Consider the following 288,358-nt stretch of genomic DNA (forward strand, 5'->3'; position numbering starts at 1 on the left):
AAATAAGTCAATTACTTGAAATTTCAAAATGAGATGCAAAAAAATATTTTTTGTAAGTAACTCCCAGCAAAGTTTCAGACTACAAACAATTCAGGCTAAAACACATTCATATGTGTATGAAAATGTCAACAACCTGCTTCCTACAAGTCTACAGGGTTAATGGGCTTTAAATCTTTGGACACTAAAATCTGAATAGCAGAGTTTTACCATGGGAGCGCCTAAGGGATAAACTGTGATCACTGTTCTCCTGGAATCACAGAGCGGAAGGGCTGGGAGGGGTCTAGGAATTATCCCGTTCAGCCTTCTTATTTTTCAGAGGAGGAAAAACAGAGGCCCAGAGAGGTGAGATGATTTGCCAGTTGCAGAGCTGGAACTAGAACCAAAGACTCCTCTTCTCTGGGACAGGAAGCAGCCACAGCCTGCTGAAAACATTGCCTGGTATCCTGGGAATTTGCTTGTCTGCTGTGTAGAGCTAGTCTGACCCTGGAGTGTCTAATTCCAAGACAACTACACATACATTCCAGCTAAAGATGCATCTTCATTTTAACTGAAATAGACTGGCAGACCAACACCTCCAATTGTTTGTTTTTTTAGGAATAGAAAAATAAAATTCTTTATCTCATTATAAAAGCTCTACTCCGTAATATAAGTGCACAGAAAGTCTTCAGAGTCTTATCCAACCACAGCAGCAGTTCCAACCACCAGGTAACTGCTCGGTGCACCTCAAAGGCTGCACTGGTCCCTTGCTCCTTTCACATGGCAAAGCAACTGCTTGCTGCCCACTTCCCTCCCCCTCAAGAGCTTCACGTCAGCAGCCCTTCCCTTTGAATTACTCTGTAAGAATTTCAGCCCCTTTCTCTTGGTCTCTCCTTCCACCACGTAAGATCTCAAAACAAAACAAAAACCCACGAAGTAGTTCCTCTTCACAAGTTTGAGAACATCTAATCTAAGTTCATAAATTATAAAATGGAGTAAATGGAGAAAACATGGGCCTGGGGAGCACTCAGGTCCAGTTCAAATGTGGCTCAGGTCCTGAACTCTTGAGGAAGCACTCAACATCTCTGAGGTTCAATTTATCTCTAAATTAGCAATAATAATGCTCATCCCATAGTGTTGTTGTAGAGATTAAATGAAGACAATTTAAGTGTCTACCACACTGCCTGGCACACACTAAACATTCATTCTTTCCTATCTCTCTCTGCTGCTCACTTTTTTCTCCATTTTCTAGGAACCCAGCCGAATTTATAAGTATTGTCATTCATTATACAATTCTTTCTACTTTTATATATAGTATTGAACTTTCCCGCAATAAAAAAATTTTTAAATAAAATAATTTTAAAATGATCATTTCTGATGTTAGCAATGTTTAGTAAGTACAAATAATCTATCAATCACGTGAATTTGGGAAACAATATGTTTTTTAAAGAACAATAATTTAGCCCCGGCCCATGTGGATCAGTTGGGTGGGTGCTGCCCAGTGCACCGAAAGGTTACGAATTTGATTCCTGTCAGGGCACATGCCTGGTCTGCAGGCTCAGTCCCCGGGAGGGGGTGTGCAGCAGGCAGCCAAAGGATGTTTTGCTCTCTGTCTCTCTCTCCCTCTCTCTTGCCCCCCCCTTCCTATCTCTCTAAAAATCAATAAAAATATATATTTTAAAAAGAACAACAATTTAGAAGCTAGAGAATATCATTTCATTTAAATTGAGATATTACAATTCTTAATATTATAAATTAGTTAATGTTCTTAAGGAGGTTTTATTCTAATACGTAAGCTATATCACAAGGCTGTAGTACCCAACCACCTTAAATATTACTTATGAAATAGTTTTCTGATTAATATGAAAAATATAAAAATAATAAAAAATATTACCTATTTCTTCAGTTTATATAAATCATAACAATTATAGGAATAATTACCCCCAAATTGGGTATCTTTTCAAACAAATTGATTTTGTTATCAGTTGTCACATGGAGCTTGAATGGTAATCAATAACGGATGAAATCATGTTCATTTTGATGGACTTAAATAAAAGGAGTTCTTGGTTCAGAATGAATAGTCCATTATATTTTTTAGAAATTACTAAGAGGCAATATTTTACCCTTTGTGATAAAATCTCATGCTTTTTATCGAAGTTGTAAACTATAAACATTTTAATCCATGGTTCAATGTGTTTCTTGGGATCAATGTGGTTAAATACTAAAGTCAACTCACATACGCTCTCTAAATTTATTTCCCAAGTTAGAGGAATAATAATACCTTACGTTTATAATAATACCTTTGTTTTAAAGGGTTCATAATGTGTTGGACTACTCTGTTATTAATTCTGAAGCATTCCTGTAGACTTGGTAGAGGGCATCTATTAAACGCAGCTCACCAAATGGCAGCCATGGCCGTGGGTGAGTGACTTGCCCAGGGTCACCCAGATCAGATATAGGGTGTAAGGATCAAATGATATGATGCGCGGCAAGAGTCTGACAACCACAAAGCGTTTCACAAGTGCAAGGCATATTGAGAGACAGAAACAGAGCTGTGGTGAGTTCTTACAATTCCTGACAGCTATTCCCGACACCTGTTCCCCTTGACTTGCTAGCGAGAACCAAAACAACCCTTGCCACCCCAAAACAGTCTCGCGGAGCACAGTGAGGAAGAAGTTGAGAAGTATACAGAACTTCTTGGAAATACGGTGCCATGCTATTTTCACGGATATTAATAGTGAGTGACCCTGCTATTGAAATAACCGCCACGACTCATTTATTTATTTAAAGAAGAAACAGGTAAGTTTGGAATCCTGACCAAACCCTGGCTGGGGGGTTGACTTTCAGTACTTCCCAATCTCCTGTGCATCTACTCTTCCTACTCGGCTGGAGGATTCTCGAAAACTCGTGTGGTGCTTTGAAAGGCCTCACTGCATGACGTTCTCTACAGGCTGCAGAATACCAGCGAGGCCTGCCTAGACTCTCCTGAATTCTCCGACCTGTTTCACGGGTAATGATCTGCTCCGAAGGCGCTTAAGACGTGCCAAGCACCATGGTTGCTATGAAAATTATCAACCAGCTAGAAACATTAGCTACTTTATGCCAAAAAAACACACAAACCTAGTGTTTTAACAATGATTCATTTTTGGTCATTAGCTGGTTATTCTGAGTTCTCATTATCTTGAAATTATATTGGCCACGAGAAAAAAAAAAAAATGTTTTCAAATTTGGCTTCTTTTATGTGATAGTTCCATCTCTCATGTACCAATCATAAATTCTTTGCCTTTGGGACTGCAAATGCTTCAGGATGTAATGGAAAGTTAGTATCACATGGCAAGACATTTGTTCCCCTTGCAGAGAGGCCAGCTCTGAAATTCAAACCCTAATGAGAACAAGTATGTAAATGAGAGCAGCCAAACCAAACAGATGAAAAAACAAAGCCAAAGGAGTCTATAAAAGACATTTTTTTCGCCGAGGTACTCATTAATCGGGAGCATTTAGACTCTGTGAATTCAAAGTAGAGCCTTTTCCCCAATAGTTTGTTACTATAGTGACATATCTATAGACTTACATTTTTAAAAACTAAATGATAAGAACATTTTACCTGAAGTGGCTCTATTTATTAAATTTTTCTATGTAAAAAATGTTATTTAAACTAGACTAGTATACCAAATAAAAATATTTCAATGCACCTTGAATTAAATATGATTAAAAATGGCTTGTGTCAAAGGAATGTATCTTGATCAAAATTTCAATCTTATGCTTCTACAGAATACTGAAGTGCTGTATTATCAGAATACTAATGATACTTTCTACAGGAACTTCTGCATATGACCTAATATATAGCTTTCATACTTTCTGAAATTTCTGCAAAGAATAAAACTGCTTCAACAAAAAGGTTTTAAAACTCTATGTCTAATATTTAAAATTTCTTTTTTTCCCCTCTTAAAGATACATGTTTAATAAAGATACCTGGTTTTGCAGGGAATTTCCCACTGTACTGATTTTACATGATTTGGGGAATGTTTATTGCTTTATTTTCATAATATTGAATGAAAATGTAGGATGTAAAAATGCAAAATTTATTTATTTATACAATGCTTACTGATAATCTAATATGTGCCAGGCTCTCTCATAGACCTTGGGGATACAAGAAGGAATAAAACAGATGAAAGCCTTTGCCCTCCTTGGAGTAAGTAACCTGCTTTAGTGTAGGAAGATAGGCAACAGACAGAATAAGTAAATAACAATCTGTTGGAAGGTAGTAAGTGCTATAGGGAAAAATACAGCAGGAAAAAGGGATGGGAGTGGGAGAGGCTTATAGTTGTGTTTTGTTTTGTTGTTGTTGTTAATCCTTACCCGAGGATATTTTTTCCATTAATTTTTAGAGAGAATAGAAGGAAGGGGGGGAGGGGAGATAGAGAGAAACATTGATGTGAGAGAAGCACATCAATTGGTTGCCTCTCCAACTGGGGCCAGGGATAGAACCTGCAACCCAGGTATGTGCCCTTTTCAGGGAACCTTTGGTGTGTGGGCCAACGCTCTAACCACTGAGCCATACCAGCCAAGGTGAAGCTTGTAGTTTTAAATAGTGTAGTCAGGGTAGGTCTCAGTGAAAAGGTGATATTTGAGCAAAGACTTGAAGGAGGTGAGGGAATTAGGCATGGAATATTTCAGGGAATAAGCAGTAAATACAGTGAGTGCAAAGGTCCTGAGGCAGAAGAGTACTTTGGGGAATCAGGCAATAACTAGCAAATGTGAGGGTTACCAAAGCTGAAGCAAAAAAATTTTGTGGACCCATTTACATGCTGGCTGTTTCATGCAAAACCAAGACTCTAAACTTGTCCTTTGAGAGCCTATAATCACAAAATTATCGAACCAAAAATAGTCTTCTCAACCTCTTTATTGTACAGATAAAGATGTGAGACCCCGAAAGGTTATGACCTCTTCAAAGACACATAGCTAGTTAGAATGTTGTAGAGCCTACAAACAGATCAAAGGTTTCCTGACACCCCATTTCCTTTCAACTTTCCTTCTCATATTTTAATTATTTTCCTGTCCTTTATGTCCTTTAATTCCTTTTTATACTTGATCTTAGCCAAAAGGCTGAGAAGCAATTAATTCCTTTTTAATTTCATAAATTAACTCTTTAAAGTGTCTTTGCATTAATTTAATTCAACTGAAAAAGCACTAATTATTCCTAATATTATCTTTTGATGGCATTTGAATATGTATTCCTGAGGGGAAATTTATCTTTGGAAAGCAATTATGAAATGACATGTATCACATAACTAAAATTGTAGTCTTGTCTATTGTTATACTTTTACTTTTGGTTTAGGTGATGTGTGTGAGTACATTTTTTTACATTAAAATCATATGTGATTATTGCAGAAAATTTAGAAAATATTAAAAAATCAGGCAAAAAAAGCCTATAATCACATCACCCAGAGGTAGCCACTATTCAAATTCTGATGTATTTTCTTTCCCCCAAATTCTTTTCCTATGCATGCAATTTTTTTTTTCAAAGATGAGATACAATTTTAATGTTTTTTAATTGGGTATTCTACCATATTTAACATTTTTAAAATAACATTAAATAACAAACATTCACCTTCAAAATAGTTTTAATTTTTGAAAATAGAAACCAGCTAGAAATAAAGTTCATTAATAAGGTGGGCTATATAAAGTTTGTGTAATATTTTTCAACCCATAACAAGGTGCTATTGTAAAGTAATATGATCAATATTCATAAACTTCATAATTTAGTTGTAAGATAATTTAAGAGTTTAGAATGATATTTAACAAAAATGCAACACTAGAACATGTGTATCCCTCTAAAAGAAAGGCAACCCCACTAATAACAAAATGTGTGGCCTTGCCTCCTACCTCTTCCATAAAGTCACCTCCTCTGTGGCTCTTCTATGACTTGCTGAATGCTTCAAAGCATCCCTAGATTTATCTAAGTATATTTTTATCTCATTGGAAAAATGAGGTTCAACTCTGAGCCTCCCTAAAATTAGCTCTACCTGTTAGAAGTTGTCCTTCTCAGGTAGTCTATCACACTTATCTAATAATTACATTTAAACAAAATGGTTTCTTTTTTCCCTGTTGTTCAGAGTTGTTTGTTGTTGTTTTTAAGTGGTGCATTTCAAATTCTTCTCTGCCATTAAAATCCCTGCCATTAAGTCACTTAGGATTTCATTGGAAAAAATATTTGTCTTTTACAGGTATTTAATCAGTCATTTTGCTGCAAAGTTATTAAATCTCTGCATAAGAAATGTCATGTAAATTCTTAAATATTTCTACCATTTTGGTATGATACAGTATTATGGCCCTATAAAGATAAACTCATCTTTGACTATGTAAGAGAAGTTTTTTTAGATGTGTCTAAACATAAACTCAACATATTCTAGACTGAGAGGTAAAAAATTTAAAAAGATTATTTTTTAATGTAAATCCTCTCTTGGATTCCCATTACATTTAAAATAAAATGCAAGTTCTTTACTTGACCCATGAGGTCCATGAGGTCTGGCTCTTGATCCCTCCAGATACCCTTTTAAATGCCCTGCTTCCTCTCAGATGCCCCAAGCTTCCTCCCCACCACACACTAGTTTCTACCATAGGGCCACTGTCTGACTCTCTCTCTTCCTTAAATACTGGCTATCCATGAGCTTGCTCTTGGCTCAAAGAGCCTTTCCTGGGGTTCATTTGCTAGATGCCTAAGGTGCCCTTGCCCTCACCTTCCACTATTATTTTCATTCTTCTTAACACTTATGAGTATTTGAAATTACCACGTTCAGTTGTTTATTTCTTTGGTATCTGTTCCTCTATTAAAATATAAGACCGATTAAAACGAGGGCTTTCCTGTCTGGCTGGCTGGTGTTGCTCAGTGGTGGAGCTTCGACCCATGCATCAGGAGGTGATGGTTCAATTCCGGTCAGGGAACATGTCTGGGTTGTGGGCTTGATCCCCAGTAGGGGGCGTGCAGGAGGAAGTCAATGTTTCTATCTTTCTCTCCCTCTCCCTCTCTCTGAAATCAATAAAAAATATATTTTAAAAACAAACAAGGGCTTTCCTTTTCTTGTCTATTCATAACTGTTTTCCCAAAGTCTGGCAAAGAGGCCTGCACATAGGAGGTTTCTAAATATATGTTGAATGAATGAACAAACAGATATTTGGAGCTGTTTGTTAAAATGTAAAGTTGTTGTTACTAGAAAATTTTTTAATTTTTTTCTTACACCAAAATAAAATCTTTCCAATGAAATAGTAATAAGCAAAATTATTTTAAACACAGTAATTAAGCTTAAAGAAATTCAGTGGAGAGTATTTGATTAATATGAATTATTACCACATAATCTATCTTTCTTGAAAAGATGCATTATTGTGGGATAGGTGTGTTTTTTTCTTAGAAGAATAATTGTGTTAATGGTGTACATATAAAATAGGTAAGAATGTAATATTAATAAGCTAAAAATCTAGAATTAGATCAGTTATTGAATAAACATATGCAATATGCAAAAAAGAAAGATTAGTATCAAAATCCAGGAACAAATTGGGGTGAAGGTGGAAAAATATTCTAAATATTTGAAAATGAAAATATATGTTTATCTAGTCAATCTAGTTTAAAAATAGGTAAGTACCACAAAATGGGCGACATAGTAATGCCTTTGATGGCCACAACTGGAATGACCCTATGGTTATTTCACCTTGATTTTGCATTTTCTCCCTATTTCTAACTATCTTTCTTCTTCTCCAAAAATCCCACGTTACAGATGGAGGAGCAGAATAAGTATTAATTTGCAGAGTAGCAGCTTATTACATAGCCATTTTAAGTAACACCCAAATCCTTGTGCAAACATGGATCATGGGTTGAGCTTTTAATGAGTATGAATGCTGTCAAAGTAGGATTTCAAGTATTCTAAAGTTAAATGCTAAAAGTGTTTTGCATACAGTGACTAAAGAGTTAGTTATTTTGGAGTTAAAACATTGAGAATACAAAGTAGTCAAGATTCTGTGCCTTTCAGTCCTTTGTTCCTATGAATGAACTTCACATAGATTATCAATCAAGAAAAAAAGAGAAAGGACCCAAATAAATAAAATCAAAAATGAAAGAAGACAAGTAACAACTGATTCCACAAAGATACAAAGAATTGTAAGAAAATATTATGGGCAACTATATGCCAACAAATTGGACAATGTGGACAAAATGGATATTCCTAGAAACATACAATCTTCCAAAACTGTATCAGAAAGAATCAGAAAATCTGAATAGACAGATTACAGCTAGTGAAATTGAAGCAGTACTAAAAAAACTCCCAACAAGTAGAAGTCCTGGACAGGATGACTTTACAGGTGAATTTTACCAAACATTCAAAAAAGAACTAACACCTATCCTTCTCAAACTAATCCAAAAAAATCCAAGAGGGAAGGCTCCCAAGCTCATTTTACAAGGCCAGCATGATCCTAATTCCAAAACCAGATTAGTAATACAAAGAAAGAAAATTATAGGCCAATATCCCTAATGAACATAGATGCTAAAATCCTCAACAAAATATTAGTAAACCAGATACAGCAATACATTAAAAAGATCATAAACTATGATCAAGTGGGGTTTATTCCAGGGATGCAAGGTCGGTACAATACACCATATAATAAATGAAAGATAAATATCACATGATCATGTCAATATATGCAGAAAAAGCATTTGATAAAATCTAGCATCCATTTATGATAAAAACCCTCAGCAAAGTGGAAATAGAGGGAATATACTTCAAAGTAATGAAGGCCATATATGACAAACTCACAGTCAACATCATACTCAATGGGCAAAAACTAAAAGCTGTTCCCCTAAGATAGGGAACAAGACAGGAACATCCACCTTCACCACTCTTATTCAACATTGTACTGGAAGTCCTAGCCACAGCAATCAGGCAAGAAGGAGAAATAAAAGGCATCCAAATTGGAAAGGAAGAAATAAAACTATCATTATTTGCAGATGACACAATAATGTATATAGAGAACCCTAAAGATCCCACCAAAAAAAACTACTAGAACTGATAAATGAATTCAAGAAAGTAGCAGGATACAAACTAAATATCCAGAAACCAGTTGCATTTTTATACACCAATAACTATCAGAATGAGAAACTAAGAAAACAATTCCATTTACAAATACATCAAAAAATAAAAAGAAATAAAATATCTAGGAATAAATTTAACCAAAGATGTTAAAGATCTGTACTCAGAAAATAATAAGGCACTGAAGAAATTGAAGATACAAATAAGTGGAAGCATATACCATGTTCATGGATAGGAAAATTAATATCATTAAAATGTCCATATTACACAAAGCAACCTATACATTCAACCAATTCCTATCAAGACACCAATGGCACATTTCTCAGAACTAGAACAAACATTTTAAACATATATATGGAACCACAAAAGGCCCCAAATAGCCCTAGCTGGTTTGGCCCAGTGGTTAGAGTGTCAGCCTGAGGGCTGAAGGGTCCCAGGTTCAATTCTGGCCAAAGCACATACCTTGGTTGCAGGCCCTTCCCTGGCCCTGGTTGGGGTCATGCGGGAGGCAACCAATTGATATGTCTCTCTCACATTGATGTTTCTCTCTCTCTCTCTCTCCCTTCCACTCTCTCTGAAAAGCAATGGAAAAAATATCTTCAGAAAGAACAAAGTTGGAAGAATCACACTACCTGATATCAAACTATACCACAAAGCCATAGCAATCAAGAAAAAATGGTACTGGCATAAAAACAGACATATAGATCAATGAAACAGAATAAATCCACAACTTTATAGTCAATTAATATTTGACATAGGAGGCAAAAACATACAATGGACTAAAGATAGTCTATTCAATAAATGGTGCTGGGAAAATTGGACAGATAGGTGCAAAAAATGAAACTAGACGACCTTCTTACACCACACACAGGAATAAACTCAAAATGGATTAAAGACTTAAAATGTTAGACTTAAAACCATAAAAATCCTAGAAGAAAACATAGGCAGTAATATCTTGGATATTTCTTGAAGCATTATTTTTTCTGATATGTCTCCTTGGGCAAGGAAAACCAAAAAAACAAACAAAAAAAATGGGACTACATCAAACTAAAAGTTTCTGCACAGCAAAAAAAACTATCAACAAAATGAAAAGACAAACTACTGAATGAGAGAACATATTCACCAATGATACATCTGATAAGGCGTTAATTTATTAAGAAACTTATAAAACACCACCAAAAAACCAAACCATTCCATTAAAAAATGGACAAAAGACCTGAATAGACACTTCTCCAAAGCAGACATACAGATGGCCAAGAGACAAATGAAAAGATGCTCAATGTCACTAATCATCAGAGAAATGCAGATTAAAACCACAATGACACTTGTCAGAATGGTTATCATCAATAAATCAATAAACAAGCACTGGCAAGAATATGGAGAAAAGGGAACCCTTTTCTCGTGCACTGTTGGTGGGAATACAGATTGGTGCATCCATTGTGGAAAGCAGTATGAAGTTCCCTCAAAAAATTAAAAATGGAACTGCCTTATGACTCAGTGATTCCAGTTCTCAGAATATATCAGGAAAAAACAAAAACACTGATCCAAAAGAATATATGCACCCATATGTTCACTGCTGTTTTATTTAGAATAGCCAAGATTTGGAAGCAGCCCAAGTGCCCATCAGTAGATGAGTGGATCAAAAACCTGTGGGACATTTACACCATGGAATACTACCTGGCTGTAAAAAAGGAAATCTTACCTTTTGTGACAGCATGAGTGGACCTGGAAATTATTATGCTAAGTGAAATAAGCCAGTCAGAAAAAGAAAAATAGCATATGATTTCACTTATATGTGGAATCTAATGAACAAAATAAACAAACAAAATGGAAACAGACTCATAAATACAAAAAACAGATGGACAGCTGTTAGTGGGGAGGGAGGTTGGGGGACTGGGTAAAAAAGGTGAAGGGGTTAAGCAAAAAAACCCTCATAGACACAGATAACAGTATGGTGATTACTAGAGGGAAAGTGGGTTGGGGGTGGTAGAAAGTGGTATAAAGGGGATAAATGGTGATGGAAAGAGACTTGACTTGGGGTGGAGAACACACAGTACAACATACAGATGATGTATTATAGATTTGTACACCTGAAACCTATATAATTTTATTAACCAATGTCACCCCAATAAATTCAATAAAAATTTAATATATACATATATGTACGTATATGTAAAACAAAAAAGAACACTTAGACCATTATCCACGTCTAACTCAGTTTATACAAGTTTCTACACCCAAATACATTTTTCCCTTTTTTTAATTTTACTTTTCAATTATAGTTTGCATTCAACACTTTTTTGTATTAGTTTCAGGTGTACAGCATAGCAGATACACATTCATGTAAGTTACAAAGTGTTCCCTCCATTAATTCAAGTGCCCCCCTGGCATGATAGTTATTACGATATTGTTAACTATATTTCCTATGTTTTACCTTATATGCCCATGCCTACTTTGTAACTACCAATTAGTGCTTCTTAATCCCATTACATTTTTTAAACCCTGTCCCTCAATATTCTGCCCCTCAGGTCTCCATCAGTTTGTTCTCTGTATCTATAAGTTTGTTTTTATTTTGTTTGATCATTTATTTTGTTCTTTAGAATCCACATATAAGTAATAGCATATGGTATTTGTCTTTCTTTGTCTGGCTTATTTCACTTAGCATAATACCCTCTAAGTCACTGATTTTCAACCAATGTGCTGTGGCAGGCACACTGGTGTGCCGCAAGAATTTTTAAAACATGCAATTCCTGACAATTTCAGGGGCACTGAACCTTTTCCCGTTAGATCGTCAAATTTTAAAAAAGGACAACAGCCAACACAACAATAGCCATCCAGTGTGAATGCCCTCTCTTGAACCATAAATATATAGGTCATATAACAGAGTTGCATGTTATCGGTCACATCACATAATAAGGTTGCATCTGAGTGGTTAATTCTTGGTACCAGAAATCCTTATATACAAGTCCAGGCACTCGATTTTTTTTTTAAATCCTCACCCGAGGATATTTTTTCCATTGCTTTTCAGAGAGTGGAAGGGACAAGAGAGAGGGAAAGAGAGGGAGAGAGAGAAACACCAATTTGGGAGAGATACACTGATTGGGTGCTTCCTGCACGTGCCCTGACCTAGGGTGGGGATGGAGCCTGCAACCGAGGTACATGCCATTGCCTGGAATCGAACCCAGGACCCTCCAGTCCATGGGCTGACATTCTAACCACTGAGCCAAACTGGCTAGGGTACACCAGATTTTTTAAAAAGCAACTTTGAAGCAAAAGGGTAGGTAATTACTATTATTATTGTTTTGTAAAGCACTAAAATTTTATGCCTTTTTTTGTCAGATGGGCAAAAAATATATTTTTTGGTGCACCACAGAATTTTAGTAATTAGTTTATGTGTGCCACGAGATGAAAACAGGTTGAAAATTGCTGCTCTAGGTCCATTCATGCTGTCACAAACGGTAAGATCTCCTTTTTTATGACCAAGTAATATTCCATTGTATATATGTACCAGAAAACTTTTTAAGCTGATAATAGCAACATTGAGAAAGAACTATAACCCAGGAGTCTAGAAATCGGCAATGTGTTTCAATGTTTTTTGTGTTAAAGTTACAACTTAAAATTACAGGTATATTACCCACCTCTTAAAAAGATATAAAATTACACCTGCTCATACACCAAATTCATACACACAAGAAAGACAAAATACCTTACCAAAGAATATACCTCTAAATACCTGTAAATAACATCTTCATCTATGATAGAATATGGCTTCTTCGTAAAATCATGTACACCTAGGAACATTTTCTTTTTTAACTAACACATGGCATTGAAAATATTACTGCCAATAGTATCACACTGAGTTGTACTCCTTTCTCCCAAAGATGCCAAAACACTGCCACATGTTATCTTTTCTCATCTACTCTTTCAATGGGATTGGTAGTTCAAGACCTCATCTGCACCATGTTTCTTCTTTTTAGTAATGGAAAACGGAGTGATTAATACACTTGTGAGCAGTCACAAAACAAGTTGATAGCAAAACTGGAGTGTACTCTTGATCTCAAGTTTTTTCCAGTTAGGCAATGTAGATATCTTTAATTTTATGCCAAGTGGTCACATGCAATATGAAAAAGAAGAAATATAGTCATTAATAGATTTTTCTATTGAAGTTGCCATACACTGCAGTATTTAAGCTAGATTTCAGAACCACAGAACTAATATTTTGGATTCTAAAAAGTTCCATAGTGCCCGGCCGGGTGTGGCTCAGCGGTTAAGCGTCAACCTGGGATTCAGGCGACCGGGGTTCGATTCCTAGTCAGGGCATGTGCTCGGTCAATGACTCTCTCATCATTGATGTTTCTATCTCTCTCTCTCCTTCTCCTTTCCTCTCTCTGAAATCAATAAAGTTATACTTTTTAAAAAAGTTTATAGTAAAAGGAAATAGGCTTTTATATTTTATTAAACAGGACATTATATTTATTAGTTCAAAATGCACCTCCCCCACCCCTCCAAATTGCTGTGTTTTGCCTGACCTTCAAAGGTCTTTGGGACTCAAGGAAACCTGAACTATTTAAAAAAGACATCATCGCTTCATAGCATAGCAGACTCTAGAAGAGTATTTTATAGAACTTATCTTAAATGTGAACATTTTACACACTCTGTTCTCAAGTAAAATTTGTGCATCTCAATCACATTATGTTTTCCTTTATAAAAGTATTCATGGAATTTCATTAGCCTAGGTCTTTCTTTCATTGCATTTCCCCCCCTTTTTGGATATTACACAATGGCCTCACTGCATTAATAAGATATTGTTCCAGAAATGGGACCCTAGGAAAATCATAGTAATAAATCAAGTACTATTTGTTTAGACAACTGATATTTATTTCAAGCAAACGCTTTTTGGGATCTGAAAACTGTCTTCCATTTTTTATTTTTCTAACAATTTGGTGATACAAACATAGAAAATAAATATAAGCTATTTATAAATCCCAGAAAAAATTGTTGGCTGGGATACAGGCTGTCCAGTTTCTAACTCACACAGGGAGTGCTCAATAAATGTCACTGACTGATAATATAGTTCTATAGGGTTTCTTCTCTTAGCCCAAGCAGTTGCTTAATTTTCACCAAAAGTATGATTTTCTTTTCTCTATCCCAGCATGTTTAGATTAACATACCATTACTATTTTAAATGTAATATGTATTCATTAAAAAAACAGTCAGTTTTTCTTGAGTATCTGCAGATCACATTCCAGGATCTTGTGACACTGAAACAATTTACCATCTGGTACTGATATGGTTAGATAATAACCTAGTAGAATTTGGGGGTATGGTGCTTTCAAATGATGAAAAGATCTTGCTGCAATACTTTTTTGTTTGTTTTCTATCAGTGGAAAGTCCTTATTTTCTAAGTCTTTCCCCCACCCCCAACCCATCTATTGTTCTTCCTAAAGGTACTTCCAATACATCGCTTCAAATTAAGTCTTTGAGGGAAGTACCAGGTATAGGACAGTAAAGTTGGGGACTCTTGAGTAGTAATCAAAGATTCCCACAGTTTCCACCTATGGTTTCTGGGTGTAGGCATGGAGCTAGGATTGCATAAAACCTCTGGTCTTGAGGTTTGGGACTTCAGGGATCTCCCCATTTCCAGTGAGTTATTTGATTACTTAGTATCAACTCTCCATACACAGAGAATACATACCTGCCCATAAATACTGCTTTCTATCATTTTAATTATTTATGTGAAGGCCTTTAATCCATTGTGGACCAACCATGAATCACACAGCTTTTTGTAGTTTGATAGTTATACAATTTTTTGTACCCTGTAAAATGATTTCAAACCTATTTGCAACAACCAAAATTCTTATCATTCTTCATAGGAGTTTTATGCAATAAATTCTCTACATTTTTAAAAGAGTAAATGTATAAAAGAAACTAGAACCTTTAAAATGCTTGGAAAACTTACCTTTAAGAGAACTATTTTATTAGTTTAAACACACACAAACCTTTAAACATATAAATAAAACATTTAACTTTTTAAATCTTATTTTTTGCTAAGATGTCTTTTGACATTTCTAACCCCACCCTTACCAGAAATGTAGCTCACTGATTATCGCTTCTAAATCTTTATCATCAGTTTAATTTCATAATAAATCCTTTACATATTCATCAAGGAGAAACGGTCTTACATATTAAGATTTTTCCTTAAACTGTGTGGTTTAAGAGTACCATAACAAGTAATCAAGAAGTCCACATAATAAGAAAGTAATGGGACAAACAGGCATATGATACTTACTTTTCCAAAAGCTGAATGCACTTATCGCCACTTTTAACAATCTGGTAAATCAATCCAAAATTATATTAAGCTTTTATAAATTCATATTGGATTTAGCCAGTTAATCTAACTTATTGATGAAAAAGTGTTTCTAACAATTACTGAAATTACAGATTTAGAAGTGAAACATTCCATTAGCTATCTGCCACTACAGCGGCATAATGTTACACTTTGTTCCTTTTTTCTCCCGCCCCCTTAAGAAACACGAATATTTATGTGGTCTTATTTCAAATCCTGACTTCAGTCACTTGGGTTTGGAAGACATGGTTTCTTAATAAGATTAAAATACATATCTCTGTATATTATTTACAATTAAGGACATAAAAAATTCTCTGTAAGTATTAATTATGAAAACATCCTTTGGAATAAAAAGTATTTCTATTCTTCAAAGATTAAAGAACTGAGTATAATGACTAACTGATTTATGTAAGTGATCATATGACTGTTAAAACTGTAACAGAAATGACATTTTGATTTCCAGCAAGACTTCTTAAACTTTACCTAAAAGATGCATTAGAATGTCAAAGTTCAAGAGCCTCCTTCCTCATTTTTTAAAAACTGTTTACAAGAATGGCCTTACCATTTTCATTTGCCAGAAAGTAGCTAAAAGATAGTAAGTTTGCCAGTACTTTCATAGCTGCTCTCTGTACTTGAAAGGGTGCTTGAATTGTGCTGGTTTTCATGGCCCAATCCAAACCATATAACACTCTGGCTCCAACTAAGAGTTTTAAAATAAACAAAAGAAAGAACTGTAACTATTTAACGCAGTAGGTTCTACATTTATGGAACCCATAAGCTGATTTCCCGGGGAAAGTGAAAACAGTCTCAGGACTTTAAATGAACTCTTGGATGCTGGAATCGCAGAAAATACAGGAAAATTAGGAATATGTTGGTAACCTCTGATCTTTTTTTAAACTGACCTCACCCTGGGCAAGTAACCATCTCCTGATGCCATTGTTGGAGACAATTTCTGGCTGAAAGATCATTTTTTCTGACTCAATCTGGCTTGCTATTCTTGGTTAATCATCCCCATTGCTCTCAACATCTCACTCCTCTGACTATGGCGGTCAACATTTACTTTCAGGAAAGGCTTTTTAAGTGATTTGGTTCCTCCGGCCGTCTCCCTCTTTATCCTGGCTAAATCCCCCCGGCCCCATTCCTATGCCCTTGTTTCGCTAAGATTTTGCTAAACATTAGACACAGCACATGACCTCCAGTCTTTTCACTGTCTGAACAGATAAAAACATTCGATCGGTGCGGTCGCAAGCTTTCCTATGCTTGGAATTTAAGAATCATTAGCTCTTCTCTTGGACTCCTAAAGACCTACAGCGCAAAATTTAAATTTAAAAAAATTTAAATAAAAAAACCGCTCCCTTTTTTTATAACCTTTAGCCACGCCCACCCCCCCTCAGGCCTCCACGCGAAACTGCAGGAAACCGGAGGGGGCGGGGCGGTGACGTCACGACGCCAGTGCGTCACGGAACGGCGGCGGCTGCGGCGCTGGCGGTGGCTGCGGCAGCGGCGGCATTTTAGTCGACAGCGGCGGCGGCAGCGGGGCTGCTGCTCCTCCCAGCATCCCTGGCGCGGCCATTTCAGCCCCATCTTGGCCGAGGGGAGGGAGCTGCAGCCGCCGCTTCAGCAGTTTGAATTTCAGTTTCTCCAGGGTCTGAGAACCGGGCGCGCCGAGGAGCAGCCGAAGAAGCTACCGCCGCTACCTCACACAACCGGAGCGCCTCCGCTCGCCGGCCACCCGGCCGCCGCCCCTCTCTTCTCTCAAGAGCTGTGAGGGGAGGCCGGGGCTGCTGCCGCCGCCCGCGGGGGTGGCTCCCCCTGTAAGGGGAGGACCGAGCCGGCTTTCCCCTCCCTCCCCTGGAGCGGGTTTCCGCCAGAGACCGTCGACATGTCCCTGGGGCTGAGCTCCGGCTAGTGCCGGGGAGGGAGGGCCGCCCGCCCGCGCCGAAGCTCTGCCGCCCGCCCGCGGACCTTCAGCCAGCCCCAGCCCGCGGCTCTGGGCTGAATCAGAAATCCCCGGCTCCGGACCCGCCGCTCCTTTCCCTTCTCGCCTCGTCCGAGAGCCCGGAGCTGACGCCGGCACCAGCCTGAGGAGCCGGAGCGGGGCAGCACCGCCCCTCACGCCGCCGCCGCCTCCTCCCCTTCGCCCTCCCACTCCCACCCCCAGCCAAGGCCTGCTGACCGCGCGGCGCTGGACTGACCACGGCGGCCCGGAGACGGGAGGAGGAAGCAGCCGGCCCGCCCCTAGGATCGCGCTCTCGCCGCCACTGAGGGGATTGAATTGAGGCGCCGCGGCTGCGGGAGGCGAAAAAGGAGGAGGAGCAGCGGCCGCGCGAGTGAGACGGGGGCAGAGCTGAAGAGACCGACACAGAAGGAAACGGAGAGGAGGATGTCTCACAGAGCGGGCGCCCCGAGGAGCCCGTGACTCTGCCGGCGGCGGCCTCAGACCCCAGCGCGGACTCGGACTTTGTCTTTGGGGGCCCGTGCTCTGCCCTTCCTGGTTTCCAGCAAGTTCGCGGAGGAGCCGGAGTGCCTCTCTGCCCTCCAGCCTTCTTCACCATGTCCAAGATGCCGGCCAAGAAGAAGAGCTGCTTCCAGATCACCAGTGTCACTACGGCCCAGGTGGCCACTAGCATCACCGAGGATACCGAGAGCCTGGACGACCCGGACGAGTCACGCACGGAGGACGTCTCCTCAGAGATATTCGATGTGTCTCGGGCCACGGATTATGGGCCCGAGGAGGTCTGCGAGCGTAGCTCCTCTGAAGAGACTCTCAACAACGTTGGGGATGCGGAGACTCCTGGGACGGTCTCCCCAAACCTTCTCCTGGACGGGCAGCTGGCCGCGGCGGCGGCTGCTCCCGCCAACGGAGGAGGAGCCGTTTCGGCCCGGAGCGTGGCTGGGGCGCTGGCCAATACTCTGGCGGCGGCTGCCACCTCAGCCCCCTCCTCGGGGGCACCCGGCGCCCCACCGGCCGCGGGCTCATCTGCGGGGTCAGGGACTGCAGCTCCATCGCAGCCCCCCACTACTTGTAGTTCCCGTTTTCGCGTGATTAAGCTGGACCACGGGAGCGGGGAGCCCTATAGACGCGGTCGATGGACGTGTATGGAATACTATGAGCGGGATTCCGACAGCAGCGTCTTGACCAGGTCGGGGGATTGCATTAGGCACAGCAATACTTTTGACCAGACTGCGGAGCGGGACAGCGGCCTGGGCGCCACCGGAGGGTCTGTGGTGGTGGTGGTGGCCTCCATGCAGGGGGCGCACGGGCCCGACTCTGGAACTGACAGTTCCCTGACTGCTGTGTCACAGCTACCCCCGTCGGAGAAAATGAGCCTGTCCGCTCCGGCCCCGCCGCAGAGTTTTGGCGTTGGGCAGCTCCAGCCGCCGCCGCCCGTAGGTGGGGCTGTGGCTCCAAGCTCAGCTCCGATGCAGTCGTTCCCGGGAGCCGTGGCCGGACCGCAGCAAGTGATGACAGCCCCGCAGCCCAGCCAGCCCCAGGGAACCGGGCCCGGCGTCGTTCCGGGGCCCAGTGGACAGGGTCTCCCGCCAACGAATGTAGCCCTGGTGCAGCCCGGCATGTCTCTGCCTCCGCAGCCTGGCCCGGCTACCGGCTCTTCTGCAACGCAGCAGCCCCAGCAGTTCGCGTATCCCCAGCCTCAGATTACGCCGGGGCATATCCTGCCCGTCCAGCCCTCCGGCCCGAGTGAGTACCTGCAGCAGCACGTGGCTGGCCTGCAGCCCTCGAGCCCCGCGCAGCCCTCGGCCTCCGGCGCCGGAGCGAGCCTCGCTGCTGCTGCCAGCCTTCCGGTGGGCACCGGCCAGAATGCCCCCTCAGGGGCTGCGCAGATCATGGGCGCCTCTTCCCTGCCTAGTGAAGCCGTGGCTCCGGGGCCGGGACCCGCGCCAGGCGGACAGGCCGCGCCTTGTCAGCCTGCTGGAGTTCCCCCCGCTGCTGTGGGAGGCGCGGTGCAACCGGGCCTGGTTCCTACCGGGGCCGGGCAGCCCCAGCCCGCTCCTCCGCCGCAGATGGGAGGCAGCGGTGCACCGTCAGCTGGGTCTGGTGGCCCTCACGCCATGGTGCCCGGAGTTCCTAACGTGCCTGCCACCGTGTCCGCTCCAAACGTGCCCAGTGTGTCTACCACATCTGTTACTATGCCAAATGTACCCACGGCCCTGGTCCAGTCTCAGCAACTGAGCAGCCATACGCCAGTCAGCAGGAGCGGCAGCATAATCCAGCAAGTCGGGCTGCCCTTAGCGCAAGGCACACCCAGTGCACCAACAAGTCTACCACAGTCTGACTTAAGCCAGTTTCAGACACAGACTGGGCAAGCTGACGATACTAGAAGAAAATCAGAACCCCTACCTCAACCACCACTTTCTCTCATTGCTGAAAATAAGCCTGTTGTGAAGCCTCCTGTTGCAGATGCCCTGGCAAACCCCCTTCAGTTAACACCTATGAACAGTCTTGCCACCTCTGTATTCAGCATAGCTATTCCTGTTGATGGTGATGAAGACAGGTATGAAAATCTTATTTAAAATATTTCATAGGAATGTTTGGCCAAACATCGTAGTTTAGGATACAGCTTTGGGAGAGTTCCTTTTTCAACTTGAGGCCCTTAGCAGTTTTAAATATAACAGTTGGTTTGTGTTTAGTAAAGTTGACTTATCAGTTCTTGAAAAAAAAAACTTTAGTTTTAGATTGCTGATGTAAAGGTGGCTAATGAGAGAATTAGTCTTGTCACAGTTGCTTAAAAATACTAAAGTGGATAAGGAGGCAATATTATTTATTCAGAAAGGATTTTATCTTAATCTCAGTTTAGAGGTGGTAGCTAGTAGGTTATGCCCCTTAGGATTGTCCCTTTTTTAGATGACAATCACACTTGAACACTTAGGGCAGACTTGAGTCAGTGTGAGTTTTGAGACTGAAACAATTAGAAGTTTCCCATTCTGGAAAACCAGAAGGCCCTCTAGTACAGAAAGATCTGTGTAAGGTATCTATCTCCTCCAGTGTATCTGGGAAGGCTGGAGAGATAATGTTGAAATGTCAAATCCGCTTTGAAGATCATATCTTTGTTCAGCCTTTTAATGAAAGAGAATAGAAAGTCTAGAGGTTGCCCAGTGACTTCTTTAGATAATTTTTTAAGTAAAAGTGTCTGAAGGTGCTTTTGCCTTCCATCAGTCTTTTTGCTATAGGAAAGGGAGGTATGAGCTGCAGTAAAAGCTGTAGTTCTTGAAATTAGAGGAATTTTATAGTAAAAGGGTAAATGTAAGCAATTGGCTCCCTCTATTTAAGGGAAACTTTTTAATGGTTTAAGTGACAATTGGTGTATTTGCCATATCAATTCTATAACAGTTGATGTTTGGTTATGGTTTAATGAGGATTTTAAATGGTTTTGAGGAAATGTCACCTGAAAACTTAGCGTAATACATTTAACGCAAGTTTTAAAAACTGATTTGTTACAAAGCTTTAAAATTATATTTTAAAATTACAGAGAAAGTTTCACATACTTCACAGGTAGACATTTATTTGCTTGGGGCTTTGTTTTCAGAGAGGTTAATTTCAGATGTGTTAAAAGATCACAGCTGTTTTGATGGATTTCTAGAATAATTGGTATGTAGAATACAATGAGATCTGTTAAAGCTTTTTCTTACGTTTCCTCTGGGTTCCTTCACATTCTTTCTTAATTTTTCATTTCTGTTTAGACTTGTATTTTATTTCTGTTGGTTTGAAAAATGCTCACTGAAATTCATCTTCTCTGCTTTTTGTAATTCAAAGTTCATCTTTTTTTGTAGGTGACTTGCTTGTGGGGAGTCTTTCTTCCATTTGAGAACTCTTAGAGAATACCACGTGTCCATAAGTGAGCTCAGCTAGCTAGTCATTGAGAAATTTTATGTGGATGGGACTACCAAGTAAAGAAACTTATTCCACAAACCACTGAGAAAATCCCTCTTTTGTTCCCATATTTCACTTTTCACACATAGAGGCACACCTAAAATGCAGATCGAATTTAATTGTTCACCTTTGGTAATAGTCAACAGGTGATCTTCCCTTTTCTAGCTGCCAGAAGCCATTTTTTCTGGTGGGTTTGCCTACCTCCCTGTTCCTGTTGTACACTGCCCCCATATTTCTTCAAGAAATGATGACTCATTTTCCAACCCTTTCCCCACTCCTAAAACACATGCACACCTGTGAATGAGGAATGTATCTTCTCTCCTCTTCACACCTTTCTCAGTTCACAGCATATGTAATTATATTCCTCATAACTTTAATATGATGATATAACATGAAGCAGAGAGATCTGTTGACAAATGGAAACTCTGGGATGTATTCTTTAGGGTATACCGCAAAGATGCATTTATTTCTCCTCTCTCTATTAAACGAGTTAATGGTCTCATCTCATTTCTGAACGTGAATGTTTGAACTACAGATACTACTGTATCTGTATCAGTTATCAATTGCAACAGTTAATCCAGGGTAGGAATTTTGATGTGTGTGCAGTCCTATTTTAAATGTGGCACTTATCCTCCCCCACCCAGCCTTTTAAAATCTGTGTTGCTTATCAAATGTGCATTTCTAATTTTTGTTATATAGTCTTTCATTGGTTTTCAATTTAACATGCTAGTTTCCAAGATGTAATCTTACACGTTTGACTATTTTGTCACTGCAACCAACATACCTGGTGAAGGAATAAATCCATTAAGTAGAAATAGTTGTGTGTTTTTTAATGGAAAGCTTTTGTAAAAGGACATTTTAAAGTTGTGGACTTGAAATTAAGTAACGCAGTTTTTCCAGGCGTATGCTTAAGTTACTGAGTATTTTTAAGGATACAGTACTAACAAAATTGTAATTTTAGTATGGCGATTTTGGGTTGCCTTATTCAATTAAAATCTGCATACAGTGTAAAAAAAATTTTATTGCATTTATTGGGGTGACATTGGTTAGTAAAATTATGTAGGTCATATACAGCTTTATTTAGTCATTCAAATGTAAAATAAAATGGAGTGAGAAATTTTGAGTATTGTGACTTAAACTTTATGAATAGGTTGAAACAAATTTCAGATCCTAAGAAAATATTTGTAAATAAGGTGTTTGCTTTTTTAAAAAAAATGTTGAGAAAAGGAAGGAAAGTGGAAGATTAACAAAAATGATTGAGGTGATTTAGGTTGATATATTGAAAACTATCTAGTGATTTTGGTTCCACTACCCAATACAAGGCTCTCTATATTGGCTCATTTTGAGACCTTTTCTGAAAGACTTTATATTAATACATCATAATATTATCATACCTTTAATAAAAGGGCTGATGATTGTATATACAAAGTAAGAAAATGTCTTAAAGTTGTTGGTTAATGTTGCCCATTGGCCATATATTATTAATCACCATAAAGTTAAATCTATTATTTTAGCTTTTCTCATTAGGCATATGGTCAGTTTTTGAGATTCATCAAATTGATTTTGTAAACTGCAGGATATAATGGTGGTTGAAAATATAGTTCATAGAAAAATGTGTAGCCAGTTTTACAGTGAACGTTACAAAATTTGTTTAAACTACCTGTACACTTAAGAGACTCCTTTTTGGTAAAGGTGGGAGGTGTAAAATGTTACTGGCCCTTTTTGAAAACGAATGCAGTACAGATAATTTTCCATAGATAGCTGACCAGTGTGAACTTTGTAGGTCACATTCCAGGCAGTCTTATGAATGACTGCAATTGTGAACTGTCAACTACAACCAAAAGACTGTTGAAAACATGATTGTAAGGATCCCTTAGTGGCAGATATCTCTATATCTTGTTCATGATTTTATTTGTGTAGTTTGCTAATTACTACTGATAAAGTATTATAAATTGTGAGTTCTTAGTGCTGTGTCCTGGTATGTGCTATAAATACAAATTTTGTTTATACAGTTTTATACATATATATGTACATAAATGTATATCAGGAGGCAGAACTGTCACTATAGATACTTAGAACTCTGAAAGTCTCACTGTATTTAGTCTTTAAAAGTGAAAGCTCCTTACTTAAATCTCTATTTCTTTGGAGCTTATTTTTCTTTTATCCGTATTGAATTATGGAGGTAATTTTGCCCTTCCAGTTTTATAGTTGATGTTTAAATCATACACTAGATACCATCTATGCCTATCTAAGTATCTAACTACTCTTACCAAGGATTTTGTAATCTAAGTGTAAAATCCTGTGTATGAGTGACATAATATTTACTATAAAATCTGATGTTGATGCATTCATCAGCATGCCATGTAGATGACTAAAATATACTCTAGTCATCAATATGGCTCTAAGTTGAGGAAATTATAGATTTCCAGAAAGGCTGATGATCCAAAAGTGCTTCCAATTCCCAAAACCAAGAGTTGTATGAGTAGGAATATGGCCTTTTTAATTCACAGTGACACATATATTGTTTAAAGTTTTGTGTGGACTAAATCATATAGGCTGAACATTGATTAACTTTTTAGAAAACATATTGGCTTGTATGTGTGAGAATAAGACATACTCCAAGTAACTATTTTAGTTACGCCTGTTTTTCCCTTGCAGGGGAATGAGAGTATCTTGAACTTAATTACTTTTATGAGAAGTCATTTTTTATAGTACTGGTAGTGGGTATATATGTTTTCTAATTCCTGCAAATAAATGTAATACCAATCTGTTTGATAGCACTAATTTGTAAATAGCAAAACATGATTCTGGATTTATGGATCTGGTACTTGCTAATTTGGAGTTGTGTTTAGTCTTTCTCTGTACCAAAGGAGATTGGAAGCAGTCATGCTCTCTAGTGTCCTCCAGTAGCAAAGAGCAGCCCTACCAATCAGATGGTAAAAGAATCTCTTTCCTGAAGAATGGTTGATAGGGGAGTATAAAAGAATCTTGATTTTTCTTTCCTAAAATGGAAAAATTAGAAGGTGGGGAGCAGAGTGATGGCAGATAACCAAAGCAAACAAAGTATAGTGAAATGGCATGAAATGTGATCTCAGAAGGAATAGGAACACTTGTTACTAGTGAGGAACCATGGTCTAATTCCTTCTTCTAATAATTATTTAACCAGTATGTATTTCCTTTTCTGAACAGATACTGTTTATTTGTTAATTGCATTACTCTTTAAATACTTGAGTGTGAGAAAGAGAGTCTTTAAATAAACAGGTCTGGTTAAATGTAGCCTGAATGAAGATGTACCCTAAGTAATTTCTTATGAATGGGAAGAGCAGATTTTTAGTAAGAAATCTATATAATTGACCCGCATTAAAGGAGTATATGGAACACAATTCTTGAGTTGGAATAAATCATTCAAGGTTGTTTGTTTTTAAATACTAAACCAGTGGACTTGTGATTAGATGGTATAATACCAATTACTACATCCACAAAGATTATGTATACCTGAATGGTTATAATTTAGGTCTTTCCACAGCAATTCTTGAACATAACAAGTTACTCAGTGTTTGCTATATTCTTAATTTCAATTCTTTTTTTTTTTTTTTTTAACTATATCTTTATTGATTTCAGAGAGAGGAAAGGAGAGGGAGAGAGAGATAGAAACATCAATGATGAGAGAGTCATTGATCAACTACCTCGAGCCGGCAACCCAGGCATGTGCCCTGACCAGTATTCAAACCCGGATCGCCTGGATCCTAGGTTGACACTTAGCTGCTGAGCCACGCCCGGCTGGGCTAATTTGAATTCTTAAGACAAAAATTGGGACTCTTCCATAAAGATTTAGGAATAATAATAAATTTGTATTGTTATCTTTCATTATATATTTTACTGTATACACATCAAATTTGACTGTTAATAAATAGTAAAGGTATAGTGATTGTCTGCTTTACCTGTAAAAAGTATGTGCATAATTTCTACTTCTAAATCAGGTGAATTAAATTTCACCTATGCCACTCTGGGTTGTTTACCTTTCAAATTTAATGCCCAAAATTAGATACAAATTTTAGTTTTCTTTGTACCCAAGCTAACATTTGTTTAAAAGAATGAATTCTTATCCATTAAGTTGTACATTGACATATGATGGTTTTGTGAAAATTCTGCATATCATTGAGTTAATTTTAGTAAGTTCACCTAGTACACAGATTATTAGTAAACATCTTGCTAATATATACTAATCAGAGTAGGCAAGACACATAAATAGTGAAGTTCGAGTGTTAAATTGCGTAAAGCCCCCTTTCCCATAACCTTTCACTAAAATTTGACTGAAGATTATTGATGTATAGAAGAGAAGCTCTTATGAATGTGTTGATTATTATAAATACTGTTGGTGTATTTTAAATGTTATTTTTAATGTTTTAGGCTATCCCTCTTCATTATTACACAAGTAAGTTATTTAATTTGTGAATGAAGGATTCCCAAAGCAAAATTTAAAGCCAACTAATTTCTAAAGTAGAATTAGAATTTAGTTTTACTTAATGGCTTTGTAAGGTAAACCAAAATAAATCCTTGTTTGGTATATGGTCTACCTAGACTTTGAAAACAAAACGAAAACAAAAGAGGAGAAGGGCTGTTATTCAAAGAAAATCAATGGTGTGTTTAATTATGCATTAGCATATTATATGACTGACCATTTCAGACAGTAGAGTCCAACTGCCTGGGACAAAATCCAATTTTGCTTCATGCTTGAGGCATCTGTCCTTGAGCTTTTTATTTAGCCCTCTTAGCCTCTGTTTCCCCATATGAAAAATGGGGATAATACCTCCCATTGAGAGTTTGAAAACTAATGAGTTATGCAAGTAATTTGTGAACAATCCATACATAACATAAGGCACTTTGTATGGCAAGCATACATCATAGAAACATCAATATTTCAGTGTCCTAATTGCCTTCCTAGATCACTGCTTGACATTATACAGATCATACCAAGAGTCGTCAGTTTGATCTGAAAGTGTAATTGCATGGTATAGATGTAATCAGAAGAGGAGACATTGTTTTAGGCCAGAAGTACAGCAAATTGTTTTAATCCTGGCTCTTCTACCACTTAGCTGGTTTCTTTGGTCAAGTAATTTGACGTCTCTCAGTTTTACTCATTGGTAAAATTAGAATTTGAGACTTGGTCCGGTTTTTGAAGTTCCCTATGTGTGAGTTCATACATTTAGACGTTTCATAGTAGAGCTGCTTACTTAAGCCTTCCCCTTGTCAAACTCTTTTCCTAGCACCAGACTACTGTGTGACCAAAAAATGAAGTTTACAGCCCTGGCTGGTGTAGCTCAGTTGGTTGGAGCATTGTCCTGTATACTGAAGGGTCTTAGGTTTGATTCCCAGTCAGAGCACATACCTCGGAGTGGGTTGTTCCCTGGTTGGAGTGCATAGGGGAGACAGCCAATTGATGTTTCTCATATCAGTGTTTTTCTCTCTGTCTCTAAAAATCAATGAAGACATATCCTCAGGTGAGGATTAAGAAAAGAAGTAAGGTTGAATGCCCAAGAAAACATTTAAAGCAATATGTCAGTCATTCAACTATCTTAGTGCTCTCTGGGTAGTAAGTACTGGCATATAGAAATAGGACTATTCTGCCCTTAAACATCTCAGGCTGTATGAAAATAATTAGTAAATATAAGGTGCTAATGGAAACAATTTAGGATATCCATATGTTAAATTGGTGTGAGGAGGAAGTAGTTAGACTGACTTACAGTTTAATTTACTTTCTGCATAGGTAATATATTTATACAGTTTAAAATTCAAAATGTACAAGAGTATATAAATTGAAAGCCTCTCTGACATCTCTTTCCTCCAGCCACCCAGTTTCTGTCCTCAGAAGCTAACTCTTGAACTGGATCTTAAAAGGGTCATTTATATTAGGCTACTAATAAAATAAGGGGATGATTTTTCCAGATAGAGGGAAAAGGCAGTTTGTATAACAGTGTGAAAGAGTGAGACTGTGTCAGATTTGGGAAATGATGTGATTAATTTGACAGGAACCAGAGTGATGGGCTAAAATGTCATGGTAAGAAATTGAGATTTTTATCATAAGTGTATGCTTGCTGTTAAAGGTGTTTCTTGAAGCTTTTATTATTAGAGTAATGTATCTTGAAACCGTTACAGTATACTTTTCAGTGAAAATTCTATTTTTAATTAAAATCCTGTGATAAAATTGTGTATAAGAAAATCCTTCGGGAGCTTGGAGTTCCAAAAGTCAGGATTCTCATCCAGTGGAAAGTACTGAATAGCTTAGTATACCTAGCTCTAACTTAAGTGTTCTGTTTGCCTTAGGTTGTTTGTTTGCCTCAATATTACTTTAATTTTGATGAAATATTTTGGTATATGTAAAGTTAGCCTACAAAAATTGATTTTTAATACAGCATGACTTGGAAACTGTAACCTTAGAATATTAAACACAAACCAAGCTTGTTTTAGGCCCTATGTATACATAATCTGATTTGATCTTTTAAGCAACTCTAAGGAAGTGTTTCTGTCCCCTTTTTATGAATTAAAGAAACTGAGACTCAGAATTTGAGTCACATAGCTATTAAGTGACAAAGCATAGATTCAAACTCAGGCCTTCTGACTCCAAAGCCAGTGCTCTTGGATATTCCCAGAGTTAGATTTGTTTTATTACTTTGCTGACTGTAAGATAGGAGGAAGGAAAAACCTACTGTAGCCACTGATCTGTTGTAACCCTTTACCTAAAGGATATGTTTAACCTTTTTAAACCCCTAAATACTAATGTTGGAGATAGCCTTGTTGTTCCTCTGCTTATTGTATTTCCCTGATTTCCATTTAGAGATCTCTAAAGTTGAGTTTTGACATAAGAGAAGAAGAAATTTGCTGAGTTCTGGTCTGATGTATGTACCTCATCCTTTAAACTTCAATAGTTTTTGTAGCTTAGTTTTGAGGTATAGTATATATGTATGGTTTTTTTCTCTCTCTGTTTTAGTTAGTTACCTGACAAAGATAGTAGCTTAGTAAAGCAAGTAGACAAATGTCACATTTGAGTCAACTTTCTGATGTATTACTTTTGTGTACTTGGAAATTAATATGACAGACTATTTAGTATACAGTCAGGGAGAAAAGAATATACTTTGCTTATTGGTTTTGAAAAATGATCAGGCCCGTCAGTATTTACAAATGGATATTTTTTAAGTTCTTGATCAGCTAGATTTTACAGACTCAACTCCTTTAATCTATGCCTGTTAATCAATGCTTTGAGACTAATTCTTGTTACAATTTGCTAAAAAATCCCTCAGTTAATGGATAACATCCCAGCTGAAGTATTCCAGGAATCAAAAATTTCATATTTTATACTACTGTCTTTATCCTTGCAATATACACTATTTAAATTTTTCTGTAGTACATAGATTGTATAACATCATATGGTTTCTTCATTTTGAATATATGTAGAAAGTGATTGTTAACTGCAAACTTTAGCAACCTGAGTGTATTTGTTCTGACATTTAGGTTCATTTATAGTATTTTATTTCACAGGTTCTTTTCTCACCCCAAGATATATGACTAACGGCAGATAAGTTCTTTTTTCACTTCTACATTTGACTTATGAGAACATTTCATTATTAGTTTATGCTGTAAAAATACTGGAATTTCACAACTTAAATCATATGACTTTATTTAAGACCAATTTGTTTGGCATATGAATTTGATTTAAATTAAATATATGTATATGTTTTTCCAAAGTCAGGATCTGAAGTTCTTTTAAAGAATGCCATCCTTATACACATATTGTAAATACTCTTTAATAACTTTTAAATTTCAGACTTGAAGAATAACTTCCAAGTTTACTCTTTGTTACTCTCTTATATTTACTACATTTCTTTTTAAGTCATTCTGTTTATTTTAAACCAAAGATCTCCAAACAGACCTGTGTGAATAGTGTACTTGTTCCCATATGGTCCTGGGTAAGCCTTGTAAAAAAGCCAAATTGAGTTTTCAATTGGTTCAGTTGGCTTTCATTTAATTTGGTAGACCAATTTTAAGTACAGTGAAAAAAAGAGGCCTGACAAATACATCTTGAGAGGATACAAGCTGTTAAATAAACAGTAGTTAGCAGCCTCTTAATCCTTTCTTGATATTGTAGGTCTAATCAGTGCCTTTGATTGCCTTAGACTAGTCAAGAGAAAAATAAAGAGTTTTTAAAAAGTAGAAAGGAGTTGAAGTAGGACAAGCGAAGAGAAGCACACATACAGAAGACTCCTAATTAATCAAATAGTTGCTCTGGTGACACTGTGGCATCTAGTGTCTGTCTACCTTTCCTCGTTTTGGATCATCTATGAGGCACCCTACTGGTTAAAGTTAAAAATTGTCTTTTAAAAATGCTTCTTAAAGTTCAATATATAACACAGTGAGTCTTAATCTGATTTTTGAAGTCATGGAATTCTATTATTTGTTTTGTTTGATGATCATTGATATTTGATTGGTATTCTAGTAGAACTTGGAAACAGTTTTCTTATTGTACTAATAATACTGCAGAGACCCTCTTAAGGTACCTGTTAGGGTCTTAGAGTTGTCATATTGTGTCTGAACCTTATTTTGATGATAAAATAATAGCAGTCTCAGTTCTTGAACCACCCTGCATTATTTAACTGATAAGTGACAGACCTAGAGAGGTTAAAATTTAACTCTGCTATATGTTTAGCGTAGTGATTTAAGAGCATGAACTCTGGGACCAGATTGCCACCTACTAACTCTGTGACATAAGGCAAGTTACTTCTGTCTGACCCAGTTTTCTTATCTTTGATGTGGGAATAGTAATAGCACCTACTCTTAGGGCTGTTGTAGAATTGAATTAATAAATTAAAACAGTTGGAGTAGTGTCGAGTATATAATAACTCATATTCTTAGCTTGCTGCTGTTATTCTGCTTCAGCATGGATCAAGAATTTTAGAAGTGATGTTTCAAGTTTTTGTTATTCCCTAATGTGTAGGTTGGGGGTGAGAGAGAATTTAGAAATATGCTGAGCTGGAGGGGGAACTGTTAGAGAGCAGGTTTGTCAAAAGTTTTGTCCCCTGAGAAGCCACTCCTGAGATGTGAGGTGAATCATGCTTGCTGGGAGCTTGCCCAGATGAGCCCATCAGTGAAGATTCTATGGTTATAGCCCTAGGGAAAGTGTCCCCAGGGAATAGTAGAAATGGAAGGTAATTAAGGTGCATAAGCTATTAGCTCTTAAAGGGGCACACTACTAATGCTAGAAATTAGAAAGCTGCCATACAATTACAGCACCATTTTTTGCCCTAATTCAGAGAAACCACACATAAATAAATGGACTCTGAACCTAGAAAAGGACTCATTGTTCATCATTAAACCCTATCAAATAGATCCTATGAAGGATTTTTGCATTATGAAGGTACAGTTTAAATTATTTTACATGTACCTCAGAACAGCTTTATTAAACTGCTAAACATATAGGGATTTATGAGGGTATCTAATAAAGAGTAGTGTTCATTAGGCAATTAGCTGGTCACATTCATGTGTAAATAAACGTGTATCCACAAACACAATTGAACTAGTTAATATTTGATTTTATTTCTATTACCTCTTTCTATTAGAACTGTGATCCTGAATTGTCATAGTCTGCTGGATTTTTGTCCAGTTTTAATTTCTTTCAGAATGCTTTTAAGCAATCTTATTGTCTCTCTCTCTCTCCCCTCTCCTCTCTCCTAGCTGTTACACTGTATTAAAAATCTAAAATCTTCCATCTTTTTTTTGAAAAGTAGTGATTTTACTGTATTTTCTCAACCTCATTTCCATTTGATTCTTGGATCTCACAGGAATCCTTCAACTGCTTTCTACCAAGCGTTCCATTTGAACACGTTTCAGGAATCAAAGAACCTCTGGGATAGGTATGAATACTTACATATGGAATGCATACATGCAAAGGTGTATGCATGAATTGCTTTGCACTGTACTGGTTTCTCATCACTAAAACTGATCTTTGTTATTTTAGGGGGGGAAATCACGTATCTAGCATGGGACAAAGCAGCAAAATAAACCAAAAGGACAGTCTATATTTTAAATAGAATAAGAACATTTCTTCTTACTGAACTTTTAAATTATATTTAATTTTTGGAAGGATTTACATATTCTTTTGGATTTTATTATATGAAATATTTACTTACCCTTGTGTATTTTAGTGTAAAAATATATTCTATAAAATAAACTACCTACAGTTATTTAATTTGTGCTATTTTTATTTCTCTGCAAAAGCCTTAGTGACTCAAAACAAAATATTATTTTATATTAAGACATTGGAGGAGGGACAAGACCAAGGAATTAAAGTAGTAGTCATTGTTTAACTCTTAGTGAAAAACTTTACCATCCAGCTTGTTTGCTAGAATTCACTAGATCTGCATTACTGTTTTTGTAAACCCCTAAAATGTTTTCACACAGAAATGTGTAAATTTTATTTTTAACTTAAAAATATTGAATGAAGTCTTGAGTTCATTTATGGTAAAAGATACTTTGGTTTATCTTTCTGCTTAATACACATTTTAAGTAGTATATGCTCTGTTGAGTTATTTTGCTGAATATTTATTAGCACTCCATCATTCTGTGTCTAATTACTAGAAGCTGCGCACAAACAATGTTTTTAAAATTCTCACAAAGCTTTGTAAAGTTCTTTTAACTCTGCCTGGCAACACATTTGTGTCCTCTGGCATAGTTTGGATAACACTCATGGACTCAACAACATCTCTTTCATTTAAAACGAGTATTGCTAAGTGCATGTCATGCTTAACATGTCATGTTAAGATGTGGTCTATGTTGCCTAGAAATGGTAACAGTCTTAATTCTTTGGCTTGATTTGCTTTGTGTGTCACTCTAAAGAAATTTTCTAACAAACTATCTTTTTTGTCATGTGTTCCTTACTAAAAATGTTTTTAAATAGTTACTTGTAGAACAAGAAGTTTTAAAATTTATAGTGCCATGTTTATAAATTCATCTTTTAAATTGTTTGGGTAAAATAAATAAATAAATAATAAATAAATAAATTTGTTCCGCTGTAGCAATAAAATAAATGTAAATTGTGGCATGAAATAAGCATGAAGATTTAATCATTCAAATGGCTCACCAGATGTAGCCAGGGTGAGTACTTTGGGGTATATTTTATACTTTTCCCTTAGAAAAAGGAAAAATAGCACTCTATATAGAAATGTAAGAATAGTTTTCAGATATGTGATAATTTATTTCAAATACTTAACTTTTGTGAGCTACCATGACATTAATATGAAAGGTATCTATTTTTATCAAATCCAGTGTAGAAAGGTTTGAGCTTTATTTTTTTATAATTTGGATTTAATACTAAAAGATTTCTTTTGTTTGATTATAAAACAACCATAGAAACTGCTTGTTCCTCATTTGTTTTTACAGCTAAATGCTCCTTCTTTCTTTTTAAGATACCAGAAACATTTATGGTATCAGAAATGAGGCAAGTTGCTGTACCTATAGTTCCTCATGGGTTGAAAATACATTATTTTCTCCTTGGAGCCTGTTGTCCAGAGCCAAAGAAGTTAACAAATACTTGTCTATAGTCTGTTAAAGCCAAAATATAATCAGAATTCATATTCTAGATCAGCCATTCTTCACTTGTAAATTGGCCTATTGGTACTGAGACTATAAGCCGGACCTGGTAGAAACTGACTAATGACTTCCTTTTAACTTTTTAACTAGCTTATCAAATTTTCAGTTGAGAAGAGTAGTAGTGGCTAGCTTTATTAGTTCCAACACATCTATAACTTCACTTGGCAGATATCTAGACTTTTTAATTAGCTAAAAAGTATTGTGGGACTATTCTTTTTCATTGCAGACAGGGGTTGAAGATTTGTGTGTGTTAAGCTTTAAAAAAATATTATATATAACTTCTCCTCACCTCATTTGTGTTAGATCTCACCAAATTGTCCTGTTCATGTTTGACTATTATGAATTTGGAATTTTAAAAAATTTTACAACTAATTTGGCAAATAATTATTTTGGTGGGATGATTCTATTAAATAGAACCATTCAAGAGTTTAAGAGATTGTGAATACCTTACATCATCTGCTTGCTTTGAGATATAAATTTGCCTATTTAAGGCTCTTATTTATTAAATTTTGAAAATAATTTTCAGTATGGGCAGCTTTTAAGCCCTGTGCCAGTTTTAATTAAGCCTGCCCTAGAAATCTGAAGATCCCTGGTTTTGCCTTACTTGAAAAACGAGTCTTTTTCTAGGATTCTTTTCAGAGTATCCTTTCATCAAAATATAAGTAACTAATACATCTTCCTCACATTGACTTCGAGTTCTCTTGTGGCCCCCCTGTTTTCTTCTCTATTTAAATTAAAATTACCAAGTTGAGAAGCTTTTCACCAATCAGTCTGCTTCTGCCTATATTTAGATATTCTCTTTCCTATCCCTTTTCCTGTAGGTGCCATCATTGTTTTCTGGCTCCCCTATGTCATTTGCAGAGTCCTCAGAGAATCATTCAGCTGAAACCATCACTAAATACGTAGAAGGATAATAAATACGTAGAAGGATAATAAATACTGATATCTCAGAAATAATTCAGGCCTTTCTTAGGAAGTCCAAATGTTTGTGTGAACTGGTTATTAACGTGAATAAAGTAGCTTCCTGGGGCTTTTCTTACCATGAAGAAATTAATTTTTAGTGATATCATAGCCTATTAGTATTTCCTTATAGTAGCTTTAAATTTTGATTTTCTACTTTTCTGCTTTAAAGAACAGCTTTCCAAATTTAAATATTGCATTGCTTTGTTAAATCAATAGAATTAGTTTTGAAACTTGATGATCACTAGGGAACAGACTCTCACTGTGAGTCCTTTGTCTGCAAAGGCTCACAGTAAGAATTTACAGCAAACAGTTTTACTCTCTTGTAAATATCAGGTCAGTAAGGTAGAGTATTAGGGGGAAGAAACTTTAGCTTAGGTAGATTAAATAAGGAAATCAGGTAGCTTGTAAGGATTTAACCAAATTGCTAAACAACTTGCAGTATTTCTGCCTTAATGAAGAAAATGCATAAATGTAGTTAACAAATAAGAGTTATAGTTGCTAGTTGCAGCATCCCCTTGAGTCAACTTATCCTTCCTTATGATAGCACCAGTATTTTAAGAGAAATAAATAAAATAGTACACAAGGGTTTATTAAAGTTAATGTCTAAGTAAGTTTATGGCATGTCTTCTACTAGATACTTGATTTTGCTAAAATTTTATACAGTAAATACTCATTTATAACTAGTTTTAAAATTATTAGATTAAAAAAATTTCTTGTTTAAATAACCTGAAGTATTTTGTGTTAGAAAAGGCTTCCAGTGTTTCCTATCACTTTCCCCTATGAGATTTTATTTTTGAATTAGGAGTAAATCAGAACTAAGCTGCTTATATGAGACTGTTTGCTTTGTTTTGCTCATCCTCCAAGAAGCTTCAGTTCATCATTAGCACCCACCAGTACTTGTTAACCCGAATGGTAAAACTCAGGTTTCAGAGCTTGTCCAATCTATTTTTTGAATGCTCAGTGATATGTCTTTTTAAAAATCTTTTTATGGAAATATAATTTGTATCAGAAAAGTACACCATTCATAAATGTACAGCGCAAATTGAGCACACCTGTGTAACCAGCTCCAGCTCTTCATGACCTCTTCCTATCACTTTCCATCCTCAAACTAGCTTCTAATAAATTGAATCATTTCACTATATATTTTGTTTCTGTCCCCTTTGATCCAGTATTATGTTTGAGATTCACCCATATCATTCAGGATAATTGTAGATCTGAACCACATACTTTTAAAGAATCATCAGTAGTGGATCACTTGTTTGAGATTGTTATTGGTTTACTGTTCTCTCCTAGTGATTATATTATTAAGTACCTCGAGGATATGAATCTGAACTATTTTATAATCACCCCAAACACGTTCTTTAATAATTTAGATCTAGTACTTAAATAAGTTATTATCCTATTACATTTTTCCTATTGCGGTTAAGGCTGTCTAGTAGGGGATAATCAAAGACACTGAAAATTAGAACAAATTCTTAATGACTTGTCACCTTTTAGTACTGGATTTCAGATTTAGATGAAGACCTAAAGACATGCTTATAAAATGTTCAGATGACATTAAAGCAGGAAGTCATAGCTATTACTGGATGACAACATTTATAAATTTAATAATCTGAAGCACAAACAGAAATTGAAAAATTGAAACAACTTGTATGTAAATTCAGGAAGGTTGAATAGGTAGAGCAAAAAATAACTTGTATTGATCACATTTATAGTTTTGGTTAGCAAGTGCCACAAAAGCTAATGAAATTTTAGGCAGTGTTTCTATAGCTAGAATAAACAAGAAAAGATGGTGACAGACCTATTGTGTTCCATTTCTATAGGATAGTTATGCCAAATACAGAGCTAACTTGACAGTTTACTTTCTTTATACTTTATCTGGACAGCCAGGTGGGTGTTTCAACAGGCAGGCTGGAGCTAAGTTTCTGAAAGTGGATGGGCCCCCTGAAAAATAATCTTGCCGTCACTAGAAGTAATAAAGCTGTCTTCCTGGCTGTTAATCAGGAATGTTAATTTTGAGTGACATTTAGAGCCAAGTACTTTTAAAATCCCTACTCTGTGGAATTTTATTTCCCTTACTTAGTTATAAATGGAAAAGAAGTAAGAAAAGCATTAGATTTGAGCTTCTTTACTTCTTTTTTGTCATTATTGGCCGTGATTATCAGAAAACTCCAGAGAGTTGTTATCTTTGCTTAAGGAATGGAAGGCTAGCAAACTGTTCTCTGTTAGGAAAGAATATCCTACGTCATAGGCAATTAAGTGGTGTTCCCAAATAGGGAAACCAATGAGCTGTCTCAATATGGAAAAAGATAGGTAAAAACATCACATGATTGAAAGTGATAACTATCATTTAAAATTCAAGCATTTTCTGCCTCTCAAGTACAGCTGGAGGGATTGGTCAAGGCTTCTTCATTAGGAGGTGGCTTTTTGGGTTGGAACCTGAAAGGTGGGTAGAATTTTGTCTTGAGTTAAAGAACTGAGGGAAAAGGAGCATTCATTCCACTTACAGGAAATACTGTGAACCACTGTGATAGTAAAGGGCTTATCTGATAAAGATGGTTAAATCTGGTGCATAAAACATTGGAAGATGAGAGATCTTGGATTGGATAGATACTAGAAAGGTAATGAAGGCCTTAACTAGGCAACGAAGATGAGGAAAGAAAGGTTATCATAGGTAGGAATTACACAATTTTGCAACAGATGGGATATGATAGGGAAGCAGTCCAATTTGACTCCAGAATGTCAAACCTAATTGACTGAGGGGATGATGGTATCATTGGAAGTTTTAGTGAAAGAATTGGTTTGGGAAGAAGAAAATAGTGATGAGATTCTGTTTTTAGCTGGTTTTGGATGAGTTGAAGAGCTGATGAAAAGTCGAGGTGGAAATATTTGGGATACAGCTGGAGCTTGCAGACCTGCAGCTTGGTAGAGAGGTTAAGGATAGAAGAGATTGAAGACTGATGGCCTGATTGACTTATATATTTATATATAATATGAGATACCTGACATGCTGACATTATTTTTAGCACATGACCGAACTTCAGAATTGGTGATGAGAAATTATTCATTGCTCATCCATTATATGCTTCTGCTCATGTGTTTACCACCTTCCTCTTCACTTAGTAATTTTCTCAACATAAGCCACCACAGCCTACTCTTGACATATCATGGTAATTACTTTCAGGGTGAAATTTGAGAAACAGTTGAAAAAGGTGGAAATAGTTGGTAAGGTGTCATAATATTTTGTTTTTACTTTTCACCAAATGGATTTTAAGTAAACCAAGCCTTTGAAAAGAACAGAAACTTGTGTGTTTATAAGTGTGTTAAATAATTTGCTAAACAGTTTATTTTTTCTACAGAATTTAGAACTCTGTAGCATAGCTTTTTAAGAAAAAACTCTTACTGAACTTGTTCAGATGAGAAGGAAATTTAAATATAGAAGTTGTTGAACCAAAACAAACATTTAACGTCTGTTTTGTTTTGTTTTCATTCTAGTCCTCAGTAATTTAAAATTTTAAACTCATACTTCTTCAATGTATTTAAATCTGCAGATAGTGTGGCAAACTTTTGGGAAGAAATATTAAGTGAAATTATTTTAATTTTTGTTTTCATTAAGATTTGAGTTGATAGTAGTTAGATGAGAGAAATGACTGATTATATTCTAGCTGGCAGCATTTGTGTGTGTGTGTGCATGCACACATATTAATATTCTAAATCACTTAAATTGGGAAATGTATTAGATCTTTAAATGTGTTAGCTTACCAAAAATTAGCATCTGTATTTAGGTATCAGTTGACTACTTCTAAAATGTTTTTCATATTTGACAGAAATAAATTTAAGTGTGATTATTTAAATGTGTATTCATTGATAAATATCGTTAAGAAACAGCATTTTATACCATTTTGTTTCCTGATTGTTTTCCAAGTTTGAAGATCATTATAAATACTTAATGCTTCGGAAGATGCTCAATGTAATTTTTTTTTTTTTTTTTAGTTTTTCATTGTGGTAATTGGCCCAGAAATAGTGGAATCCAAAAATAATATCTTTCTACATATCTACTTGATAATGCCAAGATAAATAAGGTAGTCTCTCCCAAGACCCACACACTATTAGAAGGTGACAAGGAAGGAAAAGAGTTGATCTGACTAACCTCATTCCTTCTGTTCACAGTGACTATTAACCATTGAGTTTCAGAAAATTTCTGTGTTTATTTGAGCAGCTGTTTCTGTTTTAGGAATTGTTTACTTTTCCAGGAGGAAAAAAAATGTTAGTTGTATATCTGGGATGATCATAACATACTTTGTTTCAAGAAATGAGTTGCCAATTCTTAAAAACATAATATGTGATGGTATCTTAAATTTTAAGAACAGTTATACTCAGCTTTCTGTTAGAAAAGCCTGCAGGTCCTTATTGCATATATTTGAGTGATATATAACTGGCTTCCACTCTTCCATTTTTATCTTCTTTTCCCATCCCCATTTTCTTTCTTTTTTTGAATCTCTATAAACTATTTTTACTTTTGAAAGAGTGGGGAGTATAAATCATTTGTGAATAAAAATGATCTATTAAAAATATTAATAACCTATCTTATTAGAACTTTTTTTCAAAACTGTATTAAGCAAAATTTTTAAGCTATACATTTTACATATCTTCCAGTAGATGCATTCGATATAATGCATAACATGCTAAACAACTTTTTATATTTAGTATCTTGGCTCAACCACAGATATATGAGGTTTCCTGTAATTGTGTGTCTTTTTCTATATGACTTTCTGCAAACACAGTCTTTCTAGTGTTCTCATTCTCTTAGGTGCTTTTGGACTGATTTTTCCCCATAAGTTTATCTTTGATATTTCCAGCATTATTTCCCCAATAATGTATGGAGAGACAGTATATAATTTATTGGAGGCATGCAGTATTGCTCCATTTTCCCCTTTCTCCATGCAAAAATAAGCATTTCTGACCTTTAGAGCAAGCATTGATTTATCATGTCTAGGATTTCTCAAAGCAGGCCTGGTCTGTGTGGCTCAGTGGTTGAGCATCAACCCAGGAACCAAGAGGTCACCAGTTTGATTCCTCATCAGGGCACATGCTCAGGTTTGGGCTCGATCCCCAATAGCAGGTGTGCAGGAGGCAGCCAATCAGTGATGTTTCTCTCTCATCGATGTCTCTATCTCTCTATCCCTCTCCATTCCTCTGACTCTAAAAATCAATTTAAAAAAACAACTATGTAGTGAACTTTTTAAAGTGGTTGATACTTGAAGATGAAATTTCGTATCAAACAAAGCTAAGCATATTTATTCAGATAATAAGTTCCTTTAGCAACGCTTTTAAGTTTGTTTGATTTCACTTACCAATTTTCAAATAATGACTTGGAAATTGCAAATCACCCGCCTTTTTGCCCCCATGCTCTCTATTTTGTTCTATTAATATAAATTTGCCATAAACTATCTAAATAATGGTAAACTTAAGCCTAGTTCTTGCTGGACTATACTATAAGAACTTTTGATAGCATGTTCTCAGTTAAATGGGATTTTTCCTCCTCTCAAATTGAAAAAGAATGAAATAACTATCAGAAATTATCAGAATGTGTTTTTTATCGTGATCTTGGGACAGATTCAAGATTACGATTGATATATTAGAACACATTTCTAAGTAAATATTTTTAGGAGACTTCTAATTTCAAATTAATTTTTAAAGGATATCTAATTAATCTAAATTCATCCATAAGCCCTTCAGTTACCTAAGTTTATTTTATATTTTAAAAAGGATTTTTTACATGTTGGATTTTAGTTATTGAAACTCTTCAAGTGTGACACCCTGTACTTGGTAGCAGCTAATTTTGAAAATGCATGCTCAGGAAAATTTTGATTTAGAAGTTTTATATTTTTTTAAATGTATATAGCTCTTAAGTTCAAAATTTACTATTTTGAACATTTGAATAATGCACACAAACTTTAAAAATTTTTTCTATAAGCTTCATAGTGAAATAACCAAATTTGCTTTTTTTTGGCTGGTTTAAATTCTGTTTTCAAAGGCTTTCCAGGCATTTGTCATAACAATGCTTGTTGGCAGGCCTTTTAACAAAGTGTCAGGTAATCTCCCCTTTAAGTGATGAGCTCATCAAAGCCTTACAAGCAAATTACCAGCATACATATATTTCAGGAAGCATTTACTTTGCTTAATATGGCTAGGTTTTGTATCTTCTCTCAGGAGACTTGTCCCACAAAAGAGTAAATTATCAACATTTTAAAAAATATGGTATTACTTTGGTTGATAGGAGACAAGAGTTGCATTAAACATTCAAAAACCATTTCGGTAATATGTTGATGAAATGACCACAACTTTAAATTATTATTTATCCTCATAAATATGGATTTTTGCCTTCACCAGGTGATTACATTATAAGACTGTGCTTTGACAAATGACAGTAAAGTTGTATGATTTTATTGAAGTCAAATGTGTTGTGAGATTACATTTGGAAAGATATTTGTAAATTGGAAAAATCCTAATAGTTCTTCAGATTGTGTGGGAGACTTTTAATTGACAATGTATAATAGAAAAATGCCACTAAAAGTTTAAAACCTGTAACAAAATAACTCCAACCCCTACGTTTGGGTCAAATATCTCTGGAGATGGCTGCAGAGTTTTCTTTACAATGCTGTCTTTGAGTCTTCTATAGCTTTGCACATACTTATCTTCCTTAACAATGGCCTCCTTTCCCTTCCCCCTTACCCCATTACATCATTAGGGGGTTAATTTAGGCAAAAATATGCCCATAAATATGTGGGTTGCCTTTTCTGTGGATTACTGGCAACTGAAAATATAAATGACCATTCTTATCAGACAGAAAATGTTAATAATACCCTTCAGTGATTAAAATAGATGCCCAAGTTAAAGTTTTCTTGTAAAAATTCAATAAATATAAGATTATATTCTAATGAAGTGATTGGTACCATTATTAAATCTTCCTACTCCCAATTTTATGTGCCCATACACAGATGAACAGTAGGACCACTTCTGAATAGGACACATTGTTATGGCTATTATATAAAACACATAAAATAACATTATTTCCATCATGTTGTCTAATTTTAAAATGGGGGGGTAGTAGAGACAGACTAGGATTTAGGTATAAAAATTGCTGTCTTGATCATTTAAATGATCAATATAGATTATAACTGATCCGCCCACCTGTGCTATAATCTAGAAACTCATAGATAGATGTGGACCAAACAGTAGAATTCCAGTTTCATTCTATAGGACTACAAAGCTATCTATAGCAAGTTATGGTGTTAAATCATAATTTCTGGATCATGATCTTAAACCTATAATTGATTCCATTTCTGTTGACTCTTTACTAACAAGTATTCCTGATGGCCTGAAAGTCCATGCTGAAATTTAAAGTTTGAAGTATCCAGATCAAATATGAACTTATTTTTACATTTAAAAATACTTAAGTATAAAATATCAGTTGTGTAATCATGGTAAAACATAAAACTTTGCTATAAAAGATTTTTAAAGGCTATTTGATTAAAACATTTATTTACTTAAACTCTTTGCTAGAATTTTTTTTAGAATTCAGCATCGGAGGAGGAATGTGACATAATAATGATCGAAAGCCGAAAGTTTAAAAGTTGTGATGCCCTCACATGGTTGGAGGGTTATTCTAGCTTCTAAGGACTGAATGTTGTCCACAAGAGTGTCTCATCAGGTCATAAATTGGTAAGACTTAATGGATTAGATTTTATGTATTATACCTGATGTTATTGTATTGAGATGACTATTTATGAACAAAATGAGCACATTGTATAACTAAGAATATAGTATTAAATATAAGTTAAAACTCAGAATTTTAAATACTTGATGTATTCCTTTCAAAGTCTCATGAAATTAAAGGCCATATCTTTGCATTGGTGTTTAATAAAAAATCAGTTTTTAAAATAAAGTGACATCCTGTATTATAGTAAGATTATTTAAATATTGCTATTGCATCTGCTGTAGATGCTTACAATATAGGTAAGCGCCCCAAATACTTTCTAGTTATTATCTCAGGAGATATTTGAGAAATAATTTTTTTTTAACTTACATTCGTTTTCTTTATAAACTAGAGTTTAATTTATTGCTTTGGGGATTTTATTTCTCTTAATAAAAGACATCCTTCTTGATGTCTCTAAAAATAAAACCAAGAAATTTTTCTCAGTTCTTGCATTGAGAACACCTAAGATGCCAATATCAAATGAAAATATATTAGAAGTCAATATACATTTTTGTATGCCTTCAAAATTAAAACATTTCCTTTCAGAATTATATTCAGCTTAGAAAACAGATTTTTTAACCTGTTTAGTGTGCCTACTTATTTTGCTTTGTTTTTTACACAGCTGTATTTTATAGGGGGCTTCTTGGAATAATACAATTTAGATGAGAAGGAGATCTTAATCTGCAATCTGAAGATAATCATATTTTGCAGATGAAGAAAAAGACTTGGGTTAAGTTGTATATCCAAGATCATACAGTTGTCAAATTAATATTTTCATTAAAGTGCAGTGCACTGCAAGTCTATTAAAGATTATTTGAAATTATCATCTAAACAGGCTACCATATCTATTTCTGACTTTATTCTTAACCAGAGATAGGTTATTCTCTCCCTTACACACACACACACACACTCTCAGTCACTTACACCCATCTTTATTTTTTGAATAATATTCTGAATTGTTTCTGATATGGCATTCCATGACTTCATATTGAACATATTCTATAAACTTAGATTTCTTAAACCAATAATTACAGTCAGTGGTAGTCTTGAAGGAAATACAACAAACTTAACAAAAGTTATCCCTTATTTTATATACTTTCTTTTTTCTCTACAATGAATTATATCACTTTGGTAATTAGGAAAATAATTTCTAGATTTTAGTGTAGGATATCCATATTTAGTAGTCAGTGGGTGAGCTTCAGGGGATCATGACCCCTATGGAGTTTTAGATTGAACATTATGTACAGTTTTCAGTGAAAGGTTCAGGGCGTTTGTCGGATTTTCAAAAACAGTTGAGTAACATTGCTATTGAATGTTTGTGTCTAAGGAACAAGCCTTGCTAGACACCTCAGTGTGTAACTTATGAAAGAAATTTTTAATGAATACACTTATTATAACTGTTACTGATATTTATCCAAGTCTTCTTTATTGTAAGTGACCATTAGACTGATGGGACAAATAGACCCTACCTGCTTTTGGTATACTGTCTATCTTTGTGTGCAAGTGTTGATTGGATTTCTCCACAGAGTAGTTGTGGTTTTGGTACTGAGGGGTTACTACATGTCAGACACAGCTGAGTATTTTTGGCGTGTTATTTAATTTTCACAACAGCTATGTTATATAGATACTATCAATATCCTCAATTTACCGAGAAGGAAATTCAAAGTTTTACACAGATTAAGTGACTTGCTAAGGTCACATAGCTGTTACCTATGATTCGAATCTAGGTTTCTAACTGGAACTTGGGCTTTCAATTGGTATGGCAGTATGCAGAGTAACCCTAGAAAACTTGAAGGGTAACCTAAGAGAGAATTTATATTGTATGTTGATGTGAATACATAAATTTGATTTCCTTCGAACTTAAGTAATGATGGCTCATCCTCTATTATAAAACCAACTTTTAAAGCACTTGCCAAAAAATAAATTTGGTAAGTTGCTTACTATCTGAAATTAAGTATTTATTGCATTAGAAAATAGCCTATTTAAATTTAATGCTTATTATTATAAGCACATTTATTATTTATGTATTATAAAAGTTTTAGTACTTACTAGAATGGTATTGTACTAACCATTAAGGAACTCAACCTTCAATATTTAAGGTTATAAATAGCAAACATTGGGAAGGGGTTTCAAAAGCTACTTTCAGCTGCAAATGTTTCTTGGTAGAGGGATGAATCCCATGTAAAACCCTTTACTAAGTGCTACATTAGTTTCCCATTTGTCTTTAGTTGTGAATAATTCCATTAAAATCCTCTTTTATGTCCACTTTTAAAATAGTTATGCAGCAAAATATATATTTTGAATATGTAGAATTTTTTATTGAACACCTACTTTGTTTGAATTCTTTAGGTTGGTTTAATTTTATTCTCAAATGAGCTCCAAACCTTATAACTGTTTTCCTATTTTAAGTGTTTATAACAAAGTTTCTTTGTCTAAATATGGCTTAAAAGTTAAACACACAATAATAGTACTGCTTTAAAAAAAGCACAAGTGAAACCATTTATTTTTCAGTTAAATTGAAATAGCCTACAGATCAGGTATAAGCTTAATTTCTTTAGGGCCATGGTTAAAAATATACAGACAATTTGATATATCATCAGAAAATGAGAATCCTATCTTAAAAGTTTTCCTTTAGATATTACATTTGTACAACAGCTCTTTATTAGTAATATATTGGCCTTTTCAAAATTGAAATTATGGAAAGTTTGGGAAATAAAATAAGAATAATCAAACTTAATCCAAGTTTTTAACACTGTTACTTCTCAGTTTTCACATATTCCTTTCCTGACCTTGAGTACATTTGCATAGACATTAATAATTGCAATCATGGTTAAGTAGTTTTTAGTCTTCCAAATATGTGTCTATTTATACAAAACTAATACTGATATGTCATAGGTTTTAAATTTTGGACTGATATTTCGACATCTTTGAAACCATCCCTTCCAGCTTTTTGTTTCTTTCCTTCTACTTCTGATTATTTCTTCTCAGTACCCTTAGCAGGCTTTTCCTTTCTATTTGTCCTTTTAAATATTATTGATGTCCTCAGGATCTGTCACATTCTTCACCATGCTAAGGCATATAGATTGTGTTGGGTGTCACCTACATGCTGTAGGAAGCTAGCTATATGCTCTAGGCACCCAAACATGTTACCTAGGCATCTGTCCTTACAGTCAAACTTCCCTGATATCTCATAGCCAGGTAATCACATAGTACTACCATGCTTGTCTCCCGAGTATTTCTTCAGCCTTTTCACTTCTCTCATCCCCATTCAGGGCGCAGTTCTTTCTTAGGAGGAAATACAACCACCTTCTAACTGGTTACATTATTTGAATTTTCTAGCATGGTTAACTGTACCTACTGTTTTTACTTGGAACATTTTTGTGTGTGCTCTTTTTATCTCTGCTCAACTGTGGCACTTCTTCTACTAAACATTCTTTCCTTACCCTAAATCAATATGTGCCCCCAAAATACCCTGTAAAATCTTTTCCTGTCTTAGCATTTCTCATATCTCTAACTTGAAGGATAACCTAAGAGAGAATTTATATTGTATGTTGATGTGAATACATAAATTTGATTTCCTTTGAACTTAAGTAGTGATGGCTCATCCTCTATTATAAAACCAACTTTTAAAGCACTTGCCAAAAAATAAACTAAAGCACTTGCCTGCAACTAAACTAAACTCAAACTCTAGGTTATGTTTATTTGATATTGTAACCCTGTAGTTAGCATCTGATAAATGTTTAAGTACATTAAAGTCCCTTTGCAGTGTGGTATCTCAAAATTTGGTATCTGGAAAGAATGTTAGAAATTATTATATATAGTTAGAGGTATGAGTCAGGTGTAGAAACCAGATCACCTGACTCCTAAGTCAATATTCTTTGTGTATTTCATGATATTTAGATTTTTATCACTAAACCTTACTAATACAAATTATATAGTTAATATATTGAGTACTTACCATGTTCCAGACACTAAACTAAAGCATTATCTCACTGAATCCCAGTATCTAGTCCTATTATTATCCTTTGGAGAAGCTAAGTAACTTGGTGAAGTCATATTATAAAAGTAATGAGGTTCGGATTCAAACCTGGGTATGACTCCAGAGCCAAAGCCTTTTATTCAGTACTATCTCTGAGTTTATCTTCTGAGTCTAAAGTTATAAATCTGACTTGCAAGAGAATTTAGTAGCATTTATTCCAGCCACTTTTCTCATACTTGAATCATGTCTACAACACACCTTCGAAGTTGTCATTTAACCTTTGAACACTTCCAGTGATGTTTATCTTGGCATCTTGGTCTTCTTTCTTTTTCCATTTTATGTTCAAACCTTTTTATAAACCCTTTCTGTACAACAGGGAGTCTAAAATGTGAAGCAGAAAAACCAGATGATTGCCATCACTAAAAGCATTTAGTAAAGGGATTAGGTTCATGTGAAAATATAAGCTGCACTACAAATTCCGTGGAAACGCTGAGCTGAGAACATTCTCTAGTTAGTTCTTTGGTTTCATAGTTGCCATATTCAAGAATATGGGTTCCTGTTCATGGCCATAAGTTATTGGTGTTAGTACAGAGGTAGCTCTGAAGTTTTTTTCAAAAATGGATACAAGGAGACATTGTTTAACATATTAGAGATAACAAGGATGTTTTTCCACTGTAAAATTATTGATTCTGGTGATGATGCAAGGATTTCATGGAACTCCTTTAGGTGTGCTTTGGTCCACTAGTGTAAAAAAACTGGAGTACATTTGAATTTCTTCATACTCTGGGCTCCTGGTTCGCTTGGAACTTCTGTTTGTTCATGAGCATGTTTAAAGGCATGCCACTTTGAGTTGTCTTTTATTTCTCTTTAGATTCAGTTCTAATTGTCTGTAGAATATGATATTGGGCAATTGAGAGAACCCACAGATTAGATATTTATGAGGTATTAGATTATGCATTTAAGCCTTTCACCTGGTTTACAAAATGACTTCTCCCTAAATCCATGATTCTAATGTAAAAAGATATTTGTCAAGGTTTTTATCTAAAAGATCATTAAGAGGTTTGAAAGTCCACTTTATTTTCCACAAAGTCTTCCATGACTTTGCCATCACCGTGATCAGTATGTGAGACTGCTAAGTTTCACTGGCATAATTTTGTCAGAAGTAACCTGAAAATCCATAGAGCTTTAGCTTTTCTGTTCCTCAAACCTAAACAGTTTTTGTCCTTACTTCAGTTACCAGTAATATATAGACACTGCTACACTGTCTTCCTCCTCAGTAACAACCAGATGCAGGGAACATAACCAAAAGGTTTATTACCTTTGTATTTAGGCTATCTTTGTCAGGAATAAAAAAACTCAGGAGGTCTGCCTGTTTTTTACTATATTCCAGTGATACCCTTCTAATTAGTTTCCAGTAGGTAAAAGAGCTGATTAATTCCTTAGTTCTTCTCACTGGCATAATAAGCCTAACATAAGTTTATACTGAACTTACAAATTTAATTAGCTAATGTATTAAATACTATAAGTTTCATTCCATCTTTGTCTTCAATTAATTATGTTTAATATCAGTTATATACGAAGTGTTATAATAAATAGACCCTTGAGATGGACACAGTTCCTACCTTTAACAAGGAGAAGAATATTCAACAAAGGCAACAAAAACAAAATTATCTGTGGAGGGGGCCCTACTGGCAAGAAAGAAAGAAAGCAAAGAGAATGTAGGTGAAGCATCCCATTTCAGATGACAGTCTTAACTCTAGAATCTAAATTGAATTAACAGTTTCAGGTTATGATGTAAGTCTAGAATTTATCATAAAAGCTTTTACAAAAATTGATGTGTACAAACTGTAAAATTCTGTCATTTACCACATCTATATTATAGAATTGTTATTACCTAGAACTCAAGGACATGGATCTATATTGAAATGAGAAAAAGTTGTTAGCTGTTAAAAACTCTTTGTCACTGAAAATGTACCTATTTGAGGATAGTTCTGCTTGAGTAAACTTAAAACCCTTTAGATTTTATAGTAGTGCTACTTTATACTTTTCTTTGTTGTCCTGTACCAGAATCACTTTTTGAATTACATAATTTCAAAGCATGATCCTCAGCTAGAGTAATATGTGGTTCAGAAGCAAAACAACACTTTATCCCACTCTTTTGATTTGTGTTTAGTAATATTGGTTGTTGAAATTTCATATAACACTAAAGGGAAGGCATGGAATATTTTTAGTTAAACACTATTTTGGAAATTTTTTATAATTAAATTAGTTATGTTATACCTCAGTGGTCTTTGGAAAAATTTCCCACAGGAAGTTAAGATTATTTTTATCCTATACAATGAAACATTGAGATCTTAGAATCAATAAGAATTTTATTAAAGTGCAGTCCACAGGAATGCTGTGCTAATTAGTAATGCTGTAACTTTAAATCTCAAATAATTTTTATTAGGACATATTTTGTGACTGCATTAAATCTTTAACATGTGACTAATTTGAGTACAAAGAAATTAAAATTAAGGCATAACTAGGATTATTTCATTTTTGGTGTGAGACATACATACAAAGGCTGTTTTTTAATACTAATTATAATTTATTTTTACTTGTGCCTCACTGCTTCATTTGTAATTTAAGATATACTGGGATAGTAGACATTATATAGTGTCAAAGTCTAATTGATCCAAACAGTAGACGAAACTAACTTTTTAAGTGTTTACTATTGTAAAAAGTCTCATATAATCCTCACAACAGTCCTTTAAAGTAGATATAACTGTGAACCCATTTTACAGATGAGGAAACCCACTTCAGTATGTTAGCTGGTAGAATCACCCCACTAGTAAGTAGTGGAGTTGGGATTTAAAACCAGGTTGTATAATGCTAAAGCGTGTACTCTTAAACCAGTTTATTATTCCTTGATAATTTTTCTTAGGTAGATGCAAAGAAGTAAACTCTCTCACCCCTAAAATGAAGTAAAGAGCAAAAGAGAGTTAAGCCAAGTGGTAGTAAACTGATAGCCTAGAAAACTAACTCTTTAGGGCAAATATTCCCTGTACTTTCTTTATATTTATTGAAGATGGGCAATGTAATTCTTTGCTCAAACCCAATCTAAATCTTTAAAACATCCCAAGTGCAAAACATTCATTGATTTATTAAAAGTAAAGTAGAACAGATTTTTTTTTTCCCTGATACAAAATTCTCTTCTTAAGGGGTGATAACCATGCTTGGTGCTGTCCCTTTGGTCTAAATCTGAATGAAGCAACTATCTCTTTAAAAACCTCATGGTACTCTTTTATTATTCTGGGTTTTCTGTTTTGAAACAGTTCCTCGATAACCTCTATTTTTATTATTACTATCCCTGGATTTTGGGGACAAATTAGGAAGGAATGTAAGGTAGCAACTTAGGAACAAAAGCTGGGTTTTGGTCAGATAATCCTAATGGCTAGCCTAATATAATTTTACTTTGTCAAATAGGCTGCCCATAGAATTATGCTTTTTCTATAATACTATTTTAAGTAACATCTCTGCACCTTCAAAAAATTGGCATAAATAAATGATTAGCTATGAAATGAGCAAAATTATCGATGTGCTCTTCAATGGTATTTGGCAATTGGTATTCCAGGGGATAGTCTCATTTTCACTCATTTGTTTAATCATGGAAATGGGATTGAGAGGATTTGTTCAAGAATAGCTGTTTAGTTGAAAAAAGTAATAGAGCCCGGCCGGGCGTGGCTCAGCAGTTGAGCGTTTACCTAGGATCCAGGCGATCAGGGTTCGATTCTCGGTCGGGGCACATGCCTAGGTTGTGGGCTCCATCAATGACTCTTCTCATCATTGATGTTTCTATCTTTCTCTCTCCCTCTCCTTTCCTCTCTCTGACATCAATAAAGATATATTTTTTAAAAAAAGAAAAAAGTAGTAGAATGCCTGAGAAAAGAGATAAATATGAAACCAGTCAGTGAAGTAAATGATGAGGTTTCCCAAGAAGGTTAGTTTCTTTCCAAGCCTGCCTTCCATAAGTCTTTACATGTTGGTGTTTTCCAGTGTTTTGACCCCATTTGTCCTCTCACTGTTTAAGCAAGCTTATTCTCACAGTTTGAGCATCTACCACGTTTGGACAACTCTCAAGTTTAGACTTCTAGGCTAGAGATTACTCCTGAGTTCTAGATATCTATTTCCAGCAACCTTCTTTCTATGTTTCCAGGATCTACGATTCAGATGTCTCGAAATTCACTCCCAAGTGAAGCTTAATTTCTCATTTTCTTATCTTTATTCCCAGGTTCCTCTGCTGCTCACTCTTCACCTCCAACAAAATCTAGCTTTCTTCCTATGACACATTAACTACCTCCCCAATCCTAGTTGCTCCAAGCTAAACACTCCAGTCATCCTTGACTTTTTTTTTTCCATTATCCCTCTGATCTCTCACAGATTTTCTGTGCTTCAATTGTAAAAAAAATGTATCATTTTACCTTGCTTAATGCCCATGACCAAGCATTTTGCTGTGTCCTGCTATACTCCTTGCCCCTTGCTTACTTAAGTAACTTCTTTTCAATATCTATCTTGAATGTACTATCTTTCCCTCTCCCTAAAACCAGCCCTCTCCTGCCTCTCCAGACAAAAAGAAATCACATTTGAGTGGTTACAGTAAGTTCTATAAAAGTTTTTGAAACTAATGATGAAGGAAAAAAACTCAGTGAGAGTATAACTTGCTTCAGAATACTGCATATCTGAGGTGAGGCCAAGCTGCAACTAATTCCACATCCAGTGATCTTCCCACCGCTGAACACTGTCCAATTTCATATAATTCCAACCAGTGTTATCAAGTGTTGGGCATTGTGCAGAGGAGACAGACTGGGATTTATCATTTTTTACCAAAGTGTTATCTAGAAAGATAAGCATTACTGAGACTTGGCTGTATAGGAAATAAAAGGCAAAGTTAGTTCAGTTCAGCATTTATGACCCATTGCCTCCAAAGGAATTTGTATTACCTAGATGTATGGAGGATTATATATAGGGCAGCAAGAACATATGGCAGGTTTGGTTTTGGACTGAAAATGAGGAATGAGTTAAATCATTTTTCCTATTATTTGTTTTGAGTTTAGTTAAAATGATAGCATTACCCATATCCAAGAACTGCTTGGAAAAAATAATTTCGCTGTTAAGTGTAGGGGGTGATCCAGTACAGCTCTCTCATGTTATAGCTAGAGAAACTACAGTTGTGATATATTTAGGACTCAAATTCCAAGTATACAATTTGCGAATCCAGGCTTCTACAGCATGTGAATTCTTTAGTAGATGGCTGTCAGCCTTGTAGTAGATTTTGTATACCACATAGACCTTTGTCTAGTAAGAGACAGATAGGCTGTTAAAACATAGCCTATGTGGTTAGTGCTATAAGAGTGGTGTGGGGCATGGCTCACTATACTACTTCTGAAAGCATTAGAGAAGCCTTTACAGGAAATATTTTAGCTGAAAGCTGTAAAAGAATGATAGAATATCCACGGAAGTATTCAAATAGTAAGAAAGAGTATGAGCAAAGAGAGTGCGAGTAAACCATGGAGGGTCTCGAGAAGTTTAGGATATCCAATTTAAAAGTTGAGCTGGCATTTGGAATGGGGGAAAGAATGTAATTGGTCAGCATTAGAAATCAATTAGTAAAATAGTTTCTGTTCCGCCCTCCCCCCCCCCCGACCTATTATTATGTCATTGCTGAAGAATTCTGAATTACTTTTAGAAATGATAGATGGATTTAGCTTGCATAAAAAAGTTTTTATTTTTACTACTGGGTGAAAATTTATTCAGTGTTTGTTGGTCTCTGAAATGAAACACAAATCTTAAGAGTTTTTGTTTTTATTTCCCTTGATACTCTTTTCTGTCATGTTCTTTCTCCAGTTTTGTTCATTTTTATACACTTACACCATGAAAATTTCCTTAAGTAGTGAAAGTGCTATTATTTCCGTGTAGTCAAAGGGAAGGAATGCTATTGTCGACCTTTTGAAGGAGAATTGATCTTTACAACAAAATGGCTGTTAAACATAATTAGGCTTTTTCTAAATCTTTATACTTTTCCTAACACAGCTGAAGTAATTTGAACTCCTATTTAGGCTTTTAATGTCTTAATTTATATTAAGAAATTTTATTGAATATTTCTCTCCTTTCCTACTTAAATTTTGTACTTTCTAGGAAAGATAGTTCTTAATGTCAGTATTGAAAAACGGAGATCTTGCCCTGGTCCGTGTGGCTCAGTTGGTTGGGCGTTGTCCTGAAGGGTTGCTGGTTCGATTCCCCAGTCAGGGCACATGCAGCCAATTAATGTGTTGCTCTCACATGGATGTTTCTCTAAAAAAAATCAATAAAAGTATTTAAAAAAGAAAAACGTATTTTACTAAATTAAGGTATAATTTAATCACTAAATTCTGATGTTTTTAGAAGCAGTTGCCATCAACTTCTATCCCAAAAGACTCAAGGAACTGGTTTTAGAATATCTAGAATGAATATATGAAACTACATCCACTCCATTCCTTTTTAGTATAACTACGTTATTTAGATTTTTGTTCAGTATTCTTGGCTAGACATCAACTGGCAAAATTTAAAATCCTTTCTAATCCCTCTCCGCTTTTTTACTCTTAGGTAACAGTGTACATCTCAGTCTAGATAATTGTCAGTCATTTACTATTTTCCCAGTCTCCAGGAAATAATTTAAAGTAGCCAGGACTATAGTGTCAAATTTTTAATTTGGACGTAAGCCCCTTAGCATGTATCCTTCATTCCCTAGTAATGAATTGTGCTATCATCAAATTATCTATTGCTGTTGTGTAAACAGTACAATGAAATCTCTGTCAAGAGAGCCTGCTCTAAATGTAAGCACTCCAACATTGAGGAAATGCCACCCTCCTCCCACCCCTTTCTCACACCCTTTCTTATTTCATTCTGACTCAGGGGAAGGAAATAAATTTTTCATCCTGTCAAGCCTTGCTTAATGTTAGTCTAATAAGAAATAACTAGCTAGTGCACATGCTCATTTATCTTAAGTAGATATGATCTCATGTTCTTATAGCATTTAAGTATTTGACTTGAAATAATAGAATAGTAATTAAACTTTCATAATTTGGAATATTTGGGTTGTAATGGTAAAATTGCTATGTGTATTTCACTTTTGTATCAGTCTCTAGTATTTCCAGACTGAATTTTTATATCTCCCATCTTGAATGTTTTAATAGAATTTTAATTCAGCTAGTTTTTTAATTGTTTATTTAGAGTGGCTCTACAAGAAAAAACTATATCAGAATTTTACTACCAAGTACTAAAATAATTCCCCCCAAATATCATAACTTAGAAGTATAAAAAGATCTGGAAAAAGAAGGTAAAGTTAATATTAATCTTATCTATACCTTCTTTGGAATGCATTTTTAATGTAACATTTTTATTGTATAAGTTTATGTAGCCTATTATATCATAGATGTTTATTACAAACTCACTATTTACATATCAGAATCACTTTTAAGTGACCATAATTCACCCTAAGCCAAGGAAATAAATTTTACAAATCACAAATATTACTGTTTCTTATGTTGAACATAGTACCTTTTCTTCTAGAATGAGATAGTTCCTAAAGAAAGTGGAGTTGTTGGCTCCACTTCCCTTCTTTCCCCCTTCCCCCCTTTCCTGTTTGCCATTTGTTCATGTCTTGAGTTCACACTGTATAAGGTGATAACTCTGTGAGTCATTTTCATTTTGGAATGTTTTTCATTATTCTCCAAAACTCAGTAGTAGGAGGAGTCTTATTCCTGCCCCTGTCCCCCATCTGCCTGCCTTCCCAGATAACCACTTTCTTAGTTTGTGTATATCCTTCCCATTTCTTTATGCATGTACAAGCAAATACAATATATGATATCTCCCCCTTCACATAAATGCTAGTAGACACACGTCTGTGCCTTTACTTTTAAAGATCTCCAAGGCACATTGTTTCCATTTCAGTACACAGAAAAGCATCTTTGTGGAGATTTTTATAAACGGGTAGTATTCAGTTGAATGGATGGCTCTACCATGATTTCTTTAACCAGTTCCCTATTGATACAAGCATTGCTGTTATAAACAGTGCTGTAATGAGTAACCTTGTAAATACATTATTTCCTATGTATGTGTAAATATCTATAGGATAAATTCTTAGATGTAGGTGTATGTGTGTGTAAAATTGTGTTAAGTAAAACCAAATTGCTCTCTATACAGGTTATACCACATGTAACAGCACTGCATGAGAAAACCCATTTTCCCACAGCCTCACTAACAGTGTATTAAATTTTAATATGTTTGCCAGTCTATTTAGGCAAATGGTATTGCATTATAGTTTTAATCTGTATTTTTATTATGAATGAGATATTGAGTATTATTTCTTGTCATTTCTTGTGAACTGTCTGAATTCTATCCATTTTTCTCTTGGACTTCTAGTCTTACAGATTTGTACAAGTACTTTATATTTTAGGGAAATTATTGAAATTTTTATTTTACTGTATTTTGAGTCATAATTAAAAAGGTCTTTCCCACTCTAAAGTATTAAAGACATTCTTCATAAATGGGCTTTTTAAAAGGCCGTTAATACAGATATTATAGTTGGCTAGAGACAAAGGGAGTATGAGGTAGGAAAGGGACTTTGTATTGATTGTATACCTTTTTGTGTATACTCTTTGAATTTATTTTTTACCATGTGCATGTATCTTTTTTAACTCTATTTTGAAATAATTGTAAATTACAATTATAGAGTCATAAGAAGTTGCATTAAAAAAAAAAGGCAGGGAAGTCTCATGTATCCCTTCACCCAGTCCCCCCAGTGATTATATCTTACATGACTACAGTATAACATCCAAAGCCAGGAAATTGACATTGATACAATTCACAACATGTATCCTTTTTTCCTCTTTTTAAGCATTCTTGTCTTGCCAGGATTTTGACCTAAAATTAATTAGATGAATGTAAAATATGCTGAGGGCATTGGTGAGCAAGGTTTCTGTAGATGCTAAAAACAAATGTCAATTTTTATATAAATATCTAGCCAGGTTTTTTGTGGGTTTTTAAAAATATATTTTTATTGATTTCAGAGAGAGAGGAAGGGAAAGGGAGAGAGAGAGAAACAGCAGTTTTGAAAGAGTCATTGATTGGCTGCCTCCTGCACACCCCCTACTGGGGATCTAGCCCAAAACCCGGGCATGTGCCCTGACCCGGAATCAAACCTCGACCTTCTGGATCATAGGTCGATGCTCAACCATTAAGCCACAGTGACCAGACTTTAGGCCGGGTTTTTAATAGTTCCTTGGTAAAAGCTTTTATCACACCATTGTAAGACTGGTTACTTGAGAAAATAGTATTTAGCTTTGTGAGTATTCATTTTACCTGCTTTGTTTAGCATGAATAACAGCTTTCATCATTCACAAAAATCACTTAGTTTGTGTTACCAATAATAAAAATCCCCATGGGGCATTTTTGTGAGTTTTTTGAATCATGAAATGTAGCACATTGTTTTTACATTGGTAGAACTTATGATCAATAGTTAGAATACATAAATATTTGAGGTCTTAGCTTAGTTTCATTTTAATGATGTGTACATTTGGCCAGAGATTAAGTCTACATGAATTTATCTATTTAGGCTCTCTCTTTTTTTTTTAAATATATCTTGATTGATTTCAGAGAGAGGAAAGGAGGGGGGAGAGAGAGGGATAGAAGCATCAATGATGAGAGAGTCATTGATCAACTGCCTAGCCCGCAAACCGGGCATGTGCCCTGACCGGGAATCGAACCCCAATCTCCTGGATCCTAGGTCAATGCTCAACTGCTGAGCCACGCCCTGCTGGGCTAGGCTCTTTTTTGAAAGAATTGCTATTTGCTCTTAAGTGTTAAGCTATAAATATTTTTAAAATTTTCTTATAGAAGAGTGATGGATTTCTTTTCCTCCATAACCTTTACAAGTTTGCTAAGCTAGGTTCATTAGATTTATTTTTTTGAAATCAGCTTAACAGTTTCTTTTTTTAAACAAAGTGTACATTTCTTAGAGAAGAGGCAAAATGTTACACAGGTTAGAATTAATGCATTTTAGTAGTAGTAATGTTATTTATAGAGCTTACGGCGGGGGAGGGGGGTGAAGGTTTTAGATGCTTTGTTGGAAACAGTAGGTGATTCCTGATGCCTGGCCTCCAAGAATGATTGTAGCTTCTACCTGAGAATTTATGAAGAATCATTTTTACCTGGTTTGGGTAAGGGGGCTTGACCATAAATATATCAGATTTACCAGCTCGATCAAAGAAGTTTGTTCTTAATACAAAAGATTTGATTTTGTAATTTGAGAAATTCCTATAGTGGATTTTGTCATTGTGACTCAACACAGAAAGTTAGAAGGGTCTTTGAGTAAAGCAAGGTAATTTTTTTTTGCGATATTCTATGTATAGATACATATATTTTGAAGATGTCTTAAGCTTTCTAACAAACCAAAAGAACCATTAGTTCTTAGCGAATAGGTAAACTATACTGGCTGTCTAAAGATCACTGAGCCAGTGCCTTTTCCAAGAAGTTACCTCCCTTGTTCTCAGAGCAGAACCTCTGCTAGGAATGTGCTAGATAAGATAAATGGCAATTATGAACAGTTGTAATTTTTGGATTCATGCTTATGGTTTCTCAGCTAGCATGCATTGCTCAGTCAAAGCATTCTTCATGCACAACTCTTTATTTCTTTCAGGTCATTGTAGATACTTGCTTTTTTTCATAGTCTTACTGTTATGGTAGAAAAGGCATGTGTTTTGACATTAGGTTTAGGTTTGAATCCTGTCCCTAGCATTGTGTCTTTGAGTAAGCTACTTGACCTCAGTTTTCTCAACTGTAAAATGAGAATGTTGCTCATGTTTTAGCAAGGACTCACTAAAGTGATGTGTGCCTGCTATAAAGTAGGCAATCATGTAAGTGTTCTTTTCCTCTACCTTATTGCTTTGTTAATTAGCATTTGTGTTCTGGGGAGAACAGAAGAAAGAAAAAGTAGTCAAAATGTAAGAGAGGAAATTTGCACTATTTTTATTTTAAACAAGTAGCCATGATGTCTCTGTTCACGTTAATAAAGAAAAAAATCGATTCCTTATAGTTGTTTTGTTTTACGTGAGATCAAATTAGCATGACTCCCTGGTTTTAATTTTTAGAAAGGAAAGACTAGGGATGGTTTGTACAAAGTTACTAGGCTGAGAGTATGAATGAAGCTGTTAATTATTAAGAAGGATGAAAATATGGGCAATTTGTGAAGCTGGAGGTGTATATCTGGCCTCTTGTCTTCTCAGTGAAGTTACAAGTGATCTGTTGTAAAAAGTAAGGAGGCCTGGAAAGAAAAGCTGTGGTCAGGAGCAAGTTGAGATGAATTAAAACATGAACAGCAGCATGGAAAGCCAGGCTATCTTGCTGTAGCATTGACTCTTTTGAGTTTTACTTCTCCATTGAATGTGATTGTAATGTACTTTTTAGAAACGCTAAATTAAAGCTCATTTGGTTCTTTGGGGGCTGCAATTCCAGTAAATCAAAATCCATCATACAAAAAAATAGTCATTCTTGTTTATTCCCCAAAGTTATATATTTCTGTCCATTTCTCCATACCTACAATTGTTAATTCATCTAGCAAATGCTAATCAAGGTATGATTTTATTCTAAATGAGTGACCCATAGTAAACAAGAAGTTTCTTTTTTTAAAAATTATCCCTTGCCTTTTTATAGCACTTAAAGTTTACAAGAATAGTTATGAAGTCTTAGGAAGCCTTCCCTTAAGGACCTTAAGTTCAGAAACTAGTTAACCATCAAGTTACAGTGTGGTGAATGCAATAATAAAAAAGAAAATAAGGTATAATACTTTAGGTTAAGGAAGCAAATGAAGGAAAATTATTCATTCTGCTTCAGTTGATCTTTCTCATTGTAAAAGAGAACATGAAGCCCAAACCACTGTGTTGACTTTGAACACAATAGAAAACTTGTTACTCTCATTGAAACAATTTTCTTCAACCACATTCTGGGATCTTAAAATAGAATAGCTTCTTATCTGCTTAAGACTACCTACCATATTGATATCTTTATTGTAAATCAGGCTGTTTAAAGCAGTGGCTCTCAAACTTTAGTTTTTATCAGAATCACCTGGAGAAGTTATACTAGACTTCCTGGTTCCTACCTCAAGAGTATCTAATTCAGTAAGTCTGGGGTAGGCCCAAATACTTACATTTCCAACAAGTTCCACTAATGCTGATGCTGCTGGTCCAGGAACCGTACTTTGAGAATACTGATTTAGTTAAACTCAAAAGTTTTTAATGGCTTCCTAGTATAAACCAGTAGGTTTCGAATCCAGTTACTATCCTATTGACTCTGTCAGCATGCATTTGAGCGCCTGTGTGCCAAACACTGTGCTTACCCTTCACAGAGGTGAAGATAATAAGCAGCCTCTCTCCACGAGCACAGTTAACAGTGGCAGTATTGTTTAAACTCTTAATCATCACAGGAATTTATGAATCAGGGCATATAATCCTCCTTTTAGATGAAAAAAAAAAAAAATGAAGCCTAGAAAGGTTAAATAATTTCTCAGAATTCACACAGTGAGTATATGGAGAAGCCAGAGTTTGCTAATCTGCTTTGCTGGTTATGCACTATAAAAAGTTTGTCAAGATTTGTGGACCACAGGAGGGATGGAGTAATTAGTTTTACCTTAGGAAATCAGAAGGCAGCACAGAAAAGATGGCACTGGAGTATCTAAGGAACAAGTAGAAGATAGCCAAATGAATTGGAACTGTCAGCATTTCCAGTTGAGGGAGCAGTTTCTGCAAAGGCATGAAAACCTGAGAGATTGTGTTGCACAGGCCGAAAATAGTTATATAAGACCATGACACAATAGGCCAGATGGAGTATGAGAGGAAAGGGGACTATAGAAGGCAGGGTTTGAGGTCATGAAAGGTTTTGTATCCTGGGCTAAGAAGTTTTAAAAGTAGAATTAGGTTCTACTATTCTTTCTCTTATAACTTTCATCTCTAAGCAGTGGTTCTCACAGTGCATATGATATGGTCTGTCAGGCAGCAGAATCAGCATCACCTGGAAACTTGTAAGAAATTAAAATTTCTACTCCCCACCCCAGACCTACTGTATCAGAAACTGAGGTGGAGCCCAGCAGTCTGTGTTTTAACAAGTCCACAAGATGACTCTGGTGCTAAAGTTGGAGAACCACTGCAGTAGGTTATAGAATTCTCAAGTAACAGCCTTCAAAATAGCTAAAGGTCACTATAGTGATAGTAATTGTATCTGTGACTGACTTAATTCTGTTAGAGTACAATACTTAACAGAATTGAAATATTAATACCTTTTAAGGGACACATATTTTCAGCATGATTTATTTATGTTTTGAAAACCTGTTCCTCTGTGTTCCTCTATTGCTGTTAAAAGAGGGCTGAGTCAAGACTAGAGTTTATTAAATCAGCAAAGAATAGCATGCTAATTGTTGTTTTTTAGCTAAGGGAATGGTTTGGAAACTTACTAATTTTAATTATCAAAAAAGAGCAGCAATGAACCCTTTTTTAAGAGTTTGGGTTTTTTGTTTTGGCTTAATATATAAATTTGGTGCTAAAATTAGCATTTAAGATGTTTTATTTAAAACGTGTTGAAAGAACTGAATGTATTTAAGTAATGAAATGACTAAAACTAATTCAGTTTTTCCTTGACATAGAAATAAAGAATGTAGAAAGTATAATCTAAGATTCTCAGGCAAACTTGAATCTAAATGCCTGCCACTATCTTTTTACCAAGTCATGGCCAATATAAGTATTTATTAATTTATATATAATATATATGAAGGATGTGTGTGTGTGTGTGTGTGTGTGTGTGTGTGTGTGTGTGTGTGTGTGTGTGTGTGTGTGTGTGTGTGTGTGTGTGTGTGTGTGTGTGTGTGTGTGTCCTTTCCAGTTTAGGTATAAGAAGCCTTTTTTCATCCTATAAAAAACAGCAGCACAAGGTGAAGCAGTATCTGCAGTTAACGTGGTTAATGCGCAGATAAACGAGCTTAGTGTTTTCCATGTAGTGATTCAGAGTTTTGAGGGTTTAGAAGTGGCAAGTCCCATGAGGCACTGACACCAACCCCTTCCTTTTACAGATGAGGAAACGGAGGTCCAGGGAAGTTAAATAGTTGATTTGGTAATGGTCACCTAGGTAGTAACTAGCAGCACCAGGATTATGGCCAGGCCTACTTGAACTGTAATGTAAAAGGCACTACTATATCAGACATATTTCTGAGCCCCCCTTTGGTATAACATGGAGGGTCCACATCAGCTAAAGTACAGTAGTCTTCAGATATATTGGCATCTAGATTTTCTTGAGGGATATATTTTATGAAGAGTATTTAGTGAAATTTTATATAAAAGTCACCTAAAGACCTCTTTTGTATTGATACAGTGGACTAAAGTATTGGATTTGTCTTTATATGAAAACCTAATAACTGTTCTTCAGAATTTATAAAAACACCAAGAAAAGGATATAGATCCTTGCTACTCTCATTATTTCACTTAATACATGGGAGAACGTAAACTGCCAAAGATGACAGTTATTCAGCCTTATGTGTCACTGTCATACAAATGCTAAGCTGATGTTTGAACTTGGGATGTACTTACCTGCTAGACTACTTCCAATTATTTCCAGGAAAAACTGGTCCAAACCACATACCTTAGTAGGTGATTTTGCCAGCTGGTAACCTACAATCAAAGCTTGTAGATCTGCCAGAATGTTGAGTTCCTTGTTAACCAACACTTCAAGTACTGTTTGCCCTAAAGCCCTCTGAATCATTTTTATAAGCCAGTTTTAAAAATTTTAAACCAGATGTTAAAATATCAAATCTATAGGAAAAAAGTCATCATCTGAAGTTTAATGCAATAAGTAACTAATGGGATTTCCACCTGAAAGGCAATTTAGGATATATAGTTGGTAAATGAAGTTTTAAGTGGTGTGGAGAGGGTACTGCTCATTCAAGATTTACCTTTTTAAATTTACTGAATTGAGAACTGAATAAAATTGGGAGTTACTTTTAAAGTAGCATATTTTGCCATAGGCAAATTATGAAAGTTAGAACTATAAAGGATATTTAGGAGTCATCTATTTACTGAGACCTTCGTTTTTCAAAATGAGAGCTCTGAGTACTGAAATTGTGACAGTAGACTTAATAAATTACTATTTTTTTATGTAAAACAGATAGATGTTCTTATTTTAAGAGTTGGAAAGGAGATTACATTTTTTTAGAATAATTTAATGAAATATTGTAATTTTTTCCAGTGCATCTGGGGGAGGTGGTGTAGCCATTGACAACAAAATAGAACAAGCAATGGTAAGTAAAAGTGTATAGTCCTCTCATTTGTTAGATTGGTTGTATAGAGCATTTGGTTTTTATCAATTTTAAAAACAAACACCTAATTTCTTTAAACCAAGATGACCAAAGCATATTTTTTGATAATGAGATTTAGTTGAAGATGTTGGAATAGTGAGAATTTTTAGTCTAAAAATACCAGTGGAGTAATATTTTCCCTATTTGAACATCTCACATTTCATGTATTACCATTGATCCAGGCCGTTTTGGGGGATATACATAATCAAAATGCATTATGTGCCCCCAAATATTTCAGCATCAAAAATAGCTTAGAGACGAAAGAGCATTAAAATGAAAACTTAATTTAGAAATTTTTGTCATTCTTTGGTCATTTACAGACACTGTTTTACTCAGTTTTAATAAATAGACCTGTTTCTGTTGATTCTGGTTCTGATTTCTATTACTATCAAAAATTTTTGTTCCCTTATAGATATATTGTTCATATTATATAAAATATTTTTATTCAAGTGTATTAAAACTGTAGCAAAGCTATAAATATAAATAAGGACCATTAGTCTCAAACTTGTAAAAGAACAAGGTTTTAAAGTTGGAAATTGCAGATCACCTTATCTCTTAAAATCAGTACTATATAAAACTAGCTTAATATCAGACAGTATGATATCCTTTTTTCTCTTAATCTAACATGTAAGCATGTGGTTTTCAATTTTTTTTTTTTAATTCTAAGCTTATAATTGACAATTTAAGGAGCTAGTATTTTTGGAAATCTCTCCAGACTTTGGAAAGAAAATCCTGGGCTTGCTGCCCTAGTTGGAAACTGGATTTTTTCTAACCCATTTCCCTTAGGGCCAGTCAAAATACAGTAGAAACATTAAAAGCAAGAGCAGGAAAACTAATACAAAAACACCTTATGTTTTTGTATTAGTAGTAGGCTAGAACCAAATAGCAACACTTTTTCCTTTCTTTCTGACGTTCTAATTTTGTTTTTCACAGGATCTGGTGAAAAGCCATTTGATGTATGCAGTAAGAGAAGAAGTGGAAGTTCTAAAGGAACAAATAAAAGAATTAGTTGAAAGAAACTCTTTACTTGAACGAGAAAATGCACTGTTAAAATCTCTTTCAAACAATGATCAATTATCCCAACTCCCAGCCCAACAGGCCAATCCTGGTAGCACTTCTCAACAGCAAGCAGTGATAGCACAGCCTCCGCAGCCAACGCAACCTCCACAGCAGCCGAATGTCTCCTCAGCATAAAGCTTTCTTGCCTCATTAAGAAACAAACTGAAAGCAATCTATCCTGTGTGCCACTGGTGTTCTTCCCACTTTATACGAAAGCAAGTAGCCATGCTTCGGTTGTGTGTTTGGCCTTTTCAGTATTAGACAATCATTCTACAAGAGCTTTTCCTCTCTTTGAGATGTCATGCAGCGCTGTTGATGTCCAGTTTTATGTCATCAGTGCACAAGGAGAATACTAGATGGGGTTTATTAAAGCAAAGTCTGCATTTCACCTGGTGCGATGAGCGGGGTCCTTTAAGAGCTTTGGTGGCTCTTCCATGTGTCTGTCACCCATGGATTTACCCTGAGCCTTCCTATAATATTATAAATAACAGTTCATCTAAAGAGCCACTTTTCTTTCAGTATCAGTAACATTTATCAGTTTTCATTTATTTGTGTTTTATTTATTACAGGGCTGCTATTTTCATAATGTACATGAACAATGTCACAGAACTTTTTTAATTTTTTGAATAATTATAAGTATCAGTAAAGGAATTGAAAGACAGGATTGCATTTAACAGATAAAACGTTTTGGCAATAATTGAACAAAAGAATCCTGGCATATTTCTAACACTAATGGCAATTTACCTTCGGTATTTATTTTTAGTAGTAAAGACCCAGCTTGAATGTAAATTTTGTATAGTGTAAGTATGAAGAACATAGTGCAACTGTACAGGTAGTCACCAGTTATTGTGATATAATAAATAATTGGGCTATTTTGATGAAGAAAACTTTGTTCATTTGTTTCTACTTTCTAATAGAGAAATTGCCACGATTCCTCTGCTTTTCAACATTTCGTATGACTTTTTTTGGGGGGGGTGGGAATAAAAAGCTGTGAAATTGTTCAACCTACTTTGTAACCAAAGAAGCAAAGCTGTGTAATGGAGTTTTTTGTTTTTGTTTTTTTTTTTATAATGCACATTCTTTATGTATTTTTATTTAGTGTTTTCTTGGTCACAATTTTCTTTGCTGTCTAGCATGATCTGCATGACCTATACTCTTTGAACCACTTTCGTACCTCATGTTTTTATCCAGCACTCTTATTGTAATATGTACTAGTCTGTGAACAATGTCAAATAAAAAAGAGCGAACAGGTAGTATGGTGGAGCAGAGCTAGTGTACTATACACTAGTTGTAAAATACAAAAAAAAAAAAAAAAAAATGAAGTGAGCCATCTTTTGTTCATTTAAAATGGTGTTTTGAATTTCGTATGCAGAAGACGTTTTGTTACATTGCAGATTTTAATGTATTTAATAAATGCAACATGCAGATAAAGTGCAGTGTATACTGAGTATTTAAATTAAAATGTACATTTCATAAATACAGTTTCAAGAGAAAGCATCATTTTGTGTATACTAACACATTAAGTGTATGTCAGAAATTGATGTATAAATATATATTTTAACACATTTTCTGAAATTAAACTGCAGTTTTGTTGAAATATTTGGCTCTATATGTGTTCAAAATTTAATTTGATTCAATTTGTATTTTCACAGTTCAAAATATTCCTTAAATGAAAACCTATGTTAATGACTTAATGATAGATCTTAAATTTTCAAAGTAAAATAATTTAAAGAATGGTGAGCAATATTTGTACTTAATATTCATATTATGTCAATGACATTTAAGTAGGAAATCCTTGTCTACCAAAACATTTACTTGAATTCAGGAAGGTGCCTATAGAAATTAACATGCTCTGTACCTATAGCCAGCTCACTAATCAGGAGTTAATGAGAACCAGTAGTTAGCTCTTCATGTTAAAACAGGATAAATAAGTATTCTTTATCTATTTAAAATAGAAATTTAATCAGATTAGCCACAAACTAAATGCATAAAATCCGGTATATGTGGGATTACCAAGTATTTTATATCCTAGTTGTGCTGCAGGATATATTCAATATAAACAAATTTTAATGTTAATGGATAACAATAATAACTAAAGGAACTAAGTACATAGGCTTGAAAAAGCAACCCTGAAGATGTGAGTGGAGTATAAGATGAGGTAGAAAGTGAAACTTCCACGTTGGAATGTTAACCAAAAGGCTCATTAGTTGTGCCCCTCAGGTGTGAACAGCATGATATTTAATACAGGTGGAGAATTAGTATTAGAAAAGGGGGGAATTTGTGAAAATACAACTTGGTTTGGGGGATAGAAAAACACTTCATAAACATAATAGGCACAAGGGAAGTGATTAATATTAGTTTAACATGGTAATTAGAAGCAATTATTACTGCCTTTACATTTAAAAAAATAACCATAGAGAAGAAAAAACATGGATAGTTCACAGAAGAAGTGACAGTTTCTAGTAACCTAAGACATGCAAATTAACATTTAGCAAATTATAATTTGTCTTAAATAGCAGGACCTAATGTAGAAAGGCAAGCTTTCCTGTGTGCTTCTAGAAAGTAATTTGGCAATATATATCTAGAGCCTTAAATATTAATACACTCTTCAGTTTAATGACATGAGAAGATAACTCATGGTGCAATGTTCAAAAAATGCAAAATTATACTAGTCCTCTGCGCTTATCCCTCCCTTCCCTTTGAACCCTTCCCCCACATACACCCCCAAAAATAACTGAAAGGAAGCCTTGACACCCAAACCTACTCTCATGAGGCACACCCCCACACCAGAGTCAGGGCCAAACTTGAGGGTGGGAAAACTTGTACTTCCCAGCATCAGATATACTGTATTTGGAAACATTGGCATTCTCCCAATTGATTAGTTTTTGTTTAAGGATCTGAAGTAAATTTCAGTTTTACCTCAGAGATTTAGTCTTCTGCTCCACATAGCTAGAATATTAATTTATTGAGATGCCAGTTTGGGGGCATAGTCTTATAGAAATGCCATCTATAATTTTCTCAGTGTGATGCACATAGACCAGGGTGCCATATGTTTTCTGTTTAGCCAATCAGAAAACGATAGGTAGAAAATTTTGTTTCTGATATGGCAATGTGTCTGTAGTACACATTAGGTTTGTACCTAACTTTCCCCATAGAAAATTCATTTTAGGTACAGTGTAATTTTACAGCTTGCTACCCCCCACCCCCAGCTATTAAGTATACAGTTATTTTGATTCCTATGTCCCAAATAGCTGAGTGTTTTCAATGCTTTTTCCAAAGTTCTGAGATAAGTAGAGGTATTGAGACAAGGATGCTTTATCATCAAGCCCCCGGTGGTGGGTAATCACAACTGCCATTATTCAAGAATTGTCACAGGCCAGATGTTGTCCTTCTCCAAGTCCCAAACTCTGGTCACTCCAGACCTTAAAAGGGGGGCGGGGGGAGCCTTAAGATTAGGATCATCAAAATACCTGTTCTTCATGGAAATAGATCTGTGGAACCAGAAATAGCTAATTTTCTGGAAACAAATTTTTGAGACAATCTGAAGTCACTTTTTTTTAAGGCAGCTTTGTAGTTCAGTGGCAGGCACTTTGTAATGACTCTGTTCTCTTAAATAACCCCGCTAAAAGGACAAAACCCAGTCCTCCAGATTCACAGTTTGATGGAGGGCACAGCAAATCTTCAGACACAGTGCAACAATAACAGAGACGCAGTCCAGAATGGCTCCGTCAGAGGTTTCCTCGAGAGGTGACACCTGATCGACACTTGAAGGTCAGGAGACTAAGAAACCTGCTCAGAGTTTTACAGGAGAATGTAGAGCTCGGTTAGCCACAGACTGTCCCGCTGGAGGCAGGCAGGCCTCACCCACCTCAGAAGTTTGGCTTCTGTTCATTCAGAAGGTAACCGATTTATTGAATGATTTTAAGCAGTGGGATTGTGATCAGATTGCATTTTAGAAAAATTAATCACTCCAGTGACAGATGGGAGGTAGACTGGGGGCTGAAACTAGAAGCTGAGAACTAACTGAGGAGGGACAATAATCCAGAAAGAAGTGATGAATCGGCAGAGTTAGAGGCAGCCTCAGATGCCCGTGAAGGAGGTCGGCCTCGACCTCGGGCCTTCCTGGGCAGCTTTCCCGCCTCGGTGAGGCGAGCCTTCCATTCCCAGCCCCAGGCTCCTGTTCTTTATGGCTCCAAGGAAAGATCAGAGAGTCTTGAGTCAGATTTTCCCTTCCAACAGTCACATATCTCTAGGAAATGAAAGTCTTTGTTTCCTGTTAAAGAAATTTCCAGAGTTTAGCAAAAGGAATAGGAGTGGGGACTAGAAGAAGCGTGGCTGTCACCTTATGCCTCTGTGTAAGTTCTGCCGCAAAGGTAAACCAAATGTAGTCCTTTTATGGTGATTGGGGTTAGAGTGGTTCAAAGCCTGTCCCTCAGAGCTATCCCTTCTCCCAGAGTACAAAAGGGCTCCCCCCATTGCAGGCACTCACAGCCCAGGTCAGAACAGGTTTTGCTAGGCTTCCACCTTGCCGCCTTTGCCATAGTTCAGTCCAAAAGCTGCTTTCTTTCCTTCAAGTCCTCGCCTACGAGAGATGGGACCTTTTTCTCACCTCCTCCTGCCTCAAGCCTAGTAAGCCTAGAAAATCCTATTTTCTAGCACTACTAATAGTTTATTATTTAGTCACATACATTTGAACCCTGTTTTTTCTCCTTTCTGACATTCCAGAATGTACCCCTTTCATAGGTTTCTATACCAGGTCACAGAATTTCTGTAGCAAGATCTGTTCTCTGAATGCGTATATTCCCTTTGTCGGTGGAGCAATCACTGTACGGTGCTATTTTAGTTTCCTTAGTGGGCTGCAGTTGGTGTGACATGCTGTGTTCACAGATGAAAAAGGCTAAGTGAGGCTATACAAAGCAAGCTAAAGGTCACAGACACTCTTTTGTTGTTTTTAACAGAATCATCATAAAGTAAAGACAGCCTTTCGGGATTGGCAGTGGTGAAGTAAGAAGCAGGTGTTTTGCACTTTGCGTAGTCCACTTGGTCATAGAATTTGTTGAACATACTTAGATGGCGAATTAGCTTTATTTTTTCTTCTCACAGGGGAAACTGATAGATTAGGCAGTTTGAGGAATTTTCCCATGTTCTTATGTCATGGGTTGAGCTATAAAACACAGCATCTAACTTTATGGACTAAGACACTGTCCACAGAAGCCAAAGGTAATCCCTTTGAAAGAGGGAAGGAAATAAAATTATAAAAATTATAAAAATAACGGAAATGCTACACTTCTCCCTTCCCATAAAAAAGCTGAGTTTATCTTTTCATTTCATTCTTTTGCATGCCTGAGATTTCTATATAGCAACTGTAAAGTATTCTTGCCTACTGCAGTCTAAAATGTTTCCCGGGTCACAGTTTTGCTGTCATTTCACAAGCACGTAACACATCTATCAATAAATTGCACCTGAGGAAGTCCACAGACAGCAAGAGACCATTTCCCCACACTTGGGCATGAAATAGTATCAGGTCAGTGTATGTTCCTACTAAAGAAATGCATATATGTAATTCAGTCAGGTGGCAAATGGACAAAAAAGAATATGTGTAACTTTGTAAAGCCCTAAAATGAAGGGTTTGTTTTTGAGAAGTTTGGGTTTTATTTTTTATTTTGTAGAAACCCTATTGAATTGCAATGGAATTCTATTTCTGTTGAGGTGCTGCACACTGTGCTATATGTTTGGGGACAAAAAGATGAATGGAACATGATTTGTGCACTTCAGGAGCTCATAGTCCAATACAAAAGTTAAAGTGCCATAATGTTTATTCAAAGTCTATGTCATAGTTTGTGGACCTCATGTCATTTGTTAATGAAAGGCTCATATAACTCAACAGTGACATTGTCATGCCCTGTGAAACTCTGACATTGCCAGGAGGCAACTTTAAATCACCAAAAAGCTTTGATGTCAGATGAAGCTTTCAGAAAGAGGAGACCTGGTGGAAAGCCTCCCCACCTCTACACTGAGCCTATGAGGTGTCCCCTAAAAAAGAGGAACCAATCTGAGAGAGAAGTTTACACATTTTTTAATACTTCAAGTTTATAGATAAAGGAACTGATTTAAATCAAACAACTAGAATAGGATTTGTGTCAATGAATTGTGTCATCTATTCTCTCACAAGCAACACATTTTATTGGCTGACAAAATCAGCTACCATTCAATGAACCAAGTTAAGAAGAATTCAGGTGCCTCATGCCAAAAATAAATCTGATAGAGCTGGGAATCTGCAAACAAAAACAAATATACATTGAGTAAATGATAAAAGTGACTTTTCAAATCAGTAGCAGAAAAATAATTTATTTTAAAAATAGTACTGAAACAACATAACCATTTGGGAAAAAATAAATTTAGGCCTCTAATTCATAAAAATTAATTCCAGCTAGACTAGCAGTGAGTCTTATGCTTTTCAGTCACATATCCCTTTTAGAAATCTCGCGGTGAAATGCCCACAAACAAAATGCTTTACACAGACGTTATGAAGAGATGTCCAATCTCAGCAAAATAAAGGAAATGCACATTAAAACACAAGGAACTGTCTCAGACCCAGCTGGCAAATATTTCAAACCCGTATGAATCGAGAGCTGGCCAGGGTGTGGAAACGCAGGAATCTGACATTGCGGTGAGTGTATAAGTTGGCCCGGCCACTTTTAAATGCAATTAAGTGGTATCCATTAAAATTTAAAATTCACATGCCCTGTGACTCAACAATTCCAATTTTCAATGAAACACGCTTGTGTTCACAAAGTGGCTTGTACAATGTCAGTCACACCCTTGTAACAGTATAAAATGGGAAACACCAAAATGCCCGGCACGAGGAGAAAGGATGCGCGGCCCGCATGTGCTGCCGTGCAAAGACCGCTAAGGTGCAATGTTCAAGTTTTTTAAGTTTGGGGGAAAACTTATTGAAGGGCAATGCGTGTGCTACATGGCACCGTCGATGTTAAGCACGGGCGCAGGCCCACCTGCCGAGCGCGTGCCCCTGAAGCCGCCCTGTGCGCGGGGAGCGGCGCGTTCTCTGTACCGCTGGCTGGGTCCGAGGGTGCGTCCTGTACTGTGTGTCATGGCAACCTTAATAAATCAGAAACAAAATGAAACACAAGGCGTTTTCTTCTTGTCTGCGCTGTCTCCCCGGTGCTCGGGGCTCGTCGCCCGCAGCGCCCCGCTCCCAGGCTCCCGTTTCTCCCGCTCCCGCCGCCGGGTCCCCGCGTCAGCCTTGACGGGGCGCCGCGGGCCACTGGGGGGGAGGCGGGCCCTCGTCTCCCGCCTGGCAGCGTGCTGTCTCGGCTGCCCCTTCCTTCCCCTCGGCTTCCCCGCCGCCTGCCCACGGCCCGCCTGCCCACGGCCCGCCTGCCCACTGCCCGCCTGCCCGCCTGCCCACGGCCCGCCTGCCCACTGCCCGCCTGCCCGCCTGCCCACGGCCCGCCTGCCCACTGCCCGCCTGCCCGCCTGCCCGCCTGCCCACTGCCCACCTGCGCACCTGCCCGCCTGCCCGCCTGCCCCCTGCCCCCTGCCCGCCTGCCCACGGCCCGCCTGCCCACTGCCCGCCTGCCCGCCTGCCCGCCTGCCCACGGCCCGCCTGCCCGCCTGTCCACGGCCCGCCTGCCCACTGCCCGCCTGCCCGCCTGCCCGCCTGCCCGCCTGCCCACTGCCCGCCTGCCCGCCTGCCCGCCTGCCCGCCTGCCCGCCTGCCCGCCTGCCCGCCTGCCCACTGCCCGCCCGCCCGCCTGCCCGCCTGCCCGCCTGCCCACTGCCCGCCTGCCCACTGCCCGCCTGCCCACCTGCCCGCCTGCCCACTGCCCGCCTGCCCGCCTGCCCGCCTGCCCGCCTGCCCACGGCCCGCCTGCCCGCCTGCCCACGGCCCGCCTGCCCCCTGCCCGCCTGCCCACTGCCCGCCTGCCCCCTGCCCGCCTGCCCACTGCCCGCCTGCCCGCCTGCCCGCCTGCCCCCTGCCCGCCTGCCCACTGCCCGCCTGCCCGCCTGCCCGCCTGCCCACGGCCCGCCTGCCCGCCTGCCCACGGCCCGCCTGCCCCCTGCCCGCCTGCCCACTGCCCGCCTGCCCCCTGCCCGCCTGCCCACTGCCCGCCTGCCCGCCTGCCCGCCTGCCCGCTGCCCGCCTGCCCGCCTGCCCACTGCCCACCGGGCGCGCGTGCTGCTGGGGCTCGGGCTGCGCTGCCCGACCCTTCTCACAGTCACCAGCAATCACTTTGGCGCGAACTCACCTGACATGCTTCTGTTCTTACCTTATGTGCCGTTTTACCTAATTTCTGTTTATCATTTAAGTCCAATAGATGGTTTTCTATTTCATTTTACTCTTTTTCATTTTTTAGAATTTTTCTTGTAAAAAAAAAATATATATATATATATATGTATGTATGTATATGTATATATCTGAAATTTTTAACCCAATCTGTCTTTTAATAGATTAATCTTTTTCCATTAATGATCATTACTGGCATATTTAGATGTATTTCTGTCATCTTATTTTGTGTTATCTCATCAAAATGCTGGGTTATTTTTCCTTTTTCCTGGCTTTTATTCAATTAAGTGTTTTCTTACTCATTATTTTACTCCTCTAATGGTAGGGAAGTGATGTCCATTCTTCCAGGGGCTTAATCTTACAAATGTATCATTTTGTGGAAATCTTCAACCACTTACAAAAGTAAACAATATAATAAACTCCTATGTACCTATGACCCAGCTAAAACGGTTACCTAGTCATGGCCAGTCTTGTATTATTTACACTCATACCCATTTACCCCAATATCCTCTGGATTATTTCAAAAGAAATTCAAGATATCACACTGCTTCAACCATATATAAATACTATATTATATTTCAGTAGGTACCTCTCAAAGATACTCTTAAAAAACAACCATAATACCACTATCCTACTTCAACATTAATAATAATTCCTTAATATCATTAAAAATCTAGTCAATGTCTACATTCCCTTGCTTAATTTTTTTATAGTGCATTGGTTTGAATTTGGATAAAATAAAGTCATACATCACAATTGGTTAGTATGCCTCTTAAGTCTCTTAATCTACCCTTTTGTTTCCCTTGAAATTCTTTTTAAAAATTGGGTTGTTTGTCCTTGGGTGGTTTTTCCCAAGTCTGAATTTTCCCGATCACATTCTTGTACAGTCATCTGTCACCTGTATTTTCTGTAAATTAGTTCCGTCTAGAAGCTTAATCAGATTCGGGTTTATACTTGGTCAAGATTAATTCATAAGTAATGGTATATACTTCTATCATCTAATGTCCGGTTGTCTCAATTTTGTGATTTTGGCAGCACGGGAAATCATTGCCTAGACACATTAGCCTATTAAGTCCATCACTCCTCAGTCATTAGTGAAACACTTCCCTACAGAGAAACTTGCCTTTATCTACTGCTCAGTTACCTTGAGCTACAGTTCCTATAAGGAAGGCGGGGACTTAATTCTTTCCTTTTATTTCTAAGTTTATTTCTGAGTTGAGTAGCCAGAAAGGAATAAAAATAAATAAGGCGCGATTGAAGAAGACTTACTCTAGTATTTTATTCTGAGAAGGAGAAAGAGAATGAAGTGAGTTGATTTAGGATGCTATATATTTCAGGTGTTATTGGGGAGATGCCAGAAAATTATAACCCCTAAAAAGTTGACGTCCGGGGATGGCAACCTGAAGACTTGTCTGTTTAGTGCTGAATCTGGGAGTAACTTCTGAGTCAAGAGTACCTTGAGGGATTGAGGGTAGGAAATCCACATCTGGGCAAAGTGGGAGCTGGTTCAGAAGCGGCATTCGCAGCCAAAAATAAAGCAGGTCAGGGTGCCCTGAGGATCCAGGAGTGAAGACTTACACAAATGAGCAGTGGACTTTCGTGTGCTTACTTTCTGCCAAATGGAGGCTGGAGATAGTCTCCTTACAAGCCGACAAGAAGTCAGGAAGTTTCCTAAGAAACACCGCTGGGGATGGGTAACAATTTAGCTTATGCAGCTTGACCACTAAGCAAGGCAATAAAGATCAGCAACGCTGGTACCGTGTGCACAACTGCCTTTGTTAACCAGGCCTCGACTCCATGAGGATGGGTTTCTTTATCATCCTACGGTCTGTCCCTGGACACAAGAAGAGGTTTCAGTGCTGGGACACGAGCCTAAGGACCTAGATGGCTGGCCCAAGACCCTTGACCTGCGTGGCTCATCCGTAGCCACTGGGCTCATACCCATCTTCTCTCCCTTAGAACCCCAGCCCACCCTGCCCCAGTTGACTGCCCTTGTTAAACACTCATCGGGAAAGATTGAAAAGGAGCCCCTTTCAGGAACATCACCCCCTTTCTAAATGGGATTCTTGAAAGCTACCCTGTTGCGTCTCCAGAGAGAAGGGACAAGCAAAGACTTGGCACGGGCCGCAGGGCCAGGGCCAGGCGCTGCGAGCTGAGTTCCAAAGCTGTGAGGCTTAGCTTTCTCACTGACGCCAGCTTCCCGGCCGGCGGTTCAGCATTAGGTAATGGCTGTGATGACAGCTGACTCACCCAGAAATGCAGCTTTCCTGGAAGTTTCCTTTGCTCAGATAACCACCCTGGGAGGAAAAACTGGTTAATACAAGCTTTTACTCCTGAATATTCACGAGGGTTGGCACAGAGCGGGGAGCCTCAGGGAAGGGGAAAGGGCCCCAGGGTCCTGGGATGGCCATGTGGCACTTAAAGTGAACAGTGTAGGAAGAGTGGGGTGGAGGTGCCAGCGCTAGAGCCAGAAGCTGGGCGGTAACACTGAGCGAGAACCCCCTTTGCCCACTGGGAGCTGGGAAGCTTCGAACCAGGCTGCCTTGGCAGTAGGATCTGTGCGGGCAGGAACTTCCACTTCTTTACTCACAGTTGCATTCCAGCTGCCCAGTACTATTAGTAAATGGATGGGTGGATGGATGCGGGTTCGCATTTATGTTACACATTCTTAATTCTTTAGTTCTGATCTGCAGATGTAGCCTGAGATAACGACATCATGGGTTTGCTGTGAGGATTAAATAAGATAAAATATGCATATCACTTAACCCGCACCTGGCCCGTAGGAAGCATGCAATTACATGTTTGCTCTTACTTTCCTTTTTACCTCCTTTAAAAAAAAAAAAAATTTAAAGAGAAAGAGAGAGAGCCATCGATTTGTCGTCCCTCTCTGTGCATTCATTGGTTGCTCCTTGGCGCATGGGGTTGACGCTCTAACCGACTGAGCTACCCGGCCAGGGCCTTTTCCCCCTTTCTGGGCATCTGGTTGAGGTCATGCTCTTTCCTCATCACTTTTTGACCAAAAGCTCTAGGGAAAGATTAGGTGATTTTAAGCCCTGGCAATAGCACTTACGATAATTCAGGCGACCTAAATAAGTTAAACCACCTTCTTCAAAATCTTTTCCCTCCTTTATCTCATTAAATCCTCCCAACTACCATAGTTAGTCTCAGGAAAGCAAGGATTTTACTCAGTTGACAGATAGGTTCACGGAATCCAGAGAGCCTGCAACTTGCCAAGGATCTCGGACCTGGTTAGTGGTAGAGTTAGATTCCAGGCTGTGGGACACCTTATCTTACATTTTTCTCCCTGTATTTAAATGGGTTAGAGGTCACAGAAAAAAAGAACTCTTTTTCTGGAACAAATTACATTGAAGCTGTACACAGATTATTCCTAATCAGTGATCCACCTATTTGATTTCATTGAGGCAGCTCAGCAGTTCAAAAGTTAACTGTGTGGGACAGACAAAATGAGAATATATGACAATATGTCCTCTTCGGAATGAAGGCAGGTAAGTGTCCACTCACAGAATACCAAACAGATTGCAATCAGCTTACTGGTAGGTCTGAGTTCTGTAGCCTCAGTACAAGGGAGGGGTACTGACAGTTTATTTGTTAGAAATGTGTATTTTCTTAATAAGTAGCACATGCTCTCTGAAAAATTCTAATAAAGAAGTTCATTTTTTTTAAAGGCAAAACATCTCCTCCCTACCCATCCTCAACCCCACTCTGCAGTTCATCTCTGCTATCAGATAGTTTTCTCTGCATGAGATACACACACATATGGGGGATTAGTGGTGTGGGTTTTTGTGGGAGTTTTTTTTAACATATATGGGATTATATTAAACATATTTTTCTTCAACTTGCTTTCTACAAATCAATAATGAACAGTAATGAACATCCTTCCATAAGAGCACAGAGAGCCTGGCCGGGCGTGGCTCAGCATTTGATCATCAACCTAGGATCCAGGTGATCGGGGTTCGATTCCTAGTCCGGGCACATGCCTGGGTTGCAGACTCAACCCCCACTGGGGGATGTGCAGGAGGCAGCTGATCAGTAACTCTCTCATCATGGATGTTTCTATCTCTCTCTCTCCCTCTCTCTGAAATCACTAAAGACAGATTTTTAAAATAATAAAATAAGTAAATAAAATGAACAGTTTGAGGACTTTTGACAAATGTATGCAGTCATACAACCACAACCAGAACCGAGATGACAGTCATTTCCCTGCAAAAAGTTCCCTCCTGGAATTCCAAGATGGTAGCGGGTTGAGTGGAAGGCACACTGATACTCTCCCAGGACCAAACTGGAATTACAACTGAAATATAGAAAAACCATCCTGAATAATCAACTGCAACTGAAGACTAGCTGGAAAGCACCTTCATAACTCAGGACTTAAAGTGGAGACCACGTAGAGACTGGTAGGAAGTGCAGAGGAACGAGAGGGCTGGTCAGGCTCCCACAGGCAGCAGCTGAAATTCTGGAGGGATAGCTCAGCTGTGGGGGTTTAAAACCCAAGTTGGGCTTCCCAGCCCAGAGCACCAGAACTGATAAAGGTGCCCACATAACATCTGGCTGTGAAAAGCAGTGGGGTTTCTGTCTGCCAGGGAGCGACAACCTGAAATGCAGAAACCCTCTTTAAGGGCCAAAGCACAAAATTTTGTGTGCAGCCACTCACCTTGGGCTCCAGCAGAGGGATGGTAGAGTGGACTAGAGCTGTGTGAGGAGAATCCAAGGTTACTGGCTCTGAGGATAGAGCTCAGAGGGCAGCCATTTGGATTCCTGTGCTGAGTCATTCCCCCATACTGCAGAGGACATCTTTCTCAGGCAGACATTTACCATCTAAGCAGCTTTTGACTGGGGGGGGGGGGAGGAGACAATTTCCCCACCCATTAGAAAACCTCTCACCCCACCCTGTGGAGTTTACTGCCTTGCTGTGATCTATGGCCTGAGGCTCATTAAGAGACTGAGAATAACAATGAGCCTATGGGCATAGGTGGACCTCCAGGTGCTTTGAGTCTTTGCCTGATCTGCTTCTGGACCCGGGCCTTGGAAAAGTACACCTTGGTGGGCATCTTGGTCCTTTCCAAACACACCCAGCTCCAGCAGAGGGAGCCAAAAGCTGTGGATTGCTGATAGCTCCAAACAGGGTACTGAAGGCCAGTCACAAACAGCGTCTGACAATGGCCTGCACCATAAACCCTCCAAAAAGACTGAGAGTTCTGGCAGGTCTACCTAATACACAGAAACAAAATCAAACAGGCAGCCAAAATGGGGAGACAAAAAAACAAGTCCCAAATGAAAGAACAAGAGAAGTCTCCAGAAGAAGAGCTAAATGAAATGGAGATAAGCAATCTATCAGCTACAGAGTTCAGAATACTGATTGTAAAGATGCTCAACAGCATGAAAAAAGATATGGAAACTAAGAAGGAAATTGCAGAGATAAAGAATACATTGGAAGGGATAAATAGCAGATTAGTGGAAGCTGAGGATTGGATCAGTGAATTAGAAGACAGGGTAGAAAAAACTACTTAATCAGAGATCCAAAAAGAAAAAACAATTAAAAAACAGGACAGTTAAAGGGAGCTGTAGGACAACATGAAACTAACAATATTCACATCATAGGAGTAACAGAAGGTGAAGACAGTGAGCAATGGATAGAGAACCTGTTTGAAGAAATAAAGGCAGAAAACTTCCCTAACCTGGTCAAGGAAAAAGTCACACAAGTTTAGGAGGCACAGAGAGTCCCACAGAAGAAGAATCCAAAGAGGCCCACACCCAGATACATTGTAATTAAAATGCCAAAAATTCAAGACAAAGAAAGAATCTTAAAGGCAGCAAGAGAAAGGCAATCTGTTACCTACAAAAGAGCCCCCATAAAGCTGTCAGATGATTTCTCATCAGAAACTCTATAGGCCAGAAGGGAATGGCATGAAGCATTCATGGTAATGAAAAGCAAGGATCTGATACCAAGACTACTCTATCCAGCAAGGCTATCATTCAAAATAGATGGTGAAATAAAGAGCTTCCCAGACAAAAAAAAAAAAAAAAGGCTAAAGGAGTTTATCACCACCAGACCAGCATTGCAAGAAATGTTAAAGGGACTGCTGTAATAAAAGGTAGAATGCTTTGTAAGCCTCCCCTGTGAAGCCATCTGGACCAGGGTTTTGTTTCCTGGAAGTTTTTTCATTACTGCTTCAATTTCATCAAGCAGTTGTTGGCCTATTCAGGTTTTCTGATTCTTCCTGATTCAGTTTTGCATGTTCTCACTCATATGTGGAATCTAATGAACGAAATAAACTGATGAACAGATCAAGAGACATAGAAGCATGGAACAGACTGACAAATCTCTGAGGGAAAGCAGGGGTGGTGGAGTGGGTGGGGGTAGATTAATCAAAGAACTTATATGGATACATGCATAACCCATGGACACACACAATAGTGTGGTGAAGGCCTGGGGAATGGGTGCAGATGTGGAGAGGAGGGGGTCAATGGGGGAGAAAAAGGGGACATCTGTAATACTTTCAACAATAAAGATTAATTTTTTTTTTTAAAGAAGCAAAGGTGCCCGGCCGGGCGTGGCTCAGTGGTTGAGCGTCGACCTAGGATCCAGGCGATCGGGGTTCGATTCCCAGTCAGGGCACATGCCCGGGTTGCGGGCTCAATCAATGACTCTCTCATCATTGATGTTTCTGTCTCTCTCTCTCCCTCTCCTTTCCTCTCTCTGAAATCAATAAAGATATATTTAAAAAAAAAAAAAGAAGCAAAGGTGTACAGATACCACAGGAAGAAGAAGATGATCTAGAAAAGGTCATTAAAATTGTGCAAGAAGAATTTTTTCCACAGATTATTAAAAGGAGCATACAAGATATGCGTACTAATGTGACCTTTATCTTCCAGAATATCTGCTATTAATATATGTCTAAATTTTATTTTCAGAAAATGAATAATTTTATAAAATTAAAAGTTTATTTAAAAAGTTTCCTCCTGCTCCTTTGCAGCTGAGTCCCACCCATTCCCAGTCCTTGTCTGTTCTTTTTGACACTTTAGATCTCCTGTTCCTTGAATTTCATATAAATGAAATCATGCAGAATTAATCTTTAAAGTCTGGCTTCTTTTGCTCAGTGAAGTGTTTTTGGAGATTCATAAATGTTGCTCTGTCAGTAATTTCAATCAGCTCAGCTTTCCCAAACTCCAATCTCAGTGTTCTCACTGCAGTGACACTGCAGTTCCCTATATGAGTCTTCTCTCCCTGTGCAGTGATTGGAAATTACCTTAATGCAGAGAGCTAAGGCAATAGGGCTCATCTCATTTATTTTCCTTCTACCAGTGACCACAGCTCTGCATTGTCTTTTGACCAGTGTTAGAAAACAGTTATTTAAGCTATTTGTCCAGTTTTCTGCTTGTTTACAGCAGGTTAGATATGGTTCAGTTACTTCATCTGAGGTAGAAATCCATTTATTTTATTTTGAAAATTTACAAACGTATCCAAACTAAAACTGTATAGGCTCACTACTTAAGTGTATCAATTATCCTGGTGAATAAGTTCTGAGAATCTAATAGTTAATAATATAATATTGTATACTTAAAAATTGCTGAGAGTAGATCTTAACCATTCTTGCCACACAGACACACACACACGCACACACACAGAGTTAACTATGTGAGATGATGGAGGAGTTAATTATCTTGATCTTGGTAATCATTCCACAATATATGTTTATATCAGATCATCATGTTCTACACTTTAAATACATACAATTATATTTGTCAATTATTCCTTAATAAAGTTGGAAAAATAAATTAATAGATTGAGTCGATCAGTTATCAAGATTTTGCATTTCATCCTGTAGTGGACTCTCCAAAAGATATGCCCATCCCCTAATTCCTGGAACCTGTGATTAATACAGCCTTGTATATGGCAAGAGATTATTATCTTATATGGCAAAAGATGTGATTATGTGAAAGACAGTGAGAGGAGGCACTTATCCTGAATTTCCCAAGCAGACTGTAAATACAGCCCCGTGTGTCCTTATATGGAAGAGACAGGGAGCGTTTTGAAACAGAAGAGGAGGCAGCGAGACCGGAGTGACGCAGCCACAAGCCAAGGATGCCTGGAGTCGAGGGAAGCTGGGAGGGGCGAGGAATGAACCCTCCCCTAGAGTCTTTGGAGGAAGCGCAGCTTTACCAACACTTTGATTTTGGACTTTTGGCCTCCACAACTGAAAGAGAATACACTTCTGCTGTTTTAAGCCACCAAATTTGTTGTAATTTGTTATGGGAGCCACAGGAAAGTAATGCATATTCCTTTTACTTCTTTTTTCTTACTGAAGCATTTTAAAGCAAATCTCAGCTCCAATGTTCTCATTTAATCCCTTCTTTTCCTGTCCCACCCCTACTTCCTGTAAAAAGGCATTACCTCTGGGGCCTGCTTAGCGTCCAGATCTACTTTGCTGGTGAGAAGCTTCTATATGGTGCTCTGGGCCTCGCTGCATTGACATTAGCAGCTCACAGGCTCTGTTTTATGCATTTTTAATCAGGCTCAGCTTTCAAGTAAATTATATAATCCTTGCTTAAAGAGAATTTCCAAACTAATATAAAATCCATGCTTAAAATGTGTCTTCTAATCTAAGCATAAATCCTGAAACACCAATCAGAAAGAATATGTGCACCCCTATGTTCATAGCAGCACAGTTTACAATAGCTAAGATCTGGAAACAGCCCAAGTGCCCATCAGTAGATGAGTGGATAAAAAAGCTGTGGGACATTCACACCATGGAATACTATGCAGCTGTGAAAAGGAAAGATCTCTTACCCTTTGGGACAGTATGGATGGACCTGGAGAGTATTATGCTAAGCGAAATTAGCAAGGCAGAGAAAGACTAATATTACATGATCTCACTTATATGTGGAATCTAAAGAACACAATAAACTGATGAACAAAATCGATCCAGAGGCATTGAAGCATGGAACAGACTGAGGGATCTCAGAGGAAAGGTGGAGGTGGGGAGGAGGGGAGGAGAGATTAGCCAAAGAATTCATATGCATAAATGTATTCATATGCATAACCCATGGACACAGACAGTAGTGTGGTGAAGGCCCGGGGAGGGGGAGGGGTGAGGTCGATGGGGTCAATGGGGAAGAAAAAAGGGGACATCTGTAATTCTTTCAACAGTAAAGATAAATTTAAAAAATTTTTAAAAATGTAAAAGAAAATAAGAATAAAAATATATATAATAATAGTGCTTCAAATAATATTTGGCTTGGAAAACTATTCCCATTCACACTTACCCAAATTATTCCCAACCTTTCTTGCTTCTAACTAGATTAAATGCCTCTAAGCATCTGTCTCCAGCTATCACTGAATAACTCCCCATGCTCCAGGGCCCCCAGAATAATCAAAGAAAGCAGGAATAAAATCGACAACTACGGAATAACTTCCATTTTCCAAGAGGCCTATGGTTTGCCACTTTCAAGCATGGATCTTCACTTTCCTCCTCAGTTACACTGTAATGATACAGTAGAGGCGGCGTTTATTTTTTCTGGTCACTCTCTTTGCCACTTTACTTCTGCTCCCAATCTCCCTGGCCTCCCCTGGAAACTCAAAGCTCCAAGTGTTTCTTCTTTCTCTATTCTTCACCTCGAAACGCTTCACCGCTCACCACCCAGCCAACAGGGCTGCTACGCTCAGTTTGTTTCCGGATCCAACACCTAAGGGACAGATGGGATTCTTTCAAAATAGAAGGTATTTTGTATCATAAGGAATATGTCCTGCTGGACTAAGAGTCAAAGGGCCTAGGTCTGAGCCTGGCTCCCGCTCCGTGTGGCCTCTGCCTTTTCTAGGGGAAGTTACCACTGATAGACGGCAGAGTATCCCACCCTGAGAGATGGCCTGTGTTGACATTCATCCAGCAAAAATAATACTGACTCATATAGAAAGTTCTCCAAATGTCAATGGACACTCTGTTTGTGTGATTTAGATGACCTCAGTTTTGTGCTATCATGCCTCTACAAGGGAGTTTTGGCAATATCTAGACACATTTTTTGTCATCACAACTTGATGGGGCATGGGGGGGGGGGGGAGTTGCTACTGGCATCTAGTTGGCAGAGGCCAGAGGCTGCTAATTATCCTTAAAACTCAGGAAAGATCCCTCGCCCCTTCTACCAGGTAAGGACACAGCAAAAAGATGGCCATCTATGAACCTAGAAGCAAGTTTTCACCACACACCAAATCTGCCAGCAGCTTGCTTTCAGCTTCCCATCCTCCTAACTGTGACAAATACAGTTCTGCTGTTTGTAAGCCATCTAGTCTAAGGTCCTTTGTTATAGCAGCCTGAACACACGAGGACAATTTTTATTTCCCAGGACCGTACAGTGCTAAGTGTTAAAGTTTTTCTCAATTAATTATAATTATATCAGCATAATTATATAAGTATACAATTGATCAAAACACTAAGTATATTGAAAAGCATGATAAATTTCTAACTTAAAAAGAAAAGCTGTACTGGAAACACAGATCTTAATAAGATGAATATGGCTGATAACTTTTAGTTATGAATATTATTTACTGATTGAGATTTAGCATCAATTCTATTTGTTTTTCATTTTTATAGATGTTACCTCTGAAAAACCTTGTTGGCATAAGTAGATGAGAATCGGACTTTTCTTACAGCAATGCAGATCTTTGAATTCATTTGAGTTCTACCCCAAAATGCACATAGTGATGTCTCCTCAGATATTATTTTTAGTGATCAACAAGCTGAAAACTCAATTAGGTCTCTCTCCAATTTTGCCAAAATCAAAACTGGAGAAACTCCTACCTTACAAAATGGCTCGGTACCCATCACTGCTGAAGCTGATATTTTAATTGCCCATTTGTTGGACCCCAGAGATTTTTATCCCCAGGGCAAGGCCACACAATGGAAACAGAATGAGGGAGAAGGAAGGGCACGTTCTCGGTGTTAGGAGAGAGCCTATGGGAGCTGAGGGCCTGAAAGTCAGTGGCCTTAAGATGATCCTTGCCTGGCTCCCTTCGTCAAGTCATTATCCCCTGCTTTGAAGATTATTAATAATTTTTTTTACAATATGCTTATGTAAAACCAAAAAAAAAGAGAGTTGATTTAAAAATATACCTTAACCAATAAATAAAGCAGAGGTACATGTGGCAAATGTTAGCAGTGAGTAAACGACCAAAGCCCAGCAAATCCTGCCCTGGTGAGCACAACACAGGCTTTGGCATCAAACAAGCACAAGTTCGAATTCGAGGGACCTTGCATAAGTCAGTCGCTCTACCACTCTGAGCCTCAGTCTCCTCATCTGTCAAATGGCAACACCACCTGTTTCACAGGGTGTTTCTAAGGGCTGAATAAAACAACAGACAGGAAAATGCTTCTATAGATCATAAAAGAAAGTTACAAAGCCTCGTCGGAAGTGATGGAAGGGTGCGTCCTCTCCGCCCCTCCTCCCCAGTATGAAATGAATTAAGAGCAGACATCTCGGTAAAGGAATAGCATCCTCCCCTGGGCCTGAGTCCCAACCAGAATAATCCAGATTCGAGACTTTGCTTCTTATATTGGAAAAAATTAACTAAAAAGTTAAATTTATAGCATGGTACTAGCATTTATTTATTCCCTTGTTACATGTAACAACTGTGTCCTAAACCATAAAGATTCAGCGAATACTAAGGTTGCTTTCTACCCCAGAATGCTGGGAAATTGCAGAAGGAAAACCCTCATGTGTAAGTGCATGAGGTGCTTACTGGGAAACAGACGCCGTCTGCCGCACACCCCTCCCGGGTGACAGCAGGTGTCTCACCGCGTAACTGCCACACACCTTTGAGGCTACTACTGAATGTTATACACTTGTATACAGACTTGCTCCTCATGGACCTGAGGCCGAAAGAAAAAAGTTCTAAGTGAAAAACAGTCTTGCAGTTGAAGAGCTCTGTGCAAATTAAAAGAGGAAAATAGTTGAACGTGTCAACATAAAAATGAATGAATACAGCCATCAGATTCTAGAAAAATCAGCAGAGAGCTATCAAACAGGATATAATTAAGGATTTTTAGAGCATCTAAATCAAGAATACAGTAAGACCATAAAGTGTATTGTGTATGTGCTTATTTCCTTAGTTAGTGTTCTTACATAAAAAATGGGATTTTGAAAATATCATGCTAAGACAACATATAAGAAGATATCTGATATTTTATCACACATAAGATTTTTACCCCAAGACGGTATTACAGCTATTAAACTATGTGATAACATAACCCCAAAATGCTATTTTTATTTTAATAGTTTGTTTTATAACAAAATATAAAATGAAAACATTTTACTTAATCTCAGTATACTTTGTTCTTAGTAAAATATGATGATTTAATTTTTCATCATTATTCTTCCTGTTATAAAGATTAAAAAATTCAATAAATTAAATTTTATATAGCATTTCTTGCAGCATTAATCTCTTCAGAGACATCGTCTATCTGTCTCCTTCCATCCAAGCACACATTGTCTGCCTGGAGCTCTTGCAGATACACAGTCAAAATACATTCTCATTTTCAATTAAGTTTAGGAGCCATTCAATTAAGCATTTAAAATGTGCTGGTGTTCAAAAAAATTGGCTAGATACGTAATGACACAGCAAAACATCCATGCTCTATTGTCTACTGACAGATTACAGCATAGCATCAGTAATCACTCTGTTTCTTTAAAGGTTATATGTATGGATATTAAAAAATCAGAAAATATCCTCCATAACATAGCAATGGTTATTTGGGAGATCGAAGCTGAGGATGGGAGTGGACCAAAGGAGAAGGTTTTCAGATTTTTAGATATATTTTTGTTGAATATATTTATAATGTGCACACATTATTTGTATAAAGTGTTATTTTTAATTATAGTCAACTGGGAATGCAGTTTTAGCAGTAACACCACCAAGTGCGTTGTGATCGTCACTTTTGAAGTGGGGACTCTACCCTCCAATGTGTTTGAAATGTGCCTGCTTTAGCTGTGGAGGAATTTAAGGACAACTATTCCGGCCCCTGCCCAAACTCTGAGTGGAGGAGCCCCGCTGCCCAGGAGAGAGGCCGCGGGCAGGGCTCACCCCCAGCTCCTCGGGCGCCCGGTGACCCCGCAGGCTGCAGAGCGGGCCGCAGACGCATCTCGGGCTCAGCTCACTCAGAAGAAGAGAAAGGCCATCGCGGTCCACTTAGAAATGCTCAGCTAGTTCTTAGCTTTTAAATTTCTGGTGCGAGTTGCCTATTTCCCTGCCTTAAACTTGGTTTCCCTACAACAGTGGATCTGCTCTGTAAAACAGTTACATTCTACGGATTCTCTGACCTCCACGTTTCTTAGTGAAAGTGTCTCCCCAACTTGTCTGAGCACAAGAATCACCAGAGATGTTTGTCAGAAATAAGATTTGAAGATAAATAAATTAACAAGATTCCAAGCCCCTATCCCCCGCCCCACACCTGCCTGGTCAGGATCCCCGAGGCACTTCTAAATCACCCAGGCGATTCTCGTGATCAGGTAAGTCTGCAAAACATTGCCTTAGTCAAAGGGATATCTGAACAGAGGCTTAAGCTTTTGTAATCAGGTGAGTCCTGGGATGTTCTAGGCCAGGGGCTCTAGGTTGCAGCTCTCATCAAAACCCGCAGAAGCGTTCGCTGAGCCTTAACTGCTGGGCTGCAGCCCACTTTCCGATAGTGAACCTGGGGTGAGAGGGGAAATTTGGCCTTCCTAATAAATTCCCATGCGCGCTGCGGCTCGCCCAAGGACGGCGCTTGGAGAACCACTGCTCTAGTCCAGTTCTTAATTTTTTTAACCACAAGCCACAATAGGAGAAGGTTTTACATCAGCAACTAGTACTCTCAAGTATTCATCTGAAAAACTTCACAGAATAATACTTAATTCTTACTGGGAGCAACACACTCTGATATTGTATTCCTCTTTAAAAATACACTAACTTGACTTTACAAGCAAACAATAGGCTGCAACCAGTAATATGAATAAACACCATTATCTAGCCTAATCTTTGAAAGGTATAGACTGGTCATCTCCACACTTTTTTTTATTGTTGACAGCATTACAGATGTCCCCCATTTTCTTCTCCTTAGCCCCCAGCCCATCCCAAGCCTTCCCCACACTATTGTCTGTATCATGGTTTATGCATAAGCTGTTAACAGTATAACATTTTTGAGCAAGCACTTCCAAAAACTGTACATTTTTAAACAATGCACTTGAATTCTCTTGATCCAAATATCAAGTATTAGTAAAGCTTAATATTTTTCTTCACATTTCAGATGGGGAAAATGTAAGTAAAGGTTCTAACATTTCCTCCAGCTGCCAGTGGATCAACTTGGCACAGGTTCCAGGGATGTGTGCTCTAGGCACATGTGCACCAGGGATGTGTGTGGTCCAGGGACTGTGCACTCCAGGGATGTGTGCACTCCAGGGGCATGCTCTCCAAGGGACATGGGCTCCAGGGGACACGTTGCTGGGGACTGTGTGCTCCTCCATTGTTGAGACTCAGATACCCAGAGACATTCCATGAGTAGCCCAAGGTCACACAGCTGCTTCCAGTAAGGCAGTTTTGTTCTTGTTTTAAAGCTCTTGCAAGTAAGTAGCTACTGGTCAGTATGGCTATGTGGTTAGAGCATTGGCTGGCACAGTGCAGGGTTGTGGGTTCGATTCCCGATCAAGGGCACGTACCTAGGTTTCGGGTTTGTTCCTGGCATGCAGGAGGTAACCAACCAATGCCTCTCTCACATCCACATTTCTCCCCCCACCCCTCACTCCCTTCCATGCTCTCTAAAAATCAGGGGAGACAAATATCCTCAATGAGGATTAACAACAACAAAAAGCACAAGTAGATGCTTGTTAAATAAAAAGACAGTATCTTTTTCTGTTTTTTTGCTCCATTTTTTAAAATCCCCAGATGGTATAGGAAGAAATGTGAATAATGTTCATTTTTGTCCAAAGATTACCAACTTCCACATGATGTAGCCTCACAGAAGCTTCACATAAGTGGTGGAGGGCTCACATTACCCATGAGACAGGCTTTTCTGCAACAACCAGGCTGGTTCCAATACCTTGTTACTCTCCAGTGACAGTGACACCTGTGCCAGACAGTTTGCTAGACATTTCATCGGAACAATAAGACCCTCGCAGAGAAGTTCTGCCCACACCTGGGATCTGGCTCCTAACTGCACTGCGTCCGGTTCCTGGTAGGGAAGGAGAAGTGAGCCACAGACACAGGGCCATTTCCCCTCTTCGTGGGGAGCTGTAGTCACTGAAACTTTTGGATCCCTCAAGAGACAGGAAGCTGGGGCTGCTGCTACCCCATGTTCCCCGAAGGGAAATTTTTTGTTACAGTCATAGAACATCTTCACAGGGCTCTAATTAGGTATGCAGGCCTGGGCTGTGGCTCTCACACACATAGGCAAGAGGTTTGATTGGCAATGGGTGGCCACTAGAATTACTATAGCTTCCAAATACGATGGAATGAAAACCCCTAACTTAAAAAAAATAGACAGAAGGCTACCTGACTATTTCTGAACATATTAAATAGCTCATGCCCAGAGCAAGCACTTGTGAAATTAGAAAGAGAACACTTTAAAAACTCAAGTGATTCCTTTACATAGGGTGGGAAATTTTTTACGTTCAAGGGAAAAAGAAATCTTCATTTTTAAATTAAACTTTGAAGTTTGCAAATAAAAGCAGCCCAATTCCCAGTTCAGAAAGGGGGAGCTTGGAGGCTAGTCGGCCTCTGAAAGTGCCCTGTGGGATTGCTGACTGGGGTCCCCTCAATGCACTGGACAAGAGGGTCAAAGGGAGCTGGCCCCAGACAGACAGACAGACAGCCGCCTCGCCCGGCCCCGCTCCACTCCGCGTTCCCCTCTCCTCTCTCGAGCAGCCTGCCCTCCCCACTCTGTAGGCCTGTCTGTCTGCATTTCTTTCTTCCTCTTTTTTTTGACTGTTTTTCTTCACTTCATCTCACCCATCCCCTAACTGGCAATAATATAGCATGGAAATACATTCACTTTTGTTAAACTTATTTAAAATATACAGGTTTCCCAATTTTAAGTCATTCGTTGATTTGAACACATTATGGTTCCCTTTGAAAACCTGTATTTGTTTCGAATCTGCACATGGCTCTGATCTCAGAGGTTTTGTTTCCTGAGAGGTCAGTGGCTCTCACAAGACAAAAAGTAACTCTCCTGCGCCTGCCTTAGCTTAGAGTTGTTCCGTGTAAAGCAGGAGACGTGCAGGGCAGCCTTTAATTACTTCTGTTCGATCTCCACCTGGTGGCTGGAAATCAGAACACAAACCCTTCATGGGACTGGAAAAAATACTCATTTCAGTTCCTCTGCAAACACGGAACCCACAAATAATGAGGACCGGCTGTGTCTCCCTAAGGTCAGTGTCCCTGCTGAACTGTAAGCTACACGAGGGTAGGACCTTGGCTCTGCCTGTTCACTGCTGTTTCCTCAGGGCACAGGGCCTTGTCTCTAGTCAACAACAAATGCACTGTGAACAAATACACACAAGGCACTTACACAGCTTCATTTCCAGTGTCTTTCCTTGCCCTTCTATTGTTATGGTTCTTTTAATATACCATAATTATACTTTACATATATTTTTATATTTAAGATTGCGGAGAAATCAGGGTGAGTCATACAGCCTGGCTGTGTCCCGTGTTCACTGTCTTCCAGGCAGCTGCTGTGGCATCCAATGCTGTCACTGTGCATTCACGACCTTGGCCACGGCTCCCCATAGTCCCTTCTGTTCAGTTGTTTGCATTGTCCCATTGGATGTGCTAAGCTTTACTGCCCTTTAAAATGTCTTCAAAGTTTTTACACTGTGATTCAACATTGAAGCAAAAAGTCATAGTATGCAAAGAAAGTCCGTGTAGCAAAGGTGTGGGACTTAAGTTTGATATTTGTAAAGCAAATATTTGTTGTTGGAGGAATTTCTGCAGCTCTACGTTTTCAGTTTTTTGTTTGTTTGGGGTTTTTTTTTGGAAAGCATTAATCAAGTGCTTTAGAATACCTAAAAAAGAAGATGCACATGAGCAATGAAGAGGAGTTCCATTTAGTTAAAGAGATATATGTAAAGGACTGCCTGTCACTGTTCTACACAATGAGTGTTGTGCAACCAGGAGCATCAGCATTAGCTGGGAGCTTATTAGAAATGCAGAATTTTAGCCCCACCCCAGACTCACTGAATCAGAATCTGCATTTTAACCAGACTCCCAAGTGATTCACATGCCCAGTCAAGAAGAGCTAGCATATCACACGCCAAGAAATGCACCTGAATGAACTTGACGATTTCGCCAAATCCCTCAGAACAGATGAAAGAATTGTCAAAGTAATGAGAGATCAGGGTGACCAATTATTGCGTAAGGACTTCAGCTAAGGCTCCGTGTCATAGTTTAATTGGCAGCATTCTTTTCTGTTCTTCGTGATACTAGAAGATATGGCAGGTTTGGCACCACAATGAAGCGATTCATAATCTTTTTGCTAGTGGAGGGTCTTGCCTTTAATTTGCAAAAAAAAAGCAACATCTGTGAGGCCCAATAAAGTGAAGTACAGTAAAACAAAGTATGGCTGTACATAAAATAATGGTCCTTCCTATGATCAGCAGCATCTTAGAGTTGATGAAATGCAGTACTATTGGCTCAAGGCCTTGTTTGCTCTAAATTATCATGATCACAGGTGTTGGAGACCCAAGAGGAGATAATGTGTCACAATTTACAGTCGCTGAAGCAGAAAACCCTCAAATCAATAATGTTTTTCAGTTTCAGCTCTAAGAAAAGCCGGGGTCAAAGCACCCGTGGAGCAGAGAGGGAGACAAAGGCCGCTCTGTGGGGAGAAGGTAATAAGCCACCTCTTCCCAGGTGACCAGAGTACATGAAAGAGACGACTATGACTGACGCTGGAAGGGGGCTCGAAAGGCAGAGAACTATGCAAAACTGCGCTTCATTCTGAGAGGTAGGTCGTCTTCAAAATTTCCATTAAGATGTTATGCTGTTCCTTCATTCCTCATTACTTTGCTCCACAGTGGGGCACAGTACATAAAAAATGAATAGGACTGGTGGGAAATGTACCAATGGGTTTATTATTATTATTATTATTGTTTAAAATATTACAGATGTCCCTTTTTCTCCCCAATGACCCATTCCACCCCGTCCCATCCCCCTCCCCAGGCCCTCTCCCCACCACGTCCGTGTCCTTGGGTTGTGCATATATGCATATAAATTCTTTGGTTACTCTCTCCCCCTCCACCCACCAGCCTCCTCCATCCCTCTGATATTCATCAGTCTCATCCATGTTTCCATGTCATTGAATCTATTCTGTTCAGTTTATTAAGTTCTTTAGATTCCATGTATAAGCGAGATCGTGTGATGTTTGTCATTCTCTGCCTGGCTTATTTCACTCAGCATAATATTCTCCAGGTCCATCCATACTGTCCCGAAGGGTATGAGATTCTTCTTGTTTACAGCTGCATAGTATTCCATGGTATCCACAGCTTTTATCCACTTATCTCCTGATGGGTACTGGGGCTGTTTCCAGATCTTAGCTATTGTAAACTGTGCTGCTATGAACATCGGGGTGCATATATTCTTCCTGACTGTGTTTCAGGATTCTTAGGGTATATTCCTAGAAGTGGGGGATTTACTATTAAGAACAGTGATTGTTTTTCTTAAGCATCTCTGAGTTTGCAATAGGTTCATGCATGAGTATACGAAAAATATACTATTTCAAGCCGATATCAGACACCCTACTTGATGTTGCAGAGGCTCATGTAAACCCGCAGGCTCTGAAACTACCAAGAGTCACAGCCCAGCACCGGCACCTACAGCGTGGCCTCGAGAAAGACAGTTCTCTGTGCCTCAGTTTCCTCGTTTGAAAATAGAAGCAGCAGAAGTTGCTGTAAAGACAAAATGGATAAAGCACGTAGAAGAGTGTCCTGTGTGCAGGTGGCGGATCAGGTAAGAGGCGGCTCTTTGCCATGGTATTGTTTACCCTCGAGCATTCGTTCTCGGTGCGGGCGCTGCACCAGCAGCACTGGCATCGCCTGGGCATTTGTTAGGAATGCGAGTCCTGCGAGCCCAGCCCAGGAATGCCCGGCGTCCCCCGGCCATGCTCAGCTTCCCCTTGCCGCGGGGAGGCTGCGTGCGGCCGCCGCTGGGCACAGCCCCTGGGGACCCGTGGGGCTCCCTGCGGGGGGGAGGGGCAGGAGGCCGCCCTGGAACCTCGGGCAGGGGCCTCGGGAGGCGGCGGCACCGCCTCGGGCCTCGTTGCAGCGGCCCGGCGACGGCGCGGCAGGTCCCGAGGCGCCGGGCGCACGGCGGCGCGAGCTCGGCCTGGAGACGGAGCGACGGCGCGGGCCCCGGGCGCCCCGGGCGGAGCGCGCGGAGGGCCCAGGCCCGAGATGCCCGCGCCCGTTGCAGTGAGTGCCCGGGGGAGGCGCCCGTGAGCCCGGGGCGCTGGCGGCGCGGCGCGAGGGGCCCAGGCTGGGGCTCCCCGCGGGGCCGGGGGCTGGGGCGAGTCCCCGGAGCTTGGCGCCCGCGCCCCGGTTGCCGAGCTGGGCGCTGGCTGCCAGCCTCTCGCATCCCCGTGTCTGTCTGCCGCCCTCGCCACGAGCCGGCCGCCCCCGGAGACGCTCTGAAGCCGCCGAGGGTGGTCCCGGCGCCTCCGACGCGCGGGCAGCCCCCCCGGCCCCGGGCGCACGCGGCTGCTTCGTGCCCTGTCGCCCCAGAGACAGTTTCCTTTGTCACCTGTCAGCCTCGCGAAGCAGTTTCAGGAGCCGGCCGGCGTGGCGCAGCGGTGGAGCGTCGCCCTGTGACCAGGGGCCGGGGTTCGATGCCCGTCGGGGCACCTGCGGCTGTGGGCCTGGTCCCCGGGGCGCGCGGGAGGCAGCCGGGCACCACTGAGGTTTCTCTCTCTCTATTTCTCTCTCCCTTCTTCTCTCTGAAATCAATAAAATTATTTTTAAAAATAATAATAATAAAATAAAAACTGTTGAAGTCACTCCCCACCCCTTTTGTCTCTTCCCCGACTGTGCCCAAGACCAGGAACCACCCTTTCTCCACCGCGGGCTAGGTCTGGAGACTTCACCGTCCTGTGCAGGGCACTGACCCGATGAAAATATAAATCCTCGGAGGACGTTGAAACTGCCGCTTGGTTCAGCTGATCACACAACATTCTGCAAACAAACATGTGGTGCTACATGAAATCTCAACAGGAAGAAATAGTGCCCCTGCTGAGGGGCTGTGTGGGACGGTGCCATCGAACTGCTGTGTCCCCGCTGGCCTGTCCCAGGGTAGCCCCTGAGTCACACTCAGACTGTGAGCCCCAGAACCCAACACTACACAGGAGGGTAAGACATGGGATCAGAGGCCCAAGGTCCAACACAATGGACCAGAATGTTCTTCTAAAGCTGTACAGCCGCTTAGAATACACAAACACCATGAAGTGACCCATGATCCCTGCTATTTACTTTTCTTGTAAATATATGCTGTCCTCGAATCACAAATATTCCTTATAGCAAAAGTAATCCAAAAAGTCAAAAGGTGGAAGCAACCCAAGTGCATCAATGGATAAACAAGATGTGGTGTATTCATAAATGTGATATTATTCTGCCTTAAAAAGGAGGAATATTTTGACATATGACATATTCTGACATATGCCACAGCAGAGTTGAACCTTGAGGACACTGTGCTAAGTTAAAAAAAAACAGTCACAAAAAGGCAAATGCTATATAATTCCACTTATATGAGGTATCTAGAGTTGTCAGATTCACAGAAAAAGGAAGTAGAATGGTGGTTGCCGGGCCTGGGGGATATGGGAATGGGAGTTATTTTCAATAGGTACTGTATAGAGGTTCACTTTGGCAAGATGTAAAATGTAGACCAAAAGGGGGCCACATGTTAAACCTGAGAAGCTCAGGAGGCCTGCACAGTGGCCTCGCAAACTCAGAGACCTACGGTAACCACAAAGGGTGGTCTGAACATAAAACTCCTACCTAAACGTCAGTCATGGCCAGTGGTCACATCTCAGGCCTGTAGCTTCCTTGACAAAGGTCAATTTTTACCTTAGGTAAGCCTGTCTATTGTCTTTTTGCATCTATGATAACATACCTTGGAATGTCAGGGTGATCCCCTTTTTCCGGATCCCTCAGGGCACAGCCACTGCGCCAGAGCAGGGACCACAGAGCCCCTCATTGTTACCTTGTTCCCCACGCGCCATCTCTGTGTGCTGAAAATGTTATTTACTGTCCTGGACCCACCCATGTAAAAGAAGTACATGTCTCTCCATTTTTAAATCCAGTCTCAGAGATTTCTCTGCTTTGCTTTCTCCTGCCTCTTTAATCTACCACCAGTGAATCTCCTGTAACCCCCCTTACGTCTCTTCCTTTGATTGTAAGGTATAAAATAAACTGCCAAACTGCCATTCTCCAGACCATTAGATTTTGCTTTCTGGCAATTGCCACTAGTTTGGCGCAAATAAACTCATAAAAATTCTCTACAAGTTTGAATGTTTCTTGTGCTGACAAAAAGTACTGGAGACCTACCTGTTTCACAACAATCTGAATGTACTTAAAACTACTGAACTGTACGCTTAAAAATGACTGAGCTGCCTGGCGGACATAGCTCAGCGGCTGAGCATCGACCTAGGATCCAGGAGATTGAGGTTCGATTCCCGGTCAGGGCACAGGCCCAGGTTGCGGGCTCCATCCCCAGTCGGGGGCCTGCAGGAGGCAGTCGATCAATGACTCTCTCATCATTGATGTTTCTCTCCCTCTCCCTTCCTCTCCCTGAAATCAATAAAGACTTTTTTTTTTTTTAAATGGCTGAGCTACTAAACAATATGTAGTTATTTATTTACTACAATAAAAAGAAATTGGTTCCCCTAAAAAAACTGGCTGAAATGGTAAATTATGTGTTATACCACAGTTAAAAATAAAAAATAAATGTAAAAAAGAATTAAAATAATTCAAAAATCAAAGTGCCACAAGAACACTACACTTATTTCTTTATCCTTGAGTCCAAAAACAATCCTATTGGACAGTAGCTATTAGTGAAATAATAATGTTTTTATTTTTGCTGAGAAAAAACTGAAGCCCAGAAAGAGCCCCAAAATATAACCTAGGTAGTCTGCCTCGGCATCTACGTTGTTGTAAATGCTGAAATAAGCAATGTTCCTGCAAGGGAAGGGAGAGAGACAAGTTTAAAAAGAAGAGGCTCCTTGTCAACCCAGGGACCCCGTTTGGTCCTGCAGATAGGGAGAAACTGGGCCTCTGACCCCGTGGGTAAAGCTGGAGTGTGGAGGCGTGTGCAGGACTGTCCCCCCAGAGGTGGCAGCAGCTGTGCCTGGTAGGTCTGAGAAAGGGACAAGAAGGGAGGAGCTTAAATTTCATCAGAGAGATTGGGGTGAATGTTCACAAAATTTTCTGTCTTCAGAAAAAACAAGTGAAGTTTTCTGAAAGAAGGTGGTGAAATTCTCTGGAATAGATTTTTTGTTGTTGTTTTTGGTAATCCTCACCAGAGGATATTTTTCCATCGATTTTTAAAGGGAGTGGAAAGGAGGGAGGGAGGGAGGGAGGGAGGAAGAGAGAGAGAGAGAGAGAGAGAGAAACATCGATGTGAAAGAGACACATCGATTGGTTGCCTCCTGCACGTGCCCCAACAGGGGCCTGGGATCGAACCCGCAACCCAGGTACATGCCCTTGATGGGTAATCGAACCCACAACTCTGCTGCTGCTCTAACACTTAGCCACACCAACCAGGGCATGGAATCGTTTTCTAAAATGTTGTTGGTGCAATCCTGTGCAAGGTCAAAAGGATAAGGGGGGAAAACCTCACCAGGGTCTCTTTTTAACTCCATGATTCTTGTTAATTAAGATTATTCGAATTTTCAGGAATTTAAGCTGAGGTCAGCAGGAGCTCTGTAGATATCAATTCACCAGATAACAAAGAAGAGATGAAACTGTGGTCAAGAAAACGACCAGTGTGTGTGTGTAAAATTACAGAAGTGGAGTCAGGGCTGAGACTAGATTAGAGATGAGTATAATTTCCCCATTTTGACTTTAGGTTTTAGGTATGTCCATGGTTTCCAAATGTCCTACAATGAACAAGTGTGACCAGGAAAAAAAACAAAAACAAAACTCCTTCCAAATCTGTAGCAATGCTCTCTTATAATTAACAAGAGAGCAGAGATTAACACGGCCCCTGTCAAAGTTATGAAAAGTCACAGACTATTGTATATTCCTTCCATTTTCAAGATGTATTTTAACACAATATTAAAGAAAACCAAAGGTAAATTTCTGCTCCACATCATGTATGAAAACAAGTTTTTGTTACATTAAAGAATAAATGTTGCCTGGCCGGTGTGGCTCAGTGGTTGAGCATCAACCCATGAACCTGGAGGTCAAGGTTCAATTCCCGTCAGGGCACATGCCCGGGGTGCGGGCTCGATCCCCAGCAGGCAGCCGATCAATGACTCTCTCATCATTGATGTTTCTATCTCTCTCTCTCCCTCTCCCTTCTTTCTGAAATCAATAAAAACATATTTTTTGAAAAAAAGAATAAATGTTTAAAAACACACAGAAGAATACAGATGCTCCTTGACTTACAATGGGGTTATGCCCTGATAAACCCATAGTAAATTAAAAATATTTTAAGTCAAAAATGCACTTAATCCACCTCACCTGCTGAACATCATAGCCTAGCCTAGGCTATTTCAAACATGCTCAGAACACAACAATATCCACAAATGCTGCCAGCACAGAACCCTGGAGAGCATCCGTTGTTTACCCTCATGTCCATGTGCTCACGGGGGGCTGCAGCCCACTGCGGCTGCCCAGCATCATGGCAAAATACCGGACCACATATTGCTAGCCCAGGGGAAGGCCAAAAGTATAGCTTCTACTGAAGTCATATTGCTTTCACGCCATCGTGAAGCCAAAAGATCCTGCGTCAGAACTGTCCGTACCAGGAAAATAGAAACTACAGTCATGCTGCTAACAACGAGCATGTGCTCTGAGGAATGTGTCATTAGGTGGTTTTGTTGTGTGAACATCATAGGGTGCACTTAGGCAAACCTAGGCGGTCTAGCCTGCTACACACCTAGGCCACATGGGATGGCCGATTGCTCCTAGGCAACAACCCTGTACAGATGTTACTATAGTGAATAGTGTAGGCAACTGTAACACAATGGTAACTAGCTGTGTGTCTACATATAGAAAAAGTACAGTAAAATATGGTATAATACATAAAAAATAATACACCTGTATAGGGCACGGCCTATGGAAGGAGCTCGCAGGACTGGAAGTTGCTCTGGGTGAGTGAGCAGTGAGTGGATGTGAGGCCCAGGACATGACTGTGCAGCACTGTAGGCTTTGTAAACACTGTACACTATAGGCTACAATAAATGTATAAAACAACACAAGATTAAATCACAAGAGAAAATGATGTGACCAGGAGACGCAGTAAACATGAGGTGTGCGAGGCTGTTGCAGGCTAACACAACATATTATTTTACAGCCAGCTTTTCTTAAGTGGAAAGAGTACACTCTACAAGAATGACCAAAAGTGCAGAATAGTAAATATACTAACCAGTAGCACAGTCATTTGCAATCATTCTCAAGGATTATGTACTGGACATAATTATACGTGTATATGTTTATGCCACTGCAGTGCAGTGGGCTCGCTTGCGCCAGCATCACCACAAACAGGTGAGTGCTGCGTTGTGCTAACACAGTGAGATGGCGATGAGGTCACTGGCACAGGAATTTCTCAGTGCCTAATAATCTCATGGGAGCACCACTGTATTTGTGGGCCAGCGCTGACCGAAATGTCATTATGACACATGCTGGTATTTGTATACCTCTACATGAGAAAGGCCTTTCCTAGCATGGCACCAATGCCAAAGCCGTAAGGAAACAACTGGCAGATCTACATCCATAAAATTAAAAACCACCAAGGTAAACAGTGATTCTGAAAATTATTAAAAATAAAAATATCACAGATAAAGGCACAATGTCTTTATTAATAAAGATGGCTTAAACCCAATTAAAAAATCAAATACTTTAATTTTTAAAGGCAAAGGGCATGAAAAGAAAAATCACATAATAGGAATGACCAATAAAGCTAGGAAATTTTGTTTTATATCATTAATAGTAAAAGAAACATAAAATAAAAATGTTTTTATTTTTCACATATTGTGTTGGCAAATATTAAAACCTTTCTCTTCCACTCCACAAGCTAGAATAAAGAAGACAGGTAATAACAAGGGTTGGTGAAGACATGGAGAAATTAAAATCCTCCTACAGTGATAGAAATGTAAAATGGTACAGCTGCTTTGGAAAATAGTCTGGCAATTCTTCAAATAGGTAAATAGAGTTACCGTCTGATCCAGGAATGACCCTCCCCCACCCCCAGGTATAAACCCAAGAAAAATGAAAACATGTCCATTGCCCTGGGCAGTGTCACTCAGTGGTTAGAGCACTGACCCATGCACCAAAGGGTTGTGGGTTCGATTCCTGGTCAAGGCAAAGTACCTGGGTTGCAGGTTTGATCCCCAGCCCTCGCTGAGGCACGTGCGTGAAGCAACCAATTGATGTATCTCTCTTACATCAATGTCTCTCTCTCTCTCTCCACTCCCCTCCACTCTCTCTAAAAGTCAATGGGAAAAAAATATCCTCAGGTGAAGATTAACAAAAAAACACAAAAACAACTACTGTCCACACAAAAAGTTGTACACAAATGTTCATTGCAGCATTATTCATAACAGCCAAAAGGTGGGAAAATGCCCATCAACTGATGAATGAGTAAATAAAATGCAGTATGTTCATACAATGGAATATTTGGGGGCAATAAAAGGAAGTGAAGTATTGATATAAGCTACAAAATGGAGGAACCCTGGAAACATGTGAAGTGAAAGAAACCGCTCACAAAGGACCACATAGTACGTGATTTCATTTATATGAAATGTTCAAAATAGAAAAGTCTACAGATACAGAAAGTAAGTTAGTGATTTCATAGGGCTGAGGGAATGGGGTGATTAGGATGCTAGCTAAGCCATCAGGCTTTCTTTTTGGAATAATTAAAATATTCTCGATTGTGGTAATGGTTGTGTTATCAGAGAACTGTACGGGTGGAATTTCTCCATTACTAGTGGGAGTGGGGTTCTTGTGATACCTTGAGAAAATGAATTTTCTAAGACTCGCACAGGAGGCTGAGTGTTTTTTATTTGCAGAGAGTTACTTCCCTCAGTTCCCAAAGTCCCATTCCCTTAATCCAGTCCTGGAAAATGTGCAGCTGGGGCTTCAGCAGAGCTAGAAACAAGTCCAGTGTCGAGAGTTTCCGTTCCACGGTGGAGCTGGGTCTGGCACAGCATCAGGCTAGCCACAGTCCGTTAGTCCATTGTAGGTGGGGCCCACGAGGCTGTGGGCCATGTGGGCAAATGCAGGAGCGTGAGCACACCCCCTGCAACAAGAGTCCCAGGCCAGGAGAGCAAGAGGGCCAGAGAGCAAGAGAGAGGAATTCCTTTGTTTAGGAGTTTAAATACCAAACCTTCCTGTGCTTGCAGTGGCCACGCCTATTCTGGTCAATGGCCTGTTCCCAGGTGTGACTGACGGACAAGCACCTTCCCACACCACCCAGGCCTTACTGGACATGTGTCTATTGTCAAGTCCCTTCCCCCAGTGACCTGTGGGGAACAGACCTGGAGAGTGCTGAACTGCAGCTTCCTGGCAAAGCTGTACAAATGGAATATCTATATTATGTAGCCTTCCTTTTGTTCCTTTCCTGTTATTAATAACCGGTTATTACAAAGGTTTCAGTTGCACAACTCTATGAAGATAATAAAAGCACTGAATTGTACACTTTAAATGGGTAAAGTATTTGGTATATAAATTATATCTCAATAAAGCTGTATGTTCATAGCAACTTTATTCATAATAGCAGAAACTGGAAACAACTTGTGTCTACTTACAGTAGATAACTAGAAATTGTTCTATATTTCCATGGTGGAATAATACATTACATCGAAAAAAACAACCTCTTGATACATGCAACAATGTAGGTGAATTTAACAGACATAAACTTGAGTGAAAGAAGCCAGACACAAAATGGCACGTACTGTATGATTCTGTTTATGTTCAGTGTAAGAACAGGTAAAACTGTTCGGTGACAACAGAGGTCCGCAGTGGTTACCTTTGGGGGTATTTCCTGGGAGTAGACACGAAGAAGCCTTTGAGATACTGGGAATACTCGACATCTGGATCTGGAAGACAGGGTACAAGAGTGTGCGTGTATGTGTGTGTGTGTGTGTACACATGTATGTAAAAAATTCATTCAGTTGTACACTATTTGTTCACTTTACTATGTCAGGTAAACCACAATTATAAAAATGTTTTAAAGAAGAGGTAAATAAAATAAAAAGCACCGTCCCACCCGTCTAGTTAGTTTGAGAACTTACCCATCACCAAAGCAAACTGGGCCACAATGCTTCTCTCCAATGTGTACTTTTTTTCCTTTAACCCTTAGCTAAAGATATTTTTTCCATTGCTTTTTCAGAGAGTATAAGGGAGAGAGAGGAGAGACATATCCACTGGGGTTGCGTCCCGCACGTGCTCCAACCGGGGATGAGCCTGCGCCGAGGGGCGTGCGCTTGACCCGAATCAAACCCAAGACCCTTAAGTCTGCGGGGGGGGGGGGTGGGGGGGGGTGGAGCGGAGCTCTAACCACTGAGCCAGACTGGCCGGAGCAAGGCCCAGCTCTCCTTTCCCTCCCTCAAATCTCACCTCTCCCCGCTTGCAGGCTCCCATCCCCCACAGCGCTCACTTCCTCCACCTGCCAAGGTCGAGCCCGGCCTGCCTCGGACCCTGTGCCCCGCTGCAGCCCCGCGGAAGCGAAGGTGAACAGAGCAGAGCGACCGGGCAGGAAGCGGGGTGCGCGGGGCTTCAGGGGACGCCCTGAATTTAAAGAGCAGCGGTGGGCCCCCGTCAGTTTCGGAATATAGGCATTTGGGCGTCAACCTGCCTGAGAAAGCGTTTCCCCTGCGGGGGCCGCCTCCTCCTTCCAGCCCACGGCTTATGGGGAGGACCCGGGCGCCCACCAGCTGCGGAGCCCGCGCGCGAGGGGTCCCCACGGAGTCGGGGGAGGGATCCTTCGCCTCTCGCGCGTCGCAGGCGCCACCCCGCGCGCGCCCACCAGGGGGCGGTGTGGAGCTCGCCCGGCGCCGATCCGCCCGGTGAGCCGGAAAACCCGCTCGCGGCTGCCTCGCGGGACCGCGGCTGCAGCGCCCACGACACGCGGGGGTTACCCTGCCCGGGAAACACATGCGAAAGCTGCACAACCCGGCAGAGGCCACACAGATTATCCCTTAGTTACGGGCTCCCCTAAGAGTTACGGTCCCTGTGCAGCGAGTCAGCTCTTTTGGACCCGCGCGGGCAGCAGGCACAGGGGGCGCCCCAAGGATTTTTAAAACACGCAGCACCTCTTCAGTCAGGGGCGCTGCCCCCTTTCCCTTAGGTCGTCAGATAAAAAATGACACCGGCCAACACAGCAATAGCCGCCGGTGGGAAGGAAACCAAAGTCTACCTGCCTTATGTGCAGATCGGCAAAAACGTATGTTGGCGTGCCGCAGAACTTCAGTCACCAGTTCATGTGCGTGAGATTAAAAAACAAGGTTGAAAATCGCCGAAGTGAAAGTTTGGGAACAACTTTCTCCAAAGGAGCCTTTGAATGAATCTAATAAACTCCAAATGCTCTATTCTTAAATCTGACGACAATCCCGGCCAGAGGCAAGAACGGTAATGTTTGGTAAAAGGCGTCGCACCAGGTCAGCAAGTGCTGGCAGCCGCCAAGAAGGTTAGTAACAAAGTATCTGAAAAACACACGCCGGCCGATCGCCAGGGTGTTGTCGGGGGCCAGCAGCATCCCCTCACGTGGGAACGGGCTAGAAATGCGGGTTCTCAGGCCTCTGGGGTGGGCGCAGAAGCCCCGCGTTGGCTCTCAGAGGGCCCGGTGCGCTCAGGCTGGGAGCCGCGGCTGCACCCGGCTGCCGGTGGGGGTGGCAAGGGCTTCGCAGAGGGTCGGCGCCTGCCTGCAGCCTGCGGGCGCTGGGACAGGCCCCTTTCTCGCCCTGTGCTGGGGTTATGTGCTCTGTGGTCCGAACCTCAGGCCCGGGGTGCGGGCGATGCCGTCGGGGCCCTGCTGCGGCCTCGCGCCTTCCTGACCGTGCAGCTCCCGAGCCGGCTCTGGGCCGGGAAGGTGGGCCTCCCTTCCAGCCTCCCACGACCCAGACTCCCTGGGGGTCCTCGCTCACTGTGGGGCTGAGGGACTCCCCGCCATTCCTCACTAGGGCTTGGGCATTCTCCAAAGGGTCCCCTCCAGCACCTGCCCTTGTCGCTCCCAGCCCCAGGGGACCCTCTGCGCCTCTCCACTCCCCCACCCTCCACTCCCACCAGCTGTGTCACTCTCTGGGCTTTGACAAAAGCCCAGAACAACTGGCTTCTGGTTGCTTCTGCCTTTAATCCTGCAAGAATGCCTGAAGCCTCAAAGCCTGAGGACCCAGAATTTAGAGAGAACACATTTAAAAATGTCATAAGCTATCTTGCCATAGGTATTTCTCACTATGACTAAAATGACCTGATATGTATTGTTTATTACACTCCAGGGTTATATAATAAGGGTAGAATGTGAAAGGTTGCAACTAAGTTGTAATTACAATAACAGGCAAAGACATATTTTTTCTCTTGCTTTACTTTTGGTTTTAAAAATTACCCAATTATTATTATGGATACATTGATCAAAATATAAACAATTTTTTAAAACACACCCATGACCCTATCATAGTTTAAAAAAACAAAACACCCACCAAGTTAATATTATGCATATTTATTTCCCATTTTAGTATGGTTATTAATTTATATCCTGCCTTTCTCACGTATTGATTTCCATGTTACCACATAAACTTTATTAGTTTATAGCAACTGCATAAAACTGATTAAAATATGCACATATCTTTCAATCTAGTAATTTCTCTCAGAATTCTAGTTAATACAAGTGTTCAGAGCAAACTTATCAGTCATTTCTTCCTTGTAAATTTTTCATTCCTCCCCACATTTTAAGAAAACAATGCCTCTGAATTTTACCCCATTCCCTCAACCTCTTCTATTTAAGACGGCAACTTTCTCATTCAAGGGCTTCTCTGTATAGGACACTGTTGCCGCCTCAAAGACAAAGGCACAAAGTCAGTGATTTGCAGAGCCAGCTGCTTGCCCATTGCGGGAGGAGGTCGTCTTTCCTGCGTTTTCCTCCACCTGAAGATGCTGCTTCAGCCCTCTGACTCCTCCAGGGTGCCTGGGGCTGGGAATGCAGGGCTTTTAGCCCCATGATAATATGTGAGCAAATGCTATGTAAACTTCTTTCTAGAAAAAAAAATTATAAAGCCCTGGCCAGTGGCTCAGTTGGTTGGAGCGTTGGCCATGCACCACAGGTTGCGGGCTAAGAAACTGAGGATGGGAGATGCTAACTCAGCAGGAGTCTTCCTCAAATTGCATAATGGAAAGATGAACACAGAAGCCCAAGAGTGAGAGCCAAGTTGAGAAGAAATGTCATAGTTCGGACTGTTACAACAGAAATACGATCAACTGGGTGGATTAAACAACAGGCATTATTTCCGAGGGTTCTGGAGGCTGGAAGTCCAACATCAAGGTGCTGGCAGATTTGGTGCCTGGTGAGAGCCCACTTCCTGGCTCACAGATGTCTTCACGTAGTAGAAGAGGCGAGGAGGCTCCAGAGCATCTTTAATAAGCACACGAACCTCATTCCTGAGAACTCCACCCACAGGGCCCTGATCATCCCCCAAAGGCCCCCCTGCTAATACGATCAAGGGGGGCAGGGGGGGAGACACCGGCACTTAGTCCACAACAACAATGTCCAGAGGACCCTGGTTAAAGTTTGGCCAGAGACTTTGTCAATCAAAGAACACGTGGAAAGAGCAGAGAAGGTTATTGGGAGTCTCCAACAGAAAACTAAGCACTGGTTAGAGCCTGCTTTTTCGGATTACCTGATTCTAGCCTCTCAGTGCTTTCCAGCTACTTTACAGTAAATCTTGTCTATAGGCATGCAATATAGTCTGTCTGTCAGAGGCATGCAATATAGTCTGTCAGAGGGATGTTCAATTGCCTTTCCTCCTCCCCATGGGAAAAAAACCCAAAACAAAAGTTTCCCTGTTTATTTGTAAGTTTATTTCTATATACCTTTATTCCACGTAAACGTGTGCTTATTTTATTTTTCCTTTGAATTGGTTAACATCTCACAGGTTCCTTCATTAATAATGAGCTGCGTAAATCTTTAACACGTGTTCATATTACATCTGTAGGAGAGTTACGGCTGTAGCCTCTTTTAAAATCACCCTATAACAAGGTCAAGCCTCCCAGTACCAGTAAGAGGACCAGAGCAATTGACCCTTCCACTCAAAGAATTGCTAAACGAAGCACAATAATCCCTGCGAGTAGCTAAAGTCACAGGTTTTAAAAGAAAATCTCCAAGTGCCAGAGGATGAAGGAAGGAAAACCAAGGCAGTAAGCATGGGAGACAGCGGCTGTCCGGGAAGTGAGAAGGGTCCTGGCTCCGCAGGGCCAGGCAGGGCGAGGGGGTGAATGGGCCTCTTGAAGGTCAGCGCCCTCAGGGAAACAGCGGGTCACAGTGAAATGTGCTCAAGTCAAGAGGACGTCAGGTGCCCTTGCAGGGAACTCAGCTGGTTAGACTGTTGTCCCATACGCCAAGGTTTCGGGTTCAGGGGACATTCAGGAATCAACTAATGACTGTATAAATAAGTGGAACAACAAATCGGTGTTTCTCTCCCTTTCCCGTTTGATTCCCAGTCAGGGCACACGCCCGGGTTGTGGGCTTGGTCCCCCGTGGGGGGGGGGTGTGCAGGAGGCAACAGATCAGTGTTTCTGTCTCTCTCCCTTCCTGTCTCTCTAAAATCAAAAACTTTTTTTTTTTTTAAATGAGTTTACTGTAAAAAATGCTTAAAGCCTGAGGAAACATTCCACCATTAGTGAGAGGCAGTGAATACTCTCAAGTACCAGAGCTTGAGATCATTAAAAGGACAAACTAAAGGAGGGAAAAAAATTTTTAAATTATTGAAAACATTTTTAAAATAATCAAAACCAAAGAAAACAACGACTCTATTTTTTATGTTTTTATTGATTTTTTTTTTTAGAGAGAGGGGAAGGGGGAGAGAGAAAAGCATTAATGAGAGACCTTGGTTCAGCAGCCTCAGTTCTGGCTAGGAAAGAATTCAGAGCTAAGATTCAAACTATAGAAAGTCACAAAGGTAGAAGAAGTGAGTGGTACAATAAATGGGCTCAGGAAACAAGTTACAGAGGCAAAAGAAGGGCCCTTGGGGTTTAGGAGAGAGGAAGGTAAAGGTTACTGCCTGGGGGGAGGAGGAGAGGAAGGCTCCACCTGCTCCTGAGAGGGAGAGCACATTGGGTACACCGCCTAAGGGTTTTGTTTTGTTTAATATATTTTTATTGATTTCAGAGACAGGAAGGGGGGGAGAGAGAGAGAGAGAGAGAAATATTAATGATGAGCGATGCATTGATCAGCTGCCTACTGCACACCCTGAACTGGGCATCAAGCCCACAGCCCAGGCATGTGCCCTGACAGGGAATTGAACTTTGATCTCCTGGATCCTAGGTCGATGCTCAAAGGCTGAGCCATGCCAGCCAGGCGCCTCCCAAGGGTTTTAAGGGCAGAGATTTTAGGGGCGGATTCAATAGAATATTCATCAGCTTTCCAGGTGTGTCCTTTCAGGATTGTGGTCCTGATTGGTCGGCACAGGGAGGGGGTGTGTCATTACTCAATGCAGCTGGTCCTGAGGTCAGCCATGGGGTCACTTGTCTGGTTTTGCTGCTTTTCTGGGCCTGCAGCTGAAATACAACTGAGGCCTAGATGCTATCTCTAGGGAGGAAAGGTCAGGGGGTCCAAACCACATGGCCAGCGATATACTAGGGGAGGAAAGGTCACCCTGGATGCAACGACCTTGCTTTCCCAGTTTTGCCCTTTGCTAGACACTGCAGGCCTTCCACCCTGGTGACCTGTACCTGGCCTATTGTCCTTGCTCTGCTCATGTCTGTCCAACTGCCTATCACAAAAACAGTGAGGATACCTTAATTGAACTCCATACTTTACATTCTGATTTTTCTGAGGATTGTTGTGTGGTGGCAGTTAGACATGAGCAGAGCAAGGACAATAGCCCAGGTACAGAAAGTCACATGAGTGGAAAGCCCCGGGTGCCTAGCAATGGACAACTGTAAGGCAGGACTTTGACCCCAGGTGGCCTTTTCTCCCCTAGCACACTGGTCATGTGCTTTTGGACCCCCTGACCCGTCCTCCCTAGAGATAATATCTAAGCCTCAGCTGTATTTCAGCTCCAGGCCCCAAAAGCAACAAAACCAGCCACAGCTGAGCTCAGGACCAGCTGCATTGGATAATAACACCCCACCCCCTGCCCTGGTGCTGACCGATCAATCAGTGGAGACCACAACCCTGAAAGGACACGTCTGGGAAGCTGAATATTCTATTGAGATCTTCCCCTGGAGCTCCCCTAACATCTCCACCCTTAAAACTGCTAGACAGAGGACTCAGGCTCTCCCTCCAGGGAGCACGCTTGCATCTTTCCCTTTCCCTTCCCCGTCCCCCAGGCCTGTCACCATCAGCTTCCTCACTTCCAAGCTCCTAAGGCCCTTCCTTTACCTCTAGAACTTGTTTCCTAAGCCCATTTCTTCCAGGAATTACTTTTTCTACCTCTGTGATTTAACAAATAAATGTTCTCTTATAGTTGGGGCCTTGGCTCTGAATTCTTTCCCGAGAGCCGAGGTTGCTGTCCCAGGTCCGGTCCAGCCCCACTGGTCTAACACCCGGTGCCGTTTCCACCGCCCACAGCAGTTGCACGTTTCGGACCATAACCACCATCCTGAAGAAGACGAAAGCAAGATAAGCATGACTAAAGCTTGTTGAACATATTGTTTTCAATGTTGGTTTGAAAATACTATGTTTTCTTCAAAACTTAAGATACTAATTTATCTTAAGTCAGATGTTAAACCCGCTTTGTTCTTATACTGTAATGGAATTTACTTGGGTTAAAAAAGAAAACACACCACATCTGCAGTTTAGAAAGATAAAGAAAAAAAGTGTTCCGAGTTTTCTTGCCATCCCACTTCATCTGACGTAAAGGAATGTTGTGAGCAAACTCCAAGCCCTACAGCTACCGTGGGCTGGGTGTCAGCCCCAGTCGGACTGGTCTGCGCACTGCTCAGTCTGTGCTCCGGCTGCTTTGACATCTCTTGAGATTTGATCGAATTGAAGGGAGCAGAAATCTGCATTTGACATCACAATGCACGGTTCTTTTTTTATATTTTAGTAGCTCCTGGGTTTGTGAGTTTGCTTGTTTTTTACTCATTTTGACCACATACATCATTTTCATAATCTTATGTTGCCACCATAAAGAAATAAACGAAAAGCCATTTCCAAATACAGTTTTGAGAGGTTAGGTTTGATAGTAGTTGCAGAGATTGAACACTGGGTGGCACCTAATCAGCGTCAAAAATAGCAATGTATTCGTTTACTTTTCAAACTTAATGTGAATGAAAATTTTCAAAAACAAAAGAAACTCTTTTAAATATTTTGCTAAACATGAAGTTTTAAAATTTTTTCTTTGGAAATAATTTCAAAGTTGTAAAATATTGCAAATATAAAAATAGTACCAAAACAGTCTTACACTTTTTATCCTAATTTACCTATCATTAACATTTTATACCATTCACTTTTATCATTCTATCTCTTTTTTTCATATCTATTTATAGTTATTTTCCTGAACCATTTGCAGATGAGTTAACACAGCAAGAGTCTTCATCCCCCTAAATATTTTAGTGTGTCTTTCCTAGTAATGGGGATATTACTATCTTTTGATGATATTTAGAGAATATTTCTACAGTACAAAAGATCAAGATAAAAATATTTTTCAAAAGATTTATACATTGTAAACCACAGTTCTGTGTGCTTTATGTACACTTAAATTATGATTTAGAAATTAAAATAATTTCATATTAACTTCTACAAAATAAGCCTTTCTCAAATGATCCCCAAGCCAAGAAGAAAGGAAGGAGCTGCAATTTAATGAAAAGATGGTCTCCAATTCTGAGATAAAGGAGCCACAGATAAAAATTATAATAATAAATGTCAATGCTGCCGAGATAACTTTTACCCGTAAGAAAAAAAACCAGAAATCCCCAATCTCAATCAATTCAATAGAAAGCAGAAACAGAAGTTGAAAATAAGCAAAATAAAATATTTTTTTAATAATGAAAGTAAAATCACATGGTAAACAGAAAATAATAAATATGATAGTAGAAACAACTCCAAATGTATTGCTAATTATAATATATGTAAATAAACAGTTTAAAGAAAACTGCATTAAAGTATAATAAAAATTCAGGTATACGTTAATTAAAATAGGTACTTAAACATAATGGCATAGAAAGATTGAGCACAGCCCCGTCGGTGTGGCTCAGTGAGTTGGGCATCATCTCATGCACCAAGAGGTAGCCGGTTCGATTCCTGGTCAGGGCACATGCCCCTGTTGGGGGCTTGACCCTGAGTAGGGGGCGTCCAGGAGGCAGTCGATGGATGTTTCTCTCTCATCAATGTTTCTATCTCTCCTTCTCCCTTCCTCTCTTTCTAAAAAAAATCAATAAAAACATATTTTAGAAAAAAGAAAGATTGAACACAAAGCCATAGAAAAAGATACTACATAAGAGCATCCAAAAGAAAGGTGAATATATATGTGTGTGTGTGTGTGTGTATTCAACATGAAATACAGATTAAATAAAAAATCATTACTAAAGATTAGAATTGATACATAATGGGAAAAGGTATAACTTAAATATACCTAATTAGCCTCAAAGTATTTAAAGCAAAAATGTACAGAAATAAAATACCAGAAGAAATTTACAAACCCATAAACTTCTATTAAGAAGTTAAAAAAAATATTAAGAATCTAGATTTGAAAATCATAATTAATAATCTGATCGAAGTACAAATACAGAACTGGCACCAAAGTCTAAATAAGACACATTGTTATTGTGAATCCTATACGGGGGTGGACAAAATAGGTTTCCAGTTGTTCGTACGGAAAAAGATGTGCAGGTCATGATTTTGCAGTAGCTTTATTAAGCCTGTGTTTCCTGTACTCACAACTATAAGCCTTCTGTTGCCCATCCTGTGCAGCACGTTAGAAAAAGTAACCACATGGGGATACTGGCTGGGAATATAAAACAGAGCAACCTTAATGGGAAGGAACTTGATGATGCCTGACTGAATCTATCCTTTCACCCAGACGTCTCACTTCTAAGAACTTATCCCAAAAATACATCTGCAAAATATGAAAAAATATATATACAGCAATATATTCCGGTTCAGTTTGTAATAGCAAGAAGGCTGTAAAACAACCCAAAGGTGCACAAGCAGGTTGCTGGCTGAATAAACCCCGGCACGTCCCGATCATGCAGCTGTAAGAAGTGAGGAGCGTCTGTTCACTGACAAGGACTGATGCCCAGTACATACAGCTTTTATTTTGTTTTCCAGGATATAGTTTAAGTGAAAAAGGCAAAGTGGAGTATATGTGTGCGATGCTACTACTTACCCGAGAAAGTAATGATATCTATGTATCTTTATCCATGTCTTTATGTCTCAATATTCAGGGTGCCCAAGAATTGTATCCACACTGTAACAGCTGGTAGCTCAATTTTGAAAATGAAGTATATTTTAATAAACCTTGCCTTTATAATTCTTCAAAGTGCATGTATACATTTTGGGGGGACACCCTATATATCTATCTATGGAAGACTAAACCAAAAAAATATTTTAATCTATAACCCAGCAATTGTATTCCTAGGCATATACCAAAGAGAAGACATACATATCCACACAGAAACTTGACCAGGAGAGCTCACATTATTCATAATAGAGGAGAGCATTATTCATAATAGCCCCAAATGGAAACAACCCAGATGTCCGTCAACTGATACATAACGAATTGTGTTATATCCTTATAAGAGAATATTATTCAGCCATTAAAAAATGAAATATTGATTCATGCTACAAAATGAATGAACCTTGACTGCATTTTGCTAAATGAAAGAAGTCAGTCACAAAAGGCCACATCTTGAAAAGTCCAGACTAGGCCCATGCAAAGAGAAAGAAAGTAGATTAGTGGTTGCCGGGAACCAGAGGGAAGGGGAACTAGAGAGTGGCTACTAATAGGTCTGGAGTTCCTTTGGGGGGAGATGAAATATTACGAAATTAGTGATGATGGTTGCACAACCTTGTAAACATAATTTTCAAAAACACTGAATTATATACTTTAAAGGGTGACTATTATAGTATATTAATTATATCTCAATAAAAGTGTTTTTGACCTTAATAGAGAGAGGCCACAGAGCAGAAGGGTAGGGATAAGAATGGGATTTCTCTGAACACACATTGATAGAGTTGATTTTAGAATCATGTAAATGTTACATAGTTATAAAAGCAAACTTAAAAATTAAAAAGCAACCCCTACAAGTCTACTTCTGGCATGGCAATGTGAGAACCTCCACGGTCCCATAGTGCAACTGGAAAAATCACTTTAAAAAATTCAATTATTTATAAACGGTCTTTAGACCATACAGCAAATGAAGAAACATTTATTCAAGGAATCCTACTAAGAGTCAGTGAGAACAGTGAGAGTCTTTGGCATCTGAACAACCCATTCCCTCCCCCATCCCAACTCAGAGTGATGGAAACTCCACTCCAGAGGGATGCAGCAAAAACCCCAGGGTCCCATCTCCCACCCAATCCCTACTCCTAGGGCACAGGCTCTGCCCTGAGTTTGGCACACTGAAAATACTGGGATCTAATTCCCCTCACCCCAATTCATTCATAAAGCAGAGGTTTTATGCCCAGACAAGCAAGCCAAGAATATGGCCTATAGAGCAGATATTAAAGAAATCGAGAATAGAAAAGCAGAGAAAATTAATACATCCCAAAGTTGGTTCTTTAAAAAAAAACAGCAAAGTTGACAAACCTTCAGCTAGATTAATAGAGAAGGGGTGGGGGGAGAGGGCTCAAATGTAAAAAGGGACATTACTACTCACGTTACTGTAGCCTGGCGGGTGTGGCTCAGTGGTTGAGCGACCCATGCACCAAGGGGTCACCCATTCGATTCCCAGCCAGGGCACATGCCCCAGTTGCCAACTTGGTCCCCAGTAGCAGCAGATCAATGTTTCTCTCTCATCAATGTTTCTACCTCTCTCTCCCTCTCCCCTCTCTCTCTAAAATCAATAAAAACATATATTTTTTAAAAGAATTATAAAGAAATATTATGAACAACTGTATACCAATAAATTAGGTAACTTAGATCAAATGGACAAGTTCCTTAAAAGACACAAACTAAATGGAGTCGAGAAGAAATAGAAAATCTGAACAGACCTAAACAAGTAAAGAGACTGAATTTGTAATTTAAAAAATTATCCACAAAGTTTATACCCAAATGACTTAGTTGATGAATTCCCCATCCAGTTTTATTGATATAATTTAAATGTAATTTTGTATAAGTTTAAGGTGTATAACACAATGATATCATATATGTATATATTGTGAGATGATTACCATCCCCTGGTAAATGCTACCAAACATTTAAAAAGGGATTAACACTAACTTTTTATAAACGTTTCCAGGATATAAAAGATGAGGGAATTCTTCCCATTTTATTCTCTAAAACCACTATCAAACTGATACCAAAACCAGACAAATATATCTCAAGAAATAAAAACTGCCCCAAGACCCTTATCAGAGCATCACTTTTCCAGAGTTAGGCAATAAAGGAAGCTATTCTTTGTCTCATGTTCACACACCAAATGAAGTCCATACAATGATTAATTGTACCCGATCACAGGGACTCAAGTCATACAGGATTTGATACCCCTGGGCATACAGTCTTGGGGGAAAGGTCAAAAAATCTCCTGACTCCCTGTTACGGTGAGCATCGGTCTGGGATTTTGGACCTATAAACCCTATTTTGAATACAATTTACAGCTTCCTGTCTAAATTTTTCAAAGAAATTAGTTTATTTCCAGATCGGTTCATTCATTTGGGAGATGAAGTGAATTTGATTGTTGGGAGTCCAATCCAGACATCCAGGATTTCATGAAGCAGAAAGGCTTAGGCAAAGATGTTAGAAAACTAGAATCTTTCTGTGTTCAAAAGCTTTTGGATATTATTTCAACTGTAAAGAAGGGACCCAGAGTCTGGCAAGAGGTTTTGATGATAAAATGAAGCTTCAGCAAAGCCTGTAATTCAAGTGCAGAGACAGGAAGGGATGCTAATGAACTGGGTGTAATCACAGCAGCTGGCTTCCCTGTGATCCTTTCTGTTCTGTGGTACTCAGATTGGATCAGTTATGGACAAGACTGGATAAATTACTATAGAGTGGAACCTCTTATTTTTTAAAATGTCTACCAGTTTAAATATATATATTTTCCATTTGCAGTTAGTAACGAAATGTACCAAATATTCTCCCTCACACTTATAAGTGTAGATGCAGAAATCCTCAACAAGATACTAGCAAACCAAAATCTCTACCTGAAAAAGGCATCTACAAAAAACCCACAGCTGATATCATCGTACTCGGTGATGAAGGACTGAATGCCTTCCCCCTAAGATCATCCAGTTAGGACATCCTCCTAAGATACCCACAGCTGCCACTTCTAGTCAGTGTTGTACTGGAGGTTCTACCCAGAATAATTGGGGGGGGGGGGACAGGAATAAAAGATTGGAAAGAAAAGAAGTAAAGCCATCATTATTTGCAGGTAATGTAATTTTGTATGTTGAAAAGCCTAGGAAATCCACTAAAAAACTATTAGAACTAATAAATGAGCTCATTAAGGTTGCAGGACACAAGGCCAATATACAGGAACAAATATTTCTATATAGTAGCATTGAGCAAACAAAAAATGAAATTAAGAAAATAATTCTGGCCCTGGCCAGGTAGCTCAGCTGGTTGGAACATCATCCTGATACACCAAGGTTTCAGGATCAATCCCTGGTCGGGGCACATGCAAGAGTCAACCAATGAAACAATAAGTCTCTCCCCCCCGCTCCTTCCCTCCATCCTTCCCTCCCGTCCTCTCTCTCTAAAACCAATCAATAAATAAAAGCAAATAATTCCATTTACAATGGAATAAAAAATAAAGTACTTAGAAATAAATTTAACAAAAGTGCAAAATGTATATCCCCAAAACTCAAGACATTGTTCAAATAAATGCAAGGAAACCTAAATAAATGAAAAGATATCCCATGTTCTTAAATTGGAAGACTTAACATTGCTAAAATGGCAATGCTCCCCAAATTGATCTACAGGTTCAACACCATCCCTCCCAGAAAGCCAGCCGGCTATTTTGTAGAAATTGACAAACAGATCATAAAATTCATATGGAAACTCAAGGGACCCAGAATAGTTAAAATAATCATGAAAAGGAAGAGCAAAGTTGGATGACTCATACCTCCTGATTTCACAACTTACTATGACGCAAGAGTAATAAGACATTGTGCCCCTGGCATGAAGCTAATGGTGATCAATGGGCAGTCCAGAAATAAGCTGTTGTATAGATGGTGAACTGAGTTTTCAACAAGAATGCCAAAACAATTCAATGGGGAAACAATAGTCTTTTCAATAAATAGTGCTGGGACAACTGGATAGCCACACACCCAAAAATAAAATTGGGCACTTACCTCACACCATATATGAAAATTAACTCAAAATTTACCAAAGACCTAAATGTAAGAGCCAAAACTATGAAACCCCTAGAGGAAAACATAGGGGTAAATCTTTATGACCTTGAATTTGGCAGTGGATTCTTGGACACCAAAAGCACAAGCAACAAAAGAAATAGATAAATGGGACTTTACCTAACTTTAAAACTTTTGTGCTTCAAAAAATATTATCAAAAAAGTTAAAAAGGGCCCGGCCAGTGTGGCTAAGTGGTTGAGCATCCACCCATGAAGCAAGAGGTCACTGTTTTGATTTCTGGTCAGGACACATGCCCTGATTGTGGGCTCCATCCCCAGAAGGGGGCGTGCAGGAGGCAGCCGACTGATGTTTCTGTCTCTCTCTCTCTCTCCCTCTCCCTTCCTCTCTCTCTAAAGTCAATAAAAACATATTTTGAAAAAAAGTTGAAAAGACAACCCAAAGCCTGGGGGAAAATATTTGCAAACCGCATATCTGATAAAGGTCTTGTATCTAGAGTTATATAAAGAGCTCTTAAAACTAAATAATAAAATAAATAATTCTATTTTTTAAATGGGCAAAAGAGATCTTGTATTAAATGTTCTTACCAAAATAAAATAAAAATGAGCAAAGGATCTGCATAGATATTTCACCAAAGAAGATACACACATGGCCAATAAGAGGACGAAATTCATTAGCCACCAGGGAAATGCAAATGAAAACCATAGTGAGATACCACTTGACATCCACTAGGATGACTAGAATCAGAAAGACAAGAATAACAAATGTTGACATGGATGTAGAGAAAAGGGAACCCGCATACACTGCTGGTGGGAATGCAAAGCAGGGCAGCCACTTTGGAAAGCAGCCTGGCGGTCCTCAAAACCTTAAACACGGTTACCATTTGACCAAGCAATTCTACTCCTAAGCATGTATCCAAGAGAACTAGAAGCGTATGTCCGCACAAAAACTTTACGAATGTTTATAGCGGCATTACTTTTTTCATTTATCAATTTTATTTTTTTTATTTACATTTTGTCCCGCCACCATTTTCTACTCCTACCCCACTCCCCCCTACCCTTCGACGACCATCAGTTTGTTCTCTGTATCTATGTGTCTGTTTCCATTTTGTTTATGCATTTGTTTGGGGGTTTTTTAGATTCCACATATAAGTGAAATCATATGGTGTTTGTCTTTCTCTGACTTATTTCACTCAGTACAATAACCTCTAAATCCATCCATGTTTTCTCAAATAGCAAGATTTTATTCTTTTTAACAGGGAATAATATTCCATTGTATATATGTACCACTTCTTCTTTATCCAATCATCTTTTGATGGACACTTACACTGCTTCCATATCTTGGCTATTGTAAAGAATGCTGCAATGAACATAGGGGCGTATGTGTCTCTTTGAATTAGTGCTATTGTTTTCTTTGGATAAATACTCTGAGTGGGGGTTGGGAAGCTGGCGGCCCTGTGAGAAGCAGCAGAGGCCCCGCTCCCAGCCACGGGCTCGATTTCCTCCTAAAATCCTACGGAGCCAGCTTGGAAAAGCCAGAGAAACATACCCGAGTGGACGGAGCATGAGTGGGGAGCACTGAAGACACATCACGGAGTCCGGTAAGGGGGGGGCATAGGAAGGGGGGAGGCCCCCTGAAGCCCGTGCTGGGCCCCGAGCCCGGAGGCCTAGAGGCTGCAAAGCTCCCGCCCCTCGGGAGTGCGGACGGCCTCCAAAAGCGGGGATCCCACACCCGGGGCGACAAGAAGGTAAGGAGCGCCCCGCACACAGGACAGAGGGAGCTGGGGAAGCGGGGTGCCCGCGAGGAGGGGACGGCGCCTTCCTAGGAAACAGAGCCTCTAATGGCGGCCGGCGCCTTCCTGGGGAACAGAGCCTCTAATGGCGGCCGGCGCCTTCCTGGGGGACAGAGCCTCTAGTGGCGGCCGGCGCCTTCCTAGGGAACAGAGCCTCTAGTGGCGGCCGGCGCCTTCCTAGGGAACAGAGCCTCTAGTGGCGGCCGGCGCCTTCCTGGGGGACAGAGCCTCTAGTGGCGGCCGGCGCCGCCTTCCTAGCAAAACGAGGCTTCTAGTGGCAGCTGTGACCAGCATCTAGTGTTCAGGGTGCCAATGATAGGGAAGGCTGTCCCAAGGTCTGCGGCACCCGAGTGGTGAGGGACCAGAGGACTGCGCTGAGCAGCGCACATGGGGACCCCCTGTCTCCCTGTGGGGCACTGTGCTGAGCCCCAGAAAGCGCTGAATCTGCGGGGCACAGGGGAGGGGAGGAGCCCTCCCGCCCTGAGCCCCCAGTAGCCAGAGGCTGGGACCTGTCACCAGCCCTGGGGGGCACTGTGGTGTCACATGAAGCTGCCCCAGCTTTGCTGAGACCAGTGGTGCCGGGCGCTGTGTGGAGCTGACTTTGGGTCCCTCCCGCTGGGGGCCTTGATGAGGGGGCGGAGGGACCTTGCGGGGTGGACCCTCTGCCTGTGTTGCTTTGTGCATTTGTGAGTCTGATCCAAGAACTGGCTCCCACCTTCCCCGCGTGCACTGTGGACAGACCAGCGGAGGCTGGGACTGGGGTCTGCGCAGTAGACGGTCTGAGGGGCGGGCCTGGTGCGACCAGCCAACCAGAGCTGAGCGGGGAGGGGCGGGGCCCACCGGCCTCTCCTGCAGCAGGAGCCCCGCCCCCAACAGGAAAGGGGCGGGTCCCGCTCACTGAGGCCCCAGACACCCCGCAGGGCACAGTCCTGAGGGGGAAGGAGAGCAGCTCACAGGAGAACATCACAAGAATAAGACTCTCGGGGACTGTTGTTTGGGAGCTGGAGGAAACGCTGAAAACCCCTGCTGGGGGCTGGGCAGGCAAAGGGCTCATGGGAATGTTTTTTTAATCGAACCCACTGAGCCCAGGCTGCCAAAATGGCCCCTACAGAAAAGGCAACAGGCTGAAATCAATCTGAAATCAATCCGCAGGACAGAGCCTGCGGAACTAGAATCAGAGGACAGGGTAGGGACTGAGGAGCTGGCAGTGGAGCAGAGACTAACTCCCGCAGAGTGAGCAACACCTCTAAGGGGAGTGATACCCTGGGCTACACTAGCCACCCTGCACCCTAAAGACTCTACAGAAGGCTCTGGAGCAAGACCAGGAAACTACAAGGTTGCAAAGTAGCTGACAAGAGGAGGTGGCCCACGGAGAGCCTCAGATCAACCATCTACCTAAGGACACCAGAGCCAAACCCAGATGGCTTCTCACATTGGGTGATACACAAGCACCTCCCAGGAGAACAGAAATCAGCCCACAAAACAGTGAGCCTCAGACAACACAAGCTGCCCAGAAGAGACTCACCTGGTTGACTGTCTTTTTTTCTTCTGGTTTTTTTTTTTTTTTTTTTTTGGTTTGGTTTGGTTTGTTTTTGTGTGTGTTTTTTGTTTTTAATTTTTTTGTTTTTTGTTTGTGTGTTTGTTTGTTTTTTTCTCTTTTTTCCTTAGGAAAAAGAGAAAGGGGAGAAATTTTGTTTTTTCTTCTTTTTCACATTTTATAATAATTTTTAAAAATTTTTTTAAAAAACATTTTTTAACTAAATTTTTTTCTTTTTTATAAAAGAATTTTGTCTTGCTTGTTTTTAGTTTTGTTTTGTTTATTTGCTTTGTTTTGTTTTATCCTTGCTTCTACTATCAAGACTTTCTTGATATCCCTGCTTAACGACTGGGACTTCATCACTATAACTAAGTTTACTGCTTTCCTCTATAGTTTCCCCCAAATCTCTTACCAGACTCCCTCCCTAACTGGGCTATATCTCTCTCCTGTTGATCCATTGGCATAACTTTTTTTCTTTTTTCTTTTTCTACTTTTCTTTCATTCTTTTGTTATCCTCCCTTCTGTCTTCCTGTCTGTCTGTTCGATTGTTAGTTTCTCTTATTCTCTTTATTGTATTTTTGTTTCTCATTTTCAACTATTATCCTATTCCTATTCTTTCCCTTAATTTTTTGCTGGCCCTTCTTTCAGAATCTTTTCTGTGCTTCTGTTATCTCTCAGTAGTTTCTCTATTTTTTACATTTTAGTTTTTTATTATTTTCTAAATTATCACCACTATTAACAAGAATATACATCTCTCTCTCTAAGCGTTACTTTTCTTTCTCTCTTTCCTTCTTTTAAGCATTTTTTTGTGTGTGTGTTCTCCCTTCACTCTCCCAGTTCTATTTTCATGTGGGTTTTCATTGTGACTGTCAAGATATTTTGTAAGATACCCCTTGTTTCCCGGAAGTTTAGTTGGGTATTGTCCTGCCTTGCCAGCACACAACAAGGTTGGGGCTGAGACACAGCCAACCTGAGAGGAGGGTCCTCCCAAGGACTGATCAACGGCAATCTAGACCCAACCACAACAGGAGAACAAAAAGAAACCACAAAAGGGACACCCACAAGAGGGACACTCCTAGAGCAAAGAGCTCAGAAGTATGAGGAAAACACACCTCTGGGCTCCACTGGACCCACAAGACAATATCCCATCCCACAAGACTGGGAGACAGCAAAAATATTTAATATATAGATACAAACACTAAGACCTACCAAAATGGGGAGACAAAGAAACAACCCCCAAATTAAAGAAAAGGAAACATCGCCAAAAAAATACTTTGATGAGATGGAGTTAAGCAAGTTATCAGAAACGGAGTTCAAAGTACTGATTATGAAGATGTTCAAGGAACTAAAGAAGACACTGGATGATAAGATCGAGGATCTTAGTGAAAACATGAAAAAAGACACATACCATAAACAAAACTCAGACACAGATAAAGAATGCTGTATCTGATATCAAGAATGCACTGGAAGGAATTAAAAGCAGGCTCAATGAAGCAGAGGATAGAATAAGTGACTTAGAAGACAAGGTAGAAAAAATCAATCAGAGCGCAAAAAGAAAAAACACTTAAAAAGCATGAGGACAGTCTGAGGGGGCTTTGGGACAACATGAAGCAAAACAACATTCACATTATAGGAGTGCCAGAGGGGGAGGAAAGACAGCAAGGGATAGAGAACTTGGTGGAGGAAATAATGATAAAAAACTTCCCTAGGCTGGCGAAGGAGAAAGCCACACAAGTTCAGGAGGCACAGAGGGTTCCAAACAAGAGGGACCCAAAGAGACCCACTCCAAGACACATCATAGTTAAAATGGCAAATGTCAAGGACAAAGAGAAAATATTAAGGGTTGCAAGAGAGAGACAAGCAGTGACCTACAAGGGAACCCCCATAAGGCTGACAGCTGATTTCTCAACAGAAACTACAGGCCAGAAGGGAGTGGCATGAAGTTCTCCAAGTAATGAAAAGCAAGAACATGCAACCAAGATTGCTTTATCCAGCAAGGTTATCATTTAAAATTGAAGGTGAAATAAAAAGCTTCCCAGACAAAAAAAGGCTAAAGGAGTTCAGTACCACTAAACCAGCATTGCAAGAAATGCTAAGAGGACTGCTCTAAGAAAAAGAAAGAATAGTGAGAGAAAGGTACATCAGCATCAACAGGGAAAATGGCATTAAATAAGTTTATATCAATAGTAACCTTAAATGTAAATGGAATAAATGGTCCAATCAAAAGACATAGAGTAGCAGAAGAGATAAGAAAACAGGACCCAAATACATGCTGTTTACAAGAGACCCACCTGAGACCAAAAGACTCACACAGGCTAAAAGTGAAGGGATGGAGTAAAATATTCCTTGCAAAGGGAAAGGAAAAGAAAGCTGGAGTAGCAATTCTTATTTCTGACAAAACAGACTTCAAAATAAAGACCACAATAAGAGACAAAGATGGTCACTACATAATACTAAAGGGATCAATCCAATAGGAGGAAATAACCCTTATAAACATTTATGCACCCAAAATAGGAACACCTAAATATATTAAAAATGTCTTGGGGGACTTTAAAGGGGAGATTGACAGCAACACAATCATAGTAGGGGACTTTAACACCCCACTGTCAGCATTGGACAGATCCTATCAGGACAAAAAATCAACAGGGAAACAGACCTTAAATGACTCACTGGACCTAATGGATTTAATTGACATTTACAGAACATTTCACCCCAAAGCAGCAGAGTACACATTCTTCTAAAGTGCACATGGAACATTCTCAAAAATAGACCACATGTTAGGGCACAAGGCAAGCCTCTACAAATATAAGAAGATTGAAATCATATCAAGCATCTTCTCAGATCACAATGCCATGAAACTAGAAATCAACCACTATAAAAAAACTCAAAAATATTCAAACACATGGAGGCTAAATAGCATGTTATTAAACAATGAATGGGTTACCAATGAGATCAAGGAAGAAATCAAACACTTCATAGAAAGTCACGAAAATGAACAGACAACAACCCAAAACCTATGGGACACGGCAAAAGCAGTCCTGAGAGGAAAACTCATAGCATTACAGGCCTATCTCAAGAAACAAGAAAAAGATCTAATGAACCATCCAACACAACAACTAAAAGAACTAGAATGAGAACAGCAAAAAAAAGCCCCGAGGAAGTAGAAGGAAGGAAATAATAAAAATCAGAGCAGAAATTAATGACATAGAGACTAAAAAAAAAAAAAATACAAAAAAAATCAATGAAACCAAGAGCTGGTTCTTTGAAAAGGTAAATAAGATTGATGCACCTTTAGCCAGACTGACTAAGAAACAAAGAGAGAGGACCCAAATAAATAAAATCAGAAATGAAAGAGGCGATATAACAACTGACCCAATAGAAATACAAAGGATTGTAAGAAAATATTATGAGCAAATATATGCCAACAAATTGGACAACATGGGGGACATGGACAAATTCCTAGAAGCATACAACCTTCCAAAGCTGAATCAAGAAGAGGCAGAAAACCTGAATAGGCCAATAACAACTAATGAAATTGAAGCAGTAATCAAAAACTCCCAGCAAACAAAAGTCCTAGACCAGATGGATTTACAGGAGAGTTTTACCAAACATTCAAAGAAGAATTAACACCTATTCTATTCAAACTATTCCAGAAAATTCAAGAGGAGGGAAAACTCCCAAACTCTTTTTATGAGGCAGCATCATCCTAATCCCAAAAACAGATAAAGATACTACAAAGAAAGAAAATTACAGGCCAATAGGCCTGATGAACATAGGTGCTAAAATCCTCACTAAAATACTAGCAAACCGGATCCAGCAATACATTAAAAAGATCATATATCATGACCAAGTGGGATTTATTCCAGCGATGCAAGGCTGGTACGACATCCGCAAATCAATAAATATGATACATCACATAAACAAAATGAAGGACAAAAATCATATGATCATATCCATAGACGCAGAAAAAGCATTCGACAAAATCCAGCACCCATTTCTGATAAAAACTCTCAGCAAAGTGGGAATAGAGGGATCATACCTCAACATAATAAAGGCCATATATGACAGACCTATAGCCAACATCATACTCAATGGGCAAAAACTGAAACCATTTCCATTAAAAACAGGAACAAGACAGGGATGTCCACTTTCACCACTCTTATTCAACATAGTACTGGAAGTCCTTGCCATAGCCATCAGACAGGAAGAAAACATAAAAGGTATCCCAATTGGAAAGGAGGAAGTAAAACTGTCATTATTTGCAGATGACATGATATTGTACACAGAAAACCCTAAAGACTCCATCAAAGTACTACTAGATTTGATAAACAAATTTGGAAAGGTAGCTGGATACAAAATCAACATCCGGAAATCAGTGGCATTCTTATACACCAACAATTAACCTTCAGAGAGAGAAACTAAAAAAACAATAACATTTACCAACTAAAAAAATAAGATACCTAGGAATAAACTTAACCAAGAATGTAAAAGACCTGTACTTGGAAAACTATATGACACTGAAAAAAGAAATAGAGGAAGATTTAAACAAGTGGAAGACTATACCATGCTCATGGGTTGGAAGAATTATCATTAAAATGTCCAACTACCCAAAGCAATTTATAAATTCAATGGAATTCCTATTAAAATACCAACAGCATATTTCACAGACCTAAAAACAAACATTTCGAAAATTTATATGGAACCAAAAAAGACCCTGAATAGCTGCAACCTTCTTGAGAAAAAAGAACAGAGTGGGAGGGATCACATTACTGGACTTCAAACTGTATTACAAAGCCACTGTAATCAAAACGGCCTGGTATTGGTACAACAACAGGCATATAGATCAATGGAACAGAACAGAGACCCCAGAAATAGACCCACACAATTATGGTCAGTTAATATTTGACAAAAGAGGCAAGAGTATCCAATGGAGTAAAGACAGTCTCTTCAATAAGTGGTGCTGGGAAAATTGGACAGATACATGCAAAAAAATGAAACTAGACCACCAACTTTCACCATACACAAAAATAAACTCAAAATGGATAAAAGACTTAAATGTAAGTCACCAAACCATAAAAATCCTGGAAGAAAACATAGGCAGTAAAGTCACAGACATCCCACGTAGTGGAATTTTCACTGATACATCTCCTAGGGCAAGAGAAACAAAAGAAAGAATAAACATATAGGACTGCATCAAACTAAAAAGCTCCTGCACAGCAAAAGAAAACAGCCTCAAATTACAAAGGAACCGCTCGGTCTGGGAAAATATATTTTCCAAGGATGTATCTGATAAAGGGCTAATTTCCAAAGTGTACAAAGAACTCACATTACTCAGCAAGAGGAAGACAAACAACCCAATTAAGAAATGGGCAAAGGACTTAAATAGACACTTCTCCAAGGAGGACATACAAATGGCCAAGAGACACATGAGAAAATGCTCAATGTCACTAGTCATCAGACAGATGCAAATTAAAACCACAATGAGGTATCACCTCACACCTGTCAGAATGGCTCCATCAACAAATCAACAAACGACATGTGCTGGCGAGGGTGTGGGGAAAGGGGAACCCTAGTGCACTACCGGTGGGAATGCCAACTGGTGCAACCACTGTGGAAAACAGTATGGAGGTTCCTCAAAAAATTAGACATGGAGCTGCCTTTTGACCCAGTGATTCCACTCCTAGGAATGTATCCTAAGAATCCTGAAACTCTAATCAGAGAGAATATATGTACCCCGATGTTCATAGCAGCACAGTTTACAATAGCTAAGATCTGGAAACAGCCCAAGTGCCCATCAGTAGATGAGTGGATAAAAAAGCTGTGGGACATTTACACCATGGAATACTACGCAGCTGTAAAGAAGAGGAATCTTATACCTTTGGGACAGTATGGATGGACCTGGAGAATATTATGCTAAGTGAAATAAGCCAGGCAGAGAAAAACAAACATCACATGATCTCACTTAATAAACTGATAAACAGAATAGATTCAGTGACATGGAAGCAGAGATCAGACTGACAAATGTCAGAGGGATGGAGGAGGGCAGGTGGGTGGAGGGGGAGAGAGTAACCAAAGAATTTATATGCATATATGCACAACCCAAGGACACGGACAATGGTGGGGAGAGGGCCTGGGGAGGGGGATGGGACCTAGGGGAATGGGTCATTGGGGAGAAAAAGGGACATCTGTAATATTTTAAACAAAAATAAAAATTAATAATTAATAAAATAAACAAACACACCACCATTAAAAAATCAAAAAATAAAAATCAAAAAAATAATAGCATCCTAAAAATAAATAAATAAATCCTGAAAATCAAAGTCAAATGGATCAATGAACCTAACTGTGCTTCAAGTTAGTGGCATGACCTCAGAGAAACTTCAGGTGATTTAAAAGCCAGTAATCTGCCCTGGCTGTGTGGCTCGGTTGGCTGGAATGTCATCTTGTATACCAAAGAGGTTGTGGGTTCAATTCCCAGTCAGGGTACATACTTAGGTTTCAGGATCAATCCCTGGTCAGGGCACATACAGGAGGCAACTAATCAATCTCTCTCTCTATCTTTCTCTCTCTCTCTCTCTCTAGCATCAATAAACATATCCTTGGGTGAAGATTTTTTTTTTTTAAATCCAGTAACTTGATTTTATATCCCTCATGAAATATTGCCCAAGGACAAAAAACTGCAAAGAAATATTTTTTAAAAATTGTTTTCAGTAATCATATTGTTGATAATAAAATTATTATATTTTGAAACTATTACATATTTAGTAGAATAAATCAACTATGTAATTAATGTTGTTAGGAACCAAGATTTTGAATTTAAGAAAAAAGGATAGAAATATAACATTCAAGAAATAAGTGAAAACCTGTAAATTTACATTTGAATTGGAAAATATCAATATGAATGTATGATGCATTTTCTTAAATATACTTATTTTCTAGCTTTGTTCACTCGGGAGCAGTGAGAGCACAGTTGCAGTGAGCTCCCCTAGTGTTCAGACTGTGAGTTCTAAACACCATCTGGTAAAAAGAACCACAGCTCCTTGGGAAAACGGCTGATTCAAAGTCAAGGGGAGAAAACACATCAGGTGAATTGGGCCATCTTATTATGCCAGTCTTTTCTATGTGCCTTGCTTGTATCCACTCATTTATCTCATTTTATAGCTGAGAAAACTGAGCATTAAATAGATTGCCCAAGGTCACATAGATTCATGTGACAAAAAACAAATACAAGCCCAGGTTTCAGAGCCAACTTGAAAAGTTGCTCAGCCTTGCCAGTAACAGAGAAACACATATTAAGAAAAACTTTACTTACTTATTTGAAGGGCAGAAGTTAATGTCCGATATGGGATATTTTAGCGAGCACTTGAAATCGGAACTCTTACACATTGCTGGTAGAAATTTAATTTTTTAGAACTTTTTTGGATCGTGATTTCACCATACTTAATACATTTGAAGATGTGCACTCCCTATGCCCAGCAGTCCCACATCTAGGCTAGAGAAATTCAATAAACACCTATACAGCATACTGGCGTATAAACATCCACGTTCATTACAGCTCAGTTTGCAACAGCCTCAGCACCTCTCAGGAGTCTAGATACATAAATGCATTTAAGGGTATACGCTACGTAGTAATTCAAATGCATGAATCAGATCCACTGGAGAAACCTCAAATTAATGTTGAGTGGAAAGTAAAACTGCATATAAAACATACAGCTTGCCCTGGCCGGTGTGGCTCAGTTGGCTGGGTGTAGTCCCAGGCACTGAAAAGTTGCCAGTTCGATTCCAGGTCAGGGCACATGCCCAGGTAGCAGGCTTGATCCTCGTTAGGGAGTATGCCGGAGGCAGGCAATCAGTTTCACTCTCATATCGATGTTTCTCTCTCTCTCCCTCTTCCTTTCTCTCTCTAAAAATCAATAAAAACATATTTTTAAGAATGTAGATAGCTTGATAGTACCTATGCAAATCTTAAAAGTTCACAAAATAAGTATATGTATTGTTTGTGAATTTATATGTGTGCAGTAAAAAGTATATATGAATGGCCTATACTGACCAGAAGGCAAAGAAGGGATGTTTTGTCATATCTTTAATATTTTATAGTTTGAAAAAAGAGATTGAAGGCAAATATGGTAAAATTCTAACAACTGTGGCATTCTGATGATGGCATATAGACATGTTATTTTGTGTACAGTAATTTAAATTTTAATAATTAAAAGATTTAAACATTCAAAGCACCAATATCTTATATTAGGCACAAAAGAGTGAAAGCTAAATTGCAATGTGCTAGCTTGGACTGGATCCTAAACTAGAAAAAGGACATTGGTGGAAAAACTGGTGAAATCCAAATAAACTCCTAATTTAGTTAATGGCATTGCTCTGATGTTAATTTCTTGGTTTGGACAAAAGTGCTGTGGTTACGGAAGATGTTTACATTAGGGGACGCTGAGAGAAGGGTATAAAGGAACTTTTTGTATTATCTTTGCAACTTTTCTGTAAATCTAAGCTTATCTCAAAAAATGAGAAGGTATTAAATCAAATTCCATATATTTCTCTAAATGTTTTTCTTTTGATGGAAATTCAACCCTTTTCAAGGGTAAGTTTTATGAGCCTCTATACTTACCTAGTGGCCTTTTCAGGTCTGAGTGGCATTGTCTGTAGGTGCCATCACCACATTTCTGCAGCAATGCAAATGTTGATGTGAGTACTGGGAGGGTGTCACATGAGCCGCTTCAGGGACAGGCCTCTGTGGACAGGCAGTCTTTGAGGAAAAAATAAAATAATAAATAACACAAGAATAAGCTCTGTTTCACAACTGTAACCCTACTTTTGCCCACCGTATGTGTCTCCTGGTTTTTCTTCAGTTTTCCAAATACAACAGATTTTCCTGGAGAGCCTGGGATATGCCAAGTATTTCGTGGCAGCGGCTAATTAGGTGAACATGACTCACGGAGCTGTAAGTTTTGAGAGGCCATTCAAAAGGCAAAACTTTGGAAAGGTAAAATTATAGCTCAAGATGTGTAAGTAGCAAGTGATCCTAAGAAAGTCGGCAGCGTCCTGCCAAGTAAAACATAGAGGCCGCTGTTCCTTTCTGTTTTCAGAGAGGAGGCCTTTCACCCTTTTTTTTTTTTGCAGTTCACAAAGTTAGTGGGATCTTATTTGTATAGAATATTTTAGATTTTCAATGAGCTTTTACGATCATTAGGTTTCCTAACAGTTGCATGACACAGGAGGGTGGGTGTTTCCTTTCCCTCTGAGAGGAGAGTGAAGCCCCAGGAACTTGGGGGTTTGTTTAAGGCTCCGGAACTACACCCCTGAGCCCTCCAGAATGGCACTCAGAGTTTAACCTGTATACGACTCACCTGGGCATCCTGTGAAGATGAAAGTTTTGATTCAGTGGCCGTGTGTGGGGCCTGAGATTCTGCGTTCCTAATAGGCTTCCAGGTCACTGCTGGTCCTCTGGCCCCACTCTGAGTGATGGGTTACTCCCTTCTGACCTTTGACACAGGCTGGTGTTAAACTGCACTGGCCCACTTTCCCTGTGCCCACCTGTCAGTGCAGATGGACTTCTTGTAATGTTTAGCAAAAGAAAGGGATCTCACCGTAAAAAGCATCCTGATTGCTGTTCTCAATCAAGCAGAAATGACTTCAGGGCTCTGGGGTGGTTTTCATTCTTGGGGCACCTTCCTTCTTCATGTAATCCACCTGTAACTAACAGGCAGGGTGTGCAGGGGTAACCAAGGCTGGAGGTAGGCAGAAACGTGTTTGGATGCTCCCAGCATTTATCTTTATGATTTAGGTTTTGTCGGAAATTATAATCTATCTCAATCCCAGATGAATTTGAGCCTTGGAATCTGGTCGAAAGGCACCCCTGGGTGCCGGAACCTAAGCGCTCTGCCCAAGCTCTGCGTGTCTGCGTGGACGGCATTTTCCCACACAAGCCCTGGGAATCTCCTTTGCACAACGTATGAAATCTGGTTTGGTCATCCCACCACATCCGAAATGCTAGTCAATATGGTGTGGCCTTACTGTATGTAGAAAATTTGTTTCTGAGGAGAGAGGGAGCTATGCCTTCCAGAGACTGGATCTGCTTTCGGGGATCCAGAGCCACTCTGGCTTTGTGGTCCGGTGTGGCGAAGGGTGCTCCATGTGGCACTCTTGCCCCTCCTGTGCTCTGGGATAAGACAGGACAGAGGCCAGCTGACAGCCCACGGGCCCCTGTTCTAAGCAGCAAGCATGGGTGTTCGACTCTTTCCTTCTAACCGGACAGACTGGTATGATGAGGTGTCAGCTTTCTTTATAGAACACTTTTTGGTTTCCTCAGTGACACTTATTATGAACGGTTCTCAAATATTACTGAAGGACAAATACCTCTGTTGATGTATTTCCAAATATCAAACCTATCCTGGGAGAGTTTGCTTCAAGGGCAGACTGAATTCTGGTGCTGAGCCCAGCCGTTAAGCAGGGGTTGCCAGGACTGGAAGAAGTTAACTGTTATATCAGCAATAGATGATTTTACAAAACATGCCCTTACTCTAAGATTCTGATACGACAGGGCCCTCACTTGATCACTCAGCTGAGATGGTGAGCTCCTCTTTGTGTGTAAAGCTTCATACTAGCCCTGGGGGTGGTGAGAGTATATATATATATATATAAAGTGAAACAGAAAGATATGGCATTAGTTCTTAAGGACTCCATACTCTGACTGAGAAACTAAGAAATAAAACTAGTAAAAAAAAATAAAACTAATAAATATGGCAATGTAATAAACGCTAACTGGTCCAGTCATAAATCCCAAAGAGAGTGTTCCTGATGGCAAGAGAAAACTTCACAGAGGAGGTGAAATTTAAGCTGGACTCTGAGGGATGGGTAGTGTGGTAATGAAGTGGAAATGAACATTAACACTTAAAGCTCAAGGTATCTGAAAGTGAAAGGGGGCTCTTGGACTAGACCATGCCTATGGAGGGAGGCTGTGGGAACAGGCTGGAAAGGTAGGTTGTTGCCACGTTGCAGAGAGTCCAGAAAATCAAAGCTAAAGCATCGTTTCCACCCCAGGGGCAGTGGGAACACACTGAAGTTTAGTAAATCTTCAGATTTACCTTAGTGGAACACTCATGGGGGTTCCTGAGGTTAATCTCCTAAAGTAAAAAGAGACATTCCTACACAATCATAATCCCCGGGCACTCAGAACACTAAAAGGGCCAGGTTGGTCATCACAAAACCAACTTTCTCATCCTTGCTCTGCTGCAGGCTCATTGGTGATGGGAAAGACAACCTCTAGGCCACAATGTCTTTGACTATAAATAAAAGGGTTAATCAAGATCATTCCTAAAGTTCCTTCTAGCTCATTCTTCTGTTTGACTTTCTCCATCACAGTGAGAAAAGAAAAACCTGTTATACCCTATTTAATGACATTGAAATCAGTTTTAATTACTTAAATTTGCAGATTTGTTCTAATTCTAGCTGCACTGCAAAGCAGACATTTGCATGCTGGAAAAGAAGTCATACATGACTTATTCTCTAAAACTTTGTCATAAAAAGCATCTATGGAGGGCAGATGAAGGCATTTTTTGACTACTGAACTGTCAAATAAGAATCATTTTTCAAAATCACAGATGAAAATTTTTAAAGCAAAATACAGTAAAATTATAGCAAAATACTTTTTAAAAAGTGTACTCTTGAATGTTACAGTGGATAACAATACTGATTTGATCTTTGTATTTTTGTGATGTACAGGAAACACCAATACTAAATTTGTCACCAACTCATTTTCAAAAGAAATTGTATCCATAAAGGGACAAGTCCCTTTTTTTTTTTCCTTTGAATTAGCAACATGAAAAAAAAATTAAGAGCTTTTCTAAAAACAGAAGCAAAGAGTCATGAAAACACGGTAGTCCTTTGTAAGAAGTGTTCTGTGTGGGTTTCACAGCCATTCCTAGGTTCTGCAGGGTAGTCAGAAAACCTTGTTTCCAGTTTCTCTTCTACCTCGACTAGCTCTGTGAGGGCAAAGACACCATTTATCTCACTTCACCTTTCCTTTGAAATACCACAATTATGGTTATTATTGTCCTTTCCCTCCCTGAGATACCTGAGTGCCGGGACTCTGTATTCACAGCTTACTTTCTCTATCCAGCACGTAAGTTACTCAATATTCACTGAATGAGTTTTTTTATCTGTAAAGTGAGGCAGTTGGACAAAATTTCCCATGTCCTTTCCATCTTGGATTCTAATACATATGAACTTACTTTTAATTATCTAAGTCCAGACAGCTGAATTTTCCCCTTCAGCTTACATTATAGCCTCTTACTGCATACTAGTACTTTTTCCAAATTAGGACATTTTTGTCTTACTTCAACTTAAAGATAAAGCAGTACAAGCAGCTAAAGTAGGACTATGTTTAGACAAGGAAGGATTCTGATGCAGTGATGTAGAATGTGTTCTTGAACCCAACTCCTACCTCTTGTGTTTTGTGTCTAAAACAAGTTAAAAAAAACAACACAACTAACTAAAAAGGTAGGTAAAGACAAATCAAACTTCAGAACAATTTATAAATATAAAAAATATAAAACATGATGATCTAAATTTTACAGATGCTAAAGCACAATTTTGTTGAGCCTCCCAAGAACATAACCCAGCACTACATGGTAGTCCTTTGTACCAACAAAACTCCAGTAGCCTCTGTGAGAAGAGCCATGGTCCTGCAGTTGAGTATATCTATTTCTTTAATGTAAGTCAAAATCTATTACAATGCATCCTGTTACAACGAAAATCTTTTACTTATTCTGGGAGCCCACCCAATTATTTTGAGCAACATTACATACAACCCAACAGATATAATGAAATCTGTGACAAGTCTTTGAAATGTAGCTAAATTACAAAGAGTAACTGGATAATGTAGACAACTGCAACAAAACATTCTCACACTGTGCTCAATATTAGATGATATATAAAATTCAATTGAGAGAGGGAGATCAAAAGAACTGTGCTTTGTCCTTGAACAACTTGGGTAAGAATGAGATGATCGTAAACTGCAGGTGGGGAAGCATTTAATTCATTGTGCTTTTCTATGTTTTTCCTGCTACCTACTCCCAGTTATAAACCTTAAATCTGTGCATCTGGGTACTATTTCTTTTATCTCAAATACAACATAATACTAGGCAGTCTTTAAAATCATTTCCTATTAGCTGTGAAAAGTGCACTCAGATAAGAACTCTGCAAAATCATTTTCTTTGAGAAGACATCAAATATTCAGGGAACTTTATTTTTAAAGAACAAATCAAATAAGACATAGCTTTGATTGACCCAAACATGCACAATCCACCCTTAATATAAAATGCACTCAATTGCAAAATTACACAAGAAATACAAAGGGAATGCAACTTTACATATGTAAAATGATTGCTAGCTATAGCAATTTTAACAGTCAAATTAATAGACGTTGTACATTAAAAACAACACCACCATCTTAAAGTCAATTATCTATAGTACACCAAGGGAAATTCTGATATGGAATGGTTTGACTCAAAGCAAAGAATAAGGCACCTGCTATGAATTTAGAACAATAACTTTCATTTTTAAAGTTACAATAAAATAGAATTAGTTAACCAAGACACTTGTTTCAAACAGGGAAACAAGTATAGGGTTTGACTTCCTGGGTGAGAAAGGCAGGTAACAATGACGATAAAACCTGCTGGCCCCAGGTCAGCTGAATCTTTTCCTATTCTAGAGTAGTCAAATTCCTGACAGTCCTTAACCACTCCTCTCCGTCACCTTTCCCCCTTCTTTGGGGGTATCAGAAGCTCTCTCTGAGGTTCACACTGTGTATAGACTAGGTAGCAGATTTCCCTTCTGTTCCTCTTAAAACAGCTTATTTTTAAAAGAAATATCCTGAGGCAATTAACAAAGCAAACAAGCAGCTTTCTTTCCAATTAATACATAGACATCTCTCAGGCTTTTTTTCATTAAGTTATGGCTAAGTATTTAAATAGCCAATGCTTTCAGTTTTTAACAGTACCAGAAAAACCCCAAATCTGCTTTCTCTCTCACCCTTACCATTAGTACAAAGAAAGTCTGATCATAACCTATAAAATCATACAACAAAGGGAAGACTAAAGACTGTTCCCTTATCAGTAAATCCATTTAATTCCAAGTGACATAAAGGTCTGATGTATCTAGAACCCTAACAAAATTTTAATGATAAATCCAGAAAAAGCATTTTCAAACTAAGTGTAACTTTTTAGTTGATGTGCCTTTTTGGTGGTAAAAGTGCTAGTAACATGCTAAGATGTTTTATGGCACATTGGGCTCAACAGTATGTCCTAATGAGGCATCCATTTTTAGTAGTATTTCCCCCAAGACGTTGTCTACCATAGTAGACCCCTTTGATCCATGAAAGTAATTCTGGTGAAATCACTGGTGACATAAACAAATTTTCCCTGACTTTACTCCACCATGATAGCTTTTAGTAAAACTGAAGTGACTGATAAAGTTACAAGATGCTCAACCAAGTTATTTTCTTACGGCATCTTAGGTTAGTATATTCACTCATGCAAAATCCAAGGTAGTGTAACAGAAATAATGTTGTTAAAATAAACGTGGCTATAAGCATCTCCCTTTACATCAGGCATTTGGAAGCTTTTAAAATTTCCTAGGTGCTAGAGATTGTGGGAAAACTAGGCTAACTGTATAGTCGTTCCATTTATAAGCACCTTATTACAGGACAGGTACATGACCCTATATGGGAGTGTGCTTTCAATTCAAGATATTGTAGTAAGTGCCTAGCTATATAAAAAAACGTAAGTTTTCAAATTTTAAATTAAGCTAATTGCATGTACACATTAGGGTTAACAAAATCTAGACCCTGTCTACACAGACTTAATCTAATATTTATACTGTATACTGTTTAATAACCACATTAAAAAACTTACTCTTAAATGACTGAATAAGTAGGGTCCACTACTGTAGCTTAACAATCAAATTTTATTGCTTTACTCATGTGGTGCTTTTGCAAGGCACTGTGGTATGGACTAGAAAACTTGGAATGACTCGTGAAGAAACCTTGGAATGACACATGAATGATGATGTGAAAAGTCATTCTGAGGCAGGATGATTTACTGAATTGTTTTTAACCAGGGTATCAAACATCGGGAATGAGTTCAAGTTAAAATTCACAGGAGAATGGAAACATCTTAAGGTCAGTCACTTCACATGCCCATCCTGATACTTTGAATAATCTGGAAAATCGCTGTAAAGAGAAAGAGCAAATATTAAAACATGCTTTGAATAAAATAGGTCTGGCAAGCGGCAAATATTTATTAAGGTAGTTTGTGCCGAAGAGTACCGTAAACAGTTACTTGAAAATGCAATATAACTTCATTGTAATAAGAAACGAAGACAGACCTACCTTAATAAAACAATTAAATGTCCATAAGTTATTTTTTAAAATCTCAGCTTCTCTGAGTTTTATGTCTAAATGTTGAAGAGAGTTTGAAAATAAATAATCATTTTAGAAAGAACTTAAAGTACCAAAGCAAACAGGTTTTTCAAGCACAGATTTGGTTTATCGCTAAATATTATGTGTCCTCTGAAGGCCTGGCCTATAACATATGCATGTTTCCTCATTCTCACAAAGCTGACACTCAATAATCTTTAGGTTATATAAATTGCTTGGCTCTTGGCCATTTATTAAGAAGCTTCCAATTGGTAAGTTGAGGAGACAGGCAAAGTGAAATATTTAAAAGAAACCTCAATACTTTAGGATGTCAGGACTTGAAACACAGAAACATGTCCTTCAGTACCAACAGCTTATATAAGATAATAAATGAAGAGAGGAAAGACATTTGGTAATTCATTTGCAGAAGCAAGAGACTCTTAACTCTAACAGCTGGCTGCCCTGATAATGAATTTTTCTACCATATGTCAAACGTTTCTTTTATTAATCTAAAAACATGTGTCACATATTAAATTGCCACGTTTCCTTTACAGTGAATCAATTCTTTGCCCTAGTTTACCCTGTAAAATATACCCAGCTTTGACATAAATACGTTATATTCTGGGGCATCTTAAATTAAGTTCGAACGTCGGTATGTACAAAATGTTCAAAAGTTTCTTTTTTGCTAAGGTATTGATAATGGAATTGCAAAACATCCTATCTCCTTCCATGAGATGTTTCGGTTTTGGTCTAAATTTCTTCCAACTTGATCATTACCAAGGACCTGACGACCTCCTTTCCTGATGCCCCGAGAGCACAGATCAAGCTGGGAGAAGTTTCTGGAGCACCACCCTCTGTGCATATGTGGGACACGTAAATTGGTTCAGATGAAATAGAATTATGTGGAGCTCCCGGCAGGTGAGCTGAGAACTACGAGGTTACGATTCACCACTAATGGGTCACCACGTCATCCCAAACCCGTGATCCAACACCCAGCCCGACGGTAGCCCCCAAACACTTACCAGAACCACAGACAACAAAAATGAAGAGAGCCAATAACCAGGGTCCTACAGACGCCTTCTCTTCGGGAGCATTTCTCTGCAAAAAGGAAAACCCACCGTTTCAAATGCAAAAAACCACTCCGACCCAGGGCTCCCGCCGCCGGCTCTCGGGCCGGGTCTCCCCTGCGCCCCCGAGCCGCCCAGCTCCTGCACCCACCTCCCCGAGTCCCCGAGCCCGCCTCCGGCTCGCGGCCTCGGGCCCCCACGGCCGGCCGGGCCTCGGCTCCGGCTGCAGAGCGGAGGCGCGTCCGCTCTCCTTACCGAGGTCTTGGCGACGTTGCCGCGCTGGGTGATGTTCTTGCTGTGCTTCTCGTTAGCCATACGGATCCGCTGTTTGGCGACCATCTTCGCGGCGCCACCACCTGCCCAAGCCCCTGGGACTCGCTCGCTCACCCTCCTCGGGCCGCCGCGACGCGACGCTCCGCTCCCGGTGCCGGTGCCCGCGCCCGCGCCGCCGCAACGAGCAGGTCCTCAGGCGGGGCGCTAGCTCGGCCACGGCCTGAGCCGGTGAGCGCGGGGGCGGCCGCTGCCTGGGGACGCCGGGCTGACCGGCCGGGAGAGGCGGGCGCGCGGGAGGACAGCAGGCCCGGGACAGGCTCGCCCCGCCGCCGCCGCCGCGAGCGTGGAGCGAAAGAGGAAGGAAACGCAACAAGCGGACCTCGCAGCTCTCCGCTGGAACTACTTGGGTTCGGCTGCCAACGTCAGCACTGGCTGGACTCCGCCCCGCGGAAGTGCGGGCCCCGCCTGCGGGAGAGGGCGAGCGGGAGGGGGAAGGCGGGAGCCGCGGCCCGGGCCCAACCCCCCTGAGTTCCGTAAAAACGCGTCGCCTCGGCTGCGCGTGCGCGCGGGGGCTCCCTCTCCGCTACCGTCTCCAAACGGAGGCGCGCTGGCGGCGAGGCTGGCGACCCCGGAAGTGCCAGATGGCCGTGCCCGCGCCGGGGTAGACGTGTAGAGGCCGGGTTTGGCCCTCGTGAACTCTGACCCGAGTGCGTGGGTTTCTCTTTCCGGGACAAGATGGCGCCGTCCACGCCGCTTCTAACAGGTGAGTTCTGGACGAGCGAGGGTCTGTTTCTTCGGACGTTTCTTTTTTGTGTCTCTGTGCTTAGGCTTGGAGCCTGGGCGGCCTTTTCTTGAGGACCGCGAGAGAGCCGGAGGGTCTTTTGGGTTTCTTCGTGGGGCGTGGCAGTGGGAAGTGAGGGCCTCTGCCGCCGGGCTGCCGCGTTCCCCCTCGGGCGCATCCCTCGTTCTTCCCGTCGCAGGTCTAGAGGAGGGGAGAGAGCCGAAGGCGCTGGCCGAGCTGATCACCCTAGGCTGCAGTTACTAGGGTTGTACGAACGCTTATTTGTTGACAGACCCTGTTGACAGTGCGACGTCATTTAGCTCTGTGATATGGAAAAAGATACGAAAACATGACCGCCCCCTGGAATGACCACACACGAAAAACACGCGAATTTAAGGAATACGGAGCTCTGGAGCCCTTTTTGGTGGATTTGTGAGACTGGCGTGAGGGGCGCTGCGGCCGCGTACGCTTCACGGGGCGCGGGCGCGGCCTGGGATGGCAGCGGCGCGCGCTGGGGAGAGAATACAGTGTCCGGTGTTGAAGTGGTTATGGGCACTTTAGAGTTAGAATTTTGAAGCTGAGGCAGAGTTTATAATGTTGGAGAAGATAACAGACAGCCTTGGACAGTGTCAGGGAAGACTCTGGACTAGGTAATGGCCCGGGGTCCCACGCGAGTATCCAGCACGGCGGGGGGAGTTGGGAGGGCAAAAGAAAGCTTTGATTAAATCACCAGCGGCTTCATAAGGAACAAGAAGTCATTAACGGGAAGTATGTTTACTTTTGTGGAAAGGGAATATTTCTTCCTGAGACTTGAAAGGAACCTTTCTAGCTTTTGCGCTTTTTCCTAGTCTACATTTTAAGATCTTTGTTACTACGCGCTGTGCCCACTCATATTCAATCCGTCTACCGCAGTTTATTCATCAAACATTTATCAAATACTGGCTATAATTTGTTAGTATGCTAGGCAGATACCGTTTAAAAGGGATAATTATATAGTTAAATAATTTTTTCCCCTCTAGCTTTATCAAGGTAACTTGTATGCTAGTCATAATTTTGGAATACTAAATGCTTATTTGAACTCTAATAAAAAAATCAGTACGTTTTAAAATCTGATAAATTTTCTCCCCTTTTAAAATTTGAGCAGTGGCTCCTCACTGCCTGCAGAGTAAATTTCATCCTGTTTAGCATGGCAAGTGGAATCTTTATAATCCTTGAATAGCTCTTGACATTCGCCGCCTTGCCATTCCATCCTATTTTGTGCTCCACCTTTATTGAACTGCTTATAAAACACTTGGACAACCTGTTTCGTCAGTCTAGGACTGTCACAGTTTTCTTTGTTTGGCTAGCATCTTTTTACCTTTTTAAAATCATTTCAGACATCATTGCTTTGTGAAGCTTTCCTCACTCTCCCCATATAGTCACTCCCCAGGCTATTTTTTGTACCTCATATATACTTGAATTTTTTTTTCATACTTATCGCATGGGATAATTTTCTAGTTACTAGTTAGGTGCTTTTCTCCCCTGCTAGACTGAACTCCTTGATTGTAGGGATAGTCTTATTCATTCCTATATTTTCAGTACCAAGTACAGTGTTTGGTAAACAGTAGATACTCTAAATGTTTGATGGAGGAATAAATTAATGAAAAATAACCATTTCATTTTTAATCAAATTAACCAAGAATGACAATTTTCTTAGAGTGCTTCAAATCAAGGACTTTGTATGAGCTTAAAGGTTATCTAGTCAGTGCATCATCATATTCTCATATCCATAGAGGCCCAAGGGGATTAAGTGGTCAGATTCATATGGCAAATTGGTAGAGTCAAGATTATACTCAGTCATTCAACTTCATGGTCTTTTTTTTTTTTTCCCCCCACTAGAACATACTGATTGTTGACTTAAGAAATGTCCAAACCTGTAGAGATTTTTTTATAAGAGTTTGAGCCAAATTGATGACATATGCAGGGGAGCAAGATCTCCGTTGCTCCAGAGAACAAGTTCTGCAGCTTCTTTTATGCATTTGAAATTAAGGAGGGAGCTTAAGGAAGATTACCTGGAGAGGGATTGGATTATAGGATAGTTAACAAGATACATGCTTTCTTAAGGGTGTTTATTTCAAAGGTGTGTTAACCTAGATACACAGAAACAATGGACAGAGACTGCTTAGGGCAAAGACAAAGCTTTCACCAAAAAGTTATGTCTGGGGCATGACTGCCCACCATGACCTCCCCAGTTAGCAGTTTATGACCTGGTCACCCTGTGAGGTTACTTTCCATAGAACCCCTCTTTTTCATCCACATGATTAATCTTGTACACAGTTTTAGTATAGATATTTTAGTTAACAATAGATCATTTTACTTCCAGAATCTTCTTTGGAGATTATCCAGTAAATTTTATTAGTCACAACTTTTAATTGGAAATGGCAAAAAAAACAAAGCCAGTGAAAAGGGGATTTTTTAGAAAACTGTGTAACCTTAAAGCTTCGGTATTGCCACATCTGAGTATTTGCATGACTCCAAAAATCTGTTTTTCTTCATCACTGTGCTCTTGATTTCTTCTCAGTTAAATTCATTCCCAGGCTAACGTTCTGAGAGGTTTATATTCAACCAGATTAGCAGCCCCAAAGGAAAGAGTACATGTTTGCTAGTCACAAGGCTGGCTGTTGTTAGCTTGGCTTGGTTCTTGCTCTTCTTCAAATCAGTCAATTTTTAATTAGATCACCAGGACCAAATTGTATTCTCACCCCTGGATACTTTTCAAAGGAAAATTAGAGTCGTCTGAAAAGGAGGGCCTGGATGCCAGGCATGTAAAACAACAGTGCCCTTACAGGAAACCCATATTGTCTAGTCAGCTTGCTCTGTTGAGACCATTGAGAAAATTTATTAAAAATTACATCATTTTTTTCTAAACCGATATATACTTCAGTGGATGTAAAGGTTGGAAAGAGTATCATTGTAATAATCACCCTACCCCTACCATAGGACCTTTGTTTGTTGAAGCCCAGTAGTTTTCTCATATTAACTCAGGCCCTGGAGTAATAAATGGTACGTGAGTATCTGGAAAGGATAGTAGGTTTTAAAAATATATTATGTATGTACAATATTTGATATAATTATTGTTTTTTAAACAGTTACTCTGTGTGAAACTCTGGCACTTATTTGTTGCTTTAATGAAAAGAACTGTTTACATTCTAGATTTTTCTTTCTAATTGAATATATTGCCAGATCCCCTTTGATTGAAAGGGAAATTATTAAAAACAAGAAATCATATCAAGTCTCAATACGCTATTAAGTTAGCTACACATTCTATTCACTGTTTCAGTCACTTCTAATTAAAATCAATTCCTGCCCGCCCGGGCATGACCTAGGATCCAGGAGATTGAGGTTCGATTCCCAGTCAGCGCACATTGCCCTGGTTGAGGGCTCGATCTCCAATGACTCTCATCATTAGTGTTTCTATCTCTCTCTCCCTCTCCTTTCCTCTCTCTGAAATCAATAAAGATACATAAAAAATAAATAAGTAAAATAAAATTAATTCCTCATTAGAAAGTCCTGTGTAGAAAAAAATTATTGAAAAGAGTTTGTTTTGAGTTTATATTTATTCTTTTGCTTTTATTAACTTGTGATACAGTTTGTATTCTGTTATGAACCTGATCTTGTGTTTCTTCTAATAAACTTTGTCTATCTGTTTATTCAAAGTTGTGTAAAAGTTGCTCAAACTGATTAAATCCAGTAAAATATCTTTAGTGGTACCAAAATGTCTTACAGCACTTTCTCATAATTACGCTTCTATGTAGGGAGATGTGAAGTAAAATATTTGTTTTAAATAATGTTTATATGTATGAACAAAACTGACAAATCAGTATGATTTATATAATGAATTTCAATTGATAATTAGTTCCCCCAAAATAGGTATATTTATTGTAAAGCATCATGTACAAAGGTTACCTAATTTAATGAGTACTTTTGTCTCGTGGAGTATGTTTTTTGCCTTAATAGAAAAATCTTGGTCTATTCAACTTTTGATTTTAATTTAAAATTTTTGATGTTAAAACAACTTTTGATTGGCTTAATTTCTTGCTGTGTTGTGAAGAAAGCATTACCCCAAACCACAGGCTTTTTAAAGGCCCTTTATTTTGATATAACTCAAGACTATGAGAAGGTGCAAAACAGTCAAGCTTCCGTGGACCCTCTACCCAGCTTTCCCCAGAGGCCTCATATAACCATAGTACATCATCAAAACCAGGAAATTGACATTGGCACAGTAGTCTGTACTAAACTATAGTCCTTATTTGGATTTCGCTAGTTTGTGTGTGTGTATCATCTAAGGAAATTTATCCCATGTAGTTCATGTAATCATCGCTGTCAGAATATAGAACTGCTCCATCACCACAAAGAAGACACCAGCCTCTTATATAGCACCTGCTTCCAGCTCTGCCCTTTGGCAACCACTGATCGGTCCTCTGTCATGATAGTTTTGTCATTTCTAGAGTGTCATATAAATGAAATCATAGCATATGTAACCTTTGGATTTTTGTTTTTAAAGTGTTCTTTATGTAGAGTGGGAACATATGCGTGTTGAAAAGCAGTTGATTAATTTGACTCAAGATTTTCACTTCTCCAGAAACCTATTCAAACCAGGAGTTGAAAAACACATGAGACTGACTGCTAATTGAGCAGGAAAGACACGACACTTTTCACACTGACTTCTCTGTCCTGTTGCCTTGTAAGATTTTGGGTTAATCTACATGAAATGTGGGTTAGGTGAGGTTTTCCCCTCCTACTTCAGTCTTAGTTCATTCGGGCTCCTATAACAAAAGACCACAGGCTGGGTGGCCTGTAAACAATATAAATGTGTTTCTCACAGTTCTGGAGACTGGGGAGTCCAAGATCAAGGCACTGGCAGAATCTGTGTCTAGTGAGCCCTCGCATTCTGTTTCATATGGCTGTCTTCCTCTGTGTCCTCACATGGTGGAAGTGGCAGAGGACCTCCCTGGCGTCTCTTTTATAAGGGCACTTATGTTACCTCACAAAGGTCTCACCTCCAGATACCATCAAATTAGGGATTAAATTTCAACATACGAATTTGAGGGGTGGGGTACACAAACAGTCTGGCAACTCCTTTGGGGCCTTTGACCTATCTTAGTTTGGGGTGTAGGTATGAAATAGAAATTTAGGAAAGGAAAGCCTTGTACTGGTTTCTTCGAATACCCTGAAAGTTCAGTTTTCCCCAAGTAAGCATTGTGGTCAGTGATAACGGCAATACAAGTATGAGGACCAAGGTCATTAGTTACAAGTGTCATGAGAACATAAGAAACTGAGTTAGGGAAGGCCTTTTTTCTTTTTTGCCAATCATCTTAAGCATATGTTCTTGGGGCAGGCAGTTAAGTCAATAGAATGTGGTTTGATTACATCACCATATGGCACATTTTCTAATTACACCGCAGCTTAATCAGGACTACACTGGAGATAAGCTGTTTTGTTTTCCTAGACCTGCATGTGATTTCTCTGAAAGAGCTCTCCTTGTGTGCAGTTACCACTGCAGCTTGTGGGAGGGACCTCATTAAGCTGACAAAATGTTATGTAACCTAGTTAAAGTAAAATCTGGTAACTGAATTCCCTAGTTCGGGAAATTCATTTTTTATCAATCCCTCAAATAAGTGTTTGTTAAAACCTTAATTACAATATTAAGAAAAGAATGTCCTGTTCTAAATCATACTGTGTTGTATGTGATATCGTAGCAGGTGACCGATTTGGTGATAAGAAATAGCATTGTTTGCTGGTGTAGTAAGAGAATAGTCAGAAGGCCAAGAAGCGATTAAGAATTTTCAAAACATTTTCTAAATGTCATTAGATTTTTAGATATCTTTAGTGTTTCACTCAATGTGTGGCAATAGAGTGAGCTCCTTTGAAATCAACTTGAGTGCAGTGATGGATTCATTTTAAATTCCTAGTGCCTAGCATATGCAGTTATGCAGGGGCCAGGTCTTATAGAGAGAGCCTCGTAGGCCATGATGTAAGGAGTTCAGATTTTAATATATGCAGAGTACTTTGCTGGGCTCCATCCTATTCAATGGCAAAGTACCCACAGCAGTTTGGCAGCTCAGTCTGGTGCTCTGCTTACAGTGTGAGAAAACATGGTATCCAGTTGTATACTTGTATACTCATCGTTCATGTATGTGTTTACTTATTTTTTCTGCTCCACTAAAATGGAAGCCCCCTGAGGATACAGATTTTGTTTATCAGCAGTTCTTTTACTTTAATTCTAACTTTAAATTATTTTCTTTGGGAGTGTCTAAATTATATTACTTTTGATATCTGACAATTGAGGTAATTAATTCTCGGGTAGAATATTAGTGATCTGAGAAGTGTCCCTGGAGAAGGGAAAGGAAATATGGACTAGAGTTGGAGCCAAGAGTGGCCCCTCTACCAACTTGGCTGTTTTCCCAGTAACCAAAAGAAGAGGGGAAGATTTGGGAATAGCTTGCAGAAAAAGCAGCAGCTGTAATTGTGGCATGGACCTCAGTAAAATGTTTTCTTTTAGCTCATAAAATAGCAATTCTAGCTCACAAAATAGTAGCTCAATCACTAAGTCCTGTTAGTTTTAGCTCTTATGTATTGAATGCTCATCCTCCGCCTTCCATTTCCACTGCCCCACCCTAGCCCAAGTTTTCTTAATCTCTCCTGTGGGGGCTACTGCAGAACCATCTTGATTAGTCTCTTCATGTCCACTCTTACTCCCTTTGGGTTATTCTCTAAACTGACCTTTTCAAAATGCAAATCTGGTTTTCAAAATCTGCTTAAAATCCTCTTGAAGTCTCCCAACATTCTTAGGCTACAGACCAGCATTGCCTAATTTAGGCCGCAAGACTCTGCTTGGTCTTAGCCCTGTTTTATTCCCCAGCTCCATCTCCTTCCAGCCACACAGGTCTTCTTTCCCTTCCGCTGATGCTTCGCCATCTCTCTTGCACTTGTTCCTGTTCTCGTTGCTTGTTAACTGCTATTCATCCTTCAGATCTCAGCGCACAATTACTTAATCAAAGACATGTTCCATAGCCTTCCATTTTTAAATCAAATTTTTATTATTCATTCTATTATCCCCTTATATCTTTCCTTTGTAGCACTAAACATAGATATAGAATTCCATATATTTGACTAGTTATTTGATTAATGAGGTCAGGGACAAGGTTGTTGTATCTCCAGTATTTCAACATAGGGTCTGGAAGGTGGTGGTTGTTTCCCCCCAACAAGCATTTGTTGAATATTGAATGAATTTAGTTGGTTCAACTTTGGAAGCATCTGATTCAGCCATTGTGAAAAGTATAGTCTAGTTCTATAGATGTTTTTGCTTATTAAATCTTGAATTTTGTTCACACAATATTTTGGGATATTACTATCATTGGAGACTTCGTCAATGAATGTGTCTAATCCCACTTGTTCTCTAAGTTTGAGAAATTGTAAATATATTAGTAATGCCTTACATTTTTAAGAACTTTGAATATATACTGTATTTTTATGTCATTGTTTTATATAAAGCACACTGCCACCCTCTATTCTAATGTTTTCATTTTTACAGATTAGGGAACAGATTTAGAGGTGATGCAGCCAGGGTTCCACAGCTAGATAGGAACAAAAGTCTGCCTTTGCATTCAGGTCCTTTCTACTTCGGCACAACTACGTTTTCACTGATAGTTAAAATTTTGAGTTTTTATTTGTAAAAGTTACTTGACAGAGTAAGCTGATACAAAGAAGATTGAACTTAGACTCAGCTTATAATTCTGTTTCCAACATCCACACATTCTGAAAATGAGATTAAAAATGTGAAAATAGCCCTGGCCAGGTAGCTCAGTCGGTTAGAGCCATCATCCCAAATAGTCAAGGTTGTGGGTTCGATCTCTGGTCAGGGCACATATAAGAAACAACCAACAAATGCATAAATAAGTGGAACAACAAATCAATGTTTCTCCCACTCTCTAAAATCAATCAGTCAATAAAATTTTATAAAAATGTGCAAATATACTAAGATCACCTTTTTTCACTTGAATGAAGGAACGTAATATCTCAGTACACACGCATAGATTTCTTATAAAATAGTAAAAGTCGCCCGGCCGGGCGTGGCTCAGAGGTTGAGCATCGTCCTAGGATCCAGGCAAACAGGGTTCAATTCCTGGTCAGAGCACATGCCCGGGTTGCAGGCTAGCCGATCAGTGACTCATCATCATTGATGTTTCTATCTCTCTCCTTCTCCTTTCCTCTCTCTGAGATCAATAAAGACATATTAAAAATAAATAAATAAAATAAAATAGTAAAAGTGGATCTATTGACGTAGTCTCCTAGGAGACTAAATGAATATGCTCTATAGGAAAAGAAAGAGGGGTATTACCTGTCTGAGTTTGGGCTGCTATAACAAACTGGGTAGCTTATAAATAACAGAAATTAATTTCTCACGGTTCTAGAGGCTGGAAGTCTGAGATCAGTGTGCCAGCATGGTCCAGTTCTGGTGAAGGCCCTCCTCCAGGTTGCAGACTGCCAACTTCTTACTGTATCCTCACATGGCAGAGAGCTAGCTAGCTCTCTGGGCTCTTATAAGGGCACATCCCATTTATGAGAGCTCCACCCTTGTGGTCTGAGTATCTCCCAAAGGCCTCACCTTCAGATATCACATTGGGATTAGGTTTCAACTTAAGGATTTGGGAGAGAGACAAACATTCAGTCTATTGCATTACCTATTTATTCTTATCAGTTTTATGATTTCATGTAATAGGGTAAGAAAAATGTGCCCTTTTAACACTAACATTCCATAAGTCTAAGAAATGTTTAATTTTGTTAATATTTTGACTGAAAGCTTTTTGTTTTTCAAGACATTTGTGGTAACTGAGTATTTATTAACAGTCATGGTGCTTCTTTCCATTTTATTTCTTTAGTCCGAGGATCAGAAGGACTATACATGATGAATGGACCACCACATTTTACAGAGAGTACAGTGCTTCCAAGGTATGTTTTTTTTGTTGAGATGTTAGTAGGAACTGTATAATACATTCTAAATTATTTTAGTCTTTGTTATATTCTGAGAAGGAAAAAGAACAGCTGGTTTCTTGGGACATATTGTGTAATAACAGAAGCTGGAAAGAATGCATATGTTCTGTCAAGATCTTCAGATTTGAAAATAATAGATTAAGCATGTTTAAAAGAAAAGGTGTAGACAATAGTGTAATTGAGGTCAAGCCACTAGCTTTGAAGAATTTTATCTTAGGGAATGAGGAAAAACTTAAAAAAACAAACACTGGCTGTAATTTTCATGAAATTACAGAATGAAAAGTATAAAAAAGGAAGAAAATGTGAAAAAAAAGTATATGTATATAATATACAGCTAGGTAGGTATAGATATATATTTTATTCTCCAAAAGAAACAATGACTGGGCAAACCAAAAATGAATCAAAGTGATTATCTATAGGGGGGAAAGAGTTATAGGACTCAAAGCACATGTCTGTGAATGAACTTTGGTATATATAGTTTTGACTTTGGACCATGTTATGTTTTAAATTTTTTAAAAATTAAAATAGAAACAAGTGAACCTTGCTTTATATTTAGTGGGTGGCATAACCAACTGATGACCTGAATAATTCTTAAATGCATTCAATAGTTTTATTATTAACAGAAAATTGATGCTATCATTTTAAATCTATTGTAGGAACCAAGATTTCCAGCATAGAAATGAAGGGATACACTTGCACATGTCAATACGAACTCATGATTTTTTAAATTTTTATCTTTAGTCATAATTTCCCCCTCCCCCCTTAAAATCACTTGTATTTCCTAGTTCTGTCCACTGAAAAGGTCTAGAAGTAGTGATAACGTAGTAGCAGTGACTACCCCTGAATCACAGATTGTGACCTCTAAACACCGTTCTTCACTGAAAGGAACCAGGTCCTTTGAGAAGTGGCTGACTCCAGGTCTAGGACAGAAAACGTACAAGTTGAGCTAGAGACATCTAGTACCGGAAAGCAAGGAAGCTATAAAAGACTAATGGAGTTTTGTTAAAGGATTAGAGTCAACTTGAAGGAGCTAACACCAGCCTAAGATGTGAAAGTTTGAGCATTAAGAATTATGACTGTCCTGGCCAGCTGGCTCGGTTGGTTGGAGCATAGTCCCATACCAAAGGATGACGAGTTTGATTCCTGGGCAGGGCACATACCTAGGTTTTGGGTTTGATCCCTGGTTGGGGCACCTGCAGGTGGCAACCAATTGATGTTTCTCTCCCACGTCAGTGTTTCTCTTTCTCTCTCTCTCTCTCTCCCCCTCTCCCTTCCTTTCTCTCTAAAATCAATTTTTAAAAATTAGGAAAAAAAAAGAATTATGACTAAAAGGTTAAGGCATGTCAAGTATATAAACACTCACCCCAAACCCTTCCTCCAAACTTACTGGTCAACATTAAGGATCGATGTGGTTTGCACTCTCATTACTTTAAAAATTGATCAATAAAAAGGAATCAGCACTTATCCTGCCTTTTCTGTACATACTTTCTCAGTTAATGAGGAAAACTTCTTTATAGAAGAATTCCAGTTAGTGTGAAGTGATGGGATTAGATCATCACTATTTCATAATTCTAAAGAAATCATCTGTCAGCGATTCTCAAACTTTAGCGTGCATCAGAATCATCTGAAGAGCTTGTTAAAACACAGATTGCTGTTCTCTCCCCAGATTTTCTGATTTATTAAATCTGAGGTCAGGGCCAAGAAGTGGAATTGTTTGTTTGTTTGTTTGTTTTTTATAATCCTCACATGAGGACATTTTTCCATTGATTTTTAGAGAGAGTGGGAGGGAGGGGGAGACAGAGAGAGAGAAGTCACACTGATGTGATAGAGACACATTAATTGGTTGCCTCCCTGCACATGCCCATCCAGTGTCGGGAATGAACCTACAACCCAGGTATGTGCCCGTGACCAGGAATCAACCCTTCCTTGCAAGGGTTGATGGTCTACCACTGAGCAACACCAGCCAGGGCAAGAAGTGGAATTTTAACAAGTTCCCTGGTAATACTGAAGCTGCAAGTCTGTGGACTCCACTTTGAAAAGCACTGATCTATGCAAATGATCAGTAAAAGATGTTGAAACTAGGGGATGAACTGTAAATGGGGAACTTTATAATCAGGCTGATATCACCTAAATCTATTGATCAATTTTTATTAGATCCAGTTCTCTAGAATCTTGTTATAGAAGGTATGCGCCCAAGACTAGCCATATTGGTATTATGTTTCAGTCCCTACCCACCTTCCTGAGTCAGAATCTGAACTTTCACCAACTCCTTGGGTGATTTGAAAAGCACTGCTCTAGAAAACAAGAATCTGTGCCAGAGCTTTTGTGCTTCACTTCATTGCTGTGTGCAGTCCAAGGCATGAGGAATGAGGGGGAGAGAGAATGAGCTAAAGAAGTGAAAGCCAATGTAACACTGGGTGCACTGAGCTGACCCCAGATTCCCAGAGTACAGCCGGGTTGCTAGGTCATGCAGAGTGTCTCTAGAGAGGCTGTATAGAACCACTGCGCATCCAACAGTCTGTTGTGGAGAAGACGGTTAAGAAATGTATCTGCGGCCACAGCTTCTCTTGGTCTGTAAGGGTTGAATCTGAATGCCAGAGCTGCTTCCTGGTTCATCAGTTGGCATAATAGAAGCCATGCTGAAATATGGCCCTCACTCCTGGAGAGTCTGAGACAGCCAGTGGTGTTAGGTGATGACATGGCCAGGACTTTTCATTGAATAGCTGATGCCTGGGAGCAGGAAGGGTTAGGTGAATCAGGAGGCACATAATGAGTCCGGTACAATCTCAGCATCACTAAGAGTAGAACAAGGAGACATTATGACATGGTACTTACCTTCTATGAAGATTTTAAAGAAAAGCTTGGGGGGCAGATGTGGGGTGGAGGGGATCAATGGAGAAAAAAGGGTACATCTGTAATACTTTCAACAATAAAGATAAAACATTTAAAAAACCCCAAAAACCTGGTTCTAATCAAGCTTTTGGATGAATGGTTCTCAAATTTGGTTGCATATTAGAATGACCTGAGGAGCTTTTAAAAACCCAAATATCAAAGTACTGGGTATTAAGTGACAGTAAGGAGTTATTAATTTTGTGAGATGAGTGGCATGGTGGTGATTATGTTTTTTTAAAATGTCCTCATCAGTTAGAGATGTATACTAAAGTATAGTGTAAAATAATATGAGATCAGAGATCAGTTTTGCTTTAAAATATTCCGGCATTGGCCCAGCTGTGTTGCTTAGTGGTTGCACTTCCACCCATGATTCCCAGTCAGGGCACATGCCTGGATTGCAGGCTCAGTCCCCAGTAGGGGGCGTGCAGGAGGCAGCCAATTGATGTTTCTCTTTTTGATGTTTCTAACTCTATCCCTCTCCCTTCCTCTCTAAAATCAATATTTAAAAAAATATATATTAAATTCTGGCATTAAATAGAAAGGTAGGGAGTAAATTAAACAAAATTGGCTATGAGTTAATAATTATTTAACCTTGGTGATAGGTACACAGGTGGATTATCATACTCTTTCTCTTTTTTTGTGTGTGTATATTTGAAATGTTTCATTTAAAAGATTATACCAGAAGGAAATAGACAAAAATTCCCAATTGCCAAGATTGAGAAAAGAAGTAAATTCTGGATACTGTAGTCTAGTAAGCGTGCCTTCAACCTTAAACACAATTCTAGAATAAGTTATTAAAAGGACAATTTATAATCATGATATAAAGGACTGATTATTGGAATCAAAATGAGCTTGCTAAAAACAAATTGTTTTAAGCTTATCTCATTTCCTTTCTGAGTAGAATTTTCAGACACATCAGAATAGAACTGAACATGATTTTGGCAAAGTATCTGAGAAATGACAAAGTTGTTCAGTTGGATGATGATAGTGATAGAGTTGTCATTGGTTAAGAGATGTGAAGTCAGCTGATTAACAAATTGATTTTAGTTTGAGGGAAGGACTATGGGTGAGCCACAGGATCTTGTTCAGAGCTCATTCAACATTCTTAATACTTAATTTAGATTATAGTTTAGGATTATGTTTTATAATTTATACATTTCATAAAGCTGTAAGGAGTAACTAGTGTCTTAAAAGAGGAAAATCAGAATGTGAATACACCTCAGTAGGCTGGAACAATAGGCCCAAACCTGAGTGGAATTGAATATGATCATTGTGAAGTTCTGCCTTAAGACTCAGAAATGATTTTCACAATGTAGGATAGAGGACACCTTGGTCATGCTGTCTCTTGTAAGAGACAAAAAATAATATTTTGGTAACCACAAACTGAGTGTAAGCTACTATTATTGTGTGATTGCAGAAACACAAATGTTTTCTTCAAATGAATTCATGCAAAGATAATAACCAGTTTAAAAGGTTATTTAAAAGTACACTGGTTAGTTCTCAGTGCACTTTTGTTTAATAATTCAAATACTTATTAGCCATGAAATTCTGATCTAATGTTTTGACTAAACATGTAGACATCAACATGTACACACATACAGCATCTGTTTGGGTCTTCACTGTTACTGGGAGATGTAATCATAGTAGCCGTCTCCAGTTGAGAGATAACAGTACTTAGAGTTTTAATCATTTGATAGAATATTGCCAAGAAGTCTGGTTTTCACAGATCTGTTTTTATACAGAATCCTGCATCTGCATTTATTTAATGTGAAGATCCTCTTGTTGTACTTTCTGTCTCCACATGAGAAAGTGATGGGAGGTACTTGTCCTTCAAATCCAAGGGCATTTCTTGGCCACTTGAGGATATTCTGTTCACTATCATCTTTTATTCAAGTGGTCTGGGGCATTCTTCACAATGTCTCCCTCTCAGTTTCAGGGCTGATTGCTGGTAACTCCACATTTGCTTACATTTTTGGGTTGTCACACAAACTAGATATTCACCCGAAAGGGCTCTTTCCCCCCCTTAATATTGACCTGTTGGTATAAAATCAATTTCCAGCTTACCTCTACAGTGTATGTTGATGCTGCGTTTTAAGAGAGAAAGTATTTTGGTAGACAGAAGCATTTTGGAATTATTTTCTAAAATTTATTTACATTCTTAGTTATTAAATTAGTAGTAAGATTGTGAATTTTTTATCAGATTTTTTGGAAAAGTATTAATGCTTGTTAATTTAAACTTTTTTTATTGTCCTTTTCAGGGAATCTGGAAAAAATTGCAAAGTCTATACCTTTAGTAAGGATGGGACCTTGTTTGCCTGGAGCAACGGAGACAAGTTAGTGTTCATTTATATAGCATTTTATGTATGTGTCTTGAATGTGAAACACAGCCAGCATTATTTGAGTAATATGTATTTGGGTGTCATTAATAAAATCCATCTTTTGATGTCATGATACAGTTAGGTGTTATCTCCAACATAACTTCCATACCTCTAAGGGTGTTAGTTTCTACTTACATGCCATGACTCATTTGAGTTATCTAGTTACTTAGAATTTGAAAGTAACATATGAAAAAGGACGATTAATTTAATGCTGAATAACCGGAGAGATTGTTTTAAATAGTGCTCTGGGTCATTGGTTAGGATTTCTTAAGTTCTGCACTAACATTTAGAGAATAATTCTTGCTTGTTTACCTTAGGTTTAGGTCTCCATATGAGAAAGTAATGGAAGGTACTTGTCCTTCAAATCCAGGGGCATTTTTTGGCCACTTGAGGATATTCTGTTCACCATCATCTTTTATGCAAAGTGGTCTGGGGCATTCTTCACAAAGTCTCCCTCAAATATCTCAACTTAGATATTTTATATCTCTGCTCTTAAATTGGTGACATTGTCTGCAGCTATTGCTTTTAGTTGTTTTTTGTATATAAAAGTATATCATCTAAGTATAAGTTATTCAAAAGTATGTTCAGTATCGTCTATATTAATATACATAAAATAATCAAAAGTGTGTTTAGTATAATCTATATTACATAAAAAATCAGATTACAAAAATAAGTATTTTGATTAAATGCTCAAATTTTATTAAGGAAACCAGTCCTTTTTAATTTTTCCATAGTCAATGTAGCATTTCAGTTCACAGAACCAGGAAAATGCCCAAATATTTGTTGTTTGGTTTAAAGTTATTTTTGTTGTTGTTGTTTTTTAAATAAGGCTTTATTGATATCAGAGAGAGAAAAGGAGAGGGAGAGAGAGACATAGAAACAATGATGAGAGAGTCATTGATCGGCTGCCTCCTGCACACCCCACACCGGGGATTGAGCTCACAACCCAGGCATGTGCCCTGACCGGGAATCGAACCTCAGTCTCCTGGATCATAGGTCGATACTCAGCCACTGGGCCACGCTAGTTGGGCTGTTGTTGTTTTTAACCAGATGTAATAGCTTAGTTTTTTTTAAAGGGGGAAAATACGTACATTAATTTCTAAAGTACATTTTAAGTGATTTTTACACAGTGGTAATGTGTTCTGAAGCCTTTAAACTATCAGTTTAGATTAGGTTAAACACATGATTTTTTAAAGTTAATGCTAAAAAGATTGTGTTGAATTAGTTGACTCACTTTTTGTGACTATAAGCTGGCAGGATTAGCTTTTACAATTAAAAACATTAGTCAGTTTTTTATTTTTTTTTAATTATTAAATCCAACTAATAAACTCTACTACTCTCAAATTAAGTTACAGAGTTTCCCCCAAAAATGTATACACACTTTGAATAATTGTAAAAGCAGTGTTTGTTAAAATACATTTCATTTTCAAAATGTAGTAATAGAATCTCCAGACATTGTGCATATACATTTTTGGGGTGATACCCTATATAATCATGTTGAGTCTTATCTGCGATGTTGACAGACTGTCTTAATCTCAGCCTCAATGAAAGTTGTGATATCAAATTGTCTTATTATTTATTTTACTTTTTTATTTTTTGGTGAACCTATTGTGGCTATTTGGCTTCTATTTTTTTAAATCCATATTTTAATTTATACTATTTGAGTAATGAGTTAATAGGAATTTACTGTCTAGTGGGACCTACCATACTTTTCATTGTTATCTTTTTGTGAGAACCCTAGTCTCCTAGCTTAGAGTTTGTTGAGTAAATCTGTTTTTACCTTGGCAATTATTATAATTATTTTATATACATCATATCTCCAATTAGTGTTCTATTGGATTCAACTCTGAATATTTTTAATATATTATGTCCATCTTTTCAATAGATATTTTCTGTACCTGGTTTTAGCATTTATTTCCTTAAAGTGCTGTGGTCACAAAGATATGTAATGTTCCTGGAGCAAGAAAAACAGATATAGTGTATGTGGTCTTTGCTGAGTTCATGGTTAACTACATCAGAAGCTATAGCTGATTTTTCCTTAAACATTTTTTTTTTTTAATAAACACCCTTCATTAAACTAAGAATAACTATTAAAGTTTATCAACTACAAAAAAGAAAGCTTCATGTAATTCTAAAATGTGTAATTTATAGTGACTTGTAAAAAATCTCATGTGTCTGCTTTAAAACAATAGTGGTAATTTTGTATTCTTACCCATTTCTGCTTGTCCTGACCCAGTGTACTCAAACTTGAGTAGAACAAAGTAACTTTAAACAATTTCTGGAATAAGAGGGACTATCTATTTTTTTTAACCCCAAAGCGTACATAATAGCAAGTCACCAAACTGGTTTTAAAGGTTGATTCTGGCATGTATCAGTAGTATGATCTTGGACAAATCATCAAATCATTTAATTTTTCTAAGCCCCAGTTTCATTGTTTGTAAAACTGAGGTGATAATACCTATCTTATAAGACTGTTGTGAGGATTAAATGAGAAAATGTATATAGAGTGGTTAGACCAGACATTGTACATCGAAAACATACAAAAAAATGGAAACTGCTTTTATTTTACAATTATTGTAATCTTTGTCATTGTCATACCACAATAATTTTTACAGCCTATCTTTTGGAGGCTGCTTCTGAGGTTTTAATAGACATCAAAAGTCTCTCTACTGATTTCCTCAGCTGCTACTCCAATTTTAAAATATCCCTTTTCTGTACTATGTGAGAACTCAGAAAGAAGGCAGCTTTCTATAAGCCAGAAAGAGGGCTCTCACCAGGATCCCAGTCTGCCAGCACCTTGGTCATGTACTTCATAGGCTCCAGAACTTTAAGAAATAGACGCCTGTTAGTTAAGCCAAAAATAAAAACTGAAAAAGGGAATCAGATATACTTTTGTTTTAGCACCTCTCTCTTTGGTTTGACACAGCTCACCTTGTCTTTAGGTTAGCTCTGTTCACTTAAAGGCCTGTTTCCTTTTCAGCTGAAGGTGGAGTCATCTATTGTGTCTTTGTACTAATTGCATATTATTTCTCAACACCAGCCTTATATAGGGGCCTTTTGGTAAAATGTGTACTTTTTTCAGTTAAGGTGTTTATTAGATATTTTCTAGAACTAACCAAAAATGGATTTTTATGAAAAATAGACACTTAAGAGTGATCTGTATTTGAAAAGAGATACGAATATTTTTTATAGTGCTGGCTATTGTGAAACAGTATTTCGTTGCTGAAGTAATTTCTTTTGAAACCAGAATAAATATTATCAATGTCACTAACAAGGGACTACTGCACTCCTTCGACCTCCCGAAGGCAGTTTGCCTTGAATTCTCGCCAAAAAACACTGTCCTGGCAACGTGGCAGCCTTACACTAGTAAGTATTTTCCAATTACAAAAATATTCTAATAGGCCCAATTCAGTTCAGGGAAAAAAGAAAGTTTATAAGCTTATAAGAAAGTAATTAATCTTTATGAAAGTAAATAGTGTGTGAATATTCTTCATCAACAATGAATCTTGTATTCCTCAAATATAATGTACTTTAAGTAATTTCACGGTATAGTAAGTTAGTGAAAAGATCCATCATGAGATAAGAGCAAAAGAAAAAGCCAGGGGAAAATTTAGAAAGTAAATAACCACTGGATAGAGAAGATCTCAAAACTTAAGAAGAAGAGTAACCTTTAAAATGAAAAACATTTTAAATTATCATTATAAGTGAAAGAGGAAGTACAATGGAAATGTGTATGGTATGACAAAGCATAGGACATGATATGCCATTGTCTAAACTATTGGAGATATTGTAATAATGTTATGTGAACATTTTATGTAGCTGTGCTTCATAGATGAGTAATAAAATAAGGGGAGTTGGAGTTTATTTTAAGAAACATGTTCTAGATTCATATATATATTGTTTAAGAATTCAATGAGATGATGAAAACAAAATACCTCACACAGTGTCTGGCAGATGAGTACTCAAAGTTCTCTACTAAAGAAAAGGAAACATGTTCTAATTATGTGGTTATTGTTAGGTAAAATATGATCATAGTTCTGTGTTGGATTGTATACCTCCTGGGTTTGTTCTTCCGAGAGGCATGAACTCTAATGAATCTTCTTTTTCCAAGTAGATAAAAGGGAAATTGAGAATCATGAGTGATTTTATATAACTGTGTGTGTGTGTGACTTACAGATACCAGTTTTCATAAGATAATTTAATCCAGCAAACCATGTAAACCTTAATAAACAAGAAATCTCTTAAGTATTCTTAAAATCCATAGTAATGAACTCATTTCAGAAATGCCAAACTTTTGCTCAAACAGCTGGCATATTGTTATGGCTTTAGGAATGGATGAGTAAATCCCCAATTAAAGATAGTGGGAAAAGTTGATTTAAAGCAACTCTCTTGCTTGATCTGTATAGTCTTGTTCAAATTGTTTCTAAAAGTGACATCTTTTTTACTTGTTAGGAGACAATTACTATAAAAAATTTCATTTTTATTGCAGCTTCTAAAGATGGCACAGCTGGGATTCCCAACCTACAACTTTATGATATGAAAACTGGGACATGTTTGAAGTCTTTCATCCAGAAAAAGATGCAAAATTGGTAAACAAATGTTTTAGAATACTTATTATTTACAAAATATTTTAAATATATTCATTGTATAATACTTGTTTCTTTGATATTGGCTTAGAAAATAACTTGTCAGACCAAAATCTAGATCTTTAAAGATTTTGTATGTGGGAATGTAATAAAAACTTGATCTTTCTTTTGTCTAGTATTTTTTCTGTTATATGTGCTGACTAAAACTATTAGTAACTGACTTAACATCATATTATAAGTATTTTTACTTAAATAGTAAGCAATATCACAAACTTTAACATAAGTTTACATGTGATGTTACATTCTGTTTAAAATTTTTTAATATTCTTTCTTTTCACTATAGGTGTCCATCCTGGTCAGAAGATGAAACTATTTGTGCCCGAAATGTTAACAATGAAGTTCATTTCTTCGAAAATAACAATTTCAGTATGGAAAGATTTATCAAATAATTTTATTATTTACTATAAATGTATATAGTTTTTATTGCCTTATATGGTATCATAGAGTTCTCTAAAATACTGTTAATATAGTAATATTAATAGGTTGCTATATACTTATATACATAAACATAAAAGATATATTAATAATTACTGTTATGTTCATTTGAATAACTTATAAATGCTAGTGAAATTTTATTACAAATTTTCTTTTATAACAACTTTTTATTACCTAAATTTCTATTAAACTAAGACATTTAAATGTCTCTTTCTGAATTTATTTGCTATTGAAATTCTGTGATGCAAATGTTTTATTGTGTAGAATTTCAAATACAAAATTAGATGCCTAGTCCCAGTAACCATCGACCCATTTCCAGTCCTATCTCACCCGTGCATCTGCCCATCCTCCGTCTCTTAACTCTGCTACAGCAAATCCTGGATCATATCATTTTACCAGTAAATATCTCAGTATGTATCTCAGAAGATTAGGACTCTTACATTTTTTTTAACTTAGCCAAAAGACCATTATCCCATATTATAAAATATCTGTCCAGTCTTAAATTTCTAATAATCGCAAATGTGGCAATTATTTTAAAACTCAAAATCCAAATAAGATTTCTCACATTGCAATTGATTGATATATCTTTTAAGTTTCTTTTAAGCTACAGGTTCCCTCTCCTTCTCCTTTTTCCCTTTTGCAGTTTATTACTTAAAACAAGATTACTTGTCTTATATATTTTTCATTGTTTGAATTGTATCCCATCCTGTAATTTAACTTGTTCATCTGTTTCCTATAAGTAACTAATTTGGATCTAGAGTTGGTCAACTTCAGCATCTTCTTATCTGGGAGAGATGGGTCTAAGACTACATCATAAGGCAGTATTGAATTCTTTTATCAAGAAGCGCATACTGTCTTACTGTCTTTGATTTTGTAGGGTTAGCTGATACTGACGTTCAGTGCCTAGGTCCATTATTTCATGAGTGGTTGCAAATTGGTGATATTCTGATTACCCTCCTCTCCTCTCGTTTATTGGCTGTATTGCTTCTATAAAGATATTGCTCATCTATCTGGGTACCTAGTAGTACCATATATAGAGGAAAGTCAGGATAAATATTTTTTCCTTTTATCACTTGAAATGAGTTCTTTCTCTAGCAATCTTTTTTTAAAAAATATATATGTCTTTATTGATTTCAGAGAGAGGAAGGGAAAGAGAGAGAGATAGAAACATCAGTAATGAGAGAGTCATTGATTGGTTGCCTCCTGCACGCCCCCCACTGTGGATCGAGCCCGAAACCCAGGCATGTGTCCTGACCAGGAATTGAACCTTGATCTCTTGGATCATAGGTCAGTGCTCAACTGCTGAGCCATGCTGGCCAGGCTCTAGCGATTTTCGTTGCAACCAGTTAGTACCCCCCCATCTTTATCAACCATAAATCTAAATATCTATGATGTGTTTCAATCCATTGCAATTACTATTCTTATTGGTGCTCAAATTACCCCACCATTACTCAGTCTTTAATGACTTTTTTGCTATATGGTAAGACAAGCTGTTCTAAGACTGTCTTGTATATTATTTCCTGTCATATACCTAGGATCAGTCAATTCTTGGAGCCACGGATTCCTTTTAGTGGAAAATGGTACTTAGAGACCACAATCTGGATGAGGGGTTCTTATTGCTACTGTGTTGATCATTGTTTCTAGGCCGTTCTCTTTCTTTTTTTAATATCCTACATCTGTATTGCCTTTTGCCAACACCAGGAATCCTGGTTCTCTGGGATTTCATCTGCTTTGTTTCACATTAACCACATAGTATTCTTAGAATAGCAACACCAACAGTAATACCAATAACATGATTACTGAAAATAATTTAAAGTTTTGCAGTTTCTTTTGTCCTTAGAGTATACCATTAGTGATTATACACCTTTGAGTATATTAAAATAGAATAGGAATTGGTAACTCCATTCACATATACCAAAGGTGGCATGCAGGCTGATTTTGAGCACCATTCATATAATCGTTATAACTATATTTCATTTTCTTGTTTTTGAGGCTCATTCCAGCCCCCACTGATTTGGGGTTTGCTTGCTGGCTTATCTTGCTTGCCATTTTGTGAGCATGCCAAAAGAAGGGGGTGTAGTTTGGCAGTTTAGTGTACTCCTTTTGATGAACAGCTATTGATCTCTGAGTTTGAACAAAGGAAGAGTAACAGCTCTTGATCCTGTTAACTAGTGAAGCAGTATTGTTTATAACATGGGTTCTGACTGCCTGGCACAGAGTTAGTACTCAGTAAATGTCAGCCATTGTTACTCTTGTTGTGAGCATTATTGTCATGTAATTGGTTACAGAATATCTGTATCCACATTTTATATTAGCAGGCTAAAGTTATCTTTCCCACCTAATGGGCTCTAAAACAACTTTATTTCAGAGGTTGAAGAGAACTAACATTTATTGAATACCTACTATGTGCTCTTAAAAATCAGCCACTGAGAATTAGGTGTATAATCTCATTACTTGCCCAAGCTCACACAGCTAATAAGTGACTGAGTAGGAATTTAAGTTTAGGTCTTTCTGCTCCCACCCCATTGCTTTTTCCGCTATGTTGCTCTGCCTCATCTACATGAGACGACAATGAGCAGTATTAGTGTATAGTTATACTAACCTTTTAAAATGCATTCAGAACTTAACATCACTATTAGCATCTCTCATCAATCTTAACACCATTTCCTTTTTTTCTTCTTAGATACAATTGCAAATAAGTTGCATTTGCAAAAAATTAATGATTTTGTGTTATCGCCTGGACCTCAGCCATACAAGGTAATAGCTATGTTTTTGTTTGTTCATGTGGGATATTATAAGATTAACTTTTTTCTTAGTTTTTAGCCCATCTTAGTTTATATGCTTCAAAAAGTTAAATGATCCATGTCTGTGTATCTTAGGTGGCTGTTTATGTTCCAGGAAGTAAGGGTGCACCTTCATTTGTTCGATTATACCAGTACCCCAACTTTGATGGACCTCATGCAGCTTTAGCCAATAAAAGTTTCTTTAAGGCGGATAAGGTTACAATGCTATGGAATAAAAAAGGTATGATAAATATGTTTTCTCTCATTTTGTTTATCAAGTATTTATTTAGACTTTATTCCTATGTGTATAGAAGAAAAGTCTCAATGCTTATTTAATGAAAATTTACATGGCTCTGTTACTTGTTTAATATATTTTTTATCGCCATTAGGTTAATTTCTGTTTTAAATCTAATTAAAGTTTTTACTGTTATAGCTACTGCTGTGCTGGTAATAGCTAGTACAGAAGTTGACAAGACCGGAGCTTCCTACTACGGGGAACAAACACTGCACTACATTGCAACAAATGGAGAAAGTGCTGTGGTGCAATTACGTGAGTATTTCAGCTGTCTTCCTTTGATAAAAACAAGGACTTTAAAAAAGATGATATAATCTAAATTGTCGCTCAGATGATAAGACAAGTATTTTATAACCTTTAAGATAAAGTTCCTCTTGATTAAGAAACTTAAAATCATCTCCAGATGTACCTGATTTTGACAGAACCCAGTTAGTTGATTTAGTTATGCTAGTGCTTTAGTAGGAAGCTTGCTGAGTGAAGCATTTCAGTTGCTGTAGCTCTTTTGGGACTTATTGAACTTACTAGGACAGTAAATTGATTTAGTGAGTTTAGCACTATCTTCAGAACTGAAGAATGGTAGCACTTTATCTTTTGTTTTGTTGAGCTAAATTAACTGTAGAATAATACAGTTTTAAAATGCTCACAACTCCCTAATTTTTTCATGTTGAATTGAACATGTAAAGAAAACTATTCTTGTGAAAAACTGTATAAACTATTGAAGTGAGAAACAAAACAAGGGTGACTCCCCGTTACACTCTTAGTTACCGTTCTGAAGGATGTATTCAGTGTAACTGATCAAAAGATCAAGTATGCAGCTTTAAAAGGAAGAAACAGAGTCATCTCTGCTCATAGATGAAGTCACAGTACAAACAACAGCCACTTAAACATAATAGAAGGAAAGATTTCACATATAGCAACAAAATACAAGAAATAGTATATGTCTGATGGTCAGTTTCTCTCCAAAATGATCTAAAAATGAAATTTAAATGCCAGTAGATTTAACTAGGTAAGCTGATTCTAAAGTTGATATTGAAAAATAAACACGCAAGAATGTTTTGAAAACTGCAAAAGAAGAATAGGGCGGGGGGATTCTTACATTACTAGATATGAAAATGTAAAGCAGTCATAATTAAGACACTTTGGTTCTGGCTGGTAGGTAGACAGATAAATCAGTGAAATAGAACCGAACCCAGAAAGAGATCCACACTTCTATAGCTGCTGCTGTGTAATAAAGTCAGCATTTGAACCAATGGTGGAAAATACTGGTTTTTTAGTATGTGGTAGGGGACAACTGTCTAGCTATTTGGAACAAAATGTTAATAATGCTGCCTCTTCACCAAAGTAAAATCCAGTTGGACCAAAAAATTATACCTAAAACTACAGAACTAGAAGCAAATATTTGAGGTTTTTTTCCTAATCTTAAAATGGAAAAAGACTTTCTAAAGGCAGAAGTCATGAGGGAAAAGGGATAAATTTAAATATATAAAACTTATAGATGTCTACATTAGGGAAAGAAAAGAGTTCATAAATTAAGCAAAACAAAAATTGGGGAGAAAGTTTTTTAGACAGGCAAGGAATGAGTGTAAGAAAAAGTGAGTTTTGTTAATATATCAAGTAAAGCAATAGACAGTAAAACATGGTCTACAGAAAAAGAAATGAAATTATATATAAATATATTTAAAAAGTGCTTAGTTTGTAATAAAAGAAATAGAAAGGAAAACACGATACAGTTTTCACCTTGGTAGGTTGGCAGAGGTAAAAGTATGAAACTACACAGCATGAGTGAGAGTGAGGGGGAACTCTGTATTGTCAAATGTTATTGAGAGTGTAAATTGGTACAACTTCCTTGAAGGACATTTTGGTGGTATGTCATCCACTTAACTGTATTTGCCTTTTGACCAGGCAATTGCACTTCTACAGATGTGTTTGTGAATGCTCAGAGGGTTTGTAATGGAGCACAATGCTGCTGAAAAAGATGAGGCAGATCATAATGCACTTCTGTGGGAAAAATCTCCAAAATAGAATAGTGAAATGAAACAACAGAGGTTTAGAACTTTGGGGATTTAGGGATGTGTTTAAGAGAGAGAGGCTTAACTGCAACAAAAATATTCTGAAAGCATATTCAAGAAACATAACCAGAGATGCCCTGGCAGGTGTTGTGCTGTCAGTGGTTAGAGCATCGGCCCTCGCACAGATTTCCTGTCAAAGGCATGTACCTGGGTTGCAGGTTCAGTTTCAAGCTGCAGTTGGCATGCATGTGGGAGGCAACCAATTGATGTCTCTCTCCCCCTCCCTCCCTCCCACTCTCTTTAAAAATCAATGGAAAAAATATCCTCAGGGGAGGATTAACAACAAAAAAGAAAAGAAATATATCAGAGGGTTGCCTTTGTGTAGAGGGATTTATTTTTGTGGCATGTCTATTTATATAGTTTATATTTTTATTGCTATGTGCCTATACTACTACCTAGTTCAATAAAAACTAGTTGTTAATAACTAGTAGTAATAACCTGTGCTAGTTATTATTTATTACCAAAATGTAAAAGAAATTAAGATTTAGTAGGGATTCTTGAATAAATTTATGGTTATACAATAATTTTTGTAGTATATCATGTAAAAGTTATTTTAATTTTAACATATCATGAAGTTTGGGGTTTTTTTTATTTACTGTTTGACATGTTTGAGTAGTATGATTATAATTTGTGCTAATAAATATTCATATAATTCTTTATTGCTAATTTGGGTTTTGTATTATTTTTCTAGCAAAAAATGGCCCCATTTATGATGTAGTTTGGAATTCTAGTTCCACTGAGTTTTGTGCTGTTTATGGTTTTATGCCTGCCAAAGCGACAGTTTTCAACTTGAAATGTGATCCTGTGTTTGACTTTGGAACTGGTCCTCGTAACGCAGCGTACTATAGCCCTCATGGACATATATTAGTCCTGGCTGGATTTGGAAATCTGAGGGGACAAATGGAAGTGTGGGATGTTAAAAACTACAAACTTATTTCTAAACCAGTGGCCTCTGATTCTACATATTTTGCTTGGTGCCCAGATGGTGAGCATATTTTAACAGCCACGTGTGCTCCCAGGTTACGTGTTAATAATGGGTACAAAATTTGGCATTACACTGGTTCCGTCTTGCACAAGCATGATGTGCCGTCAAATGGGGAATTATGGCAGGTGTCTTGGCAGCCATTTTTAGATGGAATATTTCCAGCAAAAACAATAACTTACCAAGCAGTTCCAAGTGATGTGCCCAGTGAAGAACCTAAAACTGCAACAGCTTATAGACCCCCAGCTTTAAGAAATAAACCAACCACCAATTCCAAACTGGTAAGTCAAGTTTTACTACATTGGTGGAAAAAGGCTTTTCAGGGTGTGGAGTTGTTTCTCAGGCATGTATTGTTTCCATAGGAGCTTTTAGGCCCAGTTTGCCAAAATGTTTGATTTTTCAAGGCAAAACTAGTCTGGATATTCATGTAAAATTTCTCAGTTTCTGAAATACTGTTGCTCAAACAAAACATTTGTTGTCGTTAGGCCATCAGTTCCCACCTTTGCTGTAAAGTTATGACCAGAGTATTGGTTAGATTCTTATCTGCTTTAAAACGTTAGCATTTCAGAGCTCAGGAGAAAGCATTTATGAAAGACTCCTAAGTTTCTGTGGTGATGTTAAGGAATAAAGTTGCTCTGTAAATCTTTCTGTTGTTTATTAGAAAGGTGACAATACAGCCGGCATAAGCTGGAACTGTTCCAAGTAAATGGAGATATACAGTTACTTAATTCCTAGGCACTCAGGGAAGTAAATACTTTAAGTATTCCTATGCCTTCCTTGTGCCACTCCTCACCCTCTCAAAAACAAAAGAGCAGCCGTCCTTCTCCTAAAATAAAGCAGTGGTCTGTAACTTCTTCAAATGTTCTGTTGAAACATTTTTGTTGTATTATGTTATTTAGTAAATGTATATAAAAACTTTTTTAACCAATTAAGCCCTATTTATGATATTTTTATTAGCTTAAAAAAGAAAGTATATTGTAGTCTTTGGATTTGTCCCATGTATATTGAAATTTTTCTTACCTAAGGTAAGAACAGGAATAACCTCAATGTAAGATAGCACAAGAGGAAGAAATTCTGAAGTGGTGTATATTTTTATTCTCTGAGCCATAAAACTAGTTTGTTTTGGTGGAGGAAGGTAGAGAAATTAATGTAGAAAGATTGTACTTTGAAAACAGTGGTAAAACTAGGTAAGAACTTCTTAAAACCAAGATTTTTAAACATTTAAGATTTTCACTAAGTTTTTCCTTTTGTATGTGACATGGTATTTATGTGATCCTAACAATCATTTCAGTCAAAGTAACCACGAAGGAGAAATTTTTGTTTGTATCTAATTACAGAAATTAGGTAAATGACAAAGAAAATACTGTCAAGAAATTACTAGAAACAAAGATCTTCTAGTTGATAGCTTCACAAAGGAAGGAGGTTACATAACAGAAAGAACTAAAAAAGTGTTGGGGTTTTTCCCCTTGAAGAAAAAAAATTACTTTTTTTATACATAAACATTTATATAGAAATTATACTTAAGGAAATATTTATTGGCTTTCAAAAAAATCACTATGGCCCGGCCGGGCGTGGCTCAGCGGTTGAGTGTCGACCTAGGATCCGGGCGATCGGGGTTCGATTCCCGGTCAGGGCACATGCCCGGGTTGCGGGGTCGATCAATGACCCTCTCATCATTGATGTTTCTATCTCTCTCTCTCTCCCTCTCCTTTCCTCTCTCTGAAATCAATAAAGATATATTAAAAAAAAAAAAAAATCACTATGTGTTCATCAAAACAGTCACATAGTAATTGATATAACTCAAGAAAAACTTTATTTTGTTTATTATTATTATTTTTAATCCTCACCCAAGGACATGCTTAGAGAGAGGAAGCAGGGAGAGGGGGGAAACATCAGTGTGAGAGAGAAACATCGATCAGTTGCCTTCTGTACGTGCCCTGAGTGGGGATCAAACCTGCAACCTGGGTAAGTGCCGTGAGCGAGAATCGAACCTGCAACCTTTCAACCAACTGAGCCACTCTGGCTGGGCGAAGAAACAAATTTTATTAGTAAGAATGAGATTATGTACAATGGGCATATACTGCTAAAGCCAGAAAAGCCCATGATGTATAGGAGCTGTGTGGATTTTTATTTTATCTTAAATGAAAGTCTGTCAGTGGCTACGTGGTGCTCATGGTGTGGGAGAGATTTGTAACTCTCTTCTTGTGTCATTTTTAATTGCTTTGTCATTTTTTGAAGTTCTTATGAGTAGAAACTTTCTGCCAAAGCAAGGTACTATATAAGAGCCCACTACTAAAAGGATTTTGATGTATAAAACAAATGTTCAGCACATTTTAGTATATCTTAACTCACATCGCACTCAGAGTGGAGACAAAAAAAGAGGTGACAGAGACTTTGTCCTCCAGGTTTCTCTGTTCTACCAATGTGGGTTTTTATATACAGGGTGGGGCAAAAGTAGGTTTACAGTTTATATGGAAAATAACACAATAAATAATAATAATAATACAGGAATAAACTCTGTTTCGAGTACTCACAACTGTAAACCTGCCTTACCCCACCCCGTGTTCAGTTGCTTCACGTAGGATGTGTATGCATGCAGAACTTCGGTGCTCTGAGATAGTTAATGCAGCTACTAAGATAAAGTCAGGACAGTTTCCTACTCACTCCCCTGTCTCTCGAGTGTTTGAGGCCTGCTCGTTTCCTCAGAACACTTACAAGTGGAACACAGATCTGAGATCTAGCACTCAAGAAACTTCATGAAGATCTGGTCCTTTTGATGTGCCAAGTATGATAGAGTCTAAGAGACAGTTAACACTAAGAGAATAGCAGTGTAGAGAGAATTAAGTAGTAGACAAATTTTTTTGGTTGGGGTGAGAACATTTCCGTTCTCCTCTCCTCAAATTTCGATTATACAATACCGTGTTATTTACTATAGTCCCATGTTCTACATTAGATGATCCTTGGTCCTATACTTTCCTCACCCTCTTTCTGTTGTGGAATGTAGTTGATAGGTGGTTATATAAATATATAGTGATGGAAATGATTGTCTGTTTTCATTGTATAATATGACAAGTTACTTAGTTTTTCATAGGCCAAAAAACTGACAGACTTTAAGACAAAACAAACAAAAATCCACACAGCTCCTGGATTTAAAATTATGCAGTTACTTATTCCTTCCTATTGGATCTATTTTCTTGACGTCTGTTTTAGTTTTTCTATTTGCTTTTGTTTTTAATCTTCTAATCTCTGTAAAGATCTAAAAGATAATTCTTAATGCTAAGAAAAAAAATGAGGAAACTGGGTTTCTGTTGGCAGTAGTGAGATCCAAAAAGATTTCAGAAGAAACTATTGTTGGTACCTAATTTACTTTTATAAGAATCATGTGTCATTTTTTAGTAGTACTAAAAAAAATTCCAGCCCTTGCTGGGTGCACAGCAGGTTGAGCATCATTCCATACACCAAAAGTCAGTGGATTTGATTCCTGATCAGGGCACACACCCAGGTTTCAGGTTCAGTCTCTGGTCGGGGCACATGTGAGAGGCAACCAATCAATGTTTCTCTCTCACATTGATGTTTCTCTGTCTCTCTCTTTTCCTCCCTTCTTCTCTCTAAAAATTAATTTTTTAAAAAAAATTAAAATAAATAAATTCCATTGCTTAACAAAATTAAAGTGAATTTTGCCGTGTCTTATGTAAGATGTATCTGTCAACTAATAGGAAGGCCCTCATTAAATCCACCCTGACAGTTGGAGCGCGCCTACTGCTGATCAGAGTTAGAAATATTCTTTGCTGGTGACTTTAAATTTGATGAAATAAGTTTATCCCATACTAGCAAAATTTGTGGTATATATATATATATATATTTTTAAACATAGACTCTATTTCAAAATCGTTCATTTTACATTTTCCGTAGCACGAGGAGGAACCACCTCAGAATATGAAACCACAACCAGGAAATGATAAGCCATTATCAAAAACAGCCCTTAAAAATCAAAGGAAACATGAAGCTAAGAAAGCTGCAAAGCAGGTACGCGGGGTACTGATGTCTTCAAAACAAAATCTGCTAAATTAGCTTCAAGCCTTCAAGTTTCGTTGTACTAAAGTCTTAACTGTTACGTTGTAAAATGAAGTTGGAGTTAGACTTCATCAGAATGTCTTTCTTTTGTGTTTGACACTGAATTTTTAAGTCTTCTCATGTATATAATAGGAGATGAAGGAAACCGGATCTGACCTTAAAACCTGAAACCCTGATGGGATTATGTAGTATGTTGCTTGCTAGACCTCTGCAGTTAAGCCTTTGTGAAGTTAGGTATAGTTTGCTTTCTTGAAAATGTGTTTGTTAAGAGAGACCAAAAAGCGCATGACTATAAAGCCATTTTGTTACTCAGTATTTCATTACTATAGGAAACTATTCAGTTGGGAATCTAAATACCAGAACTACCCAAACAAATGGAATTGTTCTAAAATAGTTTTTTATATGATTTTGTAGTTGAAAAACCACACCAGTGTAACAATTGACAAATTGCAGTCTTGTATGGCTTATTGTGAAACCTGCTGGGCTGGGACTCTGGTTAGTGAAGTCGTGGTAACTACATATTTGAGATTCAAACAATGCGGTTTTGCTGGTAATACTTGAATTTTTTTGACAATTCTAGGTTGCTATGGGTTTTGGAGGCAATTAACTGTTTTAAGCTGTAGAATTGCATTATACAACAACATTCTGCTAAAATCCTGGCTTTAACAAATCAGTGTACTCTTTTGTTAGTAGATTTCATCCAGAAATATCTTTCAATAGCTCAAGTTCAAGTCATTCTGAGCAAAATAATCTACTCCATGTGTTAGACTTGTGTAAAAGCAGGACTGTCCTTTCATCATTATGGGTAGAGACACCTCTGCTGGCCCTGAATGTTACAAGTCAGTAGTATCCTTATAACTACTAGTAGGTAACATTCCTTCTTTCTTTTTTTCTAGCTAGTATAATTGACAAATAAAATTTTTAAGTGTGCAGTGGGGTGATTTGATATACATATACATGGTGAAAGGATTCCCACAATCAAGTTAATTACACATCCATCAACTCACACATTTACCTTTTTGGGGAGGTGAGAACATTAAGTTCTACTCTTTCAGCAAATTTTAATGATATAGTACAGTGCTATCAACTGTAGTCACCACGTTCTACGTTAGCTCCTCAGACACTATCTTCTAACTGAAAGTTGTATCAACGCCTTTATCAATCTCTACACTCTCCCGCCCCCAGCCCCTTGCAACCACCGTACTACTCTCTGTTTCTGAGTTTAACTGATTTTAGACTCCACATACAAAGTGATACCATGCAGTATTTTATCTTTCTCTGTCTGGCTTATTTCATTTAGCATAATGCCCCCAGTACACTCATGTTGATGCAAATGACAGGATTTTCATTTTTAAAAAATATTTATATATCACTTACCTTGTTTTTCATACCTTGGCCATTGTGCATAATGCTACAGTGAACGTGGGAGTACAGATATCCTTTTGAGATAATGATTTTGTTTCCTCTGTTATGTAGATATATACCCAAAAGTGGGATTGCTGAGTCATATGGTACCTCTGTTTTTAATTTCTTGAGGAACGTCCATACTGTTTTCCATAGCAGCTGTGCAAGATTCTTTCTAATAGAGACTTAAAGACCTTCTGAAACCAACTCACCTTAGAATCTATTTTATAAATATTTCTTCCTTTTATCAGATATTTTATCAGATATCTGATAAAATTTGTGTCGGGGATCATGGAATCAGTGTCTCTTATTTATAAAAATCAGTATTAAAATATTTGGACTTTCTTAAAGAAAGCCCGTGTGGCTTTTTAAAAAAAAGCATTCAGTGCCATTCATGTAAAACATACCCTCCCCACACCATACAACTATGTAGTCACCCATATGTGTTACATACCAAAGATAATACCATTAATCCATCATTTATGGAGTTGATCTTTGCGTGTTTTCCCAGTGATGGCAAATGCTGGGGGCATAAGTTTTCTACTTGCAAGATAATCCTTTTCAGTATGCTTTTTTTTTTTTTCTTTTCTGTTTTAATTTATCTTTATTGTTGAAACAGTTTGCATTTTTGAGACAACTGGCTAGAGTTAGTAAAAGTTATGACTGTGTTATAGAACAAAGTAAATGGTCCATGACAGTATCACCTTGACCACACCTTCTCAGCCCTGGCTCCAAATTAAGCAACCAAAGATAAAGGAGTCAGATGTATATAATCTAACCAAATACTTTTATAACTGGTGATGGTTAATAAGCTTATGAACTGTACCAAAAAGAATTGAAACTAAAAATTTAGTTTTATTGTATACATACCCTTTCCAGAGAATGACCAGAATTTAAATATAATAATGCAGACATTTTAACTTATTGTTGGTATTTAAAATATAGAAAATTAAATTTCATATTTCCCTTAACTTTAATAGTTGTTTTACATTTATAACATTAACCTTCCTCCTTAGTAGAAAAATATTCTCAACTTATTACAAACAACTGAATTTTAAATATTTTAATCTGATATCAGAAGTGAACTTTGTTAGCAAAGTATCTCTCTTCTCCTTTATCCCTCTTCTCCTTAGGAGTAGAAACGAAATTGTTTCTTTCTGAATAGTCTGTTAAAATGCTCAGAAATGTGTTTCCCCAAAGAAGATACGGAGTTAATGTTTTTTCATTGGAGTATACAAAAAAGTGCAACTAACGTGACTGAAAACGTGATTTTGTACTCTCTAAACTCTCGGGCACACATTTTTCAATTGGAAATCTAGGAGTGACACCCATTCCGTGTCCTCCTGGGATGCTTTGGGAATTCACAGTATTCTGCCCCGAACTCTGAGTAAGAGGTTTTGGATTCTTGGGGGTCAGTGTATTCCACCGGGAACTCTATGAAGGAGCAGAAGCCCTACCTTGAGGGCAGTAAAGACTTAAATAACTTTGTTCCCCTTTGTCAAAATATATGTCTTGTCTTAAATACAGAAGGAATATCACTCCTTTTCCCTTCATTTATTTAGCGTGTGCAGTAAAGCACGTGTTATGCTGGGGGCACAAGTAGAAGAGTAAGCAAGGAAACCTCAGGTGCAGTCTGATGGGGGATAGTGCACAGTGTGTTCAGTGGGGATACATTCCACATGTGCAACTAATCTGGTCTCTCGGGAGATGGAGAAATTCGGGGGAGGCCTAAAGGATAAGTAGAATCAGTCAGGTCCCCTGAAAGTATTCTAGGCACAAGGAACAGTCAACAAGAGTAGTGAACACAAAGGCTAAGAAACAAGAGTTTATAGCACTTTAGGGGAAATAAATGTGCTTCAGAATCAGTGGTTCCTTGGTGAGAAGGGATGAGGCTCGAAGGGTCATCAGAGGCTGATCATGTTGGGACTGAGCTAGACTACAGATGCTTGGGGTGCCCGTGTCGGGGCAACGGCACAGCATCTCTGGGCCCTGGCCCTCCTCCTGGGCCTGTGGCCCCCGGCACTGGGCTTCTTCCCGCAGTGAGACAGAGCTGAGCCACCTGGTAGTGGGTGAGGCAGTGTGGCAGCCTCTTCAGGGGCATCTCTGGCCTCCGCACCCTTCCATCAAATCTGCCACTATGCCTTGTGTCCTATGTACGAGTCTCCAAAATGCTTTTCTTGTGACTCTGCAAGAACCCATTTCCAGACTGGTCCAGCAGACCTGCCTTGGTCCCATCCATGTTCAGCAACAGAATGGTGCCCAACACAGGGAAAAAGTTCTCCATGGCACTTTGTTAGAGAGTTCAGATCAGCTCATCTGATCTGATGATAGATAAATCTCCGTAGGACTTGTCCTGTAGCATCATTCATCACATGTACTTGATCGTGTGTACTCACTATCATTTTGGAGGATATCACAAGAGTGAAATTTCAAATACCTTGATTAGAAAGGCCCCCTCACATTGCCAAAACATTCATATAATGGCACCTCCCAAAATATCCAGAAATTTTGAATGCTTATTGGCTGATACAGAAACCTCCTAGATTTCTCTGCTATGGTCATTTCATTTCTTTTCATTTGTTCTTTTATATTCTTTTTTTTTTTTTAAACATATCTTTATTGATTTCAGAGAGAGAGAGAGAAAGATAGAAACATCAATGATGATAGAGAGTCATTGATCGGCTGCCTCCTGCACGCCCCCGACTGGGGATCGAGTCTGAAACCTGGGCATGTGCCCTGACCAAGAATCGAACCCTGAACACCTGGATCCTAGGTCAACGCTCAACCACTGAGCCAACCCTGGCCGGGCCTTTTGTTATATTCTAACATATTTTTTAATTCTTTGTTATGATACTTTAAATTGTAGATCTAGCAAAGTGTTCCCTATGACAAATATTATAGTAAAAACCTTTTGGGTATCGTTATACTATGATACCTTTTTAAGCTGCATTATATTTATCATGGGACAATGTCGCATACTTTGTGAGACCTTCAGTTCGGACCCTCTCTTTATATAAAATGTAACATAAAAGATAAAATCACATTTTGGTTTCTGCATTTTATATACCAAGGCTGTTTTGGTTGAAATACTTTAATGTTTTTATTTTAGAAAATTGAATTTTGAAAATATTTCTTGCAGGAAGCAAGAAATGACAAGAGTCTGGATTTGGTACCTATACCTGCCCCACAGAGCTCCGCACGAAATACTGTCTCTCAGCCAACTTCTGGAGACCCTGAGGTAGACAAAAAAATCAAGAACCTAAAGAAGGTGAGAGAATTAAATGCAAATCAGATGTGTTTATTGAAAGAAATGCACGACAATTCTATTAAGAATTATTTAAACACCTAAAGATAGGCATCTAAGAAGTTTATAGCAATTCTCATTGTTGCTTTCTCACTATGAAATACTGTAACAGGGATGATTTAAGTTCTATTCACAATCTTCTAATGCCTATTAGTCTTTTTATTACTGATTTTGGAGTAATAAGAAATAATGTACATTTGTACAGAAATGTGCTGAACACTTTTATACTTAGTATTTTGTCAGACACTTGTGAGACAGGTAGGAACAGACCTTTGCCCCGGTTTTAAAGATGAGGAAACAGAGAAGTTGATTAGCTCGTCAAATTGCAACCAGTTGTGGAAGTAAAATTCAGTTGCTAGAGCCCTTCCCAGGCCGCACTATTAAGTTTCTCTCAAAGCCAAAGATGTGCTCTGGCCAGTTTGGCTCAGTGGTTAGAGCTTCGGCCCGAGGACTGAAGAGTCCCTGGTTCCATTCCAGCCAAGGGCACGAACCTCGGGTGCAGGCTTGATCCCCGGCCCTGGTTGGGGTGTGTGCGGGAAACAACCAATCAGTGTACTGTCTCTTTCCCATCTCCCTCTCTCTCTCCCTTCCACTTTCTCTGAAAAGCAATGGAAAAAAATGTCCTCAGGTGAGGATTAAAAAAAAAAAAAAAGCCAAAGGTGTCATCCAGGTACAGTGAGGTGCTAAAATAAATGGTGAAGTTGGTGATATATTTACATACATATATGTGTACATATATACACATACATAACATTAATTAAAAGCTTGGAAATATTTCACCAAGCCCTATATTATTATTCCCCCCCCCCCCCAGAGCTGGAGCATATTTATTTAATTAATTAATTAATTTTAAACTTTGCAATTAAAGTTGACAGTCAATATTATGTTAGTTTCAGGTGTGCAGCATAGCAGTTAGGCATTTGTATAGCTTATGAATTGACTGTATTCCCTATGCTGTACTTTACATCCTCCTATATTCTTAGCATATCTCATTCTATAGTTAATTTTTTTTTTTTCCTTTTAAAATATATCTTTATTGATTTCAAGAGAGGAAAGGAGAGGGAGAGAGAGAGATAGAAACATCAGTGATGAGAGAGTCATTGATCGGCTGTTTAGCCCACAACCCGGGCATGTGCCCTGACCAGGGATTGAACCCCGATCGCCTGGATCCTAGGTCGACGCTCAACCGCTGAGCCATGCTCGGCCGGGCTATAGTTAATTTTTTAAAATAGTTTACCTTAGCATTTTAACAGCCCATTCTTTTCTTTTTTTAAAATATATCTTTATTGATTTCAGAGAGAGGAAGAGAGAGAGAAAGAGAAACATCAATGATGAGAGAGTCATTGATCGGCTGCCTCCTGCACGCCCCCAACTGGGAATCAAGCCCGCAACCTGAGCATGTGACCAGGAATCGAACCGCGATCTCCTGGATCCTAGATCAGTGCTCAACCGCTGAGCCATGCCTGGCTGGGTTTAATAAATCCCATTCTTAATACAAATGTAAAATAATTGATTCCCTTTGTTCAGGTTTCACATTCTATAGCTGAGTTGTTAAGAGGGAAATTTGCATCTAAAATGCCTTGTTTTCCCCCCTCTTTACATTTGCAGAAACTGAAAGCGATTGAACAACTGAAAGAACAAGCAGCAACTGGAAAACAGCTAGAAAAAAATCAGGTCTTTTCTGCATTTTTAATTTGGGCTCATAGTCACGACTCTCCTTCCCCTTTGTGTTATAAGCACTTGTTTAATTGGGTAAAAGAGCACATAGATTTTAAAAACATCTTTTGGAAATTATGTCATATTTCTTAATGTTTTTACTCTTAAACGGAAGGATAGAGGGAGACATGATGTAGATCACGGTGAATGAGAAAGTCACTATTTCTAAGAGGTGTGTTAATGCTATTGCAGCTGAAAATAAAAGCATTTTTTATGTTAGACAAATAGAAGGTTCTTTTCTTTCCTGTATCTCAGGTTGCACTGCTCTGTTTCTGCCCTTCATCCTTTCCTCAGCACTTTTAAGCCCAGGTATAGAAGGGAAAGTTTACTGGACCTAAAGGAATGCAGTAAGACAGCTTCTGTACTTTGCCCGGATTCATACCAGATAACAATTAGAAAGTTTCCAATCTGCACTTTTAAATCTGTGTTTACCAGTGGATCCGATAAACTGTCAGCAATATTCTGTCTAAATATTTTCTTCTTTGCTATTTTGGCTATAGAGCCAATAATTATTTCCTATTTAATAACTTTATTGTTTTAAACTTTTCTAGTTGGAGAAAATTCAGAAAGAGAAAGCCCTTCTCCAGGAGCTGGAAGATTTGGAATTGGGCATTTAAGGATTCAAAAAAAGCAAGTTGGTTACCAGAAATCAGTGGAAACTGGTGTAACGGAATGGTCATGTGCCCACATTTAATGTTCATCTCTAATTTTAATCGTTTTTCAGGATTCTGCATATATGTGAAATTATTTAATAATGCCTATTAAAATTGATTTTTGCAGCCTGCATCCTCTATCATGTTAACATAAGATATAAAAAAGAGACACATGAATTTTCTAGCTAAGCTTGACAGATTGAAAGACAAATGTCATTGTTTTTTAGGAGGAGACGGTATTTATCATTTAAATGAATAAAGACATTTTAAATTTAATCAATTTTGGCTTTGATATAAGTTTCTTACTCAAGAGGTCCTTTATTAACTTAGAAGGCAAGTTTGGGAAAATTGCCTTTGAATATATAATGTGGCTTTTTTTATCCTAAAATATTACTGTATTATCAAAACTTTAAATAAATCCTTAAAAATCAGGTTGTAGTAAATGTGTTAAATTGTTTATACTTTTGTATTATTTGAAGTAAAGTTTTTCTTAGTTCTAAAGTAAATATAGACTTTAAAAACAGAAAATAGTACAATATTTTATTTTGATATTTCAAATAATAAACCTAGTGATCTGAGGATGCGATAAATACTTTCCACATGTGACCTATGATTGTTTTGTTTGTATTTTTATATGATGAAAAAAAATGACAGTGATAATCCAAGACATTTGACTATCAAAAACAATTCATATTTGGTTTTGGAGCTTATTACAATTAATTATTTTCATCAGGTTTACATTTGAAATTATTTTTATTTCATCTACATTGATATAGGTTTTCATTTTCCAGAGCTAATATTTAAACTGATAAGTAAAGGAAAAGAATCCAGAAACACCTTGGGAGACACACATGAACAGATGACTGAGTTTACTGATGTCCCAAAGTTTCTATCAAGATTTGGTAAAGACCTAAAGCATTAAATTTGAGTGGTATTTTAAGCTTTGTGTGTGGAGTGTATGTGTGCATACATGTACATATAATTGCTTTCAACATTTACTAATTTATTTCTGATAATAGAGATTGATGCAGATTACTTTTACAATATATTACTTTAAAAAATATTTTTCTAATAAAAATGTTAAATAATGTGTTCTGAAACAGTGTAATGTTTTCTTGGCTTGGAAGCCTAGCAGTTGTTTTAATTAATTCCCATTTATAGCATAGTTTATAGTAAACTTATTAATCATTCATAAAATGTTATCTCAGAGGTAGTATTATTGAAACTTTCACTTTAGTCAGATGTATTTTAATTTCTCAGGAATCACTGTTCCTTCCAAAATGCTTAGACTCATTTTTTTAAAGATTTTTTTTTTCTATAATGATTTAATCCATTTAATTCTTTGTAAAGAATTACCAAGCACACGTCAATATAAAAATCACTGAAGTGTTCTTTGACTACCATTTTCTTTGGTTTTTATTTTAAATATATTATACTCTGGGAGTAAGAGTTAGGTGATACACAAAAAAGAGAGTATGGCAATGACAGTCTGCTTGAAAAGAGATTTAAAGTACACTAGTCCTCTCTAATCTGAGGGGGGATACCTTCTGAAATCCCCAGAGGATGCCTGAAACTGCAGATAATACTGAACTCTATATATACTGTTTTTTCCTGTACATTCATACCTATGATAAAGTTTAATTTATAAACTAGGCACGGTAAGAGATTAACAACAATAATAATAAAATAGAACAGTTATAACAATATACTGTAATAAAGTTATGTGAATGTGGTCTCTCTGCCTCTGATAACAGAGCCCTTCAGTGGCTAACGCATATACAGTGTTAGCGTATACGGCGTGGACACACTGACAGGGATGATTCACATCCCAGGCAGAATGGCGTGGGATTTCATCCTGCTACTCAGAATGGTGTGCAACTTAAAACTTGTAAATTGTTTATTTCTGGAATTTTCCATGTAATATTTTCAGAATACAGTTGACCACAGGTAACTGAAACCACAGAAAACAAAATAATAAGGGGGGTGCTACTGCCTTTCTTTGACTTAATGAGATACTGGAAAGACAGCTAGGAATATTAAGAATTCTTATTCAAGGGAGGTTTCAAAGCAGCTTCTGGGCTCATCCGCCTGTGTGAAAACGTTAATATTCAGAGCAGAGCAAACTGGCAAGAATTCAGTCTTTTGTTCTGAAGGAAGGAGGAATAGTGGAGTAAGCCCGCAGCAGGTTCGTCCCAGGGTCATCCTCAGCTACTGATGCCGTAGTCAAACCAGATTTAGAAGGAGTGGCCTTCACACTTGTTTTTAAAACTACTTGATCAATTCATCAACTGCTTTCTGGGTACAGTGCAGGTTACAAAGGAAATACAATGTGCCATTTAGTAATGTCATATTTGTAGGTGTAAGATTGGTTCATGAAATGAAATAGAAGAAAACTAAAGCATCGAGACCTGGTACTAAAGATGTGGCAAGGTGTCTTAGTTCGCCCAGCTACCGTAACAGAATGCCATAGACAGGTGGCGTGTCAGCCGCAGAAACGTTTCTCACAGTCCTGGCGGCTGTGAAGTCCAAGACTGGGGTCTGGTGCGGCCTGCGGCCTGGCTCAGCCGCCCTGCTGTGCCGCAGGAAGAGCGGGGAGCTCTCTGGGTTCCCTTGCAGGGAAGGGCACAAGTCCCGTTCATTAGGGCTCTGCCCTCGTGACCTTATCACCTCCCAGATGCCCCACCTCCAAATTCCATCACCTTGGGAATTCAGCTTCAACATAAATTTAGGGGGAACAAAAACATTTTGTCTTTAACACCAGGGAAAATCATTAAAACAAGCATTCAATATATATTGATTTAAAAAGGATGGAAGAGCCCTGACTGGGTGGCTCAGTTGGTCGGAGTGTCCTGCCATGCACCAAAAGTTTGCGGGTTTGATTCCTGGTCACGGCAGCATGCCTGAGTTGTGGTTTCAGTCCCCGGTCAGTGTACGGGAGACAGCCAGTCAGTGTTTCTCTTCCTCTCTCAAATCGCTAAAAACACATCCTCGGGTGAGGGTTAAAACCAATTAAAAAGATGGGAGGTATTGTCCTGGTACCTCTTGTTCCCACCTCCTGGGTGTGTGGGGAGCTGCACTTCCACAGCAGGCGGTGGCCTGCTTCAGCCACTGGAACGTCGGGAGGGTGAAGTGGTTCTTTTCCGAGTGAAGTGGGTCATTTCCGAGCGAGCGCATCTAAGAGCCAACTTGCGGTTCATGCCTCCCTCCTGTGGTGGCCCTGAGGCCTGGGGCTGAGAGCGCTGCCCGAGATGGTGTGTTTCTTCACGTTGCACTTGGAGCATGAATGAGAAATAAACTTTTGCTTTTAAGTCATTGAGAGTTTGGAGGGTTTTTTTTAAAATCCCCAGGTAACAGTCCAGTGATTCCCAAGTTTTGTTGCATGTTAGAATCATCCGGGGAGCTTTTAGAACACCCAATGCCCAAATCCTCCTTTATGCCAACTAAATAACAATGACGGGCGGAAATCAGGCATCAGTGTTCTTTAAAGACTCCCCAGGTGCTTCCAGCGTGTTAGCAGAGTTTGGGAACCACATACCTAGCCTATGCTGTTCAGTCTCCTATAGTTTTAATACATTCGTGAAGATATATGTGGAAGTCAAGTGATCTTTTTTCTGTTGTAGGGTGTGTCCATCCCTATGGAGCTTAAAATACTAGTGTTTTGCATCTTGCCCTATGGACATACTGTTCACTAAGTAATGTTTCATATTATTGTAATGTACATTTTTGCTTACATTTGAACACCTGTGGACATCTGGTGCTAAATATTTTAGGCACACCTAATAAATTCTATCTTTTACCAGTATTAAGTTGGATTGTTAAAATGTATTGGGAGCCCTGGCCAGTGTGGCTCAGTTGGCTGAGCTTCCTCCCATGCACCTGGAAATCAAACTAGCGACCCTTCGGTTTCTCATTGTGGTTTAGATTTTCGTTTCCCTTATAACTAGTAATGTTGAGCATCTTTTCATATATCTGTTGGCCATCTGTATGCCTTTCTTGGAAAAGTGTTTATTCGGGTCCTCCGTTTATTTTTTAATCCAGTTATTTGATTTTTGTTGTTGAGTTGTATGAGTTCTTTATATATTTTGGATATTGGCCCCTTATCAGAATTTTTTTAATATACAGAAGCTTTTTAGTTTGATGTCCCATTTATTTATTTTTGCTTTTACATCCCTTGCCTTTGGGGTTAAGTTTACAAAAACCCTCCTGAGACCAAGGTCCAAGGTCCATAAGTTTAGTGCTTATTTTTTCTCTCTATGTATTTTATTGTTCCAGGTCTTATATTCAAGTCTTTATTTGAGTTCATTTTTGTATATGGTGTTAGGATAGCAGTTTCGTTCTTTTGCATGTGGCTTTCAAGTTTTCCAAACACCATTTATTGAAGAGGCTTTTCTTTCTCCAGTGCATGTCTTTGACTCCTTTGTAAAAAATTAGTTGCACATATATAGGATGTCCCAAAAAAATGTATGCACACTTTAACAGCTGATAACTCACTTAATCTTCACGCCTTTTCAGGTTTAATTGATTTGAAATAATGCGTGAAGCCAGACTAAGCACTGAACAAAGAAAATTTATTCTAAAGTGCCACTAGACTTTTTAAATGGGGATGCATAAAAGATAAAGCTTATGGTACAAACCGACAACAGTCGATAAGTTGAGGGCGTACAGCTACCCAACAAAATGATGCTTGATGTTTATGATCCCATTGCTTCGAGTTATCAGCAGTGCCTGGACTAGGTTGGTCATCAGTTTGAAAACAGGCATTGGCAAAAAAAGTATTTACTTCTGTATGTTCTTTTAAATTTTGTAAATGAACTCTATGTTAATAAACACTGGCTTTATAATCATTCAAAGTGTGTATATATTTTGGGGGGGACACCCTGTACATGTGGATTTATTTCTAGACTCAATTACATTCCATTGGTCTGTGTGTCTGTTTTTCTGCCAATATCATATTGTTTAGATTATTGTAGCTTTATAGTATAGTTTCAATTCAGGGAGTGTGATATCTTGTGATACCTCCAGCTTTATTCTTTTTCTTTTTCAGGATTGCTTTGCCTATTCTGGTTTTGTGTGTTCCATACAAATGTAAGAATATTTTTTTTATTCTAGTTCTTTGAGAAGATTTATTGGGATTCTGATAGGGATTGCATTAAGTTTGCGAATTGCATTTAGGTAATGCAGCCATTTTAACTATGCTAATTCTTCCAATCCATGAGCGCTGAATATCTTTCTATTTTTTTATGTCTTGAGTTTCTTTCAACAATGTCTTGTAGTTTTAGTGTACAAGCCCTTGACCTTCTTTGTTAAATTTATTCCTTGATATTTTATTCTTTTTGTTTCAACTGTAAATGGGATCATTTTCTTCATTTCTATTACTGATGTTTTGTTGTTAGTATATAGGAATATGATAGATTTTTGCATGTTGCTTTTGTAACATACTGCTTTTATAATAATTACAACTTTACTGTATTTATCTATTTTTTCTAATAGTTTTTGTAGAGTTTTAGGGTTTTACATATATAGAAGCAGATCATCTGCAAATAGTTTTACTTCTTCATTCCCAATTTGGATACCTTTTATTTCCCTTTCTTGTCTAGTTGCTCTGGCTAGGACTTCCAGTGCTATGTTGACCAACAGTGGTGAGAGTGGGCATCCTTGTTTAATCTTAGAGGAAGTTTTCAGTTTTTCACCACTGAGTATGATGTTGGCTGAGGATCTGTCATGTATGGTCTTCATTATGTTGAGGTATTTTCTTTCTATACCCACTTTAGTGAGTGTTTTTATCATAAAGTGATGTTGTATCTTATGAAATGCTTTTTATGCGTCTAGTAATATCTTTTAGTTTGTTGATGTGGTGTATCACATTGATTGATTTGCAAGTGTTTAACCATCCTTGCATCCCTGGAATGAATCCCACTTGATTGTGATGTATGATCCTTTTAGTATATTATTGTATTTGATTTGCTAATATTTTGTTTAGAATTTTTGTACGTTCATCAAAGATATTGGCCTGTAATTTTCTTTTTTGTATGTGTTTTCCTTGTCTGGTTTTGGTATTAGGGTAATGTGGGCATTGTAAAATGAGTTAGGAAGTATTCCCTCTTCCTAAGTTTTTTGAAAGAGGTTGAAAAGGATTGGTAGAAAATCTTCTTTGAGTGTTTGGTGGAATTCACCAGTGAAGCCATCTGGTTCTGGACTTTTGTGTTTTGGGAGGTTTTTGATTACTGTTTCAGTTTTCTTGCTAGTGATAAGTCTACTTAGGTTTTCCACTTCTTCATGACTTAGTCTAGGAAGGTCCTATACTTCTATGAATGTTTCCATTTCTTCTAGGTTATTGAATTTGGTGGCATGTAACCTTTCACAGCATTCTTGTATAGTTCTTTGTATTTCTGTGGTATACAGTGTAACTTCTCTGACCTTATTTGAGTCTTTTTTCTCCTTAATAAGTTTAACCAGAGGTATGTCAATTTTATTTTTTCAGAGAACCAGCTCTTCGCTTCATTAATTTTCTATATTGTCTTTTTGCTTTGTATTCATTTATTTCTGTTCTGATTTTAATTATTTCCTTTATTCTACTGACTTTGGGCTTCATTTGTTATTTTCTCATTCTTTAAGGTGTAACGTTAGGTTGTTTGGTTTTTTTTCTTGTTTTTTGATGTAGGCTGGTAATGCTGTACACTTCTCTCTTAGTACTGCTTTTACCGCATTTTAAGCATCTTGGTGTGTCATATTTCATTTTCATTTGTGTCTATGTTTCTTCTGATTTGCTCTGTTATTTCTTCTTTGACTCTGTAGTTGTTTAGTAGCATGTTGCTTAGTCTCCAGATATTTGTGGTTTCGCCAACTTTCTTCTTGTAGTTAATTTCAGTTTTATATTGTTGCTGGAAAATATGCTTGGTCTGATTTCAGTCTTCTCAAATTTATTGAGACTAGTTTTGTGCCCCAACATATGGTCTGTACTTGAGAATGTTCTGTGTGCACTTGAGAGGATTTTGTATTTTGTTTTGGGATGGAAAGTTCTATAAATATCAAGTAAGTCAATTTAGTCTAATGTCTCATTTAAGGCCTTTCTGTCTGGATGATCTGTCTAGGCTCTGAGTGGGGTAATCCTATCCCTTACTATAATTGTATTTTTATCACTTTCTCCCTTTAGGTCTGTTAGTAATTGCTTTATATATTTGGGTCCTCCCAGGTTGGGTGCATATATGTTGATAAGTGTTACCTCTTCTTGATGAATTGTTTCCACTGTCATTATAAAAATGTCCGTTTTTGTCTCTTATTTCCTTTTTTATTTTTAAATCTATTTTGTCTGATATAAATACTGCTACACCTGCTTTGCTTGGAATGCTATTTGCTTGGAGTATCTCTTCCACCTCTTCACTTTGGGCCTTTGTTTGTCTCTGGAGCTGAGATGAGTCTCCTGCAGGCAACATATAGTTGGGTCTTGTTTTGTTTTTAAATAGTGTTATTTTTAATTATTATTTTTGATTTCACAGAGGGGGAGAGAGAGAGATCTATGGGAGAGAGAAACATCGATCCACTGCCTTGGTTGCCTCCCATACATGCCTGGACCAGGAAGGAACCCACAACCTAGGCATGAGCCCTGACCAGGAATTGAACCTGGCCTTTTGGTGTACAGATGACCCTCTAACCAACTGAGCCACACCAGCCAGGGCAGGTCTTGTTTTTTAATCCATCACACTACTCTGTGCTCTTCGATTGGTGAGTTCAGTTCATTTACATTTTGGGTGATGATTGATATATAAATACTACAGCCATTTAATCTTTTGTTTTCTGGTTGCTCTGTATCTCCATTGTTTCTTTCCCCTTGTGTTTCTGTCTGCTGTTTTGGTTTGGTAGTTTTCTGTGCTTTTTTTTCTTTTTCTTCTTTTTTCTTGTTTTGTGTCTCAGCTCTAGACTTCTGTTTTGTGGTTACCATTAGGTTTTTGTAAAATTTCTCATATATACAATAGTCTTTTTTTCTTCTAATTACCTCTTATGTTCATTCACCTCTACATATTCAGTCCTTTTTCTCTCCCCCATTATGATTTTTGTTGTCATAAATTATCTCTTTTTATGTTGTGCCTTCATTACCAAATTGCAGTATAGTTATTTTTAATGCCCCTTTTCACCCTTAAACTTTTTGTTGAAATTAAGTGTTTAATATCCTGCTCTGAAGTAAAGTTGCAATGTCCAGCTTGCCTGTTATCTTACTCAAACTTTTGGGGGTTTTTTTTTGAGAAGTTAGTTTATTATTTTTTTAAAAGTTTCTTTATCTTTATTGTTGAAAATATTACAGATGTCCCTTTTTACCCCCATTGATCCCCTCTACCCCGCATCCATCCCACCCCCAGGCTTTCCCCAGACCAGTGTCTGTGTCCATGGGTTATGCTTATAAACATATAAGTTCTTTGATTAATCTCTCCCCACCCCCTCCCCACTCCCCACCTTCCCTCTGAGATCCCTCAGTCTGTTCCATGCTTCTATGTCTCTGGTTCCATTTTGTTCATCAGTTTATTTTGTTTATTATATTCTGCATATATGTGAGATCATGTGGTATTTGTCTTTCTCGAACTGGCTCGTTTCACTTAGCATAATACTTTCTAGTTCCCTCCATGCTGTCCCAAAGGATAAAAGATCCTTCTGTATTACTGCTGCATAGTATTCCATGGTGTGAATGTCCCACAGCTGTTTTATCCACTCATCTACTGATGGGCACTTGGGCTGTTTCCAGATCTTAGCTATTGTAAATTGTGCTGCTTTGAACACAGGGGTGCAGAAGTTCTTTGTGATTGGTGTTTCGGGTTTCTTAGGACATATTCCTAGAAGTGGGATCACTGGGTCAAATCACAGGTCAATTTTTAATCTTCTGAGGAAACTCCATATTGCTTTCCATAGTGGTTGCACCAGTCTGCATTCCTACCAGCAGTGCACTAGGATGCCCTTTTCTCCACACCCTCGCCAGCACTTGTAGTTCATTGATTTGCTGATGGAGCCATTCTGACAGGTGTGAAGTGATATCTCTTTGTGGTTTTAATTTGCATCTCTGATGATTAGCAACGTTGAGCATTTCTGCATTTGTCTCTTAGCCATTTGTATGTCCTCTTTGGAGAAGTGTCTTTAGGTCCTTTGCCTGTTTTTTAATTGGATTGTTTGTCTTCCTTTAGTTAAGTTATATGAGTTCCTTATATATTTTGGATATTAACCCTTTATCAGATGTGTCCTTGGCAAATATGTTCTCCCATACAGTGGGCTCCCTTTTGGTTTTGTTGATGGTTTCTTTTGCTGTGCAGAAGCTTTTTATTTTGATGCAGTTCCATTTGTTTATTTTCTCCTTAGTTTCTCTTGCCCTAGGAGATGTATCAGCAAACATATTGCTACAAGAGATGTCTGAGATTTTGCTGCCTATGTTTTCCTCTAGGATTTTTATGGTTTTGTGTCTTACATTTAAGTCTTTTATCCATTTTGAGTTTACTTTTGTGAATGGTGTAAGTTGGTGGTCTAGTATCATATTTTCGCATGTACCTGTCCAATTTTCCCAACACCATTTATTATTGAAGAGACTGTCTTTACTCCATTGTATGCTCTTGGCTCTTTTGTCAAATATTAATTGACCATAATGGCGTGGGTAAATTTCTGGGTTCTCTGTTCTGTTCCACTGATCAATATGTCTGTTCTTGTGCCAGTACCAGGCTGTTTTGATTACAGTGGCTTTGATATCTGGTATTGTGATCCCGCCAACTTTGTTCTTCTTTCTCACAATTGCTGTAGCTATTTGGGGTCTTTTTTGCTTCCATATAAATTTTCCAGGTGTTTGTTCTAGATCTATGAACTATGCTGTTGGTATTTTAATAGGGATTGCATTGAATTTATAGATTGCTTTGGGTAGAATGGACATTTTAATGATATTAATTCTTCCAATCCATGAACATGGTATATTTTCCCATTTGTTTATATCTTCCTCTATTTCTTTTCTCAGTGTCCTGTAGTTTTCTGAGTACAGGTCTTTTACATCTTTGGTTAAGTTTATTCCTAGGTATGTTATTTTTTAGTTGCAGTGGTAAATGGGATTGTATTTTTAGTTTCTCTTTCTGAGAGTTCATTATTAGTGTATAAAAATGCCATCGATTTCTGGGTGTTAATTTTCTATCCTGCTACCTTGCTGAATTCATTTGTTAAATCTAGTCATTTTTTGGTGGAATCTTTAGGATTTTCTATGTACAATATCATGTCATCTGCAAATAATGAGAGTTTTGTTTCTCCTTTCCAATTTGGATGCCTTTTATGTTTTCTTCTTGTCTGATTGCTGTGGCTAGGACTTCCAGTACTATGCTGAATAAGAGTGGTGAAAGTGGACACCCCTGTTTTGTTCCTGTTCTTAGGGGAAATGGTTTTAGTTTTTGCCCATTGAGTATGATGCTGGCTGTAGGTTTGTCACATATGGCCTTTATTATGTTGAAGTATATTCCCTCTATTCTCTCTTTGCTGAGTTTTTATCAAAAATGGGTGTTCGATTTCATCGAATTCTATTTCTGCATCTATTACTATGATCATGTGACTTTTTGTCTTTCAATTTATTTATGTGATATATCATGTTTATTGATTTGCAAATATTGTACCAGCCTTGCATCCCTGGAATAAATCCCACTCTTGGCCATGGTGTATGATCTTTTTAATATATTGCTGGATCTGGTTTGCTAATATTTTGTTGAGGATTTTAGCATCTATGTTCATCAGAGATATTGGCCTGTAATTCTCTTTCTTTGTAGTGTCTTTATCTGGGCTTGGAATTAGGCAAGTGCTGGCCTTGTAAAAAGAGCTTGGATTTTTTGAAATAGTTTTAGGAAGGTAGGTGTTAATTCTGCTTTGAATGTTTAGTAAAACTCCCTTGTGAAGCCATCTGGAACAGGGCTTTTGTGTGCTGGGAGCCCTTTGGTTTCTGCTTCAACTTCATCAGCAGTTATCAGCCTATTCAGGTTTTCTGACTCTTCCTGATTGAGTTTTGGAAGGTTGTATTTTTCTAGGAATTTGTCCATTTTATCCAGATTGTCCAGGTGGTGGCATATCGTTGTTCATAGTATTTTCTTTTTCTTTTTTTTAATATATCTTTATTGATTTCAGAGAGAGGAAAGGAGAGGGAGGGAGGGAGAGAGAGAGAGAGAGAGAGAAACATCAATGATGAGAGAGTCATTGATCAAGCCCGCAACCGGGCATGTGCCTTGACGGGGAACCGAACCCCGATCGCCTGGATCCTAGGTCAACACTCAACTGCTGAGCCATGCCTGGCCAGGCCATAGTATTTTCTTACAATCCTTTGTATTTCTCTTGGATCAGTTGTTATTTCACCCCTTTCATTTCTTATTTTGTTTATTTGGGTCCTCTCTCTTTGTTTCTTGATGACTCCGGCTAAAGGTTCATCAATCTTGTTTATCTTTTCCAAGAACCAGCTCTTGGTTTCACTGATCTTTTGTATTGTTTTTTTAGTCTCCATGCCATTTATTTCTACTCTGATCTTTATTACTTCCTTCCTTCTACTTACTCTGGGCTTTTCCTGCTGTTCTCTTTCTAAGTTTTTAAGCTGTGGGGTTAGAGTCTATTAGAAGTTTTTCTTGTTTTTTGAGGTAGGCTTGTAGTGCTATCAGCTTCCCTCTCAGGACTGTTTTCATTGTGTCCCATAGATTTGGAGTTGTCATGTGTTCATTTTCATTTGTTTCCAGGAATTTTTTTTATTTCTTTCTTGATCTCTTTGGTAACCCATTCATTGTTTAAAAGCATGCTTTTTAGCCTCCATGTGTTTGAATGTTTTTTCGTGTTTTTATTGTAGTTGATTTCTAATTTCATGCCATTGTGGTCTGAGAAGATGCCTGATAAGATTTCAATCTTCTTGACTTGTAGAGACTGGTTTTGTGTCCTAACATGTGGTCTGTCTTTGAGAATGTTCCGTGTGCACTTGAGAAGAATGTGTATTCTGCAGCTTTCGTGTGAAATGTTCTGTAAATGTCAATTAAATCCATCTGATCGAGTGTATTGTTTAGGTTCACTGTTTCCTTGTTGATTTTTTGTCTGAAAAATCCAATGAAGTCAGTGGGGTGTTAAAGTCTCCTAGTATGACTGTATTGCTGTTGATCTCTCCCTTTAAATCCTCTAGAAGTTTTTGTATAAATTTAGGTGTTCCTATGTTGGGTGCATATATGTTTATCAGGGTTATATCCTCTTGCTGGATTGATCCCTTTAGTATTATCTAATGACCTTTCTTGTCTCTCATTATGGTCTTCATTTTGAAGTCTATTTTGTCTGATATAGGTATTACTACCCTAGGTTTTTTTTCATTTCCATTTGCATGGAAAATTTTTTTCCATCCCTTCACTCTCACCCTATGTGAGTCTTTTGTTCTGAGGTGGGTCTCTTGTAGACAGCATGAAACATGATCTCTTGGGTGATGTTTTCTTATCCATTCAGCCACTCTATGTCTTTTTATTGGGGCATTTAATCCATTTACATTTAAAGTTATTATTGAAAGATACTTATCTACTGTCATTTTATTTCTTTATGCCTATGTTTCTCATTCTATTTCTACTTCTAATTACAGCAGTGCCTTTAACATTTCCTGTAATGCTGGTTTTGTGGTGATAAACCCCTTTAGCCTTTTTTGTCTGGGAAACTCTTTATTCATCTACCCTGAATGATAATCTTGCTGGATAGAGTAGTCTTGTTTTCAGATTCTTCTTTTGTATTACCTTGAATACTTCATGCCATTCCCTTCTGGCCTGTAGAGTTTCTGATGAGAAGTCAGCTGACAGCCTTACGGGAGCTCCTTTGTAGGTAACAGATTCTTTCTCTAGCTTCCTTTAAGATTCTCTCTTTGTCTTGAATTTTTGGCATTTTAATTATGATATATCTGGGTGTGGGCCTCTTTGGATTCTTCTTGCTTGGAACTCTCTGTGCCTCCTGAACTTGTGTGACTTTTTCCTTGACCAGTTTACAGAAGGTTTCTGTCATTATTTCATCAAACAGGTTCTCTAACCCTTGCTCACTTTCAACCTCCTCTGGTACTCGTATGATGTGAATATTGTTAAGTTTCATGTTGTCCCACAGCTCCCTTAGATTATCCTCTTGTTTTTTAGTTGTTTTTCCTTTTTGGGTCTCTGATTGAGTGATATTTTCTACCCTGTCTTCTAATTCACTGATCCGGTCCTCAGCTTCCTCTAATCTGCTGTTTATTCCTTCCAGTGTATTCTTTATTTCTGCTATGTCATTCTTAACTTCCTTCATAGTTTCCATATCTTTTTTTCATGCTGCTGAGCATCCGTACAATCAGTATTCTGACTCTATATCTGCTAGACTCCTTATCTCCATTTCATTTAGGTCTTTTACTGGAGACTTCCCTGTTCTTTCATTTGGGGCCTGGTTTTTGGTCTCCCCATTTTGGCTACCTTTTTGGATTTGTTTCTAAGTATTAGGTAGATCTGCTGGGACTCTCAGTCTTTTTGGAGGGTCTCTGGTATAGGCCAATGTCAGATGCAGTTTGGGTGTGACCCTGAGTACCCTGTTTGGAGCTATCAACAACCCATGGCTTGAGGTCTCCTCTACTGGGGCTGGGTACATTTGGACAGGACCAAGATGCACACCAAAGTCTGCTTTTCCAAGGCCCATGTCCCAAAGCAGATCAGGCAAAGACTCAAGCAGTCTGAGATCTGTCTCTGCCTGCAGGCTGATTAATCTGATCCTGTTAACAAGCCTAAGGCTGTAGAAACTCCTCTGGGTAGGGCAAGAGGTTTCCCAGTAGGGTGGGGCAATTGCTTCCCTCACTCAGCCAAAACTGAAAATTGTGTGCCCGACAATTACTCAAAGTAATTGTATCCTTACTTACTCAAAACTTACTCAAAGTTTTGTATACTTTTGTCTTTTTGTTTCTAGTGGAAGAACTCCTTTTAACATTTCTTGTAATGTATGTCTTATGATTGTAAATTTTCTCAGCTTTTGTTTGTCTGGGAAAGCCTTTATTTCTTCACAGTGAAAGGATAACTTTGCTGGATATATTATCCTTGGCTGCCCTTGGTTCCTCTTTTTCAATATTTTTAATATTTCCTTTCACTCTCTCCTAGCTTGTAATGTTTCTACTGAAAAATCTGATGATAATTTAATGGGGTTTTATTTGTATAAGTTACAGTGTGTAGAACCCCTCTCCCCCCGCCCCAGCTTCCTTGAGAATTTTTTATCATTAATTTTTAATAGTTTGAATGAGATGTGTCTTGGAGAAGATCTTTGTGTTGATATAATTAGGTATTCTGCTAGCTTTCTCTATTTTAAGGTTAGCTGTTTCCATAGGCTTAAGAAGTTTTCATCAATGATTTGAGTAGGCTCTCTGTTTTCTTCTTCCTCTCTTATCCTTCTGGTATATCTATTATTATGTTGCATTTTATGATGGAGTCAGATAGTTCTTGTAGAGGTCATTTTTCTTTTTTTTTCCACTCTTAAATCTCTGTCTTTCTCCTGGGTAATTTCTAGTTTTCTATCGTCAAGCTTGCTAATTCTTTCTTCCATGTTGTCTGCTCTGTTTCCAGTGCTCTCTGATGCATTCCTCATCTCATTTATTTAGTTCTTTAGCTCCAGAATATCTGTTCAATTCTTTCTTTATAGTTTTAATCTCTTTGGTGAAGTACTCCTTTTGTTCATTGATTTTAGTCTTGAGCTAACTGAACTGCCTGACTTCTCTTGTATCCTGTTAAGCTTCTTTCATAAATGCAGTCTTATATTCTCTGTTATTTAAGTCACAGTTTTCCATGACTTTGTGTTTGGTTTCTGGAGACTTCATTTTATTTCTGTGCTCTCATGTTACCTTGGCTGTTCATAGTATTTGATGGATTGTTTCTCTGCCTGCACACTTGAGGTAGTGAATTCACTTCTTGTTTAGGTTATGTTTTGATCTCAACAATTCAGGTTGAGAAGTTGGATACTTTCTTCTGTTTTCCAAGAGGTGGTATTATAGCACAGTTGTTTTTTTCCTCTTATGTGCAGTATTTGTGCCTCGGAGATCACAGTGGAGGGCCATGGCTTCAGTGAAGGAAAATGCTGTGTACCAACTTCGAAGGTGGGTCCCCTTGTGGCCAGCTTGCCTCAGTTGGGAGATATCACCAGCGGGGCAATGTGGTGGATGCACCCAGTGCTACTTCCATTTTACTATTGTCCCTGGACGCACTGTGTTTCTGAAGGTGTCTCCACTGTCTCTATGCTGGGCTTTTCCATGATCAGGGGAAGCAAGTTCACAATTTTGTGGCCCCACCCCTTTGCCAGCCAGGGCTGTTGAAGGCATCTCATCTTTCTCTACCTGGCTCTGTCTGGATGTGACTAGGGAGACAAGTTCATCATCCTGTAGTTCCACCCCGCTGACAGATGACCGATAGCACCTCTGTGCTGTTTGGGGCTTCTCAGCTTTCTTTACCAGCCTCTGCTAAGATGGGTGGGGTGATGGAGGCAAGTTTGCAATTTCATGGTTCCACTCCTTTGCCAGCAATGGCTGTTGGCACGGCCGTCGCGTTTAAGGCTTACTAGCCACTACTACTAGGATCTGCCGCCCTGGGGTGTTGAGAAGGGAGGTCCCTTTTCCAGGGGGAGCATTGCTCTGTCCCTCTTACACTCCAGGCTGTAGTGTGAAGGCTGCAGTCCAGCTTCTCCACTGCTGCACACTCGCTGGAGCCACGTGAGCACTGAGCTGTGTCTGTAGCCACTGTGGCCCTCCTTCCACCCAGCCTGCCTCCCCTATTCATCACAATCTTCCCCGCTTTCAGAGGTTTTTTGCAGTTCTTTTGATATGGAATAAAATTAAAACCCTGCCTTTTGCTTTGTTTATGAGAAGCAGCTGGCTGCTGGCTTCTCTGTTTAAAGAGTGGAATGAGTTAAGACTGTATTCTTCCTCCCCCCTCCTTCCCCCTCCTGTTGTTTTTTAGTTTGTTTCAGGGTGATGTAAGCTATGAATCCCTTTGCCTCCTGCCCGCTATCATCCAGTCACTCCCTGTGCACCAACCCCATCCTCTGTGCTCAGAAATGTTCAACTAGGAGTATCCGAGTAGAAATAAGACTAGCCTGTTATGACTGAGTTTAGGAAGCCTCTTTGTTCTGTTTTAAACTCTGAACCTTTATAAACTATAAACTTTCCTGTAGAAGGTGCTCAGACTTTGGACTTGGACTCCTCTGGGCCTGCTGGCATGAAATAAACCTCCTGAACCCCCAGCCTCCGAGTGCTGCTTGGTCTTTCCGTCAGGTGAACGTCACCGGTTCCTCAACACTTTCAGGAGTGTTCATGTGTTGAGCAGGGGATACTATGTTGAGTTATAGTTGACTTGTGAATTTAAGGGCAGAAACAAAGGCGCCTTCTCGCCCCACCATGATGCTGATGTCCTCAGTATTAAATTTATAAGACTAATGGCTCTTATTCCAAGCATCAGCACTATCTTTCTATTTTCATTGTCAATCATCTGAGTAAAATGTAAAATGATAATGTTAGATAGAGATAACAGATGATTGCACACATACTGGTTGATTGAGAAGGCAACAAATACTGGTTGTCAGGGGGCAGCACTGTGTGATTGTTCAAAACGTTCATCCATCAGGGTACGTAACTATGAAATTGGCATAAGAAAGGTAGGTTGGGGTGTATTATAAATTGAATGTTTGTGTCCCCGCAGATTTCTTGTTGAAGCCCTAAACCCTAATGCGATGGGATGCAGAGACGGAGCCTTTGGGAGGTAATTAGGGTTAGATGAGGTTATGAGGATTGAGCCCTCATTATGGGATTAGTGTCCTTATAAGGAGACACTAGAAAGCTTGCTCGCTCTCTCTCTACCATGTGAGGACTTAGTGAGAAGGCAGTTGTCTGCAAGCCAGGAAGAGATGTCTTGTCACAACCTCACTGTGCACGCACCCTGATCTTGGACTTCCAGCCTTCAGAACTGTGAAAAAAGCAATTTCTGTTGTTTGAGACACCCAGCTGAAGCAGACTAATGCAAGGCGGGTGTATAAATTTGAGGTTGTTTAAAAGTCAAGGACAACCAATTAATCAGGAAGACTTCATGGAAAAAAGCCCCACTAAGACTTAACGTGTATCTGTTTAGGGTGCTCTATGTAGGAAAAAGTTTGCTTTGTTTATGGTTTATCACGTCTATCATGGTTGGCAGCTAAGTAGAGGACAGGCCCAGTACAGACAGAATCTAACATTTGGACTTTCCTTCCATATAAACAGTGATGGAAGTATTTACAATCCTGTTCTTTTCTCTTTGATTTGTGTGTCATAAAATTTTTAATTCTGCCGGTGCAGTGCACTCACATTGAGTAATTTACCTTTCATTGTAAACTCAGTGAAGGTAAGGTCAGCACACCGTCAACTTGACAGCCTTTCTCAGCTTCAGTTGAGTAGCTGGGACAGAATCATTTGGGTCAATGACACGTCTACTGGCCTAGTACTTTAAAAAAGGAAGCTAAAAGGGATAAATCAAAAGAATTTAAACTGAAAGAGGTTGAAATAAAAAGAGGAGGTAAGCCTGGCTGGGGTGGTTAAGTGTCGACCTTAACCAGGAGGTCACTGTTCGATTCCCGGTCAGGGCACATGCCCGGGTTGCGGGCTCGATCCCCAGCAAGGGGCGTGCAGGAGGCAGCCGATCAATGACTCTCTCATCATTGATGTTTCTCTCTCTCTCCCTCTCCCTTCCTCTTTCTGAAATAAATAAAAGCATATTTAAAAAAATTTTTTTTAAAGAGTGGAGGTGAAGAAAAGACAAGAAAAATCAGAAGTCAAAACAACATAACAAAAAGAGGGGTACAGTTGCCTAGAACTTCGTATATCCTTTAGACCCATATAGTTTACATCTAGAAATTTGTCCTAAGGAAATAGGGATTGTGTAAAACTATACTAGAAAAAAAAAAGTCCATCCTAGTGATGCTTATAATAGTGAATTATTTTCATTATAGAATGGAATTCCGTGAAGCCTTTTTTAAAAAAAAATATATATCTTTATTGATTTCAGAAAGAGGAAGGGAGAGGGAGGGGGAGAGAGAAACATCAATGATGAGAGTCATTGATCGGCTGCATCCTGCTGGGGAACAAGCCCGAAACCCCGGCATGTGCCCTGACCGGGAATCGAACTGCAATCTTCTGGATCCTAGGTTGATGTTCGCTGGCTGGGCCCATGCAGCCTTTAAAAAATGATACTGTAGACAAGGCTCAGGAAACAATAGCCCTTGGGCTAAATCCTGTGTGTTACAGATTAGTTTTGACATTTTTAAATGGTTGACAAATCAAACAGTTTTTTGGTGCTGTGAAAACTGTATGAAATTCCAATTTCTGTGTCCTTAAAAAAGTTTTCCTGGATACAGCCACAGCTGCTTCCAGGCTACAACTGCAGAGTTGAGTAGTTGCAGCAGACTGCCTGCCTTGCAAACTCTAAAACATGTATTCTCTGGCTGTTACAGAAAAGGCTTGCTAACCCTGCTGTACTAGAATAGAAAGTAACAAGGAGATACTCACTGTGTAGCTATTTGCCTCTCACATTCTTCACGGTATAAATTCCTAGAAGTGCAATTGCTGCGTCCCATCATAGTGGGAATTTTACATGCTCCTTTATTATTTTTTTCTTCACCAACCTCACCTGTTTGATTTTTTTCTCAATAAGGTTTCACATTTAGTACTGTTGTTATTCTGAGACTATTGTTTTTATTAGGTGACTGTGCAAATTGGCATTTTAACGTTTAAACTTTTTTTTTTTAAGAAAAGGTAAAAAGGTGAAGGGATTAAGCAATAAACAAACAAATTCATGGACACAGACAACAGTGTGGTGATTACCAGAGGGAAATAGGGGGGAGCAAGTAGAAGAGAGTAAAGGGGGGGTAAATGGTGATGGAGGGAGACTTGACTTGGGGTGGTGAACACACAAGACAATACACAGGTAATGTGTTATAGAACTGTACACCTGAAACATAAGTCATTTTATTACCAATTTCACCCCAATAAGTTCAATAAAAAAAGAAATACGGTAATAGGCCAGATTGATGTTTACATAGATTGAACCATTTAAACACTTATTGCTTATAAGATTAATGAAAAAGTCCATGGGCCAACCCGCTTCAGATAAAATGTTATGCCACTTTTTATAAAGTAAATTGTACACTTCCTGAATTTATACCCCCTACCAAGTAAAAATAATACACCTGTTTCAAAAGAAATTTTATATCAGAAAGTCTATGAAACGTGAAAAAAGATGTTGAGTTTTCCAAAAGTAAATCGAAAGGTGAGCATGTTATTGGTGGCTCTTCCGCTGTCTACCTAACGGCACCATCCATTAACAGCCATCGTCCTGAGACTGTCTGTAGCCCATCACATCAGGTGTCAGTCCCAGGCCCCCGCAATAAGATTGCCACTCCGCAGGGACAGCTCAGCCCTGTAGAGTCTATACCGTTAGGTGCCAGGCAGAGCCGATGCTGCAGTCGTGGACGCTTGTTTCTACTGAGGGCCGCTCCTGAAAGGGGGCCAACTGCCTATTCTAATCTGTTAAGTTGCTACTTAATCCACTCCTTCCCTTTATGTTGCTTTATTTGGTTCTTGGAGCCTCGCTAGGGCTTCACCAGCTTATGTCTTCACCTCTTTCCCGGCATGTTTTAGAAATGATAGGAAAGCCAATTAGTATGGTTCCCTCAACTTTCTGTTTCTAGAGTTTCTAGTCTCTGGCCAACTGCCTTCTCTCCGATCTTGTGACAGATTCATTGCTTTCAACACTTTCCTGCCATGTCTCCGAGCTGCTGAGAAAGGAGAGAGGCAGATGCATGTGCTTACTTTGCTATCTTAAATTTAAGACAGAAAAGCACACTTCTAATGGTTTTTTACATGTAATAACATATAATATCTTTATCTTTTAAATGAATTTGAAAATTAAAAGCATTTAATAGGTTCACCCAAAACACAGTTCCTGATATGACCACTAGAGGATTCCAAAGATCAAGGTATAGGAAAATTAAGGAGTTAGAAATTTTAGAACATATCTGGAAAATACATGCACTCGTATGTTCACTCACTTAAAACTTGCCAGTTTAATAGCCTGCGATGCTTTTTCTTTTTGCATTGCCAACTTCTTGTGTGTGTGTGTTTTATTTTATTTTTTGCCAAACTTCTTGCATTAACCCTCATACTTGTTCTTACACTTCCCCTGAGTCCTGTCCCTGATCTCCTACTGGCTACAAACGAACCACGTCTGAAGAGTTTATTTGTAGATTAACTGTTTACAACATGGAATGTGTTTTCCCATAGAGGTAATACTATAAGTGGTTATTGGTGCTGAGGTGAGCCCATGAAAACCTTAAATAAAAGAAATAGGTATAGATAGATTTTTTTAAAAAAAACAGTTTAAAATTATTGTACCCTAAATGTCCACTTTCTCATGAAGTGTTTTTTTTACTACATTAACTTAAATCTGTTTTTCCTACTCCAAATATCCATTCCCATTGACATTGATTAAGATACGGTTTTGCAGTTCCTATTGTCCTAAAACACCTAAGATTTGTATTAGTCACTTAAAGTTGGAGTGAGCTCAAATTAACTGCTGTGAAATGTTTTCAGACTTGACTGCATCCTTAAATAAGGAAAAAAAATTTGATCATGTGCTACATTTGAACTGCTAGATACGAGGAACTATGGGAGCACATGTACTAAGAACTTCCTACTCAACTGTTTCTCCAACTCATATCTGATGTAGTTCATGATTGTAATACCTGGGCTAAATGAACCAGAATTACCACTACTTATTAATACTGAGACTTTTTCTGAAGGTATTTATGGTTAGATGGGCCAGGTGCAGAAACTCAGCAGGGCAGGAAGCCCTGGATACCTAGCAAGGGACCAAACTGGGAAAACAAAAAACTTGTCCCCAGGGTAATCTCTCTTCCCCTAGCAAATCATTGGTCATACGGGTTAGACCCCCGAGCGTTCCTCCCTAAAGATAACATCTAGGCCTCAGTTGTATTTCAGCTCCAGGCCCAGAAAAGCAGGGAAACCAGACAAGTGGCACCTTGGCTGCCTCAGGACCAGATACACTGACTACTGACCCCCTGCCCTGGCACTGACCAATCAGTGGGGACCATGACCAGGAAAGAGCACCTGAGAGCTGATGAATATTCTATTAAGAAACTCCCCTGAGCCGGCTGGGCGTGGCTCCGCGGTTGAGCATTGACCTAGGATCCAGGAGATCCTGGTTTGATGCCCAGTCAGGGCACCTGCAGGGTTGCCTGCGATCCCCAGTTGGGGGCGTGCAGGAGGCAGCCGATCAGCGACAACTCTCTCATCATTGATGTTTCTCTCTCTCCCTCCCTCTCTCTGAAATCAATAAAGATATATTTAAAAAATTTTTGAAACTCCCCTGAAACCTCCCCTAAGATTTCCATCTTTAAGAAAGAGATAAACAGGCTGGGGACAAAGGCCTCAGCTTGCCCTCCTCCCTCCTCCCGCCCCAGGGAGCACACCAGGGCCCTCTCCTTCCCCTTCTTCCCTGGCAGGGGATCCCAGCAACCAGGGGAGGCTGGCCATGGGCAGCAGCCGCCCCCCTGCCCCCCCCCCCCAGCCTGTCTCCAGGCCCCCTTCCCTCTCTGACGGCTCCGTGAGGCTCTCCTGTCCTCTCTGTTCCTCCTGGTGTCGCTGTCCCAAGAATATTTTTGCTGCCACCATGGACCCAGTCCCCTTGACTCTGTGCTGTGTGCCCTTCCCTTTGCATTTCCCCATCCCCCACCCCTTCCTTAAATAAATTCAATTTTTCTTTATCTACGTCTGAGGTGCTATTTACCCTGCCGAGTACCAGCACCTAACCCTCCAGGTAGGACCACTTTCCCCACCGCTACCCCGCGCTCGCACCCCCCGGGAGGGGGGGGGGGCGGAGGCCCGGGGGCGCAGGCGCAGCAGCCGCGCGAGCCGCCTTCGGGCCCTGCCAGGTGCGGCTCCGGGGAAGACGGGCTCTTTTCCAATCCCCGGTGTATTCTTGGACTCGAAGGTTTTGGCAGGACCAAAAGACCTATCAAGTAATGGCACTAGATTAATTTTATTTTGGCCCAGATTTGAATAAATGAACAATAGAAAAATATTTCCTAAGGCAGGAGACATTTGAACACTGACTGGCTACTAAACAGTATCTTTTTTCTTAAGTGGAATAACGGTATTGGGGTCAGATTTTTTTCTTAAAGGAGTTTTTTTAGAGGTACATACTTAAATATCTGTGGATGAAATGGTGTGATGTCTGATATTTGCTCCCTAGAAGAAGTTAGCGCTACAGACAATCAAGAGAGTCAAAATACCAGTAATTGTTAAAGTCACTCATGGGTAATTATTCTGTTCTTGTGTACGATTGTAATTTTCTAAAGTTTTAAAAATATATATATATATATTTTACGAGAGAGCAATATTGTGAGATCCAGTGCAAGTCCGCAGCAAGGCGCCCCGGAACAGTCAGCACCCCGGTTACGAGGGCCTGGCCTTCTCTTCTCTCCCACCCCTGAATCGCGGCTGTTCCGTGTGAAATCGCATGTAGAGCCCAGGTGGACCGGAGCTGCAGCTAACAGGCCACCGTGCCAGCCCGCCAGCGCTCCTTCCCCTCCCGCCTCCCTCTTCCCACCGGGTCTTTGCACACAACCAAGATGGTGGGTCAGGACGGTGAAACCAGTCATTTCCCCCCCCCCGCGCATGCGCAGGCCCCGGGCTGCGCAGGCGCATTCCTGCCTCCCTCGCGACCTTGGCGCACCGCGCCTGCGCCGTGGGGAGCGGCTCACTGCTCCCTCGGCCCCGGCTGGCTGCGGTCTGCCTCTGAGCGCGGCTGAAGTGGCTGGCTCGGAAAAGATGAGGCTTTCGCTACTGCTCCTGGTGGCGGCGTCGGCGCTGGTCCGGAGCGATGCCTCGGCCAACCTGGGCGGCGTGCCTAGCAAGAGATTAAAGATGCAGTACGCCGCGGGGCCGCTGCTCAAGTTCCAGATTTGGTGAGTACGTGCGTCGCCCCGCAGCGCCTCCGCTCGGCGCCTCTCGCTACGCGAGTCCCCGGCTTCGCGGCCTAGCGGGCTGAACCTCCGCTGGCCGGGAAGAACGGCGCCCGCAGCCGCCCGCAGCCTGCCTTCTCGTAGCCCGTCCCGGAACGGCCGGGCCTGTCTTCTCTCCTCCAAGCATAACTGCCTATTTCTTTTTTGGTTCCTGTAATGGTGGGAATGCGGAAGGGGAAGGCATGAGAAGGCTAAATACTGAAAGGCGAGGATGTGGGGACACTTGTCAGTACCGAGGGCCGGTTGGCGGTGTCGCGCTATGGCTGCCCCGCTGCCTGCGGCGCTGGGCGTGAGTCGGCGCGGCCTTGGCGGAGGCTCGCCCCGCGCGGGGGCCCGGGTCACTTTTCCTCTCCCTTTTCCCAGGGTTATGCCCGGCGGCCTCGCTGCCCCGCTGGGGGAAGGTTTATTCGGGTCCTGGGAGGGGAGCCGCGAGTGATGGACGCCGTTTTCCCCAGGACCTACCTGGCGGGGTGACTGTGGATTGAGGGCGTGGAGAGGCCTGGGGAGGCTGATTATCAGTTTGCAGTTTTCAGTGTGTCTGAAAAAGGAGTACGTTGCCCTTCTGACAGCCGTTCTCTCCGGGAAACCTGGATCTACTCCCTTTCTTTCCCTACACCCGCCTCCCAGGAGTTGCCTTTCTACCTTTCATTTCACATTTCTCCTTCTGCATTCAGAGAAGTAGAAAAAAAAATCCTGGCAGTTTTCGACATTGTACTTTTAAGTCATTTTGTTGTTACCTAGTTTAATATTAGAAGCAGAGCGGTAATGTGTCTACAGCAAAACGACGGCCCTCGATGAACCAGGAAGCTGGCCCTCGTCAGACAGTGAATCTGCCTGCACCTTGATCTTGGCCTTGAAATTTCTGTTGTTATAAGTCAAAAAAAGAAAAATGCTCCCTGTACTGTTTACTATGTGCACGACATATATCATATTTCCTATAATACTGCAAATGGGAGTTATGGCTTGACCATTCTGATTTTTTTCCCCATATATATATATTTTTTATTAGGAACTGGCAGTCATATTAGCAACCTATAAATATTGTAATGTTGTTAAGGCTTAAATGTGATACTTTTGGATTTAAGTAGTTTAAAAAAGGCTGCAGTTTTGATGTAGTTTTTCTGTTTTTTACTTTTGTATCTCACAGTTTCATTTGCACTTTTCACAGAATACTCTTTTATAGTGGCTTGTATCAGACTAATTGTCACAGAAACAAGTGTACCTCCACTAAGGATAGTCATAACAAAGTATTTAAAATGTGTAAAGCAAATGTAGGGAGAGCATTCAGTCCTTCAAATTAAACTTTTAAAAAAACTGAAGTACTTCAGTTGAACTTTTGATACTTAGTTTTTGTTTCTTTTCTTGCTTTAAGAATAAACTTGTCCCAAAAGTCTAATAAGTTTTCTTTTGCAGTCACCCTGAGCATGTTATGTGCAAAAGTGCTTTAGGTTGTTTGTTTGTTTGTTCTGTAGATGAGAAATAACTTTATTAATAGCCCTACCAAATGCAGGTAAATTTAGCTTGTTTGTTACTTTTCCCCCCCAGAGATTAATCTGTATATAGAAGGTGATTATTGGATTTCTGGTAGACTCTCTTAGACTTTGGTAGAATCTCTTAGACATTCATTTGCAAGATTGAGAAAGGAGAGGAGGCTAAGACAATTGAGGGTAAATATGAAAATTCTTTTAATTCTGTTTGAAATCTGAGTGTGGTAAAATGCAGTCATTCATTAATCACCTCTGTTAGCAGAAGACAGAACTATTTTTACCTATTTTCAGTTGCTTTTTCCCTTTATTTTATATTTCTTGTGAGTACTCTAACTTTAGCTCAATAGATCATTTGTTAATTGTACCACATTTGTTGTTGCTAATAGAACAAAAGAGCAACACAACACACAAATGGAAGTGAAGAGAGAAAGATCAAGCATGCAAAATAGCCTAAAACAAACTTTCCTATTCTACGGTCATGTATTTTTTTCAATAATATTCATTCAATACTGGCTTGTGCCAAGGACTAAAGATACTATGGTGAACAAGACAGATATGGTTCCTCATGAAGCCTACTAAAATGGCACAGCATTACTCACATACCTGAGCATTTGGTTTATTATGTCAATTGATTAAGCAATCCAGTTGGGTAAGTTTGATGACACTGATTTCATATTTGGGGAAAAAAGTTATTCTACTTATTTGGATGTTTAAACATTGAACATAAAAAAGGAAATTCTCTAATCTGAACTTAAAGTTTCCTTTTCACGTTTTCCTTTCTTGTGATTTTTATGTGTAAATGGATTCTGACAGGTACTTTTGGCATGATGTTTGTATGCATGCTTTAATTTCCCCTTATATGTTACTTAACATGTAACCAGATCTATTGTATTAATTAGTTGTTGCAGTTTAAATTGTACAATTAATACTTATTTGAACATAGGATGATTGATTTACTAAGCATAGTAGATAAAATAATTAAAATTTCAAAACATAAGCAGAATATAGCAGAACTTTCCAATTTTTGTTAATTTAAGAAACCACTGCTATATTTTTAGGACAACCAAATTATAAGTGGAGTTTCTTTAGTATAATTTTTATTTTTAAAAAAATTTATTGATCTTTAGGGTAATGGAGAGCGAGATATATCAATTTGTTTTTCCACTTATTTATGCATTCATTAGTTGCTTCTTCTATGTGTCCTGACTAGAGATCGAACCCTCAACCTCAGTCGTATCCAGACGATGCTCTAACCAACTGAGTTATTGGACCAGGGCCTATAAGTGGAGATTTAAGAAGTAAATGAAGTTGCTACTACAAGAACAGTTTATTTAAATTTATACAAACTCAGCCTTTGATTTCATGGTATGGAGGCAGAAAATAAAGACCTGAGACTGGCCCTGGCAGGTATGGCTCAGTTGGAGTGTGGTCCAGTACACCAGAAGGTGGTAGGTTCGATTCCCAATTGGGGCACCTGCAGGATGCAACTGATTGATGTCTCTCTCTCATATAAATGTTTCTTTCACTCTCTCCTTTCCTCTCTGTAAAATCAAGTAAAAAATAAATAAAATAAAGTGAGAAAAATAAGACCTGACACTAATTTGGATGTTGACACTGATCAAGATAGTAAAATGCTGAGTGTTGAAGAAATCTGAGAAATTGTGAGTTGTAGAGATCATGTTAGTTACTTAGATTTAATAGTTGCATATTCAACAAATATTTGAGCATCGGCTTTGTGCAGGCACTTTGCTTGGTGCTGAGAATTCAGTTCAGTGCTGTCACAGATGTAACAGGCAAAAGTGGAAAGCAGTCATTAATCTGTGGACAAAACATATAAATTACAGTTCTGTTAAGTGCTGTGAAGGAAAGTTATATGGTATGGGAGAGGCCTAGTTAAGGAATTGGGGAAAGTTTCCATGAAGAAATGGACTTTGAACTGATATTTGAAGGATACAATTTATTTAGAGCTTTCAAGTAATGGGAAGAACATGTTCAGTGGCCTTGTAAGTGGGAAAGAACATAATTTTATTTTCATTTATTGATTTTAAGAGTGGGGGAGGGGGTGAGAGAGAGAGAGGAACATTGATTTATTGTTCCACTTATTTATACATTCCTTGGTTGCTGCTTGTATGTGCCCTGACTGGAGATCGAACCCACAACCTTGGTGTATCCCGACGATTCTCTAACTAAATGAGAGGTACCTGGCCAGGGCCAAGAACATAATTTCTTAAGGAGGCCAAGGCTACTGACCAAAGGAAAGTGACATGGGCCCTGGATGGTCTGGCAGGCCATGTTAAGGAAAGATCAACTAGGATCTCTGTGGAAAAGACATTAGAGGGCACAAAAATAGATGTCGGGAAAGCTTTAAGGGGAACTGTTGGGAATTGCCCAGGCAAGAGATGTTGGAGCTTAGAATAGAAAGGTGGTGGCAGTAGAAGTAGAGAGTAAAGGGACAGATCTTTAGGAGATAAATTAAGTTCTAGGTGATGGATTACATATTTGGGGGGGAGAGAAGTATCAGAGATGACTCCTGAGTTCTGGAACAATGCTGTGCCAGTCACTGGAATGGTAAGGCAGATTTTATGGATTTGGGGCAAGGGAGAGGGGGAGGAATCCTGCATTTTTAAGACTAAAAACACTGTAGCCAGGGGAAAATCATGCAAAGTAATTTTCATTTCCTCCAGATAGCCACAGTTTTTAAACTAAAAACTTTAACAGTTACTGTTTTTCACCAAACCTAAGAATATTATGGATTGTAAAATACACCATTATTTTATATACCACTCAGAAGAAAAAAAAAATACTGCCATTTAAACTGTGACACACTAATGATTGTAAGATCAGTCCTGATTTTTTTAAAAAGATGCTAAATAGAGGGAAAGTACTTTTTGGAATCGGTGAAATAGAGGAGTAATAAATAAGTTGATCCAAATAGTAGAGTGATAGAGTGTTAATAGAGAACAAATAAAATGGTGGCTACTACAACTACCACTGCATTAGATTTTTAAAGTTCTGTAATGTTTGCGTGGAATTTAATCACCATTTTGTTTTGTTTTACCATTTTAAGCAACAAATAACTGCAGTATGTAACAGTACTGTGTACATAATAGTTGTTTTTACTTAATAATGAAGATTTTAGTTCAAAGCTGTTTAGATGTAGGAAAAATATGAATGATTTTAAAAGTTTTAATCTCTTACAAAAAATTGAAACATTGTTTCTTTGCAGTTTGCCATTACAGTAAGTGGTAGAATTCAAATTGAATATATCATTTAGAAATACGAAGATAACCTCATAAATTTTGAATTTGGAGAGTTAATGGAAAATGCGTATTTACTGGACTAGCAGTTTGGCGGCCCAGGTTTTTATTTGATCTGTCTCATATTTTGAATGACTTTGGGGGAAATACTTTAATGTCTTTAGCTTTTACCTTGTTCATCTGTAAAATGAGGATGTTAGTTGCACTCCACTTACCTCTAGTATCCTATTGTTCTATTTTGCACTGTTAGGAAGCTTAAAGGTAAAAAAATGAAAGGATGCATATGTGCATTATTTCTGTTTTTGTCACTGAAGAGTGTTGCTGGAACCCCCTGGCTTCTCTGCTAGTCACCTTCCCTGCTTTCCAGAAAAGCAGTCTTGTTTTTACATACCTTACCTTGATTGGAGTGCAGCTTGGGATTGGTGAGGAAGAAATCTTGCCACATAGATAGGTTTTAGCAGGAGCTGCTGATAATGAAGTCCTCATTTTTATGCCCTGTTTTCATGCTACTTGTTTGCCTCTTTTGTCCAGTTTTTAGGAAGTTATGAATTTGGTCTTTTACAGTAACATTTGGAAACCAGTTGTTTGCTGGGAGAGACACACATACATAAAACATTGTATTCTGAATGTTCTAAAACAGAGTAATTGAGGACTTTAAAAATCCAAAAGGTAGAAAGATTTCCTATTCAGGGGAGTGGGAGGCCCTTGCAGAGGAGGAAATGAAATCTGAAGGGCATGGGGAACCTCACCTGGAGATACAAAGAGCTTTATAATCTGAGGGAAGAATGTATGCAAATAAAGCCTTACTCAGCATAGAGGAGGGGAGGAGACAGGAAATGAGGAAAGCTGGAGTCGGATAATCAGTTAAAGACACCTACCTAGCATAGTGTACATGCTACCATTTAGCAAGTGCTCATTTTTTAAATTTGTCATTTGTATTGTCTCTAATGCTGTTATGAGAACTTAGGGAAATAAACCTTTAAAATGTTACTCTCACTTTCATTTTAAGAAAAAATGAAAATAGCTTTCTGGTTTGAAAATAATACATGTTTATTGTATGTGAGCACTCCTCTTTGTAATTTTTCTAATGTTTTTATTGATTTCAGAAAGAGGAAGGGAGAGGGGGAGAGAGAGACATCAGTGATGAGTCATTGATCGGCTGCCTCTTGCACGCCCTATACTGGGAATCGAGCCCGAAACTGGGGCATGAGTGAGGAGCTCGCAGTTCCATTCCCGGTCTGACCACGAGCTCCTTGTTCATGGGTGAATGTTCAGCCTCTGAGCCATGCTGGCTGGGCTGTTTGTAATTTTTTAAAGAAGCATTTATCAGATTAGTTTATTATTCAGTCCCTGAATATCTTGTTTCTTGTGTGGTTTATAGAGCACCTTGTTCAGAATTCATTGCTGAAAACACTTAGAGCAGGTGATGTACCAGACAAATGTCTATTACTACATCCACTAAGGAGAACAAGGAGAAATAGAGATTACGTCTGAAAATGCAGTGCTCAGTGGTTGGTGAGCTACTGGACTGGTCATTGTTGTAAACAATTAGAAACCACAGTATTTACAAAATGTTTTCTTGATTTTTTTTTTTGGTATAGCATGTGGGAAATATTAGTTGAAATTCTTGGAATGCAAGTAGCAGAAACTTATTTGAACTGGTTTGGACAACACATTTAGAAGTGCATTTTAAAATTACCAAAGAGCCCGGCCGGCGTGGCTCAGAGGTTGAGCATCAACCTAGGATCCAGGCGATCAGGGTTCGATTCCCTGTCAGGGCACATGCCTGGGTTATGGGCTCGATCAATGACTCTCTCATCATTGATGTTCCTGTCTCTCTCTCTTCCTCTCTCTGAAATCAATAAAGATATAAAAAAAGAATTAAAAAAAATAAATAAGTAAATAAAATAAAATTACCAAAGAATAGTTTTAGAACCCAAAGGTAGGGGTGCAGCAGGGCCTCAAGACAGGCTGAAAACAGAATACTGGGAAGTCTGAGAAGACTTCACCCAGGCTTCCTCTGGTTCACATTGGTACTTTAAAAAAATAAATTATTGATTGATTTTAGAGAGAGAGGAAGGGGGAGAAAGAGGAACACTGGTTTGTTGTTCCACTTACGTATAACATTCATTGGTTGATTATTGTATGTGGCCTCACCTGGGGTTGAACCAGCAACCTTGGCATTTCGGGATGACGCTCTATCCAACTGAGCTACCTGGCCAGGGCCACATAGGTACTTTTCTCAGTAAAATGTGCTTCATTTTTCTCTTTTCTCTGAAGATTGACTCATTTCCTCTTCTTAGTCCTTTTGAAAGGTCATCACTGCCCCCTACTCACAATGGCTCTGGTGTTAAACATTCATCTGTGTGGAGATAATCACTTTTTAAAATCCCAGTTCAGCCCGGCCGGGCGTGGCTCAGAGGTTGAGCGTGATCCAGGTGATTGGGGTTCGATTCCTGGTCAGGTCACATGCCCGGGTTGCGGGCTGGATCCGCATTCGGGGGCATGCAGGAGGCAGCCGATCAAGTACTCTCTCATCATTGATGTTTCTATCTCTCTCTCTACCTCTCCTTTCCTCTCTCTCAAATCAATAAAGATATATTTAAATAAAATAAAATAAAATCCCAGTTCATCTGAAATCTCAACTGTGGCAAGGGGTTGGGTCTCACCATGTAGCAGGAGCTAATTCGATGTGTGGGTGAGAAGACAGTTGGAGGGGGTGGTTATTATAAATAAAAGGGGAAGGTAATTTTAAGAAATGCTAAAAACAGAAATTATAAGTATTTCATAATAGTAATAGTAAATGTCTGAGATTTTTCTGTCTTTTTTAAGCACTTGTGAGAGGCTGGGATTTGTGACAGGCTCAACTTTGATATAAGTAAGGTATTTGACTACAGTTAGGTGCAGATGTAGTATAGAAAAGGGAAAAATCCTGGCCTGCAGCTCAGTGGTTAGAGCATCAGCCCAGGCACCGGAGGCTTGTGGGTTCGATTCCCAGTCAAGGGCATGTACCTGATTAAGGACTCGTGTGGGAGGCAACCAGTCAGTTTCTTCCTCCTCTCTCCTTTCTTCTCTCTCTCTTTCTCTCCGCCCTGAACCCCTTACCCTCTTCCCTTCCACTCTCTGAAAATCAGTGGAAAAAATATCCTCGGGTGAGGATTAAGCAAAAAAAGAAAAAGGAAAAGTGTGTTGGTTGGCACCATGAATTAGGAGACCAAAAACATGATGGACTTTAAAAAGCACAGAATCTATTTGAAATAGTGAGCATGGGAGGATTTTTCTGTAATTTCCTATTTATTACACAAAGATCATGTAATTTATATGCAAGTTCTTTTAGAAAAGTAGTGTGTGAAAATATTTTAAATTGAGCAATTACAAAAGTTGACTCCGTAAGTAAGATATTTCTGTATTACTAGAAAGAGATTTGCAAAGTGATTAGGACTTAAATTTAAAATTTCTTTTCAAAGTTTAAATTTACTTCTTAAGGACCTTTGGTCCAGGGGCAGAGGGAAGGGGTAGCTACTGCAGCATATTTTTAGCATGTTGAGATACTTATTTGTTGGATGTAGACTAGAAGTCATAGTTTTTGTTGTTGTTGTTAATCCTCACCTGAGGGTATTTTTTCCATTGCTTTTCAGAGAGAGTGGGGGGTGGGGAGAGAGAAACATACATGTGAGAGACATATACCAACTGGTTGCCTCCTGCACCCACCCTAGCTGGGGGCAGGGAAAAACCCGCAACCAAGGTACATGCCCTTGACTGTGAATTGAACCTGAGACCCTTCAGTGTGCAGGCCAGCGCTCTAACCAGAGTCACACCGGCCAGGGCTAGAAGTTATAGTTTTATTCACTGACCCAGAAAAAAAGGAATAACTTAAAAGAGCTGGGTTTGATGGTAGAAGTGGAATGACTACTGCTCCTTACCATATGTATGCTTTCAATTTAACATTTTGTCCACCTCGATAAACACTAGGTATGTTTTGTTTTCTGTCAGCAGTATTGATTGCTATTTCAAAACAAAAATTATTGTGAGGAAAACAATTATATAGGGAAAAAGTTCCTTGGTTTTCTTTATGAATCTGGAGGCAAATATAGAGAAGGAAGTTTACTGACCTATAGTATAAATAGACTTGTCTAAAAATGTGGGGTTTTTCTTTGTTTTTTGGTCTTGTAAACAGCTTCATTTTTCAGAAATAAGAAAGTTACAGTTTAAAAGCCTTTTTTGGATTTCAAGGTTATGGGCCGATTCTCTTTGGAGTTTGGTGAAAAGATCTGAGACTAAACTGAAGACATGGTGCTGGGAGAACCAAGGATAAGAGTCAGGCTTCCGAGCACAGTAGCCAGAAAAATGGGTTACTGGGAGGAATCTGACCAATAGTGTTATCTCCACATAGACACACCTCTCTAGCCTGGGCCCTTTGGCTTCCCTTGGTGAAGGATTGGAACTCCCAGAGCACGTGTGAGGGACTTCTTGGGACCCACAGGTTTAGATCTCGAGGGAGAATCTATGTCTTCATCATGGAAGAACCTCGGAGACCTCTGCCGCCAGGAGGCCAACTATATGGGAACTCGATTGTGGCATTGTGGACAAAAAGAACTTACTTCCTGGACACAGGGATGGATAGCTCTTATATTATCTAATTGTTCTATTGGGGTCTAGTGGAAGTGGCCTTAGGATCTCATGTCCTGAAGTCTGTTCTAGTCTGTGTTAACTAAGGTCACTCACCACTACCCACCCACCACCTAATATAATGCTTGGTACCTAGTAGGCATTTGATAAATATTTGAGTGAATTAATAAATGATACATGAATATATAACCATGGAAAAGTCACTTGATCTCTCTGGGCTTCATGTTTTTCCGTTCATCTATAAAAAAGTTTCACCTCAATTAATTAGATCTTGAGTTCTGAATATATTGCATTAAAAGTTAGTTAGATAATCAACTCTATTGTAAACACCAGTGCAAACTTGGGCATTGCAATCAGGTGGCATTTCTTGGTTTCACGGTAGATAGGTATGTAGGTAATCTCGATTATTTTTATAATAGAAGCATCATTAAAAATTTCTTATAGAAAAAGCAATTGTGGCAAAATTCAAATACTTGACAAGTCTAACAACAGTAATAAGAAAATATTAGATAAGGTGAATGCTTAGTAAAGATAACATAGCTAGAGATTTCTAAGTTCTTTTAAGAATTTAGCTATAGAGATTTGTTTCCCTGTGAAAATATTTCATGCTTTTTAGGTCTATAATCTTTTGGACCTAAAATTTAGAAATTTTTATTCTAAATACAGAGGAAGTATTAATTGTTAAGAAAGACTAAATTTCTCATTTTTTTTTTTAAAAAAGTGAGTTTCTTAAAATTGAGATCTATTGATAATTGGACTGTCTCACCCTGTCAGATATAAACTTGATGCCCTTCCCTTGGTGGTGGTTGATGGTTGGTATGTTTTTTCTTGATGACAGTGTAATTAAAAAAGCTGGCACCTGAGGTTTTACTCCACTATAACTTAATTGCTGATCTTGCTTTCTCTGTACCAAGTGGTACTTCCATTGCTTTATATTTATGTGCTCCTTAACTTAGAACTTAATGTATTTAAGTGCTTAACAATCCTACCTGAATTTGTAAGCTCTTCTGTTGATATGGTGGCACCACCCGCCTCTCCCTTCCCAGTTTTATTGAAGTATGATTGACAAATAGAAATTGTATATACTTAAGGTGATGATATATGCATTTACAAGGTATGTTGTGAAACAATTACTACAAAAGGTTAGTTAACACATCCATCACCTCACATAATTACCTCTGTTTTGGTGAGAACATTTAATATCTATTCTCTTTCAAGTATACAGTACAGTATTGTTATCATGCTGTACATTTGATCTCCAGAATTTATTCATTTTAAAACTGGAAGTTTTCATCCTTTGACCAACATCTCCCTATTCTTCCCACCCCCAGGACCTGGCCACTACCAATCTACTTTGTGTCTATGAGTTCACCTTTTTTAGATTCCATGTATAAGTGAGATCTTACAGTACTTGTGTTTCTCTGACTTATTTCTCTTAGCATAATGTGGTCAAGATCCATCCATGTTATTCCTAATGACAGCATCTCCCCCTTTTTTGGCTGAATAATATTTCATTGTATTATATGTACCATGTTTTCTTCATTCATTCATTCATTCATTGATAAATGAGACATGGTTTTTTCCGTGTTTTGGCTATTGTAAATAATGCTGCAACAAACATGGGGGTGCAGATATTTCTTTGAGATAGTGATTTCATTTATTTCAGATATATACCTAGAAGTGGTAGCTAGATCAAATGGTAGTTCTGTTTTTAATATTTTAAGGAACTTATGTACTGTTTTCCATAGTGGCCGCACCAATTTACATTTCCACCAGTAGTGCACAGGGTTCCCTTTTTTGTCCTCACCGAACTTCTCTCATCTTTTTTTACAATAGACATCCTAGCAGGTGTGATATGCTGTCTCATTGTGGTTTTGATTTGCATTTCCCTCATGTTTTCATGTACATGTTGGCCATTTGTTCAGGGCTTTTCCCAGTTTTTAAATGTATTATTAATTTTTTGGTTATTGAGTTATATGATCCTTATATATTTTGGCTAGTAACTCCTTATTAGATAATTTGAAAATACTTTCTCCTATCTGTAGTTTGCTGTATTATTTTGTTGATGGTTTCTTTTGCTTTTTAGTTTGATGTAGTCCCACTTGTTTATTTTTGCTTTTGATGCCTTTGCTTTTGATGTCAAATCCAAAAAATGATTGCCAGGACTGTGGTCAAGGAGCTTACTTCCTATGTTTTCTGTAATTTTATGGTTTCAGGTCCTTAATCCATTTTGAGTTGATTTTTGTGTATGATGTAAGATAGTGGTCCAATTTCATTCTTTGTATGTGGCTCTCCAGTTTTCCCACCACCATTATTAAAGAGACTGTCCTTTCCCCATTGTATGTTCTTGGCTTCTTTATTTTAAAGTAGTTGACCATATATGCGTGGGTTTATTTTTGAGCTCTCTGTTCTCATTGATCTGTGTGTATGTTTTATGCAAATACCATACTTGTTTTTGTTTGTTTGTTTACTTTGGGAATACATTTATTAAAACAAGGGCGGGCTTAGGACAGAAGAATTAACAGGAGAGAGCCAAGGCAGGGCTGGTTTGTCTCTAGAAATGTTACAGTGGTAAAGGCCTTGGGTGGAGGGTGGGAGCAGGGTGGAAGAGTTCAATGGGGAAAAAAAGGGACATTTGTAATACTTTCAACAATAAAGATTTTAAAAAGGGGTGGGAAGAAATGCGGGGCTGCTTTGGCTCACTGAGAAATAAGTGTCTCAGTGATACAAGTGAGCCAAGGCAGGACTGCTGTCAGCTCACTGGAAAGTCAGAGAAAAGGGGGCCTTGGAGACAGGTTCAGGGGGTTAGCCTGGGAGGAGCTGCCGAGGAGCTGCAGCTGCCCATTGCTCTCTTGGTTGCAAGTCTTTTGGAGAGTTTAGAATTTAGGAGATGCACACCTGTTAGGGAAGAAGGGGGGGAAGAGAAAGGTATGGGGGTGCTTCGGGAGGGCACACTAATACCATACTGTTTTGATTACTAAGGCTTTGTAATAGTTTGAAATCAGGAAGTGTGATGCCTCCAGCTTTGTTTTTCCTTCTTTTTTTTGTTTGTTTTTTTAAAAAATATATCTTTATTGATTTCAGAGAGAGGAAAGGAGAGGGAGAGAGAGAGACAGAAACATCAATGATGAGTCATTGATCAAGCCCGCAACTGGGCATGTGCCCTGACTGGGAGTCGAACCCCGATGGCCTGGATCCTAGGTCAACGTTCGACCTCTGAGCCATGCCCGGCCGGGCTGTTTTTCTTTTTGAAGATTGGGCTATTTGGGGTCTTTTGTGGTTTCATAAAAATTTTAGGATTGTACTATTTCTGTGAAAAATGCATTGGAATTTTGGTAGGGATTGCATTGAATCTGTAGATTGCTTTGACATTTTAACAGTAATAATTCTTCTGACCCATGAACACGAGATACCTTTTTATGTGTGTCTTCAATTGCTTTGATCAGTATACTTTTCCCCCCTCATATATGCACTCTGGTGGCGTATTTCCCCTTCTCTTGCTGAGGCAACGTATATCCATAATTTAATTGTTCAGAGATTTTAATGAAGACGATTGGGTGCTGTTGACTTAATTTCTGGAGTAATGGTATAGATTACTATCATATTGCTGAAAATTATCTTCCCAGTCTTTGTTTTCTTCTGCAAAGTGGAATCAAATTTTAGAGTCAAGGGATCTAAAAGTTATTTATGTTCCTCTTATTGTGATTAAGCAGGTATGTTTGCCCAGTTAGGGGCAGAGTGGAAATAAGAACCAGAGTTTTATGTCTTATGCCGTGGGTGTTTTTTTAAAGCTTCTTGTGCCCCACTTTTGAATGTCTCTATTTCAGATGAATAAGAGTTGTTTTTATTTCAGTGTTTATGTAATCATTGATTTGAGAGCTCAAAATACACTGACATATGTGAGTAGGTATTCGCTGTTGTCCAAGAGTAACCCAAATCTATAGAGTATGATATTCTAATGGAAGGGTTTGCTTGAGGGTGAGGTAACTTAAATATGTGAAATTTGTGGGGGAAAACCTCCCTATACCCACCATCCAGCATCAGTTATTAATTTGTGACTGTTCTTGAGAAACACTTTTAATCTTGGCAGTTTTAGGCTTTGTCTAACACAAAAGCAGTCTAGGCATATTCTAAACCAGTTAACAGGAAGCACTTTTATTTCTCCGCAGTGTTTCCTGAGGTTATAGGCGGGTGTTTGAGGAGTACATGCGGGTTATCAGCCAGCGGTACCCAGACATCCGCATTGAAGGAGAGAATTACCTCCCTCAACCAATATATAGGTAAGTAAATTTTAGTAACTTAGAAGGACAATAATTTGAGTTTGTAAACTTTTGTGAATTGGTTCAATTAACTTTCTTGGTTATTATAATCTCTTAACTAGTTGTAATAATATACATAGAACACTTTCATAAATAGCAAATATAGAAGAATTTTTCTGTGAAAAGGGGAATTGTTTTCTAGGTGACAGTTCTTCAGAAGATGTGTTTTTTTTTCTGTAATTGTTATTGTGGAGGTAGACCACGAACTCCCAAATTTTTATAGTCAGTCAGTGGCATAAAATTCTGTACTGTTAAAATAATATTTTTTAAAGGCTACTGCTATATATGTAATCTTATAAATTATTTTTTGATTGATTTAAAATATATTAAATATTTTTATTTTAAAACTGTAAAATAAACTAGTTACTATCTTTTTAAAAAAATTTTATTTTTTTAAATATATATTTTTATTGATTTCAGGGAGAGGAAGGGAGAGGTAGAGAGTGAGTTGAAACATCAGTGATGAGAGTTTCATCATTGATCAGCTGCCTCCTGCACGCCCCTTGACTGGGGATCATCAGGCCCACGTCCTGGGCATGTGCCCTTACTGGGAATCAAACCGTGATCTCCTGGATCCTATGCCGATACTGAATTATAACTTTTAGATTTGGTGTCTAGAAAATGTCTGTGTACATATGTTTGAGTTACGAAATTTTGAAGTAAATGAGAAATTGCAGCTTCTGATGAATTTTTCTTTTCTCTTCATAGACACATAGCTTCTTTCCTGTCAGTCTTCAAACTAGTTTTAATAGGCTTAATAATTGTTGGCAAGGATCCTTTTGCTTTCTTTGGCATGCAAGCTCCTAGCATCTGGCAGTGGGGCCAAGAAAATAAGGTATGTAACTTAATAGCTTTGGCAGCTGTAAGTTTTTAGGTTGTCAATGAGTATACTTTAATGAACTTTCTTAAGTACCTGTTGCTGATTAACCTTTTTACATATATTTTTGCAACTTAAACCATTTTTTATTTCTGGGCAAGGCACTTAACTTCCCTTGGCCTTAGTTTTCATATTTATGTAAGAATGATTAGGTCTTATGTTTTTATTACTTGAAGGATAGGGAGGTGTTACTGTAGTAGAACCTGAGCACAAAATAATTTAAAACCTGATTTTGATTATAAAATAAGGCCTAGTCATGTCCAGCAAAACATAATATATACTTAATGTAGGCCTTTTATACTAACTGATACCGGTATTAATGGTTTTATTCACATTAAAAACGGTATTTTACTGAATTGTTCTTATCAAAACACATACACACTCACTCTGTTATTATTTGTCCTTTGATTCTTCTGTTCATGGGGAATCTGTTTAGCAAATTACCTGAAACAATATATGCATAAAACTTTTGTACTATTTCTTTTTATCTTTGTAGGGTCCTGCTGCAGCATACATTCTTTTTAGATATCTTTTCATCCGTTTTATTTAAACTCATCTTTTCTGAAGGGTATACCTTTCTGCTGTAAGAAATGGGACTAATTGTTATTTCTCTTGAGATTGCACAAGTTTCTAGGAAGCATTATCTTTTGGAATCTTACATGGTCTTGGCCTTTACTTCTAGGCTGAGACTATCTTTAGCTGACTCCTACATAGCTGTACTACTTTTTCTTAGGGAACGTCAGGTGCTGCCTCTAAGCATGTCTCTGCCCTGTTATTAACAAAACATTGATTCTCATAGGATTGAGAATTGGAAGTTAAGTACTTAATGATAATATTTTGTTATACTTATTAATTCTGATTTCAAAATATTTTCAGTACATTTTACTTTTATAGACGTATAAAATTGTTGATCTACTGTGGAAGATGAATGTGCTTGAAAGCTGTAGCTTGTGTGACACTTTCTTGTGTACTGTTCCCCTGAGAGTAGACTTGTATTTCCAAATGCTAGGGTAATGTCTATGAAATCAAAGCCACCTAGCTTAAGGGGAATGTGGGCAGGGAAAACTTTCTCATCTGCTGTGGGCTTTTTGACTTGTTTTTCTGAAACACCTTTCTGTGAATTGGCATCCTCACTACATCCGACTTTTAGTCAGTGATTTTGTTAAATTAAAACCCCTCTGTCCATGAGGGAGCTTTTAGTCTCTTTTGGGAGGATACAGATTTGCATTCAAAGGTGGGTGAATGTAATTTAATATGCCAGTGCTTCTTAACCTTTTTTTCTTAGTTTGTCTTTTGGGTTAATGGACCCAATTTAAACGGGGGGGGGGGGGGGGGGCCTCCCACCATACCAACAGTTATTGGACATCAGCAGGGTGTCTGAGAATTCAACTCAATTCTTACACTTATCTACCTGGAGGTGGCAGTAAATTTCACAGGTTAAGAATTCAGTACTCTAAGACCCCCCCCCCCCCCCCCCCCGGTATTCAAATATTAGTTGCAAACCTGTGCTTCTGATCAACTTGCTACAGAGTGGAGGTTCCCACAGCCTCCTCCATGGGTTTGTTTAATTTGCTAGAGTGGCTCACAGAGCTTAAGTGAGACATTTTACTTACTAGATTACTAGCTTATTGCAAAAGGATATAACTCAGAAACAGCCAGATGGAAGAGATGCATGGGGCAAGGTATGTGGGAAGGAGCTTCCATGCCCTCTCCAGGTGAACCATTCTCCTTGCTTTTTTTTTTTTTTTTTTTTTTAAATATATCTTTATTGATTCCAGAGAGAGGAAAGGAGAGGGAGAGAGAGAGAGAAACATTAATGATGAGAGAGTCATTGATCAAGCCTGCAACTGGGCATGTGCCCTGACCGGGAATCGAACCCTGATCTATATCCTAGGTCGATGCTCAACCGCTGAGCCACACCCGGCCAAGCGTCTCTTTGCCTCTTTACGTAAAGGTTCACCAACCTGGAAGCTCTTCAATCCCAGTCCTTTTGGGTTTTTGGGGCAACTTAATGAAGCACAAGCATGACTGATTAAATCACTGGCAGTTGGCAACCAGTAAAGATTAACAGCCCCTCTTTCCTTCCTTAGAACGGCTATGTCCAACACTTGAAGCATGGTTGGCTTTCCTCTTTCCAGGCAGTCCACCCCATCCTTAGGTGCTCCTCAAAATCACTTATTAACATAACAAAAGACACCTTTCCAGTTCTCAACACTTAGGAAATTCCAAGGGTTTTAGATGCTCAGTGCCAGAAACTGGAAGGAAGATCAAATACATATTTCACAATTTGACTTAAAATTATTTGTTTGGAACATAGACAAGTTGTAGTGAAAACATAGAGTTGCTGATTGTTGCATCAGTAGTCTCTTGTGAATTCATTCATTGTATTATAAAAATGGTAAAATGAATCCTCCTTACGCTGGTATTCTTTCATTAAACTTACTAAGGCTATTGAGAGATCTCTAGAAATTCTGTCTCTATGTTATGACTATCATATATATAAGTTCTTCAGCATGTATAGAGCTGTGAATTCTGCATTTTTCTTTTCTTGTATATGTTGAACATAAGGAATAGCAGTAATAGTTTGTATAGAAACTTTTAAAGTAGAGTTAAAAAGAGCAATTACCAAATAAAAATGAGACTACTTAAAGGTTACTGTGTCTTAAATTGTCATGTTCTGATTTCAAAATGACTTTGCCTACTGTACTGAATTATATTGTCTTTTAGGTCTATGCATGTATGATGGTTTTCTTCTTGAGCAACATGATTGAGAACCAGTGTATGTCAACGGGTGCATTTGAGATAACTTTGAATGGTGAGTTCTGAATAGTTTGCATTCTGTGATACATTTTAGGTGATTTATAATGAGCATTGGGCTTTTCTGTTTTTTGATAATGTGCTAAATTATCTCTTTATATGGTTCTCATCTACTTTCATGGCTTTAAAATAACATCTGTATGATGACCCCTGAATGTATAGCTCTGCAGAGCTCTAGATCTCTCTTCTATGTGCTACACCCAGAATCTTAAACTCCTACTTCCAAACCGTTGATTACCTCTGCTTCCTGTAATTCTTGTATATTCCAGTTTGTTCCTTCCCTGGCATTTCTCATTTATTTAATGGCACCATTATCATTCTATCCAGTTGCCCATGTCAGAAACCTAAGATAACATCACTTTTCCCCTTTCTCTCTATACCTAATGGGTTACCAAGTCTTCTCAGTTCCACCTTTTACATTTCTCAAAACAGCCTCATCCTTAGGTCCCCCATCTTTTTATCTTCATTGGCACCACTCTAGTCTAAGCCACAAATATCTTGTTCCCCTCTAATATATTCTCTAAACCAAAGGTTATCAAATATGGCCTATATCTCAAGGTAACAATAGTTTTTATAGTTTTTAATTGTTAAAAAATATCACAGGAATATTTTGTGATACACAACAATGAAAAACTTTTAGAAATTTAAATTTATCGCTTAGTTGTATAAGTACCTATATAATATCCTTGATTTTGCCTCTTGATCCATAAAGCCTGAAATGTTTACTGTTTGGCTTCTTATAGAAAAATTTGCTGACACCTGATCCAGACAGTGATTTTTTAAAAATGCACATTTCATCTTCTTGCTTCACTGCTCAGATTCATTAAATGTCTTTACTTTGATCTCAAGATAAAGACAACATTTAACATATCCAAAAGGCCCTGCATGATGTAGCCTAGGGATCAGCAAACCATGACTTTGTGGACCATATTCCATGCTGCCTGTTTTGTAAATACAGTTTTATTGGAACACAGCCATTCCCATTCGTTTATGTATTGCCTGTTTCTGCTTTCAGGCTACCATGAGAGTTAAGTAGCTGTGACAGATTGTATACCCTTTTGAGCTGAAAATGCTTACTATCTGTCCCTTTGCAATCTCTGATCAACAAATTCAGGCTAGTTCCTGCCTTCCTCTCTAGCCTCCCTTGTACCATTCTTCTATATTTTAGCTCTCACTTTTAATTATAATCTCTCACTTTTAATAACAGTACATGCAACGGCTCCTTTCCAGCCTCTCGAATCTCCCTCTCATAGCATCTTCTCATTTTAATTCTTAGTGCACATTTGTGATCTTGTAGCTATTTGTATAGTTTTTTTGTATTCTCTTACTAGAATGTAAACTCAATAAAAGCAAGAAGCTTAATTCTTTTGCTCATTTTTGTATTCCCAGCTGTGTACCTAGACAAGAAATATTTGTGGAATGAGTGTTTATTACAGAATCATCTTTAATTTGGGGGGCTGGTACCATTTATTTTTATAGATGTACCTGTGTGGTCTAAGCTGGAATCTGGTCACCTTCCATCGATGCAACAGCTTGTTCAAATTCTTGACAATGAAATGAAGCTCAATGTGCATATGGATTCAATCCCACATCATCGATCATAGCCCCACCTATCAGCACTGAAAACTCTTTTGTAAGTAGTTTAAAAATATAAGAACTATGTATAGATATCAGTTAATTCTCATCATGAATCTGAAAAGATATTAGATACTACGTAGATTATCGCTTGAGTTTCCAACTTGGGATTTAACAGATGGATGTTTTCTTCATTAAAATTTAGAAGATATAAGGTTGTATTAAGTTATCTTCAAAGCTTAATAATTGGGCTTATAACATCATTGTTTACTGTGAACTTCTAATGGCCAGAATTGATGTATTATACTAGGATGTTTATATGCATATTCTCTCCCTACCTTCAAATAACTAGTTCCTAAGACTGTGCAAATTCTTTTAGCATGCTCAAAATAGAGAATTTATAAGCAAATATGTGTGAATGTGGAGAGGTAACTGTTAACTTTTGCTTAGCAGAGATGTTCTCAGTTCTTTTCTGATCAAGGAGTTGATTTTATAAGAGTGAAGTTTGAAGTAAAATATTCTTTTTTTTGTATGTCTTTCAGACATTAAGGGATTTTTGCAAGAGCAGCGTGACTGACATTATGAAGGCCTGTACTGAAGACAGCAAGCTGTTGGTACAGACCAGATGCTTTTTTGGCAGGCTCGTTGTACCTCTTGGAAAACCTCAATGCAAGACAGTTTTTCAGTGCTGGCACATTTTGGAAATCTGCACATTCGTGGAGTGCAATAATACTGTATAGTTATTTTTTCTCCCCCCAACCCATTCAGTTAATAGTTTTTTAAAAATGTAAACATTGCTACTTGTACCTTTTTTCCTTAGTCACATTTGAAAAAATTGCAAAATGAGTTAGAATTTGATTTTTTTTTCAAGGATGTCTGTTAAATCTGTTGTGATTTTTATATGAATTTTCCTTTTTTATAGTTTAGAATTGATCCTTTTGGGAATACAGCTGAAGTTCTCACTTTGTAAGAGTTTATCAGACATCTCTAATTTGGTCATGTCCAACTTACATAGGTTTCAAAATACTGCAGATTGTGAACAGTGCATTATACAAGATTATGGGGGGGAGATCCTATATGCAGAGTACTCTACCTATTTGTGTGTATGTGTGTATGCACGCTCGCGTGCGTTGCGCGCGAGTGTGATTGTCAGAGAAACTACTAAAAGACCAACGGCTTTTTAAATCCTGTTATAGTTCAAGTGTCTTGCCTTGACCAATCTAATGAATTGATTAACTGGGCCTTTATACTTAACTCAATAAAAAATAAGCAGATATAAGTAAAATAAAAACTTTGAATTTATTGCCCAGCGTACCTGTTAACATATTTAACCGTCGTCTGCTTAAATTTTTGTTTTTGACTTACAAATAATTTCATTAGGTACACACTTTCTATTCACAACAAATAATAGATCATTTACCATTTTTAGGATAATTGAAACTCACCTCACTAAAGAAAGTTTAGTTGAACTTGGAGATCACTTGTCTAATTTAACTTGCCTCACATATCAGAATTTTATTATAGTTGAGGGACAAAATTGAAAAATTTTTTATTCAGTGAATTTAATATAATTTCATAGTTCTAAAAAGATTATAGGAATAATTTAGCAGAAGTAGGACCATAATGTGGAAAAGTCATAGCAACAGTTATTTTAGCTTCCGTAAAGGAATAAAAGTGTTAGTGGAAGTAAAGGGGTTTATGGAAAAGTTTGGAGATAATTCAACATTGGGTCCACCAAACACTTAGCACAACCATATACTTTGTTTGTCACTGAATATTTGTTAAATGCATGTATGGTAATGATCGTGATTGTACAGCCTCAAGGTGGAACATGCTGTAATCTCTGGCTAACAGGGAGTTAGACTGCAGAAAATTGATTAAAATGGCTTATCCTTTGCATTAAGACTACAGAACTGTTAACCTAAGTTCATATAGTGGCCAATATAATTTAAGCTGAGAAGTTACATACAGGTTATTATTCAGGTGTAGTAACATTTTGTTATCTTTGACTAGGGCTAAAACCTTGTTAACTTGATCTGTACCAACTCAGACTTCTATCTTCTGCAAGTTGAACACACTGCTGAGTGTGCCCGGGGTTTTTCTTCAGCTGATGGACATTCCACTAGTGACAGTTAATCTTTGGTATTTAGATTTTTCAACCTTGAGCCTTGGAAATGTTCCCATGTACTGTATTGGACAGGTCAGCTGTGAAGAACTGAAGAGTCTAACTTTTTCCATGTTTGCCTTGGGTAGATTAAATTGTCTTTTCGAGAATAGCTTTAGGTAGCTTAGACTCTGATAAAACTCAGCTATTTTGTTGATACCCATCTCAATATTATTGTTTTATCTTTGGCCATATTTAAATCTTTGGCCATATTTAATGGAGTTTAGTGAAAAATTAATGGGAAGCATGAATATAAAAAAAAAAAAATTTAAGGGAAAAGGGAAAGTTTAAATGAAGCTATTTGGAATATAGTTTTATTCCTAACATTTTAGAATTTGTTAGTTGCTTGCAAATTTATGTGTCTCTGTAGTTTATAAATATCTATGTACTATATTAATTAGGAGACCATAGAACATGACAGCAGGGTCTCTAATGTTATTAGGGTTTTTATCGCAGTTACTATTGTGGAAGAAATTGTTAGATTAATAAAAAAATGTTGGGGAAACATGGCTTTATACCTCAGTATCAAGATGTGCAAGACAAACATGCTTTCAGAATATACACGCGTTATTTCCTTGTGGCACTAACAGTAACAGCAGCAGTTGATCAGCCTTTACCACTATCAAAATACAACAGGATCCCAATAGTAATTCTTATTTTGACTGTTTTTAGTTTGGGATTTTGTTGGCATTTTATCAATGTCATAATTTTAAATAATTCAGATTTTAAAAATAGCCTATAGAATTTTTTAAGCATGATTTGATATTTAATTTTAAAGCTTTTAAAAAAATCTTTTGAGAGAAATGTGAGGGATTGTAAAGTTTGGGGCTTACCTCTCTAACATTGTGAAAATAAACTTTTATTAAGCTCATGTGAAAGGAACCCCTCCATTGTGTAATTAAATCTGTGCCAGAGCACTTTATATGTTAACTGTATCTGGAAAACTTTATGTTGTAAAAATTTGTGTCCTCAAATAATGTTTATTTTATAATGACTTAAACCAACCAGTGCTAACCCAGAGGCTGGCACTCAAGTTCTTACCACTCTTGGACCTTAGGCTACTTCTCAAGTCTGCAGCCCACTTGTGCTTCAGTGTTGCTGAGCTGCCATCCACTCTGATGGCTTCTGTGCTGGGGCGGGACAGAAAGGAACCACTCACATCATGGTGCACCTTTACCCCCATCCTCCATAAATCCTGAGATTGTTACACATCATCTCCAGACCTGGAGAGAAATGAAATTTAACAGTTTCAGAAGAGAAAACCAAGTTCAGATATTTTAAAAAATTCAGCCAAGGCTTTTTGTTCACCGTTCCTGGCTCTTTTCCCTAGGCTACCCGGAAGCGGATAGAAATAGACCTGGGTCTGAACAGGATCCTGAAGAAAAACATAAACTGGTCTCACCTACTGTGGGCTGAGTGTTCCGTCACCCACTCTCAGGACTTATAGAATGTCTCCTGTTGCCTAGGGTTAAGCATAAACAAAATAAAAACAAAGCAGTAACTCTGTAAGCAAACCACAGCAAGCAATGGTTTTAAAACTTGAGTGTGTCTAAGAATCATTGGTGCAAATCCCTGGATCCTGTCCTTAGGGAGGCTGGTTCAGTTGGTCTGAAATGGGACCCGATTGCATTTCAGCCAAGCTTCCTGACAATGCTGATGCCAGCCTGTGGTCCACAACGAGGAGCACTGTGCCACAGAGCAAACGCCAGAGTTAGGGCTCAGCCTGGAAGAAAATGTAGCTCATAGGGCAGAAGGAGGTTTTGTGGATTGCTTCATGTCTGTAGAATGACAAGAACAAGACTTCAATAAAATGGGAACTCGAGAGACAATGAAATGAGAGGGAAATTGTTTCTTCTTTAATGTATTTTAAATTTTTGAATTATAGTTGACATTCAATATTATTTGATTTCAGGTAAGGTTTTTAAATTTTTTTAATTGAATTTACTGCAGTGACATTGGTTAATAAAAGTATATAGGTTTCAGGTGTATGATTCTATAACACATCATCTGTATGTTGTATTGTGTTGACTACCCCAAGCCAAGTCTCCTGTCACAGATTATGTTTCTAAGGAAACAAGTTGAGGACTTAATTGTCCCAATTAATTTAATAATGTGACATGTTTGTTAACCTTTGTTGGGTTAGTATTTTAGATCTTTTGGATAGATGTTTTAAAAGGAAATGTTAAATCTTTTAGTGTAAAATAACGTGTGGATTGCTGGATTTTCTCAGAGTAAAGCAGGCAACATGCTTGCGTTATGCTTATATTTTATGACAACTGATCTTTATAGTCACATAAAACGAGTCTTTAAATTTTTAATAGTTTTAAGTAAGGGAATTGCATACTTCTTATTTTATTGTAGTAATCACGGTAGAGCTCTCTAAATTACTAGGAAAACCCAATCTGAGCTTAATTAAGCACCCTCCCCTCCCCCCCAACACACACAAAGTGAAGGATTTATTGATTCATGTCGCTGAAAAAGCCAATGTAGAGTTGGTCTTAGGGAGTCAAATGTGAGTATCAGAACCCTTCATCTAAGTTGTTCGGCCTCGTTTCTCCATGAGCCTCCACCATCGCTGGGGGGAGGATCGGGTAGGGCGGGGGGGAGGGGAGAAATAAGAGCATGGATAAAGTCCCAGAAATGAACTCTGTCCGAGTAGGTCATGTTCCTATATTTGGATTGTATTTCTCACTTGATATCCATTCAAATAATTTTATTGTCTATTAACTTTTTTTTCTGTTTATTCCCTTCACTCAATCTCCTGCTTAATTATAATTGGTTAAGACAAGTTTGTGTATGGCTTTATAAGGTTATTAGCTGCTCTCAGACCAATTTCTTTGTTATTTGGGAATTATCTGGAATGGGTGGAGCTAACATTGGGTTGCTTGGCTTGGTTAATAACAGTGTTAGAATCTGGCAGGCAGGTTGCTACCAACTCTCCCTTGGGCCACTGGCTATACTCAGTTTGTGTACTAGCAACTTAAGAAAGGAAAAAAACAATTATTGTTCCTTTGTCTATTGCTGCTAAGAGGTCTGTTCGCAGAGAAATGTGCAGATGACATTCCCCCCTAAACATTTAGAATATATATATATATATTAGAAATTGCTGTTAGATTTCATCGTTCAATAGCCCATAGGATCTGGAGATGAGACACTATTTTTAGGTATTAAAATACAGATTTTTTTTTTATGCACCTGCATGCTGGGGGAGCATAATCCGTGTCTTCATCAGAAAGGCCCTTGGTATTGAGAATGTGACTACCATGCCTTTCAGTGCATTATGAAACCTCAGATGTTTGGCCTTTGGCCAAGGGTCTGTGATTTCATATTGTTGAAGGGGTCATTGTATCCCTAGGGGCTGCAGCTTCCTGTGTCTGCTGTGGCTGAACCAAGAAAGGCATATGTAGATTTCTCCGGAAATTATGATTCTGTCATGGGACCTGTTCTGAGCCTGGGGATGGCTCTGCCTTGGCATGGTCCAGGACTTTCTGTGTGTCAGGCAACCTTTAGGCTCTTGACTTGTGCAGGAAGATTTTCAAGAAAAGTCGGAGTGAGAGTGAAAGTAAGTTTTATTCAGGTAGAGACAGGACAGGACGTGCGCCAACTGGAGAGTTGTGCATGTGGTCAGTTCTTGGGATTTTATGTGTTTCCATTTTTTAATTTTGTGCCAAATTCTGACCCTGCCTCCTGGCTGGGAGGGGGCGTTTTAACGTGGTCCCTTCAAGAAGTATCATGGCGCTTGCCCCCCCTTAGTCCCCTTCTACTTGTAGTATTAGGGCAGGATAGTAAGAAGCTAAGAAGCTAGAAAAATTCCTTGGCAAATGGAATGAGAGAACCTGAGACAAAATAGTTAAACAAGACCGAGCAATTAGCAGCTTGCTGATAAATTGCAAGATCTTCCTAACCAAGGACACCTAGCAGCAGATGATTTGTACCTCTCCTCCCCAATCAGAGGGTGAGTAGCTTAAGTCTCCCTGGTCTGGAAAGTAGTTGATGACATTAGTGCCAGCCAAACCCCAGAACGGATGATGTCAGGGGAATAAATAACCAAAAAAGCCCAATTAGAGCCAGACAGACCCAAGGTAAAAGTAAAGCGCACCAGAGAATGATCCCAAACTCCCCTGTCTATACACTCATGATACATCAGCATATTAAAGGGCACACCTGGAAAGCTTGAATATTCTGTTGAGACCCTCTCCTAAGACCTCCCCTGAAACTACCACCTTTAGAATAGAGATTTTAAAAATCCCCTAAGACAAGGGACCCAGCGTGTGCTCTTGCCTTTCTCTCTCCCCCTCCCTTTCTTCCTCAGGCATGTAGTTCTGCTTCTTTCTCCTAAGCTCTAAGGGTCCCCACGAGATTTGCAACCAGGGGATCAGTGGGCAGCAGCAACGCGTCCCGGGCTAACCCCCTGAACCTGTCTCTAAGGGCTCTCCTTTTGCCCCTGTAACTTGTTTCCTTTTTTAAAAAATTGATTTTAGAGAGGAAGGAAGAGAGAAAAACGTGGATTTGCTGTTCCACTTATTCATGCATTCATTGGTTGAATCTTGTTTGTGTTCTGACCAGGGATTGAACCTGCAACTTTGGCATATTGGGAAGACGCTCTAAGCAACTGAGCCACCGGCCAGGGCTTGTAACTTCCTTTCCTGAGGCCACGAAGCCCAGTCTAGGTTCACTCCTGTTGCTGTGATCTTGCCTCTTCTTTTTTTAAAAAATAGGTTTTTATTGATTTTTAGAGGAATGGAGAGGGAGAGAGAGAAACATCAATGAGAGAAACATCATCAATTGGCTGCCTCCTACATGCCCCCTACTGGAGATTGAGCCCACAACCCGGGCAAGTGGCCTGACCAGGAATCGAACCCGTGGCCTCCTAGTTCATGGGTGGACACTCAACCACTGAGACACACCGGCCTGGCTTGCCCCTCTGTCTTAAGCCTTTCCTTTGTTTCGCTGTCCCCAGCTTTAATAAATGTACTCTCGAAATCACCTGGACTTGTACTGTGAAATCTTACACAAAGTCAAGAGCCCACACGTTCCAGACTGCGCTGGGGCCGACTGGCCTGTCCTGGTCCCTTTCCAGTGACAGTGTCAGTTTTCATTATAATGATGGTACAATGAGCTTTGGTGTGGGTCTGTGGTCAGTTTTGGGATAATACGGTTTTAGCTAGCCCTTGTCAACTTCCGCAACTACCGCAGGGGCTTCCTGCCATAACCTTTCCCTTTGATCGCGTGCAAAGGTGGGGCCTGTGCTGTCAGCTCCCACTTCCTCGTTCCACTTGTCGGGATTTCCCCCAGCATCTTTCAACCCAGCGATGAGGAAGGCTGCCAAGTGAGGTGGGAACGTAAAGAATTCCTCTGAGTTGAGTTGCATGGAAGTTTGTCATCGATGTGAATATTTGGACTAAGGAATAGTTTCGATAAGTAAAAAATTAACAAATACTATGGACCTTGAAATATATTTAAACAGTAGCTTACTTATTACTGCAATTCTGCCAGTAAGATTCTGTAGCGTGTTACACAGGTATTTGATGGTGTGAAAGATTTTTAGGATCTACCTCAGCACTCTCAAGACCAAGAGTGAGGTTATCGTGCCCTGATTCTGCAGCTTGTGGCAGTGCTGGGAAAACAGCAAAACCGTGGGTGGGGCTTGGGTGGCAGAAATTACTCCAGGGGTGAAGAGCAGGGACAGTAACAAAGCAAACTTAAAATCTCCATTTCACTTCACAACTGATTTACTTTAGCTAAAATGGACTAGAACTTTTCAAATCAACTAAACTGAAGGACAAAGAATGAGAAGGCAAGTTTACATGATAAATTTTTTTCCTAACATATCTAAATTCTAGATACAGATTGATTCAGCCTATTTCTCTCTCCAAACGTGGACTTATGAATTGCAGTTTTTCCAACCACTTATCTTCCTTCCGTTTCCATGATGAGAATTGCAAAGCTTGGAGAGAGACTATCAGTTACACGTCCTAGGCAGGGCAGTTACTTCATAAGGAGATTTAAAAATTCCACACCTGCCTCTGAGCTAGAGTTTGGGTCATATGTTCTCTCGAGCTTCTTGCAGTTTTAATTCAATGAAGATGCTCCATTCCACTAAACTAGGACTGCTCAGCATTTCTGCTGAAACACTGGTCTGCCCAGGACCGTGGCTTGCTGGGACCCCTTGCAAAACAATTTTGTTGATGTCTCTCATTTTAAAATTCATGCAAAATTTTCACTCCAAATTGTAGATGTTGGTTTTAACACAAAAAAATATGTTTTAATAAATTTCTACATCTTCCAGGAAAATTCATATTCCAGGAAGTTGTGTTTCTCCTGAGCCGTGTGTAACCCTTGCTCTGCATCTCACTCCTTTGGGTGGGGGTGTAAGCTACACCACACTCATTTTCTTTAAACTGACATAAACTTTCTGTATAATCTGAAGTGAAGCACAGTAACTGAAGAGGGTGTGGTGCTGGAAATTTGTATCCAGAAGAGCATGTGGAGATAATATGGGAAGCATAACTATAACTTTGCTGATTTTTGAATGTCGTGACTGGGGGTGGGGGTGCATCGCTCCCAGCATCTAGCGGGTGGAGCCAGAGATGCTGCAAAATGCCCTACGCTGCCCGTCAGCTCCCCACAGCAAGGAGTCTCCCGTATGTCAGTAGGGCCGTTGTCAGAGCCCTGGGTTAAGGCTGGGTTGGAGGAAGGTGCTGGAAGAGGAGGAAACCGGGCCGGGGGACACGTGCTCATGCAGTGCCCTCAGTCCCAGAAAGGAGCCCCGGAACCCAGCCTCTGGCTGAAAGCAGGGAAGAGCCTTGGCCTAAGAACCCCTTAGGCTGGGGGACAGCCCGCTTCTAGCCAGGCCTGAGGGGGATTTGCTACAGGGAGGCCCGCTGTGGTTTCAGAGGATCTCTGCCTCCCTGAGTAGTTGTTTCTTATTTATGTATAAAATTAACGGGATGCCTTTAAGAGGTTGAATGAAACAAAAGACTAAATTGAGGGTGAGAAACATTTTCGTGAGAAAGACTGTCAAATGTAACAATCCAACGAAGAGAAAGGGCTCTTGTTAAATCCTTTCTTTTTGATGTAGGAGAGAGAGGACTCCGAGGGCTTGGAGTCGGTAGCGTTTACCCCAGAGCGGAGTGCGCAAGGGGCATTACAGTGTTCCTGGGGAGTGCCCGTTTCCCTGCAACCTGTGTGGGAAAGAAGCTGTGATCAGAGGCAGCTTTGAAATATGTAACTAAAAAAAAAGTACTGGCTTTGGTGTAGGAGTGTCCTGTCCCCACCCCCGGGCACCTGTATTAAAGAGTTGGGTGGTGAAAGTGATCATTTCAGACCAACAGAGTTCAGAAATGTCTAACCATTAAAATAGCGGGTTTTAACCCTCTGGGCTTCTACCTTTCCTTAGGTTGACTAAGGGGGCAGGAAACGGCTTTGGAGTCTGCAGTGAGGGGCAAGCAAATCACAACTTGAAAGTCAAACCTATTCTTGGAATTTCCAACTTCAGAATAACGTTTCCATTTGGCATCTTAAAAGCACATTTAAGGGGTTTCTGTGCTCTGTAGTAGAGGTAGATACTTTGAAGGTGAATAATACAGTTCCCGCCTCCAAGGAGCTTATAGCAGAAGAGACACCACACAAAACATTAAACTCTGCAAAACATGGCAAGTCCTGGAAACAGAAGCCTAATGTGAGGGCGCAGGAGCAGAGGTGTGGGGCATGGGATCTAAACCTTTGAAGGCAGAATCTTCACTAAATTGCAGCAGCGGGGTGGAGGGGAGGCAGGAAGGACGTGAGGAAGCAGAGGCGGGTCTGTGACCCAGCCTGTAGGGGAAGGGGCTGGGCCGTAGAGAAGGGGGCAGGTAGAGGGATGTGGGGTATGGTGAGAAACAGGCTGGAAAGGTAGGCTAGGGAGAGATGACTGAGGGCGCCGAGAGCTAGGAACTGGGCAGCATCCTACGGAAGACAGCCAAGGAAGGCGCTTGTGCAGATGAGCAGTAGGGTCAGAGCTGGGTTTTAAGAGATGTCGTGAGGATACTGGGGCATGAGGGGGGTGGGAGTGGAGTGGGAGCGGAGGGGAGGGGAGGGGTGATGGAGGCTCTAAGAAAAACATTCTGGGATCTTCATACTACCTCATTCTTCAGACACCTTTGGTCTTTTATATATAAGAATTTATTCTATTAAAGTCAGTGTCAGCTTTTGTGGTCACAGTCTCAACGTTCCAGAGGTTTTTTTATTTTTAAACTAGGTTTCAGTTTAATGCTGAAACTTAAACTCCTTTAGAATTATCCTCATTACATCTAAAGTCTCGTGTTTACAATTTAGCTTTTAACCCTTGGGTATCATTTAAATTCCTCTTGGTATTTATTTTCTGTTCATTGGCTAAGGAGCAATCCTTCTTGCCCTGAGAGCATGAAGCTCGCTGTAATTCAAGTGCCTGGTGGTTTAGTATGATCATTCTTGTTTTTCTGAAAAGTCAGTCTTACCCTTTGTGGCCCAGCCCAGGATATATATAATCTTGGCTTTAATTTCCAGGGACAATACTCTGCATATCCTGTGAGTGTTATTTCAGGAAGGACACTGAGCCCAGGCGTTCACTTAGGGGATTAATTTTTCTTAATTCCAAAGAAAATTGTATGATAGAAATTAAATTGATGACCCTACTGGACTGAATAACTCCATGTAAATACAAGTATGAGCAGGACCTAGAAGTCCAATTTTGCTGAAATCTGAAATCTTGCTAGGCCTCTGCTGTGCTGCCTGACACGTGTAGGGTCCTCACTCCCACCCCAGTCAACAGGTCATAATGCACTTGCTTTTCTCTGGAGAAGAGTGGGCAGTGAAGATTTCTCAGGGCTACCTCATGATGGGGTTGGGACTCCATCTTTTTCCCTTCTCAGAAAAAATTTTTAAAAATTTTATTGATTTGAGAGAGAGACATAGATTTGTTGTTCCGTTTTTTATGCATTCATTGCTTGATTCTTGTATGTGCCCTGACTGGGGATCGAATCTGCAACCTTGGTGTATTGGGAGGTCTCTCTAACCATTCTCAGAAATTCCTGAAAATCCTTTAGTTAAAAGATAAAAAAATATGTTGCTGTGGGACTCATGCTTTAGGCCATGGTGGAGTAACTGGGACCCAATTAGCCTGTCGGAATAGACAACTAGAAGTAGGTGAACTATGTGAAACAACTACTTTCAGAAATTGGACAATAGGCAGTGCAGGCTTTGATCCCCAAGAGAAAGGAAAATAGCAAAGAACTACATAGTTGGAGGCTGTAATTGTCAGCTTGGGCTATCACAACAAAATACCATAGACAGGTGGCTTAAGCAACAGAAATATAGTCTCACAGTTCTGGAGAACAGAAGGCCCAAAGCAAGATGCTCTCAAGATTGCCTTCTGGCGAGGCCTCTTTCCCTGGCTTATGAATGGCCTATGCCCACACGTGATTTTTATTTTGTCCCAGAGAGAGGGAGGGAGAGGGAGAGATTATCTGGGATCACTTCTTATAAGGACACCAGTCCTATGGGATTAGAATAGGATACACCCACCTTTATGGTCTTATTTAACTTTAATTACTGCCCTAAAGGCCCTATCTGCAAGCATGGTCACATTGAGAGTTAGGGCTTCAATGCAACGAATTTAGGAGAACACAGTTTAGTCCATAACAGAGGCACTTTTCAGACTAAGGTGCAGAGGGGGGATTCCAACAGAGCAGTCTTTTCACTAAGTTGAGACTGCAGATTGGAGTTCAAGGAGGTGGCTAGAATTTGTAGGGCAGAAAATCAGAGAAGGGAGCTATGCAAAGAGCCCCAGATATTTCCCTAGAGTTCTCTTAAATGTATTGCTAAAACCCAGAGGCCAAGCAAAGAATGGAGAGTTGTAAGATGAACAATTCCCAGAGCTCAAAAGGGCTGGGGGAAACATACATGTTCTGAGCTGGCAGAATGGAGAGTTATACATTTAAGGCATTCGGTGGGGACCCCAGAAAGGTGATACCTTGGCAGTAGAGCTAAACTAGCCCAAAGTAAAGACTACCCCGGACTCACACCTCTAAGCTTACTAACAAGCCTCGAAGGACTCACCATGATCCAAAGGTAACTGCCTCACAGAAGCCTTACACCATTTGAAGGAAACAACAAAATTGAACTTCCCAATATAGAGTTCGCAGTATTACTCCAATAAAAAATTACTACACGTGGAAAGAAACAGGAAAATGTGAACCATAGCCAGGAGAAAAACTAATAATTAGAAACCACCCAGAAATGACTAATGATGGAATTAGCAAAGATTTTAAAAAAGTTCATACATACGCTCAACTATTTAAAGAAAAACATGAATACAATAATGAGAGAAATTGAAGGTATAAAGAGAGAACCAAATGGAACTTCTAGCAATAAAACAATACAATATCCTATATGAATAACTCACTGGAGGGCTTAAAAGAAGATTAGACACTGATAAGAAGGTCACTGAACTTAAAGATGCAGCAAATAAACCAAACTGAAGAAAGAGAAATAAACTGAAAAAAATCAACAGCATCAGTGACCCGTAGGACAATATTCAGAGACACAATCTTTGAGTAACTAGGTCTCGGAGGAGGCAAGGAGAAGAAAATATTTGAAAAATAATGGTGAAAAATGTTCCAATTTTTAAACAAGTTTTGAGATATAATTCAGATGCCATACAATGTACCCATTTAAAGTGTACAATTTGATACTTTTTAGTAACATTCACAGGCTTGTGCAACCATCACACCAACCCAATTTTAGGACATTTTTTTCATCTCCAAAGCCAACCCCTCCAATCACCAACAGTCAATTGGAGAATATTTTCATCACCTCGAAGGGAAGCCTATGTCCTCTAGCTATCTCCTCCCTGTTCCGGCATCCGCCAGTCCTAAACAACTACTAATCTATGTTCTGTCTCTATAGATTTTCCTATTCTGGACAATTTGTATAAATGAAATCATATAATATGTGGTATTTTGTGACTAGTTGTTAGTTTTTTTTATCTATCTATCTATCTATCTATCTATCTATCTATCTATCTATCTATCTGTCTGTCTGTCTGTCTGTCTGTCTGTCTATCTATCTATCTATCTATCTATCTATCTATCATCTATCTATATACATAGATATATATGAAATCCTCACCTGCGGATATGCTTTTTTATTGATTTTAGAGAGAGAGGAAGCGAGGAGAGAGAGAGAAACATCGATGGCAGAAAGAAACATTGATTGGTTGCCTCCCATATGCATCCTGACCAGGATTGAACCTGCAAACTGGGTATATGTGCTGATGGGGAATCAAACCTGTAAGCTTTTGGTGCACGGGATGATGGTCCGACCACCTGAAGCGTACTGGACAGGGCTAGCATAGTATTTTTAAAGTTCATTCATGCTGTAGCATGAGTCAGCACTTTATTATCAGTTGGTGGACATTTGCATTGTTTTCTTTTGGCTATTGAGAATAATATCACTGTAAACATTTCTGTACAATTTTTGTATGGAAATGTGTTTTTAATTCTCTTGGGTGAATTTTAATTCCCTTGGGTGAATTTCACCTAGGAGTGAAATTACTGGATCATATGGTAGCTTTATGTTTAATATTTTGAGGAACTGCCAGACTGTTTTCCAAAGTGGCTGTGCCATTTTACATTCCCGCCAGCAGTGTATATGTGTTTCAATTTCTCTGCATATTCACTAACACTTGTTATATTCTCTGACTTTATTATAGCCATCCTAGTAGTTGTAAGGTGGTATTTCATTGTGGTTTTGTATTTGAATTAAAAAAATTTTTTTTTCCCCCCGAGAGAGTAAAGAAGAGAGAGAGAGAGAGAGAGAGAGAGAGAAACATCATGATGAAAGAGTCATTGATCAGCTGCTTCCTGCACACCCCCTACTGAGGACTGAGCCTGCAACCCAGGCATGTGCCCTGACCAGGAATCGAACCAGTGACCTCTTGGTTCATGGGTCAGTGTGCAACCATTGAGATCAGATGGATATAATTGATATCTTCAGAGCATTTCACCCCAAAGCAGCAGAATATACATTCTTTCATGTGCACATGGAACATTTTCTAGGATAGACCACATTAGGACACAAAACAAGTCTCAATAAGTTTAAGAAGATTGAAATCATATCAAGCATCTCTGATCATAATGGTATGGAACTAGAAATCAATCACAAGAAAAACACTGAAAAGCACACAAACACATAGAGGCTAAATAACATGCTACTAAACAATGAATGGATCAGCAACAAGACTAAGGAAGAAATCAAAAGGCACCTTGAAACAAATGAAAATGAGAACACCGTAATCCAAAATCTGTGGGACACAGCAAATTGCGAAAGCAGTCAGAAGAGGGAAATTCATAGCATTACAAGCCTACCTCAAGAAACAAGAAAAATTCAAATGAACAACCTAACTTTACACTTAAAGTAACTAGAAAAAGAACAACTAACAAAGAGTGAGCAGAAGGAAGAAAATAATAAAGATCAGAGCAGAAATAAACAAAATAGAGTCTAAAAAAAATACAAAAAGATCAATGAAACCAAGAGCTTATTCTTTGAAAAGATAAACAAGATTGACAAACCTTTAACCAGACACATTAAGGAAAAAAGAGAGAGGACCCAAATAAGGTCAGAAATGAAAGAGATGAAATAACAGCTGACTCCACAGACATACAAGGGATTGTAAGAAAATATTACAAACAACTATATGCCAACAAATTGGACAGTCCATCTGGGTGAAATGGACATATTTATAGAAACATACAATCTTCCAAAACTGAATCAGGAAGAATCAAAGAGCCTGAATAGACAGATTTTAGGTAGTGAAATTAAAGCAGTAATAACAAAACTCTGAACAAACAAAAGCTCTGGACCAGATGGCTTCAAAGGAGAACTTTACCATACATTCAAAGAAGAACTAACACCTATCCTCAAACTTTTCCAAAAAAATTCGAGAGGGAATACTCCCAAGCTCATTTTATGTGGCCAGAATTATCATAATTCTAAAACCAGATAAAGACACCACAAAGAAAGAAAATTATAGGCCAATATCCCTGATGAACATAGATGCTAAAATCCTCAAAAAAATATTAGCACACCAAATCCAGCAATACGTTAAAAAGAGCATAAACCAGCCTGGACAGCATGGCTCAGTGGTTGAGCACTGACCTATGAACCAGGAGGTCAAGGTTCAATTACCCATCAGGGCACATGCCTGGTTGTGGGCTTGATCCCCAGTGGGGGGCATGCAGGAGGCAGCTGATCAATGATTCTCTCATCATTGATGTTTCTATCTCTGTCTCCCTCTCCCTTCCTCTCTCTGAAATCAATAAAAGCATATTAAAAAAACAAAAAGAGCATACACCATTATCAAGTGGGATTTATTCCTGAGATACAAGGTTGGTACAATAGTCACAAATCAATTATTATGATACATCACATAAACAAAATGAAGGAGAAAAACCAGATGATCATATCAATAAATGCAGAAAAAGCATTCCATAAAATCAAGGACCCATTTATGATAATACTCTCAGCAAAATGGGCAGAGAGGGAATATACCTGAATGTAATAAAGGCTGTAGATGACAAACGCAGCCAACATCATACTCGGGGCAAAGAGTAAAAACGTTTCCCTTAATATCTGGGAACTTATCGGGAGAAACCCAAAACACTAATTTGAAAGAGTATATGCCCCCGTGTTCATGGCAGCGTTATTTACAATAGCGAAGATTTGGAAGCAGCCCAAGTGCCCATCAGCAGATGAGTGGATAAAAAAGCTGTGGGACATTCACACATTTACACAGTATAATAGTACTCAGCCATAAGAAAGAAGGAAATCTTTTGGGACAGCGTGGATAGACCTGGAAGTTATTATGATAAGTGAAATAAACCAGTCAGAGAAAGACAAGTTCCATGTGATTTCACTTGTATGTGGAATCCAGTGAACAAAATAAACTAACAAAGTGGAGAAGACACATGGATTCAGAGAACAGGGTGACAGCTGTCGGGGGAAGGAGGTGGGAGCTGGGTGAGATGGGCAAAGGGATTAAGCAAAGGAAAAAAAGAAAAACTCTCTGACACAAACAACAGTATGGTGACTGCCAGAGGTAAGGGCCTGGGGGGATAGAAGGGGTAAAGGGGTAAATGAAGATGGAAGGAGACTCAACCTGGGGTGGCGAACACACAGTGCAATATTCAGACAATGTATAATTGTACACGTGAAACCTGCATAATTTTATTAACCAATGTCACCCCAATAAATTCTATTAAAGATAGATAAATGAGAAAAAACAAACCAACCTGTGGTAGCAGTCTCATTCCCTGAAATTTGAAGAGTTAATTCTTCAAAGTTTATGTTTGAGAGCAGTGAGCTAGACCCCCGCTGAGGTGGCAGAGTGCCAGCTCGCTAACTAAATCCATTCATCCCTTCTGCAGTAACCGAACCCCAGGTTTATCCAGTGAGGCAACTAGGCATGGCCAATGAGACGTAAGTTGAAGATTATTGGAAGAGCTCTTTCTATGAAGCTACCTTAACTGGGAGCATTCTGTCTTTGTTTTTCCCTCTTCCTCCCCTTCCTTCTTGTCTGAAATTCAAAAATGTTCCAGGAGTTCCAGTAACCCTATTGGACTATGAGGTAACTTAAGGGTAGATGCCTTTTCTCAGGATAGCAAATTACAAGGATCAAGAAGTTATGATACTGTGACGACATGACATCGCCGAACAGCCGTACATATCCTGGATCGTCTACCTCTGGGCTGTTTTTACATTTGAGGAAAATAAACCCACATTTTTTAAAGCAAAAAGAAGCAACATGGTTTAAAATGTCTTCTCATCACACAGCTAATATTGTACCCAATGGGGAAAAACTAAAAGTGTTTCCCTTAAGATCAGGAGCGAGCCTGGGGTGTCCACTCTCACCTCTCTTAGTCAACGTGGTACTGAAGTCCCAGCCACAGTGACCAGACAGGAAGGAAACATAAAGGCACCCAAACTGGAAAGGAGGAAGTAAAACTGTCATGTGCAAAACTGATAAATGATTTCATCAAAATGGGATTAAAAAAAAATTTTCAGAAATCAGTTGAATTTTTTTTTTTAATTCTCACCAAAGGATATTTTTTTCCATTGATTTTTAGAGAGTGGAAGGGAGTGGGGGAGGGGGGAGAGAGAGAGGAGAGAGAAACATCGATGTAAGAGACACATCAATTGGTTGCCTCCCACCTATGCCCCAACTGGAGCTTTAGGACAAACCTGCAACCCAGGTATGTCCCCTTGACCAGGAATTGAACGGTTGACCCTGTGGTGTGTGGGTCAATGCTCTAACCATTGAATCACACCGGCTGGGGCAATTGGTTGCATTTCTATACACCAACAATGAACTACCAGAAAGATAAACTAAGAAAACAGTTCCATTTACAACTGTGTAATAAGAAAAAATAAAATACCAAGGAATGAATTTAACCAAGCTGGTAAAAGACCTGTATTTGGAAAATTATAAGACACTGATGAAAGAAATTAGAGAATATACAAATACTGTAAATGGAAGCATATACTGTGCTCATGGATAGGAAGAATTAATCTTGTTAAAATATGTCCATACTACCCAAAGCAATCTATAGATTCAATGCAATCCCTATCAAAATACCAATGGCATTTCTCACAGAACTAGAACAAATAATGCAAAAATGTATATGGAACCACAAAAGACCCCAAATAGCCACATCAATCTTAAGAAAGAACAAAGTTGGAGGTATCATGCTACCTGATAATTAAACTATACTACAAGGCCTTGGTAATCAAAATAGCATGGTACTGGCATAAAACAGACATATAGCCCGGCTGGCGTGGCTCAGTGGTTGAGCGTCAACCTAGGATCCAGGCGATTGGGGTTCGATTCCCAGTCAGGGCACATGCCCGGGTTGCGGGCTCGATCCCCAGTTGGGGGCGTGCCCAATGACTCTCTCGTCGTTGATGTTTCTATCTCTCTCTCCCCCTCTCCTCTCTCTGAAATCAATAGATATATTTTAAAAACAACAACAACCACAAAACAGACATATAGATCAAAAGAACAGAATAGAGAGCCCAGAAGTAAACCCACACTTATATGGTCAATCAATACATGACAAAGGAGGCAAAAACATACAGGGTAAAAACAGTCTATTCAGTGAATGGTGTCAGGAAAAATTGACAGATACATGAAAAAAAGAACAGAAGAAAGAAAGAAACTAGACCACCTTATTACACCACATACAAGAGTGGATTAAACTCAAAGTGGATTAAAGTCTTAAATGTAAGACTTGAAACCTTGTAACTCCTAGAAGAAAACACACAGTAAAATCCCCAACAATTCTCACAGCAATATTTTTTCTGACATATTGCCTTGGGCAAGGGAAACTAACTAACTAAATAATAAATAGGACTTCATCAAACCAAAAAATTTTTGCACAGCAAAGGAAACCACTAACAAAACAGAAAGGCAACCTACTGAATAGACGAAGATATTTGCCAATGATATATTCGATCAGGAGTTAATATCCAAAATTTATAAGGAAATACAACTCAACACCAAAATAAATAATCCAATTAAAAAATGGCAGAGGACCTGGATATGTACTTCTCCAAAGAGGACATACAGATGGCCAACAGACATATGAAAAGATGCTCAACATCACTAATCATCAGAGAGATGCAAATTAAAACCACAATGAGATAGCACCTCACACCTGTCAGAATGGCTCCATCAATAAATCAACAAACAAGTGCTGGCGAGGGTGTGGAGAAAAGGGAACCTTAGTGCACTGATGGTGGGAATGCAGACTGGTGCAGCCACTGTGGAAAACAGTATAGAGGTTCCTCAAGAAATTAAAAATGGAGCTGCCTTATGACCCAGCAATTCTGCTTCTGCATATATACCCAAAGAAACCAGAACACTAATTCAAAAGAATATATGCACCCTTATGTTCACTGCAGCTTTATTTATAATAGCCAAGCTATGGAAGCAGCCCAAGTGTCCATCAGTAGACCGGTGAATAAAGAAGAGGGGTACATACATAGGGGAATATTACTTGGGTACAAAAGAGAATGAAATCTTACCATTTGTGACATGAATGGACCTGGAGAGTATTGTGCTAAGTGAAATAAGACAGAGAAAGACAAATAAATACCACATGATTTCTCTTACATGTGGAATCTAAAGAACAAAATAAACAAACAAAATAGAAACAGACTCACTGATACAGAGATCAGACTGATGATTGGCAGAGGGGAGGGAGGCGGTGTTGAAAAAGGTGAAGGGGTTAAGAATTACAAGTTGGTAGTCACAAAATAATTACAGAGATGTAAAGTATAGCATAGAGAATATAGTCAATAATATTGTAATAACTTTTTATGGTGCCAGGTGGGTACTTGAAATATTGAAGGATTACTTTGTAAAGTATATGATTATATAACCACTATGCTGTACATCTGAAACTACTGAAAAAAAAAAAAAAATCTTATCATTCGGCCTTCGCCCAATCAATCAAGGCCTTATTCAGGATCTGCTGTGGGCTTCGCGCCCCGAGGTAGGTTTTACTGATGTACAAGAAGAGATTCAGTTGAAGCTTCCTTGTGACTGTTATCTGTACTGTCATGTGCTATTTTTCAGAGATATGCTTGTACACATTAGCTCAATTAATTTACTATTTCTCTCTCACTTGATGGAAACTAAGTTTCCTCATCAATGAAAAGGAAGAAGCAAGAGTCAGAAACAGAAGAGAGATTTAGCTTTGATCAAGACCGTGAGGAACTGCCCCTCAGACATCTCCCGGAGAACAGACACGGGGCAGAAAGGGCGGAGGGGTTACGAAGCGTAAATGCCCAGTTACAGTGTAAGTCACGGAGATGTGCTGTAAAGCACAGGGGACAGGTTAACAATCGTAATAGCGACGTATCGCGACAGATGCTTACTAGACTTACTGTGATCACCTTGTAAGTCAGTGTTGAGTCACTATGTTGTACACTGAAACGAATATAATAGTGTATGTCGACTATAATTGAAAATAAATTTAAAAAATAAAGGTGAATGATAGCTTTAGGCTCTATGTGGCCATTCCATGTCACTAGAACTATTATAAAATTTAAAAGAAAAGAACAGGGAAGTGAGAAGTCTGGGAAGTCAGGAGAGGCAATGTTTGGGTGCTCCAAGCATATCCCATTTCTCAGCTCTGCTTTGTGCTCTAAAGCACCTTTATCGTTGACAGAAGAAACTGCTGGGCTGTCCCTGTCCCTGCCGACTGGGCAACACCCCACTTCTCTCCCCTTGGAAGGGGAGATGCAGCATGTTCCAGAACCCTTTGCCAGCGGTTCCAATTACGATTCCCCAGCAGGAGGCGCCTGCCTGAGGTTCGCCAGGAGGGAGAGCAGCCGCCATTCATTCAGGCAGGTGGTGGGTTCTCATCATTTCCGCGCGCTAACGTGAGGAGCAGCTTCCAGGAGAGCTCCTGCCACTAGCACCCGGGTGCTGTTGGCTTCCTGGCTTCCCGAGATCCTCTCACTTCCAGATTTCCTGAAAGCCAGTGGGGCTTCCTTCCCTTTGTGGCCAGCAGTTAGACAGATGTGAGCAAGCAAGGACGATGGGCCAGGTACAGAAGGTCACCAGGATGGAAAGCCCTGGGTGCCTAGCAAAGGACAGCTGTAGGGTGGGACCTCGCCCCCAGGGTGGCCTTTCCTCCCCTAGCGTATCACTGGTCATGTGATTTGGACCCCCTGACCTTTCCTCCTTAGAAATAACATTTAGGCCTCATTTGTGTTTCTTAGGCCTCAGTAGTGTTTCAGCTCCAGGCCCAGAAAAGCAACAAAATCAGCCACAGCCGACCTCAGGACCAGCTGCACTGAATGATGACCCCAAGTGCTAAGGACCCTTCCTTTGCCTCTATAACTTGTTCCCTAAGCCCTTTTCTTCTAGAAATTACTTCTTCCACCTCTGTAATTTTACCAAATAAATGTTCTCCTGTAGTTTGGGTCTTGGCTCTGACTTCTTTCCTAGCCAGAACCCAAGTACAGAGGCTGCGGACTCCAGGTCGGCCTGACCCCATCGGCCTAACACCCAGCGCCACCCCCGCCGCCTACGACGCCAGCCCTTCCCCAGCCCTTAGGATGGTTCAGAAGCAGCCACCTCTCCCTGCGTTCTCTTTGCCTGATGGGACTCTAACTGACATGGGCACTTCTGCTGATTCGCTCATTCTCTGGTGTCCCCAAAGTGAGTTGTTTTTTTCCCCTGTGAATGAAAAGGGGCCACACACTAAACCTGACAAACTCAGGGGAGGCCTGCATGGTGGTCTTGCAAACTCAGGCCTAAAAGTAACCACAAAAGATGGTCTGAAATTAAACTAAAAGCAGTCTGTGGTTGTGGTGGGTAGTCACACTCTAAGGCAGTATTTTTCCTTCACAAAGGTTAATTTTCACTTAAACCAGGCCTGTGGCTTGTCTTTTTTATTTGAGCTAACACCTGACTAACATGCCTTTGCAAATGCAGTAATTCCCTTTTCCCAGCCCTCAGTGCACTAGGCAGAGACCTCCCATTGCTGCTGCTGTCTTGTGAACTGTGCCCACCTATGTAAGAGAAGCATGTGTCTATCATTTTGCTTTTACCCAATCCCAGAGGTCCCCTCCTTTGCTTTCTCCCACCCCCCTGATCTATCACCAATAGATTCCGTGTACCCCACTTATGCCTCCTCCTTTGATGGGCATTGATAAAGCAAGGTGCAAAACTGCCATTCCCCAGAGCATCATCACAATCCATTAATGTTTTCCTTGGCATATGTCCACAGTCTTTTTGGCTCAAATAAACTCACAAAAACTCTTCACAGGTTTGAATGTTTCTTACATTAACACCCCCGACCACGAACAACTCAGGATATGTTCCAAATTTATAATAAAGCATATTTCTTGGTCTTTCCTAGTCATTTTATACACTTTTCTTGAAATCTCCCAGACCCCCTCCTAAAAAAATCAACAAAACCAATGAAAGCATCATCATTCTTGGTTAATTTTTTTCATTTATTAGGGCTGTAATCGCTGCCATTGTATCCGGCTTTATCCCGGAATTGTGACAAAGGGCCATTAGTTTTACAGAGAGTCCGGAAAGGTAGGAAGGTGGTTTAAATTTTTCCCACACCTGGCCCGAGGGAAAATTCACACATCCTTCAAGTTTATGCAACAGGCGCCGAATCTTTACCAAGGTGGCCAGCAGCAGCAGGTCGTCCCCGCTCACGTACGGGAGAGCTGGGATCTCCTCCGGCCTCCAGAGCTGCTCAGCAGAGAGAGAAGGGAAGCTGAGCGCCCGTGGGAATGGTGCCTGCGCCACCACGGAGGTGGGGGAGGCCCATGGTGGCCCTGACTTGGGGTTGGGTTCCCTCCTGAGTCTAATTATCTGTAAACGGGCAGGGGTGTTACTCTGACCTGGACAAGGGAGGAGCTGAAGTGCTGTGGAGACTTGAGCGACTCAAGCAGGCAGAGCAAACAATTTGGATTCTTTCAAATGCTTACAATTAATTCAAGTAACTTAACCAGCATATACTGAGGGGAGCTCAAAGATGTCACACACACAGTTCCTTCCCTGGGAAACACCAAGCAGGGGAGAGCGCTGTGAGCCTGGCAGCCTTCCTCAGAGGAGGGAGCACCTGAGCTGGGTCTTCAAGAAGGACTGGCAGGACTAAAGCTCCTTTCCTTCTCCTAAAATGTGCCCTCCCTCTAGGAGGCCATTCCGCATTAACCTCCCTCCCCATGACCTCCTTTGGCCTCAGCTCTCCCCTCTTCCTCACAGCCCTGGGTGATGCAGGCTGGTGGGCGATGCAGGCTGGTGGGTGATGCAGGCTGGTGGGTGATGCAGGCTGGCGTCTCCTTGCAGCTGAGGGAACGTGAGTGGGGCTGCTGGCACAGCCTTGCCCTAGGAGCTTGCAGTCTGCAGCTTCAGGATCAGCCGGGGGCAGGCTAAACAGAAGCTAAACTACTACGTCTGCAAGCTGAGTGCCCACTTACCTGCAACAGACACAAGAGCTCACAGTGTCTTTCTGCATTTTCATCCCCACCCCCATGGGAAGGAAGGGAGGGGGAGTATGAGACGGATGAGTAACAAGAATGGATCAGCATTTTTAACTTCCCTTCAATTCCAAATCCCATATGACAGAAAACTTTTTTAGAGAACAAATCAATAACGGTTCTAGGCTATAGGAAAAACTTTCATCAGCAGAAATAATCTTAAGGAATTCCTAAAAATCAAAAAGCACATGGGACCATATCCAGAGTGATAAATGAGCAACTGAAACCACTAACCCGAAACACACACATTCTGAGCTCCAAGTCAGCAGCAACGAGAAGCGGGAAGGGCCTGAGGTGAATGTTGGGATGGTCAGGCGGGAGGTAGCCCCCGCCCTCCCTCTGCGCTGAGCCCCACTTGGGGCTGGAAGCCTGGCACCCGGGCTAGCCTTCGACCCCTCAGCGGCAAGTACCACTTCTCCACAGTTATCAGAAGCAAACTTCTAAGCACGACATGCAGGAAAGCAGAGATTCTCAAAAATGAACACACCCCAAAAATCACAAACACCTGAGGAAATTCAAGACCGTGACAGAGGCGCCAGGTTTCCCTCTCAGATGCTTGTATTCAAGAGGACAGAATCAGGAGCTAGAAACTGGAAGTTAATTCTATACATATAAAAGAAAGTAACAGTTTTAGAGTAATCATTAAAATACAATGTATTAAAAGATTGATCTGGCCCTAGCCAGTATGGCTCAGTGGTTACAGCATTGGCCTGTGGACTGAAGGGTCCCGGGTTCAGTTCTGGCCAAGGGCATGTACCTCAGTTGTGACTCAATCCCAGGAACCGGTTGGGGCCTGTGCGAGAGGCAGCTGTCTCTCTTACATCGATGTTTCTCTCTCTCTCTTTCTCTCTCCCACCCACTCTCTCTGAAAAAGCAATGGGGAAAAAATTGATTGTTAGGTTGAGGAAACCAACAAAATCCATCTCAGTGCTCCTCACAAGAGACACATCCAACTCAGAACTAGATAAAGGTTGAATACCTAAGGGTGAAACAGCGCACCAAGGATGCTAACTAAAGGAAGCAGGGGTAGCAATTTAACATCAGGTGGAATAGCGTTTACGCCAAAGACCACTAAAAGAGAAATATACATGGAATCTAAAGAACTTAATAAACTGACGAGCAGAATAGATTCAGTGACATGGAAGCATAGTTGAGACTGACGAAATGTCAGAGGGAAGGGGGAGAGGGGGTGGAGGGGGAGAGAGTAACCAAAGAATTTATATGCATATATGCACAACCCAAGGACACGGACAATGGTGGGGAGAGGACTGGGAAGGGGGAAGGAACGGGGGGGAAAGGGTCATTGGGGAGAAAAAGGGACATCTGTAATACTTTAAACAAAAATAAAAATTATTAAAAAAAAACAAAAAAAACTACTTAACTAATGGCCTGTCTGGAAAAAAAAAAAGAGAGAGAAATTGGGAATCATACACATTGATATTATTAAAATTTTTGTCAAAAAAGCCCCCACCAAAACCCCTCACTGATACACTGAGTCACATAATAGGTACAGCTGAAGAGCAAATAAGTGAGGTGGAGGCTGGCATAGGGGTGAGGGGCACAACTCACCAAGAAGGTAACCAACATCTTTAATTTCCTAACCACAGAGTTTCAAGATATATAAATAAAAATCTGGTAGAAATAGTAGGGAAAGTTGCCCTGGCCCCTGTGGCTCAGTTGGTTGGGCACTGTCCCGTGCATAAAACGGTTGCTGGTTCCATTCTAGCTCAGGGCACATGCCCAGGTTGTGGGCTTAAACCCTGGTAGGGGGCGTGGAGGAGGCAGCTGATTGATGTTTTGCTCTCACATTAATGTTTCTCTCTCTCTCTTTACCTCTTCCTCTCTCTCTAAAAAAGAAAAAGTTCATAAAAATATTTTTAAAAAATATTTTTAAAAAAGAAATAGTAGGAAAAATAGACAAAGGCACAATAATATTGGGAGACTTTCATACATTTCTCAGAAATAAACCAACAATATAAAAAGAAATGAAACAGAGAAGTGTGGATCAAACAATTAGACATACAATTTTTGCCAAAATACTGTATTTGGGGAGGGGGTTCAAACATACCTTGCATAAATATTATGCCATCAGTCACAAAGAAAATATCAGTACTTTTTAAACAGCAGGAAAACATGCAAGCCATGTTCCTTGACCATTTAGAAATGAACAAGAAGGGATAGTAATTTTTAAATATCTGTTTGAAAACTCAATAACTACTGAGTTGAACTAATTGAAATAGAAATCAAACTATTTAGAAATGAAAGAAAATTAGAGTACTACATATTAAAACTTGTGGCACAGGGCCAAAGAGGCATTCAGAATGCCAGGCTGGAGGTGGGGGTGGGGTGCTGCTGGTTTGGATAGCGTGGTCAGGAAAGGACCCTGTGAGCAGAAACCTGAAGGAAGTGAGGCGGCAGCTCTGTGCTCAAGTGTGGGAGGAACATTTTAGGTTGAAGAAATAGCAAGTGCAAAAGCCCTGTGGCAGGGACATGGCTGGCATTATCTAGGAACAGCAAAAAAGGAGCAGGGTGAGAGGGAAGAGGGCATGTTGAAAGAAGCCCAGGTCAGGTACTGTACTGCAGGTCTTTCATAGCACCTTGGATTACTTGAGTAAGATTAGATGCCCCTGGATAGTTCTGACCAGAATTATGTTTTCAAAGTATCACTCCAGCTATTGTGTGGGAGTAGACTTTAGGGAGACCAGATGCAGGGAGCCCTCTAGGAGGCTACTATAATAATCTAAACGAGAGGCGGATTAGGGACAGGGGGCAGACAAGGGTGAGAGTGCTGGAGGATGTGAGAAGTCTGAGAGTCTGGAGACAGGGTTTACGGGACTTGCAGATAACAGACGTGGGGCTGAGAAGCAGAGAGGAGCAAGGCTCATTCAAAGCCTTTGCCCTGAGCAACCGAAAGAAGGTGCTGCCATCTTCGGAGATGGAGAAGATGGAGGGTGGAGAGAGCTTTCAAATCTAACTTTGCTATGTTAAGTTTTAATGTTCTCTCAGGCCCCCAGATAGAGGTGCGGGCTTGGAATCGGAGATTTGAAAGTCTCGAGTTCATGGGAGATCCCCCGGAGATAAAACTAAAGGGCTCTCAGCATGCAGGAGACATGTAAGGACGGCAGACTCCAGGGGAGCACCTCGCACGTGCGTGCAGCTCGAGAAGAGAGGAGCCGAGGTCAAGCCCTGGGAGCCCTCAGCCCCTGGGGAAAACAGGTGGAGAAAATCCCCAGAGAAAAATGAGGGGGAGCAAGAGCATGGGGGAGCAGTGGCCGGGAAGCAGTGGAGGGCAGAGCGAGCGACTGCGAGCTGCTGAGAGGGCATTAGGTTGAGCACGAAATAACTATAGTACATGTGAAATAGTATGTAGCAATGAAAAACAACACAGACAAATATGCTGGTAAATACAGACATGCAAAACCTTTACTACTTGTTAACTGGAAAACAAAAATAAATTGAACCCCTAACAATATAATCTGGAGAGTATAATCTAATTTCTATTTAAAAAGATATTTGGGGGGAGGAAAACAAGATGGTGGCGTAGGTAACAGCTGCACCTGCAGCCTCCTGCAATCACATCAAAATCACAACTAAAATGCAGAACCACCATCACTCTGAGCCTCCTGAGATCTGGCTGCACAGAAGCCCCACAACCAGGGAGCTGAAGCAGCACCGAGACAGGGAGGAGGGGCAGAGACGCGGGCGGATAAGGGCTGAATCCCAGAGATACAGCCCCGAGCCCACACCCAGTGCCTCGGATTAAACCCGGGAGGGAATCTCGGCGGTGGGGGTTTCCCGGAGGAGGGAGGCGTCCCAGCCCACAGCAGGCCCCCAGCCCAGGGCTCCAGGGCGGGAAGAGACGTCCCCACACCTCTGGGCTGTGAAACCAGCGGGGACTGTCGCTGAGGGTCGCGGAGGCTGCGGGAGCCCCAGCAGCTCCTCTAAAGGGCCCGGCACGGACTCACTCGGACGCTCCCTCTGAGCCCAGCGCCGGGCAGCAGCCTGAGAGGACCCGGGACACTCGGGGGGAACTAACCTGCCTGAGATCCGGGCGAGAGGCGGAGGGCGGCTTCCTCCCAGGCAGAAGGGCTGGCGGAGGCCATGGCTCCTGTGGCGAGTCTTCCCCGCACACAGCCGGCAGGCAGGCGCCATGTTTGAGTCGCCAGCGCCTGACTCCCACCTTTGGCCCCGCCCCGTGATTCCCGGAGGCCCCGCCCCTCCCCACCTGCAGCTCATCCAGGCCATTTCCAGGGACTTTTCTGTGCAAGTGGCCTCTCGAGCCTCATGCTTAGGACTTTCCTAAAATCTCTCAAACAAGCAGCAGCTGCCCCATACGGCTTGATAAGTGGCCCCAGGCATTGCACTAGTGGCAGCTGCACTGGCTCATAGCTTGGCCTCTCCTGGGCACCTCCAAGCCCAGCACAAGTAGCAGCCACTACGGTTTTCTGAGTAGCTCTTGCTGGGTGGCCCTGGGCAAGGCATTGGCACAGGCTGACTTTGCACCTCCCGGGAGGCCTCAGAGACAGTGCACCTGGTGGTCAGACTTGACCACGCTGGATTACAACCCTACCACATCCACGAGTGACACACTCAAGGGGCGCACTTGGTGAACACCAAAGCTCCACTGAAGTAAATCCTGCTCCACAAGGGGTGTCTCCAGCACAGCAGCTCTCTGGCTGTAGTTGCAGCTGGTGCTCACAGCTGATTGGTCTGAGGGTCAATTCCTCCCAGTAACACCAACAGCAACCAAGGCTCAGCTACAACAGGACAGTACACACAGCCCACACAGGGGAGCACCTAGAAGGCCCAGCTCAGGGGACTGGGGAGGCTGAGCCACTGGACCCTACAGGACACCTACTACACAAAGCCACTCTACAAATTCCAGGAGACATAGCAGCTCTACCTAATACATAGAAACAAACACCAGGAAGCAGCTAAAATGCGGAGGCAAAGAAACATGTCACAAAAGAAAGAACAGAAGAAATCTCTAGAAAAGGAACTAAATGAAATAGATTGAAGCAAGCTAACAGATACAGAGTTCAGAATAATGGTTATAAGGATGTGTAAGCAGACTATTAGGGGAATAACTGAGAAAATCGATAACAAAATAAAGTACAAATTTGAAATGAAGGCTACATGAACTGAAATAAAGAATAATTTACAGGGAATCAACAGTAGAATAGAGGACACTGAGAATCAAATCAGCAATTTGGAACATGAAGAAACAAAAAACACCCAACCAGAAGAGCAAAAAGAAAAAAGAATCTAGAAATATGAAGATAGCATAAAGAGCTTCTGGGACAACTTCAGGAGGCCCAACATTCATATTATTGGGGTGCCAGAAGGAGAGGAAAGAGCAAGAAATTGAAAATCTATTTGAAAAAATAATGACAGAAAACTTCCCCTACCTGGGGAAAGAAATAGACTTACAAGTCCAGGAAGCACAGAGGGTCCCAAACAAGAGGAACCCAAAGAGGCCCACAGCAAGACACATCATAAGTAAAATGCCAAAGGTTAAAGACAAAGAGAGAATCTTAAAAGCAGCAAGAGAAAAGCAGTTAATTACATATAAGGGAGCACGCATATGACTGTCAGCTGATTCCTCAACAGAAACTTTGCAGGCCAGAAGGGAGTGGCAAGAAATATTCAAAGTGATGAAAAACATGGAACTACAACCAAGATTACTCTACCCAGCAAAGCTATATTTAGAATTGAAGGTTAGATAAAGACCTTCTCAGACAAAGAAAAGCTAAAGGAGTTCATCACCACCAGATGAGCACTACAGGAAATGTTGAAGGGTCTTCTTTAAGAAGAAGCTAATGAACAAAAGAATCTGATGAACTAGACAGATCCAGAGACATCGATGCATGTAACAGACGATCATATTTCAGAGGGAAGAGGGAAGGGGGGTGGAGGGTGGGAAGAGATTAACCAAAGAAGTTATATGCATATATGCATAACCCATGGACACAGACAATGATGGGGTGAAGGCCTGGGGAGGGGGTGGGAGTGAGGTGGAGGGGGTCAATTGGGGTGGGGGGAAATGGGACACCTGTAATACTTTCAACAATAAAGATAAATTAAAAAAAAAAAAAGATGTATGTAAGTAATTTATAAATGCATAGAAAAGAGAAATACACACCAAATTTTGGATGGTGGTTACCTTTGGGGACAGTGTTGGAATAGAAGGAAGGGAAAATGGGGCATCTCCTTTTTAACTTGGTGTATTTCTGTATTATTAGAATCTTCAAATAGGAGAATGTATTCACATATTTTGTATTTTTAAAAAATCTAAAGAAAGGGCGATCATGAGAACAATGAGAAAAGTAAAAACTTTAACACCAAATTTTTTCTTTTGCATCCAAGTGACCGTTTTTCTGATTAAAATTCATTTCTTTGGAGGAAGGGGAGGGCGAGCAGGCACGGTTTGTACGTTTTCGGCAAGAATGCACTTACCATGGATGCAATGTACCGAAAGAAGGCTCTAGTGTATATTTCCATGTCCGGAGCCCAAACAGCCGGCTGCAGCAGCTAGACCCACGGAGTAGCTAGAATAATCTCTAGCACATTGTGGACCCTCACTCCATGCTGACTGAATCTGAAGCCCCCTTTTGTTTGTGTTTATGAGGGATCCTGCCTGTGCTGAATACTGCCACTTAGTTGAAAGTATAGACTTTTAGAGGCTGAAGGCGCCTTTGAAGTTGGAGCAGTCTCTCCCTTTAATAACAGATGAAACAACGGGCAGAGTTTAAGGGAGTGTTCGAAGTCACACACCATATATGCTACATGTGTATATAGACACGCATGTATCTCCATCTATGTCTATGTCTGAGTATATATTTCAGCTCTGTTGAGGTATAACTGGTAAACTCTACATCCGCCTTGAGCTATCACTGACTGATAGTACCTTGCATTCTCGTTGAATTGTCACAACAATCTAGAAGGTAGCAATCTGTATTCCCTTTCTGTAGGCGGGCTGTGGACAGGCTGCCCCATGACGGGACTGTTGCCGGGCCTGAGAGCTAGACCTAGGCCAGAACAGAGACTGCTCCCTGTCCACCCCGAGGGACTGTGACTGTAAAGGAGTTTCCTTCTGACAGAAACAGTACCTCTGCGTTAAGCACCACGGTGTGCAGGTCCTGCAATGGCCCTTGTCTTGACCCGGGCAAGCGTGTAAGGCATTTTCCCTTACCTGGGATGGATCCCCGACCAGTGCCCCATCCACCCTGCCTTGTCCTGTGTGATGCTTCGTGCCTGTCGAGCAGTGGGGAGGACATCCCCTTCCTCTGCCCAAGATGCACCTTGTATGGAAGCTTCCCCTCATAAGCTCTGTTCATTGCCGGACTGGAGGGCCTGCCTCTTTCCTCAGCCTTTCCCTGCCCACCACTTACGAAGGTGGGTTTCCAATGTTGGGGCTTTGCTCTAGGTCTGCGTGGACTAACATGGGGAACTGAAGTGCAAGTTTACCACTTAATGGCAGAGCTGAGGTTTGAAACTACAGCTTCTATAACCTGAAGTCCATGTTCTTTTTTTAAATTTTTAAAAAAATTAATTTCAGAGAGAGGAAGGGAGGGAGAGAGAAACAGAAACATCAATGATGAGAGAGTCATTGACTGGCTGCCTCCTGCACGCCCCTCACTGAAGATCGAGCCCGCAACCCGGGCAAGTGCCCTGACCGGGAATCCAACCGTGATCTCCTGGATCCTAGGTCGATGCCCAACCACTGAGCCACACTGCCAGGCTGAAGTCCATGTTCTTAACCATTGCACAGTATTGCCAGTTACTGAGAGTGTAGTCTGGGCTGTGCCCTGGGCGGGATAGAGGAGTCGGTAAGATAGAGACCACAGTTCAGGAGCTCACACCCAGCAGGGCGGGCAGCCTTGAGGGCAATGAAGGAGCGCGATGCAGCAAGCCTGGGGACAGAGGGGAGTGTGCCCACAGCCCAGAGAAGGGCGTGACTGACCCTCACTGGGCCACGGCCGAGGCAGGAGGGAAGTGTCTCTGAAGAGAGGAGGCTTGTGCTTGGACTTGACCATGGTTAGGACCCAGGTCTCCTGACTTCGCTCCAGGCTCCCTACTATAGCACAGAGGGAAGCAGACGCAATCCTAAAGCCAGACCCTCGACGCAGCGCTCTGAGCTCACAGAGGAAACGCACGGTAAAGGTGGCTTGGGCCTAACTCTGAACTAGAAGCAACTTTTGAGGGTGATGACACAACTAATGAGACCCCCCACTCCACATGGGACTCTCACTATGTGTTTTTCATTGAATTCCAACATTCTTAGTGGACAGTGGATTACACACAAGGATAATGTATCAGTAATAACACTAACACAAGTTATTTTACTATTTAACTGTTTTTAAAAACGCACCTACCTTCACTTTGGTTCCGACACTGATTCTTGCCTGCTGGCCCATTGCTAGGAAAGTGATTGAAATCTTGTCTTGTTCTAAGATGCGGACTCCCACATAATGGTTCAGGGCCAGGAAGACGGGTTTAAATGAAACAAAGGGCGAGGAAGCAGAAGCGATGGAACTTGACCATTTCCAGGCCCTTACTCTGTTGCCAGCTTGATCTGAATATTGACCTCCCAAGATATTGATGTATACCCTGGGCAGAAAGGAAATTAATAAACACAAACAGAAACATTGCAGTTCAGCGCTGAAATTCACCCCGACATCTGCTAACCAAGGGGAGTAGCAGTTCGTGCTCGCCACCAGCACACAAATGATGGAAAACCCCAGCTGATCCTAGGAGTGATGAGACTGTGACTGAACTCTATGCTAACTTGCAGTACTGGGTTGAATTCAAGAGCTACTGATACACCAAGATGGCTCTGATGGTGGAATCAGGATGGTAAAGGGATCTGGAAAATGATGTGCTGGGAAGAAGAATGGAGTGGGAAAGTTTAATCTGGACAAGAAGAAATGCAGGGGGCAGGCTAAACCTGAAGGACAGAAGACCAGTGCTTAGATTTTCCCTAGGCCAAAATGAAGACCATGGGGTGTAAATTCTGGTCTTCAGGCCAAACTGACCTCAGTACAAGAGAGCTGTTTTCTAACAGCATCCAGAGCCTGGGAGCCAGAAGTCCTGGGAGGCCTCTCCCAGGGCAGGGTGTGGGCAGGAGAGCTCAGGGGACATCTCTGAGGTCACTGTGGTGGGGAAGAGCTCCGTGACAGGGCAGAAGGTGGAACTTAGACCAGCCAGGCTCCCCAAGCTCTTAGCATCACTAATGCCACATTTTACTACATACATAGAAATTCAGCCCTGCACAGTCTGAGCTCGGGCCTGAATGGCTTCCATTCTACTCAGTTATCGCCTTCTCATCCTCTCTCACCTTCTTCCAACTTGGATTGCCATCCCTTTCTTCAGAAGACAGATAGGTAGAGTTCTGGGTGCTTAGAAAGGTGGCTTAATTTGATAATGAATTATTTTTTTAAAACTAGATTAATTGGCCATGAATTTCCACAGTATTGGTTAGTGGCAGTAATCTAATAGTAAAAGTACAAATGAGAAATTGAGGAGATCATCTTATTGTATCTGGAAAGAGGTATACAAATTTATCTAGGTAAATTATTTATTTAATAAACATTCTCTGAGTCTATACCATGTATAGATACATGCTATGTAGTGGCAAAGATTCGGGTGTGCCTTCAAAGATCTTCACCAGCATGGGAGATGGGCTCATTTCACAGGGGTCAGCCAGAAGGGGTTAGGAGCATATCAAGGAATCATGACAGAGGGCCCAGGAGGTGAGATGGTGGGTCTGGGGCTTCGCTGGGAAGGGAAAGGTCCTAGGAACTAAGGACTATCTGGTGACCATTCTTACAGTGCCCCACAAACATGACACGGAGTCGCTGTCAAACCCTGAAGGATAAGTAGAAATTCTCCAGTATAATGGGGATAATGGATTGACGACTGCTCTGGGCTAAAAACACAAACAGTTTTCTGTGTCCTCACTCTCTCAACTTCTGACAGTGGCCAGACTTTGTCAATTATTGGCAGAATTTCTCAAGATGAGACTGTTATACCTTTAAATAATTTAAAGGGAGAGAATATCTCTTTCTGAAAAAGCTCAAAAAGTTTATATTTAAGCTATAACCTAAATTCCACTTGCTCAGGCTAAATGAAATAGTATAGTCAGAGTATATGAGTTACTAGATCAAAACAGGATCAGGATCTTAATTTCTCTAGAGATTTTATTTGTATATTATTGTTGTTAGTTGTGGCTATAGGAAGCTTACTAGTTAAAAATATAGGGTGTCCCAAAAAATGTATACACACTCTTTGAATGATTATAAAGGCAGTGCTTGTTAAAGTACATTACATTTAAAAAATTGAGCTATTAGCTGTTAAAGTGTGTATACTTTTGGGGGGACACCCTGTATATCTCAAACAACAACAACCCAGTGTAGCACCTGCCCGGTGTAACTTATTTCCATAGGTGAGGCCACATAACATCATTAGGGCACAGGCTCTAGAGAGACCATCTGTGTTCATATTCCAGATCCCCGGGGCGACCACATAATTTATATAGAGGTTTTCTAATATTGAAATTGTATACTTCATATTTCCTTTTCATTTATAAAAAGAACATGATGAAAAAAGAAATAAAAAAAGAACATTAAAAAAAGAAAAAAACATTAAAAAAAGAAAAAAGAAGTAAACAAAAAGAAAAAAAGAATATGCTTTGTTTCATAAAGTTGCCCAGGATTTTTCCAGAGAAGTGGATGGAAAGGCATAAATCAAATAGTTCTCTGATTTGAACATTCCTATCTAAAGACCGTTAACTTAAATAAATGTTCTTAAAGCCATTTCTATCATTTAAAAGAAAAAATAAAACTTCTAGTTATTAGATGAATAAATTCTGGGGATCTAATGGACAGCATAATAATTATACTTAATAATACTATGTTACATATGTGAAAGCTGGTAACAAAGTATATCTTAAGTGTTCTCAACACATACCAAAAAGGTAATTAGGTGGCTTGATGCAGGTATTAACTAATGGTGGTAATCATCATTTTGCAATTTTTAAGAGTATCAAATCAGTGTAGTTGTACACCTTTAACTTAAACAATGTTGTATGTCAATTATATCTCAACACAGTTGGAAAAAATAAAAGTAAAAATAAAATTTCACAAACCCAAAAAGCACAATGGCAGCAGGAGGAAACTAGAAGCCTACCAGACATTTCCGTTGGGATGATAGCAGGAACTTCTGCCAGCAGAGTCCAGCACTGCCAGGATGGCAGGGTTAGTGGGTATGTCCTCTTGGACGATACAAGTGAAACCACTGATCTTGTTGGGCACTCGGATGATGGCAAGGTTTCCAGATGGGTAGCTAAGATCAGATAAGGTCATTGTTCTAATGGCCCTTGGCTATTCTGGGAATAAATTCAATTTATGAGAACCCTTTGAAACTCTAAAGCATTAAAACAGGAGGTACTGTTTTTATTTTTAAATGTTATGCTTTTTATGTAGATCAAATATACTTATAAGACACACAAATACTTCAACATAACATTAGAAAATGGAATCTGGCATCATGCAAAAGGGATTATGTACGAGACAAAATGGAGCTTTTCCCGGTAATGCAAGGTTGGTTTAACATTTCAAAATCAATTAATGAAATATACTATATTGATAGAATAAAAAACAAATAGGAAAACCTAATAAAGACTGAGTGTTTTCCCTTTAAGATCAGGAACTAAACAAAAATATCCACTCTCCCCACTTCTATTCAGCATTGCACTGGAGGCTCTAGTCAGGGAAATTTTATCAAAAAGAAGAAATGGAAGGCATCCAGATTGGAAATGGAAGAAGGAAAACGATCCCTATTTTCAGAAGACAGGCTCTTATATAGAGAAAATCCTAAGGAGTTTACAAAACAATATAGCAGAACTAACAAATGAATTCAGCAGGGTTGTCAGCTACAAGGTCAATATATAAAAATAAATTGTATCTCTTTACTCTAGCAGTGAACATTCTGAAAGTGAAATTAAGAAAATAATTCCAGCCCAGCCGGGTGTGGCTCAGCGGTTGAGCATCGACCTAGGATCCAGGAGATCGGGGTTTGATTCCCGGTCAGGGCACATGCCCAGGTTGTGGGCTGCAGCCAATCAATGACTCTCTCATCATTGCTGTTTCTATCTCTCTCTCTCCCTCTCCCTTCCTCTCTCTGAAATCAATAAAGATATTTTAAAAAAACCAAAAAAACAAAATAATTCCATTTATAATAGCACCAAAAGGAATAAAATATACTGAGGATAACTCACTAACTGTTAATACTTAGTTCTATCCAAACTGACCAGAAGTCCAGAGATGAAGTAAACACAAGATTGATACTGAACCATTTTGAAAATCAGCCACAGTTCTCAAGAGTTAAGAATTACAGCCAGGTCGGCCGGGCGTGGCTCAGCGGTTGAGCGTCAACCTGGGATCCAGGTGATCGGGGTTTGATTCCTGGTCAGGGCACATGCCCGGGTTGCGGGCTCCATCCCCAGTCGGGGGCATGCAGGAGGCAGCCGATCAATGACTTTCTCATCATTGATGTTTCTCTCTCCCTCTCCCTCTCCTTTCCTCTCTGAAATCAATAAAGATATATTAAAAAAAAGAAGAAAAAAAAAAGAATTACAGCCAGGCCTGGCTGGGCGTGGCTCAGCGGCTGAATGTGGACCTGGGATCCAGGCGATTGGGGTTCGATTCCTGGTCAGGGCACATGCCCGGGTTGCGGGCTCGATCAGTGACTCTCTCATCACTGATGTTTCTATCTCTCTCTCCCTCCCTCTCCCTTCCTCTCTCTGAAATCAATAAAGATAAAAAAAAGAATTATAGCCAGGGCATGGAAATTATTTAAAATTTATTGGTACAATTAAAACAAAACCTACACACTTTCTCATAGGGTCTAGGGAACTAAACCTTCATCACACTTCCTGTGCCATGAAAGTCGTTTTCTGGTTAATTATTGAGCTTTGACTAAACATTTAGAAAACTACTAAAAATGACTTTCTCCTTCAAAGTGAGGCCCTGATTCACCAAAAAGTCCTCCCCATTTCATTGGGATTTTTGTTTGTTCTTGCTTTCCTCAAGGTATTAAATAGCCTTTATGTCAAAATACTGAATGGCCTGGCCATCGGGCAGAATTTCAAGTGATCAATAACGTACTTCCCATAAAATGGATATTGAATTTTTGTATTAAAAAATAACATGCTGCTCATGTGTAAACTTCTGCACATTTTCTGGAGGCAAAAATCTATCAAAGCTTTAAAAATGCCCCAACTTCTTACCCAGAATTTCTACTACTAGGTATTTAGTTCAAGAAAATAAGTGATAAGTATGAAAGGAAATATGCACAAATCTGCTCATTTAGCTATTGTATATCATAGCAAAAAATTGTGAAAACACCTTTGTTTAGCAATAGGGGACAGGTTAAAAGAATTATAGTACATTTCTATGATGAAATACCATGTAGTTATAAAATGATGTTATATCTCTATATTTATTGCACATTATATACTCATAACATTATCTATTGTACAACATATGTAAAATATGAATAGTTGAAGAACTGATTTAAAAAATTACATGCCTATAGAAAAAAGTAAGAAATGTTATATGAAAAGATGTTAACAGCTTTTCTGTGGTAGAATTTGGTGGTAATATCTATTTAAAAAATATATTTCTATGAATTTTTTCTTTATGTCTTTTTGTGAAGAAATAAACCTAATAAAAGTAACTTGTTTCTAGAAAGGATACAATATTTGCATTGTCCCATCTGGAAATGAAGTCAGAAACTTGCCCCCACGTTTATAGTGCTTCTCCAAGAGCTCATTCCTCACGATCTGTGACCCACAGAAGATAAAAGGACACTGAACTGTTAATTGTTTCCTATAGAATGCATTAAGTATGACAACAGACATCCTTTGCTTGCTAGACAGTGATACAAATTATTTCTTAATTTAAATTTTTGGAGACAGGGAAAAATCCTTAAAAATCCTTTAATGATTTAGGGAAAATCATTAAAGATGGTCCCTAATCCCTGCAGATAATTTGATAAAACCTTCTGGCAAAAATCTGACATTACATATCTGTTTAAAGGGTTTTTGTTTTACTTTATACACAAATTACTATAAAAACAAAACAGAAGATAAAAACCAGCCCTACAACAATGAAAATATTCTATATCCTGATTGTATTGGTAGTTACATAACTCAAAATTCATAGAGTTGTACATCCAAAAGAGGCAAATTTTACTCTATGTAAGTTATACTTCAGTAAACTGACTTTAAGTCCCAGTGGCAGCTGCAGTACCTGCTGTCTTTCAAGGGTGATCTTGAAGTTCATCTGAGCAAAGCACTAGTGGAGCGAGCTCCTACTTCACCTCCGAGTTTAGCTCTTTCATAGATAATGCTTCATAGGGAGATGAATTTGTCCCCAACAATGTTTTATAAGAAAATAAAGATTCAATTTGATTCTATTTATTTCTAATTTTGAATTGTGATAAAATGGATACAAGAGTTCCTAAGGCCAAACCGTGGAGCAATCTAAATTTTTATGTAAATGTTGCCATTTATTTTAGAAGATAATACATTTTTCACTTTTAAAAATTATGAAATATGAAATACATTTAGATAATTGCTAAAACATGCTATTTTCTGAATCAGTAATTGTACACACCCATGTTATCACCACCCGAGTCAAGAAAGAGAACAGTGCTGAGAGTCTAGAGGCCCTCAATGTCTCTCCCAAAGCCAATATCCTTCCTACACACAACCACGAGTCTGATTTCAAAGTAGCTTCTCTGTACTTTCATAATTTCTAGACAGTATAGTTTAATTTTTCCCATTTTGAATTCTACACAAATGGAATCATACACTATGTATTTTTAATATTTTATTTTTCTGTCAACATTTATACATGTCCCAGTATGTAGCTGTAGCCCAATAAGTTTTATTTGTATATTATAAACAATACTACGAGCATTCTCATGCATGTATACTGGTACCCAGTTCCTCTCGGATACTACACCCAGAGGTGGGACTGCTAAATCCCAAGATGCCTGTATTCCAGTTTCCTAGATGATGCCAAAATAATTTCCATGTTGTACCAACTTACATTCCCACTAGAGGCAAATGATAGCAACTGTGCTCTATATTTTTTCCAACACAGTATTATCAGGCTTTACTTTTTTTTTTTTTTTTTTGCCAATATGATAAGTATGTAGGTATATACTGATCCCTAATTGTATTTTAATTTTCCTTTCCCAGGTTACTAATGGGGTTGAGCTCCTTCACATATGTTTATAGGTCATTTGAATTTTCTCCTTTGAGAAGTATGCAAGTTTTTTTGGCTCACTTTCTATTATCTTTTTAGAAAATAGATTGTTTATTATCTATTGACTTTTTAAATGTCTTTTTACATTTAGCACGTAAGCGTTTGTATGTCATACGTGCTGCAAATATCTACCTTCTCTTGGCTTGTCTTTCACAACTTTAATTTTTTTTTAATGTCTTTGTTGATTTCAGAGAGAAGGGAGAGGGAGAGAGAGAGATAGAAACATCAATGATGAGAGGGTATTGATCGGCTGCCTCCCGAATGCCCTCCACTGGGGATGGAGCCTGCAACCCGGGCTTGTGCCCTGACCGGGAATCGAACCTCAATCTCCTGGATCCTAGGTCAATGCTCAACTGCTGAGCCACGCTGGCCTGGACACAACTTAAATTTTTTTTAAAGATTTTTTATTGATATTTAGAGAGAAAGGAAGGGAGAGGGAGAGAGAGAGAGACACCAATGTGAGAGCTCAACATTGATCTGCTGCCTCATACATGCCCCCTACTGGGGATCAAGCCCACAACCCGGGCATATGCTCTGACCCAGAATCAAACCAGCAACTTTTCAGTGCAAAGGATGACAGCCGACCAACTGAACCACACTTGCCAGGGCCACAACTTTAATTTTAATTTATCAAATCTTTATGGTTACTGCTTTTTTCATCAGTTAGTAAATCTTTCCCTAACCTGAGGTAATACGGCTATTTTCCTATATTAAGGAAATCTTTGTAGTTTTGCATTTCACACTTAGGTCTTTAATCCACTTGGAATTGATTTTTACATATGCTGTGATGTAGTGGTTCCAATTTCACTGAAATAATTTGGATACCTGACTGTCCCAGCACTATGTATTGGACAGACTTTCCTCTCTCCATTACTGTCACTCATCTGCTGTTTACACACGTGTGTCTGCTTCTGGACTCTAATCTGTTTGCCCTGCCCTAGCACTGCACCATCTTAATTCCTCTGTTTTGTAAGAGATTTTACTAACTGGTAAAGCACTTTTCCTTCCTCCCAGCCTGTTCTCAGGAATGTCTTGGCTATTCTACATTCTTTATATTTCCATGTAAACTTTAGAATCAACTTGTCAACACCTCCCTTTCCCCAGCTTACACAACTATACCATCCTGTAGGAATTTGAAATTTGGGAAGAATGTCATATTTAAAATATTTAATCTGCCATTCCATGAACAAACTTGTTAAATGGGTTGTTCAAGTATCCTATTGTATTATTGCTCCTTTTTGGTCTAATAGTCCTCTCACTTATGAGAGAGGTAGGTTAAAGTATTCCATTATGATTATGGATTGAAAATATTTTCTTTTGTCTGTATGAAATTTTCTTTTATATATTTTGAGGCTATGTTATTATGGGAAAATATAATGTTCTGTATTTGTGGTGGACTAAAACTTTTCTCATTATTAAGTGATCCTCTTTATCTCTAGTAATGCACTTTAGTATTTTCATGATCTATCATTTTTACTTATTTATATTTAATCTTTTTGTATCCTTATATTTTAGATGTGTCTCTTATAAACAGTATATGGTTGACATTTTATTTTTTTAGTGGACAGCCTTTGTCTATTAATGAGTATTTAGTCTATTTACATATAATTACTGACATTCCTTGATGTTTTGCACTTGTCCCTCGTTACCTGTTTTCCTTTTCTCTTATCCTTTCTTGTCCTCTGGGGGTATTTAAAATAAATTGTTCTATTTTTTTGTTCTACCACTACTAGCTGGGAGATTGTACTCTCTGCTTCTGTTATTTTTCTGGCTACTCTAGACATTTCAGTAAGCAAACTTAATTTATCAAAATCTGAAGTTAAGTTATGTATTTGCCACTGCAAAGTGTCTAGGATTTACAAAAAATAAAAATAAAAAAAATCACCTTGCTTGGGATTCGTTGGGCTTCTTAAATCTGTGGGTCAGTCACTTTTCTCAGTTCTGGAAAACTATCCATTATCTCTTCAAATACTACCTCTGCCTGATTATCTTTCTGTTCTCCTTTTTATTTTTTATTTTCAAACCTGTTTTGTCACTTTATAGTTTTCTGTTCCCTCCAAATATCTTGAAGCCAATCTTTTGTTTTCATAAAAATGGTTAGATTACTTCAGTTTCCAAAGTCTTTGCAGATCTTTTCTTATTAGATGTTATTTCTCTGGATTTTTTATTGTGGTGTTGTTTCCTAATGTTCTTGATTCTTTTACATATGTACTGGTAATTGAACTTGAAAGATAATTTATAGGAGTAATTTGAGGGCTGGATGAGTAATCTTCCCCCAGACAGTATTTGTATTTGATTTTGTCAGGCTCCTCAGTTCACTGCCTCCCCTAAAGTTCTATGTCACCCAAGAGAAACAAACCTGGTCTCAGTAATTTAACTTCTATGAATCTATTCTGAGAAATTACACTTATATAAAAAATATATTTTTAAAAATTCTCACAGAAGATATTCCCTCCATTGCTTTTCAGAGAGAGTGGAAGGGAGAGAGAGAGAGAGAGACAGAGAGAGAAACACCAATATGAGAGAGACTGAGCCTGCAACTGAGGCATGTGCCCTTGACTGGAATTGAACATGAGACCCATCAGACCACGGGTTGACCTTCTAGCCACTGAACTAAACTGGCGGCCAGAGCTAAAAAATAAATTTATACACAAAGATATTCAGAGCTATGTTACTTAGTATAGCAAAAAATTGTTAATAATCTATGTCCAATAAGAGGGGAATGGTTAGATAAACTATATGAAAAAGCACAAAGATATTAAAATAATGTCAATATAAGCTACACAACATCATGGTAAATTTTTTTTATAATTGAGTTTAAAAAGAGGTAAAAATTACATATATAATGTAAGGACAGGAAAAGGGCATCTCTTTTTTCTTGCTGTGGCCTTCCACAATTTATGAGAAGCACCTGGTAATTAAGCCCCAAGATTGATGTCCTCTCTGTTCAAACTGCGGGACAAGGTAAGCTACCCTCAAGGCTACATTCCTGCATCCCCCTTCTCCCTGCTGTTTGCACAGCTCAGGGATAATTCGCACCAAGCAGTCTCTAGTTAGTAGAAAGTTCCCTTCCTCCTCCCCTTCAAACTGGCCTTTTTTGAACTCCTCATAACTTTTGCTCAAAGCATGTTTTACAGGCCTGGGAAAAATACTGATAAGACCCCTCCCTAGGACATCTGCTGGACTGTCTCCTGGAAAGCAAACAAACTGTAACTTTTCAAGACAACCTCCCTGCGAACTGCTCAACTTCAAGACAAGCATCACCTCCTTGTTGCCTAGCAACAGCACCTGCCTAAAAGAGCAAGCTGCCCTTTGTTTCTGGTCCTTGTATTGATCAGCAATGCACGGGCCCTTTCCTCTCTTGGAAAGTAAAATAAATTTCCTCTCTGCATCTCTTCTCTTAGTTGTGAATTCTTTCACAGCCCGCATCACTGGCCAAACCCTAACATGCAATATAAGTACAAGGATGTTAACAAAAATCCAATCATAAAAAAGTCTAGAATGGCATTATCTAATAGAACTTTTGGTGACCATAAAAATGTTCCATATCTGCACTGCAATTTGGTAGCCATTATTTACACACAGCTTTTTAATACTTGACATGTGGCTAATGTGACTAAAGAATTACATTTTAAATTATATTCAATTTTAATTATTTTAAATTTAGCCGTATGTAATAGTTGCTACTATTTTGGCTACTGCAGGTCTAGAAAACATTGAAATATTAATAATAATTTTTAGGAAGTGGTTGAGACTTTTGGTGACTCCCCCCCCTTTTTTTTTAGTTTTCAAAGGGTTCCAAATGTTCCTTAATGTACAATTAACACATTTTAAAGTAGAAGGGCTTTAACCAAACTAGTCCCCCATAAATCATATGTAAAGTATTGTTGTAAAGTCTAGAAGAAGTTAAAAGGCCAAGTCTATACCAATTCTTTTTGACATATAGTTAAATATGCCACGTACCCAAGCTGCCACATTCATCATGACAGCTTTTAAAATTTAGGTAAAACTAATTTTTAAAGAGTAGCAAGTAAAAAAATTACAAGCTAATTACCTTCCCACATGCTGTCCTAGAATCACAACAAGCAATGGATATGTGTCTTTTGTCTAATATAAAATCAAATAGTCTGTCATCAGGTTTCTTTTTTTCTGAAATATCCACGGAAAGTTGATAAGAAATTGTTTTATAGTGCTTTGAATCTAATGGGAAAAGAAGCACATGAAAGTACATATATGTTTTAAATTTTCCAAAACTTCTATTCTAAAGTGAAATTGTAAACTCTATTGCAAATGCATTGATTTGTCAGGCATTTTTTAATGGAATAAAAATGAAGACCTTCACTAAATTAAAGTGAGGAACCTTCTTTGGTTAAAAAAGAAAAAGATACCATTCCTTTGTTAAAAGAAGAAAAGCGATCGGCTAAGTGCAATTTTCTGGACTTAGATTTAGTAGGAAACAGTTGACTATCAAGGAACTTTATACTAGAGATTTAGTTAAAAACAAAAACAAACACATATCGTCTCTCAATGTCTTCTCAATAGCACTGAGTGGTAGAGGAGGAGCCTGATGCTCAGAAAGATTAAGAAATTTACCCCAAAGCAGACAGTCTATGAGTAGGAAAGAAAAGATATAAATCCAGAACTTGTGGTTCTAAAATGAGTACTTCTTCAACTGTTCCAGCGCTATAATTAGACTGGCTGGCTGACTGCTGGGACCCGTGTGAAGAAAGAAATCTGATTTCTTTTTGACAGACTTTCTATACCTCAAAATGGAATGTGTGCTTAATAAAACAAGAGACAATGAACTCAAGAGCTCTTTGCAGTTATCTGTAAAGTGCTCAATAGATGTTGCTAATTCATTTCAATCACTAACAGTGAGATGAAGACTAAAAACTTCCAAAGCTGGACGACTTGAAACTGGATTTTCTGAGCTGTTCTGACTAATGCATCAACAAAAATGAAAACTTGAAGTAGTGTTTTTTAAATATGCCAGTGTTAGCTCTTGGTCAAACATGTGAGGTTTCTGATGTACACCTGATCTGTAACATGAGCACTGATGAACTCACCTTCTTCAGAGAAACTAGTATGTTCATTTCTTTTTATTGCCCAATGTCTGGCCATTTGTTGCTCCTGTTTTCTACAAAACAAAAATAAAAATGATGCATAAATCTGAAATGTTTCAAGCTTTAAAAAGTATATGACTAATTTTAACTGTTTAAATGTCATCCCCTGTGATTTTTACCTGTTATTACTTGTGAATCTAGTTATTTAATCAAAACACATGGATCTCCACTCTAGTGGACAAATTTCTCCAATATAGGAATTCTGAATCACCCTGAGATTCTGGGTTGGTAAATTTCTACCTTAAATCAGTGAGCTCATTGAGTTTCTGGGAGTTTCTGAATCTCATAACATCCACAGGAATTGCAATAGGTTTGTTTGGCCAATTTTATTTCTTCATTGGGAATTTATCTTCGCAATTATATACTTTGAAAAACAAGGTTCATTTTACGAAGAGCTCTCTAAGTGAACCTGAGTTTCTTTTCTTTTTAATCTCTTTATTTTATTTTTGCCATCACCATTTATCCCTCCCACACCCTTCTCCACCTCCAGCCCCCCCCCCCATCACCACACTGCTGTCCTAGTCCCTGAAGGTGAAGAACCACTTTGACAAATGCAGATTAAGCTTCAATATTAAAGGCTCAATGTCACCTCCCGAGGGCCTTTTCCTTTTCTTTGAGTCTGTCCATCTCAGTGCCGTAGGCTGCATGAGGGTAGATACTGATGAATTCTTCTTTAGAGCTTTGGATTTTTTGTTTTTCCTCATAGATGTAGTCAATCAGATTTTGGAAATTATTACAACAGGAAGCCTAAAAACGAAGATCATTTTCATCTTTTTAGTTCTGGATAAAGGTAACTACAGGGGGTAAAAACCAAACATGGCTAATGCGGTTGAATAACAATCTATAGTAACTTTTTTTATAACAAATTTATTGAGTTATAATTCATACACCATACAATTAGCTCATTTAAAGTGTGCAGTTCAATGGTGTTTAGTGTATACAGAGTTGTGTAATCATCACCACAATCAATTTTAGAACATGAAATCGTTACCCATTAACACTCCCTCCCTCTCCTCCCCTCCTCTCAGCCCTTGGCAACTACTGACCTATTTTGTCTCTGTACATTGCCTGTTCTGTACAATTCATATACATGGAATCATACAGTATGTGGTACTTTGTGATTGGCTTCTTTCACTGAGCATAATGTTTTCAAGATTCATCTAGGTTGTAGCACGTATTAGTACTTCAGTTCTTGTGACTGAATAATATTTTTATGAATACACCATATTTATTTGCCCATTTATCAGTGGAAGGGCATTGGATTGTTTTCACCTTTGGGCTGTTGTAAATCATGCTGCTGGGAACACTTGTGTACAAGTTTTTGTGTGGACAAATATTGTCAGTTTTCTTGGGTATGTACCTAGAAATGGAATTGCTGGATTATATGGCAATTGTACCTTTAACTTTTTCAGGAACTACCCGACTTTTTTCCAACATGGCTGTACCATCTTACATTCCCCTTCAACAGAGTATGAGAGTTCCAGTTTCTCCACCTCCTTGCCAACACTCGTTATTATCTGTCTTTTTTATTATAGCCATCCTAGTGGGTGTGGAATGGTATCCCATTGTGGTTAGGATTTGTGTTTCCCAGACTGCTAACACATAACTTTTAAGAATGGTAATGCAAGGGAAAGATGCAGGAGAAAATACTACATATTTAAAAGTGGTATTTAAAAACAACACTATTTCCTCAGTAAACCTGCTTTAGAATTTACCTGTTTTATTGGTTCAGAGTTATTGTCGTCAGAATAAACATCCAAATCAGAAAGAAATGCTCTTAGATCGCTCCCACAAAATTCACACTTGGGCAACATCTCCTCCTCTTGTTCCTTGAGAGAGGGAAAAAGTGAAGACCTGCCCACAAGAGCCTCTGAGAGCAGCAGGAGCCAGAGCTCTGGGGGAGGCCAGTGAGCGTTCACCAGGACAGTAGGGACAGGGAAGATGTACAGACATTGAGAACACCTGTCAGACCCCCTGAAGACCCCCAGAAATGGTTGGTGGGAAACCTCCAGGAGGCTGAGATCCTATACTAGAAGGAAGCAAGCCAGCAAAATATGTATATTCCAGAATGACACATCACTTCTGTTCATGGGTTGGTGAGGGTTGAGGACTCTGAAGTGGTGTTTGAGGGCCTCTGTCTGGTGCAGTTCACCTGAGCACAGCCGAACCCATCAGGAGCTGTGTGGGGTCCTGCGGATGCCTCCTTAGTGTAAGAAGAAAGTTGCAGAAATGACTGTTGAAACCAGAGCCCCTTGCTGGGGAGGGAGATACAGTGTGTAACCAGATGCGAGAGGCAGAAGATTACACATATCAGATCGTAGGTAAATGGTCTATGGAGTTTGAATACCATAAACCCTTTCAAGAAGTGTCAGGTAAAAAAGTCTTGACATTACTATGTAGGCCACCTTTACAATGATCACCTTCCTAAATTCGAGTCCTTTCTCAAGGGGAAGCCCAGGATGGGGCTCTGAATTCTCCTGTCTGAGCTTTGAAGGGAACTCAGGAGGGGGAGGAGGAGACTAGGGGAAGCAAGAGGGAGATCTGGAGTTAGAAGTTCAGGTGGCTCAGTGAGTGACTGATGCACCGTGAGTGGCCATGTTGGAGATCTGAGGTCATGACTGCAAGCAGGCCTCAGCACAGGCCTCCAGGAAAGGACCAAGATCATCACTTACAGTCACAAATGCAACCAGGGTATCTGTATTTGCCATACAAACCATTCTCTGGGACTGGCAAGATGACCATTGTGGGGCCAAAGTGCAGCTGAGGTGGCCAGTACAGTCAGGGGTTCATCACCCAATACCTTTAGCCATTGAAACTACACAAGAGTGTAGCTGAAAGCAGAGGACTTAGTGGGTGGGTGGGGTAATAGAGATAGCCTAGTAATAGAGATATGGTGGTGTAAAATCTAGGATGGCTCCCAGACGAGGGAGCAGGGCACAAGGAGGGCTTGACAAGGCCAGGCCATCTACAACTTGTTCCATACAAGGGTCTTGGTAGTGAGCTCCTCAGCCCACAATCCCTCTACCCCTTCACCTGGGGTGAAGTGAGGTGGAGATGCTTCAGAAGACCAGGAGTGGGGCTGAGACCTACACTGAAGAGGGAGCGACTGGAGGGGAAGTGGGCAAGCTGGCTGCATTGCTCCAGAACTAGACAGTGTTCAAGCCCATCTCAGAGGGCCTGGAAGGTCTGGCCAAGGAGCAGGAGGAGCCGGCCCTGCCCAGGTGCTAATGCAGGGAAGCTCCTGGAAGAAAGGCTCTTCCTTATGTTCAGGCCCATCTCTGGGGGTCAGAGGAAGAAAGCTCAAGAAGCTTCCCTGGATACCAGCCTTTGTGGTTCAGAAGAAGGAAGCTGTTATGATTGAATAAAGAATTTCAACCCAGAGAGTCAACAGGGTGACCAGAATGTTTAGAGACCTGGGCTTGGTTGATGTTAAATGACATGATATAGTCGATGTGCTGCACAAGGAGCAATGTGTCAGGATGTCCACGCAGTGTTCCCGCCAACTCCTGCACACCACCTGCGACAGGCTGACCTGCATGATTGGCCTTAGTGCACCCAGAAGAAGTAACCAGAGGGGCTGTGATGTGGGGCTATGTCTTCTCTCCAAGTGGCCGTCACACCAAGTTTGGAAATAATCATCCCCCAGGCAATCCCTCGCCACTCTGGAGAAGCAGGTGCTGGATCATCCTGTTGGAATGACTAAGGTGGCCTTTCCCTTGCCCATCAAGCACAGGCATTAATTGGTCAGTTAACAAGATCAAATATGGCAAACCTATGTTTCCAGGTGCTATGGTCACTGTTACATGTTGAATTATGCTCCCGTGAAAAGACACATTGAAGTCCTAACGCTTGGAAACTGTGAATGTGGCCTTATCTAGAAAAGGGGTATTTGTAGATGTCATCAGGTTTAGATGAGGTCATTAGGGTGGGCCCTAATCCAACACGACTGGTGTCCTTGGAGAAGAGAGATACTTGGACACAGGCAAGCAGAACGCCGGGACCGCAAAGGCCGAGAGGGAGAGATGCGTCTGCCAGCCAAGTATAAGGACTGACGCCCACAACCAGGAGCCAGGAAGAGGCAAGAAGTACTTCCCTCCTGGACGCTGGATGCTGACTCCCTGATTCTGGATTCCTGACCTTCAGAACTGGAAGACAATGTGTGTTTGTCATTTTAAGCCACCTTCTCTGTGGTCCTTTGTGACAGCAGCCCTAGGAAACTAATCTAGCCTCCTGTCCAAGGGCTGTTTCAAGTAATGGACTCTTTGCCTGTGTTTTTTAAAAGTATGTTCACTGTCTTTTGTGCAAATCATCATGTGGCTTTTCACATCACTTATTAAAGTAAAAAAATGAGAGTTAAAATCACCTTGAAGTCACTGCCTATAGGGGAAAGCTCCCCTTTGAATGCCAGGCAGGGTGGCGGGCCCACGCTGGGTAACGTTCTCAGAGAAGGCTCAAACAGTGTTATGAAGTCTTCCTCAAACTAAATTTTAGAGAGAAAGACAGAAAGAGAAAGTTGAAGATTGAATGATCAACTTTCACCATGAGGAGGGTTTACTAGTTGGGCTGATAAACATTTCTTACCTCCAGCTCACATAAAATACTTAGTTTTAGCTCTTCTGGATTAATTACCCATTTTTCTGAAGAAAGAAGGATAGATTTAGAAGGAAAGCATAAAGCCTTAGTGCAGCGTGTCCCATCCTCTCTAGTTGGAGATCCCAGCCCATCACGCACACGCAGACACGCACACACGCACACGCAGGCACGCTTTAAATGCGCTGAAGCCCTGCCTTTCACCACCTTCTTGTATACATTCTTAGGGGAGGGCTTTTCTAAAGGGCATGGGAACCATCCAAGTTAAGTTGGCTCCCTAATAGCAGTTTGCCTTTGCAGGCACAGGGATGACTCCAAACATCCATTCACCTCTTAACGTAGAAGCTGTATTTTCACGTTTAGGTTCCTTCTGTATAGAGGCTTTCTTCTTCCCTGTAAAAAGAGTATATGTTTGTCATTAATCCTGACAAAGTAGGAAAGAAGTTTAATGTATAAGAAAAAAATGGCCCTGGCTGGTTTGGCTCAGTGGTTAGAGAGTCAGTCCATGGACCAAAGGGTTTCGGGTTTGATTCCCAGTCAAGGGCATGTACCTGGGTTGCAGGCTCAATCCCCGGCTGGGTCAGGCTCTTTCAGGAGGCAGCGGATCGATGTGTCTCTCTCATCGATGTTTCTCTCCCTCTCTCTCTCCCCTCCACTCCCTTCCACTCTATCTAAAAGCAAAGGAAGCCCCAGCCGGGTGTGGCTCAGCGGTTGAGCATCGACCTAGGATCCAGGCTATCAGGGTTCAATTCCCGGTCAGGGCACATGCCCGGGTTGTGGGCTCCATCCCCAGTCGGGGGCGTGCAGGAGGCAGCTGATCAGTGACTCTCTCATCATTGATGTTTCTATCTCTCTCTCTCCCTCTCCCTTCTTCTCTCTGAAATCAATAAAGATATATTTTAAAAATAAATAAATAAATAAAAGCAGAGGAAAAATATCCTCGGGTGAGGGTAAAAAATAAAGAAAAGAAAGAAGATATGCCTCTTGGAAAAATAATTACCATTATTGTGTTTATAACTTTTTTTGGGCCTTTTTCTAAATAACATTTTATCAACAATAAGGAACAAAGAGAGGAAACCCACCACTCTAATGCCTCACATTTTAAAATGTTTCTGTCCCTTGCCAGCACTAGAACACTACATGGATGCATATTTTACTTGATTATAATCATGACTTGCAGATCCTGTTATTTTGTGCTTTTCTTAAGTACTATGTGTTTACTTTATGTCTGCTATTCTATGAAAGATTTTTCAGGTAGACTGGTGCTGGGGCGGGGGTAGGGGGTTCAAGTTCAACACTGTGAACCAAACCACCAGTCTTATTTCCTCCACAGACTCCAGGGCAGGACTGGAAATGGGGAAGGGAAGGCAGCTATCAACACACAGTGACTTTCAGTAAATCTAGAAGTTTAAGCACATGGGACTGGAATGATGAAAAACCAATCAGAACAATCTACAATCGCTCAGAGGCAAAGGGAGGGGGCTGGCCCGTCTCCCAGCAGAGCAGGGACAGCAAGAGCTGCTGCTGGGGAAAGAGACAGGCTCCAGAGGTGACACACTTTCTACGTGGAGTATTTGAAAACATTTTAAATATGTCTTAAGCATTTTGCCCAACAGAAATGCAAGCACTGGTACAGTATAAGTCCTCATTTAAGTCATCAACAGGTTCTGTGACTTTAAGTGAAATAACCTATAACAAAATTGATTTTACCATTGACTATTGGTATACAAGTAGTAAGTTCCCATGGTAACTCATCAACATTATATGAAATGACATTATTCAAGGACCTGCTGTATAAAAACATCAGTGCACAAAGATTTTCATTAAGGCATCACTTGCTATTGGGAAGAGCTTGAAGAACCAAATCAAACCAACCCTGAAATGCCCAGCACTCAGATTTATTACATAAGTCACAATAATTGTACATATGGGATCCCATGTAGTCATTCAGATAATTAGACACCCTTTCCTGACATGGAAAGATGTGCACAACACATTGCTCAGTAAAAAAATTAAAGAAGAAATAAAACTGCTGTTATTCACAGGAAATGTAATTGTCTAATAGGCTTTCAACTGACAAAGTATTAGAATTAATAAGAGGGTCAGAGATACAAGATTAACACATAGAAATCAACAGCTTTCCTATACAGTGACATAACCAATTAGAAAATATAATAGGAAAAAAGATTCTAATCGTTATGTCAATAAAAAGACTAAAAAGTACCTAGGAATAAACTAATAAGAGCTGCATATGAGTTGCCTATGGAAAGAAAAACTGGAAAAGAATCATTAAAAAATGGACAGGGACTGGCTGGGTGTGGCTCAGTGGTTGAGCATTGACCTAGGATCCAGGATATCAGGGTTCAGTTCCTGGTCAGGGCACATGCCTGGGCTACAGGCTCGATCCCCAGTTAGGGGCTTGTAGGAGGCAGCCAATCAATGACTCTCATCATTGATGTTTCTGTCTCTCTCTCTCTCTCCCTTCTTCTTTCTGAAATCAATAAAGATATATTTAGGAAAAAAAAAAAAAAGGACAGGTACACTAATCAAGCACTGCTAATCAAACAAGGAGGCCATTAGAGGTGGTGGCAGTGCTTTGGTGTCCTATGTAAGCAAACTGAAACCTAAGTCAGAGTCAATTCCTGTAAATGCCTCAGGGTTCAGAACAGCCGATCACAAACAGCCAACTAGGCTTCCCCAAACAGTGTGACCCTGAAGCTGCAGCCAATCAAGTCATTTCCCCGGTGTGCTCCGTGTGTTCTTTATAAAAACCTCTCCCATAGCTCTTGTTGGTGGAGGGTTGCTAAACACTTCTGGCCTGATGCTGCAGGATTCGAATGAATGTTTGCTCAAACACACACTTAAACATTTGAAAATGCCTCAGTTTATCTTTTAACACTGCCAACCCAGATCAAAGGATCAACTTGTCAAATTTCAATGAAAAATCCAATCAGAATTACATTGACTATAGAGATTAATTTGGCAATAATTAACATTTAAAAAAATATATTTGGTCCATTTTTACGCTAGGTTGTGTCACTCCTTTGTGCAAACCCTCCAGTGACTTCCCACTTCATTCCCACTGAAAATGACTTGGTCCTCATTGTCTCTTTGACTTGTCCCCTAAGGTTCTCCTCCTTAATTATCCCCCTGTAGCCACAGGGGATGCCTCCTTGATCTGGAACACTCTTCCGGCAGAGATGGTCGTGGCTCACAGTCTCACCTCCTTGAGGCCTTTGCTCAAATTTTTCAGCTTCTCAGTGAAGATTTCCCTAAGCACCCTGTGTAAGCTTGCATCCTTCCTGCCCAACATTTTCCATCCCTTTACCTGCTTCATTTCTCCTTAGCACTTACGTCACCTCATGTATTATATATTTACTTGTTTTGGTGTCACTTATCTCACCATTACCTCTACCTCCCACACTTTAATAGGAGATCATTGAGACAGGGGTTTTGCTTGTTTTGTTCACTGCTGTTTCCCTGGAATAGGGTTTGGTCTCTGATGGGTGCTCAAAAAGCCCCTGATGAGTAAGTGATACAACACAAAACAAATATAAAAAGGAAAGGTTATTCGTAAAGATTGCTTTTGAGGACTATATTGGGGTATGTTAAAAATTTAATTTTTACATTATATATTCCTTAATGGTTTGACATTTAAAAAACAGCACGCATCTGTTACTTCTATAATAAAAATAAAGATATACATCAAAATATAATGGCAGATTATTTCTTGCTTTGGACATAAATGCTACAATTTCTTAAAGACTAAGTGCCAAGTAGTTTACATATTCAACCTTGTTTTATTATTGCCGACATATGAGGAGGAAGCAACTTGCCCAACCATCACAATGTTAGTGTTGGGCTGGGATTCAAACCTGATCTACCAATGGCCTACACTGCTCTTTCCATCCCACCACTCAGCAAAAGCTAAGAAATCAAACTACTCACCAGGCTTCTTTCTGTTGGACAAATCTTGAAGCCAACTTTCTTCTGTTTGGACTGACATTTGGATTCTTGGATAGAAATCCCTATAGATCATCCTGAAATTTAGACAAAACATCATTTACGAGTATACCTATATAGTTGCCAGCCGTTCTTCTAAATACAGTACATTTAACAATCAAATAGCAAATGTACAAAGAAGATCCTGAATTCTATTTTCTTTGAAATATTTTCTCCCATTTTTATCTCTTCAGTAAAATCAGGCACAGTATATTTGCATCTTATCTGTTCTTTAGAAAGTACTCCTTTCCAAATTCTGGAGGCTCCCAATGCCATATGGTCTCCCCAGGGACGAACTTCCTACCACTCTGTGCATGTGTGCTGCTAGTGGTGGTGGCAGTGATGTTGTGTGTGTTTAAACATTTCCTTAGATTTAAATGAGAACATATTGCTTGTTTTAAATAACTTAAAAATAATCCAAACTCTTTTTAGAAGGCTGAAGTTAAATGCATTGTAATTTAACAACCTGCATTCTTTCTGCAAGTAGTTTAATCAGTTACCTGAGTTATCACTAACATGATAGAAAGGCAGGAATTTATTGACTTTTACTAGTTAAAATGACTGTTACTGGTAACAAGTACAAGATAACTATTGTTTTTCAAGTTCCTTTGCCTCTTTGGATTTCATTTTCTTGTAATAATTTGGGGTATCGTCAAAAATTATCAAACAAAATTTTTCCAAATAATTTAGTCAATTTCAGAACTGTCCCTTTTTTCATGTTTCTCAGTTCTCTTGTGTCTCCACCTTCCATTTTTGATGCTTTGCTCCTCGGTACATTGCATTAGTGGGGTGTTTTGTTTTCATTCTTAAATGACTGTGCCCTGTAATGGGTGAAGAACTCCTCTGCCAAAGCTACCTGTGCAAGTCCCTGGGGGGGCTCTGTCTGTCTAACCTCCTGGAGAAGCAAGGTATAGGGACCAAGAGTACAGGCACATTGAAGAACAATCCCTAGACAACACTTAAAGTTTAGATTCCCCTCCCCCCCAATGAAACAGTTAACAAAATCAATATGTTATTCATCTACGTCTCTGTTTTCCTTAAATCAGCACCAAAGATTGTTTCTGAAATTCTGTGTCAAGATGGCAGATGACCAAGGGTAACAACAAAATCCACATTTCCTGAGAACTTACTGTGTGGTAAGTACGTACATAGTATTTGCTTTCTCACATTATTTCATTTATCTTTGCAAAAAACAATCCAGGCAGGTATTAGCATCCCTTTCTACAGGCAAGGAAACTGAGGTTCTAAGGAGCCTCTCAGAAATTATGTGCAGCAGAGGCAGTTGGGGGCCCAGGCCTGTTTGGCTCCCAAATCTGTGCTCCTCTGCACTCACCTGCTCCTAAAGAGTAACAACATTGCTCGACCTGAAGAGATAGGGCCATTATAAAGGGAAGATGAGCCGATAGTGGTGGCATTTTTATGGCCTTTTAGGACAGATTTCCTTAAAAACACACCTCACCAAATTCACCAGAGAATGCTATGGAATATCAAAGAAGCATCTTCTTAGGAAGATTTATGAGAGGAAATGGAGATTTGATCTAGGAAAGAGCTTCCCATGTAGGAAACCAAGGTCAAGAGGGCTCCTGAGCACACAGGTCTGTCCTTCCTTCCTGAGATAACAAATACTTAAAAGCAAACAAAAAACAGCCCTGGGAAACAAGCAAGCTGTCATCAGTACACAAGTAATATTGAAGAAGTTCTTACAAGAAAGAAAATAAGTGGCCTCCGGTTGATGGAAAACCAGAGCAGGGGACACCAGGGCTCCAGACAAGAGAGGTAAGCTCTATATGGAATTCCCGAGGAGCTCCGAGCTCAGGCTCCACCAAATGCAGAGAGGGGGCTGGGGCCTGTCATTCAAGTTCAAGGAGTGAACTTGGAACAGCTGCCAGGCAGGCTCCTTCTCTCCCCTTATACAGAGCATTTGGCAGGAGTTGCTTCTATTTCCACAAGAAGCCCAAAGAACTGCTTTCTAAAAATTGTGAGCAGCCTGCCTGAGGGGTTTGGGGCCTGACAGACAAGCAGAGCACAGTTTGAGGTTACTTAGGACCTGCTCAGCAGGCTTGGGTGAGGGACAGGCACATTCTACCCAGAAAGAGCTCCAGCCACACAGTAAAGTGTCCTTACCCTAACTCTAGTGATAGTGGGGATGTCCATCTTGTCTGCTCCCTGCCGACACTTCGCAGGAAGCTGGCTCTGACATACGTCACCCACCTACACAGGACTCACAGTCAAACTCCCCTCTGCACGCCCTGTTGGAGAACAGAACTACTTAGGCCCTGGCAGGGCAGCTCATTTGGTTAGAGCATTGCCCTGCCAGGATCATGTGCCAGTATTGCCGGTTCAATCCCCGGTCAGGGCACGTTTGGGAATCAGCCCGTGAATGCATAAATAGGTGGAACAGCAAATCAGTGTTTCTCTCTCTTTTCCCATTCTTCCCTCTCTCTAAAAATCAATAAATAAAAATTTAAAACACACACACAAAAACAGACCTACTCAGCTGCAGGACTCCATTTTAGCTCCCTAACAGTCATTAATTTAAGAATACAAATGGATAACCAAGGATTACCAGGCACTTAAGGTCAATCAGTAGCATAGAAGAGGAAGGACCAAGATAAACAAACTGAACAACTAACTGATCCTGAAAGAAAGAAAAGCAAAACAAAGAACAAAGAGCAACTTGAGTGTATTGTAAGAGCATCTCAAAGACATTACCCCCCCAAACCCCCTCACGCGCTATTTGAACAGCAGCAGAGAACAAGAACTGGATCTTAGAAACTACAAATATGAATCCTGAAATAAATCCTGTACAAGGGCTGCACAGGAGCACGGAGACGCCTACAGCCTTGAAGGCATCCAAGAGGCCCAACAGCCATCCTTCCGGAGCCCTGAAGGAAAGAGCAGGGGCAGGGACGGGCGCAGATAAGCAGGTATCCAGCGGCTTGAGAGTCGCTGCTGAGCGCTGCTGGGTGCTAGAGTGCAGCGAAGCATGGGCGTCTTCAGAGCGCAGAGGGCAAGCGGCTTTAAGGCTATTGTTTTATGCCAGGTTATAGGATTATTAAAGAATGAAGCAAAATGAAGAAATTTCAGGACAGGCAAGGACTCAGAAATTGAACTTCTCATGGCATCTATATGAAATAATTCCCCGAGGAGTTTCTCAGCAGAAAGAAAGAATAAAAGAAAGAAAGCAATATGGGGATCAAGAAAGTGTGGCCATTGAGCCCAACTCAGAAACACTGCAACTGAACGTTGAAAGTTCATCTTTTAAGAGTCAAGTTTTATGAACATAGGATTTAATTTTCTTGTGCATAAATCCAGTCACATTATTGGGTCTTAGCATGAAATTATGAGTATTGTCTATTGGTTTTTAATTTTCAGAATCAATCTGTACCCAAAGCACTAAGAGTTCATTATAATTACAAAATATAATACAAATATAATAAAGTTTGGCAAAGCAATATGACTTTATATTAATATGCAAGTTTTAATATAGTTTGTTATACAATTTGTTGTTAGATGGGAAAGGGTAAGAGGAGCTGGAAGAAAGTAGAAGTGCATTAATATGTTAATTTTTCAAAGGTTAATAGTCACTAAAATTGACAAATCGAGTAGAGGTTTAAATATCTTAACGTCCTAAAGGTTAGAAAAACTAAAAATAAGCCCCGCTGGCATGGCTCATTGGTTGAGCATTGACCCATGAACCAGGAGCTCATGGTTCAATTCCTGGCACATGTTCGGGTTGCAGGCTCAATTCCCAGGAGGGGGCGTGCAGGAGGCAGCTCATCATTGATGTTTCTCTCTCTCTCTCTCCCTTCCTCTCTCTGAAATCAATAAAAACTTAAAAAAAAAAAAAACGAAAAACTAAAAATAATATAACTACCAAAAATGGAGTGGAGGGAAACAGTATAAGTTACATTTGTTATCTTTCATGGTGGGAAGTCATTAGTTATGTCAAAAACTGATAAATCAAGGAATGGAAATATGCTACTTAAAATTATACTGGAAGCAAAACAGTTAACAGTAGGTTAATTCTGATGAGTGGTAGGGGGTGGGTGAAGGGTATGAAGTTTTTAAATTTTATACCATTGTATACTCTAATATTTTAACCATGTACATATATTATCCTTTATTAAAATGTTGAAATAAGAGGATAAATAGCAACATGTAAGTGGAACAGTATTCCCTTATGCTTAATAATTTAAAAGTTGCTTGTGAAAGCAAAACTTTGGTGACTAGTAATTCAAGATTGTAGAGTCAGGTTTGCTGTGAGATTTGAGGGAAGATTCATAAAGATATTCCAAAAGGTATACTTCTCTGGTGTCTTCTTATCATAACATACTCGAAGGCTAATAGTGACAGCAGGAAGAAGAAAAAGAGAAGAAAAGGATCCTCATGGCCACTCTCCTCCACAGGTGTCCCTGCTCACGCCCGAATTTATAACATCTTTTTCTTTCTTTTTAAAAAATATATCTTTATCAATTTCAGAGAGAGGAAGGAAGAGATAAAAACATCAATAATGAGAGAGTCATTGATCGGCTGCCTCCTGCACGCCCCCAACTGGGGATGGAGCCTGCAGCCGGGCACGTGCCCTGACCGGGAATCGAACAGCGATCTCGTGGATCATAGCTCGATGCTCAACCGCCGAGCCACGCTGGCAGGGCTCACTTGAATTTAGTCAATAGAGATGTATGTCTTAAATGTTCATAGGACTTACACACGAATACAATTATTTCATTATATTAAGTGCATATGTCATCTCTACAGGTAGGTGACAAGTTGGAGATGGGCAGGGACCTTGTCTCTGTCTCCTTCAAATTGTCTAAGGGTATAGATTTTAAAAAAACAAAACCTTTCCAAAGTAATTAGTTGTAAATGTCTTGGATGATTTTACTCCACTTCCTGAAAATGTTTATCCAAAAAGTAAATATAATCAGCTTCGAAAATATGAAAACTGAAAACACTCTCTTACCTATCTAAGTTTGCTTCAGATGAGTCTTTCTTAAATGTCTGAAAAATCTTAGGAAAACCTGTTGAATGAAACATTAAAAATTTTAGCCATTCCCTCTCTAAATCAGTGGTTCTCAAAAAGACAATTCTGCCCTCCAGAAGGCATTTGGCAACATCTAAAGACATTTTTGATGGTCACAAAATGGGGTAGGGGCTAATGGCATAGCCAGGGCTTAAGGCCAGGGATGCTGCTAAATATCCTATAATGCAAAGGACAGCCCTGCCCTCTCCTCACTCCCCAGCAAAGAATTATCCTGACAACATGTTTCTAAGGAATTGACTGCAGTGGCTTCAGTGCAGGAAATTTAACACGAAGGTGAGTTGTTTTTTGCAGGACTGTTTTTAGTAGCATAGCACCCTTAAGGCACTACTCCTTTTCCAAGAGTGGCACGTGCTAGTGAGGGGGGACCACACGACACGATCATTGTGTGAATGCTTTGGGAAGTAGCACTTCCTACAGCTTTGCCGAAGTTCTCAGTTATCCTAAATTAGGAACCATCACACCCGGCCAGGATTTCAGTGCTTTTGATAGATGTGTGTGTGTGGTGCCTGTGTGTGTGTGATGCCTGTGTGTGCCTGTGTGTGTGTGTGTAGTGTGTGTGTGCCTGTGTGTGTGTGTGGTGCCTGTGTGTGGTGCCTGTGTGTGTGTGGTGTCTGTGTGTGTGTGGTGCCTGTGTGTGTGTGTGTGTGTAGTGCCTGTGTGTGGTGTCTATGTGTCTGTGTGTGTGTGTGGTGCCTGCGTGTGTGTGTGTCTGTGTGCTGGTGTGTGTGGTGTGTGTGTGTGCCTATGTGTGTGCCTGTGTGTGTGTGTGTGTGTGTGTGTGGTGCCTGTGTGTGGTGTCTATGTGTGTGTGTGTGTGTGGTGCCTGTGTGTGGTGTCTATGTGTCTGTGTGTGTGTCTGTGTGCCTGTGTGTGTGGTGTGTGTGCCTGTGTGTGTGTGCCTGTGTGCCTTTGTGTGTGTGTGTGTGTGTGTGTGTGTGGTGCCTGTGTGTGGTGTCTATGTGTCTGTGTGTGTGTGTGGTGCCTGCGTGTGTGTGTGTCTGTGTGCCGGTGTGTGTGGTGTGTGTGTGTGCCTATGTGTGTGCCTGTGTGTGTGTGCCTGTGTGGTGCGTGTGTGTGTGTGTGTGTGTGTGTGGTGCCTGTGTGTGGTGTCTATGTGTCTGTGTGTGTGTCTGTGCCGGTGTGTGTGGTGCGTGTGCCTGTGTGTGTGTGCCTGTGTGTGTGCCTTTGTGTGTGTGTGTGTGTGGTGCCTGTGTGTGGTGTCTATGTGTGTGTGTGTGTGGTGCCTGTGTGTGGTGTCTATGTGTCTGTGTGTGTGTCTGTGTGCCGGTGTGTGTGGTGCGTGTGCCTGTGTGTGTGTGCCTGTGTGTGTGCCTTTGTGTGTGTGTGTGTGTGGTGCCTGTGTGTGGTGTCTATGTGTCTGTGTGTGTGTCTGTGTGCCGGTGTGTGTGGTGTGTGTGCCTGTGTGTGTGTGCCTGTGTGTGCCTTTGTGTGTGTGTGTGCCTGTGTGTGTGCCTGTGTGTGCCTTTGTGTGTGTGTGTGTGTGCCTTTGTGTGTGTGTGTGTGTGCCTGTGTGTGGTGTCTATGTGTCTGTGTGTGTGTCTGTGTGCCGGTGTTTGTGGTGTGTGTGTGTGTGTGTGCCTGTGTGTGTGTGCCTGTGTGTGTGTGTGTGTGGTGCCTGTGTGTGGTGTCTATGTGTCTGTGTGTGTGTCTGTGTGCCGGTGTGTGTGGTGTGTGTGCCTGTGTGTGCGCTTCCTGTGCGCGCAGCCGGGAGTGAGGAACCAGGCTCCCGGGGCGGGGCTCTGGCGCCGGGCGGGGCGTGCAGCCGGTACTCGTCTGCGAGGAGGGGCCGGAGGACGCCGTGGCGCTCTGGGTGCTGGTGCTCCCGCTCTCGCTCTCGCTCGAGGCCTGGCTGGGCGTCACGGCGCTGAGCGCCGTGGGGCTGGGCGTCGTCGTCGTGGTCGTGGTCGAAGTTTCCGAGGGCGTGGCCGTGGAGCTCAGGCTGGGGCTCACGATGCTGGTGAAGCGGAGGCGGAGGGCGGGCGCGTCCTCGTAGCTGCCGTCGCCGAGGTCGTCGCCGAGGTCGATTACTTTCCAGAAGTCCTCGTCGCTGAGCATCGCGGCGCCCGCCGCCCTGGTCCCCGGCTCCTCCTCGGCCGCCGGCTGCTCCTCCTCCTCCTCCTCCACGCCCATCTCCATCTCCTCCTCCTCTTCCTCCTCCTCCTCCTCCTGGTCCTCCTCCCCCTGGTCCTCCTCCTCCGGCTTCCGGAAGCTGCGCCGCCACGACTGCAAGCCGGCCATGGCTGGCGGGCAAGGGTTCCGGCCTGTGGGCGCTGCCTTGCTGTGTGTCGGTCTCCCCGGCAACCGCCTGCGAGGGGCGGGGCAACTTGGGGGATTTAAAGCTGCAGAGCCCCGCGGGTGGGCTGGGATGGAGTGCTCCCCAGTGCACCGCAAGGGTCACAGGTTGGATTCCCAGTCAGGGCACATACCGGAGGAAACCGATGAATGTTTCTCTCACATCGATGTTTCTCCTCCCTTCCTCTCTCAAATCCATAAACATGTCCTCAGGTGAGGAATTAAAAATAAATAAAGCCCCAGAACCCCCTTAGCTGGGTGGAAGGGTGCAGAGAGAGAGAGATGGTGAGGCAAGGAGCTGCTAAGGGGAGCTGGGGCCACTGCAGGCTTCTTTAGCAGCTGCTCTCCATGGTCTCAGAGGCAGCCTGCAGCGAAAGGATCTCCCTTTCTTCTGTCAGCTCCTTTGGAGCAAGTCTATTTTATTTTTATTTTTTGAGTGGGGTAAGAGTAGTGGGGGATTCTAGCGACGGGGACCCTTAAGGCCACTTGTTATTGCAGATGCTGGAGTGTGTGTGTGTGTGTGTGTGTGTGTGTGTGTAGACAGATGCTTGTTGGAACTTAGGATAAAACTTTATAAAAACTAGCACAGGCCCTTAGGTCCCAGTTTGCTGATTTGATTTTTTAAAACATTGCCTTAAGTATTATTTATCTTGGTTAGTGAGTCCAGGGCCTGTTTGTTGCATGTTCTATGCCTTCACCCAGGAGGCTTGAGGCATCTGGCCACCTAGGCACCACCTGCATTTTTCTGGGCTTTGTTTTCAGTTCATTGTACTTATTAAAATTTTTGTAAAATATTTATGTACACACAAATAGGTATACAGATATAATGGACACCTGTCTACCTACTATCCAGATTGGAGCAGACACCTTCACCAAAGAGTTCAGCTTCCTTTTAAAAGCTTCTCAAGACAAAAATGTTCCTGGTGTGAGGGATTTTGTTTCTGATGTTTGACTTCACTGCAAGGATAAAAGAAGCAAACTAGGATTCTACGTGGCTGAGGACACTGGGGTGCTGTGAAAACGGCCTCACTGACCCCTTCATTCAGTGACTAGCATTATGCCTAGAAGTCCCCTTGCATGATGTCTGCTAAATCACCTGACCTCTTTCAGCCTCAGTTTCCCTGGATATTGATAATGGAAAAAAGTAAAATGGAATAAGCATTGCTAAGAGGGTCACTTAAGAGGCATGAAGAAATTGATGGAGCTGGCCATGGGGATCTCTGGGGAAAGACTGGCACAGCGGGGGGCCAGTGTGGTTGGTGCAAGGAGGCCCATGATTAATTCTGTAGGGCCTTTGGCTTTATTTCTGAGTGAGATGGAGAACCACTGGAGGGCTTTGAGCAAGGGGTGGTTGTTTTCAACTAGACTCTACTAGACTCAACTAGATTAGTCTAGGTTCACTAGATTAAAGGAAACCAAAGGCTTAATTATTAGGAAGACCTGATAGAAGGTTATTGTAATGGGCCGTATTTTTGGCAGTATGTTTGAAGTACAGCCCCAAGGGCAAAAGAAATAACACTGGGAATACAGAGATGAATACAGAAGGCCCCCTGCCCTCAGGGAGCAGAGTGGGAGAGGAAATATGACAAGTTCTCAAAATAAAAGAAGACAAAATGCAACCTCTGCCACCAAGCAGGCATAATAATGTCTTGGAGCTTGATGAAATTGCTCCTTGGTGGGGTCTGAAGGAGGCAAATCAGGAGACACTTGGAAGGAGATCACCATTACCTGGTAAACTATGTCTAACCCATTGCCCCAGACATGTAAAAAGTAATACATGCTCCAATTATAGCCCAATAAAGCTGGGGTAGGGGGGAAGGGAGGAGTAATACATGCTCATTAAAGAATCTGGAAATGTAAGGGGGAAAAATGAAAGGAGTGGAAAAACCTACCCATATATCTACAGTTCTATTAACATTTTGAGATATTTTATTTCAGTCATCTTCCTCTGTATGGGCATGCCTCAGAGATATTGCCACTTTAATTCTAGACAACCACAATAAAGTGAGTATCTCAATAAAGTGAGTAAAACAATAAAGAGAGTTGTGATCCTTTAACTGGGAGGGTCTTTGAAATGCAGTAAAACAAAGCACAATAAAACAAGGTATGCCTGAATATTTATTTGTTTTATATCTTGTATGTACAGTTTCATATCGTGCTTTTTTTCATTGAACATGACATCATAAACATTCTCATTTTATTAATTTTTGTATCACATCAAGTGGCTGTACCTCAACTTATTCAATTATTTTTGCATTCAATTAGAGAATTATCCAAAGGATATTTGATCCCATTTTCAGTAAAGATGGTGCAGTAGGTAAATGTTGTGCTCACTTCCTTCCATGATCACATCAAAATTACAACTAAAATTATAGAACCACCACCCTTGAGAAACACCTGAAGTCTAGCTGAACAGAACTCCCATAACTAAGGGTATACAGAAGAGGCCACGTGAGACCGGTGGGAGGGGCAGAGATGCAACCCAGCTGGCCCCAGACCCACCTGCGGCAGCTAAGAATTAGGAGGGATATATCGACTGCAGAGATCTCCAGTGAAGAATGGGTGGGGGCAGCCCCACAAGGGGATCTTGTCCCAGAGCACCAGTGCCATGAAGAGGAGTCCCACAACATCTGTGAAAATCAGCAGGAACTCAGTCTGGGCTGTGGTACACTCAGACACTCTCTTAAAGGGCCACAGCACAGACTCACAAGTACACTAAACTCCAGTGAAGGCACAGCAGCTCAAAGTGCCAGGGGTAGCACACCCTCCCTCTCAGGAGCCCGCATGCACCTTTCCCTTCCCCTCTCCTCCCCGCTAGGGGCATTACCTTTGACCTTCTCTCTCTCAAGCTCCAAGGGTCCTCCTTTTGCTTCTTTAACTTGTTTCCTGAGCCTATTCATCCACTTGGTTTACTTCTACCTCTGTAACTTTCTAAATAATCTTTCTCATAATTTGAAAAAAAGAAAAAGTGCCTGGAGCATATAGGGAGGAACTGAATTGTCTGGCTTCAGGGAAAGGGCCAGAGGGGCAGCTCTCACACAGACAGAGCTGCTGGAAGGTACCATTGTTCCTTTGTTGAGCCCTTCCTCCCTTACAGGGGACACCATATCTGAGTTTCCTTATGGAAGCAAGTTTATCTTGCTTCATATTCTGGCCCCACCGTGGTGATTCCCTAAGACTGTGTCCCACCCAACCCCAGCACCAGCTTGAACCTCTTTCACCTGCTGTTCCTCACAAGCTGCCAGCCTCAAACCATTTCTGCAGACCTTCCCAATCTCTCTCAAAGGTTTACAAAGCCCAAACAAACAGCTTCTGGCCTTGGTGTGCCCTGTATCACTTGTTAAATGACCCCCAGCCCAGCACTGGTGGCAACCAGCATTGGTTCACAGCATAGCCTCACCCAGCTGCCTCCAAGTCCAGTACAGATAGCTGCTACCAACTTCACATCACTTTGTAGCTCTTACCAAGGGCCCTGGGCTGGGCAGAGTCAGTGGCAGACTTGGATCTGCACCAAAGCCTGCCCCAAGAGACCCCAGAACAAACACATCCAGTGGCTGCCTTCAGACCACACCAAAGCACCACTCAGCTCCACAAACAACACACCCAAATGATGGACTGGACAGGCAGCAGAGCCCCATTAAAGTGAATCCTGCTCCATGGGGTCAGCTCATCCACTGTAGACACAGCTTATCCTCGCAGCCAGTCAACCTGAGGGTCGATCCCACTCCCTAACATGCCAACAGCAGTCAAGGCTCAACAGGAGGACACACATAACCCACACAAGGGATACCCCTGGAGCACTCAGCTCAGGTGACTAAGAAGTCTGTACCACTGGGCCCCACAGGACACTTATTGCATAAGGCCATCCTGCCAAAACTGGGAGACGTAGCAGATATACCTGATTCATAGAAGCAAACACAGGGAGGCAGACAAAATGAAAAAACAAATATGTTCCAAATGAAAGAATAGGACAAAACTCTTGAAAAAGAACTAAACAAAATGGAGACAAGCAATCTACCAGATGCAGAGCTCAAAACACTGGTTATTAGGATGCTCAATGAACTTAAGGGAAGAATGGATGAAATCAGTGAAAAGTTAGACATAGAAACCATAGAAAAGATCCAGTCAGAAATAAAAATATAATAACTGAAATGAAGAATACATTAGATGGAATCAATAGCAGATTAGACGAAGCAGAGCATTGAATCAGTGATTTGGTAGACAAGGTAGCAAAAAACCACCCAATCAAAACAGGAAAAAATTAAAAGAACCCCCCCCCCCAATAATAATAACAGTAGCTTAAGAAAGCTCTGGGACAACATCAAGCATCATGACTTTCTCATCATAGGGGTATTAGAAGGGGAAGAGAAAGAGAGCAAGGGATTGAAAACCTATCTGAAGAAATAATGACTTAAAACTCTGGGAAAGGAAATAGAGACATGCAAATCCAGGAAGTGTCCGAAAACAAGATGAACCCAAAGAAGACCACATCAAGACATATCATAATTAAAATGCCAAAAGTTAAAGAAAAAGAGAATCTTAAAGGCAGCAAGAAAAAATCAATTAGTTACCTAAAAGGAAGCTCCCATAAGACTGTCAGCTGATTTCTCATTAGAAACTTTTTTGGCCAGAAGGGAGTGGCATGAAATATTCAAAGTGATGAAAATCAAGGACCTAAAAACCAAGGTTATTCTACCCAGCAAAGCTATCATTTAGAATCAAAGGACAGATAAAGAGCTTCCTGGACAAGAAAAAGCTAAAAAAATTCATCATCACCAAACCAGTATTACAAGAAATGTTAAAGGAACCTCTTTAAGAAGAAGAGGAAAATAAATTAAAAATATAAAAAAGTGGCGATAACTAAGTACCTATCAATAATTACTTTAAATGTAATTGGATTAAATGTTCAATCAAAAGACATAGGTGGCTGCATGGAGAAGAAAACAAGACCTATACATATACTGCCTACAGGAGACTCACTTCAGATAGAAAGGTACACACACTGAAAGTAGAGGGATGGAAAAGTTATTTAATGCAAATGGAAATTAAGAAAACCCAGCTGGGGTAGCAATACTTATATCAGAAAAAAATAGACTTTAAAAACAAAGGCTATAAAAGAGACAAAGAAGGGCATTTCGTATACAATAGCCGAGATGTGGAAGCAACCCAAGTGTCCATTGATAGACAATTGCATAAAAAAGAGTGGTACATATATATAATGAAATATTACTCAGCCATAAAAAAGAATGAAATATTTTGTTACAACGTGGATGGACCTTGAAGGCATTATGCTAAGTGACATAGTTAGACAGAGAAAGACAAATATCATATGATTTCACTTATAAGTAGAATCTAAAAAAATAAATAAACAGACAAAGCAGAAACAAACTCATAGATAGAGAGAACAAACTGATGGTTGCCAGATGGGAGGAGGGTTAGGGGCTGGGTGAAAAAGGGATTAAGAAGTACAAATTGGCAGTTATAAAATAATCATAGGGATGTAAAGTACAGTATAGGGAATACATTCAATAATGTTGTAATAATAATGTATAGTGCCAGGTAAGTTTTAGACTTATCAGGGGGGAATCACTCTGTAAGTTATGTCTCACCACTATGTCCAACCACTATGCTGTACACCTTACACCTGAAACTAATATAGTGTGAACTATAATGGAAAAAATTTTTTTAATAAAATAAAAAAGAAAAGAGATGTGATCATCTGAAAGACTTCAGTTGTAAAATTAGTTGTATACTGAAGGGGTAAGACTTTATGGGAAACTCTGAAATAATATTTATTTATCTAGCCAAACCTAAAAGCAATCTTACTCTTAGATGAATTTTTGGAAGTTTCATACATTAAAAAATTATTGTTGGATGTGAAAAAATTTTTTATCTTAGTGTTTTAGGTTTTGAGGATATAGATGGTAATAAGACAGAGTAAGACCTACAAGTCCCATACCTTTATATTCTGGAAGGAATTAAATTAAGGCATCGCAGAATGAAACAAATAGATCTATCTGTAAGATAATAAATTGTGGTGTGGTAATTCGTTACAGCAGCAACAGGAAACCAACACACTAAGCTCATTTCTACCTTGGGCTCTCTTCTTGGGTCTTTGCATGGCTGGTTCCCTGATTCAGGTCTTAAATCAACATATCACTTCCTCATAGGGAACCCCCTCCCCACCTCTATGACACTATATCACCCTTTTATTCTTTTCAGATTCTCCCCTGGAGCCTCCAGAAGGAACCAACCCTGCCAACATGCTGACTTTAGCCCCAGACTCATTTCTGACCTCTGACCATGGGAGAAAAAAGAACTGACAAAGGAGTTGGAGGCAGGTAGAGGCCCACCAGGTTAACCCACTGTATTAATCAGCTAGGGCTGCTTTAACAAAATACCACAGACTAGGTGGCTTAAACAACAGAACTGTTTAAGAGCTCATTTGTAGAGGCTGGAAGTCCATGATCAAGATACTGGCAAATTTCATTTCTGGTGAGACCCCTCTTCCTGGCCTGCAGGTGGCTGCCTTCTCACTGTGTCCTCAGCTGGCTTTTCCTTACTGTGTGAGCAGGGGTGGGGGGTGGGAGGGAGAGAGAGAGAGAAAGGGAGGGAGGGAGAGGGAAAAAGGGAGAGGGGGGGAGAAAATGAGAGTCCTCATTCTCTGGTGTCTCTTCTTTTAAGGACACTAATCCTTTCCATTCAGGGCCCCATCCATACAACCTCATTTCACTCTAATTACTTCCTTAGAGGCCCCATCTCCAAATACAGCCACCCTTGGGGTTAGAGCTTCTACATATGGATTTGGGGGGGACACAGTCAGTCCATAACACCCACTTTGAGGAAACCAAAGGAGCCAAGGTTTCAAGTGAGCCATTGTGCCAGGAGTGGTGACTAAGGCCCAGCAAAAGACTACTGGATCTTGGTGACTAGGTTATTGATGTTCATAAGGGCATTTTCAATGACTGGGCAGAAGTCTGTCCATCCTTCAAGAACTTTGTGTTAGTTTGGGTTCTCCAAGAAGTAAACACCAAGATGGAGAAAACATCCGTGAGGCCTTTGCCCTTGCAATCACATTGCAGGTCTGAGGTCTGTGGAGTAGAGAGGGAAGGCAGGCAGCCTAGCTGGAAGAGTGTAAGCAAGCAGTGTTGTTCTGTGGAAGTTTGAAAGCTGCCTGTCAGGGGAGTGCATCTTTCAGGAATGCACCTGTACTAGTATCCCTCCTGTTCTCAGTCGCTGGCTGGGAGTTGCACTGGGAAATGTGGCCATATGGTTGATGAACACAGTGAGGGATTCAGAGAGCCGCAGCTGGTGCTGTGAGTCACTCACATTCCCCCCCCCCCCCCCCCCCGCTCCCCACCCCACCTCTAGCAGCCGGAGATGAACTGGGCATTTTCATGGTGGCCACAAGGGGCTCTGCTCAAGTCTGCCTTCTCCCTTGCCATCTCCCCTGATTCCTTTTCTGGCGCTTAGTCACAGTTTCCCCAGAGTACCTTTTGTTGCTTTATCAGAATACTTAGCAGGCAGTATTATTGACAAGGACAACAGTAAAAATTTTAAGGGCATGGATTCAAGGAGGAGCAAGACCACTTGGGTTTAAATCCTGGCTTCAAAACTGAAGAGCTGTGTGACTTAGCTAAGACACTCAACTTCTCTGTGCCTCATTCGACACATTTGTAACATGGGAAAATATTTACTCCTTCTGGCAAGTCTATGAAGTGGCCTAACAGCCACTTCTTTGAAGTGGTACAAATAACTAATATTCTTTTTTAAAAGAAATTGACTTCAGAGAGAGAGAGAGAAAGAAACATTGATGTGAGAGCAGAGCATCTATCGGCTGCCTCCTACACTTGACCTGACCCGGGACTGAACCTGCAACCTGAGTATGTGCCCGGACTGGGAATCAAACCCACCATCTTCTGTATACAGAACGACACTCAGCCAACTGAGCCACACCAGCCAGGGCAAGCTAATATTCTTTGTACCTGTTTTATAGGCTGGTCATGAGGGTTCAATGAATTAACATACGTAGTGACTTGGAACATGTCATGGCACATTATAAATATCTCATTAGTGTCCATTACCTTGCATTTAGAATGTAAAAAAAGTTCATGAATGGAGGTAGTGATGTAGGTGCTTCTTTCAAATCTTGTAAGGGATCCGAAAAATAAGTGAGAAAGTTAAGAAAAGGGAGATTTAATAGACATAGACATACATCCCCAAGTGTTTTTAAAGGCTGCAAAGGAAATGGCAGCTTGATTGTAAACTCTGCCGAATCAGACTCTCCTGTGCTACTTAGCTGCCTACTGTCCCAGCAGATGTCAGCAAATAAGCAACTTAATAAATGACAGCTGGCTCTACACGAAACATGTGGGAAAACTGGACAGGCACCTCTTAGAGGTGGGGAGAAAGCACTGGTTTTCTCTCTACTCTCTTGTCTGGATTACAGTTTTTATTTCATCCTTTGACTCAGGTAAGTATTGATAATGCACCAGGTCTTGGAGACGTAAGAGCACCTTGCCATGGGATAAAAAGTTGTGCTTTCTTTCCTAGCGTGGGTTTAATGAGAGTAGGGCACAGGGCCTGTTAGTACAGGGAAGGCCCTTTGAGGGTGTTTCAGGAGTCAGATGGTGTTTGCATGTTTGCCCTGCCCCAAGAATGATTCCTATTGGTGAAGGGGTCAGCCAGGGTTCGGGTGTAAACTCATTACTAAGCTGCTGGCCCCTGCTTCTCCATCTGTGTCCTGGTCCTATGAGACACAAGTCCCTTGAATCCGCTGGTGGGAACTTGTAGCCTGCTGTCCCCACTGCCTGTGTGCTCTGCCTTGTGCTCCCCTGGCAAACACCCATTCTTCCTTCCTCATTTCCAGGAGGCGCCCCCCCAACTCCATGGCCCCTATGCTCCTTTTTCAGAGATAGCACAGGTCATAGGCAGTTTCTGCTTGTTATTTGTCCGTGTGTACTTACTAGGTTGTAAGTCCCATCAGGGCAGGAAAGGTATCTATCCTGTCCTCCAACATGCCTTGAGGGCCTAGTAGTTACTTAATAAAAGTAGATGGACCACATAAAAGTAAATGGCTGTTAGATATAAATTAATAGAACCCCCCACTTCACAGTTGAAGAACTCTGGCTCAGAGATGCTTGCTGGTTTATCTCAGCCCAGAACTAGTTAGTGGCAACATAAGGACCAGAACTTAGGTCACCTAGTTGCCAGGGCAATGTTATCTTCACAACACCACAAAATTTCCATGTCCCTGGCACCATTATGATCAACTTGGGGCAATTTTTAAAAATGCAAACTCTTTATTAAAATAGGCATGTAGGAAAGTGTACAAATGACACAGCTTGGCAAATTTCACGAAGCAAACACAGAACAAGTTTTAAAGATTAAATATTAACTAAAATATGTGTAATTAATATAAACTCCATAGACTTGGTGCAAAAATACACAATCACTTCCTTTTCCCAGTTAATCACGTAAGTCCTTATTTAAGTCACCTGCAGAGGCTGCCGCCCTGGGCCTTCCAGGGAGGACAATCTACTCACTGGTTGCTAAGCCCTTCTCCTGGGTTCATTAAGAGACCACTCAGCCCCTTCTGTTCCAGGCACAGCGGCCCCAGACCAGGGTCCAGTGTCCACCACCTCTCAGCCCCAGAACCCCTGTCTGCCTTCTCATCTAGGTCTGCCACTGGAAGAAGGAGCTTTCCCCTTAAACATCAGAACACAGGGGACCTGGAAAGGCCTTTTCCCTGACATTGGGGCTATTTGCTCAGCTGAGCAGGTGACACCACTTTTAAGGGAGAAGTCCCTAGGAATTCCCTGGTGCCTCTCCCATGCCCCCAGGGGGTCCCTGGAGCTACACTCCTGGGCGCTGTCACTTGGCCACTTCTTTCAGGAGGTGGACCCCGCCCTTTACTCAACACCTTGAGGCTGGGTTTGGTCATGGGATTTCCTTTGGCCGTGGGACTTCAGCAAACGGGATGCGAGTGGAAGCCCAGAGCACCCGGGACTCCTGGGATCACGGGCGATGGAGCCCGGCCTGGCTGCTGGAGGGCGCCAGGCTCCCGCCCGGCCCGCGGGCCACGGGGGCCGGCTGCCCAGGTGGAGCTGCCCGCCGACCTGCGGAACTGTGAAGGAAATGAAACGGTGAGTGTTTGTTGTTTTTGGTCACTACGATTTGGGGTGGTTTGTTACATGACAATAGATAGCTGAATTAAAAGTGATTTTCTGCTCCAGCCTCGATAGCACTGTAGCTGACACTTCTCTAAAGAAATAAACACACATTCGACACCCCTCAGAGCCCTAGACACACACACACACACACACACACACACACACACACACACACGCACACACACACACACGCACACACGGGGCTGGGTGTTTTACTGTTACAAGTAGCTCTGGGGGCCTTTAACTTCAGTTCTGTGTACACCTCTGTGTGCAAATACGTATTTACAGCATCCCCTGGGCCATTTTAAAGTTAACTTGTGTTTAACATTGAACTCTTATTTTACATAAACACTGTCATGCTGAGGAGTTTCCTTTACGCCTGGAGGGTAAGCCCCCTTCGCTCTCGACCTCCGCCGTGGGGTCTCCGGCGCCCCCTCTGAGCCTCAGGGTGACAGGCCTCACCCCCTGGGCCCCCTCGTCACTGGTGGGGGCGGGTGAGGGCTGGGGGTGGGGGGTGGAGAAGGGGGAGGGAGAGGGGGAGCAGTGGAAACGCGCTGTGTGCCCCCAGAGGCGGAGCGTAACCGCGGGTCTGGGGGGGGGACAGGGGCGGGGCCCAGGGGCTCCTTCGGGCCGCTTCCTCCGCCCACGCGCTGACTCAGAAGCTCCCCCCACGCGTGACTTGAAAAGTGGGATTGAGGTCCCCAGTGCAGAGCAGAACACTTGTAAGCCTTGGGGTCTGGGGTTCCCGGGGACAAGCAAAAGCAAGGAGCTGAGTAGGGAAAGAACACGCGCAGGAAAATCTAGGCAGCTAGAGGTCTGTACTGGGGATGGGTTTTATTTGGAAACCTGAAAGCTTGTGTCCCCTTTAATTTTATTAGTGCTCCACTCTCTCTCTGCTATTAGTGCAGCAGTTTCTTAAATAATGTTACTTTGTTCAATGTTGTTTCATTATAACGTTGATGAGAAAAGAAATCACCTGGGGGTGGGGGTGGGGGGCAGGGCACTGTCTCAATGGAGTTTGCTTGGGTTTTCTCCCCATGTCTGCCTGGGTTTTCTCCGGGGACTCTGGTTTCCTCCCACATCCCAGAGCTGTGCACAGGAGGGGAATAGGGGTGTCTACACTGTCCCATCTGAGTGAGTGTGTGGGTGTGAGTGCCCCTGTGATGGGAGGGCGTCCTGTCCAGGTGGGTCCCACCTGGTGCCCTGAGCTGCTGGGAGAGGCTTCGGCCACCCACCACCCAGAACTGGATTAAGTGGGCTGGGAAGTAATGATCTTACTTGTTTTTAATTCATTTCACTTAAATGTATGAAGAGCTCGCATTTATTTTAATGTTAAATATTAAATGTGTTTTGGGTGTTTACTTAGAAGTTTGGTGATGTTTTTGTGACCAGGCATATGCCGTAGGAACTTAACTCTTGTTTATATCAATTAGCCTAGAGTGCAATTGGTTTTATTATACATCGTTTCGCTTAAAGCCGCGGTCTCCAGGAACCTATGGACAAGGTTGAGGACTTGCTGTAGTTATGAAGCCCTCTGGTGGACAGTGTGGTTCTTGGTGGTCCCACTTTTCTCTCCACTCCTTTCTTGTGAAGAAACCCTTTCATGGGAGTTAGATGAAGCTGTCTCAAAACCTTTTTCCACAGCAGGAGTCGGAACATGGTTACCGGAGTCTAGGAAATTCCTAATTCTATTACTAATTCTGGAACTCTAGAGATCTTAGAAAAAGTAGAATGTGCTGTCACTTTTTATATTTTCAAATCCCCTGTTGAAATTCAGTGTCGTTTTTTGATCTCCTTTAACATTGTAAGCATAGTTAGTCTTAAGCCAGTGTCTGATATCTCCAACATCCAGAACCCTCTAGGTCTGTTGTTTCTTTTTCTGCTCACTTTGTAATTGTTGTTATTTTTCATGTAATCTTGTCTCTTTAAATACCTGTGTGTGGTTGGTTTTTTTTTTTTTAAATCATGCTCTAGACATTGTTATTTGAAAAAAATGTAGAAGCATTTCGCGGTTTAGGATTATGTAATCTTTCTCTGGAGAGGAATTACATTTGCTTGGAGCAGGAATGTAGGAGCGCTGGAAATCCAGGATCACCTTAGGCCAATTTCAGTGCTTACGGTGACTGGACGCTAGAGGGCGCCGTGCAGGGCCAGTCTACTGCCGCTTCAGCCGGTGCCTGGAATGCAGCCTGCAGTGTCCCAACCCCAAGGGCAGGGGTCACAGCACCTCTCTCCCGTACAGGGTGAGCATCGCCTCTCATTAAAAAAAAATTCCCTTAACCTTTCACGGCTGTCAGCAGTCTTGCCCAGCCTCTCAGTGGCCTCTTCTAGAATTGGCAGCTGCCCAGGGGAAAGCAAGCCCCAACGTACCTCGTGGGTTTCCCTCTTTTCCATGATCGTAGGTTAGTTATTTCAACTGCCTTTCTACCTCTTCAGTGCCTTTAAGTAGGTTTTTAAAACATTAAGTACATTTTGTAGAGGCCCTCAGTAGGGAAGCTGGTCCTCTGTTGCTGGAGTTTGTATGAAAGGTGCGTGTATAGGAACCTGTGCAGGGCAGCTCAGCTTTAGGGTTGAGCTCCAGGTAGGAAGCCCCCCCTCTAGAGAAGGTACAGCCTAGACTGTAACAGAAACAGCAGCGCAAGCAAAACCACACCGTGTGTTTCTCTCTCGCTTAACAGTCCGGGAGGAGGTGGTTCAGGTTCTTGAGGCAGCTCTGAGCCAGGTTTCATCTTGTTTCTCCACCGGAGCAAGGTGGTCCTCGACCTGGCCACCAAATGCCGACTGTATCAGCATTCCAGCTGGGGAGCGGGGCAAGTGGAGGACGAGGGTCTTTTGGTTTGTTTTTTTGAAAGGTATAATTTGGAAGGTGAATGCATTACTCCATTCATGTACTCTTGGCCCAAACTAATTATTTGCATAGCCGTATATAGGGACAAGGATTTCATATATAATTTCCCACTGTAAAGCCCCACTGCCTGCTAAAAGTTGTGGTGAAATGTAGGGTAGGCAGTGGTTGGATTAGTAGGGGGTGAAGGGCGGAGTGGGTCCTGGGGGATTAGCAGTCTCTCTCAGGGACCCTGGTTAAGAAAGGCAGGGAATGGCAGCTCATCCCCAGGGTGGGCCAGTAGGACAAGGAGAGACCCAACATGACTTCACGCAAAAGCAGGGGCACCTGATGTTTTTGTGTGTTAGGGGAGAATAAGCCTGAGGGGTGGTGGTCAAACTTGAGCATGCATCAGAATTACTTAGAAGGCTTGTTAAGATCTAGGTTGCTGGGCATCCCCCCCAGAGTGTTGATTCTGTGGCTCTGAGATGGTTCTGAAATTTTTGATTCTAACAATTTTCCGGATGATGCCAATGTCACTGGTCCAGGGATGGTACTTGGAGAGCACTGTACCTGTGCCCAATCGCTTGCATTGGCTTTGTCTCTAAGAGTTGATAGAGAGGGCTGTGAATAATAATAATAATAATAATAATAATAATATTATAATCGGGCCCTGCATTTTCAGTTGTGAAGTTCTGGAAGCCTTCACCATTGTGTTGCTGAGGGGATTGATGCAGTCGAGACTAGATAAACTCCTTAACTAGAGAAGCATAACCACTTTTCTTGTGACCTGCTAATACCCAGCTTCTCCCTCCCTAATTCCAGTACAGTATCCAGGAAGCCGCTTAAAGGTCTTCACTGGAAGCATCTCATAAGCAGATTTCACTGTGTTCACTTGACAGATATGTGAAGCATATTTTTAATAGCTTTTTATTTATATTTTAATGAGAATTTTATGAATTTAGGTTCTCTAGGACAAAATGGAGCACAATTTATTTAGTGGCTTTCTCCCCATTTAAAAAGAAATTAGGGGATTGAATTTACTAAATGATGTGACTGAATTTCCATATGCTAACTGATAGAATATAATTGAAAATAAGGACAGATCAATTGGAAAATAATTCTTTTAAATGATCAATTTGGATGGAATCTATAGGCGTCATTTTTGATTATTGATATCTACTACTTAGCTGACTTTGGGTTGTTTTATTTCCAAATCCAAGTGGCAGGTGGGGAAAAGAGAGAGGGCGTTGTTTAACCTGCAGTATCACAGTTGGCCCGAGTGGGACATTAGGGGACATAACTGGGAAAACAGGCAGGAACTCAAGTAGGAAGAGAACAAGAAATGTGGGACAGGCAGGGACAGAGGGGAGGCCCAGGGAGGAGCCTCACTCGGGTCAAGCCCAGGCGGTGTGCGGCTCACCCGGGGCAGGTCACAGGGAATCCAGCACGGTGGGACAAGCTGAGGGTACAGTTTCAGAGCAAATGGTAAACGTCCTGATGCCAGGTTCAGAGCTAGGTCACGCAGTCATTCTGTCAGAAATCCAGGTGGAGAGACCCTGGAAAGACAAGGTCTGGTTGGACTGTGGCTGCCGCCCAGCTCTGAAGCCTTCAGGGAGTTGGACATCAGATGAGACGTGCCTGTCAGCGGAAGCCCCGCTGGTTTTCTGGGCAAGCATGTTGTAGAGAGGGCCGGGGCAGCTTTCTCAGCACTAGGCGCTGTTTCAAATAAGTAGGTGACACTGCCTGGGCTGAGGAAGTGACTCTCCCGGGGCTGAGGTTTTTGTTGGACACCCAGGATGAGTCAGGAAGATGTCCTTTTTGAAGCTATCCATCCAGAATGTCCTGAGTAAGGACATTCCTCCGAAAGGTGGTGCCTCTTAAACACTTTTGATAGAGTCTGGGATTATTGCCTTTGTAGGAAAAATGCAGAACCTATTTTGCTTTGCATTTCTGAATGTATGTTTCACTGACCTGATACAGGAACTTCAATTGAGAGGGGGCTGTGGAGAGTGTCAAGCAGTATTTCCCCCAATATGTCCTTTACTGAAATTTTTAAAAATCAAAGTGCGGTTAACCCTTGAACAATATGGGGATTAAAGGGGGCTGCACCCCCCTTCCTTGCAGATAAAAATCTGCATATAACTTTTGACTTCCCAAAATGCAGCTACTAACAGCCTACTGTTTGCCAGAACCTTACCGATGACATAGTCAGTTAACACATATTTTGTATGTTACATGTATTATAGACTGTATTCTTACAATAAAGTAAACTTGAGAAAAGATGTTACTAAGGAAGCCAAAAGGAAGAGAAAATAGTTATAATATTTATTGAAAAAAGCGTGTAAGTGGACCCACACAGTTCAAACCTGTGTTGTTCAAGGGTCAACTGTACATAGGAGCCACCTCTTGGGAAACTGCCCTCTTGTCCAGCTCTCCCTCCCTTCCACCCATTCCCCACCCCAAGGGGAATCCCTGTCCTCATCTCTGACAGTGTAGATTAGTTTTGTCTGTTGTTGTCTTTTGTATCGATGGAATTATACAGCATGTACTCTTTTGTATCTGGCTGCTCTGGGCTTTATTTTTGTGTGTGGTTGTGGAGCGTGCATTTTCGTTTCTGCATAGTATTCATTATCCGAATATACCAGTTCTTTTATTGATTTTTCTGATGGGTATTTGCATAGCTTCCAATTTGGGGCTATTATGAGTCAGGCTACTGTGCACTTTCTAGTTTATGGCCTTTGGTGAGCATACGTTTACATTCTGTTGGCACTTTAGTTTTAATAGTAGAAATAGTTTACCATCACCAACACCCTCTCTGAGTCAGGAATTGTCTGGTAACTGCTGTGAGGAATGAAAAGGGAGCAGTCTCTAAGGGCAGAGCTCAGTGAGGGGTGAAGACGGTCAGTGTGGCTTAGGAACTGTGCACTGGTAAAATGACATTATTCAAACCTCAGCCTTTTCCATATGAAACTGAACAACTAATGGGTCCCTGCTGCCTGTCACTACTTGAGCCAATTAAGCAGAGACAGGGTTGAGTCACAGATGAGCATTTATTCCAATAATGCTGGCAGCGTGGGAGAGCAGCAGGCCATCCACGAAAATCTGCTCTGCCCGCCGCCCCCCATAAGCCAGCTGCTTATACTGAGTAGGACAGGTTACGGGCAGTTCAGGCTGGGGGTTACAAAGGGGTGGGGCACCTCCGGGACCCCTTTGTTCCGGCAACAAGGTTGTTAATCTTTCCTTGAGGACAGGCTGTGAAGGAGAACGGACCGAATTCCGAATGTCCGGGGGCCTACAGCTCTCAGCCCGGTTAGAACGTACATTCCCTAATCAGAACAGAACGACCATGGTTAACAGAGCACGATTAATATTTCTGCCCCCAACACATACATTATCTTATTTAACTCTCCCAACTGTAGTTCCATTTCTCTCCACTTTACAGATGAAGACACCGACGCATAGAGAGGCCAACACCCCACCCAAAGCCGCCCAGGTAGCAGGCGGAGGCATGAGACCCGAACCCGCGGCGTCGGCCCCCGAGCCAGGCTCCCCCGGCTCAGATTCGCTGCCTCCCCCTCTTCCTGCCCGTGTCTCTGCCAGCGCGGTGGGTCCTTCCCATCCACCTTTGCATACCCCTGCCTTGCCGCCTTACCTTCAACCCCCGTCTCCCAGCTGCGTCTCCCGCCTTCCTGCCCTTACCTCGGGGTTGTCCTCGAAGGAGTTGCCTGCTCGCGTCAGTTCCCTCCCCTCCCACGCGCGCCTCACCTCACGGCCTGAACGCCGTGCCTTCCACTCAAACAATTTATTTAGACCTTGCGCACGTCGGGGAGGAAGACACTTTTCTACCTGTCTAGGTGCTTCTGGCTGGCCTAATAATCAAATCGGCATGAGACAGATAAGCAAGAGAAAATAGAAATAGCAAGAGAAAATAGCAGGAGAAAATAGCCCAATTGAATTACATGCCCATGTATGGGAACCCCCCATACATGACTGTCAGAGACCCCAACACATGAGGGGATCACACAGGAAGATGAAGCGCAGCAGCCGTGGCACCCGGAGCTGAGGGTGCGGGGAGGGCCTTGGGGCTTCAGAGGGCATGATTAGAAGAGCAGATGCTCAGTAATTCAGTAATGTCCCTGCCCTGCAGATGGGTCATAAAAAGTTACCTCTGGTAATAACTCTTGTTTTGGGCAAGGCCCCTAATTTAAATTCTTTAAGGGATAGGTAAGAGCCCACAGGGTCTGAACTGCTTTCAGCTCAAAATAATTCGCATGCCAAAGTGGCACATGCTGGGAGGGCTGTTCTGAACACCCTCACCAAGGTCACCAAGGTCACCCCTCTGCTGTTAAATCCAGTGGCCGTCACGCTGTGCACCTGCTGGCGTTTCCAATCACCTTGGTCGCTCTCCTCTAAACTCTCTTGTCTCTTACTTGAATAACTTCCCAGTTCTCATCTTACCCCTTTAATCACTCCTCAGCGTCTCTTGCTTTCCAGTTCTGTTCTATATGACCTTCGAATATCGTCGTGACTCATGCCTTGTCCCTGGGCTTCCCTCTCTTCCAGTTCTGTACCGTTCTCATAAATAAGCTCATCTCCACCAAGGTCACATTTACCTTCCACACCCTGAGCATCCCCATGTGTACCTCTAGCTTGGAATGTTCCCCTGAGTTCCAGACTTGGATGTCAATCCGTGCACTCCACCTCTCCACCTGAACTTACCTCCTCAGGAACAAAGGCATGATTTCCTCTGTCCCAGCCTGCTCCTTCCCTGGGGTTCCCATTATCAAATCTGGGCACTGTTATCTATCTAGTTGCAGAGTCACTCTTGACACCTTCCCTTTCCTAGCCCCCAAATCTGATCATTCACCAA

General features: G+C 39.9%; 5 protein-coding genes and 1 pseudogene across 9 annotated transcripts; 4 read left to right on the forward strand and 2 right to left on the reverse strand.

Moving 5' to 3' along the window:
• The first annotated feature begins 16,912 nt into the window (after window positions 1–16,912).
• Window positions 16,913–63,841, forward strand: TSC22D2 (TSC22 domain family member 2). 4 transcript variants are annotated; one of them, XR_001603860.2, is made up of 4 exons: window positions 16,913–19,913; window positions 41,459–41,617; window positions 60,934–60,985; window positions 61,976–62,011. XR_001603860.2 is itself a non-coding variant. In XM_016221637.2 (4 exons), exons 1-4 carry the CDS (start codon window positions 17,953–17,955, stop codon window positions 62,234–62,236), a joined length of 2,346 nt encoding a protein of 781 aa, XP_016077123.1. In that variant the 5' UTR covers window positions 16,913–17,952; the 3' UTR covers window positions 62,237–63,841. The 4 variants fall into 4 exon arrangements, 3 of the variants coding, with proteins under 3 accessions (XP_016077123.1, XP_016077132.1, XP_016077141.1); XM_016221637.2 differs by lacking the exon at window positions 41,459–41,617 and adding an exon at window positions 31,123–31,194 and having other exon boundaries at window positions 61,976–63,841; XM_016221646.2 differs by lacking the exon at window positions 41,459–41,617 and having other exon boundaries at window positions 61,976–63,841.
• Window positions 63,842–89,494: 25,653 nt separating this feature from the next.
• LOC107544004 (beta-hexosaminidase subunit beta pseudogene) lies at window positions 89,495–109,977 on the forward strand (annotated as a pseudogene).
• Window positions 109,978–127,837: 17,860 nt separating this feature from the next.
• SERP1 (stress associated endoplasmic reticulum protein 1) lies at window positions 127,838–131,489 on the reverse strand. The gene is made up of 3 exons (XM_087818087.1): window positions 131,350–131,489; window positions 131,050–131,125; window positions 127,838–129,841 (listed from the first exon to the last, which is right to left on the reverse strand). Exons 1-3 carry the CDS (start codon window positions 131,431–131,433, stop codon window positions 129,801–129,803), a joined length of 201 nt encoding a protein of 66 aa, XP_087674213.1. The 5' UTR covers window positions 131,434–131,489; the 3' UTR covers window positions 127,838–129,800.
• A 449-nt stretch (window positions 131,490–131,938) lies between these two features.
• On the forward strand, window positions 131,939–170,547 carry EIF2A (eukaryotic translation initiation factor 2A). 2 transcript variants are annotated; one of them, XM_016216706.2, is made up of 14 exons: window positions 131,940–132,130; window positions 141,070–141,139; window positions 146,332–146,406; window positions 149,699–149,817; window positions 150,941–151,040; window positions 151,381–151,463; window positions 154,216–154,289; window positions 154,412–154,556; window positions 154,749–154,865; window positions 157,371–157,942; window positions 161,574–161,687; window positions 166,279–166,407; window positions 168,052–168,117; window positions 168,711–170,547. In XM_016216706.2, the coding sequence occupies exons 1-14, from the start codon at window positions 132,103–132,105 to the stop codon at window positions 168,774–168,776; spliced, it is 1,758 nt and encodes a 585-aa protein (XP_016072192.2). In that variant the 5' UTR covers window positions 131,940–132,102; the 3' UTR covers window positions 168,777–170,547. The 2 variants fall into 2 exon arrangements, with proteins under 2 accessions (XP_016072191.2, XP_016072192.2); XM_016216705.2 differs by lacking the exon at window positions 168,711–170,547 and having other exon boundaries at window positions 131,939–132,130; window positions 168,052–168,696.
• Window positions 170,548–191,627: 21,080 nt separating this feature from the next.
• SELENOT (selenoprotein T) lies at window positions 191,628–212,130 on the forward strand. Its single transcript, XM_016216707.2, has 6 exons — window positions 191,628–191,810; window positions 205,410–205,520; window positions 206,268–206,394; window positions 209,164–209,251; window positions 210,733–210,886; window positions 211,371–212,130. The coding sequence occupies exons 1-5, from the start codon at window positions 191,674–191,676 to the stop codon at window positions 210,855–210,857; spliced, it is 588 nt and encodes a 195-aa protein (XP_016072193.1). The 5' UTR covers window positions 191,628–191,673; the 3' UTR covers window positions 210,858–210,886; window positions 211,371–212,130.
• Window positions 212,131–233,024: 20,894 nt separating this feature from the next.
• ERICH6 (glutamate rich 6) lies at window positions 233,025–270,435 on the reverse strand. Its single transcript, XM_087818513.1, has 14 exons — window positions 270,048–270,435; window positions 268,096–268,153; window positions 263,076–263,167; window positions 259,458–259,520; window positions 259,119–259,174; window positions 258,901–259,017; window positions 256,253–256,366; window positions 255,127–255,284; window positions 254,481–254,551; window positions 253,469–253,614; window positions 247,837–247,922; window positions 245,267–245,422; window positions 242,455–242,689; window positions 233,025–233,288 (listed from the first exon to the last, which is right to left on the reverse strand). Exons 1-14 carry the CDS (start codon window positions 270,433–270,435, stop codon window positions 233,025–233,027), a joined length of 2,004 nt encoding a protein of 667 aa, XP_087674639.1.
• Between the last annotated feature and the right edge of the window lie 17,923 nt (window positions 270,436–288,358).

The sequence above is a fragment of the Miniopterus natalensis genome, chromosome 6 (assembly GCF_054644295.1).
Source record: "Miniopterus natalensis isolate mMinNat1 chromosome 6, mMinNat1.hap1, whole genome shotgun sequence".
Classification (NCBI taxonomy): Eukaryota; Metazoa; Chordata; class Mammalia; order Chiroptera; family Miniopteridae; genus Miniopterus; species Miniopterus natalensis.

Bases quoted from the DNA above. Each gene is read 5' to 3' on its own strand.
- TSC22D2 (XM_016221637.2), top strand. From the start codon at position 17,953: ATGTCCAAGATGCCGGCCAAGAAGAAGAGCTGCTTCCAGATCACCAGT. The intron at 19,914-31,122 runs GTATGAAAATCT...TGGATCTCACAG, and splicing joins GTTGATGGTGATGAAGACAG to GAATCCTTCAACTGCTTTCT. The intron at 31,195-60,933 runs GTATGAATACTT...AATTTTTTCCAG, and splicing joins TCAAAGAACCTCTGGGATAG to TGCATCTGGGGGAGGTGGTG.
- ERICH6 (XM_087818513.1), bottom strand. From the start codon at position 270,435: ATGGCCGGCTTGCAGTCGTGGCGGCGCAGCTTCCGGAAGCCGGAGGAG. The intron at 268,154-270,047 runs GCCAGGCCTCGA...TTCATTCAACAG, and splicing joins GCTCAGCGCCGTGACGCCCA to GTTTTCCTAAGATTTTTCAG. The intron at 259,018-259,118 runs GTAAGAAATGTT...TCTAAAATTTAG, and splicing joins GTATTTTATGTGAGCTGGAG to TTTGAGGAAGACTTCATAAC.
- SERP1 (XM_087818087.1), bottom strand. From the start codon at position 131,433: ATGGTCGCCAAACAGCGGATCCGTATGGCTAACGAGAAGCACAGCAAG. The intron at 131,126-131,349 runs GTAAGGAGAGCG...TCCTTTTTGCAG, and splicing joins GCAACGTCGCCAAGACCTCG to AGAAATGCTCCCGAAGAGAA. The intron at 129,842-131,049 runs GTAAGTGTTTGG...TTCTCTTTACAG, and splicing joins TTTTGTTGTCTGTGGTTCTG to CGATTTTCCAGATTATTCAA.
- EIF2A (XM_016216705.2), top strand. From the start codon at position 132,103: ATGGCGCCGTCCACGCCGCTTCTAACAG. The intron at 149,818-150,940 runs GTAAGTATTTTC...TTTTTATTGCAG, and splicing joins AACGTGGCAGCCTTACACTA to CTTCTAAAGATGGCACAGCT. The intron at 151,464-154,215 runs GTATGGAAAGAT...TTTTCTTCTTAG, and splicing joins CTTCGAAAATAACAATTTCA to ATACAATTGCAAATAAGTTG.